Below are 247,826 nucleotides of genomic sequence, written 5' to 3' on the forward strand. Positions count from 1 at the left end.
CACACATTGAAATGTAATTTGGTATACAGATTTATCACAAGAATATGTAAGTCAAGTTCACAGGCACCTGTGACTCTTAATAGGGACATATGCAACGTACCTTACCTACTGATAATTTTTCAAGATATTCTGTATTTAACATTATACTACCCATACATGTTCTTAGACAAAAAAATCAGCATGCGTTACCAGGGGTTTTGAACGGATATCGAATGATGAAAATTCTTGCATTTTTCAAAGAAAAATTTACAAAAAGTACTAAACATAAATTCCAGATTTTTTTCATCCAAATTAGTTTAGGAAGAGGTGTACAACACCATATACATGTATAGCCATTAAAAGAATTTCACAGTCCTGGGTCTTTCACTTACTGGAACTCTTCAACTCCAGGGGAAAATCCAATAAAGTTCAAACTACATTGCCTATGACCTTAAACCTCCATGTTGGATCCAAATTATTTGAGGTTTAGAAATTATTGCAAATAACAGAATATTTATCATTGTTTTTAGCCCTCCCTTTTTCAGCCAGTAAGTTGGGTGAAATTTGACCCACGTGGTCTGAACTGAATATTAAAGGAACATTTCTAGACATTGCAGAAGTCGCTTGTTATTTTCTTTCGACTTTCTTGAATGTTATGGATATTAGTAATTCTAGATTTTAAATTTTATTTGATATTTTAAAAGAAAATTAGGTTTTATATCAGATAAAAAGGGAAGATTATCCGGGAGCATGATGCAGCAAGAATTTATGTCAGTTCGTATAAAGTTTCACGATATTTTTGGGCTCACAATACCGGGTATCAACCGTAAATGAAATAAAACGCAAGACGACACCAGTAGAGAAATTAAAACATTTCTCTTTCCTCCGATTATCCGATGTGTTTTTATCATAACTGAATTTAAGAAAATTGAATATGACAAAATAAGATGATTTAATTCGATCCCCTGAGAACTATTTTGCCATGGTCTTAAGGATGGTTTTCGAGTGAAATGCACCAATGTTGAAAGCTGACACTAGTCGGTGTGTTTTTGTTGTTTAGTGTTCTGGCTCGGAAAGCAGACAATGAATTATGATGAAGAGGGGTCGATATAGAACGCCCATCCCACACAAAAAGAAAACGATAATAAAAAAGTTAATGTTTGATTAATAGCGCAAAGAAAAGAAGACTATAAAAAGTAAACTGGTGTATGTCATATGATATATAACAAGACCGTAAGAAAACCGTTGGTGGAAATAAAAACTTACTGCAGATGAAAAAATACATTTAACATGCAATGTTCTTATTATGCCACAAAACCCTTTTTTTTTTAATTTCAACTTAACTGATCAAATAGCGCGATGATGTACTTGGTGGTGATAGGGTGGTGGAGGAGACAATTCATATCACCTTTTTAACCTCAAAATATCACACAGATAAAATTGAAATTTTTTAACCTTTTTCTGAGAAATTATCCCCATTACTTACAGACACTTAATTTTTTTTTTATCCTGGTTGGGGGGGGGGGGCATTGGTGATATTTTTTAGTGAAAGAGACATAACTCTTACATCATGTTAGTGTTTTAGTTTGTAGTTTTGAGGTTCATTCATACTCTGATAAGAGAGATAACTCTTAATGACTTAAGTTTCTCATTCTTTTATATATTTGTCAAGTTGAAGTGTCTTTTTTTTTTTGTCCAATTTTGCCCCGCAAGCTATGCTATATGATTGTATTTTGATAATAAAATACATTGCTTTTGGAAAATTATTAAGGTTTAAGCAACATTCTGTATGAGTGGGTAGAGGGTTTATGAACCTTAAAGACTAGATTGTTGAAGAAAATAAATGAAAAATAAAAATTGAATAAATATAAAAATAAAATTCCTACATACATATAACATTCAAAATAACTAGTTGAAATATTATTAAATTCTAACTAAATTCGTAAATTAAAAGTTATAGATTTATAATAGAAAGGGAAGCGCGAGTAAAAAAAAAAAGGAAAAAAAGATGTATTTGTGAAATACAGATGCCCCCCGTATTCATTTAAGGCTGCATTTATATGGTACTCACGTATCTCATAAAAATGAGATAAGGGTGACATGCTGTAACCTTGAAAAATAGAAGTTAACTTTTACTACTTACCTATTCAGGTCTCTTCGAGCCTTTCCGAACATATTCATATTAAGAGTTATCTCGCTGTCCTCGCGCTCATAAATGTACATATCAAGATGGGGTTATATGATTTATTGTGAACTTGGAAGAGTACCTCTTGAATTTTGCAGAAAAAAATGTTAATTTACTGATTAAAATTACAGAACAGTGACAATTTGGTGGATACTCTTATTTTGCAATCGTATAGATCTTTGTAAACCTTAATTTTTCTCAAAAAATATATAATTAAAACGTGTCTCCGGGGAATTTTAGATAATGATATACGTCTCGGAGATGAATTTCATTCTATACTTAAATGTCCAAAACATGACAAGTTGAAGGAAAATACATAGATCTAAAACTATATTTCCTCAAATTGTCATATTTTGGACATTTAAGTATAAAATGAAATTCATCATCTAATTCACCCGTAGAAAAAAAAAGATAACATTTTCTAAAATTCCTCGGTGTTCCTATGAGCACATTATTTAATTCGGGAAACGCATGTTCTATGTTTTGTGTGTTCTGTATTTTGTGGGTTCCAAGAGCAATATGAGGATGTGTACCCAAAAGCGTAATAGACGAACAGAAGTAGAGACAGACGGACGGAAGTATTTACACTCACACTTTTTAAGCGGGGGTTAAAAAAAGGAGATTGTATCATATGTCCTTAAAATTTTGTTAATGTGCAAAGTGAAAACAATACATCAGAACTTTTGAGGGAAAACTTCTTAAATGTTTATATTTTTTTCGTGGAGAAATGAATGACACTTCTTCTCTTAACATATCAACCGAATACTGGTCGAATTTCTTGATAAATAAATTATCTTTTCCAATAATTAACTGCGTTTACTGTTGAAAAGAATAGAAATTATACGCGGAATTCATCTGATAAATACATTTATTGAAGAATACAGTGACCTAGGATTAACCTATCATTATGATGAAGTTTATTTCAATGTTAATTTAACGGAATTAACTGCTATAATTTGTGAAACAGCACAAGAACAGACTGAATATGATCACGCAATCCCTATTAATAGAATTTCGTCAAAGATAGAAAGCACTACAAAATGAGTATTGCGACCGATGGGAAGCCAAAATGTAAAAGTTCTGTGCTTTTATATCAAAAATTGAATCTGTATGATAAAATGGAATCCTTAGAAGGTTTGACATGCTCGCACGCACTGGAAGGAGAACGTAACAACCCTCCGTTCATGTGCCTGATGAAGGAGATTGTACGGAAAACAGGTGCGACTTCTCAAAATTTTCAGATGTCAGTCTTCTACGAGCTATGTGGCAACTTTTTTTACACACTAACACTTGTGCAATTTTAAATGCACATTGAAATCGTGGTAAGGGGGGGGGGGGGGGTTGTGGGTTGTATGGGGTGGGGGCATTATACCGTTAATAAAAATTCATACTTGTATATTGTCATATGTTTCACTAAAACAATTGTTTTTAGTAAGCAGAAATTCTTTTTCCGCAAGAGGCAAGCATAGAAAACCTGCGATATTCCAAGAGCTCCTTGAAAGCCACTACTGTTAGAAAGCTTTTCATGCCCTGAGCCTTTGCATATAGACATATGAATATTTTTTAAAGTCACTTTTGTGTGTCTGAAGGATGAATGGTGAAATTCCCAGCACTAGAATTACTTGGTTCAAAGAACATCACAAAGTTCTGAATACCAGCACATCACAAATTTCTCATCCTCCTCTGAAACCTTAGATATCTGTACATACTGATATAAACAGAGCCATCACTGTTCTCTGTCAATGGGCCCTTAGGCAGGGAAGCTAAAAGCTGCAGTGTTTGACAGCGTGTAGGAGTCTGTGAATGAAGTAAAACAGTGCTCCCTGGCCATGAGAAAATCTAACATTAAATTAATAAATACACAGGAAAGTTTTATTCTTTATTGATATGTAATTTCTAAATTGCAAGCAATCTTCATATAAAAAGTTCATAAAAGAGATTTCATCAAAATTCCAGTCTGTATGTACAACTCATTCAGCAGTATATAATAACAAAAAAAAACATTGAGCATTACCACAAATATCAATCATATCATACAAATCTCATACATCCTTCACAACATACTGTAGCACCCAGCAATATGGCAGAATATTGAACAGAATTTTCATGACAATATTTTTCTTCTCATACACTGAATTGCCTGATGGATACTTCGCAAACTGATTTAATAATTGGGATTTTATGTCCAAATAGTACCATATATACCAGTGGTATACATATACAAACTGCAATGGGTGGTCCAAAGTGAAGACTGTCTATAATGTTATCTTGTCTATCAGGAAAGATTTACAACCTACAAAAGAAAGGAAAATATTATATATAGGCATGAGGTGATACATTCTAAATCTCTATATTGAAAGGTTAGGTTCATGGTAATGATAAACTTTGATTTTGCCTTCAGTAGCAGACACAGAGACTGTAAATGTATTTAGATTTTGACAATATATGGCTTCTGTCAAAGATTGACTTTCACTGAATGATAAGTTCCAGGCACAGTTCATACCTTTGACTTGTTTCATATCAAAGGAAACAGTTCCCACTTTCTGAATTCTGGCAGAATCCAAACAATGGAGGAAAATTGGAGGGTGATGATAAATTCATGGGTGTTAGGGGAATAGGTTGTCCCTGAGATCCATTTCTAAGGTTTTGTTCAGCACACATAATACAACAATAAAAAGATAAACACATTCAGGACGGACAATTTGAGAAAGAAAAGTTTTGTGTCTATAAAGATCACAAGCTGTTTGTGTCAAACTTTCTTTGGCCACTGCGGAATCACAATGAGTCAAAATGAACACTAGGGTTAAAGGTCACACATAAGAGGGGAGACAACTCTCCGATCGTATGGACTCTTGAGAATGTCTGTTAATTCCATGCTTTTTCTCAAATGTCTCTCTGGGCGTTAATCCTGTGTAATCCTTTTTATTGCTAGCACTATTGTCAGATTTGGGGGGAGGCCTTGTACCCCCTCTGTCTGGTGGGGTGTTCATTATGGGTGGGAATGATGAGGAGCGAGAGTATGCTAAATGGTTCGTCTTCTGCTCATCTGAAATAAAAAAAAAAATTGTTTTAAAAACATTGAAAATGCTTTTTCTGAAAATATTACATTTGAGTACATGTACTTTCATACATTATGCATTAATATAGAAAATAATCTATGTACTAAAACAATTAATTATGACTATTATGTAAGTGCAGAAAGAGGTGGAGATCCTGAATTGTTCGATTCCAGTGTATGTTGGAATAAATAGTGGAATAAAGTTACCATGGTTATATATGATATATACTGTGTATAAGAAATAGTCCCTCCTAAGAGGGTGTGTCTGTTTACCTGGTGCGTTACTATGGTGATTCATCTCGACATCACTCCCTCCTCGACCACTGTCACTGGCCGTCAAGTCCGTGGATGTGTCACTACTGCTGTCATGGGAACCTTTTAGCAGATTATTCTGTAAAAATATCAAAATTATGCGTTATACAGTAGACTATTCTGTAAAAATATCAATATTATCAGTAATATTTTAAAGATTTTTCTGTCAAGGTATGAAAATAATTCTGAATCATCATATTTAGCATATTAGACTGTGAAAATTTGTTAATAATATGAAATATTTTGCAGATTACCCTGTAAAAAATATGAAAGTAATTTGTAATATCTAGCATATTATTCTGTGAAAATATGAAAATAATCTGTAATTTTAAACTCTCTCATGCCCTCGCTTCAAAGTCTGATCAATTCAAAGCTCTGATAAAAGTATCTTCTAATTTTATTTTTGTTAGTGTTTTTTTTATCCAGATTTAATATATACAGAAAATTTTTTACAACCACGCTACATTTTCACATATTTGATGTTTGCTGGTTTTGATAAACCTTGTTAAAAAGATTTTTTTGGATTCAAAGAGCTTTTTTTAATCTACTTAACAAGACAGAACACATCAAATAAACAAAGAATTCTAATGAACTCTAAGGTTCTTTCTCATGAACAAATTAATTTGAAGCTAAAAAAGCTAAGAAGATAACAACTTGTAGATGTGGTATTTATCCAAGAAGATAGTCATGGAGGATGGTAATTTTAGAAAAACAGGGAGATATGGGGGGTTAATTATACATAGCCTCCCGGGCTAATTAGAAATGGAGGATATGATAGATCCCAGAGACAGGTGTCGTACCTTAGCTTTCAGATGAAGCAACTGACCATTACCGATTTAATGATATCAAAACACACCCTTCCCAGGCTAACATGTTAAAACTGATTGAAAAACATCTACCATTGTCAAGGTCATGCACGGAGAATCAAAGCCACATAGTCTCTATAATGCGTCTTGTGAATTTTATCGGTGCTTTACTGCACAGAGGTGTTAATGCCTGGCTTTCAGTTAGACAACATCTGCATCCTTTGTTACGATGACAACAAAATCTGCAATATGACCACCAGCAAATTATGGCAGCTACTTCATGAAATTAAAATTTCAAGGACAAGAATAACAATAGATATAATTCAGTCATTTTTTCTTCTCAGTTTTCAGTTCATTTAAATGGAATAGTACTCCAGAGAACTAATCAAGTGAAAGAGGATCCTTAGCGATTTAAGTCAATGTTCAATTCTTCTCTAAACGTGTAATGTATCATTTCAGTTTTTGATAGTCATAGATCACATTTCCCATGGATTTGTGACAACTAATTGAGAGGGCCGGGAGAGTTTGTTTGTTCATTTACCTGGCCTAATGTGATCATTACTGCTGCAAGATGACCATTTACATTGGACTAAAGAGGAGGGGCACAATGGAAAACCCTGCTGGAATCAGGGGACAGGTCAGGAATTATGGACTTTAATGGTCACCTAATTATAGGTGAAAATCAATACATCATTGCCCTAATTACCAGTTCTTAGCTGACCCTCACAAAATGACAAACCCAAAATGACAACTTCTGCTTCAGGAAGTCTCTCCTTTAGAATTTGTTTGTTTGAAATTTTTTAGTCACACAAAATGAAACTTTTTTGACCAAAAAAGTAATTCTTTAGAGTGGACTACTTGTGTATTTGAGCATAACGACAAAATCTGTACAAAGTTGAGGAAGAAAACGATTTGGAGAGGGAATGTTAACTTCAATATTCTTTACCAATATACTGCTTTAAATAGAATACAGGATGTATCAGAAAGTGACTTGATACCTTTCTGTCAGAGTTTGGGTTGATACGAATATCAGAAAGTGACTTGATACCTTTCTGTCAGAGTTTGGGTTGATAAGAATATCAGAAAGTGACTTGATACCTTTCTGTCAGAGTTTGGATTGATAAGGAACTGGCCGAACTGAAGCTGTTTTAATTTGTCCTCATCTGGTCCAGGTCGGAACACATTGTAATTCTGTAGGGAATTAAAAGGAAAATTTATTTTTTGTAATTTTAGATTAAACAAAGGCTTCACTATTTGTTAATTATTCAAAATGCACCTCACTTGAAGTCACTTCAGAGGTATTGCATATAAATTACTGCACACTGACAATGGAGATGACAACGCACTCTTTGTATTTGCACACTGCAGAGTCAGTTTTCATCTATCAATAATTCAAATATTTGAGAAAAAGGGTAGCTTAACTTTGATGACATACACTGTAAAAAATGCGCTTAGAAAATAAACACTTCCATTACGTGTTTTGACCTAAACATGTATAAGATTGTGTTTAACGGCTAAACACTTAGGTCTAAATGTGTGTTAGATTGTGTTTAACGGCTAAACACTTATGTCTAAACGTGTGTTATATCTAAATGATGTTAAGATTTAACACATGTTTAGATATAAGTGTTTAGAAATTGAACACTTTTCTGTGAAGTACAGAATTATCTTCCCGGAAATGACGCATATATATTCGAATGATAAATAGAGCGGTTATCGAAACAAAGGAAATCCCAATGTTAGCTAAAGAAGATGGATTAAAGGAAGTGAATGCTAATCAAAGTGATAACCATGAAGAGATTGTGAAATGCATTTAAACTGCAACATTACTGCGATAAAAGGTATGTTAACTATTATTTTTATTTTACATAAATTGACCAAGATGGGCTAAGTAAATAGACATGCGTTTGCACATGTAGTTGTAGATCAAGATTACCTTTGGTTATATATTGCATTCCTGAAATCTAGAAAGGAGTACATTATATATTAGAATATCAATAATATCTATAACAGTATCAATACTAAATAGTGGTTATATAGACGAGGTTCAATGAAAGTAAAACAATAATAGCTATCAAACATGTAAACAAAAAAGGTAATACAAATCCAGCCAGTGAGGAGCATATTTTGATAAATTTTGAATTTCTTTCTTACAGAATATGGTCCACATCGAACTTGAAAGCAGAAATACACGTATCAGAGAAACTGACTCTCCATGTCCACACTTCTTACTTTCTAGGGGAAACTGAGTTTTGTGAAGTCTGCTGTTCGTTATAGCTTTGAACAACCTAAAATATTCTCAAATAATAACAAGTGGATTACCTACTGACGGTCACAGATGAAAATAAATTATGCGTGTGTTGCTCAGTGAAAAATTGCTGGAAGTTAAACTTGATACAGACATGAGGAATAACTGCTTGCTAATCTGGTTAGAATTAAAACCAGCGTGTAAAAATATAATGTATATTTAATTTAAAATTCTTTATAAAAAATCCATGCTTGAATGTTCATTGAATAAAATTTAAAATGTAAACAATTGTTATTTTTTCAGTTTTCTTGCAGGAAGACAACGAAAACATCCAAGTGTTTAATTTGTAAACATGTATCATAACATGTTTTGTAAAGTGTTTAAAGTCTAAACATGTAAGTGTTTTGGCTCTAAACACTTTCCATTACACGTAATGAAATTCAATGTGTTTAGAATTTCAACGCATCCCAAAAAGTGTGACAAGAAAGTGCTTAGGAAAGTGTCTATCATCTAAACACATTTTTTACAGTGTATTGATTGAATTAATAATAATTGCCTTTTTATCAAGAAACAGAATTGTCAATATGTAAAGGTTAGAATGTCCTCTACGAGAGGATTGGTAATAAACTGAGTTTAAATTTTTCAGTCACATTCATTTCATTTTAATATGGTATGTTGTGAAATTACACTAGTAAATAATATTGTGAGAAATTGAAAATCCAGTCTATATTGTCACTAGTTAGAAAACAATTATCTAAAAAGTTTTTTCTTAAAGATTCACAGTTTTTCTCAATTAATGCACAGGCTAGTAAGTGGCAACTCTGAATGACATCTAAACAGAATAACCTCTATCACAATGGAAAAGAAACCTGAGAAATATGACTTTTTAAACTTTGACTAAAAAAATGTTGATCACAATTTTGACACAGCTAAACCAATTTAAAAAAAAATTCTTGATATTGGCATGTCACATCAAATCTTTGCATGAATGTCCGTTAGTCCATTGCATGAATCACCCACATGTAAAGAATCTCGCATTACCACTGGACTGGTCCTGACATACAGCATCAACTTACTGAGTTTAAATGAGACAAATTTTAATGAGGAAGGCCAAGCAATCAGACATTTAAATTTCTCAACACATTTCTATATCCTATTTCAGTAAAGACAATGGACTGTTAGAAAGCCTAAACCACAGTCCAGGACAAAAGACTTGACATAGAGGGGGGACAACAAAAACATAACCTATACCCTAAATCTGATACAAAATTAGTCATCGATTTATAATTTCTACTTAATAATATTAAAACCACATGTACAAAACTGTGTACAAAAATATGTTATTTTTGAAATGAAAAAAAATATGCTCAAATGTGAGAAAATTAACAGTTGGTGAGTTATATCTGCATTGACCGTTAACTAAGTCTTTTTGTCCAGGTCTGTTAGATAACTGTAAAAATCTGAAGATGACATTAAAAACCCATTTGTAGAAAGCATGTAATTTGTGGAGAATGGGAATTTTCTACATTGTTAGACTGTGTTGAAAATACACAAAAATCTGAGCATTTCCCCTGGGGTCAGTCTTTAACACACACAAATCTGTGTCAAATACGACAAAAGAAGTAAAGGATAACAGTGACTTATCCTGAAATCTTGTCATAATGACTAGAGAGTCCGCTAGATTTACATAACTGATAACATACAAAATTCAGTGTTAGGGTGTCAATACAGGGACATAGTACCACGACACACAGTTAACAGTCCAGAACAGGGAAGATACTATCACCAGGAGTTACAGTGGCTACTTCTCCCTATTATTGTATCCCATTTCTCTCACAAATTCTCACAAATACGGCCATTAACTGGGTTGCCGTGACTAAACGGTGGCGATTTAATTCAATTTTGCGAATAAATCATATCTCTATAAATAACAATTACCATATCTACCGTAAGTAGGTAAAGAGTTTAGCCATAAGACACATGCTATTTTGAATACCAATTTCATAAATGATTTTGACAATGTAGACACAAGGAAAAACAAATCTATTGAACACTATTTCTGATGCATGGGTAATGCTGTGTGACATGTACTAAGTCCCCTTAATGAAATATGTGTATATATTCTGTATAAGTTGGTATAAAGATTACTTGATCATCTACAATGGAATGGCCAGACATGTCCAGTGATTTGTCCAGTTCGTCTTCCAGTGAGAAGCTGACTTCCTTCTTCTTCTTCTTGCTGAGCTGCTCCGGGAAGGTGTGAGCCTGGTTCTGGTAGTATCGCTTGTCTATTCCCTGGAACTGCTGTAAGTTACGCAGCTTTTCCTGCTCGCACTTCTTCTCCCGATTCCGTCTGTCGTTACGTTTGATGATGATGATGACGGTGATAAGGACCGTAGAGAAGAAGATGGTGATGATGACTACAATGACGCAGATGACGACATATTTGCTGTTGGATTCCTCCTCAGAAAATGGTTCCATGGATACATTGGTGTGTGTGAGAGTTACTTCCAGCACACACAAAGACGAAAGAGATGGATCCCCTTGATCAGAAATGGAAATATTTAGTCTAAAAATGGAGTCTTTCTTAATAATGAATGTATTGTCATAGAAAAGTTCCCCCGAGTTAGGATCCAGTTTAAAAGTCTGATGGCCGTTTCCGCTGAGAATTCGGAAGCTGAGGTGACTATTTCTGCCGCTGTCTGCGTCGTAGGCCTGGACGGTCGTAATGAGGGAGCCTATTTTGGTTAAGTATGGAAGACTAACAGTGCGGTTATACTCATCAGGGAAAACACATTTTGGTGGATTGTCATTCACATCATCAACATGTACCCTCACATCTACATTTGTAGATAGAACTTGATTTCCCTGATCTCTTGCAGTCACCGTGAATGTATAGAATCTTTCTGCTTCATAATCCAGGGGTTTCTTTGTGAAAATGCTCCCATCACTTCTAATGTAAAATGAATCGGACTCATCATTCAATGTGTAAATAATCTGACCATTCAAGCCAGTGTCCAGATCCATGGCATAGACTGTGCCTACTTTAGTGTTGTTTAAGTTCTCTGGGACTTGAAAGTTAAACTGAGTAACATTGAATCTTGGCGTATTGTCATTCACATCTTGAACATTTACAATCAGCGTGGTGGATCCAGTAAGAGGGGGGTTTCCTTGATCCACGGCCAGGACTTTGACTGAGATCTGAGGGGTGGCCTCCCGGTCTAGGGGTCGAGTTGTGACAATAACACCAGTGGAGGTATCTATATCCAATCCATAATCTCCATCTAATGTATATCTAATCATTGCATTCACCCCGGAGTCCTTGTCTTTGGCGAGAACCTCTGTAACTCTTGTTCCTGGTGGTTTGTTCTCCTGGATGAACACCTGGTAGATTCTGGCGACAAACGCTGGTGCGTTGTCGTTATCATCCGCGATGTTAACAGTGAAGGAGAGGGTGGAGGACATGGAGGGGGTCCCTTTATCCTGACAGGTGACAGTAACAGGATACGACTTCACCGTCTCATAGTCCAGGGAGGACTTGACCACCACCAAATATCCACTGGATCCTATGGCCTGAAGTCCAAAAGCGGCATTTGATGAGGAACAGTCCACTTGCCCATTCTGGCCTGGGTCTGAATCGGATACTTTGATATGAGCTATGGAGACATCCTCCTTGGTTCCCTCTCTGACGCTTACAGAATGGCTGCCATTACCTCCCTCAAAGAAAGAGATTTCCATGGAGGGGGCATTATTTCCAGCATCTAGGACATTAATAATGACTTTGGCTTGGGATACTCGGGCTTCCGCACCATGATCAAAAGCTTCAATAAAGAATTCGTACAAGTTTTGCTCTCCATAATTCAATGCAGAAATCACTTGAATTTGTCCAGTCTGTGCATTGATACTGAATTTAGACTTGATAGCATCTAAATCAGACCTCATACTAAATCTATAGGAAACTCTTCCATTGTCCTGAATATCTTTATCAGTAGCAACACACTGTAAAATATTGGATCCAATGGTGATATTTTCTTGGACTGATACATTGTAAGTAGTTTGGGTAAACACTGGTGAGTTATCGTTAATATCCTCAATATCTACATGAACAGTAAGAACCCCGACATTGGGAGTGGAACCTCCATCCAAAGCCCGAATGTTAAACTGGTAGTAGTCCTGCACTTCTCTGTCAAAGATCTGCTTTATAACAACCCTGATAAAGAAGCTTCCATCTAAAGACTTTGTCACATCTAGTTCGAAAGGTCCATTTTTTGGTACTATCTCATACATCTGGACGGAGTTGATCCCGACATCTTTGTCCGTGGCGCTGGGTATCTTGTACGAGGTTCCAATGCTGCTATGTTCAGGAATACTCAAACGCATAGAAGAGGGCTCAAAAATTGGAGAATTGTCATTTGTGTCTTGAATTATTATTTGAACAGAGAAAATTTTTGTGTAAGAGAATACTTTGGACCTCACGGTAACAGTTAAATCCCTCGTACAATCTTCTTGGAAGTCACAGATACTCTCGCGATCTATCGATGTGTTTGTCCGAAGGTCACCAGAAATGACTCCTATGTCAAACAAGTTGTCAGGATTGGCCAAAAACTGGTACCTCAGAGAATCAAACTGGTCTTTTGAAAGATTTGCGGCTAGATTGAATGCATTCGGTATGCTTCCTACAGTGTGAAGTCGGGGAATCCCTTCCTTAATTGTGAAAGTCACGAGATTCTGAGCAACAGCTTCAGCAAAAAGGCACAATAGAATGAACAGAGAAGCCATGGTCGTCAATCTTCTATCTTGTCATTTCTGAAACGAGAAAAAAACACTGTAAGTTTCTCTATGAATCAAATGATTTGATGATACAACAAGTTAAAAATCCTTCTTCAGAATTTTTTTTGAAAACAAAATGTTAGGGAAATACCCAGTGGAGATAAGTCCGACTAAAGTGAAGTCAACCTGCCTAAGAACCTGAGTGACACTCTGTACAGACAAGAGTTAATGAGCTGATGGGCCTTCCTGCTGATCTGACTGAGACAAACCAGTGAACATTAGCATGGCCACATGTTACACTGGACACAATAGGGGCGAGTGTCTCAATATACCTGGGCCCAGGTGTAGAGTTGGCCAGGTAGAGCCACACTGATACCATCTAAACCCACAACTGATGAGTTTGATTGAATAATGCTTCTCCATTGATCAGCTCTGATCACAATCCAATTGCTCTTAATTGATTTAAAAGATTAAAAAATCTTAGTTGGTGGTATAAACAATTCCTGAACATTTCTTTAAAACACCTGTGCACCAGTATCTGTCTGCAGTTCCTCCTGATGTGAAAATCTAAGCCTTCCTTTGTTTTCATGTGCTGTGGGAATTATAAATTTTATTCTTCAATAATTAATGAATAATCAATTCCTTTTCATTGACCACCTAGACTATGCATGGTCATTGACACTGCTGTAAAGCAGGGAATTTCAATTTTATGGCAAATTTACCCAAGTGAACTAGCTCTATTCATGATATCATAATTATGAAAAGTAGAATTTTTCCAGCTGTCACAGCCTAATTATACTTAACTACTGTTAATCCTAATGGATAAAAAGTTACTGAATTATCTGTTTTTATTTTATTGTTAATTATTTCCATATAAGACTAATATTAAAAGAATTATGGTCAGACATCTTTTTGACCATCATCCAAATCTGACCACTCAGTATTTTCTTACTATTTTACCAGACAATGGAAGACAAACACAATATTTATCTTCCCGGGAGAGACATTTTATCCTTTTGTTGTCAGTAGAAAATTTGAAACTTATTGGAATATTGTCCCCCTGAATTAAAAATGGTCTGCTCAACGAGGAGTCCTTGCTACCGGTGCGAGTCAATATTAACTTTTCCCTGAAGTACCCCCCTTCTGCTCCTAAGTGGCTACGGTCCCCCCACCATCCCTCTCCTAGGGGCGTCCAGGCATTTAATAATCTCTTTATTCTACACTTCATGCTTATTGTTTATTTACAAATTTTCCCTGAAGATGTGTTGGTCAACATCATCCTTTGTCCACCTAATGACCACAAACGGGACATTCTCACACCAGAGTACTGCAAGGCATTCATGACTAAACACTGTTTACGTATAAAAACAAAAATATAATATTCTATTAAAAGGGAACAATCTCTCCTCTGATAATATTTTATTATTTAATCTTAATCTAAATGAAGTTGACAAACACATTTGTGTGAAATTAAAAATTCATGTCTTAATTCGTAGTGTTTAAAATGTAATTAAAATTCTATTTAAAATCAAATGTGCATGTAATTAAAAGGGCTTTGGTAAAAAGCAGGAACATAAACTCTCGAGTTTTACTCTGGATTATGTCAGTTCCTGGAGTATTTTTTCTCCTTTTGGTTCCCTGACCTTACTAAATGACCCTTGATTTGACCCCTGGCCTATTGCTGTCCATACCATAGAACATTAATTCACCATAAGTCACAAAAATGACAATCCTGTCAGGGCCCTTGGGGACCAGCGACCATTTATCAGCCCTGTCAGGCCACCAGAACATTAATTGATACTTATGGTCACACAATTCAATTACTGCACTGCCCATTACACAACAGACATCTCATCACAAAGTGCATGTACATTCCACTTCCCACTACATAGGGGAAGTAACCCTTTCTGCACCTTCCCTTTTCAAATCCAGGGAACAATTCCATGTTCAATAACTTTGTGACTTCCAAAAAGATTTTTTTCAATAAATCAGGACAAAATATTTGACAAAAAATGTGTAAAAATAGTTAGGAAAAAAGCTTTTTCACAGATCTTCATAGTGTTAAACAAATAAATACAATAAACATCTGTGTACCATAAATTTTATCTCTTTAAATAACCATACTATACCATGTTCATAAAAGAAAAAAAAATTAATAAAATGATTTTTACCTTTGATATTTCCCTAGATTTTTTTTTCACTTTGATATTAAAAAAATTCCAAGTTAAAATATTCCCGATCACTGCTTGATAAACCTACGTAGCACTAAAGAAATTCATTATGAAGATGTATCCCTCAACTAGGATGATAAATAAGGTCCATACTTGAACCAACACAGGTAAAAACAAAAGATCTTTTGGTCTATATAACAGTCATTAAATCTTCCCTCCTCTCTCTGAGCTGGCGACTCACTGATCCATTCCCATCATCCATCACTCCTAACGTAAAGAATCGCTCCATCCTCGATTTGTAATTTCCTCAAATATCCGCTAAATTTTTAATTTCATTGTAGTATTTTTTTCTTTCACATATTGGAAAATAGACCCAAAATGCTTAATTCTTCCTTATTGAAGTTTCAAATAAATTATTTCTATCTACCAAATATTGACCATTACTTAAACTAATGAAAGAATGAAAATTTTAAAAATTCCTGTTATATGACATAAATAATGACTGCACTGATTATAAAGTAGCAACCCTAGATACCTTTCTCTCCATATTGCCCAGAGACCAAACACCCCTTGTTAATTCAAACTCATACAGATAAGATAGAGATTGAGGCCCATTGTCAATACAGGCTTAATGATATCAAAGCTGGACCCTGGCAATGGCGAAATATGGGGATTTGTAATAAATTGTCCCTCCATTAATAGCTTGATTCAAATTCTGCCAAACTTTGAATGAGGGCCCAATATGGCACCAATAAATGCCCCTAATATCAGCCCATTTATAATTCTATCCAAATATACAGACTACAACTTTTTATGATATTGACAAAGCCTAAGTTTCAATGCTATGATAAAAGATAACTCACCCCCATAAAAGAGGAGACCACTCTATCCGATAAAATCTTCACAAAATATCTTAAAAGGGGAAATAACTTCAGAGAATTCCCACCTTTTGTTATTGTTACTGCAGCAATTAAAGCCCAGTGTTAATTGCCCGAGCTGTCACAGGTTGACGCAGTTCCATCCCCTTGAAGTAAAACCCTAGCTTTACGACATGCAGGTGAGGATGGGACAAACAGTCCGTTACACTGACCAACGGCCATAATCTTCACACCAGTAGCTTTAACGACACATCGTACATCTTAATAATTCTCTCTAAAGGACGCTCCAAACAAACACTTCATCAAATCATAATCAGCCCTATCAAAACCTCACAACAAAGGCACTTCAAAACCATTGTAATACAGTACACACTCATACTGAATCTGAAGCATACAGTACCTATGATTTATAACAGTGTAAAAATAATACTGTCCATGGACATGAAAGTCCTGCATCAAAAGGAACGTGCATTTAGTGGTTCAGTATGTATATATGTAAAGACTATATATACATGTATGAAGGAATTTCTTTTGGTCATTTCTTTTGATTTTATATTGAATTTAAAAAAAAATCATGTGATATATATCTTTTAAAACCACCCAATAAAAAAGGAAAATAAATAATTCTTTATACATGTATAAAATCACGTTATTCATGAATCTTATTGATAAAATAGAATTAAACAAATAAAATATTAATTAATATTCATAAATGAATACAATTTTAAATGTTATTCTTTAATTTAGAAATTGATTTTTTTTATTTTGAAAATTAACATAAATCAGTTTGAAAATATTTTTCTCATATTTTCTCTATAGTCTAGTGTTACTTTAAAGAAGCTAATTATCATGAAAATTTTTATTTTTCAATGAAAAAGAATTAGAGATATATTTTTCTCCATTTCTGATAAATGAACATTCAAAAACAATAAACATTATAAAACAAAATCTCTATAAAAACTTCAAGTTTAAAATAAACTTGACATATTTTATGTTATAAGCATAATCACTAAAAAATTACTATACCTTTAAATTCTGTAAAATTTCCCAAAAAAGCTGGTGAAGTGAGGAGCGAAACAGAAACAAATGAGCCAGTACTAGTGGAAGCTGTCCCATAATTCATAGCAGTTAACGGAGAACTGACAATGTGACAGCTCAGTGATGAAGCTACATAGTCAGGTGTGTGAAATAGGTCATCAGATCTGACCCTCATTAACAACCGCTTCTTATAAATGAATACATAACACTAAGGACAAGAAAAGACCAGAAAACTTAAACCACTGTCCCTCAATCTGCATGGAGCTTTATTAGAATTACACAACATTTTGAAGTAAGGCGTTAGATTGGAACTGTTTAGTCCTTAATTCTACATTAGGTGAGAAAATGATTAGGATTTTACACACTTCCAGTTATAAATTAAAAACAGGGAATTCTAGGGACCTAACTGAGATTAAAGGTAAATTTTTCTCCAATTAGGCCTATCTAATTCTACAAATGTGTTATAAACTCACCTTACCAGAGGATCACCTACAAAAAGCCATCAGCTTATACCGCGCTCCACAGGTGACTAAAAGATATTCCAGGTAGGAATCAACACCTTACAACTCCCCCCAAAAATAAGACACTGAATAGAGTCTACATCCCAGACATCATGTAATCAAGTGTGCACAAAAATTCAAAATCTGCATGTTGACTTCTCTGTCAGATAATACAGGGGCACTAATTACCTGTACATGTGACATCTGCAAACAAGTCTAATAAAACTGCCAGACCCCTCTCTCCCCCTAAATGGTCAGTCACAAAGAACAAGATAGCTTAATTAATTAGTCAGCCATCGTAAACAACAGTTATAAGTAGGTAAATAACTGTTTTATAAAACAGGAGAATGGGAAATAAAGGCTGTCATAAGCCTCCCCCATACAATCCAGCATCATATAGAAATCATAAACACGCGATCGTTAACATATTTTTAAATGATAATTTTCATTATGTGGTTTAATAAACCATAAATATCTTGTTCTCAACACAATCAGACAGGATAATAAAGGGTCGTAAAGATTAAATCTTATTTAATTTCAATTTTTTCATCATAAAATTCTAATGAAGAATATCATTAAGATAAAAATAAAAACATCTTTCCTAGGATTTTGAATATTTAAAATCACATCTCGGAAAAAAATAAAAAGAAATTCATATATCCTTTTGTTTACAATTCTTAAATCAAAATCTCAACTCACCAAGCAAGCAACTGTTTCTTTTGAAGAATCAAGAAATAAGAATTCCATAACTTTTCAGAGACTTTTTATGTAGAAGATCTAAGACTTTGAAGATTGCATCAAACCCTGCCAAGTGGCTTCGGTCCCTGTGTGCGCTGTTTGATTGAACACTTCACACCTATAGCACACCTGAGATTAGCCTGCTAAACATATCTGTTGTTTTTTCAATGATTGGTAAATAAACATAGATAACCTGTAATCAAAGCTTCACACTGGTCACAATGATGTCTATGATAACATTATACAGACATCAAAGCCGTCGGACGGGCCGTGATGAAGACCTCTCACCTGTATCTTACCTGTATCAGGACTGATTTACTGAACACACAAAGCCTCTTGTTTCCTTGTTACAAGATCTCCCAAAAACCTGATGAAACTTTATCATATGGTAATCCTCAAAACTATGCCACAGAATCCAAGAACGACTTTATCTTTTATCACCAAAATTCACAAGTTTTAGCATCATACACTAGCTATAAGGTACTTGATCAGGGTAAATGCCTGTAAGTTTCTGTGGCTATTTTAGAAGTTCTGCGGCCGGGTCCCAGCCAGAAGCCCGTGTTCCACTTAAAAAGTGTCCTGTAGCTTAAGCTGATGACAGTGGACGCCAGTCACTTCATTATTATGTCAGCTACTCTCCTTATTAAGGAGGTCAATATTTGTTTAAAATCTTCAACGAGTTTACCTACACTGTGTAATGACAAGGTATTCCAGATATAGAGATTACAGGCCTCTTCTCTCTGTGGGTATGTACAGAGATCAAATAGTCAACATTCAAGTCCAAAGCCAGGTCTCATTAGTCAAAATTATCTTCTTTTTAAAAAATGACCACTAGGCACTTACTATTCTAGACCCAAAAATCTGAGACCATAAGTAAAAAGAAGCATAAAATGGCAATTTATGACTATTTGAATAGATAAATATTTGCAAATCTAATTTATCAAATTTTAAATACATGTCTCAAAGAGAAAACTTTCACAGAACTTGAGATGGAATTTTTTTTTCTCACAGCAAATGAAAAGGTTTGCTATAATTTAAAATATGCAGCAATGATGAGAAAGTTTTGACCTGATAGGGAGCATTTGGGTGTCTTCTTCTGATTCAAATTGGCCCGTCCAATGTTTGCCCAAGGATATACCTAAATCCCTATGTAGAGATCATTTTTCAAAATCTTAAATCATTTCAAAACATCAAATATATTTATAATACAGTTTTAATCGGAGACATTTTTTCAAGTTTAACTTGTCTTTGGTGTGAGAGCTTGCCAATTAAATGAAAGCGGTAAGTAAATATTGACGAGTTGATCCCAGAAATAAAAGGAGGAGGGTCAATATTTGGCGGGATAAAAGAAAAAAGGTTTGTAACAAACTGATCTCTTTAAATCTCCGAGCAAACTTGTCACAGGAAATCGTCCAATGGGAATGCTTCCCTTTACAAACACAATCAGTACTTGTCATAACTGAAGGATGACAGAAGTTTGGGGGAAGAGTCAGGTTTCTAAGTTTACAAGAAGACCCAGGAGTAAAAAGAAAACTTTTGGCTTATACCCCTCTTAGGAGTTTTCTCAATAAATACTTCAAGTTTTTACCACTTGACGAAACATACAATTAATAGACAGGCATTTTTTTAATGCACTCGCTAAATATCTCAAATGCCGTTTTTCTAATAAGGCTAATGATTACATCAAAAGAACAACATGGACTTTTATCTCTGTAGAGGTTGTCTAATTATCAAAAATAAATAAGATCGTATTTCACTTCTAAATTTACCTCCGCATGAATAAATGCTTTTAATGTCGTACTTTATACATTATCATGGTAGAGAAAATGAAAACTCCCAGAATTAATGTCTAATATCTTCTTAATGACCTGCCCTCTTACTTTAAGGAAAATTAACAGATTAAATGAAGAACTTTCTTCTAATGAAAAATAAAGAATTTATATTTACCTGAGAAACAAAAACTCCTAAGTGTACTTTATATACAAACTGTGTACCGTCTGAACATAAATGAAAAATTTGTATTTACACGTAGGAAAAAAACAAGAAAGTCAAGAGTGACTCTTGAAATTTTAACGTCTGCGTTATCTCCTGAATGATCACTTTACGTAGAAGATGGTGTAAAATGACTGCATACTGACCCCAGGGAAACACTCTTGTCTTTGATGCTTCATTTTAAACTCATCAAGCGAAATGACTCCATCTCCAGGACCACTTAGGAGAAAATATTCTGAACCTGATAATTCTCAAGAGTATATTCGGAGGTTACTAAAATGTAATCTCTAAGATTTCTCTCCTCAGAACCCATTCCCACCCTTACCTTACGGACATCCAGAAATAGAAGGTGAACCCAGGTAACTATTAAGATCCAAATAACGCAATCAGCGTGGTCATTAAAAATGAATTTAAAAATAATGTAACATGCAGATTGTTCCGTTAAATGTAATGCACCTTAAGACACTCCCCTATATATATTCGAAGAGGACATCACGCTTTGTTAGTTTTCTCCACTCAATGACTTTAAAAATACCCCAATTTTATTTTTAATGAAAAAATAATGAGAAAGAAGAGTCAAAATAAGCAATCGCGACCTGACATTTCTAATAAAACTTTGGTAAGTTACATGACAACTTTAATCCCCTACCTTTGTATACCCTATACCTTCTAACCACTGGATCTATTGCATGAACTACTGGGTTAATCCCAGGAAGATGCCGCGGTATATTGGAAGTCCTCGGACCTAGTGTAACAAATCCCATAATATAGAGTTGCAGATTTTAATACAATTTAAGGGACCTCCCACTGCATCGAATAATTGGAAGAGAAGCAACCTAATATGCTGCTATCGGACAAATCATGGACTGACGGCTCATTGACTAAATACACAGGCATCCGTGGACCTAAAGTTTACCCCTTATCTACCCCAAAAGATTTTATCCCCTATCTGATTGTTGTTAAATTTTTCACTGATTCCCAACAATAAAAAACAGAAACTTTAATTGAAAGCATGCAAGAAAATCATTGAGATAATTGATTTATCCTGAGATTATAGTGATGTGGAGATATTTGCATTAGACACCCCCTATTAAAGCTGCTATTGTTTTGCCTTTGAGAAAGTCATTTTCTGCTCCCTAAACCCAAACGTTCCTCTGACCATTTGACCCATGCTAAGAGCACATCAGTTCTCAATGAGTTTTCCCTTCATCTTCTAATGTAAACTTCTTTACTTTTCACATGAGCAATATTGTAAGAACACAGACTAATTCAACACTACCACATGCATTGTCATAAATAGATAACAAATGCTGAAAAGTGATTACTTTTGTAAGCACAAAGGGGGCCAAACTTCTGAGCAAATGATGTATTAGATTTCAGTGTTTGTTTTTGTGAATTGTTATTGGGGGTTGGATGCTAATTTTCTATGAGTGACTATGATGTATGGATATGAAACAGCTTGGTCCACAAAGCCACTGGAGTGGTTATAGCATTGTAACTAAACAGCTGCCAGGCAGCAGCCAAAATAAAATAAAACAGTGCCTTATCTAAACAAAAACAGGTCCAATAAATAAATAAAATTATAAGAAAAAATTATGCGATACCTTTGAGTAAAATAATTTAGAAAACTTACTTCATACAATGTAATTCATCCATGTACTCCAGAACTGTGAAGGAAAATAAGATTTTCTAACAAACTTAGTCACACCAATTGTGTTTAATGTGCTGGAAATTAATTTTAATGTGTTCAGCCTACACGATAAAACTATTAAACAAATCCCCCTTCTATAAAACCATCATGTACTACATCCTAATTACTCGTGTCCAAATGATCTGCGGGCTAGCCCTATCTATCAGATAAGGAAATCTCATTTTTCACTCTCAAAAATCCAGATTTTTCAGAAAACTAGATTCTATAGTGAAGTACCTCAGGCCAGAGGTTGACATGCTTGAGAAAAAGCCATTTCTCAATTTCAAAGGAACCACCTCACTGAACAGGTTTGGAATAATCTATAAGATAAACTCTGAACATGTTTACCAAATCTTGTCATCATTTGATGAATACTTTTTTGGCCTCTTGTTAATATGGTGATATCAGTAAGTATGCAGGCATGCTTTCTAAAACTTGTAGCCTCTGACATCAAAGGATCCATTGTCTACAGGGGGACTCTCTACAGCATACAGGACAAATTCTGATTTCATAGAATTATCTACAGAGCAATCAAAAATTAAATGTGTCTTGATCTCCAAAAATAATTTTCCCTAACTACTTCAATCTGGACATATGCTTTATAATCTTAATAATTATCTTTTTCTAAGGTTTTTATGATTTAAAGAAATTGAAATCCTACTGATACAGAACATATTATCACAAAAAAAATCTTGATAAATTTTTTATCATAATTTTAATTTATTAGTTAAGATTTCTGAAAATAAATTATAAACAGAATAGAAAAATGTGTGTAAATTTTTCTCTTCCTGTACTGGTGCCTTAATTTCTTCCTTCATATTGTGAGGAAGCATTTTTCTCTTTATAATCCTTTAACCTTATAGATCTTTACCATGCTAAACACCAATTCTTCAACATGTGTATATATTTTTTTTCCTTCAATTTTTTAAAATTCTGATTACAATTAATAATACATTTAACATTTTTTATTCTTTATTCTAAAACTCAATTAAATTGTTAACTTAGCTAAATTGAAAGAAATAATATTTCTTGCAGAAAGGGACTTTTCAAACTTTTCAGCAATTAGTATGGCTACACTTCTACAAATTTACGATGTCAAAAGCCGTCATCGATATGGTCTGTTCATTAGTGTATTCATGATACTTGTCAACAGACCACAAATCAACCATAAACACCACCATGTGTTAACTGTTTAAAAAGTATGCCATAAACCTCACTATATACCACAAACTTCTACCCAGATCCCCCTCCTGTGGTCTATTAAATACCAATTTCTTAGGCTCACTCAGTAATCATGTTTTCTCTGTTAATGACACTCTTCTCTTACAAGAACTTGTCATTAGAATTAGTAGCCTCATTATTCATGAATAATGTTGAGAGATGCGTTACAGCTCCTGGGATAATTCATTAACTCTCACCTCCAACCCACCATCAATCATGCACAGTTGATGAGGTGCCAAGGTTAATTAAACATTAATTATGGACTTAAAAAAAGATTAAAAATCTAATGATGGAGGACTTGCCACTTCCATTCTTTTCATGATATTCAAAATTTTACAATATACACATGTAAATGATTTCTGTTTTTCTAAAATAAAAACTCACCAAAAAAAAATGAAATAAATTCCCACATTTAAATTAAGCAGTTTTCATACGAATCTGCATGGTGCTTTTTGTAGGACTGAAACTTTTAAAACCTGTTACAGTTTCTTCCCATAATAACTTCCTATAAAACAAAGGCTTTTTCTTCTATAGCTGAACTCATCAGTAGGTGGTACAATACCGTTCATATTATATTTCTTGTTTCTCTATGAATCTGATTGGGCAGACCGCTTCATGTATTCAAGTTTACATAATGAGAGCACGGAGGTTTAAAGCTACTTCATTATCTACTCCGCATCTCTGATTAAAATCGGTGCTGACAAGTTTATTCTTAAGATTGTCTAAATATTAAAAAACAATGTCAAGCAATGTGTACTACATCTGAAATATTTGTGACCCAGTATATAAACACAAACAGGAACACAGCCATTTAAGTTCTTTGTGATCGATTGTGTTCAAATTCAGCCCAGGCCGGTATCTTTTACGGAGGTAAAACAATAATTTGGGAGACAGGATACTGTTCCGTTACAAAAACTCTGAACATCTCTAAACAAATTAACGGCAACCCTTTATAATCAGAACAAAGACATAATGGAAAAAGAAGCTGTCTATATGGACCAAATTTTGAAAATATTGATGCAAGTTCAAATATGTATGTGGTTTAACAAAGAAGTCTAGTAAGATGTAGATATACTGAAAAACAAAACAAATAGAGGGATATTTTATTTTCAGAATCTGTTGTCATTAAGCTAAGGAACAAGAATTTACAAGTTATAGTCTTACTGTTCAATAATATTCCAGTGATAATTAATTTGTGTTTAGGAAATTTTTCAAGTTTGGTCTATTCTAATACTATATGGTCATATTATTATATATTTATTCAGTGAAGTAAGTTTGCTTGGTGCTCATGGTGAGTGAAATGATATTTCCTTCAAAATAACCAAATGCTTTAAACATTACCAGGTAGATCCTTCATAGGATAATGGCAATGAGATAAATGAAAATCAATATTTGTCATATCAAATTTTTTTTTAACAATAATGGCTCACAAGTTCCCCTTCAATTTTCATTAAATTTTCAGTCAAAGTTTGCAATAGTAATTTAATAACAACATATTTTCATTTCAGAATTAAAAATGGGTGTATTTTACGTAGAGAGTGAACAATGTAATGGTTTTAAAAAAAGGGATATTTTTTACCCAATATTTAAGATAAATTAGGATTATTGATTTTGACGATTCCATGATACAACCTTACAACCATCTGCAAAATTACCAGGTACCCCGATACAATTCATTAGACCATAAAAATAAAGAGACTAAAACTGTTTTCAAGGTAACGCATGACAAAGACTGAACAGGTAGACGATGCCGTCCACAAAATGTCCCATGATGCCTGCCTCTATGAATTGTTTTCTTGTGTAAATGATCAACTTCAGTCAGGCAAGGTTCCTGGCACTGTGTCTTGTCAGCCATGCTTGACTAGGAAGACATTCTGATGGAAAATAATGCTCTTAAACCAAACATATTAATTAATAATTCAAGTCCAGTTTCAAGAAATCTTCCGACACACGTACACAACAAAAAGGTGAAAGTACCCAATTACGGGGACACCAGTGCTGGGTGAGAAGGTTAATTAATGTAGAAGGCCTCCAATTAGTCATTAGGCATATCAGCATTTAAAAATACAAAAAAAATAAGATGCATTTATAAAGTGAAATTGTGACTGCATTTCATTTTCAATTTTTTTTTTTTAATATTTGACTTCTAGCTCATTTGCAAGATTTTACTTTCCAACTCTGACATTAGTATAAAGGTGATATAAAAATAATGCATGCTCATAGGTACCCTAAAATATTCCGGAAACGATAAAAATACAAATACTGGGATCAATATCGGAAATGAAAACAAAACAAAAAAGAAAGCAAAAAAATTTTGGAGATAAAAACTGTCAGAAATGCAATGCAAAATTCCAGAAATAAAATACCACTGAAATTGAAATATATTTAAGAGCATAAGCAGCCAATTTCATTTCACATACCCTCCTAGATAAAATTTAGACTGGATATAAGTTTTATGAGAAATGATTGTTAAACATTTAGAAAATTAGCCTTGTAAGAACATCTAGCCTTGTAGTGAGATTATTCGTAATGTCCTCAGAAGAGTGTTAACATGATAAACTACTGGATATCCTTCCATCTTCTCCTGAGAAATACTTTCTTCATGTAAAAAAAATCTTTTAAATTTGATAAAAAAAATAGGTTTGAAAGAAAAGAAAAATAAATATTTGTGTATTACAGAGTATTTTAGAACGTTGCAATGCAGTGAAATACATGTACATTTTTTAACATTTTTAACATAGGCACATCCTAATTTATGACATATTGCTCTGTCCTTGAAGAGTTACCCCCCTTTACATAAAATAAAAAAAAATCAGTCCTTAAAAAAATCTGGTTAAAAAAAGTATTCAGTGGTTATTCTATTCCTATAAATGATGAAATAAATCTTTCCTTTGCAGCATTTACCAATATTACTGATAATGTTATCTTTAAAAAATTTGCTTGTTCCTATAGATTCAATCTTCATTGCTTATTTTCTGCTTGGGGAATTTAGTTTTTGAGAATTTCTCTTAAGGAATCCTTTTCTTTTCTTAAATGCTTTAAATTGCAATTAGAGCATTTTACATCAGAAGAATATATAAGGTCAAGAAATTAGGTACCAATAGGGGTAAAATACCTTAAGGTAGGATTCTTCTCATATTTCTAATATTTAAAAATTAAAGAAATTTTCACAGAATCAAGAAGACAATATCAGTGAGTGATAGTATCAGTGAAATTAAATCTGACCGTTTTATATTTGAGGCAAGGTCAGCTCAAGGTCATTATCTTTTTCCTTGACATTAAGAATAAAAAATAACTGGTTGCCAATCATGTGATACCTACTTCTATTTCAAAAGTTTAATGATTGTTCTTTTTGCATAAAAACATTTTACTATATCAGGTTTATAGCATGATATAACCAAATTTACATAAATAATTTAACTTAACTGGATATTGGCTAATCCGAATTTTCTCTGTTTTTCTTGATTTTTAAGGATATATTAGTTATTTTCATATGCTTCCTATATTTAACTTTTTCTTATTTTCACATATAATAAAGCAGTCATATAAATGTACAAAATAATACAAAAACAAACAGTTTTGATCGTTTACTAAGAGAGAAAAAATACTTTTTATGGATTTTTGGCTCAAATCTGCACTTTGATAGGAAGTGTTTTAAAGCTGATAAAGTGCTAGTTTGTTTGAAAAATCATATTTATTTGATATATTTTGAAAGTTTAGTCCCTCATTATTAATCTAACTTACATTTGAAAATTTCTCCAAGACTTCGATTGTGTAAAAATTATAACTAAATTTATTGTTCTATTATAATTTTGAGATGCAGAAAAGAAGATATTTTCATAAGCCACCATTCCGCCAAAAATATAGTTCCTGCTAGTTTACAAATGCAGTTTACCATTTCTATTTAAAGTTGTACAATTGTGATGAGGATAGAAAAATATGGTCTTTTAAATTCCTTATCCCTCAATATATAAGACATATAAGCAAATATACTTTGAATGTTTCATCTAGTCAGAAACCAGAGAAGAATCCTACCTTAATAATTGTTGTCAATATTATAATTTTAGGACTCTCTCATCACGTCCACTTTAAAGAAACACTGGGCTGTCTTGATTGCTTTACAGGCGCTGACATTTTGATGAAAATTATTTTTTTAAAAAATGTTAACATATTAGATGTAATAACATATATAAACTGTATGTAGTTGACTAGTTTCACTTTCAAAGATATGTACATAGAATGGGTCCAGAGACTTTAGCTTCATTAAAATAGACAGCGATGAATCAGGGTGACACTTCAGAATGGCCTGGATTTAATACCTATAATTAAGATTATCATCTCCCTAAAATCACCTAGTTTTAGCCATAAAAAGCACCACATATTCTCTCCGACCCATCATCCTAAAAATTCCTTATTTTTGTCAACAGTATCTGGGACAAACATCAGACAAATCCCTAGAAATGACCAGTACTGACATTTGGTCATTTGTCACAATTAGTTACGGAATGGGTGGCATGAGGGGAGGATCAAAAGGGGCCTGGCAGGGGCCCTGCTCCTTTTTCAACTTCCTAATGGAGTTTTAATCTTACAATAATCAAAACTGACTCTCCATGGTCAAAGACACTTAGAGGCAAATCATTTCTTCCAGTGAGCTGTGAAAGGAATTAAAGATGTCCTTGAATTGGCCATCAAGACATGACAATAGTAAACTGAGCGTTCTAATTAAATGCACCACACTAACAATTAAGTTTAGAGATGGTATTCAGCCGTGTCAACCAAAGCCTGTCCATATCATGCAGAGAATATCAGAATTTTCTACATTATTTGTTGAATCTCCTGTTGATTTGTTAAAAAGTTAAGAAGTCCGACAGAGGGCTGAATTGTTTGCTGATCCAATTCTTCAAGTCAAACCATCAACTAATGACAAAATCTCAGGGATGCATGAAATGTAGTTTTGCTGTTTTGCTTGTTAAAACAACTTTGGGTGAGGTGGAATTTTGGAGATGGAGAATCCAGAAGCTGGGAATGGTGAAATGATTGATAACAAGTAGACTCTAACTAAAACATTCAAAATACTCAGACTCTACAGCTGGGAAAACTTCACAATTCAAACAAGTCATGTTCACTTAGGAAATACAAAGGAAAAGCAGCTCATTCCTACAGAAATTTTTCAATTTGATTCAAAGAATGCTCTCTTTAAGACACAATGGTTGAAAACTTTTCAGGTACCTTATGAATTATTTCATTGTAGGCTTGTCATTATAGGCTTGAAGATATATCCCCAGTGCTTGATTTTGAAAGATGTTACAAAAAATGAACTTTATAAGCACAGCTTTTGTGTCCTACATGATTCAATAGCTTTATAAGTGTTTTCAATATGACCAAGTAATTACAAAAGAAATCCAGCATAAATTTTCATACAATATTGATGCTTCTAGAGGTTGATAACTGCATGTTTACACACCTAGTAATTTTGAACTACATGCAGATTCAAAACAATTCATATCTATCATTCTTCTGTAAAAAATGTATGTAAACCAAAAACCAATCCTTGCTCCATGACTAGACTAATAAGTTTAAAATTTATCAAATCAAAATTTTAGATAAACAATTCTTCCAGAAAATTTGCACTTTCAAATAATATTAACGGGCAAATTTTTTATCACCATTCCAAAAAAAAAAAAACTCTAAATTTTAGTTCTTACCTGTTCACCTGACTTTATTTTTCCTAGCTCTATTAACTTCCAAAAGCAATCTGAAAAAAAAAATAGCATGACGACCATTTGGCATTGTGAAACCGACAGGTAGTAATGTTAATTTCAGACAGGTTATAATGTGATCAACAGATGATAATACGATTTGTTTGTAATAATCAATACATGATCAGGTTCTGAAGAAATGACTCCAACATTTCACACTGTTCTGTAAGGTGACATTAATTTTAACACCCAGTGCTTATCTCTCAGTAGGGTACAGCAGTCATTCTTAGAACAAGGCGATTTCTACTCTCATCCCCGGTATAAACCCCCCATTATAAGACTTTCTCTACTCTAAGTAAACGGTGGCTTAATGGGAGATGTGCATGCAATACTGATGATAATTACCTAGAATTCCTGATATGCATTCCTATTGATTGATTGTTTTACCCAGTTAGCTCATCCGTGACTTAGGCTTCCCATCCCCAGCAAAAAACATCCAGAGACGATCACACGTTACTTAAAATCAATGTCATCAAAGAGAGTGGGTAATTTATTATTGACAATCGACAATTATTACTTATCATGTGCTGACAGCATCACTGTCTTATTATCTTCCATAAAGTATTAAATGTGCAGTTCATTGAAGTAAAACTTATAAGTACCCACTTTACCATATACTGTTAATAATAAAACAACTTGACATATAGGAAACCCCTACACATAAAAGTTCTATTTAATTCAGTGTTTGTTAAAAAACTTGAGTCTTTCACTGATGAAAATACTCTTGTCACAAGAGTCTAATTTTTTTTTATATAAAATAATTCCAATACAATTTATACCCAATTTTTTTTATAACATAGATCTATATAATATATTTCCTTGCATGCTATTGTTAAATATTGAATTTATTCCTGACCAATTACATTATTATACCTTAACTGCTGCAGAAATTAATGGAGAAAAGCTAAATAAAATCAATGATGAACATTTTATTTTATTTAGAGTCTTTATATTTTACAAAAATGTTACCTCTACATATTATATAGGCGTACATTGTAAATGTCTAAAAAAAATTTTATGAAACATCCAGTATCAAAATGTAATTTTTCATAAAGAAAATTTATCTAACTGGGATAAAATCCTCTTTTTTTTTTTTTAGATCAATAAGAATCAACAAAATTTCCCAGTGCAATTATAATGAGGACAATGGCATATATTACTTGGCCAGGTGTCATATTTCTCCATTATTTATAATGAACATATGACAGATCAATGTGTGCTGATTTGAACAAAAAATACTACATCACATCTCATTTGTAATATCTAGCACATGTACAATAAGCCTGAAATTTCTGAATGAAATACTAGGAATTAATTCTTTTTAAATAAACTCCAATAGAGTCAACATTTAAATTCCAACAATAAAAAAATATACTAACTCTATAACTTTTATCATTAAAAACATATATGTATGATAATAATTAACATGTTATAAAAGTTGTAAGTCCTAATTTTTTTTTTGTTCAAAATAAGACAATGAATTACTTAAATATATAAGTTTCATTGTAATAATCACATACAAACCTTAGATTCAGATCCTCTTCACCCTGTGAAGGTTAGGAGATTCTGTGGGATAGAGCTCTCATTGGTTCTGGATCATCAGCGACTTTATCTATAAAGCATGTCAAGTATCCGTTAACAACATGCTTTTGAGCGATGCTTTAACAATCTTTCTCAGACAAATTTTAAATATTTATTTGATTTCCCATAATACTTCTAAAACATTTTTTTTTACAGTTCAGGTAAGAATAAAATTTACATTCCCCCCTGAAAAAGGGAGAAATTGAATATTTCCAACATAAATTACAAATTCTTTTTGAGCATTCAGCTTTCCAACTATTCATGTAAAAAGTTAAATTCCCACAGAAATTTGATGTTGCGTACCCTGGCAATATTTGTCCTGCATCACAGTGACTGGTCATGTGACTACAGCTCTCTGATTCGTTGGTCATCAGGATTCGTTAATACAATACCTCAGGTAATGGGTTTGTGTCTATATTTCCAGTTATCCACGACAAACCACGGAACCCCAGCACTCTACAGCTTCAGGCGATTTAGCTCCCCAGCATGTTGGATATAATTATGTCACTTAAAATTAAATCAATACCGGGATTTATTACCGGTAATTTTTTTCATTTTTTTTTTTTGGTAATAAAAAAGATTCCACTTTTTAAATAGAAATTTTTTTATCTCTGTAAATAAATTCAACCTAGGGATTATGACCAGCTATATATAATTAAAATAATATTAAATTCTGTTATATTTTGACATTAACAAGTGAATTAAATTTTCTTTTTTCTTCTTTTTTGGTTCATTATACATTGTAGCTGGGATATTTGTTTTCCACACTAAAAGAAGCGAGGCATGGAGATTCTGATAAGAGTGTCATTTTCTGTATCTGTGTGTTTCCTGGGATTCAGGAACCATACTTTGTAGTACGTAGAAGATAACCCTGGGGTCACAGTTCATCTAAAATGCACCTGCTATAATCACTGCACAAAAATGTGAAAGATTAAAAAAATCTTATTTTACTTTAATTAGTCTAGGATAAATGCACTCTTAGACTAGACTATTTATAAATTTAAACATATCACTCACTACGAAATACATCATTAATTTTATGTGTTATGCCTATTGTATATAGTAATCATATATCTCTTAAAATAATAAAATAAAAATTATGTTAAAAAATCTTTATGCAATAATAATGCTCATCACTGGAAGTTAGCATTTTTTTCTTCAAACAAATGGCTTCTATGACAATATTCAAAACAAGTATTGAGGGGTGAAATGATGGCCATTAACGGTTTTGCACCTGTTGTGTAATCATGATGAGACAGAGGATATATCACTGGATCTCCTTTGTGGAGGATTACCGCCTTCCTGACTGCTAGCTCAAACAAAAACCAGCCAACCTGATAGCAGGTCATCTGTCAAATCAGTCCCTGAAAAATTAGAATAAACTACCGGTACAAAATAATTCTGTCAAACTAGCTTCATGATCGAGATTCAAAACTTAAAATCTTAACTATATGTCTTGTACTCCAAATTAGGCCAAGATGGCCACCAATGCCACCATGCAATTATTTAATTGAGAGGGAATCTGTATGGAAAATAAAAGGTTATATGTTCAAAGCCATTTGTTGTGGACAAGGGGATATCCTTCTCTGTAGCATCTTTACCCCTCCTGGACCCTGCCCCTCCCCCATCCTCCCTTTTATTCCCCTTCTCTTACCCCCCCCCCCTTCAGACTCCCTGTCCACTTTCTCCCATCATGCATCCTTAAAACCAGTGACCTGTCCCTATCCAGGTGTCCTGACATTAGTGTTGCGTCATTCGACAGACAAACCTGAATAGTACACCTTTGTATTTTTAGGAATTAACCTTTTGGAGAGAATGTAAGTGATGCTAACTATTAAAAGTCTCTTATATATGTTTTTGACTTGTGAAACTGGAGCATCTGACTGTTCAGTTTGTACCTACTGTACAGTGGAATATCCTGGGTATAAAGTGTGGTCAGTTCTACAATTTTATATTCATACTTGCAGCATCAATTAGTTTATTCCATTTTCCAATATAAGTAAGGGGATAAAGCAGTAGGAATGACCAAATTCTACGCTGATGTTATCTCCCCTTTTCACATACAGTCAAGCCCTATTATCTAGAAGTCGATGCTGATGGATAGATTTCTTAACATCTATTTTATTTCATGATTTTTGAATTTAACATTTACATTGTTTAATTTAATTTTGTGTTGTATTAAATATGTTATTTTCACCTAATACCCAGTGTTGAGCCGATACTTTAGATCACCACGTGGTTTCGTTTCCGCGGGAGGCCAGTCTGCTGTTTGTTGTCTTTAGTAATCTCCAATAATAGAATGTCTTCATCGCTACTGCAGCACTGATTAAACATCAACACGTTACTGTTTGTTGAGTAAATAACGAAGTAAACTAAGGCAAGCACCCGAGTCTCTAGCAGGATGATAATGTAAGCGAGATAACTCTTCTGTTAATCTAGGGGGAAATCGTTTAGTCCAGTCAAACTGTCATAAACCTTAAACAAATTGCAACAGAATTTTTTTCTTTAATTATAATTAGGAAATAGTATTCTAATTAACATATAAAAACTCTAGAAAAATATATAAAGGCGAAATATGTCTTTTTTTTAGAAATAAATATTTACTAGTTTGAAGTTTACATTTCTACGATTTCTTATCTTATGTTTTATATTAATTGTAAAAAAAAATACCTCCGAATCAGTTAAAAATTCAATTAATATTTGTGTATGAGTGGAAGTTGGGGGTCCTACACAGGTGCTTGGGAACGACCCCCTCCCCCTTGCGTTCTGTACCCCAAGGGTCCTTTAATCTTTTTTAAATAAAATATTTTTATGACATATTCATTTAAGTATTACAGCTAAAAAATCCTAGATTTAAGCTAAAACTAGCTTTTTATAAAAAATATATATATATATACTTTGATATATTAAATTCCGGATTTTTCAATTGTAAAACTTCGTGAATATGTTATAGAAAAATATTTTATTTAATATTTAAAAAATATCTTGGGTGTACAGAGAAAAGAACTAATATAGGCCCTTGGCCTGCTGCTCAATCCATATTCATATTGTATACTTCTTTGTATATTATGAATAAAATACTTCTTAAACGAAATATGAGCTAGGAACACTCCCTGTTTGTTGCAAAGCTTTCATCTCGATGTTTAAATACTAAAAGATATAGAAATGGCATTAGAAATCAAATTCTTATAGCTGTTCATCAGTTCACTGTCCATACTACTAGTATACTGTTTGCATAATGTATCATCTGAGAGTTGTAAAGCACTGCATAGTTGACTTTGAACACTGATGATAAACTTACATATACATGCATGTATGTACTTTAGTGTTTGCCTTGTTGTACATGTATGAAACATGATTTTATGCCAACATGTTTGGTGAATCAATAAATAAACAGAAAACATTATTCTTGAATAATGAGGCTACTAATTCTAATGACAAGTTCTTGTAAGAGAAGATAGTGTCCCCACGGGGCCACAGTGGGGAATCAAAGTTTTACATTCAAATATATAGGAAAAATCTTTAAAAATCTTCTTCTCAAGAACCACTGGGCCAGAAAAACTGAAATTTATGTGGAAGCATCCTGGGGTAGTCTAGATTCTAAATTGTTCAAATCATGACCCCCGGGGGTAGGGTGGGGCCACAATGGGGAATCAAAGTTTTACAATGGGGAATCAAAGCATCCTATGGTAGTGTATAGATTTCAAATTGTCTAAATTATGATCAGTGGAGTAGGGTGGGGTCACAATATGTATTACAAGTGGGAAATCTGGTAAAGAACGGAATGATCAAAGCTTCTCAGGTGAGCGATGTGGCCTATGGGCCTCTTGTTTAATTTGTTATAATTCATTGGTTTTCAACACAGACATGATTGGTACATCAAAGGATAGCGCTAACACACTATCAAGCAATCATCTTATTCAAGGTCCTTAATTTTCAGAAATTTTACCCGTTTTGCTTTTGATATTCAATTTTTAACTATTTAACACAACTTTTTAATGAGGGATTTTTTTTTCATCGAAGGAGAGTGAATAGAATGTAGCTTACAAAACCTATCGCATGCGCGAATTTACCAGGTTAAAAAAATGTATAGACTAAAACAAGAAAAAAAGTTACCATGGACCGCTACTCTATCAACCTACATGCATATACTTACATTTCATAACTCGAATATATTTATTACTAATCAGTTGCTTATATTTATATTTAATTTATTATCATTACTTTTTATTGATGTTTTAGTTTTAAAATTGATCTAAAACAACGCTTAAAATTTCGGAATATTATAATACCGTATCCGATCCGAATATACTTATAGAAATAACCTGGTTACTGTAACCATGTCTTCACGCGGGTTGTAGGCCGCGGAAGCTTTGGATGCACAGAAAGAAAGAGAGGTTTAAAAAATCGAAAATTTAAAGAGAACAACAGCTGAACAGGTTTGGAAATATATAATGCATTTTACATCAATGCTCATATATTCATTTTTTAAAATAATTTTATTCAAAACAACAAAGGAAATCATCAAATTTCATGTTTTGTTTACATACAGAAAACTGGTTTTCAGACTAGTCTGAATGTATTGTCATGAAATAACCCATAGTACCCAAACTCCGAAACCTTAACAGAAAATCATATCACGAAACTCTCCAGAATAATTTTTGGATTTGTTTTTGTTTTGTTTTGTTTTGTTTTGTTTTTTTTGTTTATAACACACATAGGCCCTATTTGAATTTAATTTTTTTTTTTTTTTTGCATTAAACAAACGATGCAATAAACGGGATTAAAATATCAGTGCTGGAATGATATTTTAAAAGTCTAGATCGTAAAATTTACATAAGAAAAAACATATTTCACTTTGCGAGATTAATCAAAACGACAAAAGGAAACTGGTATCAGCTGGCGGCGACTACCCAGATAGCAGGATGCTATTGGAACTTTGTTGGGCCAACAATGCTCCTTATGTTGGGCCACCGTATGCATTCAACATTGGGCCATCGGTAATTTGCTCATCGGCCCTTAATCAATCCAACTTGTTGGCTTATTGTTGGGCCAATGTAACAGCTAATATTGGGTCACTGTTGGGCCAATGTATTCTTTCAATATTGGACAAACGTCATTTTTGTACAGTTGGGCCACTGTAAGCAATTAATGTTGGGCCATCGGTAATTTGCTCATCGGCCCTTAATCAAACCAACTTGTTGGCTTAATGTTGGGCCAATGTAACAGTTAATATTGGGCCCTTGTTGGGCCAATGTATTCTTTCAATGTTGGGCAAACGTCATTTTTGTACAGTTGGGCCATTGTAAGCAATTACTGTTGGGCCAACGGTGATTTGCTCATCGGTCCTTAATCAGACCAACTTGTTGGCTTATTGTTGGACCAACAAACGGATATTATTGAGCCAATGTTGGGCCACTTATTCTTTCAATATTAGGCAAACACCATTTTTGGGCCAACGTTGGATTGTATCTTATTGGCTCTCCATCAGGACAACTCATTTGCTCTTCACTGGCTGGCCATTTGTCCTCAGAAGTGAATAACAAACTATATATAATAAGGTTATAGTAGTTTTGCAGTACAGTTTAATGGTAAAAGCCCTTTAATACTATATATGCTAGATTAATAGTTTAATACACTGTAAAAAAATAACTAGTTATGTCACGAAGAAAACTAGTAGATTCACTGTCCATACAATCACTACCTTAATAGTAGTTTTACCAGATATTGGTATATTTACGAGGTAAGATTAGTAAATTTAGAATTGATGAGTAACTTTCACTAGGTATCTAAGTATCTATACCACTCCCGCTTCACAACTCACTATCTTAACCAGTAAACTGAAAGTTTACTAATCACGACCAACGCTTTACGAAACACACTAGTTAAATTCACTAGGTTATTCTTTCAGTGTACATATTCACAAGATCTCATAGAATTACCATCAACAAGCATTGCAATGTAAGTAGCTCTACATTAATTAAAAAAACTGAGGAAAAAGAAATCAGAATATAAAATTAAATGATAACATACTAATATTTTATTGCTCAGTGCATGAAGAAAACATTAATAAAGAATAAAAAGTTGATGCTCACTTGAAGCGATACATGTAGGGTTACATGACTGTATACTCCCTCTCTCATGTAAATTTATGCACAAGTTCAGTAAATTGCAAATATCAATAAGCACGTCTAAAAAATAAACAAAGCATCCTGTTCTTAATATAGTACTAAAATGAATCCCGCAATTTTGTTTACTTACACAAAAAAATGTTTCTGGCATCTGCATTATGTTTGTTACCGACAAACAGACACAGAAAAGGAGAGAACTACAGGTATTTCACAGTATATAACAGAAACAAGTTAGACACTGCCACGTTCAATCTGCTCCCTAAGTCTCTTCTTCTCTCTCCAGAGTCTCCTCCTCCCCTTCTTTTCTTCTCTGTCCGTTTCTTCCTCCCCCATCCCTGTCCTTGGCATACTTTAGCCATTCTTTGATTGTGTTCTTAATGTCTTTTTAGAATCCGCCAGTAGCACTAAAAATTGTATTTGGTACATTTGTTGCTTTTCTCAGTAAAGAGTAAACATACGATTATTTTAACAAGTACATGATGTATATCACTATATTTTTAAACTGTCAATTGAAGAATAACCGTCTTTTTTGTTCAAGCTTGCGTGATGAAGGCATTTGTGCATAAAATTTCTACGCCTGGTCATCATCATCACACCGATTTTGATTCAATGTTGCCCCATATAACTTATTATTCAAAGTAAAATACATGTATAGAAAATTTGTCGGTACACTGAACACATTTTAAATGAAAGAACCCAATTTATGCTTTAGTACTGAAAATTTTTTGTTTTAACTTCAACATGTTCAACATTTTCAACATGTTTGATCATGTGTCCGACTTTAAGTGTATATAAGTAAAATGTGTGGAAGACTTCGGAAATTTTTTTTTGTACTAGACACAAATTTCAATCTAAATAAGGGGCAAATCATTTATTGTTTCAACTGTATCAAAACACATTTGTTTTTTTTTTTATACTTTCATTTATTTTTATTGTGCAGAAACAATAAATTTAATCACTGATAATTTACTTTGTTTTGATAAACTTTAAGAATTTTAACAAGCCTTGTAAATTTATTTTAGGTAACTTGTATTTTCAAGAAGGATTGGTGGTAGATTTATTTCTGATTTTAGAGACTATCGGATTTGTTAATATACAGATTTGTAACAATTAAATGTTTATACACATTGGCCCAATGTTGGTCCAATAAATCGGGTCAACATTTGGCCAATGAGCAAAATGACAATGGACCAACGTCATTTGCCAACATCGGCCCAATGTTCCTGTTGACGTTGGGCCAAGATTGGCCCAATGTCGCATTCATTTGGACAATGTTGTCGCAACGTTGGGTCAATATCTGTAGAAATAACATTCTACATTGGGCAAACGTTGGCACAACATATCGGGTCAACATTTGGCCGATAAGCAAACTTACATTGGGCCAATGTCATTTGCCAACATTGACCCAATGTAACCGATAACATTGGCCCAACGTTGGCCCAATGTTATCATGCTATCTGGGACAGTGTTGACTAAACAGCACCTGGCCTCTGCACTGATTTATAAAGATTTGTACACGATATCGTTTAAACTATAAACGTTAATTAAGCTGTATCGAAGCAAATATATTATAAATACTTACAAAGTGGATGCAGGTATGCAAGGTACAGTCTCATTTCGGCTCGTGTCAGATTAAAAATGGCGCGGATATTACAAGTAGCCCAGATGTTGTCTACCCATAATGCTCAGCCAGATTCATGGTATATTGGGCCAACCTGGGGCCGATGCAAATCCCCCAACAAATATTTTCTCTCATGATAATAGTTTTATGATATAACGCCAACAGTTAGCCCAAAATTGGCACCATTATACATAACCAACTACATGTATCAATATTCCATCTTTGTTGGCCCAATAAAGGTAACCCAACAGCGATAATACAAACATAATGTAAGATTGAACCAACGATGATCTGCTATCTGGGATTCACGTCTGGTCCTGAGAACTTTTAACTAACAATTATTGAATCTTCTCTAAATTCTCATGAATACAACGCTCATGAAAAAAATCATAATTTTAAGCGTTTTATTACAAATAAATAAGCATGCACACAATTAAAAAAATAGAATAAAACACTCTTTGGTGCTGTGATCATTAAAGTTCAAAGTTAAAATGTTAAAAATATCATATTTAAACAAAAGCAGTCATCCAATGAAAAGCATGGACATAGAATATCCTCTTAATTATTTCAGAATGTGCATCTAAATAAATATTTGGAACCAACCTTGTCCCAACGTAAAGCTCAGCAGCTAATTATAAAATTGACACCATCATTTAGTTGGCAGTATAATAACTGGACCAACGTTGGCCCAATATAAATATCCCATCTTTGAAACACCTAAACAAAATAACACTCTTGCTAACATCGGGCCAACGTTGGACCAACTTGATAAGACATTTTCTTTAAGGGTGTATTACAGACACTGGGCCAACGTTGGGCCAATATACTACTACCAACTTGATAAGACACTTTCTCTAACGGTGTATTACAATCATTGGGCCAACGTTGGGCCAACATACTACTACCAACTTGATAAGACCCTTTCTCTAAGGGTGTATTACAAACATTGGGCCAAAGTTGGGCCAACATACCACTGCCAACTTGATTTGACACATTCTTTACGGGTGTACTACAAACATCGGGCCAACGTTGGGCCAACATACAACTACCAATTTGAAAAGACACTTTCTTTAAGGTTGTATTATATACAATGGGCCAACGTTGGGCCAACATCAGCATCCTTCCTTCCTTGGAAAGTAAGTTGAATGGAAATTGCTTATGTTGGACCAACGTTGGGCCAACATAGGAATTCTGTCATGGTCGAGAAGGTTGACATGGTAACATTGGTCCAACGTTGGCCCAACGTTGTTCCCCCAACGCCAACCATACAATCTTTTACCAGTGTTGGTCCAACATAGTCATGCTATCTGGGTAATATCCCTGCTTTTGTCTATGATATAATGAAATGTAGGCCCTAATGGATAAAAAAAAACTGCTTTAACCACTCACTCACATAACTTCAGAATCTGACTTTTACTCAATCTTGGTTCTACTGTAACTGATTGATTATTGTTAAAAACCAAGTCGACAATTTTTTAGAAATGATTCGGGGTCTTGATTGTGATAGATACCAGGAAACAACAACTAACGTCTGCTTGCAAGCATTAATCAGATTGAAGACGATACGTTTAATTCATTGTTTGTTTGTTTGTTATCTTGTATTATCAGTTGAATATGGTGCACATGGCTCAAGCGAGCAAAGGACGTTATTGAATTAGCACGTACACTACCTATTCAAAATGTGACTTGAGTGCATCATTGATGCACTCAATTCACATTTTGAATAGGTAGTGTACGTGGTACCAGTTACTAATATCCCTGGTTTTGTTTATGCTATAAACAAACCCAGTGGATTAAAGAACTGTTTTGAGCCACTCACTTATAAAACTTCAGAGTGTGACTTGTACTAATTAAATATTGGCTTAGATAGAAACAATGACACAAGAACGATTGAAATCTACTTGCCAGCAGTACGCGGATTCCACGTAGTTAGTTTATCTTTTTGTCACTCTAATCTTGTATTTTTCAGTTTTCAGTTGACTCACGCATAAAATTTCAGAATGTGACTTAGGTTAAATATTGGCAGTAGTCTGTCATGAAACAGGAGTGATTGAAGTCTACTTGCAAGGAGTACAGAAAATCGAGGTACATGTAGTTAGTTTATCTATTGTCTGTTTCTAATTTTGTATTTTTCAGTTGAATATGATAGGCATGGCCCAAAAGACAAGTGGACATTGAAGATGCACTCAAGTCACATTTTGAATAGGTAGTGTTAGCCAAAAAAAATAATACTCTTGTTTCCTGCTACCAGCCTGTAAAAACTAGGGTACGAAGGTAGGAAAATTATCTTATTTTATTTTATTTTTTCCAACGATATTTTTGGGATATGAACTACTACAAACCAAATTAAACATGTCATAGCTAGGTCAATATTATATTTCAAAATGAAATTCCATGTGTTTTGATGCACAACTCAAGTGGAAATTTATTAAAGTCCATATTTTAAACATATATTTCATCAAATACAATTTGAATGTATATATATATTTTTTTCACTTTTTGAACATAAAATTCCTGCAATTTCCATTTTTTCCCCCAAAAACCAAAAAAAAAAAACTTTAGGGTCGGGTGCAAAAAAATGGGGTAGGTTGGGTAGCAGGAAACAAGACAATTTTTGGGGGGCCTAAGTGGTACCAGTTGCTAATGTCCCTGCTTCAGAATGTGACTTGTACTAAATATCGGCTATGATTACAGTCAAGAAACAACAGCGATCGAGGTCTATTTGCCAGCAATACACAGGTAATGGACATAAGTTTATTTTATTGTCTGTGTGTTTGTAATGACATTTTTTCAATTCAGTATGATAGTCATAGCACAAGAGAGATGTAGACATTGTAAATGCACTCAAGTCACATTCTGAATACATAGTGTAAGTGGTACCAGTTGCTAATGTCCCTGGTTTGTCTATGCTATAAACCCAGCTGATTAAAAATAACTGTTTTGAGCCCCTTGCTTGTAATTCTTCAGAATGTGACTTGTACTAAGTCTTGGCTTTGATAAAAGCCAAGAAACAAGAGTGATTGAAGTCTACTTACAATGAGTACAAAAAATCAAGGTACATGTAGTTAGAGTAATTTACCTATTGTCTGTTTGTAATTTTGTATTTTTCAGGTGAATATGATGGGAATGGCACAAGAGACAAGAGGACATTTCAGATGCACTCAAGTCACATTCTGAATAGGTAGTGTAAGTGGTACCAGTTGCTAATGTCCCTGGTTTCGTTTATGCTATAAACAAACCCAACGGATTAAAAACCTGTTTTGAGCCACTCACTAATACAACTTCAGAATGTAACTCGTATTTAATATTGGCTGTGATAGAAGTCAAGAAACAGGAGTGATTGAAGTCTACATGCCAGCAATACACAGAATCAAGATTGTTAGTTAATTTATTGTCTGTTTCTAATTTTGTATTTTTTCGGTGAATATGATGGGAATGGCACAAGAGACAAGAGGACATTTCAGATGCACTCAAGTCACATTCTGAATAGGTAGTGTAAGTGGTGCCAGTTGCTAATGTCCCTGGTTTCGTTTATGCTATAAACAAAGTCAACGGATTAAAAAAACTGTTTTGAGCCACTCACTAATAAAACTTCAGAATGTGACTCGTACTTAATATTGGCTGTGATAGAAGTCAAGAAACAGGAGTGATTGAAGTCTACATGCCAGCAGTACACAGAATCAAGTAGTTAGTTAATTTATTGTCTGTTTCTAATTTTGTATTTTTCAAGTGAATATGATGAGAATGGCCCAAGAGACAAGAAGACATTTCAGATGCACTCAAGTCACATTCTGAATAGGTAGTGTAAGTGGTACCAGTTGCTAATGTCCCTGGTTTCGTTTATGCTATAATCAAACCCAACGGATTAAAAAACTGTTTTGAGCCACTCAATAATACAACTTCAGAATGTGACTCGTATTTAATATTGGCTGTGATAGAAGTTAAGAAACAGGAGTGATTGAATTCTACATGCCCTCAATACACAGAATCAAGGTTGTTAGTTAATTTATTGTCTGTTTCTAATTTTGTATTTTTCAGGTGAATATGATGGGAATGGCATAAGAGACAAGAGGACATTTCAGATGCAATCAAGTCACATTCTGAATAGGTAGTGTAAGTGGTACCAGTTGCTAATGTCCCTGGTTTCGTTTATGCTATAAACAAACCCAACGGATTAAAAAACTGTTTTGAGCCACTCACTAATAAAACTTCAGAATGTGACTCGTACTTAATATTGGCTGTGATAGAAGTCAAGAAACAGGAGTGATTGAAGTCTACGTCATGCCAGCAGTACACAGAATCAAGAAGTTAGTTAATTTATTGTCTGTTTCTAATTTTGTATTTTTGAAGTGAATATGATGAGAATGGCCCAAGAGACAAGAGGACATTTCAGATTTCAGACAAGAGGACATTTTTGATGCACTCAAGTCACATTCTGAATAGGTAGTGTAAGTGGTACCAGTTGCTAATGTCCCTGGTTTCGTTTATCCTATAAACAAAGCCAACGGATTAAAAACTGTTTTGAGCCACTCACTAATACAACTTCAGAATGTGACTCGTACTTAATATTGGCTGTGATAGAAGTCAAGAAACAGGAGTGATTGAAGTCTACATACCAGCAGTACACAGAATCAAGAAGTTAGTTAATTTATTGTCTGTTTCTGATTTTGTATTTTTCAGGTGAATATGATGAGAATGGCCCAAGAGACAAGAGGACATTTCAAATGCACCCAAGTCACATTCTGAATAGGTAGTGTAAGTGGTACCAGTTGCTAATGTCCCTGGTTTTGTTTATGCTGTAAACAAACCCAACGGATTAAAAAACTGTTTTGAGCCACTCACTCATAAATGTGACTTGTACTAAATATTGGCTGTGATAGAAGTCAAAAAACAACAGCCATGGAGATCTATTTGCCAGCAATACACAGGTAATGGACAGTAGGATTATTTTAGTGTCTGTGTGTTTGTAATCATGTGTTTTCAGTTGAATATGGTGTGCATGGCCCAAGTGAGAAGTAGACATTTATTGGGATGCACTCAAGTCACATTCTGAATAGGTAGTGTAAGTGGTACCAGTTGCTAATAACCCTGGTTTTGTCCATGCCATAAACGAACCTAATGGTTTAAAAACTGTTTTGAGTCAATCACTAGTAAAGCTTCTGAATGTGATTTGTACCAAGTCTTGGCTGTGCTAAAAGCAAGGACAAAAGATTGATCGAGGTCTGTTTGTTAGCAGCACACAGATGCAAGGTTGTTAATTTATTTTCTTGTCTTTAAATTTGTATTTTTCAGTTTTATATAATGATCATGACCCAAGAGACAAGAGGACATTTCAGATGCAATCAAGTCAAATTCTGAATGTGGTTCCAGTTGATTAATTCCCTGGATTTGTTTATACTATAAAGAAACCCAGCGGATTAAAAACTGTTTTGAGCCACTCTCTCATAAAACTTCAGAATGTGACTTGTACTACGTGTTGGCTGTGATAGAAGTCAAGAAATAGGAGTGATTGAAGTCTACATGCCAGCAGTACACAGAATCAAGGTAGTTAGTTTATTTTTTGTCTGTTTCTAATTTTGTATTTTTCAGGTGAATATGATGAGGATGGCCCAAGAGACAGAAGGACATTTTAGGTGCACTCAAGTCACATTCTGAATAGGTAGTGTAAGTGGTACCAGTTGCTAATGTCCCTGGTTTTGTTTATGCTATAAACAAACCCAACGGATTGAAAAAACTGTTTTGAGCCACTCACTCATAAAACTTCAGAATGTGACTCGTACTAAATATTGGCTGTGATAGAAGTCAAGAAACAACAGCTATCGAGATCTGTTTGCCAGCAATACACAGGTAATGGACAGTAGGTTTATTTTCTTGTCTGTGTGTTTGTAATCATGTGTTTTCAGTTGAATATGGTGTGTATGGCCCAAGTGAGAAGTAGACATTAATTGGGATGCACTCAAGTCACATTCTGAATAGGTAGTGTAAGTGGTACCAGTTGCTAAAGTCCCTGGTTTCGTTTATGCTATAAACAAACTCGGCGGATTAAAAAACTGTTTTGAGCCACTCACTCATAAAACTTCAGAATGTGACTTGTACTACATATTGGCTGTGATAGAAGTCAAGAAACAGGAGTGATTGAAGTCTACATGCCAGCAGTACACAGATGAAGGTAGTTAGTTTATTTGTTGTCTGTTTAGAATTTTGTATTTTTCCGTTGAATATGATGAGGATGGCCTAAGAGACAAAACGACATTTTTGATGCACTCAAGTCACATTCTGAATAGGTAGTGTAAGTGGAACAAGTTGCTAATATCCCTGGATTTGTTTATGCTATAAGCAAACCCAGTTGATTAAAAAACTGTTTTGAGCCACTCACTAATAAAACTTCAGAATGTGACTCGTACTAAATATTGGCAGTGATAGAAGACAGAAAACAAGAGTGATTGAAGTCTACATGCCAGAAGTGCACAGATTCAAGAAAGTTAATTAATTTAATTGTCTGTTTTTAAGTTTGTATTTTTCAGTTGAATATAATGAGCATAGCCAAAGAGACAATTGGACATTGTAGATGCACACGTGTCACATTCTGAATAGGTAGTGTAGATGCTACCATTTCTATATCCTTAATTGCTTATGTCCCTGGTTTTGTAAGTGCTCTTAACAAACCCAGTGGGTTAAAAAGCTGTTTCAAGCTACTCACTTAAAACCTTAGAATGTGACTTGCACTAAGACATAACTGTGATAAAACCAAGAAACAACAGCGATTGAAGTCTACCTGCCAGCAGTACACAAATTCAAGGTAGTTTTTTTTTATTGTCTCGAATTTTGTATTTTCCAGTTAAATATGATGAACATGGCCCAAGTGACAAGTGGACATTTTAGATGCACTCAGGTTACATTCTGAATAGGTAGTGTAAGTGGTACCAGTTGATAATGTCCTTGGTTTTTGTCTATACTATTAACAAACCCAGTGGATTACAAAACTGTTTTGAGCCACTCATTTATAAAACTTCAGAATATGGCTTGTACTAAGTGTTGGCTGTATAGAGGCCAAGAAACAATGGGGTCTGTACAGCAGTGCACAGTTTCAAGGTGGTTTGTTTACTAGTATTTTATTGTCTGTTTCTTATTTTGTAATTTTCAGTTGAATAGGAATTGATAGTAGCCACAGAGAGAAGTTGACATTTTCGGTGCACTCAAGTCACATTTTGAATGGTTAGTGTAAGGTGTTCCAGTTGCTAAGTCTACTTGCCAGCAGTACACACTTTCAAGATGGTTAGTTTATTTTATTGTCTGTTTTTATTTAGGTACTTTCAGTTGAATATAATAGGGTGGCCAATGAGGGAAGTGGACATTGTTTATGTGCTAAAGTCACATTCTGATTAGGTAGTGTAAGTGGTACCAGTTGCAAATGTCCCTGGCTTTGTCTATGTTATAAACAAACCCGGTGAATTAAAAAATTGTATTGAGCCACTTACTCATATAACTTCAGAATGTGACTTGATTGTATACTGTTTAACGTCAATCTAGCAAATTTTTCACTTATATAGAGACGCCACCACTTGCCGGCGGAGAGCTTCAAATTTTGTCCTAAACTCGGCACTTAGGGCCGTTGAGCAGAGAAGGATCATTTTCGTGTCAGCACCTTTTGCGACACGGGACCTCGGTTTACTGTATAGCAGGTTAAAATCGGGGTCGGAAAAGATCGCGATTTGTTCAATTTTCAGCAAATCGCGGTCGTTTGAATTCGCGGAAAGGAAAAAAACCATACATTTTTAGCTCACCTGAGCCGAAGGCTCAAGTGAGCTTTTCTGATCAAAATTTGTCCGTTGTCTGTCGTCGTTGTCGTCGGCGTCGTCGTCGTCGTCGGCGTAAACTTTTCACATTTTCATCTTCTTCTCAAGAACCACTGGGCCAATTTCAACCAAACTTGCCACAAAGTATCCTTAGGTGAAGGGGATTTAAGTTTGTTAAAATGAAGGGCCACGCCCGCTTCCAAGGGGAGATAATTATGAATTAGTGAAAAATAAATGGCATTTTTAAAAAATCTTCTTCTCAAGAACCACTGGGCCAAGAGAGATAAAACTCATGTCGAATCATCCTCAGGTAATGTAGATTCAAGTTTGTTCAAATCATGACCCCCGGGGCTAGGGTGGGGCCAAAATGGCCGACCCAAGTATTACATAGGAATATATAGGAAAAATCTTTTAAGATCTTCTTCTCAAGAACCTCTGGACCAAGAGAGATGAAACTCAAGTGGAATCATCCTCAGGTAGTGTAGATTCAAGTTTGTTCAAATCATGACCCCCGGGGCTAGGGTGGGGCCAAAATGGCTGACCCAAGTTTTAAATCTAGTAGGAATATATAGGAAAAATCTTTAAAAATCTTCTTCTCAAGAACCACTGGGCCAGGAAAGATGAAACTCATGTGGAATCATCCTCAGGTAGTGTAGATTCAAGTTTGTTCAAATCATGACCCCCGGGGCTAGGGTGGGGCCAAAATGGCTAACCCAAGTTTTACATAGGAATATATAGGAAAAATCTTTAAAAATATTCTTCTCCAGAACCACTGGGCCAGGAAAGATGAAACTCATGTGGAATCATCCTCAGGTAGTGTAGATTCAAGTTTGTTCAAATCATGACCCCCGGGGCTAGGGTGGGGCCAAAATGGCCGACCCAAGTTTTACAAAGGGATATATAGGGAAACCTTTTAAAATCTTCTTTTCAAGTACTTCAAAGCTATGATTAGTGATATTTATATGGAATCATCCTCAGGTAGTGTAGATTCTAGTTTGTTCAAATGATGAATGCCAAGGGGGGGGTGTTAAATTCAAGCCCAATGTGCTCAGGTGAGTGCTGTGGCCCCTGGGCCTCTTGTTTAAACAGTACTTGCAAGCATTTTTCTTTAGGTATATATTGTGTGAACCTTTATTTTCAGTTTCTATCTTACGAAAGTCTGTTCATGTATATCGCGCATATCAGACAGGAAAGGCAAGTCTATATATTGTGTCAATTTTGAGCCCGATTAAATAATAACTAAACACCGGACTGATCCCGATTTGAAGTCAAAATAATGTTACGCATTCAGAATATTTTTTTACTTCCGAGTCCAAATAAAAAAAATATATAGTAGTCAAATTGTTGAACTTTTCATCATATAATTGAAATTAATGAATTGTCTTCACCCGGTTTACTTTGCAAGTGCCTTGATTAAAGGTAATGACTGAGTCAGTGATAAGCACGGGTGAAATTATACAAGCTTGTTTAATTAAATAATTACATTGCACGTCTACTAGATGGCAAAACTACCGTAATCGTTAGCTATAGAAATTGATTTAACAATTAATAAGCTTTACAAAACACCAACAACTACGTGTTTGTATACACTCTCATAATTATAATGACAGTCTACATCTAATCACAGATGAAATTTCAGTTTATCTTTATAAATCTTTTCAAGAATTATTCACTGTATTTTGAATTCGCGGAATTTCTTTTTCCGTGAATATAGCAAATATTAACTCCGCGAGTTAATTTCCTGCTGTACAGTATACGGTCTCATCCGAAGGACCCTTTGTTCCCATGTGTGTTGGTTGTGATAGAAGTCAAGAAATAACAGTAATTGAAGTCTACTTGCCAGCAGTACACAGATTCAAGGTGGTTAAATTCTTTTATTGTCTGTTTCTTATTTGGTATTTTTCAGTTGATTATGATGAAGTGGCCAAAGAGAGACGTGGACATTGTTAATGCAATCAACTCACATTCTGAATAGGTAGTGTAAGTGGTGCCAATTGCTAATGTTCCTGCTTTTATCAATGCTCTAAACAAACCCAGTGGATTAAAATCTGTTTTGAGCCATTCACTCATAAAACTTCAGAGTGTGACTTTTACAAAGTCTTGGCTCTGATAGAAGCTAATGAAAGAAACAACAGAGATCGAATTCTACTCGCCAGCAGAACAAAGATTTAAGACAGTTTATTTCATTTGAGTAATTTCACAATTTCAGAAGAGATTTTTGCGTTTAGACTTAATGATTAAAATATATCTTTTGAGTTTAGGAGCTAACAATATTTAGTCGAATGTTCAGTGTTTCTTTAACTATTAGTACACTCCTAGTGTCTAGATCCCACAATATTCAATGCAAGTCAATTCTTTATTGGCACTAAAGCATATATTATACAAGAATGTGTTGTTAACCATATATCACAAATAATAAACTGTAGCAAGAATGTTTCTAATTCTAATTTTAAAACAGTCGCTGATATATAGAACGATATAAATTTTATGTATTAAGCAAACAAGATAAGGTATTAAGTCATTAACATCTAGTAACATTGAATATATTTTCCGATATTTTTATATACCGGTATATAGGACAATCTAGTAAGCAGTTTTTTCCCCATCTTCAACAATAGTTTCACAATGGAAAAAATATATTTCCTCTAGGATTGACAGGATTGCAATATCTACCTGAATCATATAACTTTTATTAACCTTTTAGATTTACGAAGTATGGAACATGCATGTCTTCTTTGTCCATAACAAGTTCGATATAAAATGTTATGCCTCACTTTCTACAGTTTCATTTCACTACCATTGATTTGGGACAGGTATATTGCATATTTTGTTATTGTCTAAATTTAAGACCAAACCAAGTACTAGTGTATATTTACTAAATGGTGAGCATGCTTATCTTTTTTATTCCTTGTCCAAGTAGGAAGTCCACAAATACTTGCTAAAATTACATAAAATTCTTTCATCTAAAAGTTTATGCTGGTATTTTTGTTTTCTTTTTTCCGCTTGTAATTTTTTATGAAATGTTACAAAATAAAACAACAAATAATCCATATTATCAAAGTCTGGGATGAAAACTGAAAGGTAATTATGAAATCTCCTTACTAACTTCCCTGTGCATCAACATAAGCACACGTATTTTACACCAGTCGGTTTATTATGTCATTGAAGAAAAAAAAATGATTAGAAAGAGAATGAGGAAATGATCATAAAAATACATGTATAGCAGAGTGGGTTTTTTTTACATAATGAGAGGAATTATTTTTTGTGAAAACATATGTTTTTGTAAATCAATAAAAAGTTATAAATATTTATGTAAATTTATCAAATTTAATTTATGATGACGTGTAACACCCTAACCTGGATCATATAATCGAGAGTAAACTTAATAAACTCCCCACTCCAAACCCCCAATCCCTCAAAAAAAGAGGGATAAGCCCGTGATGTATGATCATAAAAGCTCATACAATTATCATAAAAATTGGGACCAAGGTTAAAGTTTCTCGAATGTGGGTTAAACTCCAAGGTCAAAGGGTTAGATTAAAGGAACCCAGGGGAATGCCTTGTCATCAGAAATAAGCCTGTTAAATATTAGAGCCCTAACACCAACTGTACAAAAGTTATGACCAATGTTTAATTTTTCAAAACTAGGTCAAACTCCAAATTCAAAAGGTCAAATGTTGGCATTCAAAGGAAGGTCTTGTCTCGTGGAATACATGCACATCTGTGAAATATAAGGGTCCCAGTACTAACGCTTTAAAAGTTATGTCTAACGTTATTATTTTTTTTTTTATAAATGGGGCAAACTCCAGTTATGGCCAAGGTAAATTTTTGCAAAGATTAGATCAAAGTCCAAGGTCAAATATGTTGGTACCCGAAAAAAGGCTTACACATATAAATATGAGACATAGCACTGATTATGTGATTTCTGTTAATCTTTCTAAGACCTCTTGTTTCATGTCGTGCCCTTAGAATTGACTTGGTGTACAGATGATATAGTAATCGGTATTAAAGGATTGACAAACGATAATTGTTTCAGGGATGTAGCATCGATTAATAGCTCACCTGAGCCGAAGGCTCAAGTGAGCTTTTCTGATCACATTTTATCCGTCGTCTGTAAACTTTTCACATTTTCGACTTCTCAAGAACAACTGGGCCGATTTTAACCAAACTTGGTACAAAGCATCCTTGGGTAAAGGGAATTTAAATTGTAAAAATAAAGGGCCAAGTTTTCTCACAAGGGGAGATAATCAAGAAAAGACAAAAATAGGGTGGGGTCATTAATTAAAAATTCTTCTCAAGAACCACTGGGCCAGGAAAGCTGATACTTATGTGCAAGCATCCTGGGGGTAGTGTAGATACTAAATTGTTCAAATCATGACCCTCGGGGGTTGGGCGGGGCCAAAATGGGGAATCAGAGTTTTACATAGTGATATATAGAAAATATATTTGAAAATCTTCTTCTCAAAAGCCACTCGGTCAGAAAATCTGATACTTATGTGGAAGCATCCTGGGGTAATGTAGATTCTAAATTGTTCAACTCATGACCCCCGGGGGTTGGGCGGGGCCACACTGGGGAATCAAAGTTTTACATAGAAATATATTGGAAAAATCTTTAATAGTCTTCTTTACAAGAACCACTGGGCCAGAAAAGCTTAAACTAATACGTGGAAGCATCCTGGGGTAGTGTAGATTCTAAATTATTCAAACCGTGACCCCCGGGGGTTGGGCGGGGCCACAATAAAAAATCAAAGTTTTACATAGAAATATATGGGAAAATTTTTTTTAAGAATCTTCTTCTCAAGAACCACTGAGCCAGAAAAGCTGAAACTTATGTGGAAGCATTCTGGGATAATGTAGATTTTAAATTGTCCAAATTATAACCCGTGAGTTAGGATGGGGTCACAACAGTTATTAGAAGGGGGATCTGGTAAAGGGCAGTATGGTCAAAGCTTCTCATGTGAGCGATGTGGCCCAAAGGCCTCTTGTTTCAAAGTGCGTTTGTGTGGGGGTGGGTGTTAGGTTCCTTTCTCATAGTGCCATTTATTTCATGCACTACTACTTTACCCTTATTTAACTATACTGAAAGGGGAAGCCCATATCACCTCTGGCTCCCTGATGCTACATGCCTTTGTTTTCTTATAAAATAAAGATATCTAGTGGATGTAAATATAATGGTATATTTATTGAAATATCATCATTTCAAAATTATATTTATATAAATCATATAAGCACCCTTTTACCATATATCACCTATGTTGAAAATGAAATACATAGACTAGTAGAATGATGGACTAGTAGAATGTAAGATAAAATTATGACTTAATGGACGCCACAAGTCTTCTCCAAAAAAGTTCCCTTACAGATTTATCAGTGGGCCATTCTAAGAAAGTTGTTGTTTTCAGTAGAACGTGTAAAGAGTTACACATATTTTGAATTTCAATGTTTTCCAACATCACGACAACTAGAGAGCTCCTCCCACCCTCCACGTCTAACGCCTGGGCCAGGGTCATCTCAAACTTGCACCAGTGACTCCGGACAAAGTTGTTGGTCAATAGCAAGACCACTTTCCGGCTTCCGTGAATGTTTTCAGTAATATTATCAATAATCAATTTGCCGACATCGAAATCTCGATCATGTAGGCAAAGCCTAAGATTTTCTTTCTTTTCCAAACACGGAATTAACTCGGAAATAACCCAGACACGGTCGTTAGTGTGATAAGCAACAAACACGTCATACATGAAGTCGTCCTCACCCTGTAAGGGTTCGTATCCACGTTTCCTGGCACGCATCAAATATATGTAGTATTTAATGTGCCACCGATAATGATATACCACACTGCCAACAAGGACGATCAGGGCTAGAGCCGCAGACACCCCAGCCGCCGCAATGACGTAGGGGTTCAACGGATGGCAATCTGAGTAGGACAACTTGAATTCAGACAGAGTTTTCCCTGCCCATTTTTGGGGGGATTTACACTGATATGCATAGGGCCAGAGAAACAGAATTTTGGTATTGTTCTTAATCCATTCCCGGAACCACACTAAGTCGCACGTACAGAGGTAGGGGTTCTTTCCCAGGGACAGACGTTCGATGTTTTTCAAAAATTCTTGGGGGAATGAGGTCCTGTTAATTATCGCAATTTCGTTTTCCTCAAGATATAAAGTTTTAACCGAAGTAACATTTTGAAATACCCAACTCTCCCATTTGCTGAGCAAACACTTTTGCAAGTTAAGTGAATTCAGGAATGGCATTCTTGAAAATAAGTTTCCTGGGAGGGTTAGGGCGGATGTACTTTGTAGAATAAGCTTGGTTAGATTGGTCAAGTGGTGTAGGAGTTCGTAAAGCATCACTCCATCGTAGGTGGTCAGTCGAATCTTTGTCATGTCCAGTACCTGTAAACCGCGGCAGTATCGAAATATGTTTTTGTAATCTGACATTGGTTGAATTGGAGCTTTGATATCCGGAAACATGTTCATGTGGTTTGCTATGTACAGAAGACGCAATGTAGAGCTATTGAAACATGTAGTTTCAAAAACAATATTGTTTGAAAGTAAATACTTTAAAGAAAGACGCACCAAAGAAGGCAGATCTGAAAATGTGTTGTTTGGAATGACAGAGAGGGGATTGCTATCCAAAGTAAGATTTCGAAGTCTTGGAAGGCAGAGGCCTCTAAATTTGTTTCTGTTGATTTCAGAAATACGGGTCTGACCTAAATCGATGACCCTTAAGTTTGGAACTAGTGACATTGAATAATTGCAAAAGATTGGCACCGTGTGTAATTTATTATAGCGCATCCGAATAACTTGTAAGTGGTGTGCTCCTTCAAAGTCTGTCTTATTTATGTGGTTGTTGTTGAGGCCGATATTTCTTAATCCTGGCAAGATTGAAAACACCCGCCCATAAAACTTTGTTAGTTTATTTTGATTAAGGGAAATTCCCTCAAGAGTGGAAACATTCTGAAGATAATAAAACATGTCGTCTGGCAAGTCTGGGAGATTCATTTGGATCAGATACAATTTCTTTAATCTACTATGACGAAGTCCCTGGAAACTTTCCTTTAGAATCGACACAGAAATCTGATTACCACTGAGGTCCAAGAAAGTTAAATGACTGAAAACTCCAAAGGCATCACTTGAAATGTTCTTAATTTGATTCCCTCCGAGAACCAGTTCCTTTAGCCGGAGATTCGTTATATTCCGGAACGTGTCTCGAGTGACAGACGGCAGGGAATTCCCCGTGAACTCCAACACTTCCGTATTCGCTGGAACAGATGGAATGTACCATAAACGGTCTCCGTGTTTCGCACAGGACACTCTCCGATGAGTACACTTACAGAATTGATCAGGACACGGTGTTTTGGAATAACTAAGTTGAATAAAGTATCCACACGTGAGAGAGAGCACCTGGAATGTTCGTAACAACATTTTGTTTGTAAACATGACCCCCAGACAAAGTTCACCTGTGGAGACAGGCGTAAAACTAAAAAGAAAATGAAGTCACGAGAATTATATTAATACCAAGCCGGAAGAGAAATCTTGATACTTAAAGTATAATACATGTACATGTATTAAGTTTTGCTGAATAACGCATCGTTTCGATTATATTAAGGTAGGTCGCGGGTTTGCTTTTGTCATCAGTTTTGGTACACAAATGTGACGATTCGAGCGGTTGTTTTGTGCACATTTGATTATGACGTCGGTTACGTAACAAAGGCAACGTTACGTTGTTTCCCGCTTAATTCTTTGCAAACGACTTCAAGTCTGTGCGAATCAAGTAGATTATTTTACAAAGTGCAAGCTATTGTACTTAAAATTCTTACATATTTTATATGTATCATTAAATTTCAGTCTGAATTCTGATGTGATTAAATGTAATGTCTTAGGACTAATTAAGTACAATACCAAATGAAAGGAATAATTTATATTGTAAGTGTAACTAAACTGCTAAAACTCAATCAGAATAAATCAGCGTAAAAGTTATGGTGTGCAGAAAGAAAGTTATCATGAATAAAAATTGTTTAGCGGAAAACTCAGGGGAACATGCGTATTGCATCATGCCTGCCAATCAAAGCCTGGGCGAAAATATGCGTATATATACTTTTCAGAATGGAAATCCTCATCACTAAAAACGGGTTAAATTTAATTTCATGCACTTTCCTGGTTTTTTTTTAAAATTATCATTATTGTTTTGTTCTTATGTATTTAATAAATTGTGACATGCATTTAAAATTCAAATTTATACTGTAAACACCTGGACTGTAAGCCTATAAGAAACTGTAAACGATTTATAAGTATCTTTTTTTTTCTATGTACTATTCTTTTATACAACAAAAGCTGAAAGTGTAAAACCTAAATGCAGTGTTTTACATCTTGCGTATTGAAATTTGAAATTAAAACAAATTAACAAATGCAAATGTTTGAGAATTAGGGCCATATACTATAGCTTGCGACTGATATAGAAAGAGCATTGCAGGTTACACCATCCCCCCCCCCCCCCCCCCGGCCGCTAATATCCTCAGTATCGGGATATTTTCTTACCGTTTTCGAATAAAGCCATCAGATTTTTGTGTTATGCCTGAAATCCTATCGACCATGGATTTTTTTTAAAAATACAGGTAGTAATAACTATATATTTTATTACTCGCGTTGTTGTCGCTGTACATTTTTTTCTCATGCACGAGGAATGTTTATTCTAGTGTTGGCAAATCGGACGATTTTTAGTAACCGGTTACTCGCTTCATCTTCCGATCGAGTACCCGGTTACTCGGATGATTTTTGGTAAAAGTATCAATTTCTATTATTTATTTTAATCTATGATTATCGGTAGTAGTAATGCACAAATATACTGTATAGGGACATTATATTTACAATACACACATACGATATCGTCAAAGATTTACGATTTTAAAATAAAGAAAATTAATAGGGAATTCGACACACAAAGAAAAATAAATACGTCATCGTCAATCACCGTTTTACACTATCTTTTTCAGCCCCCGAAATATGTCGCAATCAAGGAGAATAATTATTTACATACTCCATAATTAATAGTTAATATGTGGAGTGTCCAGTAATCGCTGGTTTCCGAATTATTTGAGCTTAGGTGATTTAACAGATTTTGAATCAGCTGTTCTTTTGTTGTACAACTCCAAGCTCATTATGTCTGCGGCGGCATCTCGTTAAATTATCAAATGAGGTAATTATAACTCAGGCCTTCAAAATATGTATACCCCAAGCAATCAAAGCTATCAATTATATTAACTGTGAAAACTAATCAAAACAATTTGATTCACTACAACCATGCACTAGATCAAGTCTAACGGTACCTAAAATTAGGGAAATGTGTAAGTTAGTATACGTTTATAAATTATAAAACATTCATTTTCTTTGCCTTTTCTATGTAGAATTTATTTTATCCGAGTAACCGAATAGCATTTTTACTAACCGATACTCGCAACGTTCGACGGTTAACCGGTTAACCGGGTACTCGTTGCCAACACTAGTTTATTCCGTTCATTCTGACTTTGTGATCAGAATGTGAATTTCACAATACTAGTGAAAATAAGTTGCTGGTAATTCTAATATGTCTCTGGAATAAATTAAATAATTGATAAAATTTACTTTTGTATCTATGTCACCTTTTAAATCTTTCATATTCCAAAAGTCAAGATATTTATACTCGTATTGTAAACGTGACTACGTTCAACAAATGACGTTGTAGATATAAATAACGTCATAAACGCAACATTTTAGAAGTATAAAAGAAAACTTTGAAATTATTTAGCAAAAAATCTAGCGAGAAGACATATTGATTTTTTTATATTAATAGTTTTGATTTTACCTCATCTTCACATTTTGAAATTCCTGACTAATTCGTCTACGTCTGTAAAAAGTTATCCAATCTTTTTAAAAGAAACTATTTTCACAAAATTGGCTTAAAACGTCATTTTTCCATACATTTCAATAGTAAAGCGTAAAAAAAGTTCTATCAACAATACCACATTTACAGTACTATATCATTTAAACTACGTAGGCAAATTTAATAAAAATTGCAGATAATATGCTGTGAATTCTAAGGAACACTTCAACTTAAAGGGGCCTGGAAGAAATATTTGAAGTTAATAATTTCTAAAATTTTCAGTATAATAATCACAACGATTTGTACGTTGCTATAGCATTTGATACAAAAATATTACGTGTTTAAAAACTTCCTTTATGTAGAAATTATCAAATTAAATTAAAACTTTCGGGGCGCGTTTGATTTACACACATCCGCAAGTTGCGCTTTCGTCAAATAAATTTTATTCATATTTTTTAGTGGAAATCTGCATGTTGTGTATTTATTGAAAAAAAATAATATTATAACTCAGAAAATTCGTAGTAGAAAGTTGAGATAGCAACACCAACTAGTCAATACTGTCAGTCCGAACACACCTGCATGGTGCAATTTAACGTAAATATTAAAGCATTAATTAACAGAGCTCGTGTCCATGTGTACAAGATGAAGAATGTTTTTTGTCTTCAAAATAGAAACAAAACGTAAACAAATTATTGTCAAAACGGTAATGCATCTGGTCTACAATCTCTTCAAACATTTTTCTCTTAGTTTCTAAGATCCTGAAGAAAAGATTTTCCCGAAAAAAAAAAATCAAATTAACTATTAGAACGTCATGATATGTTGTAAATTTTGCATTTACCTCCCCCTAGTAAATTCAAAATTTACAACATGATAATCGGATGAATCGAGATTTTTAAAAAGTGAAAATAGATAGAAGACACCATACATCTGTGTCCAGACCCCTTTATTGATCCCAAGGTCTGAAAAATTACGTGAATTAAAGGATAAACAATTAATGTATTTAGGCATTTGGCCGGAGAAAATCTCATATTTTTATACTTTTATTTGTACTCCAATTCTGTAACATGTAAATAAACAATATTAACTATCCAAGGCTATATCAAAGGAACTCAGTTTTCTCTAAAAACTCGATTTATTTTTATACTTTATGTCATTTTCTTTTTACATGTTGCTTCAAAGAGTTCATCAATGGCGGATTCAGGGGGGGGGGGGGCGGGGTTGGGGGGTTCGGGACCCCCCCCCCCCCCCCCCCCCCCCCCCCCCCCCCCCCCCACCCCGCTCATTGATTTTTTTTTTACAAGTGTCATTTCATCATTGTGTTGCATTGATAAGACTCTAACATGAACTCTTTGTTCCGTATAACTATGAAATATACATCAACTACGTAACAGGTAATCTCTTTCCGCTTGAACGCACACAATACACAGGTAATCAACAGAGAAGTGCCTCAGAGATCGGGTAGTCCGTGCATCTAGTGAAGTCACAAGATCACAGTACAATGTAGTCAGGTACCAACAACAGAAAACTGCATAGTTACGGTGCTGCTCAGTTATAATCTTTTGCTTATAAAATGCATGTTTTTTAAAAACTATATATGTGAATAAACTATTACTAAGTTGTTTTTTTTTTTACCGTTTTAAACATTAAATTAATACAATGTACATTTTTTTTTTTTACAAAATTAAGTTGGCTTAGCAAACCCCTCTAGTTTTGACAGTTTCTTCAGTTTATGTATTTTTTTTCTTCAGTTTGAAATATCATTAATTGTACATGTGTGTTTATATTCCAAATCATATTGACAGTATACTCATGTAGGTTGAAAAGCACTAGTTAGGGATTCTAAAAAGAATTCAATTTTTTTTTTTTTTTTTTTTTTATAAGTGTTCCATACACTTCATTTGTATCTTGGAAGTCAGCTTGACATACAACTTAATTAATTGCAACGGGGGGAGGGGGGGGGGGGCTGCCCCCTCACGTTTTTTCCAACACTACCTTTACTATTGAAAATGTTCATTAAAAGGTTGGCTGCCCCCTCCCCACCCCACCCAATTTTTAACATATTAAAGTGATATCAAGGAAATGCAGTATTGTATGGGAAAAAATTGGAAGTGAAAGAAAGTTGGCATTGAAAAAAATTAGCCACTACCCCAATTTTCTCTGGCTGGCCCCCCACTTTCAAAAACGATGCAACGTGCCTGAATTGAAGGTGTATATAAAGTGAAGACAACTTGAAGTCAACTGCTTAAATTGTATTCCTAAAATTGTCAGATTAAACAATTTTTTAAGGCAAAGTCTAAAGTCTTGTGTTAAAGTTAAATTAAATATAAAAAATTGAAAACATTTTATTAAAAAATTGTGATGATCGGTCTTTAAAAAGCTACAAAAAGTACCCCCCAAAATGCTGGAGAATGCACCATTTAGAACCATTTAAAACAAAATTTTCTCGGGGGAGGCCCCCCGAACCCCCACCTATGGAAGGGGGACACCCCCTCCCATGCCTTCCCCCTTCGGTCCTTTGGGCCTCAACCCCCCCCCCCCACCCACACACACACACATGGACTTCTGGATCCGCCACTGTTCATACAACCTTGAATCGTATGGAGGGGCATGCTGAAATTTGTTCGCAAAAATATATTAATTTTGATCAACCCCATTTTGAATTTTTTTAATGAAATCATAATTTAAAGAGGAAGAGTTTACGCTTTACGAAGTACTAGTCTTATTTTCTGTATCAAAAAAAGGGTTTTTGTTCATAAAAATATAAATGATCTTTAACAGTCAATTTGTTCAATATCTGGGAGTTATAATTATTAGAAAGCTCCTGGTATGGGTTTGAAATATCTTGAAACTTGAAACTTTTTATTTCACTAAAGCCCCCATATAGGGTATGTTAGTACAACAAGAATTTAACAAATGAACAAGTAAACATGTGAACAGTTAACATGATGAACAAGAAAAAGATCTTTGATATGGATATAAATCGATGAAGTGGATGGAACAGTTTCTGGTTCTCTCGCTTCCACAGAAGTATGCCCCCCTCCCCTAAAAAATCTCACAATCTTAGTTTATAAAAATGTACATGTATTTTAGTTTTCTGAGGACCTTGATAAGCTAAATGTTTCAAAAGCTGCGTAACAAATTAAAAAAACAAACCGGAATCCGGTCAGGTGCAGGTTCTAGGGGTTACAATTCCTTCAAGGTTGAGAAAAATGGCTGCGTCCAGTTACACATGTTTGCTCTCCACTCGAAGGTCGTTTTTAGCTTCTCTGAGATCATATTCCAGATACAGTACAGCATTTCAGAAATACAAAATAAAACCACAAGGTTTGCAATTTTTTTTGTTTGGTAATTTATGTTAGTTACTGTATATTGAATTTTAGGAACTGACAGAATTTGCTCGGTTGATGCAATTTCAAAGTGAATTTCAGGGTTGTATCTGAAATTGGGAGAAAGCTTGATAAAGCACATGTGCCTGGGATTTAGTCTGCAATATATTTGTTCATATGTCTCATAATTTACCTATACAGTGGAGTCGCCAATTCCGGGTCGTCTCCTATTCCGGGTCACTCGTGTGTATTTTATGCCATATTGTTAAAATTTAAGCGCAAAAAACTTAATGAATACGCTGGTCATGAAGAACTGGTCTTTCTGTATGCAATTAATTACAAAATTTTGAATATCAACTTTAAGAGAGCATCCGACAATCGAAATTCTGAAAAAGCACTCATTAAAGACTTGGATGTTTCTGCTGCGGTGACGGGCTACTTTCGCTTTTGTTCGCTGTAGAAAGGCTGATATAAAAGTTCTAGATAAATAATAAGAGCTCGAAAGTATTGCAAATGCATTAAGTTTTAACTCAGAAATCAATCATAATGATCGCTTCTCAAATAAAATTATAATGATTATTAAATCAAATAGGAGTAGTTTTTCCATTTGCGGGTCACGCAATCTCGTGGCATGAACACGTCAAAATTCTATGTACAAAACATACATGCCAACTTTCCCGATTTAGGCGGGATCCTCCCGATTTTACCCTTTCATCCCGCTTTCCCAATCGTGAGAGAAAAATTGGCCCAATTTCCCGATTTGAAAAAAAATCACCAAAATTTCCGATTTTAAAAGATTCCCTACAGCTGAATTTTGACAATCGGGATAACAATGTCAGACTTGTTTATTCAATGCACACAGACAAGTTTCATTGTTTATTTAACCAGGTGTCACAGGAAATCACTTCACGCATGAATGCACGCAGTTGTCCAGGTACAAGTAGCTTATAGCTTGGGGCAATTAGGGATTATCTTGTCAGTTTTAAGGGGTATGCAAGGTGAAACACATAGATTAACGTGATAATTGTTAGTTCTTTTATTAAAAACATAAATTAAAGACAATAAAACACTAGTCAAACCATAAAATCGGAATCCAAAGAGATCGTTTTTTTTTTTTTGAAAACGAAAGTAGAAAACTACAAAGCATAGCTGCTGATTTTATCTACCTATAATGAAAAATATTGTTAAGTTTGGCAGTTAAAATATTATGAAAAAATTAAGATGAAACAATCAAGTGTATGTCAATTAGAATTTCTTTTCCCTCCCTTCTCCCAATAGTAATATTGTATGTTAGGTATGTGCATGACTTAAGGAAATACCCACATGGCACCATCAAACCTGACAAATTTCATGACTGTAAAAAAAATAATTCTCTTTTGGATAGGTGGTATAAATTTCTGTAAATTTAGTATCTTATTAGAATTTCTTATTAATTGAAATATAAATAAAAAATCTCAAAAATATTTCCAGAAACAGGACTTTACAGTATCAAAACCTCATATATTTTTTAGCCTCTGAAAAAAAAATGATTTAAAAGTTGTACAATTTTCAATTTTTCACTAAATAAAATTATGTGTCCTGGTAGAAAAATTATGTTGTTTACATATGTAATTAAATACCCCTTCTTTAGTGAGAGAGGCACCTATTTTAGAAAAAATATTTCAATTTTGGAAAGAAATTAAAACATCATTTTTGTGTTAAATTAATCCTTAAGTTGTATTGATAAGTGATATCAATATTATAAATTTAAAAACAAAAATCATTTCATAATCATTTAATTTCACTACAAAATGTCGTGAATTTAAAGCTTTGAAAATTGTCGTCACGCGCTAAATCCCCCATGGGAATTTTCAAAAGTTGGCATGTATGACAAAACCAATCGACAACCATGTATTAACCTTGATTATCAAAAGTATTCTAACTGGAAAATATTTTTTCTTAAAAGTTAAAATCGAGTTAACCCTTCTAATGCACTTTTTAAATAAATAAATTTATAATTGTATTATTTTTAATCCTAATACATTTTTTTAAATTCTGCATACTGCAATTTGTTTTGTTGTAATTGTTTAAAAAAAAATTAAACATATTTCTGTGGTTCTTTTACTTTTTTTCCAAGCTGCATGAATTGTTTTATGTTTCCACGTCATAAAAATTGTGTTCCGAAACATTCCGTGAATATTACACGACCGTGAAGTCACATGACCCGGAAATGGAGAAAATGATTCGTAACTGTGGAAGCTAGGCCTTGCTGAAATACCCCTGTAAATATTGTTCCCTTGTAGCTTCTTTGAAAACAAAAAGGTGTTTGAATGACTCACTATTTGTTCTTTCAATACATATATTGCATAAAATATGAATTGAACAGATTTGCAAAATATCAACCAAACACCCTGACGTGACCCGGAATTGGCGACTTCACTGTAAATGTCTCAATTCGCTTTTATTTGAAACAGTTCCTTGCATGAAATCATGCTGTACCTACCACTGTTCATGAAATAGCCTAATGGGACCATTTTGCTATCAAAGGGGCTGAAGAGAAATATATTTGGGCCATTTTAAAATCTAATATTTGATCATAGTATGATGCTACATAATTAATATGTCACGGACAATTAAATTTAGGAAAAGTTAAAATAATTAAAGGAATCAACAAGTTATATGACATTGAATGATGGAAAGAATTTTTCTGCATGATTCTAAGAAATTCAATCATTCTTCACCTAGATTCTAACCAGTTAGTATGAAAAAAAAAACCCCACATATTACAATCCAGATTTTGAGATCAAGTGAGACTAAGGAACAAGCTAAGATGGTTAGACTTTGTTGATATGGTTTTTCATTGTAAGATATATTTTCCATGTGCATGAATTTTGTAAGCTTTGTTCAATCATAAAAAAAGACTTGACAGCAAACCACATAGAAAGAAAACTTTGTTTCTTTGCCAGTGAATTTCAGTATGCCAAATAAATGAATTCGATTTTTTTTGTATTCTTAATCATAGATTCCATATAACTTCTATGAAGAATACTGAAAGTGCCAACTGCAATTAGCTTAAAAGGAATAAAATATGTGTGCCCGCATTTTGCAGGGTGGTCCACATGGTGCATCACACCAATTATTTAAAAAAGTAATACCTGAAATCCCACATATTGGCCCAGTGTTACTTTTTAAGTGAATTAGTGAAAAAATACACTTTTATCTATTTTTAGGATTTGTTCCTGTTTACCAGGCCCAGAAACTGGTTCCCTGGACTAGATCTTTCAGCACCAGTCCATACTACTTCAGTTCAGACAATGAGCAGACTGTCACTGCTGAGCCAGCAGAGGAGGAGTACCACAGCCTCATAAAGGACACAGAAAGGGCAAAAGGTCAGTTAAAGAGCAAAAGGTCAGTTAAAGGGCAAAAGGTCAGTAAAATGGCATGTTCCAAAAATTAAAGGTCAATAGAAAAGACACAAAGGTCAGGAGAGCAGGCAAAAAGATCTGTACAGGCAAAAAAAAAGTCAATAGAACCGGCAAAGGTCAGTATAATAAGCATATGATCAGTAGAACAGGAAAGACAAAACTCACAAAGGTCACTGAAATATGTTAAAGATAAGATTGATAGGAATAAGTCAGTGGAATAGGCTCAAAAACAGCAGAACAAACAACATGATCTCCTTTAGGTAGGGAGGAGCCAATATGATCACTGTGATCAAAGTATAACTTAATTATCCAAATAATTATATACAAAAAATCTCCCAAATTTTTAATAATATCCTTAAGAACAGCAAAGCCAGAATGGAAGCATGCTCTGACTGTATGATTATAGATTCTTCTCAAATACGGGAAAGCTATAATTGTTGTATTAATTTAGAGCCATTCTCAGGTAGTACATGTATACATCTATACAAGTTTGTTAAAATCCTGTTTCCCAGGGACAGGATGAAAACACAATAGATCAAAAGTATTGGACAAATCTCAAAAAATTGTGATTAGTCATAAGAACATGAAAACATAGTATTTAAAGTGTAGATTCAATTTTGTTCAAAACATACCCCTCCCTATAAACATTTCTATCATTAACTGATCTGTCATACTAGTATCTGTCATATGGTCTTAATCCACTGGGGTGCAGTGGGACCACACTATGTGATCCAAGGTTTACATATGAATATGATTATAGGGAAGAAAATATATTGTTTGTCCAGTTTTGTGCATCAAAATAAGCATTCTGCTTCTGTTCATTTTATAAAAAAAGATGCATAAGACTGTACATCATCATTAACTTATAGTACATTTAACTCAAATTCCTGCCTAATTGACTTTTTGTTTGGTTAACCAGGTCCATTGGATCATCATGAATTTCAAGCAGAGACCAGAAAATTACTGGACATTGTTGCTAGATCACTGTATTCAGAAAAGGAGGTATAGTTTGAAAATGTTGAACCAAAAGATGTAAAATCTCTTCCAATTCATTGTGCAGATATATTTGCTAAAAAGTGAATGAAAGAAAAAAAAGGTTTTCAGCAACATTACCAAAATAATTTTTACACAGTTAATTTTCTAGGGTATCCCAATATTGATAACAAAGCTCATGATGTAGGCATTTATCAGAAGTGTGATTTCTAATCTAATGTTATGATTTAGGTGTTTATAAGAGAGCTGATTTCCAATGCCAGTGATGCCCTGGAAAAGTTACGCTATTTACAAATGACAGAATCTGAGGTTCTAGATTCTGACATACCCACAGAGATTCACATCAGAACAGACGAAAACAAAAAGACATTCACAATTCAGGTATATATTCAAGACTTTGTTACATTCATTGAAGTGGACACTTTCTCTTTGCTAAATTGATTAAAATCAATTTCTTTTTTATGTAAATGAATGTGTAAATATTGTATATTTTTAAAATAAAGGAAAGGAGTTCAAAGATATTGATGTTTTTGTAGGATACTGGCATAGGTATGACCAAGGAAGAAATGATTGAAAACCTTGGAACGATTGCCAAGTCTGGCTCTAAGGTAGGAATATTGTAGATCTTGATTGTCATAAAGACTGCCTGTGTTAAATCTTATTTCTATTTTAGCCTTCAGTGTATGCATGTACACTATTCCTTTATAGGAATTCTTAGAAACGATCGCTAAAAAGCCAGAAGAAGTGAGCAGCAACATCATTGGTCAGTTTGGAGTGGGATTTTATTCCTCGTTCATGGTTGCAGAGAAAGTAGAAGTATTCTCACAGTCTAACAAACCGGGAAGTCAGGCTTTCTCCTGGATATCAGATGGGTTAGCATCTCAGTCTCTATGCTTCGTGTGATCCTGGATTTAACATTAAGTTTTATCATGTCATTATCATCGCATCAAAACAGTTTATTTGTTTAAAGGTTGTATACTTATTATTGGCAAATGCATCACTTGTACTAAGTTAAACATACCTGTATAAACTATTTATTGTTTAGTATTCTCCCATTTAAATTTAAAAAAAATCAATGCATATTATACATTTATTTAAAGCACTGGGAGTTATGACATCGCAGAAGCTGAGGGGGTACAAAGAGGGACAAAAATTGTTCTTCATTTAAAGGGAGACAGTTACGATTTCGCCAAGGAAGAACGGATCAAAGGTCGGTATCAAAGTCAACCAAACAGTTCAGACAAATGATACTTCACTTAAAATTGTTACAAAGTTCAGACCAGACTTACTGGCCAAAGTATTTGACAGTTTGGCCCAAATGTGGAGATTAGCTTTTATTATCTAATGACAGCTTGATAGAAATACTGAATGTGAAGTAAATAAAAATAGGCAAATTGAAGTATATGTAGCTCACCTGAACCAAAAATTTGAAGTGAGCTTTTTCCATAAAAAAGTATCAGTGATCTAAAATGTTAAAAGCTTGCCCTGGTCAGTTGTATGCACATTAAAAAAAATGATGATTTTTAATGTTAGTTATGTTTTTTGATAATTGTCTGCATTCACTTCAGAGGTTATTAAGAAATACAGCAATTTTGTTGGTGTTCCTATTTACCTGAACGGAAAGCGAGCAAATATCATACAGGTGTGTAACATGCTATTCTGTACAAGTTGAAGAAAATCCAGAGCTTTAAGTCCATGCCAAAAGAAGAGCATTTCAGAACAAATTTGAAGAAAAAACTTAAAACAAACTTTTAAAAATAATCCATTTCAGCCACTGTGGATGATGGATCCCAAGGACATTACAGATGACATGCATGAGGAATTTTATCGCTTCATCGGAAATGTGTACGACAAACCACGCTACACAATTCAGTACAAAATTGACGCTCCCCTAAACATCCGAGCTCTGTTTTATGTACCAGAGTATAAACCCAGTAAGTGTTGTGGTTTTGTGTTGCTAAATGTTGTTTAGCCTTTACAACATTTCATCATTTCAAAGCATCTGCATACATTAGCAGTGTTCCATTTATCAAACAATATTTATGATGATACACAGTAAAAAAGAAGAAAAAAACAAAACAAAACATGTAAATTTTTTTTTATTAAGTCCGATCTTTTTTCAGCCATGTTTGACATGAGTAGAGAAACCGATGTGAGTGTTAACCTGTACAGTAGGAAAGTGATGATCATGCCGCGGGCCAGTCACATCCTTCCCAGGTGGTTAAGGTTCATGAAAGGTCAGTCATCTTATCTCATTCTTTGAGCATATATTAATACTAATTCTACTATAATAAACTCCAATAATCTGCTATTTTTAACTCATGTACTTGGACAACTTTAACCAAGTGGGACAGAAGCATCCTTTAGTAAATAGGATACAAGATTATTCAAATGAATGATTATTCCTTTTCAATAGGAGATAATACACATTACAAAGAATTCTTCTTTTCAAGAACCACTGGAAAATAAGAGTTTCCCTTTGAAAAAGATTAAGTTTTTTCAGCTCATAAGAGAGAAAGGGGCGGCTAGAATGTAGCCATAAAAGGGGGTTAAATTATTCATTTAAAATCATCTTCTAAGGAACAGCACTTTTATGTGCATAAATAGGCAATTATCTCTATGTAGTATACTTTAACTTTTCTTCGATGCATAGTCTTAGGGGGTGGAGAGTGGATAGGGAAAGGGGGATGGTTGAAACTATGATAGGGAATCAAAGTTTCACTTAGGAATAGAAAAGTTTTGTAAAAGAAATCTTTTATATAATTTTCTCAAAAGCAGGACATGACCACAGACGGCCCTGTTATTTGCTCATTGACCACTTGTGCTTTTTCCTAATTATTCTGTGACGGTATTTTTGTTGTACAGGAGTTGTGGACAGTGAGGATATCCCTCTGAACCTGAGTAGAGAACTCCTACAGGACAGTGCTCTTATCAGGTAACATGTAATGACATCCAATGCAAAAAAAATAAGTACTCATTAAACTTTCGTCTGTCTTATTTTTCTCGATGTTAAGACTGGGATATACATGTTTTGAGGCATTAGTTCATTTTCTTGACAGAAAATTAAATGATGTTTTGACAACGAGGATAATTAAATTTTTCTTGGACCAAAGTAAGAAAGATCCACAGACGTACATGAAGTTTTACGAGGATTATGGCCTCTTCTTCAGAGAAGGCATAGTGACGACACATGAACAGGACCAAAGGGTGAGATTTGTGTTCAAGCTCAACTGAGCCTTTTGCTCAAGTGAGCTTTTCAATAAATATATAAATATGAATGTGCTGAGAGGTTTTTTCTGTACTGACTACTGACTACAATGGTTTTGTTTGAAGGAGAGAATAGCTAAGCTTCTGAGGTTTGAGTCATCTAAGACAGCCCCAGGAGAAGTGATTGGTCTGGACGAGTATTCTGAGAGGATGAAGGCAGGAGCTCGAGACATCTTCTACCTGTCTGCTCCAAAGTAAGTACTAACTAGAAATAAAACACTACAAGATACGAACTACATGTACCTTTCTGCAGTCAGTGCAAGACAGTTACCACTGTACCTGTCTTTGCAAAGTACAGACATAGAATGAAAGATGTAGCAAATGTATAATAATTCAATTATAACATATTTTGTAACAGAACTGGGTACTAATAAACCTTTGTGAACAAGAATTCAGAAATCAATTTTTATATATTAATGAATATTGAAAAAAAAAACTGCTTAAAGCAGTTATTAACCTTCTCTTGAATTTTAAAAAAAATTAAGTATCTCATTGACCACCAACCTAATTCTATAATCTTATAAAACTTGGAACCATTTGAGTTGGTTGATTCTTACCTAAGTCTGAATTTTTGCAGTCGTCAGTTGGCGGAGAGTTCCCCATACCTGGAGGCTTTACAGAAGGAAGACAAAGAAGTGTTGTTCCTGTATGAGCCGTACGATGAGCTCGTTCTCATGAACCTGGGACAGTTTTACAAGAAGAATCTCAAATCCATTGAGAACGAGATAACCAGTGTAGATAAAGACGAGGAGATCAGCGAGTCGGACTCGGGCAGTCTGTCTCGGTCGGAGGCTGGTGATCTAATGGACTGGATATCCAACACACTCATGAACAAAGTCAGTAAGGTCAAGGTAAGATGGTCAGAAAGAAAAACTCTCAGTAAGACTGTATTCTCTGTGGAAGCTGTCAAGTGTACTGTTATACTGTTATAAGTTTTATGAATAGAGAGGTTTAGTTACAAGTGACGTAACAACGTGTACGCGTAACATTGACGTACACGTTCTATTTGACGTCAACGTCAATAACATGTTTTAGTTATACGCACACGTGTACGTATGCAAATTTCGTGATTGAACAGTAAATTTATTGAACGGCATTGTATTTATTATTTTTAATTTAGACAAATCATTATGGTGAAATGGAATTTATACTTACTCTAGTCATAGATATCATAAACTATGAACAATTAATATATGTATTGTCATCTCAAGGCAGTGAATCGCTCTAAATATTTTGTCACCTCGTATCTCTACAGGACAATTAAGCTTTTAATTCTGCATCACTTTAAAAATGGAAGCAATCATAAAAATTATTTATTTGACGATAAAAAACGACCACATTTTGCACTTTGTGAAGGATGAAGGGTGGGGGGTCCAAAAGAAAACCTTTTTAAAACGATAAATTGTGAAGGCTCAATCATATAACGTCTAGAAAGGAGGCAAGAAATAAAATTTAATACATCAAAACATTGTTAAAACCAAAATCAGACACCGCCCCCCCTTTTTTTTTAAATACTCGTAGAGACCTGCTCTGGATCTTTACAAGTGAAAGTACAAAAGAAAAAAAATAGTTAATGAAATTATTATACAATTTCAACAAGCACTTGATGTTACACATAGGCCTACTACCTATAACTTATTAGGCGAGGGGTTGTATTTTTTGTTATGTCACTAGTGCCTGTGGATGTTATATAATAGTTCTAAAATATTTTATTATAAAAAAAATAAAGAATATAGAGGTGTTAAAATAGGTTTTAATAAAAATAACAGAAAATAACAGAAATTGAAAAATCACCAAGAAACCATGATTTTTTATTTGGTGTATTGGAGGGTAGGGTCCTCTACAAATGAATCCTGCGTACAAAATAAACATGCTGTTTGGTACCATTTTGAGTTTAACTTTTCATTGATAAAAATACTAATACTTTGATGGAATCATCGAATCATCATTCATTAATTTTTTTAGATAGACTTGTGTTCTTGTTTAATTGCATAAAAATCAATCATCTGCATAAAAAAATAAAGAATTTAATCTATAAGTTTACCCGTTTACGTCGTACGTGTAGACAGTGTATTACACGTTCTAAACTTGTAGCTACACGTCGGATTCGACGTCATGATGTCGAAGAACACAACAATTGATGACGTCACCCATACAAGTTCGTCACAAAACGTGTAACTAAACCTCTCTATTCTCTCTCTACATTGTACTTGTGAACAAATATTTGATATTTACTTTTGTCAGTTATTTTTTGAGTGATCAAAGTTACTGGTATGTTAACTTTTGTCTGTCTTCATGTTTGAATTTCACCCTGGAATAAAGATGAAAAGCATAACAGTCCCTATTTTGAATATTACTGCAATATATGATTTAGGTGACAAAGAGACTATCATCCCATCCCTGTGTGATAACTGTGGCAGAGATGGCTTCAGCCAGACACTTTCTTAGGACCACACTGGCAGGCAAAAGTCAGGAGGAGAGATACAGACTGCTTCAACCCACACTGGAAATCAACCCCAGGTAAGGAGTAAGGGAAGAATGAGCTATACTGGAAATCAATCCCAAGTAAGGGATTAACATTCTTCACTGGAAATCAATCCTTGATTAGGGAAGCAAATCAATCACAGGTAAAGGGAGATCACTCTATAGGAGAAATCAATCCCATGTAAAGGGAGATTCACTGGAAATCAATCCAAGGTAAGGGAGATCATTCTGCACTGGAAATCAATCCCGTGTATTGGGAGATCACTCTATACTTGAAATCAATTCCAGGTAAAGGGAGATCACTCTATACTGGAAATCAATTCCAGGTAAGGGAAAATGGAAATCAATCCCGTGTATAGGGAGATCACTCTATCCCATTTAAAGGGAGATCACTCTGTATCAGAAATCAATCCCAGGTAAGGGAAGATTACTCTGATATCATATTGAAATCAATCCCAGGTAAAGGGAGATCACTCTATACTGGAAATGAATTCCAGGAAATATAGGTGTCACAACACTTTTAATCAACCGAAAGTAAGCAAGGGAAACTCTGTTTAAAATTGCTATGCAATTCATGCTGGAAATCTTTTCCGTCTAAGGGTGCTTAATTCCAAGTTGGATAAGGAAGTTAATCCAAATATTGTGGTCACACAATACACTGTGGAAATTTTATTCAGATATGAGGAAAAATATCCAGGCAATTTCATGTTCCTAATAATCCACATTTGAAATTTAACCACCCCCTCCCAATAATGTGGAATTTCAGCCACCTCTTAAACATGCTGTCAATAACTACAGTTAGAGAAGCTTATTCCATCTTTAAAATCCAAAGAAGTCTTCCATAGTAAAAATAATGCTTATTGTGTGCCTGTTGATAAATATTTTGAAATTAGTCAAGGCTCAAGCACTGTTTTAATGTATTATTTTTTCAGTCATCCACTGATCAAGAAACTTTACTCCTTACAACAAAATAACCCAGAGCTTGGAAGACTGGTGGTAGAACAGGTTTGTAGAGAGCTTTTTTTTGTTTCCTGAAAAATGTTTTCAGTGTTACCTTTCTGGGAAAAAAAATTATTGGTTTATACTATAATTGTAAAGGATCTATGGATGTCACTTACATGTCTGTACTTTTTGTATATGTCTATTCAGTTCAGTAATAAAAAAAATCAAGGGTATGACTGTACATTTATACATGTAATGATTGTACTCTATAGAGGGTATAGTTTTGGCTTTATTATGCCCTGAAAATTTCATGTTTACAGAAAGTTTTAAAATTTGCATAAATATGAGTTGAATATGTGTAAGAGATAAATCAGGAGGGTAGTTCTGGAAATACAATTTTTCTCTTGTTTTCGTTTTTTTATACATATTAAGGGGTTATTTTCCTAATAAGAAAAAGTGTACAGACTTTCAAGACTTAAATTTTCAGATATGTTGTGTAAAACTTTTTGAATAATCACATATACTGTAGATTCCTTATTTTTCCTTTTGGACTATGGGATCTGGCCTTATAAAATGATTCCCCAGGTCAGCTTTGACAGTCATTTTGTGAGAGCAGTGTTCACAGCCCTCTAATTTAATTTTCATTTTTAGGTGTGGATTATTTACATTGTCATGCTACATGTATCTACATGTCCTACAATTTAAGGAATTCCATTTGAAAATCTACATAACATGCCTTTTTTCCCGATGTAAAAAAAAAACAAAACAGCAGAAGATATGCAAAACCTGGCAGGGGGAAAACTTTGATAGCTTCATAAAAATCTGTACACCAGTGTGGAAGTTATGGGCCCTAAAATGTTAAATTTTCTGAGTTTCATGGTCTTTGATCAGGCTTAGGGAAGGACCGAGGTTATTTGTTGAAATTTTATTTGCTCTAAAAATGTACCTTGTGTCTCAGTTTAAAGATGGACTAGCAAATATTATGCATATATTGTGAAACTGGAAAAATAATTCCTCTTCCAAAATTTGTATTATTAGTCAAAAGATACTGTCTTGGAGATCATGGCCTTTATTGAAAGATAACTAAAATACGGATTCCAAAAAAAAAAAAAAGAAAAATCAATATTTTTATATATTATCTAATTATATAGGTGATACCTAGTTGGATCTTGGTGTGCCATTGTTTGTAGGTACCCAGATATTTCATGATCGTTATCAGTTTATGTCAACACATTCTCCCCGTTATCCTAATTCGGGTCATCTCAAAGGGAAAAAACACGCTACTCATAAGTAGAGGACAAAAGGACACCAGAGATATACACTTGAACATGAATTTAAGGTGTATGAATTAATATAAATAAAACACTGGAAATATTTTATCTGATCTATTTTTAGATATTGGTGTTTGGTTATCCTTTCTTTTCTTATCAAGCCATTATCTGTACATTCTTCAACCAATTTCATTACCAAAAAAAAATTTTTTAAAAAATCATTAATTCGTTTTCTTGAATATTTTTCAGTTATATGATAATGCTATGATACATGCTGGTTTGGTGGATGACCCTCGCACCATGGTGGACCGACTAAACGAACTTCTGGTGAAAGCTCTCGACAAACACTGACGAGGGCGTCTATACACGGGACCGTCAGCATTTAGCGATGTTGCAATGTACACGTACATTAATATATATATCTGTTGAAGGCAGTTTTAATCTATTTTACCTGCTTTATGGTAAAAATTCCACTGTTTGTAGAACAACTTTTATATGTAACATTCATGTTATATAACATTTACATTGTGAATGACGCGTGAATTGTTATATCACGGAGCGACAGTTGGTGACATTTTATAGAACTTTAGTGTCTGAAGAGTGCAAAAAAAAGACTTGTCTGTGATTCAATAAAAGTACAATATATTTATTGGTTTATTTCTTAATGTAGAGTACTGGTTCACTTAAATTGTTTTGTTGCTACACACAGTATAAATTGACCCATCCTAGATATCTTTAAAGGAGAACAAACCATTACAGTTAAGTAAGCCAATACAACCGACCTTTATCCAAGCCTTATAAAACACAGATTTTAGGACATGAATACCATGCAATCTTTTGTATGAAAGTGGAATAATAAACTTCAGTTTGTAATTTATCAAACATGAAATTTCAGCTATATGAGGATTGATTTTGACTAGAAGTATGTCATTTGTGGGTGTTCTTACTTTTTAAAAGCAATATCAATCCTACTGGTATACAAATTTCTAAATCCTTTGCATGATTTTGTAAATTCACTTTGGATATTTAACACCATCCGATTCTACTGTTTAAAATCTGAATTTATTAGCTTCTTTGATTAGCCAAAGGGGGCAATAACTGTAGGAGAAAGGAAAAATGTATGGATGTTCTTGAAATAAATCCTAGTACCCCTGTATCACTATTCAGGTGCTCTGCCAGTTGAGCTGTGTAGGCCAACATCCATGGCTAAAAGCATGACATACCTCCTTTAAGTTTTCTTAATCCTCAAAGACATATCTGATTCACCTGCAAGTCCAGGGATGGTCAAAAGCACCAAATTATGAAACAGGAAAGGAGAAAATGTATGACTGGACTAGAAATCAAACTTGGGACCCCAGCATCACTAGTCAGGTGTTCTAATGAGTAATGAATGAGCTATCCAGATAGATTTCCAAGGCCCACATCATTACAGACTAACAAGTCAAATCTCCCAAATCAAACCATCCAGTAGAACTGCTTCCTTAAAGATTTTACTGAAGAACTTGTCTCATAAGGCCACTGCAGGTTCTAAAGAAATTGGCCATATCAGACATTTTAATCAATCTATATTACTGAAAGAGACTTGAAGTTTACATTGTATTTGGCAAGATTTTGAAATACACAACATTCAGATTAGACAAGTTTCACTGTACCTTGATACTACCTCTCAGGTATCTATATTTTTATACCTGTCTATAAAATAACTGATGTCCTTCGAGTCGGATCACAAAGAAGGAGTCTCCACAAACACACCACATTTTGTTTAATTCATTTTATTGCCACATGGCATACTTGAAATAATAATATGAATGTAACCTATTACAGATTCTTTGCTAGATCTAGCTCCACAGTGATTTAAGACAACTAAAACTTTACATATGATTATTTTCTTGTTGGAATCAAGCATAAAGGAAAGTGTTCATTTGGCCAGGGCAAACTTCACACGTTAAAAGCAATAGTACACAAAATTATTTCCAATATCTGCCTGTTCTTAATTCATTTTTAGACTAGACAGAATAACATTAAGACAATATAAATACTCAGGAATTTATATACAAGTTCACAGCTTCGTACATACCCGATCATGAACCTTGTTTAGTAAAAGACGAATGCTTTTTTGGATTGCAAAAAGAGATAGATATATAAGAAATATTTTCAGAGCCATGATTGAGCCAAACAACTTTTACTAAACAAGGTGCATGAAAAAATAAATTGAGACCCATGTTTATATTAAATGGAAATCACAGAAGAATGCACAAGATCTAGAAAAGACTGGCCTACGGAATGATTTACCACATCATTTACAACAATGTTCTAACAACACTACCACATCCAGACCTTATACAATGTCAATGAGTAGCTTCACATGGGCTTTATATGTACAGGATTTATATAGATTTATTTTGATCGTCCCCTCTCTTACACTCACGTATAATATCTAACCAGCATTTTAGACTCTTTGTACACATGTAGTCATGGTGGAAATGAATTAACTGTCATTTCTGGTAGCCAAAATTAAAGCTACGATAAATCCATATAATCCCAATACTTCAGCAAAAATAAGAATCAGAATCATTCCAACGAAGAGTCGAGGTTGCTGTGCTGTCCCGCGTACCCCAGCGTCTCCCACAATTCCAATGGCAAATCCGGCAGCCAGACCACTAAGGCCTACACTGAGTCCAGCTCCCAAGTGTGTGAAACTCCTGCAAAATACATGTAATTCCAAGTTAAAATAATGAAATTATCAACTAGTGTTGTGAGGCTGAATATGCACAAAAAAAAAAATTGTTTTATTTAAAGTTTGGTACTGAAAATACAACTTACTTGAATAAAGTATAGTCTTTATCAATACTGTTGGCTATAACAGCAGCGACGACCAATCCGTAAATAGCCAAAATACCAGCCATGACCACAGGAATGACAGATTTCATGATCAGTTCAGGTCTCATCACGGACATGGCTGCAATCCCAGTACCTGACTTGGCTGTTCCATAGGCAGCTCCAAGCGCTGAAAGTTCAATAAGGTATATATAAGTGAAATGTAGGTAAACATAAACAAGTACATACATATACATTTATATATATAATATATTTTATTTCTATTTTCTTGTCCATATACTGAATAGTGATTTACAGAAACCTGACATCTGTTACACTGATATGTAAACTTGTGTTAGATATTCATTTGAGTATCATTACATGTAGTATGCTCTTCTATATATTTACCTACTGTTCTAAAACTAAGGGATTGCAAATACCTGTTGATGACCCTTGACAAATAAATCAGTAAGAAAACTGTCAATTGGCATGCAGTCTGACTGTGTACAGTGCAAATACAAGATAACTGTACATTTATGGCAATGGTATACAATACAATTTCTTTATACATCTAAACAGTGGAGGAAATGTTGCAACAAAAAATATGTAACATGTCCATTGTTTTAATATTTCCCCACTGTGACTGGGAAATAAATATTAGCAGTTATGCATCCAAGTAATAAAACTGTTGCTATATGAGATTAAAAATAAATTCATGCATCGGGTATTCTCTTGCATTAGATCATGAATGTATAAAGCATTCTTCCTTTTGAGAAATTATTTAACACCTCTTACTTTTGTTTTAAAATTGGGAAAATGTTTTCAGAAACTGGATAAAAAAAATCCTTATTTTCCATAGAGGAAGAGTTTAAAAGAACAATTTAAAAATTTTCTGAAAAGAAAAACATTATACATATAGATTTTTCTATTTTAAGGTTGTTGGTTTTATATGTTTTAAAGTTTACACAGAAATTCATACTATTTTGCTCTTCACAGTCACTAGGCATGTATACTTATTTTATGTTGTGAAAATGTGTTCTCATTACTTATAAAGGTAAAACAGGCATTTGTGAATATTAAATTGTGTTATTTAATGTTCCCAATGTCAAGGACATATCAGTCATTTTTTCATCTTCAAATACACAGCATGTCAGCCATGAACACAGAAGTACTAGAATTTTGTTCTGTTGTGTTAGCCTGTAGATCTTAATAAAAAAGATGAACAGCTTATTGTTATCAGTGCTTGTTAAATCTTAAGGCCATAAAAACTTTAAAGAGAACCTTATAAGGTAAAATAAAAGAAACAGGTAAAGAATTCCAAGTAAAGAAACTTAATCCCCATAATATATAAGGAAGCCTACGTAATTTATTATCAAAAGAATGTTGAATGATACAAGAAAACTGCTGCCTCAGCTACTGTTTACAGTCCAGGCATTATAAAGATGCTCAAACCAAACTAAGCAGTCCTAATCAATGGGAAATTCCGTCCTATATACATCCCTCTCCAGATCTGCCCACCGTAAAGGAAGGAATCAATATCGCTTACTACAACACCATACAGCACGAGAAAACCAGGAAATCAATGCAATTCTAAAACAGTACCAAGGTCACAAAGGACTTCACACAATACTGCATAATACTGACGGAGGACAGAGTGAGCCTGATAATCGGGAAAATAAAATATAGCAGTTATAAACTACTGCTGCTGATGCCTGCTGCACTATAAATATACAAATATTTATTGTTTGACAAAATCTGCTTGCTGCCCCCCCCCCCCCAAAAAAAAATAAAAGAAAGAGACAGAGAGAGTAAAGAGTTTATGAAATTAGAAGTCATGTTCATAATACAGCAAGTAGCTCACTGGTAACATGTGGCTCAGTCCATTACATAAGAATATCCATCTATAGTGACAATTAGTCACATGACCTGCTCTTACTTCCATAGTAAACATCACATGTTAGACAGCGCTACACCTGGCAAACCTTCAACATGTGATCAAATATGTACCGGTAAATCAGCTGATAACTGGAACCATTTAAACACAAATATAAAATACCAGTAATTGAAATATCTTTCAGAAAAACCAATAAAAAAATGACTATTTACTACATAGTAAACATTCCAACAAGACCAAATTGTGAATTTCTTGCACAGTTAGCTCATCAAATATCTAATTCTTTTTTAGTAAAGGTAAGAAAATTAGTTATCAAACAGAAAATTCTAAACTTGCATCACATTAAATACTTAAATAATTTCAACTCAGTTAAATAATTAATCTTTTCCCTGTTGTAATTATCAAATATCATCATACAAATTAAAACTGATGCAGATTTTCCACCATTTCTTAAAGTACCGATGGAAAATGACTATGGCTGCTAAGTGCTTAGCAAAAATAACCGATATTCATGGTAATTGAAGACCTAAGGAAGTCATATAACTATATATTATGTATCAATTTTCTGGGTTTTCTTTTAAAGATCAAAATATCCAACATAGTTCATCTAAAAATATCCTAACAGTTTTGAAGGTTTAGTGCTCAGTGAGGGAATTATTTTTTGTAACCTTCCTATATTGGGAAAGAGGACTTAATTTACTGACTTGTTTGTCACTCTCCACAACGATCTACACATCATTCAAGTGGTGTGCTTGAAAGAAAAGTTAATCATCCACTTGACTAAACAATTGTTAAGGTCAAAGCACTATAATCTGAACCATGTAAAAATCATTATTTATCAAATTTTATAAGATATATCTATATCTATCTACAGCACTTATCAAACACATTACAACATACAACTCAAAATCAGTCAAGAGACTGCACAGACTGAAATTAATGAAACTCTCCCTGACACCTTTTCCAACTTTCCCAAGAATCTGAATAAAAATTTGTGTTCAAGTTACATTGAAATTCCTTAGTAGTCTGGGGCTGACTTTTAAATACATGAATAATTAAAGATAACAAATATTATCTCTTGAATGGCTCTATCACTATATACACAAATCTAAAAATTCAGGCCATAGACGTTCTCGATGTCACTTAAATGTCAACAAGACAGACCCAAAAGCACTAATTTAATAGACAACCTGGGAATTTGTGAGAGTGTACTAGATATTTTTTTTCAAAGACATAAAACCATGGAATACATGCATGCTGATATTTTTCCTGTGACCTAAAATGAATGTTAACACTTGCACCCACATACACAAAAATTTGTTTTGCTCTCTATCCTAAAAGATGCATCCATTTCATTTATTAAGAATTTCATGAATCAAAATTTAATACTCAGTTAAAGGTCAATAACATAGTTTTTTTTTTCCTCTGACAGGTTCAATTTTGGGATTGTATGTAAGAATGGTTAAGCAATAATTTACTAAAATGCATTACAGCATTAGAAAGAAAGGGTAAAAGAGAAGAAATCCTTTTTCAGCATCCCATTCTTTCTAAGGTCATGCTGGGTATGCCAATGAAGCATAGATCATAGGTTTCATGTCAAAAAATGATTCTTTAATTCTTAAAAGATTAAATATACTAAATAACCGATATGACTATAAATTTTCTTTTAAAAAGTTTATAAAAGGCTGTTTAATTTAGAAATAATACAGTAGCTTCCAAGTTCTAAAAATAACTTATTTATGAAGAATACCTCAACAACTAACTTTTTTGTTAAATTTCTTGTCATGAACATATCATAGATAATGTATTTCATAAATGTTCTTTAACATCTGTACCCAGCCGGCAATGACCGCTAATGAGTGATCAATCACCACTCCAGACCAATTTTCATTCAAGTCTTACCACTGAAAGCGATGGCGGCCGTAGCGCCCATTGAGCCGAAAAACGGTGTGTATATTGGTTTGTTGTCTGCCATCTTCCAAGATTATTAAATTTTTCACAAAGAGAAGTTTAACCGATAATTATCTTTTTCAGTAGTTCTTCCTCAAATTTTGTCCACCGTGAATATGGCGAATGACATGTAATCATGTGATCGATATGAAGAAAAATGTTAGCTGAGTTGTGATTGGGTAAGGCTTTCCAGAAGAACCAATGAAAAAGAGTTTAACATTTTGTAACATAAATTTAAGGGAAGTAACTTTTGTCAATGGCGAAACACGTGTGTTTGTGTATACATTTTTCTACTCACCAGAATGAAACAGTCTTGGGAAAAATCTAACCAAGGATGAAATTTTCTTACAAAGTAAGAATGGGATAGTGCTACATACTACTGTATGTTGCCAATCCGGCATAATATCAATATTTATAAATTATTATAACATGAATTTTTATTTAAGGTTCTCTTCTGAATATTTTTGGCCCTGGAAATAATAATAATGATAAAAAAATTAGTATTATAATGCCATTATTTTACAGTTTTCCAACTTGCTTGGGTCAGTATACAGGAAGGGAAACATTCTATTTAGTCCGGATGGAAACAGTGTCATCAGCCCTGTTGGAAACAGAGTTTCTGTATTTGACTTGAAAAAGTGGGTAAAATTTGAGTTATATTTTTATAGTTAAAAAATTCTGACGTTTTCCAGGATATTTTCACGATTAGGCTATGATATTTTACGTGCCAGGAAAATGTCAGAACCAGTGCCTGGAAACTGGAAATTTTGCCATCTCCTGGAGGCAACATTCTCGGGTTGATTTTCGATGCTTTTAAACTGAACTCAATGCTGAATTAACAACTTATCAACAGTGCAATCCCTTTAGTACTCACCAACGTCCGTTTTATGTGTTTTTTTTAAAATATATCCAGAGAAAATATTTATTAGACAATTGAGTTTTCTTGTTTTCATTTCAATCATGCATTTTAAAATCTTGCAAAATCTGTATCTAAATATGGAGTGATATTTTTTTCATTGAAATTGGTGAGTACTAGAGACATTACACTAATTAATAAATTGTAAGTTTGGCATTTAAATCATTTTGCAAGTATTCGAAAATTAGATTCAGTTGGAGGCGGTGAAAATTCTAGTTTTAGTAATGGCGCCGGTTCTGATGTTTTCCTTCTGGCAATCAAAATATCTGGGAAAAAAGCCTAGAAAAATCAAGATATTTTGGACTACATTTGAGTGTGTTTTTATCAGCTTATGTGGTAATTACTTTAAATAAAATCATCTGTATGTCTTGTTTTCATGAAGATCCCTCTGTTTTCAGCAACCAGTCAGAGACCCTGCCAATAGAAAGTAACACCAACATAACTTGTGTGGGGTTGTCACCAGATGGAGTGACCCTCATTTTGGTGAATGAAGGTAAGACAAATGTATCCTAGTGTATAGCCCTTATAACTCCAACTTACCAGTAAAAAGAAAATGTTGAGAGTGCATTGATTTACAGTAAACTTGTACTCAACCTGACATGTACACAAACTGAGTAGTACACAGTTTGGGTTCTGGTTGATGTTGACAGGTTCACTTGTGAACAGTTAAGTTGTTGTTAGGAGAGAAAGCCTAGAAAAATTTGTTTTATGTGTTTGTTGTATTTATCAATAACAGCAATAATCAATCAAGCACATATCATGTGCATGATGAGTATTGGACTCTATTCTAGTTTTCAAGTTGACAGTATTAGATTTTTATTGAAAATTTTTCAAAAAAGTAAAGTTGAAATTTGGACAAGTAAATGTCTTGGTCACTTGTCCGATAAAAAATTTAAGTAGGGAAAAAAGTTCTCGTAGAACCCTTATGCATATAAACAAACATGAGTAGTAAGGTCGGTATACATGATATACAACTTAACATATTGAAATTTTTTTTTTCAGAGGGAGATGCCTTATTATGTAGTTTGTTGAGCAGGACAGTCATTCACACTTACAAGTTTCATCGACCAGTTCACTGTATACAGTTCAGTCCAGATGGCAAGTAAGGACAAACAGTTCTTATTAACTGCTGCAGGATATTCTATGTTGTATTTCACAAATCAATTGAGATTTATCCCCAGAAAGTTCTCAATGCCACAAGAAAAAGAAGTGTGTAAGTGTGTATGAATATAACATCCATTAATGGCTTTTGTATTCTTAATTCCAGGAAGTTCGCTGCCACCCGTGACAATATGGTGCAGGTTTTTCATGCTCCAGGAAAAACCAAGGAATTTAACCCCTTTGTTTTGTACAGAACATTTTATGGGGCCTATGATGAGACACTGTGTATTGATTGGACCACAGACTCTAAGTATAAACTCTGCTCCCTACCTTAGTAAAAACTTTTTTTGACCTTTTGAACTTACATATGTACATGTATTTCTTCTTGTCACATATACCTGGTACTTGCTAATTCATTATTTATGTCAAATAAGGCTTTGAGCAATGCATAAAGTCCATAATAGACAACATTTTTTCTAGAATCGGTCAAATATAAATCAGAATTCCTAGTTACTATAACTTCATTTCCTATCAGCCAAGTACAGTCTTGTGTTTGACCTTTTACAGAGCATTTTGTGTGGGGAGCAAGGACATGAACACCAGGATATATGGTACAGAACGCTATAACAACTTAATTGTCTACACCATTGGTGGACATGCTGATGCTATTGTGGGAGCTTTCTTTGAAAAGGACTCTTTAGATGTATCCTTTTGTTTACTTTAAGCAATATTCATTCAGTTGATTCTGATTGAGTTGGGCCAATAATAAAAATGATGTGTTTGATGTACTCGAACTGACGCGTCAAAATCACCTTTACCCAATCATTTTTCAGCACTTTGAATCTTTGAAATAGTTTCAATAGAAATAGAAATTGTTTCAAAAGGTAAGGTATATAATAGAACCTACCGAATGGGAAAACCTAGCACTTGATCACAGTGAAGATGGGGGCAAACCAGTACCAGGAAAAGATCATGAACCTGGTTGATAAAAAAACGTACAAAGCGTAAAGAGAGAGAGAAGTGTCTGTTAACACTCCATTAGGACCTTCTTGTCCAGTTTGTCGTAGGGCATTTCATGCAAAGATAGGACTTGTCAGCTATCTTCGCATTCACAACAAAACATAGAAATAGACGAGATATTATTATGGTCATCTTCGATAATCATCTAAGGACGAACTATCACATAATTTTTCTAGGATGCTTTTCAATTGAATATTTTTATAGCAATTAATGTTAAATCTGTCTAGCTATTCAACGTGTAATGAAAACATCCATAAATTTCTGAGTCTGTGATTTCTATGATAGGTTTCCATACATAAATTCAAGATTTAATTATAATCAAAATTTGATCAAAGTAGTAGCGGAGTCATTGATCATTACTTTTGGGTAATTTTGGGAATTTTTACATTTTCTTTAACTTTAAAGGTATACATTGTGAGTAGAACAGGTCATCTGAGCGTTTGGAAATGTGACACAGAACCAGCTGGACTGGAGCCGTACACTAAACCAGAGATCGAGACCGGTGCTAAACTGGTATCACATGAGGAGGAGGAGGAACCAGACAAGAAAGGTTGACATTTAAAAGAGTAAAAGACATCCAAATGGAGTCATTTTAGATAAAAAGTTATATGATCTAAGATTACTGGTGAAATGATTTGAAGTACATGATTGAGGGTTGATCCAAAAGTAATGTCACAAGTTTGATAAAATTGCTATAAATGAACTTTAAGAAACAAAATTGTACATGATGGAAGTTTTATTTATTTCAAATTAGACCTGAAAAATTCAAAAGAATATGATGTATACTTTTCAGAATATCGGATTTTAAACAATGCGTGCTTATGGTAGTCGCCACACCGAAATATAACGTCATATGACGAATGCACACCGTCATACTTTTAAGCATTTCCCCTTCGTTTCATTAAAAAATATTTGGGATTCGCAAACACTTTCTCCAGTTCCACTTTATGAATTCTTGGTACCATTATACGCTCACCCTTTTCATAATTTAGCCCTCTGTCAAAATTTTTTGAACAGTAGCGTAAGACAAACTTAAAAATTCACCTGTCACTCTATACGTCTGTCTTTTTTGACAACATCAGACACAATTGAACGTTTCTGTCCTATCTTCTCCCCTGTCTTTCCGACTTCTTGTCATCTGCTAATCATTCAGTGACCAATCACCCACCCAAAATTGTTGAAACCATCTATTAAGATGTCTCTTATTTACATTCTTTATTCTGTAAGTCTGATTGATTAACGAAAATGTTGCTAGTGATGATTCTCATATTTTAAAGCAAAAATGCATAACAACTTGTCGAGCCGTTTTCCCCATTTCGACAATCCCTTTGTTCAATTCAACAGAGTAAAACAACAATGTTTATGATCACAAATACCAGTGTTGTCATTTAATTTTCAATTAAAGACTAGAAAATGACAAGAATTGTGCCTTAAAAAAAAATTAAGAGATTAGGTGCTTTTTTAGAATCTTTTTAATGTGTTTGTCTTTTACATTCTAAGACAAATGCACTTTAAAACGTGACGTTCCGTTGTGACGTGGCGACACCCCCTATGCTGTATGATTTAAACATCCATAAAATAAATTCAAATAAACATTATTAAATTAAAATTTCAATGTTAATTAGATTTATATTTGTGCATCTTTTGGTATATTGTATTTGATAATATGACGCCAAACATGAAAGATATGGACACTGTGACATTACTTTTGGATCAACCCTCGTACATGTATTTGAATGTAATGTTTGTTGCTTGAAAGTGATCAAGCATTTTAGGACCTATATTAGCTCTTCAAATACTTCTTAAAGTATTTTGAAGGCTATAAAATGTCAAATATACATTGCAAATATATATGAAAGCATTGTTATGTAGTTATAACTTGAATTTATGGGCAAATTTTATTTTTCCCTCTGTATAACAAAAGCTGCATGTATAAATCTCAAATTCACATACAGGGCATTGTCATGCAGCGTAATTTTAAATTGGATCTATTCATAGACCACAATGTTACCGGCGGAATAATTTTTGTAGGATTCAAATTTAAAGATTTTTGAAAGATTCTTTCACTAGGAATGAGACAGCATATTGTGAAGTTATAGACTGTCTTGTACTGTAAAATTCAGGTTCATTTCCATGGTCCAAGAAAAAAATCCTAAAGGGCTCTGAAGTCTTGTAAAGGAATACACATGTACAACTAGATAAGAAAAAAAAAGAATTGGTTCACTTAGTTTATTATTGAGACATATATTCCTGTAGTTTTATGATATGCTTAATCGGTAGATTTGATGAACTGATATGTGGAGTCTTGATTTCCTTTATACGTGTGTGTTTTTTTCCCTCCCTTCAAATTTATTTATTTTCTTCTATTATACATGGATGTATTTATTTCCTTCTATACATGTGTGTTTATTTATTTCTTTTAAACATATCTATTTAATTCCCCAACACCTGTTTTCATTTATTTTCAGAAGAGGAGGATGTGACTAAAAAGTCAGGAAGCAATGACAACCAAATCAAATATAGTAGGATAGCCAAGTAAGAGCTGGATCACAGATTATACTACAGTAAAACTCGTTTAGTATGAACACGGATATTGCGAATTCTCGGATATAACAAAGTTATCTTTGATTCCCAGCTATATAAATTCTAAATAAGCTAAATAACGAATTCCTTATATGGATAAAACAAATTACGGGTATAGCGAAGTAATTTCATAGGTCCTAGTGACTTGGTTATAACCAAGTTTTACTGTACATGTATTCTTCTCCCAAAGAAGTATCCCTGTAAAGTTAACCATTAATTGTTACATTCCATGTAAACTTAACCTTTGGTATTATTTTTTTAATTACAGACATTCATACAGAGAATGTTTAGGAGAAGGTGCTAAAGTTTCTAAGCTAACCAGTGTGGCTTACCACAAAGACATCCACATCCTGGTGTCTGGATTCAAAGATGGATCATTCTACCTTCATGAACTTCCAGACTTCAACCTCATTCATTCACTGAGGTATTTATTTAATTAATGAGTGGGAATCAAAAGCAAAAGTTTTCAGTTATGGTTTTAAGATATACTGTAGAAGTACTTTTTTCTACTAATGAATGCCACTCTCCTGGTAACAAATTTTCCATGGAAATTTGTCCCAGCATATTTTAAGTACATTTGAGGCATATAGTGGCAATCAAATAAATCTCTGTTATTTTCTACCCATGGATTGAACAAAAAATATGAAGCTGCGAAATTATGACTCGGTGGAAAAAAAAGTTGCCACCCTTTTCTCTTGCTTACATTAACTGTCAGTTACATCTGACTACTCATCAGCTGTCAGTCTGACTACTATTCAGTTTCTTTTGTATATTTTTTAGTATATCGGAGCAGACAATATCCTCAGTAGCCTTTAACAAGAGTGGTGACTGGATTGGACTGGCTTGTTCTGGTTTGGGTCAGCTCCTGGTCTGGGAGTGGCAGAGTGAGACGTATGTGCTGAAACAACAGGGGCATTTCAACAATGTCAGCTGTCTGTCCTACTCACCAGACGGACAGTACATCGCAACAGGCGGCGATGATGGGAAGGTGAAGTAAACATTATAATTTACTATCCTTTCTTTCTGACACCTACCTACTAATAGGAAATGCAAATAGAGTACTGTATACAGGGTTATTTTCGCCCCATGTTATTTTGCCCTTTCACACTTGCAAACAATTTTACCCCATTTTAATTTTGCCCAGTCATAGTTTTGTTCAGGGTTCTCCACAAGGGGTTTTACCATGGCGGCCCGCCATGGTTAAATTTATGTATGCCATGGTTAAACGAGCTGCGCCATGGTTAAAATCGGCAGCCGCCATGATTAAATTTTATTGCATTTCAGTCCTGACACCTACTTTTTAAATGACTTGAGTAGTTAATGTGTTTATACTATGGCTGCCATGCACCTTGCATGCCTCGAAGGAAAGCGGACTGTGCTAAACAAACACGTCGTTAATCAGCGACTATGCTGTGAAGTGTGACATTCAATGGAGAGTCAATCAGCTGATCAGATCATCAATATTTTGAGAGTTTATTATCCTGTACACAAGTAAATAATTTTAAGAGACTTCAACATGTTCACTACTTGATTAGATATATAACGGGTTTATAAAAGATGACAATTACGAGCTTGATTATCGTCATGCATGCAATTCAAGTTTCTGTGTCAGAAAAAATACTCTGTAAAAATTTCATTTTCCTCTGTATTTAATCAATTTCTCATGCTCTGTTTTTTAAGCTTTAACATTATTATCTTTTTGATAAAATGTGCATAGGGCCTATGTCTCAATCGCCGTCTTAGTTTTAATCACCGTCTTAGTTTTAGAGTTACTTCCCATTGTTACACATGTATGAAACGTTGCGTAGCGCTATTTTTAGCACTGGGCATGTGGAGAAGAAAACAAAACTTGGAGAAAAATGCAATATCTAGAAAAAAGAAAAAAAGGGACACTGGTCCAAATGTTCCTTTGTGTGTTGACTTAAAAAATACTACCCATTCATCAGTTTTAGTCATAGTTCAGTTCAGTTCAGTTCAGTTATGGAGTTCCCTCCTATGTATAAGGAGCACCCGAGAAGGTGGTTTCATAAAAGACATAAAAATTAAAAATAAAAGAAATAAAGTGGTGAAAAGACAGTTAGTAAAATCTATTCTATGTAGTGCTGTAAAAATAAAGTTAGAGGTTATAGACAAACTAAAAATAAAAACAAGAATTTACAGACTATACAGAAGCTTCATATTGAAACAAAACATTTCATACAACAGGCTACAATTCTTATAATTATCAATTTCTGAAAAATATTGCCATGGTTACTGACTTACTTTATCAACAATTTTTCTTTAAATTCCTTCAGAAGGTTACTACAGTTCTGGGCAAAATGTTGTTTCATTTGTGAAGTAAGATACAGGATAAATCCTTTTCAATTTAATTATTTTTTTTAACTTTAAAAAGTGTTAGTTATTCCATTGTTTTGTGTTGCAATGAGTAAGTTAAAAAATTGTAAAACCAATCATTGATTAATGAAGATTAGAAAGTCTAACATGCATTCGTGTTTTCGGCCACATTTCACCTTCGCGCAGCTTCCTCCATGGTTAAATTTTCAAATGTGGAATTTTTTGAATTTGCCCCATTTTAAATTGAGGGTAGGGCAAGAGTAAAACAGGTGCAAAAATTTCCCTGTACACAGTATCTCCCATTGAGGTTGACAAACTCTGAGTAATGATATTTCAGATGTTGCTTGAAAATATGTATTTATAATATCAATTTAATGTTTTCTGAAGATTTAGCTCTTTTCTTCAAATTGATTATTAAATTATTTCCTTTTATAGGTGAAGCTTTGGAACACAAGTAGTGGCTTCTGTTTTGTGACCTTCAATGAACATCTAGGGGGAGTAACTGGTGTAGCCTTTACTCAGAGTGGGCAGGTTGTCCTCTCCTCCTCACTAGATGGCACTGTTAGAGCATTTGATTTAAATAGGTCAGAAACCAAAATGGAATGTATATTTAGATCAGATACATTTCATTTGAAATGTGTACCACAAGTATCATGTTTAATTTTAAAAGTGAATTTTGAGTATGATTTACAAATGACTGTTGTGAAAATTGAACTCTTGCATTTAAAAATATCAAATTTTATGACAGGAATTTTTTGAAGAATGTTTAAGACTAATACATAAATTGACTTCACATTTTTGTTTTTATTATATATAGGTATCGTAACTTTCGTACCTTCACTTCTCCTCGACCTGCCCAGTTTTCCTGTATCACGGTAGATAATAGTGGTGACATTGTGTGTGCTGGGGCTCTGGACACTTTTGAGATCTTTGTCTGGTCCATGCAAACTGGGAGGCTCTTAGAGGTTTGTCTGATGTTTCTTGTTTGTCAGTTTAAAATTTGATGTTTCCAATGCTACTGTAAATGTGAATATTTAGGCCAAAAAAAATTAATAAATTGTTTCTCAGGCCAAAAAAATCTGAATTCAATGCGGCAGGCAGGCTTTTTTTTTTTTTTTTTTTTTTTTTTTGAAGCAGGATGTAGTGTACACCTTTTTTTAAAGTCATTTGTTCAATGAAATGATGATATCTACTAATTCTTAAGTTTTGTTCTCTGAAAATAGTTATAATATGTATTCAACTTTAAATAATGTTATTCCAAATATTTATTTAAAAGTTAACTTATAAAATACTGCAGATTTAGAAGAAAGAGATTGTTTTTCTAATAAAAACGTCTATCTTAGCATTTCTGAAAAGGGCAATAACTCTATTTTCTTTTTCAACTTGGAAAAATAGAAAATTGGGTTATTTCCCTTTTTCATATGTCAATAAAATTGATCAATGTTTTTGAACTGATGCGGCGGTGCCTGAGAAACTATTGATTAATTTTTTTTGGCCTTACTTATGCTATTTTGCAAATCAGTGGGGGGAACCATTTTAGGGGTTATTTCCCTTGTTTTCAGGACTTTTCTAAATTAATGCAGATTTTGAACTGATTTTTGGTATTTGAGTGTACCTTGATGGGTCAAAGTTTGAAGGCTATTGTTGCTTTTATAATACTCCCAGATTTCCCCAATTCCTTGTTCTTTTTCTACTTGTAAAGGCAATTGTTGTGTTCCAATAAAGAAAATGAATAAAATGCAGTGAAGAAAAATTTTGCAATGTCTCATTTACCCCACTTCTGACTAATTTAGATGTTTCTCCCATGAATGTAGAATTTATTTTCTATACAGTAAACTTGGATTGTTTACAGGTGCTTGCTGGACATGAGGGCCCTGTCAGTTCTCTGAGTTTTAGCTCCAACAAAGCTCTTCTTGCCAGTGGATCCTGGGATAAAACCGTCAAACTCTGGGATGTGTTTGAAAACAAAGGAGCCAGGGAAACCATTGTCCTCTCCTCAGATGGTCAGTATAAGACACATGTAGATGATTTCTATTAGATTTTATCATTCAGTAATTAGAAAATGGCTGTATCAAATCTGTACTGTTGACTTTCAGTCCTGGCTGTGAGGTTCCGGCCTGATGGTAATGAGCTGGCCGTGTCCACCCTGGATGCTCAGCCGACTTTCTGGGACCCTGCTAACATTATTCAGACCCACTCCATTGAAGGTCGCCATGACCTTGGATATTCCAGGAAAGAGGGGGACAAAATAACAGCCAAAAAGGCATCGGCAGGAAAGTAAGTTTGATCGGAATATGGATTACCAGTATGTATGGTGTAGTTGATAAAAAGAACAGGGTTAAAAAAGGATGCTGTAAGTCTTTAATTTCATCAAACAGTTTTAAGTGTAGTATGTGTCATCTAAAGAAACCTTGTATTATGCTTAGGAATAAATGAATTATATAAACACACGTACACTGTACTATCAAATGTTTCAAATTTTCTTTTCTTAGTTCTCTAAACAAATAACCTTTTCTGCAGGGCCTTTATGACAATCTGCTACAGTGCAGATGGGAAATGTCTGCTGGCGGCAGGCCAGTCTAAGAGTGTGTGTATCTACTCCATTCCTGATCAACTCCTGCTGAAGAAGTTTGACATCTCCTGTAACATGTCATTTGACGGCATGGAGGTAAGAGAATGTTGATCAGTTTTAGTATGATTTTAAGCTAATTTCTCTTATTAAATTTTAATTACATGAAATTCATTATAAAGATTTTTTTTTCATCTTAGATGAACAGATTTTTCTTATTTTTAAGAAATTACATTCAGAAATGCTTGTAAATTATCAAGGAATATTTGGATAAGAAGAAAATGTCAGATTGGGGCAGTCTAGCACTAGTTGACCAGGGAGAGGGAGACAAGAACGGACAGAATATCAGTCTCCCCGGGGTAAAGAAGGGTGACTATAGCAGTCGTCACTGGAAACCAGAGGTCAGGGTCGTCAGCATACAGTTCTCCCCAACAGGTAACATTTGTTTTCTCTCAATCCATTTTTTACAGAAAAAAATATTTTTACAATTCAGTTTTTTCTTATTTTGAAGTCTATGCCCAAATCCATAATGCTTGCTTTATCAAAAGTTGCAAGAAAAGTAGTGCACTTGTCCTTGCTGGAAGAAATTGCGGTCCTGCAAGTAATACAGTTATGTTACTCATTAAATCATTTGCCACATTGTTTCCTTTACAGGGAGAGCATGGGCAGCAGCCACCACAGAGGGCTTGATGATTTATTCTCTGGACAGCAGCTTGGTGTTTGACCCTTTTGACCTTGATATTGAAGTGACACCTAGCAGCACAAAGAAGGCTCTGTCAAAGGGAGAATACTCTACTGCTCTTATTCTCAGCTTTAAACTAAATGAAGCAAAACTAAAACAAGAAGTTCTTGAGCATATTCCTGTTTCTAGCAGTAAGTAGACGTAATTATTACCACCATATTCTAGTAAGATTTTAAACAAAATATGTTTTCATTAATTTCTGGAACTTTAATGAGTTGGTGTATTTTTCAAACTACTGAACCTATGAAAGGTGTAATGTTTTAGAAGGACAAGTGATTCCTTCTAAATCCCAATGACAATTTGAATGTATACACTGTATATATATATAATCTCATTTAAGTTGAAGTGATAGTGGAGAATTTGCCTGATATATATGTGGACAAACTGTTAGTGTTCTTAGCCTCACAACTGGAGACCACAGCTCATATTGAGTTTTATCTTCTGTGGGTGAACAGAATTCTTATGACACATGGCCTCAAATTAAAACAGAGGTCACAGAAAATTATCAGCTGTTTACGGACGCTTCAGAAAAACATTACCAGAAAGTATGAGGACATTGGTAAAATGTGAGTATAAAAAGGTCTCAAAAAAGCAACAAAGGTTTGCTTATAATCAAAGATAATTTTTAAGAATCATTAAACCCACCATACTACACATTACATTGTCATTATATACATGTATAATGATCATCATCCATCTCAGATCCAGTCTTCCCAATCCTGGCCATTCAAACCCCCCCCCCCCCCCCCCACACACACACACACACACACCCTCAATCACCCCTTCTTCACATTTTAATGATCTTTTTATCATGATCAGGAAAGCTGAAGAGTCCAAAAGTTTACTATTATTTAAAAAAATATATATATTTGCATCTTTCAGAAAAAAAGTGCTAATTCCAGAAAAGTTTAATTCTTTATTTGGTCCATTTATGGAGTACATCTGATGATACTTGGTCAAGCAAAAATGTTGCTAGCCACAGACATAGTTCTTGCATTATTTATTGCATTCATTTGATTTCAATATGGGCATAATTGTTTGACATTAATTGACTGTATCAGTTGGCAGTCATATGTCATACCTTTCACTAAGATTATATGAATTATCTCCCCTAATCCAGATCACTGTCAGCTATTGAATTTAATCTTCTCTTACGTTGTTTAATATTGTTTGGTTTTTGGTTAGTAAATCACTGCATGTATTATGTATAAATGATTATCTGTATAGATATTTAAATTGTTCTTTAAGATAAAACAGTTACTTTTAAAATCACCTGTGGGTGCTAGTATTTAAATAGTTGTATGACACATTGTTGGCTGATAGATTAAAAATATGAGTGTTAAACTTAAAGAGATACACAACACAAGTCTACATGGATGGTCTTCATTAACCTTGAATTAAAAAAAAAATATGTTTTAAATATTTAGAATTGCTCATATGGTTTTAAATTGAGAAATTGTCTTACATTGACAATTTTTAGATTGTCAACTTTACTGTACATGATTTCAATTGAAAAATTATTTGAAAAAAAATGTAAAAAATAAGATTTTTTTAGAGAGTAAAACCCGCTTCATGAATTAAGGTGTAAACACAACTTTAACCATAAATGATTACCCGGTAATTGACTAATTGTTTTGTTTATTTTAGCTGTGACCACAACAAGTACAGTATAGACTATTTACTGGCGTTGTCGGAGTGTAAACGTAAGCGGACCCCCCACACAGAGGAGGGGGAGGAGATCAGTGATCGTGAGATGGACCAGGAGAACGATCTCGACTCTTCTGATGAGGACTTTATGTCTAATCTGATGGAAACAGTCACATAATTATCTCAACATTAAAAAAAATATATAAACTTTTGTGCTGTTATTATTTACACCTTTAAAGATGGAGAAATTTTTTTTTTGGTGTCATTATATACACCTTTATAATTGGGGATTAACTCAAAATTAATAAAAAAGTAATTTTATGAAATATGAAGAAGTACATATGTTTTTCTATCAGATACCTGACAGCTGGGTAACCCCCCATCACCCTTTCCATTAAGCCAGGTTTCAAATCATATTCATGATCAGGACACCAGTCATGCAAATGATATTTTTATTTCCATGTCAGTTTTTGGTAAAAAGTATTCTGAATCCACTCCCTGTTTTGTTTTAATATCAGTGCCATTTTTATTTACTCGGTATTTGATTTAATTTTTAAAAAAAAAGACTGTCACAGTTTGTCATTATCCTAGCCGGGTTCCTATCATTTTTACACAAGGAATACTTAAAGTCAAATATCGTTTAATAAAAGATTTTGTCTTCGTGGCTTAATGTATTAAGACTGGGATTGTGTTAGTTATAATGGTAATGATTTCTGATGAAGAATTGTGCCTTTTATTTGGTCTGAATGACAGTTTCACTTTGATTTCCAATATGCATAAAAGGACTCCGACAAGGTCGCCGAATGATACTGAATAACCAATGGAAGTATGTCAAGAATTCAGTCATAACTTTTAAGGACATATGTATGGCACACCATATTCACAAAAATGAGCTAAACATAGTTTCACAGTCGATAAACTAGGGTTTATTGGTTGTAAACTATAGTTTATGGACTTTAAACTATAGTTAACAATGTTAATCTATATTTTACATCTGTAAACCATAGTTAACGCGATAATCTATGTTTCAGAACTGTAAACTATACTTGACACTGAAAACAATCATTTGCGATTGCAAAACAGATTATCTGATAAATACAGTTTCACGATTTGTAAACTATGGTTAACAACTCTTAACTATAGTTTAATAACGATCTGATAAATATAGTTTCATGATTTGTAAAACTATGATTAACAACTCTTAACTATAGTTCACGATTGTAAATTATAGTTTACAGACGTGAATCTATGTTTATCAACAAAATCTATTGTTAACGTTTTATTACAGACAGATAAACTTAGATTAGCATTCGTAAACTATAGTTAACAACCGTTAAATATAGTTTTACAGATGAAAACTATAGTTTACGAATTGTTAAAAATAGTTCACGGTTTGTAAACTATAGTTTACAGTCGATAAACCTAGTTTATCAACTATGAACTATGTTTAGCTCATTTTTGTGAATTTGGTTTGCCATACATATGCAACGTAGTTTGAAATTTGTTGTCTTTTTCCATGGAGTTGAAGAGTTCCATTACTTGAAGGAACTGTGTGCTATTTTTGATTGTCTATATACATTGTACGGTGTTGTACACTTCTTCTAATACAAGTTTTGATAAAAGAAACATCTAGGATATATACTTAGTAATCTTAATATATTTTTCTTTGAATTACCCAAGAATTTTCATCAATTGATATCGGTAATGCATGCTGATTTTTTGTCTATGAACATCTGATGCCACTATAATCTTAAATTAAGAATATATTGGAAAAATTATCGGTAGATAAGGCTCGTTGCGTCTGACATTAAATAATAAATGTAATTTATGTTATAAATAAATTTTTAACGATTTTTGATAGGGAAAAATAATCCAGTTAATCTTAGAAACGCTCGCGTAGAAGTATTTTTTACAGCTTATGTCAATGAAACGTGATGAGGAATCTGATAACGTGAAAACATACAGTGGTTACTTGGATACTAAAACAAGTGGAAATCGGTAAAATTCTCTCAGCAATTACTATCACTTTCCTGTCTCGGTACTTTTGCTACCCGGGGACCATGATCTGAGTGGATCCGGACACGCTTTACATCGATCTGACACCGCTGCTCATAAAGTCTATTGTGTTACGTGACACCCAGCTATATTTTCTGAAGTAACCCTCTGCTGTTTTATTGCTGATATCGATTTTTTGATTTGAGACTTAAATTTCAATTGCCGTAAGAGCTTTGTCAATACAGATCATAAATATGTGTTATCTAAGTGATTAACGGATTTGTTGCAGCTTGTTCTTTTTATTGGAACAAGAGTCTATAAGATACAAATGAAATTAAAACTCTCTCTCTACATTTTGGACAATTATTCCAAATTGTCATTCAAAAATACTACATAACGTATATGATAACATTCTGAAGTTAATTTTCTTTTTAGTGGTTTCTCGTGTTTCAACGGTTTCTTTACATGTCGGTTATTGTTGATCAGAAGAATTGACGATTGAAAGAGTCGAATACTTGATCGTTCGATGATCCTCAAATTTGGTCGCGATTTAAAATTGAAATGAATATAAACGATATTCCCTGCTTGTTAATGATCAATTAAATGATCCTTTAGTTGTATTTTAAATGTAATACAAGTATTTGCCATTGAAAGTTAAATTCTACCTCTAAGATAAAAATCATCCTTGAAATTATCGTCTGACCAAGTCTGGTTTTGAACATGCTGATTTGAAAGAAAAAACGCACCATATGTCAATATTTTTTCGGTAACACATTTCAATCGTCAATTAAAGAGTGCATGTTAGTTTAGAACCCCTCGGAGAATTGAACCATTCATGTAAACATTTGTTTTCTGTTCGTAGTGTTCACGTTTTCATTATGGGTTGCTAATTGGCCTTGGATTATGATGATTGATATTGGTGTATTGACACCCTTAACGCAACAGACCTCTGTACATGTGCTTGCGCGGATTAACACCGGATTAATAGTAATCCATCGAGGGAGGATTAAGGGGGTTTAACCACTTACGACTATTTCTCGAGATCGCTGGAACCGATCGGACGCCAAACTCAGAAACTGGTCTGGTAATGGCCCCCTTGGTTTAATGAGGTTTCTGTGTTATCAGTGGACAAGTACTCTTTTGAAATAGTGATAGCGACATTCTTGTCTCTAACTTTTGTGTTAAGATTTCAAAAAATTAAGGAGGCTAGGACCATAAGAGATTATGAAATGAATTATGAAACAAAGGATTTACATTTGTTTTCCTTTTTGAGTATTTTGGATCCAGTCTGGATATTTTGTTCATAAAGGAATGAACTTATTTCTACGGTAAAAGGTAAGATAATATTTTCCAATGTCCCAAAGTTGAAGAATCCTTAAACTTTTAATTTGACTTGAAACTTGTTTTTTATGTTTATGGTTAAATTCTGAATTATTTGTCGAGGACCATATATTGCTTACTTACATTTTTGATCCGTTCCCCTCTACACATGCAGTCTGAAAGGGACGGATCAGAAATCGTTTGTAAAGAATCCCTCCCTCAAAATCACGTATTCTTGAATTTATTTCACTTTAGATGTTTTCTTTTAGGAATAAGACAATATCGTTTATTGCCTAGTATTTTATATGAAAGTTCTTAATATTTACATATGGTTCAAGCAGTTTTTGAATTAAAATGTGTATTAAGTCATTAATTGTAATAAAAAGTCGAAACAAGAAACCTACACAAATACAAAACATCAAATTGAATAATTCCAGTGTTCACATACCGTAATTAAAAATATTAAAAATTAAAACCAAACTCTTGAACGATGTTTAATCTCAAAGTAACACAAGTAGTCATTTAATCCAATTTCGTTAGTGATAGAGTAGATCAATGAAATCTTATTCTAAAATAATAACAAGTAAAAAAAACCAACTTGTAAGCTGTTTTAGTTCAAAGCACCTGCCAATTTTTAGTTTTGATATGACAATATCCAGGAAATATTGATTATTGTATTATTGATATTGATTGATTGCGATTTTTGTTTATTACTATTTATAAACATAGCATATCCCGAAAAACTACCAGTAGAAACTAGACCTGAATTAAAAACTGGTACTTATAGCAACTTTGGGACGGATTGTATATGTGTATGCTATAGATTAGTAAGCCATTAGATTAGTTAAACATAATGGTAACAAAGTATAATTGGATTGTCGATTGTGTAATGAAAACACTCGCGAAATTTTGCGTTCCAAAGTTCAACTTTTCGAATTCCTATTCAAAAGTTGTCAATAGTGGTTCGATTTTGCAGTTAGCAACTTTTTCACCATTTGAACAGAACTCGTGTTTGCTGCCCGCCTTCTGCCAAGGTTTCTAAACCGTATAACTGTTAGAGGTGTGCTACAGCGTTCTACAAACACAATATATCGACCCCACTGATATTATTATTAGATGTGAATGTAGATAGAATTCGATTTAATTTAATTATAAATAGTGGAATAATACATCTGAAATTGAATTTCTGATATTAATTTAAATCAGACGCAGATGGAATGATTGATGGGTTTAATGGTATGCAACAATAAAATGACACCATTTATCCATTATTGTCGAAAACTGAAATTCACCCAACACAATTTCATTTTTTAAACTTGATCCATTGTATGTTTTCTAGTTTTGTTGCATCGAAAAGGACAATGAAAGACCTAAACCCAGTCCCCGAAGATAAATTGGCAAGAATCAGACTGAACACAAGAGTTGTGTCCCCTCGGAAGCGGAAACCACTGAAGTCTCTGAAATCCGATCCCGGTGGACTTCTGTTGAAGGATAAAGGACTAGATGACAGCTCAGAGGATACACTGTCTTTAAGTCGGTCTGCGACATTCCTGGATTTTGACAAACAGATGATGTCGACAGACCCCCAGCGAAGTCAACATCACGCCTTCCTCAGGAGAATGTCATCTGTTAACTTGACCAAATCTTATACGATGCCAGACCTCTTTGACAGTGTCAGACCCAAAGATGTATACGAGGACAATTTGCTACGACGAAATGTTCGTGAAAACTTGGTCAAGAAACGGCTACACACGACGCAAAATGTGCATGTGTATCCTCTACCGAACAGTCGCAACAAACTGGATACGTTACAGGAAGTCTTGATGCAAAATTCCTCTTTCGCAGATCCGCACCATTCAGAGGTAACGGAGGAGGAGAAGAAATTGGTAGCTGATTCACGGCGAAAGAGTATAGAAGAATCGGGTCTGTGGCAGTTGGCTTCCGCGCAATTGTTCAAAATGAAGGCTCAAAAAACTAACAATCTAGAGGACCACGCCATGGCTGTGTTCACCAGGAAAGTTGCCATTAACAAAATGAGACAAAGAATAGAAAAAAAGCTAGATTTACCCAAAGACCATTTCTCGCGAGTTGCCACGTTGCGCAGCAATGTACAACACATAGAGCGGCGATATCGGAATATTGTCCAGGGGTCCTCCACTGAAGCTTCTGGATCCACCCATATCTACGCTCTGCAACGCTTTGACGTAGAAGACGAGTCAAACAGAGACCCCAAGTTTATGAAACCAGGGGAGGTAATTTAGATGGCTGCTTTTTTTTCTTATGTTAGACCTAGCTGAATTTCAAATGCTCGAAATTTTATTAGATTAATTCATTAAGAAATATCAAAGAAATGAATCCATTTCTGACAAATCTTAAGTAATCTAATGATAAACCTTTATTTTTTTAGGCATTGCAGTTCTTTCGTCGGTATGCCAGAATAGTGCTCATTATACTTAAATGGATCGAGCTCATTATGGAGTAAGTGTTGCTTTTTATTTACTATTATTTACATTTTCCTGGTGTATGAGACAATTTTGTGGATTCAAACAAGATTTATAAGGCTTACATTTTATATGACAGTTCTAGTGAGGGAAATAAGCTGGAAAGAGAGCTGAAATCCTTCGTTGACATCGCTAATGAAGTCTCCTGTGAAAACGTATCTCGGACGATGGACGAGTACGGACTGTCATTTGATAAAAACTACTTTGTGGCTAAAAAGGAGGTGAGTTACACCTACCCCGCACTCTAACTCAACAAATTAATGCTTTCTCAAGTTCCTGTACATATTTACCACTTTAGTTTACGGGAATTTATTGATTGATTGATGAATACTGCGGTTTTGTTAATTTTTGTGGAGACCAAATTTCGTGGTTTTGGCAAAAAGTTTCGTCGATGTATAAATTCATGGACACCCATTTTATCCAATTTTACCAAAAAGCAATTACAAATTGTATTAAAAAATTACTTTGAAAATTTCCACGCTTAAAAAAATTTAATATGTAATCAACAACAAATAATGAAAAAAACTATAGTGTAGTCTTTTCAACACTCAAAGGAGAGTATAGGCGAATGATACAAAATATACATGTATTTAACATCTGCATTTTCTTGATTGTATTTAATGAAACATTTTGTGAATCATACACAGTGTACCTGGCAGAGTTAGGATAATCTGAATGAAAAGAAAATAAACTGAGTGACGTTTTTGGGTCTTCTTGCTGATTTGGTATGCCCTGTACATTATCTTGAAGTGACTTCAGTGAACTGAAGTTCGCCAAAATTCTTACCAGCATGTTATTGGAAAAATCTAAATTGTCGTTTAACTGTTTAAGAGGGTTAACATTTGCGTAAATGAATAAAATGTCTCCTTTAGATTGAACGTAAACAGCGAAGTCAATCTATGGATTCGATACAAGGTCGTGATTTAAATGATTAATTCTGTTGTTAATTCTGTAAGTCCCGGGGCTCTTATGAATTTCTTCTCTTCTTAAACCAAGGGATACTGTACCTTTCGCTAGTAGAAAGACGCTCGCTTCGTCATCGCGAGGTACCGGGTTCGATTCTCGATCCCGGTGCCCCGTTTAACTACATATTAGTAATTGCAAGATGTTCGCCAAAGCTCGGCACTATAAGTAAAAGTTACGGGTCTCTCAAACAGCACCTTAAAAACCCGAGATCCCTTAACACGGTAAGCTTTGGCGCGATAAAGAACCCTCACTACTCAATGACCCTGAGTGCCGAGTAAAGCCCAAGCTCTAGTTTGAAGACCATTAGAGATATTTGGTGACATCTCATATTAGAGAAAAATAATTGCTTTTGTAAAACAACAGTCAGATAAGAAGTCATGACATTTTTCTGTACATAATGATCGAGCACTCACTCTTTGAGAAGAGAAATATTGTACATAAAAACAATTTAAGGATAAATAACACAAACAAACTTTTTTCAGAAATCAGCATTATTTCTCATAGATTTACATTTAAATTGACAACCTGAATAATGTTTACCAAGTAGAGTGGGAGAATTTTATAAGATTTTGTCATAAAGTTAAAAAATTGTGCAAAATTTTGTATGGAATTATATAGAAGGCAAAATAAAATCTCAAATCTAAACACCAAGGACGATTTCTTTATATTTCAAGGATTTATTATTTACATCAATACAAATCAAAATTACATAAAATATATAAAACAATTTAAAACCAAAATTTTATTTCCTACTTCTTCATATATGTAAATATATATATACAATGTATATTAAAACAATATTTATACATGTTTTTTTTTCTTTTTTATATAAGATATCCTTAACTCAGGATCATAGGAAAACGTTAACTACCCGTTGGAACTTCCGAACACCTGAAATGATCAAACAGGTATTTAATTTTGAAAACTAAAAAAAAAAGTTAATGCACTTTAATGACAAAGTTTAGTATTTGTTAGTCATCAGGAATATTTGTCACATAACAAATTACATAACCATAATCTGTAAATGACATTTCAGATGTCAAAACATGCTTACTAGCTGTGCACGGTCATATCGATTGTCTTCGTGCGTTTAACCATTTGATTACTTCATTAATGCAGTTGTTTTGGTTGTAGGTAATGCACGGGCTGCAGGCTTTACGTTCCCTTTCCGAGTATCCTCTTGTAACGCAGGAAAAACTCTGTCAGGTCGCCTGGTACCAAACGTAAGTCCCCCCACTCCGATCTTAATGGAAAGGATACGTACATCCTCTCACAGGATTAAAAAAAAAATAATGTCCTACCACTTGCTAGCTGAAAAAATTCTACATTATATCAAAACTATCATAAATGAAGACAGACAGCCATTTTTTTTTATCATTTGTTTATGGGTACAAGTGAATGGAATTTCACGTGTAAATAAAAATATTTAAAAACAACAGGTGATTTACCAGCTGAAGTTTTATTTTCATCTGAAAAACATTGAATACAGTAAAAATAATTTATTGTCTCCTTTGTGGAAAATTCAAACATTATTTTTGTTCCAGCAAAACAAATCAACGTGTACCAAAATGTATTTGTTTTCCCCCCTGTTTTTGGAATGGAATTGTTTGTGTCTCTTGCATCAGTAACTTGGATTAGCGTTATCCGCTTAGATTAATTCGCTTCACCGACTTTTATTTTTAGTCTTGGTCCAAAGAAAGCAATAGTTCGCCAAGGTCACGACGCAGAATCATTTTACTTTATACTGGCTGGAACAGGTGAATTTTCATCAAGAAATCAATAATTACATTTATTTAAAAATAATTTATAAAAACGAATGACGATAACAATAAAAAACTTTCTCATTCATATATTTTGTTCTTATTAAGCCTTTGTCAAAAAGATGATGACAGACCCAAAGACGGGTGAAACACGTCTAAACACCGTGGCTCGCCTGACAAGAGGAATGAGTTTTGGGGTAAGATGATCCTGGTCACAGCACCATTTATTCAAGATTTTTCTATTTCGTTTTTGCAATTCAAATTTTAGAATTGAAAAGAAGACAACTCTGAGTCTTTAATTTCATAATATTTATGTGATGTTTCTGTGTAGTATTCGTGGGAAGATGGGGTAATGTATCACAGAGACTTAGTATGGAGGATTCTCTACAGTCAACTGCTCTTTACGACTTACTATTTATAGAAAATACACAGTTGTTCATGTTACTTCTTAAACATAGTCTATTAGATTGGTCTTCAACAAGTTTTCTTTTCAAAAGTAGACAATTTTCCAAACAGTTGAAGTCTTGTTTCTTTTCTACTTTTGACTTTTTATGTAGACCTATAGATATGAGGGATAAATCTAGCCTCCAATTTCATAATTAACTATTGTGTAGTTATTTTAACTGTTATTATCACATATAGTATAGAGTACAGGGCACACATAGATATGCTGTTAACTTGAACTTCATACAAATTTCTTTTATCCATTCGTTCTAAGAGTCCGTGGAGTATTTAATGCCTGTAGTTAAAAAAACCTTTATGTTGAGGAACTTACTTGTCCAGCGTTTCCTAACTTGAATCCTACTCATAATACTTGATATATTACAAGAAAGCTAAACTTTTTCTATCCTGACTTGAACTTTAAATTTCAGAAATACAAAAGAACTCTGTATCAAAGTTTTTCTCTCTTACCATTATTGAATATTTTTGACAGTGGAAATTTGAAATGGTATTAAAAAAGAATGTTTTTTTTACTTTAGGAGATAGGGTTGATTTTCAACACGAAGAGAACAGCCACCGTGGAGAGCGCCACCTCTATGGAACTGCTGGTCATAGGAAAAGACGACTTTAACAGGATCTTTATGAATGATAATGACGAAGAAGAATCAGAACATGTCAAATTTTTAAGGTAACCATACAAATGATTCACCATTGTACAGAAATCACAGTGATTCTTCAATTTTTGAAGATAAACCTACAATAGGTTGCACCCTAAGAAGAGAGGTCGTTTTCTAGTACATGTATTAAGATTTAGGAAAGATGAATATTCAATTGAGATAATCACTGAGACAATTAAAAAAATAATTTTGATCAAAATTTATTCAGTACTGTTTGCATTGATTTAGTATTATTAAAATGTCAAATTAAATTTGGTACATCAATAATATTTCTTTTCAAAATGTAGGCAGGTTCCCATTATGCAGAATTGGCCGATAGATTGTCTGAGAGAGGAACCAGGCACCTGTATACTTCATTACTTTAAGTTAGTTTCTGTATTTTAAACACTTAAAGTCCTGTTATTATCATTTCATTGAATTTATATACTAGTATGATCTACATAAACTTTGCAGGAGAGGTACATTGGTCTCCGACGATGGGAAGAAAAGTGAATGGTTATATTTCATTAAATCGGTTAGTATTAATTATTTCAATTTCATCCAAAATGAGTTTATTTAAACATTACTTTTTGTCAACCCATCCTTATTTCAAATTGCCTATGGTACGTTTCATTTTAGGGCTCTTGTGAGGTACTTAAAAAACTGAAGAGTGTTAAGGCAAGAAAATCTAGTCAAATAAAAAGGAAACCGGATCCGATCACAGAAATAGTTTTGCCGGAACTAGGAGGTGGACCAGGTAAAGTTATTGGCATTGATGTTAAATCTTTCTGGCTTCTATGAAATCTTTTAAGTTCTACATATGAAGGAAATGTATATTCAAACTTTTAGGCTAATAACTACGTATTAAACTCGATGAGTAGCTTTGACCTACCTTTTTTTTTTGTTTATTCTGTATCATTCAAAAGCATGAAATTAAGGTTTTTGACTAACACAGAGTCCAAGATTGACAGTGGACAAAGGAGAAGAAAACACAAGATTTACATGAATACGGATGTATTCCAGGATATGGCAAATTATTATGAAGCCTTAAGAAGGGTAAGTAACTACTGTACTACTTTGCTACTGTATATACATGTATGCCAGTGCAACATACATAAATGAGAGAGAGAGAGAGAGAGAGAGAGAGAGAGAGAGAGAGATTTATATTACATGTACATGTAAATATTTAAATCCATAACTTAGACTGTCACAATGCTGGTAAATTTGCTACTGATCACGTATTAGAATGTAGATTGATTGAAAAACTTTGAAAATGATATTAAAAGGGTTGTGCTTTATTTTGAGTGACACCTGTTATTTGTGCATGTAGAAATTAGCTAAAGAGGAAACTGACAAAACTTGTGAAGAGGAACTTCATCTTCCTCCTCTCTCCTCTAACCCCCACAGCAACCTCGTTACTGTTCCGGAAGCGGAAGTAGAGGAGGATTTAGAATCTCTTAATAACGCGAAAAAGGAATCTGATCTGCCAAATGGAACTACAGAGGATAAAATATTTTGCATTCCCCCTGTGGGCTGTAGAAGTCCGTTTTCAAATATATCTGAAAGTAGATTTATGGCAGGACCAAATATCCGATATCAAACACATTTTGTACGTATGCGTTCGGTCATATAATCCCCTTTCCACTTCCTGTCCTGCGTGAAACACATAATATTGATAACTACCTCTGACCTTTTGTACGAATATTTACTGACTTTGGAAATGGTGTTGGTGATTTGAGTTCTTTTTACACCATCCTCTACTAACTGTAATATTAACAATACAATATTTCATGAAATTGCTTTTAATTTTATGATTCAACTCTCAAGTTTATGCACACGTAGATAAAAGCTAACTAACATGAACTTGAACCAACATGTATTAACTTTTCACCTTCAGCTTATAGTATTTTCAGTATTTCTTCTACTACTAACATTAAAACGATCATATTTGTACGAAGATTTATTCTTAAAATTGTCCCTCAAATTAAAATACATTTTTGTACTGTTTCACATATTATGTGATATGTTGATTTTGTAAATGTACATTAATAGAACAATGTATGTGTAATTAGCCTACCTGTAAACTGCCATGCAATTGAAGAAAATAAATATTTTAAAAATCAAAATGCATAATACTGATATTATAGATTATGCCAACGTCTGCCATGTTGAAGAAAGAAGAACCTCCGAAAAAGAGAGAAGGATTGGAAGAGGATGATACTTCTAAAAATCACAACGTGTTTGTGAAACTCGCCCTTCTTCAAAGCAAAGATGTCTTTGTAAGTGTCTTTATTATTTGAATCTATCTTTTTATTTGATATTTATCTTTTATTTATGATTTATATGAATTATATGTATTGTGTATGATGTCCTTTTTAGGGTTTAGATACACTGACGGGATGGGGTAGTGAGGATCTGGATGATATGCTAAACGCATCTCCAGCAACTTGTTTGGTATGTTCACAAACATCAGTAATTATTTGTATGGTATGTTCTTTAACAGCGTCAGTAATCCTATTATTTATTATTTATCTCCTCCATCATATATTTTTTACAGAATGAAAATTAAATGATGATTTTTATTTGTTAGGTCAGCAAAGGAGCAGAGATAGTGATGCTTTCAAAGAAAGTGTTCCTCAAATACATAAATGACAATGTACGCAACAACCTGAGGGAGTCAATACGTGCTTACCCACGGGAACAAAAATTGCAGGAGAATTTTCAAAACAAACTGGACTGGGAAGACTACAAGAGCTCTCTTATCAGTAACGTACTACACAATCCCGCTGACACGTATGCTTCGTCAGTTCATGCCTAACACTGGCTGCTGGAGAATAGCGAAGGATAGATATTTAAATATTGCCATTATTGTGACTTCGAAAAGGAAACAGTTTTGAACAATTTTATTTATGCACAACAGCTCAAAGTAAAGTATAGGAAGGCAAATTGTGAGGGATTATTCAATTTCAATATCTTGTTTAGTGTTAACACACTTGTATACAACTTCATGAACCAGCATGAGTTGAATACAAGTGCCACATCAATCAAACATTAATATGCCATGATAAATAATTAAGTTTCAGGAATAAGGTACAAAATGATTTCAAATAATTCTCCCTCTGAGTCATTACACTAGTTTGTGATAAAGTTAAATAAATGAATCTTAAGAATTTTCAATATCCTTCAGTTACTTAGGTATTTGTTTTTAAACATTGATCATAGGATGGGAAAATACAGAATATTGAAATATTTTGTTCACATAAATTCTAATTTGATTATAAGAATATACATATAAATTAATATATAAAGTAAATGTTTTTCAGAAACACAAATTTCAAAATATGTTTTGTAGCCCACCTCATCATATAAATAAAATGAAACTGGACAATATACTTTGTTGTTTTTTTTTCACATTTCATGCCAAGGCGCTGCTTTTTCATAATTTTTTTTTATAAAAAGAAACCTCCAATAAGATTTCGATAGAGAAATCCCATTCATCTTCGGAAAAGATTTTGTGAATTCAGAACCTTTCACATATAGACCTCAGGAGACGGAGATTCGAGGGGAGGCCATTGTGCCAGCGGGACCAGAGATAGCTATTTTGGGCCCACTCTGTTTAGATAGTCCCCGTTTCTTTGCTTTCAGTCTTGCAATGGTTGCTGGACTCAGGGTTTCGGGCTCGCTGGGAACAGGTTGTAATTCGTCTTGTGTTTCAGAATTACCGTTTTCAGACATTGCATTCTCTTCCGTCTCAGATGGCACTTTGGTTGAAAATTTTCGGAATTTGAACTTCGGGATTTCTTTCGGGGGTCTTCTTACTTTATTTTCTGAAACGCCATTCCTAGATGGTTCCCTAGCATTTGTTCTCGATGTAGTTGACCGATTGCTCCCATCTGAACCAGAAGATTTTGAATCGGCAGAAAATTTTCTGAATTTGTTTTTAGGGATTTCGTTCGAGTTTTTTCTACCTTTGACTGTCTTATCTAATACATCATCCTTGGGTGATTCCTTGGCATTTGTTCTCGATGTTTCCTGCTGCGTATCTGTCTTGGCATCAGCTTCAGAACTGTTTTCCTGTCTTTGTTTATCGTTTGGTCGTTGATCCTTTTTAACTTCCTTCTGGATATCTCGACCGGTTCGCGGTGTTTCAGAATCATCTTTCTTATTTAAAGTACGCTGGATATCCCTACTAGTTTGTGGTGTTTCAGAATTGTCTTTCTTATTTAAAGTACGCTGGATATCCCGACCGGTTTGCGGTATTTCAGATTTGTCTATTTTATTTAATGTACGCTGGGTATCCCGACTTGTTTGTGGTGTTTCTTTTTTATTCAAGGTACGCTGGTTATCCCTACTAGTTTGCGGTGTTTCAGAATAGTCTTTTTTATTTAAAGTGCTCTGGGTTTCTCGACTTGTTTGCGGTGGTTCGGACTCTTCCTTTTTATCTACAGTACTTTTGGTATTTCGACTGGCTCGGGGTTGTCCAGAATCATCTTTTTTGTTGAATGAGCGCTGTGTATCTCGACTGGAAGGTGGTGGTCCAGAGTCGTCTCTTTTATTCAAAGTACCCCGTTTTCTGACTAATTCTTTTGTTGCTGGTTCCTCTGAAATTGAACCTTGCGATTCTTTATTTGGATTTGACCTAGGTATATTCGAAGACTTTCTTTTATCAGCTGTTTCTTCTTTCTGTGGTTCTGCGTCAGTTGCTTTCTTGTTTCGTGAGAAATCGCATTTTTTCCCTTGTTTACCCTTTTTGTTGTTTGATTTCACATCCTTCTTATGCCTCTCTGCCATCAGAGACAATTTTTCTGGAGGCTTGACTTTTTCATCGTCTTGGGCAAACGCCATCATCTTCTGTGTTCTAATCTGCTCTTGTCGTTTGGTTCTTGCCTCGTACTCTTTTTTATCAATTGACTAAAAAGGAATGATGGAGAAATTATTTTAATTCATCATCTATAAAAAAATAATAATTGAAACATCCAATTAAAAAGTTAATCACAAATACACATGTACAGAGTGTTTTGAAGATAAATGGAAAATCAAACAAACCTTGTATGTCAAAAGTTTAGTGAATTTTTGTGATCCAACCTCAAATCTTGCATTCAAAGTGACATCTGTTCCCTTTGGTCCGGTTAATGCGGTACCCTCCCATATATTTGAATCTTTCTTTTCAAGATGGCACCAGCCATTGCTAGTCACCATAGCAACATCTTGGGCCTCATCCTTGATCTGAAATGAAAAGCTGTATTCCTCTTTGGCACGGAGATACCCGGTTTTGGGTTCAAGAATTTTGACTTGTTTTTGAACCTCTACAGACCGTTCTGGATAGGGAGCCCACTGACTTGAAGGAATTTCCACATTTATGAGTCCAAAATAAAGCATAGTACTCTCCACTACATCTATACTATATTTTGTTTGAACAGACAAGAGATATAATCCATCTCTAAGAGGATTGATAGATACTGACAATTTGCCGTCGTCTTCTAGAAACCAAGCCATATAAGAGTCTGTATTATAAAGTTTATCGGAAACATACTTCAAAGACGGAAAAATGATTGATTCAGACGAATCCATGGTAAATTGTAGGGTAGATTCTTCAGCCATTGCAAAAACGCAAGGATTTGGGAAAAGTGGCATAAAATTAAGAAGTTCGCCCGCCTCCGTAACACCAAGTTTGGTCATGCTTGGTGGAAACCCCATTATCGGTTTCGCCTCTTTATTATTACCAATGAAATGTACCCGATAATTACAAATTGTTTTCAATGAATCGTCGTCTTCATTTTTTGTGAATATCTCCAAAGCACATTTTTGGAAGCCTGGACATGTAACCTTTATGTTAAACTTTTTCCCATAAACCCAGTAAGCAATATGGCGGGAAAGATCACGACCGTCTTTATCTACTAAAGTACAGTGAAGATTTAAATCATTTTGTAAATCGAACACAATATCCAGAAACTCCTTTCCACATTCGATTTCGCTTGTGACATGCGAAACAGGAACAAGACCAGCATCGAGGGTATCATCCGCAGGTCCCCAATGTTGACGGGCATTTACAAAAACCGCATCGAATGCATCCACATTTGGTTTGGTAATTTCTAGACAGTAAGTACACAAATACAAGAAGTCTCGGCATTCACTGCCTAAATCTTTGAAGTATATGTGGAGAAAGTATGTTCCCTTCTGCCTTACGAAAACCTCGACTGAAAGAGATTTCCCATCAAAGTCAGATTCAATACAAACGTAAGGTGGATTCTTGGGAGGGTTGGGTACAATCGAGGTAGTAAAAATAAACATTCTGTCCGAAGGGTATGTGAAGGTCAAAATAAGATAATTGCCATTGCACTTCACGTTGTATGTCACTTTTGACTGAAGGTCGAATCCATAATGAAAGAAGAATGGAGACACACATACCATGTTGTACCATTCTGATTCCAGGACGGGTCTACACAGCAACTGCCAGTATTCTTCGTCTGGTAGATGTGTATGAACAAAGAATGTCGGGTCTGGGAGGCTGTAGTACTCGCCAATCTTTGCCCGCATTGTTCTCAGCCAAGATTTCTCGTTTTCTGGTTCCGTCTTTTCATCATTCATTTTCCTTATTTCCTTCAATCCGGGTAGACTGGGGTCCACAAATTGCCAGTGACCATTTACAAGTACAGCGCACCAAACGGCTTTGACTGCTCGCTTTCCTGGTTTTGAACTAGGTTCTCTTTGATAAAGCTTTCTTCTACCCTCAATGACAGCACATTCGATGTTTAATATTCTAGAAGGTTAGATAAGATTTCAAAAAATAAAATTACATAACGTACCGGGTAATATAATGTCATGTTGTAAATTTTGAATTTACCGGGTGGCGGTAAATACCAAAATTTACAACATGACTACTACCCGGTAAATTCAAAATTAGGAACATGACAATAGTGTTAAATACGCTTTCAAATTAATTCCATGAAGAAATTATGTCTTTCTAGTTAGTTTGAAAGATGTAACATACTTGCAAAATTTGTAAAAGAGATGCACTTGAGCATTTCCTGCAAAATCGGACTTTCCGCTTTTGCCCAGTGGTGGAATTTTATGAGAATGTTGTGACATCCACTTCGCAATTATTCGAACTTTTACTTCATCATCATGTACCACATTTTTCATGTTCTTTATCAATTTCATTACAGCCCCGAAACTCTTTGATTCCTGTTGGATTGAGATAAATTAATACTATAAAAGATGTTCTTTTTTAAAATTAAAAGTATGAATCAGAATAAAAATATGTAATTACTTAATGTGTAAAGTTTTTCGAACAAACGAAAAAAGTATCACCTTCAGTTTCAAAGTACTTTCGATAATTTTAAAGGGTTCAAGATCCGGAGGCTTCATTAAGAACCGTGGAAATGGGAGAGGATACCCACGTTGAGTCTTTGGTGCCGGTATATTAAAGTGTCTGACGGCCTTTTGTGCTCTTTTTAGAACATCGGGGGTCGGAACAGCTTTATAAAACCCCCACTTGGTCACAAACTCTCTAATGGGTTTTAAATGTCCAGTGGCTAGATTGAAATCAAAAGTCATGGTTTCGTAGGGTTTGGCGAAGAATTCGGACATCTCAGCAGAAAGTGTTATGTCAAATTTCTCGTCTTCGTCGTCGTCGTCCTCCGCAACATAAGCTACTGTTTCAACCTTTGGAGGTTGCGTAAGAGGAAATGATTCTTCGTCTTCGAAACCAGGTTTATCATACACGGCCTCTAAAGCAGTTTTTGGTATCCATTTTTCCGTTACCTGTTCGTCTTCCTCTTCCACCACTTCTTCTTGTTCATCCTGTACCTCTTGTGGTTGTTCTGTTTCCCCCTCCACCTTGGTTCCTTTGTCCTCGATGTTCTCTTCCGTGTGGGGTTCCTCTTGGTTTTCATCAGGTATTTCATGAATATCTTGCGATTGCATATTCTCGGTGAAGTCTGTCTGTTCTTCGTATATGTTTCGGGTTTCATGGGATTCCACAGTGATATCGTTTTGTCCCATTTCCACCTCCACGTGTTCTTCCTCAACTTCTGTGAGTTCTTGCTCTATGACAACTTCCTCCTCTTCGAGCTCTTGTTCCATGATTACTTCTTCGTCTACTGGTTCTGGCTCAGTGATAATTTCTCCCTCTTCCTCAATGCCATTCTCCTGAAGTTCGTCAACTTCAGGAGTTTCTTCTGTCACTGTGTTAAAAATAAAAATCTCGCTTTCTTTGCCTTTTGACTGATCTGTTTCGAAAGACGTTTCGTCATCTTTGAGAAGGGTGATTGGTGGAGGGACGTTACAGAACTCCGAATTGGTTTGTGATCGGAAAAAATCATGCTGCGGCTCTTCGTTGATATCTTCACTGACTGTCTGAACGTTGATATCTGGTTCTGGCTCGGGTGTGATTGAATATTGTTCCTAAATTTAAAATAAATTATATCCATTTTACTTTCCAGTCAATTCCTAACAACTCTAAACATGAATTTAAGTTATTCAAAATAGAAAAAGTGGAAAGAACAAAAAAAGTAGGGAATGTTCGTATATTTTAGAATCTCTTTGGCACGTATATTCATTGAATTTCTCAGTCTATCCCTTGCAATTCTAAGCATATAAGTTATATGAACTTTAAAATATGTATTTAAAAAAATCCAATCACTCCTTTTGATAAAAATATCACGTGTTCAATAGAACAGAACTGACGTGTATGGAGAAGTCATATTGAGAGATTACGAATTGATTTGAAAATATTGTATTTATTTAGAAAGCAAATTGAGAATTGACAAATTACATTGAGACCTACCATTTAGATTGAAGCCATTTACAATTTTTAATATTTGAGTAAAGTTTTAGAGACAATCAACAAGTTTTAATAGCGCTAAAAATAAACGCGCTAATCGAATAAAAAGTTTCGAAATAACCCTAATCATAATATACTCACGCTTTCTCGAAGTGTGCTACCCGAGTCTGGTGATTTCGAATTACTGGATCCCATATTCCGTCTATGGCATCTTCTTATTTTTTATAACAGTGATGTATATTCTAATCCATTAGACAGAAGTATATTCTTATTTAACAACACTGATGTATATATTCTAAATCTTTACATTGACATTCCGTACGTGTGACATTGTGTGACACAGTTATACACGGGTTTCTGTGTAGTTTTATGACGGCTCTGTTTCAGATGACAATACGTTGGTCTTTAATGCCACTTATCTGATCCGAACACTCGGAGAAGGACCTTGATTGGGCTTAAATTGTTTTAATCCTCAATGGCCTGTAAAGATTATCAGATGCTGACAGAATTAATTTTCTTGGTGCACGGAACCACAACAAAGCCAGATAGTGAGGGACCGCCTAATTAACCTCTTCCTTTGTCCAATATAAATGTTGGCTTTATATGTGCAATCTTAAACCCCGGCCCAAAATATCCAAAAATGTTCCTCTCTACATACCATGCCTTATGAGTTATATCATTATTATTATTAAATATCTCTTTGATTCTTTTAAAACTATGTATAAAGGGTTTCCATGTTGACCTTTATTTGATTATCGATATTGACTATCGTTGCACTGTTCAGTATCACACAAACATAAATAATCAGACATGTGACGTAATAAGGGTTTAATAAGTAAAATCTGAAATACATGTATATATGTTGTGGTGGGAGGATGGGGGTGAGGTGGAGTTAGGAAGTTAGAATCTTTCATTACCAAAACCATTTGTGATGTTTTTGATCTATTTCATCAAACGTTTTAGTGACCTTAATTAGAATCATAATGGAATAACCTGACACCCCTTTCTAACAGGTTGGGCACACACCCCCAAATGGTCATTAAACCCCCGTTTGGTGGTCAATCGCCCATATCGGCGTCTTTATTACCTACCAAATGGGAGAGAAAAATCGTTTTGTTCAGTTATCTGGAATAAAATGAAATGGCGCATAATTTCAACTCACGGGGAATAAAATATAGATATTTTTCTAAACTTTGAACGAAAAAAATCAGAATTTCAACGCGGATTTTTTTGCGCAGTGTCGTTCAAATATTTGACAAAATCGTCACCTATGTAAACAAGAGTAACTTTTCTGTGTTTTAACTTAAAAAGAAAAATCCCCTCCATCTCGCGCGTAGTTGAGCCTATCAATCGTGTTTATCACTTCATATTTCTGTCATCCGGGTAACCGATCAATTATCTTAACCAATTAAAAATGACGATCTTTTCCGAACTTGGGTCAAAAGACTGATTTCACTACGGAGGCCCATTAGTGTAAATTTTCAAAAAGTAAAATACGATGAAAGGTAAGAATTCTCTTTTATATCGTTTATTTCGTATGTTATGGCTTTACTTTTTACAAAAATACGACATGCCGTGAATTTTTGATAAAATAATCGCTCAAAAACTCTAATCTTGGAATAGAAATAAGAATAATTGCAAATGTCACTTTGTAAATTTTTTATTCAAAAATTTTTAATAGATATAGTAGATACATCATAGATATGCATATGAAACCACAAAGGGTCGCACAGAAATCGTAACTTCATCCTAAAAGAAATAAAAAATAAATGTTACATTCAAATGTAGAAAAAGGAATATTATAGCAGTAAGTGCCCACCATACGAATACAATACGAGGAGCTCGTGTTTAACGGGATTTTATAGAGATTTATACAGACACAGATCGAAAGATCGTTTGAAAAGTTACTTGTCTAGACTAACACCTCTTGTTTAAATATATTTTTTACCAAACTATACACAACAAAATACTTTTTCGTACTGTTTGAGCAAATAGTTCGGCCGTCACGCACAACTGTGGGTTTTGTTTTTACGAAGTTCCAAAGAAATTCCACATGGAAAATTGACTTAATTGCATTAAATGTACGAGGAATATGTTAATAAAAATTCTCCAATGCCTAAGTAAATGCGCTTTTGCTTTATTTTGATAAAAATTAGATTTGAATAAAAAAGACGCCGATATGGGCGACTGACCACCAAACGGGGGTTAAATGACCATTTGGGGGTGTGTGCCCAACCTGTTCTAATATACTGTCTCACTAGTAACAAGAATAGATATGGGTTACCCCATATCCAAAGATATTCGACTGTTAGATTTAATATGTTTAACAGTGTTTATAATGACGTTAATAAAAAAAAAACTGCACTGTCTAATTATGGAACTGTTGTAAATATCGTGATTCTATAGCATTACGGTCACCCAGTCTCCTAACAAACAGTACACATAGGCCTACATGTACCTGTAGCCTTGGTCTACACACGTGCAATGGAGCTGTCACACGCATCCAGCGAGCTCGGAGAAACACGTTTTGTTTTGCCGAGAAGTTACGGTGTCAGACAAAACTTTTCTTTTCTTAATTAGATCATATAAATACGAATTCTGATTAATAAAAATTATACAATTATACAATCCCAGTTGAACTTTATATAGTTTGTTCTAACATTTGCATCTGCAACAACTTGTGTTTAAAATGGCCGGGTTGGGAAAATCAGGACCGGGTCGGAAAATTCTAAACTGAAAACATGGAAAACCTTTTTTGTTTTGAAAATAACTGAAATATACTAATATACTTGTCGCAGAAATTACTTACATTATTCAAGCTCTATATATAATGGTATGCTGAACTTCAACACGAACCCGAATCTCCAACCCATGCAGTTCTCGTTTTGCCACACATACTCTACAGTTTACAAAGTGTACACACGAGCAGGCCAGGGATTGAAAATTCCGTCATTTAATAATACACACACACAGAATGATTAATTTTTTCTTTAAGAACAAATTGTATGATAATTAACGGACTATAAACATGTACTTAATACAATTGTTGATATAGTAGAGGGCGGAGCCCTCTCACGGGCCCGAAGGGCCCGTGAGAGCGAAGCTCTCCCTATAGGTAACACGTATGTATATGAAAAATAAAAGAAATCTATTGTAAACTATATGTCATTTACAATACCTATGGAACTGAGATTCTTGTCGCCAATATGGCGTCTTCGCTAAAATGGCGTCGATTCTATCCACGCGCAAATTCTCATTGTTGATGAGACTTTCATCAAAGTAAAAAACATTTAATCCAAGGATAATGTGTAGTAATTCTTTTTTACTTAAAATCAAATCCATTAGTAATCAGGCCCTTCCTACTTTCGTTTTAGACGTTTGGATTTATTCATAGTTCGCGCTAACAAGTAAAACGGCATTTGATTGGTTAGAATTTCCCTAAAGGCGGCGCTGTCGTCTGCACTATGGAGGAGCGGATCTATCTGTGGCCCCTTTCACAAGAATATCCGTGTTTATTTGTTAAATAAAATTTGCCAATAATAAATGTCTTCAGGATTATACGTGTCAATACATACCAAGCTAGAAATATAGGATTTTTTTTAACAGTATAATTTTTTGAACAGTTAAAAATGTTTTAAAAGTGATAAAATAAAATACCATGTGAAAAGTCTCACAGGGGGGCTCAATAAGAGTGTGTGGATTTCTTTTTTTCTTTTCCTTTTTTTTTTTAAGGTATCCAAATTATTTATGAATATCTACTTGTACATGGATACATAAATATTTAGCAAATCTATGGAAGTCTGAATCTCATTTTTGTTGTGATTTTTTTTTTAAATTTAATATTTTGTTAACTTTTATAAAGTTTTTCAAATGACAAAATTTCAGTTTCTTATAAAGATCACTATCAAAAGAAAAATCTAATAGATACGATGTATGAATTAAAAAAATTCAAAAAGATTTTTTTTGACAATTGCAATTACATATAAAGTCTAAATTAAAGCAGGAAAAAATAAGTTAAACAATGTATAATGTACAGTTTGGAGAGGTAGTTGTTCAGTCTACATACATCTTTCAGTAAATGCATGAAAATATCCACAAAGTTATACGACTTCAAAGTGCAGTGCATGCTGTTAATGTATACATACCTATATGTACACTACAATACTCAAATTTAATACACATCAAGCATATTAATTAATATAGTTTTCAATCCTAATAAATGTGCTTATCTATTAAAAACATGAAGCAAATATTCAAAATCTTTGTTTGACATCGATAAAATATTCTATTCATAACTTCTCAAAAGTCATCTTCTCTAGCCAAGGGTGACGATCCACGGTGTTTCTCTATTCAAGAATATGCTCAGAAGTGTACCCTATTATTATATTATTCACAAGTGCTGGTTTTGAAATTATATAATTAACTATTAATGACAAGGGTACCAGAAAAAACTTTTAATTTTAAAGTTTTTCCCCCAGATATATAACCGTTTTCAATACAATGATGTTAGATTTAGAAGATTCTAAAGGCTATTTAAATCATATTTGTTTTGTTTTTTTTAAATTGAAAGGTGAACTATACATTTTTCATTAAAATAAAGAAAACAATAATTATATTTTATGGGTTTCCAATAATGTAAAATAAAAAGAAATAAATAAAAAGAAAAAAAGCCATGTCACAACAGGCACGTAGTATTAAATGTCCCTGATCATGCATCCTTTAGTTTGCAAATTTTTTCTCATAAAAGGTGTGATGCTTCTATATTTTCAATCCTTGTGATAGTAACTCAGTCAAATGTTGGTCTGATGATTAGATTCATCCAGGAAGTAGATCATCTGTCTGTAGTTTGGGTCCCAAGTTCGCCTTCTGATCTTGTCTTGACAATAATATTGTTCTTACTTTAGATGACATCATAACCATGTAATGGGAGTAATAAAAGTTGAGAAATGACTTGAGGTTTCTAGATAAGTGTACAGTTGTTAAATAAGCGTATAAATCAAGTAGTGAAAGAAAAAGAATTGGTGCTCAGAAAAAAGTTTATGAATTGATTATTTTTTTTGAATTATTATTTGTTGGATATACTAGCATTTTGGAACGAGTTTACTGTTACGTGTATAACTATTAAAGTTTAAGGTGTCGTTGGACCGAGGTGTCTCACATTTCTTTGGCCCGGTATGTTGAACCCATTACTGGTCCAATGGCCCAATGCATGACCCTCTTTTTTCCCACGACGTTCTTCAACTTTAAGTGCTCTGGCTAGACAACCATTCATCTCATGATGAAATACTCAGTATTATTTGAATGAAAAGTAATGAGGTATACATGTAAGAGATGGGAAAACTTTTTTTTCAAGAGAACTGAGTTCTTTGTTATGATTTTCTGACACTGACCATAGATCTGCATGAAGCGAACCCTTTGCTTTAGGTCTAACGTTATGCATTGACAATTTCAGAATATAAGTGATCAACTGATTTATCATTAAACAATAAAATGTAGCAATTTTCTCTTTACGGCTCCGCCCTCACTAACGGTCACACCGTCTAACATATTATTATCAATTCATTGGTGAAAAGATATGAATCGAAGAATGACCTAATTATTCTCTGTTATTAAACACGTAAAAAAAAAAGGCTGAGGAGGGAGCGAGCGTAGGAATATTGATATTTTTTATTTGCATTTCGGGGGGAAAGTGACTTTCTAATGATATTTTGACGTTATTTTTGATTTCTTTAACGTATGACATACACAACTTTACTCTTATCATGAACAATAATGTTGTATCTACTTATCATGATGGAATTATTTTGGTCGGACCAATATGTGTGAGCTGCCGCTGAATACAGTTATATATCTTGCAAAGATAGTATGCATTGATCGAATATATAGAAAAGTAAGAATCACTTAGAGGCTGTGTCATTCCTGTTACAGCGGAGTAGAGAGTAGGTAATAATTTCTTGAGTGTATAAACTTCTTGACTCATAAAGTTGATCAGTGGCCCGAATAGAGGCGAAGCTGTTGCAGTTGTTTGAGATAGTTTGGCAAGTCATAAGCAAGAGGTTTGACAATTTGTTAGGAAGAACATAGGCGTCGGAACCGGGGGGGGGGGGGGGCTCAAGTCCCCCCCCCCCTCCATTTTTTTTTTTTTGCAAAGATAGACAATTTGCTTCCGACGCCTATGTTAGGTACCAGGGTTAGGGGCCCGAATAGAGCCGACCTGCCCTTGGTGTTTGTGTATCTATTTTATTAAAAGTATTAACAGCTGTAATTATCTTGTTGTATTTTGATTCTTTCTTGATTTATACCCAAGGCAAGGATACTTAATAAATAATATAATCTAATTAGTGATTGAGAAAAATTGTTTGTCATTTTATTATTTTTAAACAAAGTAAGCGTTAAGAACTCATATTACTCATTCATACACTACTAAATGCAAATCAGTCCAACACATTTCATGTTGTTCACTTGCTTCTTATAATCAATCTTAAAAATCTAATATCCATCCAATCTAAAAGACTTTGGGCAGTTGTTATGAACCATGTGTAAATTGATTTTAAAAGTATGTACATGTACAAAGAATATGCTGAATATTACAATTATATCACATTTTAATTACACATATATTATAATTATATCCGGAATATAATGCAGAACTATTCGCATGCTATGTTTTTCCTTCGCACTCTTTTAAGCGTTTTAAAGGTAGAGCTTACAACCTCCGGCAATAAAGCTCAACTTAAACCACGAGCACCTTGTTGTGTGGCATGAACGATCCGTGAAATGAAATTGAAGGAGAGTTTGCTGTTAATCGTCTACATTGTTATCTGGACGGATAAATACAGGTAATTTTACTCGGAAAAATGGCTTCTTGAATCAGTACATAATTATATGTAAAATGTTGAAGGTACAACAGCCTTGTCAATCAGCAGCTGATCAGTGCAGTCATTTTTTTTTTAGGAAGAACATAATATTTATTTAATTGAGGGGAGTTTATTTATGGTAAAAATACAATTTGATAAAAAAAAACTTCAGTTGAGTATGTTGAGTGGTAAATTTATGCATAGTTGCATTTATTTTTTTAACAGTCATGAAGTTGATTTCCATTTAAAATATTTAAATTAATCATGTTAATTGTGTAAGTTATAAATGCATCAGTAAATATGCATTTGATCACTTAATAAAAGACAAGAACCTGGACTGCATATTCTCTACATTATCTTATCTTCTCCCCTAAAAAATCAGAAAAAGATTGCTTTTTATTGAGATTTCAGTCCAACAGTTTGTTTGTTTATATTTTGCCCAATTGTTTTCATAATATAAAATAATCCTCAGGGGTGTCAAAAGATGTACAATGCTTTCTTCAGGCTATAAAATAAATTATGAACTCCATAAGTGCCAGCTTGTTTCCAACAAGCCTAATTTTACAAATATGTTCACCATGGTAAATGTGTAAATCAAGTAATTCCAAACTATAAAGTTAAATACTTAATAAGAGTTCCCAATTTGAAATAAAATACTGCATTAGTAGTTAAGTATTAGAATGTACTGATTAAGATTGAGTCATGTATTGTCTTTTTCAGTGTATGATCAACTGTTACTGATTTATGCTCTCCATATTGGCCATGGTGAAAGATAATTTTGTGCAGACATTTCTGGAGTCCCGCCTGACCACTCTTCATAACACCAGTGCTCCCTCCGTGACAAATTACAAACTTAAGGTCATCTCCTTCATTGTTGCAGCATTCCTCATTTCCCTTCTACCCATTCTCCACATTGGTAAGAAAAGTTTAAGAATGAAAGTAAATCTTTATTAACACCTTTTAGAAGCATATATACAGTGTTTATAAAAAATGTTTTACACTGCAGGTATTATTAGTAAGGGGTTAGTAGGGCTTGTGGTTTCACTTGCAACACGTGCAACACATTGCATTTGAAGAATATTTATATAAATGAACAACAAATCAACTATATATCTTCTTATTCAAAGGTTTAATAGTTTGAAAATGGTATGATAGATAATTAGATATATAAATCTACATGAATGTGAATTTTATATGAGAGTAATAGCATATTGCATACTTATCAAAATATGATGAAGTCATTGAAAGCCAAAAAAAATATACAAGAGCAATTTAATTTTCCAGGTGTGTTTTATGCTCAGATCTGGGTTCCACAGAAAGGTTACATTGATAGAAGAACCTGTAGAAATACCTGTTTTGATACTATCTTTAGAGGTAAAAATCTAATATGACTCCAATCTCTCAAATTAGAAATATTACAGCATTGAACGAATGGTCCAAACTTTGCATAAATGCATGCATATTGTTATCTTCTTTTCCTATAGGTTCATATGAAAACCCAGGAGAAACTACCTATAAGCATGTATATTTCAATGCCACCTGGCAAACCTCTCGTATTTGGATATTCACCGTGATATTTATCCTGCTGGCGTATGAAAGCATTAAATACCTCATTCCCCTAGTGAGGCGGCGAGGTTTACGTGGCAGTATGTTTGCCCTGTACCTGATTAATTTGTATCCTCACTACTACTCCTGGTGGTCATACTTCAGCTATTACAATGAAGACTTCTATAACTATTTCAAACATCACTTCATGTTCACTGTGACTGAAATCATTGCCACCTGTATTGTGTTGAACCTTTGTGACAGAAGAAATGAGGTCAAGTCCTGGAAGGTGCTAGCCATTGTTAGCATTAATTTGATGCACATTTTAGTTAGTGGTGTAGATCAGTTTGTCAGTCATGTGATTCAGGGGAAGGGCACCAGTTTTCAGAACGCCCGGGACATAGGACTGATGATTCCAGATTCTCTCCATGTTATCATTCCACTGTGGCAGCTGATGAAATCAGCCAAGGATAAAGAGGTCAGAATTAAAGATTTATGCAGCAGAGAAGAAATTATCATGTGTATTGTTTTTATTTCTTTGTTTACACTTCTTGGTAGAGTTATGTAAAACCAAGTCTTTTGCTACATCAGTATCAAAATTTCAGTTTGTCATAGGCAATAAAAGTATCAAATGTAGAAAAATTAGCCAAGGTGTATTTTTGAATATGGTAAAATTTGACTACATAAATAGGATTGTGATGTGATAAAAAACTATATTGTTTCTACATTATTCCTTGAATTTTTATAAACAAAATATCATTATCTATATATTTTTTAATCACAAAGCTATGTGCCATTACATGTATATTATGTATATTATTGACTAGGTTGTTATAAATGGCACTGTACTCCTTTTTGTCATATATTAATATATGCCTAGAATATAATAAGAGTGTATATTTTGATTATAAATTTTTGCAATTGAAAGTGCAATGTTTTGATGCAAGCTATAATTATTAATATACTAAGTATACTTTGTTACATGTACAGTCCATTGGCAATTGCATTCCGTATTAAATGTATTTATAATCTATAAAATAAGAATTGTTACTTCTTATATATTATACAAGAGTTATTCTTCTTGGTAAGGTTTTTATGCAGGTGGTTTTAAGAGTTGCTTATTCAGATTTTGTATTCAAGAAATAAAATTTATATGTAGATACAGGAGCTTTTTCTTATTTATCTTTTTTTGGTGAAAGTTTGAAACATTAAATGGCAAAATTGAAATTGAAAGTGATGGAGACTGGTAGATGAGTTATGTACAATGCAGGTGTCAATCCATTATATCTTTGCAGAACTGTAACAAAGGTTATAGTCGTTATTTCATGATTTGCAAAAATATAATGTTAAAACTTTTAACAATCTGACTGTACACACAGGTACTCTGAAATTGTTATTTAATATTGCTTGAGTTTCTCAATTCTGATTGATTTAGTTTCTGAAGATCCTTTTGATACAATCTTTCAGAGTTCCAGTAGGTATCAATTACCTTGATACAACTTCCCTTATGCAGCAATATACCCTTATCACCTGAATATATGGTAAGCCTCCCAATTGATTCGATAATCAAGAGCTTGCTGTACGTACGAAAAGTTTTATGATCAATACTATGACCTTGTCATCAAATACACACTGACGTTTTTCATACTAATTGTTAGGCCATTATTTACACACTGAATTATCTACGAAATTTACCGTATTCCCGATCCTGACAAGAAGCACACGGTGGGTAACCAGTCGACAGGGGTAGCTTACCTCTCTATGGATCTTGATCATGCCTTTCGTGTTTGTGCTCTGTTCTCGATTTGTATTTTCTATGGACTTCTGAGCTTCACTACCGTTCGTTATTTCCGTATTTCATTGTCTAACAAGTTTTTTTTTTATCAGGTTTTGGTATATTGGCATGTGTTACGTCTTTGGTTAACAAGAACAAAATTCATATTCATAGCAGTAAAACTTTATCTTACTATATAATGAATTCTCGGTGTCAAAACCACATACAAGTATCAAAATTGCTTGCAAAATCTGTGAAAATTTATATTATTATGATGATAATGCGATTCCTCAGCTACTTCTTTGTGTGTGACCGCTACAGTATCAAGTTTAAAAAATTGAGATGATAGGCCTTATTCTGATTCACAGATCAAGATAATGAGGTCGATAAATTCTAGATTGGTTGATGAAGCCCAAGGACCATCCTCTATCATCATCAGTTAAAATGCAGATCATAAACTGGAATTAAATTATTTGATTTTTTTATTTTTTCCTTTCAAATTTCTCAAAGAGTGGGTCGGTTTCATCCCGTAGGACACTGTGACAGTAGAATTAATAAGTTAACTACGATTGTTAGAATTGTAGATCTAGAATTAGTTACTACAATCTACAATAATTTTATTGTTAAGGCGCACGGTATTCACTGTTCAGTCCTTATAGCGTTGCTTATCAATATTTAACTGTTTTGAAGTCTGATTTATACAGTACTGGTCTTATCCCTGGATCATTGCGTTCAATTCATCAGTTCATCGACACTAGTAATAATGCATTAAAACAAACGTGCGGTTTATTGACAAATAAATACCCAGCACTACCCCGCCCGCAATTCAGTTCAGATCTCTTAATGGATGACGGAATAGTTCACCTGAAATAATAACTACGGAACTGATGTCGTGCGGTGTTACCTGTTTAAAAAGACATTTTCTTAAAACAATAAACAATTGATGAATAAAAAACAAATAACTGCCTAGATTTAAATGCCGATAATGCACACAAAAATTAAAAACATATCCGCTTTTGGCGATGCAATTCAGTTGTATATGCAGCATACCAATACATTGAGTGAATTTGGTGTAACATTTTGCCAGTTGCCTGATAATGGACACAGTGAGGTCTGTGGATTGTCGTCTGTCTCAGATGGCGGCGAGGGGATGTAAGGATTTCACCCTACATCTCTGTTTTATTGACAGTCTCAGCAAGCCGGGGTCCCGTTGTCGGACAGAACCCATCTTTTCGCGTGAGGTGCTTTCCTGTAAAAAAGCCAGGTAAGTCAGATATGAACCAATATAATTTTATACGACATATATGTATGCTGATGTAAAAAATACGAAGTGGTTGGTACTGTGGAGTTCTGTGGTAAATTATAAGCATGTGTTTGTACAAACAGTATGACAGTTGTCAAAGTTTTGTTAACTGTATATTGTAAATATTAAACTAAACGTGCGTTCATAGATTCATATATGAGCAGTTAAAATGCAGCTTTATTGATGCAAAGAAAACAAGAATTCTGAGAGTTGAGTAATACTAGTCCCCCATCGGTAAGTGTAATCTCGTTCCTGTTTATATTTGAAAATGTCATCAATTCCGACAAAAATCAATGAAGCAGAACGAAATGCAAACTTCATCTTTTACTCATCACTGTAAATATTCACATACCAATAATTTTCAAGTGTTTAAAAAATCTTGAAAAATTGAAGAAGTCGTAATTCCGTCAAAAATCATTATAGCGGAACAGTGGAACGAAATGCAAACTTGATCTGTAACTTACAAAAATACACTCACATACCAAAAATCAGATCAAGGTCTGTCAGCGTTTACAGAAAAAAAGTGCAGAAAACTAAGTGGGACAGCTAGACAAACACGTCAGACAGACAGACAGACAGAGGAACAGATACCGGTTTTACCGGTAGGGGGCTAATTATGGCATAAATAAGATCATGCAAATAATTACAATGTAGTAATTATGTTCCCCAAACGAAGTTGGGGAACATATTGTTTTTACTCTGTTTCTTATTATTATTATTATTATTTTTCTTCTTCCTGGGAAAATCTTTTCCGCGAATGATCTTGTAAACAACACGTCCGACTTAGGTGAAACCTTTTTAGGGTCAGTAGGCATGTTATGTAGATTTGCGGAACGAAGGTCATTTTGCGTGCACGTGCTTGCAAGAGCGCGCACGTGCAACACGTGAAATGACCAAAATAATAGATATAGCCGTAACTTTTCTACTTTTTGATTATATGCTTTGGTACTTATAATATAAGTATATATTAGTAGTATAGACGTAATGACATGCTCAAAATAGCAAGATCTCACGCGCATGCACGTGTGCTTCGCTCTGATTGGCTGAAAGTAAAGTCTCAATATCTTCCTTGTTTTACGTCATAATCCTTCGAAATTTTGAACTTAGTCACACAATATGAAGATCTACAGGATGATATATAATAATTTTCATGAAAGCAAGTACATGCGCATGTGCTGGCAAGAGCGCGCACGTGCAACATGTGAAATTACCAATATAATGGACGAAGCCGTAACTTTTCTATTTCTTGATGGAATTTTTTGAAACTCACAATGCATGAATATATTAGTAGTATAGACAAGATGACATGGTCAAAATTTCAAGATCTCACGCGCATACACGTCCGCTTTGCTCTGATTGGCTGAAACTAAAGTCTCAATATCTTTCTTGTTTTTCAACAAAATCCTATGAAATTTTGAATATAGCCATGCATTAAGATATCCTACAACATGATTTATAGCAATTATCATGAGAGCTCGTGCATGCAGGTGTGCTGCAATCTGATTGGCTTAAACTTTAAATAGCTATAACTCCCTTGGTTTTCAACCAAACAGGATGGGATTTGGAACATAGATAGATATAATAAACTTCTACAAGAAGGTATGGTCACCATGCACATGCATACACGTGCATGTACGAACGCTGCAATCTGATTGGCTGAAACTTTAAACAGCTATATTTCCCTTGGTTTTCAACCAAACGGGGTGGGATTTAGAACATAGATAGATGTAATGGACTTCTACAAGAAGATATGGTCACCATGCTCATGTATGCACATGCGTGCACGTGAAATGAGATAAATCAAAGATACACTTGAAAGAGCGTATTTTTTAATACTTTTGGATTAAATACTTTAATATTTAATTTATAAAAAAATATATAGATAGTGTAGACAAGATGATGTGGTCATTACGCACATGCATTCACATGCGCACGCATGCAATGCTAAAATTTGAATGAACTTGGCGTTGTTAAAGTCTCAAATGCATAGATTTTGTCCTATTTAATGAAACTTACAGGGAATATGGCACCAAAAGGGAGTTGGGGAGCGTTTGGGGAACATCTGTAACGGTCCCCGTTACAATTAGCACTAGTTCATTAATAATTTGGTTATTTGTTGTCACTGAGCATTTGGCGAACAAAAGTTTTTAAACACCTCAACTCTCCTATCCTCTTCGTGCCCGCTGGGACATAAAAAAGGCCCCAATACACTGTCTCTACCTGCCTCTGTCTTTGGCTGCTGCCCTCGTTGACGTCCAATTATTCCATCCAAGCTGTAATCTTTCTTGCTCCGTGGTTCTCCCCACGTTGTTTTCGGCCGGTTTACTTTCCTTCTGGATGCCATATCAGGGGGTGGTACAAATCCTGGTGTTCTCCATCCTCAGTACATGGTCAAATCCAATTCCACTTCCTGAGTGTTATTATTTCACTTGCTCTAGCTGTCTTCGTTCTATCATGTAGTTCTTCATTTGACATTTTCTCAGGCCATCTTACTCTCATGACTTTTCTAAGGCACCTATTCTGGAAGATGTCAATCTTCTTTTTGTCTCCGTTGTTTTCCATGTCTCACTTCAATACATAAGAACCGACTGGACCAAACTGTTAAATAACTTTACTTTTGTTTGGATGGAAAATTTTGATGAGATCCAGATTTGTCTGAGCCTTTCAAATTGAGACTAAGCTTTTCACAGTCTGTTGATAATGTCCCCATCAGATCCTTCCTTTGTTGTTGTCACACCTCCAATGTGAGTAAAGGTTTCTACATCCTTCGGGACTTGTCCATCAGTCTTGAATGGCTCTATTATGTCAGGGTTGAGTGTCATCACTTTGGTTTTCCCGATATTTATTCTGAGGCTAGCTTTCTAGCAACTTCATTTAGTTTATGTGTCTTTGTTGGGTATCCCGAAATTTTGAGGAGAAGAGAGCAATATCAAGTCTAGATCTTCAAGTTTGTTGTGAAATTCCGCCTTTTTCTTGTAGGTTCTGTTTCTGTAGTTCTTCTCATTACGTAATCTAACACCAACAAAAATAGGAATCCAGAAATTGTGCAACCCTAGTTTCACACACCCTTGATTTTACCTGGAACCGATCTGATTCTTCTCCATCTTCTAGACCTGCACATTGGAATGATTCATATAGAAGTTTCACTATTCTGACAAGTTTAACTTTAATGGGGTCAAATGCTGGCTTGAGCTCAAGGGGTGTTTCAAACGCCATGAGGTCTCATCTTACAAAACCTCGAGTAATGCCAACCGTCTCAACAGGTTCTGTCAGCGAATCATATCTCACACCTGTTTAGTGACCCTGGTAATACCTTGGTAGCTTATTGACAGTGGTGAAAGTTGAGATTCCGGTGCCTTTTAATAACTGGAAAATGTGGCTAAGGAAACGAAAACCCAAAGAGAAAACGAGAAAACCACTGGCCCTCCGAGTCCAGGGGGGTTCTGCATGGCTAATCACCAGAAAGAGTAAAAATGTTCATGATTACGGAAACCCGAAGTATTCAGAAGTTAGCTTAAAATGCTTACATCTGGTTTCAGGACCATACATCTTAGAAGAGACTACTTGTTGATCTCTATTTTAATATTTACCATATAGGGTTTTACAGCGGGAAAGTCAGCAAATGCATCCGAGCCTCCAAGCATTATCCAGCTGGAACAATCTTGGACCTTTTTTTTTTATAATGATGACCTTTACTTATATTCTGGTTCAAAGGCACTGATCGCTTGCAGTCTGGATTTGAAAGTAGATGTAAAAGAGACCCGTGATCTGAATAGGCCTGATCAAAGGTCGTTTGAATGAGACCACATTCTGACAGTCTTTTTAATCAGAGAAGCGTCTCTGTCATTATGATCATATATATGTACGTAATATTAGATAATGTCTTATTTTAAAGTTCATAGCCTATGGAATGTTTCTGTTGGAATTTAGTTGCTGTTCATACAGCGCCGTGCGTTCGCAAGGTTGCAATTTAAACCAGGTATATCCTATTTTTACCCGCCAACTGCTAGAAAAAGTTTCCCTCAGTACACCGGTGTTTTACAATTACAGAAGTATATCTATCTATTCTCTTCTGCGAGATGCACCTAAATCTAAAACAATGAATAATAATTGACAATTTTTTTTTACTGACCATCCATGTGAAACCTACAAGACGCTTATTTAAATCAGAATCCTCTTAATTTTCATTTTTTTCTCACGAAGTTAAGTTCGAAGGAATTTTTCAATTAATGTAAACTTCATTTTTTCGTACCAACGAAGCATTAAAAGTTGAGAAAAGTCGCCTGTGGTGTATGGTGATGAGATTTGATTTCACTTTTCAATCATAAAAGTGTTTTATTCACTAAACTATATAGAAAATTAGGATTCATTTCATTCGTAATTTTTTTTATTCTAATGAGGAATATTGCTAAAATGATTATTTCGTCTTAACCATTCCCCGTTAATTAAGTTGTGAAAGTAATATCAAACTATACTTTCTCTAACGTTTTGCGAGCAAACAAGGGTAGTTGCCCTGGTATTGTCAAGGGATGAAGGTGTAATGACTTTGTTGACGTTTTTGTTATAAAACACTTTTATCTTCAGGATTCAATGTGTCGTGTTGGATGTCATTTGTTGGCCAATTATAACATAGTAACAGAGCATGGTAGTCGTAAAACTGTGACTTTTATACTCCGTACCCAGCCAGTCGTTTTAAGAGGCTGGCAAATGGCGGATGTTTATAAAGTCAGGAAGCACTTAGACCGTTAGCTGAAGCCTGTTGTCACAGAAACTTTTACATTTCTGACTAACAGATGAATAGCAGCGAGATTAAAACTAAGTAAATTTAGATTTACTCATCTTATTGCTTTTAATTTTTCATTTGAAGATTATTAATTATTTTTTTGTAATCTCTGTTAGGTGTGACACTGCAGATTCGGCATGGATCATCAAGAACGAGAACGTGGGCATCAAACGCCAGGTATCTGTAGATCAGAGAGAAGTTAATGACAGCTCTCAGAGTAGAGCTACTCTGGAGACCACCAGAAACCCACCATTCAAAAGACGCAACAATTTTTATCACAGAGTAAGTACACATACATATTTCTATCTTTTAAGATTGTGATAATCATACTGCAATCATTAGTCGTCCTCATAATTACTCACAGGCAATTATGAATATAAAGTTAGTGGTTTTAATACACAGTCTTTGGTGACGTTCACTTGCATAATTTAACCATGATTTTATAAAGCACTATCAAAGCAAGTAACCACTATACATTCTGTTTGTCGATAAAAAGAAGAGGATTTAAAATTGGGTAGAACGGAAGAGTAAAAACCTTTCCTGAAAATTACTAACTTTTGATGTTAAACTTGATGTTAGACTGTGAATTAATTGAAACTTTGATACGTTAGATTTGGATCTACCGATCAATGTTTAAAAGTGATATAACAAAGCGGTTCTATTACAGTACATAATGCATTATGGCTTTTCCATCTCTGCTTGAATTGAGTTCGATAACAACAATCTTATCAAATTCAATTGAAGGCAATTTTTCCTTTTTCCATTTTCTCTTTAAATTGCGGGATGCAATCAATTTTTATCCATACGTGAATAAAATTTCATTTCATCAAATCAAACATATATTCCGATCAGATCCCATTTTGACACTTGCAATAAGACATATACGTGATTTTTTAATTATGTGCCCCAGTCACTCTAGTACATTAATAGAGGTGGTGAAAGACGCTTTATATTGCTTTTTATAGTAACCTAAACTTAAAGCCGCCCCCTTTGCTGGTTTGATTTGACACATCAAGTTTTAAAGTAATTCTCCATCGGCGACATTAGGAATTATCAGTGGTCTTATAGAATTTTTACATCATTATCAGTAAGAACTTTGTCAACTTGTTCTAATGGTCTACACAAATTGTCAGCAAGAGAACCGACACAAGAAGCCCTTCAGGACAAGAGTTGACAGGACCATGTAAACCGATCACCTAAATCGTGTCTGTTGTCAACTCGTCACAGGCATGCTCAACTTCAACAATCCGGGTACTTTTGGAATTTTTGGAAGCCGCGTGCAATATAAATGCAAATTATTTCTAATGAGAACACCTTGATAAGTCAGGAAATTTGTTTTTGTGATCGGACACATGCATAAAGCTTCAAAAAAACTTTAAATTGAACGAAGAGAGGAAGAAATGATTTTCTGTGATGATATGTCAAACCTATTTGGCAGTGATGAATAATAATCCAACCTTAAAAAAGATTTTAAGAAGTCGTACATTCGCCACGAATGACAAAAAGGAAAAGTTGATTGCCAAAAGAACTAAAACAGAAGTAGAAAATGTACAGATGTATAGAGAAAAATCTTCTTTATCACCCTGTCCTACGTCGCCATTCTCCAACGGACAGACTCTAAATGTTGTTCACTTGCTCAATGCTATTCGGATCTACCGTCAAGACAATCAGGAGAAAAAACAGCGAACGAGGAAGGAAACCGATGGGAGAACTCTACCTACCCCTTCGTTTCGGAAAGCTCTACCTGCCTCTTCTTTGGTGAAGTCAGATTATAATGGGACAGAGAAAAAGAGAAAGCTTGAGGTATAAGAAATCTTTTTTTGCTTTCAATTCATGCAAAGAAAGCCCTTATCTGCAGAAAATCCAATTTTTGAATTTTCATCTTATTTTTGTTAACCGAAACAACTAAAACTAACCAATATAATTATATGTATTCACTACGTTTAATTTGCATTTGCTTACACAATATCTATTTCACAATTAAAATAGTTGAAAAAGATATATCCAACCCAGAAGTTTAAAAAGATGTACTTTTTAAAATTTGTCTGTTAGTAGACCATTACCTGTATTTCAGTATTTATACATTATTTTTTTATGAATTATATTTAAGAACATTATGTTCTTAACTTTACCTTGGAATTCACAATGCTATTTTGGCAATTTTGTTACGTGCTTGAATCCATCTTATTCACAATGGTAGATCACTTAACATGAATGGAATATAAAAGCTAACCAAAACCCACATGCTATACACTGATCAATATGAATGTTTCTGAACCTGACGTTAGAGTTTGTTAACAACTATTGCAGGAAATTTCTTTTTGAACACTATCATAATTTGATTACAAGCCATATATTTCCATACTGTATTTCCTTCTTTTTTGTCGTTTCTATACTCATTGACCATTGAGGCATTATTTAAAAAGCCTTATAAATAATTAGATAAAACTTTGGAATTATTTTCAAAGAACTCTAATTTAGAAGCAGATATCTCTTCTATGCAAGTCCTCACTGGGAGTTTGATGCTGCATCTGATTTTACCGACTTGACACATGTACTCTTGTTTAAGTTTAATATCAGACAAATTTTATGCCTTTGTCAATAACAATCACTACAAAAGATTGGCATAAATAGAAATGTTTTTGTGAATCGACCTTAAGAAACACTTGAACACTATTGCGGTTCTATTGACAACAACCTGAAATGTTAATCTCTTGTCAGAGCAAGGAGTGCACGGGTCCTAATATTTCGTCCACCACCTGGATTTCATTACCTGTACAACAGGTATGAAAGCTAAATCCCCGTTTATTGCAAGTGCAGCTCAATAGCAGCAACAAAGCACCAAGAAATACCCGACATGCTTTCCCTATTACATTTTCTATAGGTTTTTAATTTCAATGCAATATTTTAGAAAGCAATTAAAGAGATAACCATTTTAGCAACGCAATTATGTTGCGGAGAAATAAAGTGAAGATTTAAAAAAGTAACTCATATCAACCCCTGTGGGATATGAGTGAAATTTAACCAAATTTAGAACTGAGGACAATACGTTGTCGGTGTTACCCCGGAGTGGGGTAGAGATTGATCCTCTTTACATAACTGTATTACCTCCTACATGATATTTAACATTCGGGAATTATAAGGATAAACTTAGCATTGAACAAAATATCCATAGAACTTGATGACTTTGGAATGAATTACGCTGAAGGATGAATGTAACATTAATATAAGAAAATCTATAGATAATTGTGTTGGTTTTAGCTATAGTAGGCGATTAAGTCAGGCCTCCGAACCATGCACGGTCAATGGTTGACGAAATCTGTAATAAATCTTGTAACACTAGGCGATTATTTAAATGTCGTCCAGACATATCTTGTCACCCGAATTGATTTAGATTTCCTAATAAATTACAGAAATATCAATAATCACCCAAAACGCGCCAGAAGTATGGATGTTGAACACTCTACTTATTTACAATTGCATGTTTCCAAGTTACAGATAATATAAATGGTAATGGTTGAATTTATCGTGACATGATTCCATTCAAATAAGGAGGAATCTGGATTAATTTACAAGATGCACAGCCTAACTTACGCTGATGTGAGAACAACCACTATTTACAAGGCCGGACGTGTAATCATTGCTTTTGTTGGGAGTACACTTCTAGAAATTCGGACCAAATTCCGCAGTTACAATCCCACGTTGCCGATGTGTTTTGGATGACAATAAATACATATCTTCTCTGTGGAACGACTTTTCTTTTGAGGATTATTGAAGGAATATGAAGATAACAGTTTTTAATCAAGTCTCTATAGCATACAGGAATTTTCACTATTTACCGATACCACACAGAATCAATTGGAAAGTTTGCTCAGCCAATTGTAGAAGATAAGTGATCTGATATTCTGTTTACCATTAAGTGCAATTACAACTAATTGTTGCAGTTTGTCATTGTTCAAACATAATTAAGCGTTTTCTAATCACCAAATACCAGTATTGCTTGAAGATGATTCCCACCAGAAAATTAATTGAAGCCACGAAAGGCGACAATAGAGTCTTCAGGCGTCGGTCAGATTCACAATTTGGAAGGAAATTTAGTGATAGTAATATCTCTTATATATCGTCAAGTTTTAAATTGAGGAAAGATTCTCTTTCGGACTTTCCACGGAGATTGAGCATAAAATCGGATCAAGATTATCTAAAGTCTAGAAGTAGCAGCATAGAAATATTTTACCAAAGCAGACGATTTAGTCGAGATGACGTCATGGAGACGTCAGGATTCACAAAGAGTAAGGTTTATCCAATAACCGAGAGGAAAATTCTAGAAAGTGTCGATGGACTGTACTTGTCAAAGACCAAACTGATGAAGACAAGATCAACCAATAACCTTGGCCTACCACCACTGAATCCATCGAAGTTGTCGAAAAATTCACGAAAAACACAGCGACCTCCCGGAAAGTTCCTGAGGCGGGTCAGATCAGAAAATAATGTAATTCCACCCCCTTTCAAGAACAGAATTTTGGTGAGTCTATGATGGCAATTTGCTAATATCATATTATTTAAAAATACTTATTTCATGTAATTGAAGTAATGTGTACAAGAGTTGTCAATAAAGTTTGTGGACAATAACGTTTATGCATATTTTTTACATAAACGAATGCCCGGAATTAAAATACCTGAAACGTTTTTGGATTGCAAGAAAGCAGCTTCAGTAATTTAAGAAATGAATTTTAATGGCTTCCAAAGATATAAGGTATAACCTGAGCTGGGGCAGTTTACGCTTTATAATCCGTGAAGTGGTTTAAGAAAAAAGCGTAAACTGTTTTCATGTAAACACCATGCACTATGACATTAAGTGTATAAAAAATAAATATTAAAAAGAAAAGAAAAACGGATTTATGTGTTTTGACGTTAGTCATTGCGACTTTGGCAACACAGATTTTACTACATAAACTAATTTTTTTTAAGCCAATCAAAAAATGCACTACAAGCAGAAATTAATTATTATTTTACAAGTATTGCTGTTTTTGAGGTCAATACAATGATTTAGCCATGTGAAGAATTTAATATTTAACAGGTCGGAGAGAATACTCGAAATCGGGTATTATCCGTGAAATCGCGTGTAATACTCGATATTAGGGTATCGTTGAATCCGCGAAATCGGGTATTCCGTGCAACTTTCTATAAAAACTAAAGAATAAAGCAACGGCGCATTATGCCAGTTACTGTTACTTGAACATCAGTATCTTGTGGATTTATTTTTATTAAACCTAATTCATAAGGTTGTCAAATAAGTTTAAAATCACACGACAAACACTGCTGGGGTAACAAAGAGGACACAATGGCGTTATTATTTTTCAATATAATTTCTAAAAACAAATAACTACACTTCGTTTGTCTTTATTTCCCATTAAAGTATTCCATATACTTAATTTTCTAATTTGTGCACTATTCACAAAACGTGAAATTGTAAAGAAATTAAACGACTAACGCCGTGTTGTGTATTTTTACTGAAAAATGTATGGCGTCCCTTTCTCGTGAAACATAAATTACTCCTAACAGTTAGAGAGTACAGTATAAGCGAGTCATAATTGTATATCTCTGCAATAATAGAATACCAACGTTATTATAAAGAAGAAAATAAAATAAGATTAAATAAATACCCACGGGAAAACAGTTTGAAAATAGCCAATTGAAGGTAAGTATCTTTTTTTATGTCAATTTAGCATGAAATTTTTATTTGAAATGTTTTGTCAGAGGTGGTCAAGAAGCCTTTAGCCCCCCCCCCCCCCTTTGAAGTCGCCAAGAAATAGTAAAATATTGATGACTTAGCGAAATTAAACGATCAACAGTTATGTTCTCTCATAAGCTAAATTCCTGAAACTATCACTGTCTCTGCTAAAATGTTGAAGACATATTCTGCAAATATGTTTGAATGATAAATAAAAAAGAAAAGATTTTCAAAAAAAGAGAAAGAGGGTTATGTTCTAAATTCACCAGTTCAAACGAACATAAATTATTTATAAATAAAACTCAAAAACACTTTATATAGGATGAGCTCGCATGCGCGAGTGCAACAGACTTTAATGAAGTATATACAGTATACAAAGCACAGTCTTTAGCGTAACTTCTGAAATCCAAATCATTCTACAAAAGAAAAAGAAACAAATAAAGCGACAGTCAACATTAAAACGAACATTTTAACGTGTACAGTATATCGATCGTACTGGAAGGGGTGGGTGGGGTGGGGGATAAGTCTGTTGCAATGTAGCAGCGAACTTCGAATAACTTAAAACACCCGAAAATCTACCTTATACGTGTCTGAATCATGCGTAGCACGGATTCAACCTATTCACCCGTAAACAAATAAACAACCAATCGATCTCCTTTATCGATGGACTTAATCTGCATACAAAACAAACACACGTGTTTTACCATAACTTTTATAAATATATTTATGTTCTAAATTCACCAGTTCAAACGAACATAAATTATTTATAAATAAAACTCAAAAACACTTTATATAGGATGAGCTCGCATGCGCGAGTGCAACAGACTTCGACGATAAAGAAAGCATTGACATAAAATTATCGAAACGTGTATGACCCCACCCCTAGATATCAAGACTTCAAGGTAATCCAATTATTACGTTTTTCAAACCAGGCCTTGAATAATTAAAAATTATCATAAAAATGTCGCAGAATTCTCAAAGTGATGCGTATTTACCCACATTGATCATTCTTCGAACTTCATAAAGAAAAGTTAATATTATTTAGGAGAATAAAAAAATATAACTTTTCAGGAATGCAAATGAATTCACCTATAACATGCATTTTCCAAACGAAAGTTTTTCGACAATTATATCTATGTTAAAAATTATAGGTTTCCAAGCATTTGAAGAAAACTCCACAGATTTTTATACTGAGTTCTGTGTTACTTTAATTTCTTCTATGTATACTGCAGAATTATTATTATGCATAAATACTGTAGTTTATAAAGCGTTTGCTATGAATGCTAAACTTCATAAATCAATTATAAATTTATATCAAACTTAAAAATTGGTATTTAAGGCTAAATCGAGGACATTTGTATAAAAATGTTCAAAGAACTTTCAATTACATTAAGATTCATAAACACTCAGTCTCCTCATTGGTATGAAATGTTGTTTGAACCTAAATGATTTTCCAAAAAAGAAATGTATTTATAAGTAAAATACATGCAATTAGACAAAAAAGACACTTGCAAATCTATAAAGGAATATTAGACATTTATGTCATTCAGAGTTATCTCTCCTATCAGAGTATTAATGAACCTTAAGTTGCATGAAATTCAATTTGTTATATATAAAGATTTCAATTTCAAGCTTCCTTTGGAGACTTTCATGACTTTTTGAATAAATCATTAAATAAGAGTTATCCTTCCCGGCTGAAGAGTTTTCTTTTCCTTTTTACCATGACGTCTTCAGATGAACTCAAAAAGCCTTCTACGTTCATTTTTTTTTTTTTTTAGTGAATCATACATATCAGCATTTGCAGTTCAGATAGCAACCCCGTTAAAACACTATGAAGAATAAAATTACTTATATAAACTTAAAAGTTTGAGTGCTTACAGAATTTCTCTGTTTCTTGTACAAGATTGTGACTTCCAGATACACAAGAATAACTTTTACAATATAAAATAAATTTAAATCAATCATAAATTATACTCATCTGATCAAACTCAATTATTAACCTTTTCTAAACATCTCTTGGTTATTAGCAATAGGACAAAAGAACTGAACTACACCTACCAGAATGTAAACATTATTCCTCTTTGATTTTGACTAGAGGTGATTTGTCCGAACCTTGATTTTAAACACAGCTTTGGAAGTCTTCAGACAAATCCTTCAATGAAAGTTTTGCAAAACATCTGGTCCGTGTGTCCTGACTAAAGATACCTGAAAAAACTTTGCTCCAAAAATTTCAAAATCAGATTGTGATATCAAACTGCTTTATTATTCCCAAATCATTTTCTAAACGCTTAGAATCCAATCCAACAGAGTCTGTGATTATAAGAAGCACAGTTACAATTTGGCCTCCTTTACAGAATAAACAAGACAATGCTATATTAGTATTTAAGCTATTAAAATATAAATACGCAAGTACAGTAGTTTCGCTTTGTCAATTGAAATTTCAAATATGTCTGCAAATACATCTCAAACAAATTGCACTTTTGTATATCTTTTGAAGTTTATGTACTTGCATTTATCGATAAAACGAGTTTCCTGCTTCAATGAGATACTATAATTTTACACATCTTCAAAAGACAAGAAGGCAACTATATTTAAGGTCATGTCAACTTCGAAAATACTTACAAATCCAACAAAGAGAATTGTCTGCATACCATACATCTCGGAATTTTCCAGCTTCATCAAGATACTTACAGGTCTTTTGAAGGTCTTTTGCTAAATATACTAGTCAATACTACATTCCAAAAATGTTAACTTCTTCGAAAATTTTAAAAATTTCAAAAATAATTTTATGATCAATGTACATGATGAACCATTCAAGCATTCCAGCTTCATCTAAGCTACTTACAGAATTTGAAAGGGTCTTGCCTGCATCATACTACATCTGAAACCATGGCAGATTCTTCAAGCTACTATAACTGAATTTTAAGTGGTTTTGTCTGTATCAAACCCTCTCAAACATGCCAGTTTCTTCAAGCTACTAACTGAATTTTATATGGTCGTTTCTTTGTAAAACTACATCTCAAACCATGCCAGCTTCTTCGAACTACTTACTGAATTCTCTATGGTCTTGTCTGTATCAATCTACATCTCAAACCATGCAAGCTTCAAGCTAATTACAGAACTTGAAAAGGGCCTTGTCTGCATCATACTACATCTCAGACCATGCCAGCTTCTTCAAGCTACTTACAGAACTTGAAAAGGGCCTCGTCTGCATCATACTACATCTCAGACCATGCCAGCTTCATCAAGTTACTTACGGAACTTGAAAAGGGCCTCGTCTGCATCATACTACATCTCAGACCATGCCATCTTCATCAAGCTACTTACGGAACATGAAAAGGGGCCTCGTCTGCATCATACTACATCTCAGACCATGCCAGCTTCTTCAAGCTTCTTACAGAACTTGAAAATGGCCTTGTCTGCATTATACTACATGTCAGACCCTGCCAGCTTCTTCAAGCTACTTACAGGACTTGAAAAGAGCCTCGTCTGCATCATATTACATCTCAGACTATGCCAGCTTCTTCAAGCTTGGAAAGGGTCTTGTCTGCATCATACTACATGCCAGACCATGCCAGCTTCATCAAGCTACTTACAGAACTTCCAAAGGGCCTTGTCTGCATCATACTACATGCCAGACCATGCCAGCTTTATCAAGCTACTTACAGAACTTCAAAAGGGCCTTGTCTGCATCATACTACTTCTCATATCATGCCAGCTTCTTCAAGCTACTTTCAAAACTTCAAAAGGGGCCTTGTCTGCATCATACTACATGCCAGACAATGCCAGCTTTATCAAGCTACTTACAGAACTTCAAAAGGGCCTTGTCTGCATCATACTACTTCTCATACCATGCCAGGTTCATCAAGCTACTTTCAGAACTTCAAAAGGGGCCTTGTCTGCATCATACTACATGCCAGACCATGCCAGCTTCTTCAAGCTACTTACAGAACTTTAAAATGGCCTTGTCTACAAAACATCAATACATGTGGCAATAGGTCTTGCGAATATCATCATGATATCAACTCTTGAGTCGTATTTTCTTCATAACAGATAGAAAACACTAAATTAGGACATGCAAAATGCATAATGAAGGCTATTATAAACACTGTCTTAAATTGATACTCTATAATATTTATCAGCATCAGAATACATTATGTACAAATTATGGAGCATCAATAATATGCATTTATCTTATGTTCTTCATTTCTACGTATTTTAAAATACATTGTACAACGTCCAGAATTAGGAGCATAAAAACCACTGTGGCTAAACAAAGGTTTTATTGAATAAAAATTTTTACTAAAATAAAACGATGTTTCATCATTTTTCGAGTTTATATCAGGAACATCAGGAACTATATATTCAATTACATGTACACTGTACATTATTTCCAAGATTTGAAAACAACTTCAGAAAAATGAACCAGCTATATGCAGTTCTATGCATCAATGTGTCACAGTACAATGTAGAATTGTAAAATTTTAGGACTGTTCAAACCATATCATGAAATTCAAATACAATTAGCTTCCAAAATAGTGTGTCTCGTTACTATAAATTAGAAACAGTGGAACTTTGTTCATAATTGCTACCAAATTCCAACCCATCATATAGATATAAAATTATATATACATGTACCAGGTACGTACGTGTATTAATTACTACCGTGACTTTACTAGAATTATACTCATTCTCAAGTAGCACATGTTTGTTTGTTTGTTTGTTTTTTTTTTTTTTATTTTTTATTTTTTTTTTTTTTACAAAGCTAAATCTAATCTGTGTCCAAATGCTTACCAGATTCTCTGTTCTGCGCGTGCCTCTATCTGCTGTAAGAGTCGTAGCCGTAGCTTACATAGTCCTATGGTCTATGAGGCTTAGTAACAATTAAAGAAACAAAACTGGCAGAAGATTAGACGTTGACAAACGTTTTAATCACTCAAGCTTTCAGGAATTACGATTAACAGAATGAAATTTTGTTGCCTTAATGTGAAAGACACAGGGTGCTTATATGGTCCTTTACCCTATCGTAAATAATATAAACAGTGTTTAAAATTCAAATGTTATTTTTATACTTTCGTTCTTTCTTTGAGGAAGTCGCAAATAAGAAATTACCAGTTTGTAGCTGCACCTTCAAATGTGCCAATTTTCACCCACATGGAGTCCAAACGTGTCAGAGATGCCCGGAACCTCGGCTCTGTTTGTTTGTGCATAATCAGCAACTGTTTCTACATGAAGCTAGGCGCTCGTCTAGTATAGCTGATTTCTATCTCCGATCTAAGCGAACATAAGTCTGTTGCAATGTAGCAGCGAACTTCGAATAACTTAAAACACCCGAAAATCTACCTTATACGTGTCTGAATCATGCGTAGCACGGATTCAACCTATTCACCCGTAAACAAATAAACAACCAATCGATCTCCTTTATCGATGGACTTAATCTGCATACAAAACAAACACACGTGTTTTACCATAACTTTTATAAATATATTTCTTTTAGCAGAAATTTTAGACATTTTTATCATTACATTATTTATACATTCATAAATAAATTTGATTTTATGCACAAGATGAATGTGAAAGTAATTCATGACGCATAATTAGATACGATAGAAAATCCCTCGTTTATACATGGCATCATATCTTGTGTGTGAAATGTGTTTCCGTATAATTTGATTTATTTACAAATTGTTCATGTTTGTCGTGTTGATGTGGAATTATTATAAATTCCCGAATTCTGATACTTTACAATTCTGTTGTGTTGGGAATGAACATTAGGAAGATGCATCTACTTTCAACATAAGGAAAAATATAAAGCATATCGAACACCTTTTTGTGTGCAGATCATGAAATGTACTGAGCTCCACGGGTATTTGTTGTCCCGAGCGCATTAATCTTGACGTTGACTAGTGATACCTTTAGAAAACATGTGTATCTAGATGAAAGTTAACTCGGCAACATGCGCCATCCCATTGTTTAAGTTTTATTAGGTGATTACACCTCCTATACCCGATTTCGCGGATTCAACGATACCCTAATATCGAGTATTATACGCGATTTCACGGATAATACCCGATTTCGAGTATTCTCTCCGACCTGTTTAATATTGTACTTCGAAGTGGGTAAATCATCGTTTTCACTAAAGAAAAAACCACATCAATAATTGTTTTCTTATATGATTCAATAATTAAATAATACAAACTAATCAAGTTTATTAGAATTGAAATGAGGTACGTATATAATCACTGTTAAATATTTTAGTCAAACGTAAAAATTACCGAATGCTTGATAGTGGTTTGTAAAGTATTTTTTCTTGCTTATAATTTTTTTTTTAATTTGAAAGAAAATGTTATCTTGATTTTATTTAAAATTACCAATCTATTTGTTTCAATGTAAAGCACCGATTTTCATCAATTGATTTAAAGTTGATTCTATTCATTTCTAGTAGTTATTTTTGAAGGAAACATTTCCTTAATGAGATAAGACCGGTTTCCTGTGTTGTAAATCTCGCTGTACTTTTATGCAAGGTACCTGTACTTTTGTTGTCTTTATGACGTCTATTAAACAAAGTGAATTTTATAGAACATAATTTATTTCTGTAAGCAATTTAATAAATCTCGATCGGATACTGTATTTTGTGATCAATTTATCAGGCTTAAATCTAGACCATCCCCACTATAGCAATTTCAAACAAATTTGCTCGCAAAAGAAAATATATCTGTACCGTATTGTGTTTTATTAGAAAATGACAACCCATTATATTAAGCTCACTTGTAGAATCTGTCTGAAGATTTACGGCACCCTAATGAACAAAGTTAAATAGTTTAATGGGGATATTTCTGCCTTTATTATGGGGCTGGAGGACGGGTATGTTTACATTGCATGAAAGTGTTATGCACGGAACACAGAAAGCAAATTTATTGCCACTACTGAAGATCACAATTAAAGCCTGCTAATAATTTAGTGTTAAATACACTATCGAGATTCAAGGACCAGATTCTCCAACAAACTTCCAATAAAAAAAGTTCAATGACAATGAAGCAGCCACAATGAAACCTTTGTAGAAAAACCTCCATAAAAAGAAGAAAGGGTTGTCATACCATTCAAATAACTGAAGATACACGGAGCTGGATATGGAGTTACCAAAGATTTCTGTTCGGAAAGAAAAGTCGGGACGATTTCGTCCTAGAAGAAAAACTGAAGAAAAACAACTTGACAATTCCACTGCTTTCGATGTTGCCCCTAGGCCAATACGGAGCTTGTTGCGAAGCACTAGGTCCAGAGGAAGACGATGGGAGAGAATCTGCAGTCGTGTTCTGATATGTAACGTGTTCCTGTCTGCCAATCTGAAGAGTCCAGTAGGCGTCGAAGAGAAGATTTCCAAATTTACCGTTAGCGTGAGTCATTTCCTAAATCTTTCTTAGGATTTTGCAAAAATCTTTTCTCACAAACAACAAAGATTTCGAAGAATGTAGTCTAGAGGTATGCTATTTTGTTAGCTGTATCTTAGTGTGTGAATGACCGCTTTGGGAAAGGTCAATTTATTGCTTCTTTCCACATCCTACAGAAAGTGAAAAGAACCTAAGATAAGATAAATGAAGTCGTCTCTCCCCCGGCTTCAAAGCATTAGTCTGATCCTTTGCCAGCAAGGATTACCTGTACATGATTTGCTGTTATCTATTTTAATTTTGTCAGTAAGATTTCATCTTGTCATGTGGCTTCCACGTTGAAATTTATCATATTTGCGCTTTCAATCACAATAGCGTTGTCATCTGGAACAATGTCGAAATTGAAAGGTGTTGATCTGATAGAAAGCCTTTGTTTGGACTGACCCCAGCTGATAACAGTGCTATGATGTGATCAGTCCAAACAGAAACAAGACAAATGACTCCCTCCATAGCTCCCCATTCCCCACACCCAGCCACCATGCCCTGCTGTGTGCTACACTTTACGGTAAGTCAAGAGTTTTATTGCTGGTTATAATAGTCCCTTAAGTGACAAATTAGTAATTTTGTATTTTGACTAAGGAGAGTGGATGAAAAGATGAAGCACTTGAAAGGATTTGTTTTTGTTCTTTTATATGTTTATACGTATGTTTTCGTGTATTTGTGAAATGAAGAAGAAGAGTATTATATAACAAGGCAAAATCAGATGTTAATTAGTTTATTTAGATTCTAAAGTCCCTTCAAGAAATTTTCATTCATATTGAGACGCCACGACTTGTTGGTGGAGGGCTGTAAATGTAGACCCATACTCGACACTTACGGCCTTTGAGCAGTGAGGAATCTTTTTCATGCCAGCAGCACTGAGACACGGGACCTCGGTTTATATATATAGTCTTATTCGAAAGACCGGTCTCCATGTCCCACAGTTGGAGTTAAAGCCGCAACCTAAGGATAAACTCCTTACTCCGCGATTCTAGAGAAAACGCTCTAGAGAATCACCGTAATATGTGGGCGACGATGTGTTAGTGATTCAGCAATTGAATAACGCATTTTAAAATGTCTAATTCAATACGAAAGGTTCGGCCATTATGCTAAAAAATAAAAAAAAAAAAACTGAGACAACTTATTGGTTAAAACAAAAGATAGGAAATTCTATTCAAGATTCTCTGCTTCAACGGCTTGAAGATTTCTTATAACGGACAAATAACAATTAGTTAACCGTAAGAATAACGGACAAATAACGATTAATTAACTGTAAGATGACAAATTAAAAGCAATCATTCTATGTTGTAAATGGTATTTTATGAATTCGTATGCCTACATTTTCCACAATACCTATCATTTTTCAATTTTGTTGAACATGTTTATGAATTAACGATATAGGAGGGTTATACGAGCACAGGTGAAAGAATTTAATTTGATGGAAAATATCTACATAATGGGATAGAATGGAGTTTAAATTTGCTGTCAAATTTATAATTTGAAATTGATCCAGAAATATTCTTCCCTAAGTTAAAGAGATTAACATGACCTTTAATGGTATTATCATCCAGAACAGCTTTGTTATGTTTCACGGTGAGGTAAACAGCAAGGTTTACATTTTCTAATTGTAGTGAGGCACAACAGACATTCATTGTATTCTAACAGAAAATATTTCGTTTGAATACTTTTATCTGTAAACAAGTTATGATAATTCTAAAATTACATTATAAATATCAGTGCACGTATCCAATTTAATCTGTGTGACTGACAAAATTGAAAATAAACAACATCTGCATATTAACTTGTGTTGTTTTTCTTTAATCATACCTGAAACTGGCTAACTGACAATGTGAACAAGTGTCCTAATTTAAATTTTCCAGTAGGGTCTACATGGCTAGAGACCACATGACTTTGAAGTTGTAAATTATACAAAATTTGACCAACTTGAAGCATATTATTCCATACAAATATTTACCAAGTTGCAATCCTTGGTTCCTTTTAAAAAAAACCCCATCCTTTTAACCCCAAATAAGAAATATGGGGAAACTCACAATCGGGTTTTATAATAACTCGATTCATTTGAGGATTGATCTATAATTAGTTATCTTTACCGGGACTCCAATAGCGAGTAGAGCACGGATGATAAAAACCTCGTCAATGCACAACATAGAAATTCTCTTCTAGTAATTATAGACATAGAAATTAAAGGTAAATATCTTTTAAGACATTTATTGAATACAAAAATGAAACGAAAATATTATTTGTCTAATTTTTTAAAAAAAGTCTTGGAACTGACAATTTGATATTGGAATATTTATTGGAACTTACTCTGGCACTTTGATTAATGATGTGCATTCACAACTCTAGCAAGGATCGACATGAAATCGACAGAAAATGAAAATTAAATTTTTCTCACGTACAAGCAAATCGTCTATACCCCACCTGTCAGCCTTCAATTTATGCCACAAAAAGAGAGTTTAATAATGAAGTTGGGCCGTTCCTCGGTGTTTTGTATGCAGGGACAAAGGGCTTAAGAGCATCTGGTTTCTTTACGTATGTGAGTTCCTCAAGTGAGACTTTTGCACGCCGTAATGCTTAAATGTTGAAAGGCAGGATTATTATTTGTTTTTATGGAGCGCATGTTATCATCCCCCGGGGATTATCCATTCCCTCCCCTCAAAATAAAAGAAAAATTCACCAACTACTACAAAACATACATTTTACTAGATCCAGGAGGGCCCATGGATCCCAGAATTCTCAAGGAATCGGAAGAAAATCACTCTGCTGTCAAAAGAAGATACAGGAAAAAGGACTATATAGATTCTCCAATTCTTCAGACACCGAAACTAACACCGATACGATTATTTCATATTCCAATCAATTTACTGTGGCTTTATGAAAGAGCGAAAGAAAAGCAGCTTGTGAAAGATGCTTTACGAAAACGTCGATTTGCACGGAAAAAAGAAAAATTGCTAGAAAAGGTCGTTATAGAGGTTATAGAAATTCCAAAAACAGAACAAATTCCACGAAACGTTGTGGAGGTACGAAAGGACGGCAAAGGAATCACAATACATACATATTATAGAGTTTATATATCCTGCGTCATCATTATTCATTTTTCATCAGAATATTAAGTGTTTATCAGCAGTCTTTGGAGATTGTTTAACGAGTATTTTGTTTTGCAGCCTTTGGTCAGATTCAGACGTGCAGTAAAAACCATACAAGTGCTCCTCAAGGCTACACTCACCAATTCTCAGGGACAGCGCCATGATCTCCTGTCCTGGGCTCACCAGGACGTCAGCTCCTCCAAGAGGGAATATGAAATGTTTGGTCTTACTTTTGATCCAGGGGACTTCAGAGCCAAGAAGGAGGTGAGATAATAGAACATAAAACAACAGTATGCTCTATGTATTTTACTTAATTAGCACTCGGGGTTAGATCATTTATATAATGAAAAAAATGCCCAGCAAGTAAAATGCCTTATGGTCTATTTTTGTTTGTTGTATAGTATCGAGAATTTTTCACCCTGGAACATCATTGTTTCAGACTATTCTTAGTAATGAAGCCAAAGCTATTTTGTCTATGGAACCCGAACGCAGGACGGAAGAACAGATGAAGGTGGCGCTACTGGCGCTGAATCAGGCGGTAGAAGCATTCAGTGAGTTTCCGATCACCATGCAGAAATCTCTGGTACGAGTCGGCTGGTATGAACAGTGAGTAAACGATTCATTTCTATCGTTTTCTTTGATGCAATATTGAGAAACTCTCACCCATTTAAATCTTTTGTCATCTGTCAAGAAAGGTTTGCATACTGCAATTGATGTGAGAAATTCATCATATTTTAAACGGAAACACTAATATTAATTTTGATATTTTAATATATATTCTCATTTTACTGTAAAGTAAATAAAATATTTCAATCTTCAATCATATTTGCAGTTTAAAAAGCGATTCTTTGACACTATTGTGATTAGAATTGATTTTTGCATTGCACAAGACAACCCACATCAAATACAGTGTAAAGAAAATCCTTCTTGCTTTAACGTAAAACTCTACCTTTCTTCTAGTTTTGAAGACAAACGGGTGATAATAAGACAAGGTCACATGGCTGACAATTTCTACTTCATTTTGTCTGGAACAGGTATTACAAATATTTAGTTTTACACATTGAACTTTACATCTATTGCTTCCTTCCATTTCAATTATTATAGTTGTAAACTGAACTCAGACTTTGAAAAAACATAAATTTACTAACCTAACATTGTAAATGAAGACGCTTTATGGTGATCATTTGGGCACCTCAATTTAAACTTGTCTGATCTCTCATACAGTATATGTATTTAAAAGACTCAACGAGCCCATTTTTGTAAACGTTAATAAAATATATATTGTAAGTGACTGAGACAGAACATTCTTGTAAACGTTAATAAAATATATATTGTAAGTGACTGAGACAGAACATTCTTAAGGTATTGTGAGTGAATGCGAGAACATTGCTACCAATCTGCAGCATTCGCCAACTGATCTTACACCAATATCCAAGATCTTTCAATGATCTCTCAAGCAGAAGTTGATCTTCCATAGACCTTTCATACAATTTCAGTAAAGAAGCGTTAAAACGTAGAGCGTTTTAAGCATTCATTGAAAGACCCAGAACAGTTCTTTGGAGCTCTAAGAGAACTGTCTGTGCACTTTAGGTGCTCATTGGACTTTTTAAAGAGATTGCTTAGTCTTGCGATCATAAGTAGAATCAACATTTTTAGTAAACCATGGTATCTTGAGACATTTGAAAGATCATTGAGAGACCATGAAGAGGGCTTTGCTTCTGTTGCAAGATCATTGAAAAATCGTTGAGAGATCTAGTCAAATTTACAATAATCAGTTGTTGCCATTTATTTTCAAAGTGGATTTATTACCGTTATAATTTTGTCTGTAAGGTTTTGGCTAATAATAAAATTAGATTATATATACTTGAAATGACTGTTGATTCGACTCCCAATTTTTTACTGTCATATAATGGTTCACTTTAAAAGCACTTTCTAGTTACTCCAAGTTTATTTAGTTTTAAACTACACATCTCAAACAGTTCGAGTAAGACTCACCCATTAAATATAATTTTATATATATATATTTTTTTTATTATTTTATATACATTAAATAATTTGTTTTTTTTTTTTAGTTTTAGCGGTCATATCTTACTTAAACGATGCGTCTTTTATAAAACTAAATCTTAAGTTTTCATAAATTCTACTGAGAGATCACGAGTCTTAGATGGATTTATTAGAAGTGACAATTTTTTTCTGCCAAGAAAGACATAAAAAATGTACTCTTTATGTAGTTTAATGACTACTTAGTACATATACGTATATTTTGAACATTGAACATGGTGAAACATGAAACCTGTTTGAATTTTAGCTGTCGTTACCATCCTACAGACAGATCCCGAGACCGGCGATCAGGTTGTTAGAACAGCAGCAGTCCTCAAAAAGGGAAACAGTTTTGGGGTGAGTTTTACGTGAAAAACAGAATGTCACGAGCAGACCATAATTTTCATATCTTAGGTGTATTTTTAACCATTCGAAATCGATTCCTTGTGTTATACCGTAGTTGTATATGATAGGAATATCTCTTTGAATCATATTGTCACGTCAGTTTCTGAGGCTATACGGGAACTTGTCTGATATGTTTTAATTTCGGAAATAACTCGCTTCGTAAATTCTTTAATCCGTATTTGGATTCGCTCTACTCATGGGCAATATTTGACTTATCTACGGTGGCTGAAAATATCCAAAGAATAAAGAAATAATATATAACGTAGTCATAACACCAACTTTTCTATTTAAATAAAAATTTGTGGGAAGACAATATTTTACTTTTCATATTAAGATATCTAGGAGTTTCATCATGTTATATTACTCATTTAAAACCAAAATGGATGGAATGTTTGACTTTGGAAAAATCCTGTCGCTCAAAATAAATCAAATGGTTACTTCAACTTAGGTATATGATCTATCACAGAGGTGTATATTTAGTTCTAAACACCCAGGTCTTCAAATACATGAAATGGTGATATTTAAAGTTTAAAAATGTCACTTTACGATCAAAGAAGTAAAACAAAGTAGTCCAGGACCTAACCATCAAAGACACGTTAAAGCCAGATTTATAAGGGAGGTGAATTAAAGTTCAATAACGCATCTGTCATGTTTCAAAACATTTAAAATAAGTTGTAGAGGAACTATTGAGAGTAAATTAGGAATTCAATACCATAGATTTATTTCGTTGCGTTAGATTGGAAAATTTACCGACATGTTTTGACGTTATTTACAATACGAAAACTCTTTATTTTGACAGTTTTAATTACCATTATAAGAAGTTTTCGTCAGAAGTATTGATGAGCTGTATTAGCGCGCTATCTATCATTCAGTAGGCTTTTTATAAGGACATATCGCAGCATAATATATGTTATATTCCTATCGATATCAATTGAAAGCAAACTGCCACATGCAGAGTTTGATTTGCATTGTTACTAAGATTTTAACCAGTTACCCTGGAAGAGTGTAAAGATTTTTGCTCTCAAGTCTTATCGATTGGGATGGAAATCTTTTTTGCAGCATAACTTCAAAATTGATTGAAAACAGAACTTTTTACTGTAGGAGTTGGCGCTTATGCACGGCGCGAAGAGGAGCGCCACGGTCACCTGTAAGAATAGTGTGGAGCTTCTAGCGGTAGGAAGAGAGGACTTTGTGGATATATTCATGCCCATGGATAAAGATCAGGAGCCTGAGCACATCCGCTTCCTGCGGACGGTCCACCTCCTGAAAGGATGGCCAATAGAAAAATTGCCATATCACGACACCAAGATTTGTTGTTTTACTTACTTTAGGTAATTTTATTCAGGTATTTCAAGATTGCTAGATTTTGATCAGGTTGATGTCTGATTTGTTGAAAAAAAAAATAGCCAGAATGCAATTTTAATAATGAATTTGATAGCATTTGAAAGTTTGGTTATATATTTTTTATTGTAATTTTTTAACAGGAGAGGACTTTTGTTGTGTAAGGACAGTAACATTAGTGACTGGGTCTACATCATCAAAACAGGGTCGTGTAGGGTCCTAAAATCCCTACATTCAGCCAAACCAAATATACCAGGATTATTGTCTAGCCAAAAGTTAACAAGGTCACTGCTACGTAAGTATTTCAGAAAATAATGATTTGTGTTTCATTACAGTATGGAATTAAAAAAAAATAATGTTCATCTGATTGATTCTGATGGAAATAAATTTTCGAATATTTGATTTGATAAACATGAAAGTGGCGGGCGTTTGAATCGCTTGTTAACGTTTAAATTTATTAACTTCTTTGAGAGTGAGACCATAATAGATAATTGAAACCATGATTTTTTCATTTATATATTTGGGATGTTACAAGACGGCGTTGATTTCTTTAATGCAAATCTTTGAGAGAGTTTTTATTTAATTGATTTTGTACGTTTTTTAATCATTATTTTTACCTCAAACAGATAAAATCATTTATTTTTTTTCTATATGACATTACTAGGCGTTGGAATTTGAAGCCTGGAATATGAAATAAAAGAACAGGAGAAAGTTATTGTGCATTTCCTTGCTAAATCACATAGATCTTTAATAATTAATATGAATGTTTATGGACCTAAAATCATTAGGATATTGATTACAATACTGCTATTAAATTTATAAAATCAGAACCTTTCTTTGTGAAATGAAAGGTATCGCTATAATCAAAAAGTATACACTTTTTTTTTATTAAATCAATATATATTGATATTTGCACATCAAAGGTTAAATATCCTGTTCGTCTTAAGGATATCCGATCCTCAGCTAGGAAGGATAACTCCAAAAATTCATATTTAATTTGAAATGCATCAAAATGAAGCTTGAAAATTAATTTTTTTTCATGCAACAATGTTCATTTTATTCATCTTTATAAGATTCAAGGCTTTTTTGAATTTTAGAAAAGGTCTTATAAAAGTTGACATTTGTACCCTATAAAAGGAAAAAAATTAATGCAGTTTTTTAGAAATATGATTTTCTTGAATCCAGCCTTAAATACCAATGCTCATTAGCATGATATGAAATAAGTGATTTGTTGTGTCTTGCAATGATAGCAAAAGCCTTTTACACTAAGTATTATAGAATACATGACGGAAATAGAATACGAAAAATACCAAATAAGTATAAAAATCATAGCAGTTTCTCTAAATGCCTGGATACCTATTGTTTTTTAACCTAAAATATATTTGTTGATCAATTTACAATAAGAAAATACATCGCTTATATTCCAATTCGCTTTTTCTGCAAAAAATATTGGAGATTTGACAATTTTTCCTATATAATATAATTAACTTTAATCTTTGATTTTAAAGAAATACTGTGGATAAAATTACATAACTTTGTGGATTCAGAGATACTTTTATGAGTATTTTTGATTACTTAACTGCTAATTATATAAACCTGAGGATCGGACTACCTTAAGATCAGCTATGTAATATTTTATGGTGCAGAGGATATGTGTTAATTTAGATAATCTTTATTTACACATTGCTTGATAACGTTTATTTATTAAATTTATTATAAATTATTTTTGAATACTTGATAGCAATCTTTTTACAGTGATAAATTAAAAGTTTTGCGAAGGTCTAAAGATATACTAACTGGCAATCTAAAAAAGTTAATCTATTTAAAATCCTGAACATTTCTAATTAGAAGATTTCTTAGAACTGTTCTAGAATTGTTTAAGAATACAGGTATTTTCAGCTTTTGTTTAGCAAATCATATTCTTTCTTTTGAGGTTTCAAGTCTTGTTCATTTAAAAGAATTTCTCTCGGATTTGTTTTTTTTCTCGACATATGGAAATGAGAACAAAGCCTTGCATTGTAAGTTTCCTCGACTTAACGAGTATTTAGAGTTCTGTATCACCGGTCTTCTTTCAGGTCTCCCTCCAATATCCTCACCAAAGTCTTCCAAGACATCGTTATCGTCATCTTCCTTATCATCTGACAAATCTCCACGCTCGGACTCATCGTATGGCACACCACGCCCCCAGAAACATAAATGTACAATACAGCATCTCTCTGACATTCTTCACAAACCTTATCCTGAGGGTATGACGACCATGTAAAATATCAAAATTAAATGATAAGAATGATTCATTACATCTGTAAAAGTGAATATCTATTCTGTCATTTAGTACGTTTTTTTAAACAAATAAAACTTAATATGTATCTCGTAGCTGTAATATACGCAGGCATGTACATGTATTTCATAATGACATGTAATTCAGAATTTGATTTTTTTTGTGACTATACGCCTGTGTGAACTTAACACGACTCCAAAACTTACAGTGTATATTAAAGTTTACAAATTTCCCCATGCAAAAAAACCACTTTTAAAGTATAAAAATATCAAAGTTCCAGAGATATCATTTTCAATGAAATCAATTTTTGCAGTATCTCGATAATGGGCTGAATTTTATGTTGATTTTAGATTCAACAGAACATGAAGAACATCAGAAACTGTTGGACCAAATCTTTATTCAGAAACATACCTATACGTCTAAATGGGGAAAGGTAAACTGAACTATAAAAAATAAGGTCGTGAAATTGGCTTAGAGTAAACTATTAGAATATTAGGTTGGCTCTTTTATAAATAGACATGACTTAACTCTGTAGAGAAGAAAATGAAAAGGGTTGCTAAATGTATTAAAATTGATCTTCTTAATTTTCCCATTTATAGAATAAAACATAATCGCTGTGGATTATATTAGGAGAAAAGGTTAACAACTGAATTACTGTTTCAATGAAGTCTGTTCAAGGTGTCAACTAGCTTAATACGTAATTGAAGTCTTAATTCTTAAGTGGTGATAGGTCTTAGAATTTACGTAATAAGAAAATCATGATTTAGCAATTTGAAGTTCTTTAAATATCTTTTTTATGCGCTCATAGGATAGAAAGATGAATCTATAATTCACGATTAGAAATAATATGCATTGTATCAGTAGATGTTTTGTGTGAAAAAAAGATCATAAAATACAATTCCTTAAGTATTTCAATGTAATAAAAGTACTAGTATGTAGATATTAAGTTCGTTTGTTAATACTCCCTTGCATATGCTTCACAATGTAAACAACAGTTTTTATTTTTGACTAAGCCACTTCATTTAGTATCTGCCCAATACCAGTTGCCTGTTTATTCACAAGTTTAGAGTAAAAATACAACGATTAAAAAAATTAGATATAATCTTTGCACTTTTGTTAAGTAGTCGACATGCTTATAATTGATTATGTTCATATTTTTCAGGTTTTTCTCTCACTGTCTCAGACCTAACAACCTATATGTATTTTAAATCTGAACTATCCCAGTATTTAGTATTTAAGCATTAGTGTAGTCTTGTAATATATTATGTAGGAAAATAAAACATTTCATTAGAAATGTTAAATGATGGAAACTAACAATTAAAGTCTACTCTTAACTACTAATAAAGGTTTAAACTTGTTTCATAGAGAACATCCCCAAAGGTTTCCGAGCCAGAAAGTGCATCTAAACGTCACAAACCAGACACGGTTTACGTACAAATACAGAAATTAGGACCAAGAGAAACTTTCGTAAGTTTGTCAAATTACACGACTGTATAATCAAGAATCTGTTTCAACAATGTAAAACTTTATTTGCAAATTTTAATTAAAAATAGAGAAAAATCTCTTGAAAACTGTTTCACACAGAGTTGGTTTCAATTTTAAAGATAAATAAACAAAATAAAGCACAGATAGGCCAGAGGCAAAATCAATATGTTTGAATACTATAGTAGTCTTTGAAATTTAAATATGAGATTGTTTTTATAATGTAAAAGGGTGTTGAACAAGTTGCCTTTGGTCGCATTGGGAAAACTACCAGCACTATTCTGGTTTCTGATGGAGCAGAATGCATCTTAATCAATAGGAAGTTTTTCCAACAATATTTAACTGATGAAGAGGCAAAAAGAATACGGAGAACGGTAAGAGACAGAGAGCATGAATATAATTCTTTTTGCTACACTGACTATCCATTGTATAAACAGCTACTAACATATAGCATTCAGATACAAATACAGTTGTGGAAACATTGAGTATCTAGGTGTAGAAGCAACATGCATATTTGAGTTTTGGATACAAAAGTACTGTGACTGTCTTATAATATAGGCAGTGTTTGCACTGCGAAGTTAAAAAAATACATAATTTTTTTTTACATATGGTAAAGTATTTTTAAATTACAATTATTTTTGTCTACAGCTTCAACCAATACCTTCTGAGGAAAGCTTGCAGCGGAAATTACAGGACAGCACGAATTGGGAAGCATACAAAGCACTCACTGTAGTCAACCACAAGGTTCACCAGAAAACCCACAATGACGCCCACTTCTTCTGAATTTAAAACAATCATATGAAGTTGCAGAATTGAAAATTGAAAGCATTAAACTAACAACTAAGTGCAGACAGTGGGAGAAAAAAGAAGTGAAAAGCTCATCACAGTTAACTTTCATCTAGATCTACTCAGATATTGAAATTTTATTATATAATTACAGTGTAATATTATTGAATCCTTTGTGTAGACATATCTGACGGCGATGGCCAAAAGAAAAGGTGTGTGTTTCCGTCCTTATCATGGATTAAAAAACCCAGTTAAAATGTTTTTTTTTGTTTTTTGTATACATTAAATTTTTTTAAAGTGTTCACCTATGATAGACCTAAATTATAAATTAAAATTTTATGTTGTTAGTTCATGATTAAAATAACTTGTCTATTAAGTGGATTTTAATGAATTTTAACATGACGAAAGTGCAATAATATTAAAGATATTTTTATAATAAAATATTTTAAATAAAATTATAAAAACTTTGTCTTCATTTTTAACACACCTCAACGAAGGTGGAGGAGCTTATGTAATACCCTCAGCGTCGGCGTCCCAGGTTAACGTTAAGTTTTTTTGGAGCAGATTTCTTTTGAAGTACTTCTATGTCCTATATTGATAAGACATGCATGAAAGATGCTTCTAGTGTGTTTCATTGTACCAGTCAAAATTTCAGATGCTGTAATTTCAGGAAAGGAATGACCAGGTTAATGTTTTTGGAGCAGGTTAACATTTTTGGTGTAGGTCTCATTTCCAAGGAACTACAAGCCCTATGTTGACCAAACTTGCATGGATGATACATCTAAGGATGCACACTACCACGGGTGCAAACATTTTGCATGAGTGAACAGGTTCAAGAATTTGGTGCATTTCTCATTTCCAAGGAACTATAAGCCCTATGTTGACCAAACTTGCATGGATGATACATCTAAGGATGCAGACTACCAGGCTTGCTTCGGATGCTGAATCTGCCATACATTTTCCGCATGAGTGAACAGGTAATGTTTTTGGTGCAGTTCTCATTTCTAAGTAACTATAAGCCCTATGTTGACCAAACATGCATGGATGATACCTCTAAGGATGCACACTACCAGACTTGTTTCGGATACTGAATCTGACCTACGTTTTCCGGTTGAGTGAACAGTTTAAAGTTTTTGGTGCAGGTCTCATTTCCTAGGAACTATAAGCCCTATGTTGACCAAACTTGCATGGATGATACATCTAAGGATGCATAATACCAGACTTGCTTCGGATGCTAAATCTGACCTACATTTTCCGGATGAGTGAACAGTTTAAAGTTTTTGGTGCAGGTTTCATTTCCAAGTTACTATTAGCCCTATAATGGCCAAACTTGCAAGGATGGTACATCTTAGGATGCATACTACCAGACGTACGTACTTGCTTCGGATGCTGAATCTGACCTACATTTTCTGGATGAGTGAAGAGGTTAAATTTTTATGCAGGTTTCATTTCCAAATAACTATGAGCCCTATGTTGTGCAAAACTGCATGGATGATACATCTTAGGATGTACACTAATGGACTTGCTTCCGATGCTGAATTCAACATACATTTTCCAGATAATGGACCAGGTAACAATTATGGGTGCAGGTCTATTACCAAGAAACTATAAGGCTTATATAAACCAAACTTGCACAAATGATGTATCAGGGGATGAACTAGTTTGAATATAGGTCTATTCCAAAGTATCAGATCAAAATTTCAAAAATTTTGCATTTTTGGATGTATACTCTTTGTTGTGTAATTGTGTGACTTTGCCTTACTTAAAGACAACATTCGTTTAGGTGAGCTCTGTAATCTCTGATTACCTATGTTTTCATCTTACTATATAACATGGTTTTGTAAAAAAAAAATGCATCCAAGGATTACAAGGGCGTGCTAAAATTTTACTTAAATATTTTTGTATTTAAATGAAGCAGAATATGTGCAAAATCTTGAAGAAAACACTTGCTGTGGCCTTCTACTCGACATTTAGATATATCGACGACGTATTGTAAATCAACAATTGTAAATTCCATTCTTATGTCCATACGATATATCCTGGTGAGCTTGAGATAAAAGATACCATAGAGTCTGATGCATCTGTTTCATATTTAAATATTTACTGCTTCACAATATAAACAACGGTTTTTATTTTTGACTAAGCCACTTCATTTAGTATCTGCCTAATACCAGTTGCCTGTATATTCACAAGTTTAGAGTAAAAAATACAACGATTAAAAAATTAGATATAATCTTTGCACTTTTGTTAAGTAGTCGACATGCTTATAATTGATTATGTTCATATTTTTCAGGTAATTCTCTCACAGTCTCAGACCTAACAACCTATATGTATTTTAAATCTAAACTATCCCAGTATTTATTTAGCATTAGTGTAGTCTTGTAATATATTATGTAGGAGAATAAAACATTACATTGGAAATGTTACATGATGGAAACTAACAATTAAAGTCTACTTTTAACTACTAATAAAGGTTTAAACTTGTTTGATAGAGAACATCCCCAAAGGTTTCCGAGCCAGAAAGTGCATCGAAACGTCACAAACCAGACACGGTTTACGTACAGATACAGAAATTAGGACCAAGAGAAACTTTCGTAAGTTTGTCAGATTACACGACTGTATAATCAAGAATCTGTTTCAACAATGTAAAACTTTATTTGCAAATTTTAATTAAAAATAGAGAAAAATCTCTTGAAAACTGTTTCACACAGAGTTGGTTTCAATTTTAAAGATAAATAAACAAAATAAAGCACAGATAGGCCAGAGGCAAAATCAATATGTTTGAATACTATAGTAGTCTTTGAAATTTAAATATGAGATTGTTTTTATAATGTAAAAGGGTGTTGAACAAGTTGCCTTTGGTCGCATTGGGAAAACTACCAGCACTATTCTGGTTTCTGATGGAGCAGAATGCATCTTAATCAATAGGAAGTTTTTCCAACAATATTTAACTGATGAAGAGGCAAAAAGAATACGGAGAACGGTAAGAGACAGAGAGCATGAATATAATCCTTTTTGCTACACTGACTATCCATTGTATCAACAGCTACTAACATATAGCATTCAGATACAAATACAGTTGTGGAAACATTGAGTATCTAGGTGTAGAAGCAACATGCATATTTCAGTTTTGGATACAAAAATACTGTGACTGTCTTATAACATAGGCAGTGTTTGCATTGCGAAGTTAAAAAAACACACATAATTTTTTTTTAAAATATGGTAAGTATTTTGAACTTACGATTATTTTTGTCTACAGCTTCAACCAATACCTTCTGAGGAAAGCCTGCAGCGGAAATTACAGGACAGCACAAATTGGGAAGCATACAAAGCGCTCACTGTAGTCAACCACAAGGTTCACCAGAAAACCCACAATGACGCCCACTTCTTCTGAATTTGAAACAACCATATGAAGTTGTAGAACATAGAATATAGAACATAGAACATAGAATTGAAAATTGAAAGCATTAAACTAACAACTAAGTGCAGACAGTGGGAGAGAAAAGAAGTGAAAAGCTCATCACAGTTAACTTTCATCTAGATCTACTCAGATATTGAAATTTTATTATATAATTAATATTATTGAATCCTTTGTGTAGACATATCTGACGGCGATGGCCGAAAGAAAAGGTGTGTGTTTCCGTCCTTATCATGGATAAAAAACCCCAGTTAAAATGGTTTTTTTTGTATTTTGTATACATTAAATTTTTTTAAAGTGTTCACCTATGATAGACCTAAATTATAAATTAAAATTTTATGTTGTTAGTTCATGATTAAAATAACTTGTCTATTAAGTGGATTTTAATGAATTTTAACATGACGAAAGTGCAATAATATTAAAGATATTTTTATAATAAAATATTTTAAATAAAATTATAAAAACTTTGTCTTCATTTTTAACGCACCTCAACGAAGTTGGGGGAGCTTATGTAATACCCTAAGCGTCGGCGTCCCAGGTTAAGGTTAAGTTTTTGGAGCAGATTTCTTTTTAAGTACTTCTATGTCCTATATTGATAAGACATGCATGGAAGATCCTTCTAGTGTGTTTCATTGTACCAGTCAAAGTTTCAGATGCTGTAATTTCAGCAAAGGAATGACCAGGTTAATGTTTTGGAGCAGGTTAACATTTTTGGTGTAGGTCTCATTTCCAAGGAACTACAAGCCCTATGTTGACCAAACTTGCATGGATGATACATCTAAGGATGCACACTAAATGGCTTGCTTCGGGTGCTGAATATGACCTACATTTTCCGCATGAGTGAACAGGTTCAAGAATTTGGTGCATTTCTCATTTCCAAGGAACTATAAGCCCTATGTTGACCAAACTTGCATGGATGATACATTAAGGATGCAATAGGCTTTTTGTTCTGCCATACAGCATGAGTGAACAAAAAGGTTTCATTTCCAAGTTACTAATAGCCCTATAATGACCAAACTTGCAAGGATGGTACATCTTAGGATGCATACTACCAGACTTGCTTTGGATGCTGAATCTGGCCTACATTTTCCGCTTGAGTGAACAGGTTAAATTTTTTATGCTCCATTTCCAAGGAACTAAGCTCTATAATGACTAAACTTGCATGGATGATACATCTTAGGATGCATACTACCAGACTTGCTTTGGATGCTGAATCGTGACCTACATTTTCCGGATGAGTGAACAGTTTAAAGTTTTTGGTGCAGGTTTCATTTCCAAGTTACTAATAGCCCTATAATGACCAAACTTGCAAGGATGGTACATCTTAGGATGCATACTACCAGACTTGCTTCGGATGCTGAATCTGGCCTACATTTTCCGCTTGAGTGAACAGGTTAAATTTTTTGGTGCAGGATTCATTTCCAAGTAACTATGAGCTCTTTAATGACCAAACTTGCATGGATGATACATCTTGGTATGCATACTACCAGACGTACGTACTTGCTTCGGATGCTGAATCTGACCTACATTTTCTTGATGAGTGAAGAGGTTAAATTTTTATGCAGGTTTCATTTCCAAATAACTATGAGCCCTATGTTGTGCAAACCTGCATTAATGATACATCTTAGGATGTACACTAATGGACTTGCTTCCGATGCTGAATTCAACATACATTTTCCAGATAATGGACCAGGTAAAAATTATGGGTACAGGTCTATTACCAAGAAACTATAAGGCTTATATAAACCAGTTGCACAAATGATGCATCAAGGGATGAAAATTAGTTTTAAGTTTTTATGTGGGTCTATTCCAAAGTATCAAAATTTCAAAAATTTTGCATTTTTGGATGTATACTCTTTGTTGTGTAATTGTGTGACTTTGTCTTACTTAAAGACAACATTCGTAGGTGAGCTCTGTAATCTCTGATTACCTATGTTTTCATCTTACTATATAACATGGTTTTGTAAAAAAAAAAAATGCATCCAAGGATTACAAGGGCGTGCTAAAATTTTACTAAAATATTTTTGTATTTATATGAAGCAGAATATGTGCAAAATCTTGAAGAAAACACTTGCTATGGCCTTCTACTCGACATTTAGATATATCGACGACGTATTGTAAATCAACAATTGTAAATTCCATTCTTATGTCCATACGATATATCCTGGTGAGCTTGAGATAAAAGATACCATAGAGTCTGACGCATCTGTTTCATATTTAGATATTTACCTGTAAAAAATAATGGTAATCTAACAACCAAGCTCTATGATAAAAGTGATGACTTTAACTTTTCTATCTTCCCTCATTTATACAGCAATATACCTTCATCACCTGCATACGGAGTTTATATATCTCAGTTGATTTGATACGCAAGAGCATGCTCTTCGTATGAACAATTTCTGAAACGAGGTAAATTATTGACAAACAAGTTGATGAAACAAGAATATCAGCAGTCTCGTTTATAGTCATCATTTCGTAAGTTCTGTGATCGATACAATGACTTTGTCAGCAAATTCAATTCATCATTGAGTCACATGCTGACTGAGGTTTTTTTTATACTAATTGTTAATCCACTGAATCGACGACGGATTTCCCGTTATTTCCCGATCATGACTAGGAGCACATGGCGGATGTGACCGGCGGCAGGGGATGCTCACTCTTCCATATGGCACCTGATCCCACCTCTGATGTTTTGGAGGTCCGTGTTTGCTCTGTTCCTGTTTTGTATTGTTTTATGGACTTTTGATCTTGAATATTGTTCGTTATCTCCATATGGTTCATCTTTAACCTACTATAAGTAATCCAGAGTCTATATAATGGTAAATATAATGGTTTTATATCCTGAATGTCCAAATTTTTCATGCAAAGCAAAATAGTGTCATCATTAAATGCGTGAAATATTGAAGCATTGATCTTAGGACAATTGTTACTCAGATATAACAAAAGATTTCACCAAAGAAAATGAAAATAAAACTCTTATGTACAATGTATACCAATGAATTTAATACATATCATTCACTTTAAGATAATAAAATAAGTGAACCACAAGTCATGCTACTGACCCCTGTGTATTGCTTGGAAAATAGGTTGATTAATCTTTTCTTTACTCACAAAATGATATGGCCATCAACACTTTTTATATTTTTTTATCTTTTTATATTAATAATGAAATATTGGAATAGAATAGTTTTGCTACATATAAATTTAAAAAAAATCAAAAATAAACTAATTACTTGATAATCAGTCCAAAGTTTTACAGTACGTTTTTCCCTTTCATTTTTCTAATTTTACTCATTCTTAATGTAATATTGCTGAAATCTGAGTGATTACAACTTTAAATCATTCATTGGCTTAGCTAACTTTTGGTGTCCTTATTTTGCTGAAATGAATATTATATGAAGTCAATGGTCATAATTGTTATTTTGATATGTTGTCTGGAATGGTTTTCATTCAAAGTTTTAAAATTCTTCTTTGCATAAAATATTGGGAGCTAACAAATAGTATCAACTTGAAAAGTTGTTGAAACAAATCAGAGGAGAGGTCAGGTGCCATCTAGGAGTGACCATTCCTTGCCGACCGTCACACCCGCCTTGTCAGGAGCGAGAAATAGCGGAATAATACGTCGACAATTCAGTTTATGAAAAATTGCCTAATAATTAGTATAAAAACATACATGAAAACAATTTTGACTTAATGATAAATTGTATTTTTTGACAAAATCATCGTACCGACCATAGAACTTACGAAAAGATTACTTATTAAGAGAGTTTGAAAAAAAATATATCGTACGTAGAGCATGCATGGTCGTGCGTATCGAATCAAGCAGAAGACATAAACCCATAATGCAGGTGATAGGGTATATACTGCAGCATAAGTAAGGAATTTTCGCATTTGAAGTGTTAAAGCCATTATGTTTATCACAAAGATTTGTATTTAGATTATCATTAATGTCTTTTTCTTGTAAAATATTTAATTAAATAAGTGAAATATGAAAATTGGTTTTTACTAAAATGTTTTTTTTTTCTATATAGTCCAGTCAATTTAGCAAAATTTGGGGGATGACCTTAAACAAATTGCAACAGAAAATTTTTTTGTGGCATACGCCTCTATACTTTCATATTATACTTAAATTAAAAATCCACCAAAATCCTCTAAAGGGAAATAATTTTTTTTTAATTGAAACTAATGATGTTTTGGGTCACAAATTTGTCCAAAACTAATTCAATTGATTCATTGTTACAAACTTTTATCTTAGACTTTACTATCAAAATACATATAGACATGAAAGTATTTTAAAAATTAATTAATAAATGTTTAAAATATAAGGTTTTTTGAATTTGTTGATAGTTTGAGTCGATTTAAAGTCGATAAAAGTTCATAAAGCGATCCTCATTCATCATCAAAATTAATGTCTCCATCAATAGAATTAGAGCAACTCGTACCACGGCATTCCCCACAACTCATGGAACAAACAATACCATGTCGTTAACAGTTGCAACGTTTGGATTCACAATTTGATTTGCAGTTACAGCGAATTATTTTCAGTAATTCCTCAGGTGCAGGGGGACCAGAATCCCGTTTTCCAACTTCCATCCCCAGTCTTTTGGCTCCAGGTTATTACTATCCATTGTTGCACTTGATGGTATACTTGGTAAATTGCAGCTATATTGCAATATATTGCAAGATATATTGCAGCTGCATATGTCGGTGGGAGACTGCATACTTGTACCTGTTTTTCAACACGGGATGTTTTGGTGACAAATTTCCGAAATCTCAGTAGATCTAGTCCTTCGCAAGTTTGAGAGCCAAACAAACCAGCTATAACCTCTTCCCCTTGAGATGCAAGCATTTCTTTAGATGGCATCGACGAATTTGTTAGAAAGTAAGAGGAAACCCCCTTGTAATAAGCTGAATTAGCTTTTACTTTCTTTAACATTTGTCCCTTACTCAAACCATATATTCTAGAGGTAGTGTCACAACCTGTCCATGCATGTAAAAACAAAATACACTCGCAAACTTCGTCTGTTAAATGTATCTTTGTCTTTTTAATGTCCCATATTTTCCAAGTTTTGTTAACTCTATCAGAGAGAAAATAAACTTCTTTGCTTTCCGCAAGATCCAGATGATGCAATAAAAGCACTAAAAGGTCTGTGTCTTCTCCAATAAGAGCGACATTATTTTCTTTTCCTTGCGATAACGTCGTTTGAACAATCTGCCTTTATTGTGCAACATCCTGACTTTTGTAGGTCATTCTGTAAGAGCTCGATAAATATCTGTTTGTTTGATGGATTAGACAGAAACACTTCTTTTTTTTGAACGAAACGGTGTATTTTCATTGAAGAAAACATCACGTCCTGTCAGACCCTTGGAGCGTCTGATGTGAGCAACATCTTTGGTTCTGGGGCCGTTTGAATAACCATCAAAGACAACCATGCAGTTTGGAAATTTGGAAGCAACGTATCTTGAATACATTTTGGATATATCACCAAATGTTGATTTGGAAGTCCATGGTAATTTGTGCAATAAAGACCCACCATCCAGTACATATTTAGTATTGACTGGTAAGGCATCAATCCCGCATTCACCCGACGTCCAAATTGCATCTGCAAGGGTGCTTTTGTGCGCTTCTCATGGCATTCCCGAATTATCAAACAGAGAAGAAGGATGACTTGACAGTTCAAATTTAAAAAGTTCACTCATTTCGGGAAATGCGTCTCGGGCTACAGTTGTTATCCTCTGTTTCATTATCGATTGTTAAGGCTTGTTTAGTGTGCATGGTTATGACTTTGTTCTTTTTCAATATAACAGCATTATATGATTACTTGTAATTTGAAAATGCCAACGTGGTGAAAGCTTGCTTCATTAAGAGTACAGTTCAAGAATATATTCTGAAATCACGTCGAGGCTTTTTAACATCCTTGACACCTGTTTTATCAATAAAAACGGAACTCGTTACTTACCTTGTCATTTGCAACATTATTTTGTGAAATGAACTTTTGAGCTTAAATACTGTTCTATGTCCTCGCTATATTTCATTTAGTAACAATGAACCCTTATTACCTGCACATAATTAAGGGTGTGTGTTTCTCATTTGATTCGATATACAAGATAATGCTCTACGTACGAACTGTTTCTTTCATGAGGCAAGCTATTGACAAAGTATAAAGACCAGTCTTGTTGTCTTCATGTCCCAAATTGTTTGTCAGTAAAATAAATACTGATTTACGTCTATCATAGGAATTGGTTGGTAATTATATACACACAGCATTGACGGAATTTTCAGTTACAGCGAATTACGAAATAGTGGTAAAGTTTTCAATAGCTTGCTGGATAGCTCAATAGGGTGTAGAATTTGGTCTAACAAGTATCACATTAAGTTTGAATCTAGGTCATGAGGTTACTCAGGTGTATCATTAGTTTTTACAGGTAAATGTGAGTTGATTTCAATGTTGTATGAAGCCACATGTATCTACCCATGTGTTCTGCTCTAAATAAATGCATTATTCTTTAATTGCAAATATTTTTTTCAGTAGAATTTTATGCCAACTCTTTCAGTAATGCATAAATCTTCTGCATACTGTACTTTCTACTTGCTTTAAAGTTTTGTCACTTCCGAAACAAACACCTTTTTAATCTATGTTCGTGACCTGCAAGCAATTTCAGTTTAGAGGGTAATTTTTTCTTTAGGACAAAAATTTCATTCTTGTCAATAAACATCACCAACAGCACCATGTGCTTTAGATTAAACTGTTCAAAATTGCTCAATCCTGCATCCGTATATTTCCAAAACTGTGAATACACTACTTGTTGTAATCTTTAAAATCTCATCACCCGTGGTAATTTGGTTAGATTTTATAATCTTGTTAGATTAATTTTAAAAGCTTTTAAAAAAGTATTTGAAAACCAAATACAAGAGAAAATATTGGGGAGGTTGAGAATGGAGGGATCAAACTATAATTATGCAAAAAGTTGCAAATTTGAAATTTAACATTTTAAGAAGGAATTCAGAGAATTCTCATCACTGAGTAATTTTGTGAGATTAACTGCTTTATAAAATTATCTTACTAATTTTTAAAAAGTATAAAATAACAATTTAATTAAACGATGTAAAGAATAAATGAATTGCAAAACACTTAGCTTAAACAGATTTTCATAGAGTTACTGAATAAAGAAATTTACTTGGTTTAGAGATGCTGATAATTAATAAATTCAATATGATTATAAAATTACGTGTTATCTATATTACTATTATATTTATGTGTTTATTTATAATCAATGAGTTGAGAGAGAATTGGAGTGGGAAGCTAACTTCCTAACCTTGTTAGACAATAACTTTTACGAGAAGGGGGGGACATGTCATTCTTTAATTCTGCAAATTTATTGAAAAAATAGCAATTAAAGAAGAAGAATGCATTTATTTACAACAGAATACATTGACATATACATGTGGCTTCAAAGAACATTGAAATCAACTCACATTTACCTGTAAAAAATTAATGATACACCTGAGTAACCTCATGACCTAAATTCAGACCTAATGTGATACTTGTTATACCAAATTCTATACCCTATTGAGCTATCCAGCAAGCTATTGAAAACTTTACCACTATTTCGTAATTCGCTGTATTTCCTGATCATGATAAGGAGCACGCGGCGGGTGTGACCGGTTGGCAGAGGATGCTTGTTTCTCCATGGCACCTGATCCACCTCTGGTTTGAGAGGTCCGTGTTTGCCCTGCTCATGATTTGTATTGTTAAAGTGAAATTTTGAGATTCAATACTGGTTTTTATCTACATATTTCGATAACATATCTTTTATTTCATATTTATATGTTTTTTTTTTTTTTTTTTTTTGGCATTTGCATTAAAATGTTGAGAATTTGTTAATTCATCAATCAAGCATTTCAACACGCACATATTAAGCATGCAATAAATGTCGATTTGTTTTGAAAATTTAAATTACCAATTGAATGTTTATTAGATAAAAAAGTCACGAATATAATAATCCATCAAGAGGATTTTGTTTATAATTTTAACATTCACAGACCTTATGTCCAAAACAATTTTCGCCTTTCTTCTTAGAATGTACTTTTGTGGCGAAGTATCTTCAACTATCTAAAAAGAAACAAGCAATAGGAATGATGAACTCATTATTCAAAACAATACAAATTAAAATTTAAAAAAAAGGGTTACTAGCACCATTAACTTCTAGTTTTAATAGCTTCTCTATTACATTTGTAGCGTAGAAAATTTTAGTGTGCTTTAAGTGTGAAATATTGAGCCCCATTTGATAAAATAAAATACTTTTCTGTCGAAGTTATTGAGTAAACATTTCTTTATTTGAAATAAAAATCAAAATTGAAATTATAATCACTGTTTAAGATTGATTAAAGTTACAAAAACGTGTTATTAAGTTTTGAATGATTTCACATTTACATGCATAGCGTCTGTTTATATAACTGCTACACAGTTAATTTTTCATGACTACTGTATAACATTAAAGTATTTAATTGTTACATAATAGAGCTTAATAATTTGAAATAATTCAAAAATTCCTTTAAAAAATAATTCCAATATGGATTCATTTAATTAAAAGTACAATACGTCAACAAAACACAATACCTAAAGAATTATGTACTATACCATTCTGGGAAATGCTCGGTAAACTAATCTCTATCTCCTAGTTGTGCTCATGAACCTTTGAGCTTGTTCACCTCGAACCGAACACGATAAACCCCTTGAAGCTGAAGAATGTTTCAAACTGCGTTATTTAACAGTAAGTGTTTTTTTACTTAATGTATTAAATTTAGTTGGATGTATGGATGTATGGATGTAGATGAAAATATCCATATCTATGTATAATTTTTTTTTTAAAAATTTCCATATCTATGTATAATTTTTTATTAAAAATCTAAATTGCTAGAGAGAGAGAGAGAGAGAGAGAGAGAGAGAGAGAGAGAGAGAGAGAGAGAGATAACCCCCTAAGAAATCGGGGTGGTAAACATTCGATTTTTTATCCTTAAACCAAAAAATCTAACATTAAAAATTAATTATCAAAAAATTATCAAAATCCCTAGGGCAGAAATAATTAGACTCGGCCTCGTTAATGAAAATTGTATCTTAGCTTTTTGTCGAAGGTGAAATTTCCGATCTGTTCACAAGCTCAGCAATTTTATAAAGAACCATAAATATCTTTATTAAAACCATTTATCACTTGATTTTCAGGATGTCTAAATTCATTTGTATATGGAATTTTAAAATTTGAATTTCAACATAAAGGGAATAAACATCTTGCACACGCGCGGAATTTAGTTTGATGTTTTTTATTTGGAGGAGGGGGCATTTTATACTACATGTATGTTTATAATTTAATTAAAATGTTTTGACCACCAAAACCAGTCATAAAATTATACATTACGTATAAACGACAAATCCTGTTAACCAGTTCTTCATAACATAATTGAGTAACAGCTTTTAATTAATATCATAATCCCTTAATCCTAGTGATATTCACATTTTGAGTGTTGCTTGTTCAATCACAGGAAATACAAGGGGAAATGAATGGAAATATAATGGAGTCCTAGCGGGTAAGATATTCACTTTATTAATTATTATTTAATAAATTAATTTATGATATTAATAGAATAAATAAATAAACGTAAGAAAAACGTTAAGTACGGTAAATACGCTGTCATTTAAAGACTGCGGAAGAAATATCTGCAGATGATCTTTTACTTAGTGAGATAGTGATATGTATATTTTGTCTGGTTGATTGTTAGTTTACATGTTCAATTATATTTTACACGTACCTGTATTTTACCTGAAAATATTTTTACTGATTATTGTAACAATAATATATCTCCTTAGAACCGTGCTACGATTTAGAGTGGAAAAGTAAATTTAAAATTTTTAACTTGAATTTTACAATAAATTAAAAATGTATCTAAAATAGAAAGTACTACCCCGGTATAAGATAAAAAAGATAAAGAGAAAAAAAACGTTTGAGTTCGTTTTTTAGTTAGATTTATCGTAAGACGTAACTCAGGGGTATTTAAACTAAAGGAGAAGGACACTCACCCAATCCTCGTACATGTACAAGTAACGATATTGATTAACGGATTTATTCTTAATCACTAGATACAAGGTTTTCCCATTGCTGTAAAATGCTACACTGCATAAATTTTGATCTACAAGTATCTACAAGAAGTAACATCGATTTGTGTCAAGCCCCGTGTAAGAAGTTTTTTATGTTTGAATTATTCCACGTTTTCATTATTTCAGAACTTCATTAAAAGATATTCTGATTTGGCCTTGTGTATCTGATCTCCATATGAATAATTTTGTATAGTATATATTGTTATTTTGCGAATCCTTTACTCGGCACCTTGTGTTAATGAGAAAATATGACTTTGAGTATCAAAACAGAATGAATAGCAACTCATGGCTGTGTCATCAAGTTCAGTCAAATTCAAATGATTAAAAGTTGGCCCATTCTGGTGTATAATGGAATAAATGTGTTGAATACTTCAAAACATGCGCTTTGATAGGTTCTTTCTCTTTCATGGTTATAAATGCCAAATTAGAGAAGGTTCTCCGCCTGGAAGGGACTTTATTATCAGGAAGACACCGAAAAATAAATCACAAAATACACTGACCTGTGGCGTGCCGTTTCTGCAGATATTTAGAATGACTGGCAAAATCTACTCTTGAAAAAAATGTCCTTTGTAATTTTTAGGGCTGCTTCGTGACTAAGTGGTAGATTTTTGAATTACATTGGAGACGTGTTGGGAATCAAACTTGAGACAAACATGGCGGCGTTGACGATGTCCTATGATAGTCAGACAAGGAATCTGCTAAGCCAGGCAATGCAACAGACGTCACGATTCAAACAGCAAGTGTTGTGGAAGGATGCAGTGACAATAGTGAATACCAATCAAAACGTGGTCAGAATGAGGCTGATAGATAAAAGGCGGGAAAACGCCAAAATCAAGGCCAAGGTCAAAAGAGACATTCTCGGCAGACCTCAACTCATCGAGTTTTTAGGGTTACCCGTGTCAGTAAGTACATAAGCAATATCTTAATTAAGTATACATATAAAATAGTGTTGTGCAGAGGAATCGACAGAACATTATCCAAAATAAAGTTCTCTTTATCGAATGTAATGTTTTTAACAAATATTCTACACTTATAAAAGCGTTTTTTTTAGTTTTCTCTATTTATACAAACGCTTGGTGGTCTTCTGACGACAGAATGGTTTTGAAGATAAAAATAAACTTAAGATTTCACAGAGTTACAATAAATTGAAGTGATGTAATATAAATGTTCAATATTACAATATCGTTCACATTTATCTTGTTCTTTTTTTTGTGAACATTTAATAAGGATCAAGAAATGTCATTAAAGATTGATCCACGTCACAAAAGAAAATATTTCCTCTTCCAAATTGCATTAACATTTCCCCACACTCTATTTCGTAATATTAAACTGTGCAAAAATGTTCAAATCTCTTTCTATCCCATTCTAAATCTCCATTGCACTGGAGCTTTGATGATCATTGGATGTTTAAGGTAGTCCATACATAGCGCTCAGTGATCGGCTTCGATTTGGGTGTCAATCAGTCCGACTGCTTTTCAGCTGAACATTCTACTCCAGACCACGTAATAGAGATTGAGGATAACACGGAGTTAATAAAGTTGTCTGGCTGTGTTCGACTAAGCGGAGTTATTTAATAAATCTTAGCATCAATTTAAATAGTTGCCAATAAATCTATAATTATGATTCAAACTTGATATTTACATTTTGTTCAGCAAGGACCACCTTTGATTGAATGTCATTCGGTTTCACAAATGGCTGGGGAAGTGAGGCATTGTGAAAACCCCCTGTCTTCAAACAACTTGTTGCATGTTTACTATAGAATAGTAAATACTTTTCATTTCCTCTGAATGTATTTCTATTAAAGGTTGACACCTTTGATGTTCATTTTTCGGATACGATGATTACAGAATGTGTACAGTATATTATTCCTATTGTGTGTTTCCAATGTGTACCGTTTCCTGATTTTTTTCTTGCCTATCAGATTCATTGAATTAAGACTTATTGCCAGCAATCTCTTAATCGCCTTTAACAAGTCTCAAATAAATGGGATAACACATTAAGGTCGTTTTACCTCTAAATAGGATTTAACGTAATAGTCATTTTTTCTCTTGCAAAGTGCTGACGGACCATCAAATTTTGGAACTTCGACCAACTTTTGAAAAAAAAAATTCAATCACCAACGATTGACGGAATCGATTTAAAAACATCCTCTAAATACGAGCTATCTTTGCACCCCACTGTGACGTGTCATTGTTCTAACAGACGTTCGGCAAGCAATCAGTATCTTTTAATCTTCAATAATGTACAACAAAGACACTGGCAACAGTCTTGGTGGACTTTAATTAAGACAGTCCGCTGAGTGGAGAACCGTTGTCAAGACCTGAAAAATCACATCTTTTCTTTTTAAAGATTTTAAATCGGATTCAGTGACAATTTGCTGGGATTACTTCCATGGAATTATGAATTAAGAGAGACGTGAATGTGCTGTATATGTGTCTTTAAATTTGTGTAGTGGTTGATCTCTGTAATTTTTCGAAATGAGTGAAAACGAAGAAGACGAGGGGGGATTTCAGTCCCCCAAGCCCCCGCCCTTTAAAAGAGCGCCCAGTTTCAGTGTGGTCATTGACCCTATGGATGACCCCTGGGAGTGGCCTGCCAAGCAGGAGAAGACAGAGACAAACAGCGATGATAGTGACGATGATTTTTTCGGAAGGGGAAGTTCGGCTGGCAATGAGGAGGTGGGGTGGTGCTTTCAGTATGTCCTTGTAGAGGTCTTGTACTTATCTCTCGTTGATAGCACCCACACGGGTATTCTACACGAAAATATCATTCTAATTGTACCATCAAAATATTTCATGGATTTGAATGGTCTTGTAAAATTTGTATTAGATTCATTCGATATAATTCTGTACATCAAAGAGATATATTTGTAAAGTGTCGGTTTTAGACAGGCTTAAGGTGTCCCGGTTGTCAAGTTTTGTTTAAGGTAGTCTGTTTTACTGAATTTACTGTGTTGTATTTGTAATTTTCAGATTTGCCGCATTGAGATATAAATACTTTTGTCGGCGTGTTAAAGATGGCCTGAGGATTTTTAATTACTTATAATGAGATTATGATATTACTTTATGTTTGACTTGACCTATATAAAATGTTATACAATAAATCTTCATGGGAATTATTCTGAGACTGTATAAACCATGGACAAATACAATAATTTGCTATGTTTTAGTGAGGTCTAGAATAATTCATGAGATTTCCCAAGTAATTTATTTCTCAATTTGTTGTCTAGAATAGTTTAAAGTGCATGATTTGGAAAAGATTAATTTAAAATGTGTAAATTGACTTTATCTTTCTATTTTTAGCCCTATATCAAGTTTCGAAGAATGGCTAGAGCAGTGAAAATGTTGATTGGAGTTTGTCACGTGTGTCGGAGGTGAGTACAAAGTTGACTTCTAAAAATCATAACTTTGACAGGAGGGTATAGCATTCTCAGAAAATAATGAGCTTTGATAAAGCAATACTTAATAACTTAAAGGCACTTTCAATTCACAAATAAAAGAACTGATTTTGAACAGCAGGCAACAAAGTGTGCATGAAATAAATGGGAGGTTATCCATGAAAACTGCCTTTATCATAAGAAAAAAGTGGGTATTGCAATGAAATAAAAAAGTAGCATCTAATCATATTACTTGTTATAAATCTTATATTTAGATGAATGTATTGCAAAAATTCTTACGTGCTTTATTTCTATATTAGCCTCTTGGTGAATTCTGTGTCGCAAGAAAACTGGTTTTCATTGCTGGATAATCTGGTTGCCGCAACAACACTACAGCAATCGCAAAAGAAAGGAAGGGCTTTTGTTGCATTGGTCACCACCGAAAAACACAAAATGGAACAACTGACTTTTGACATCAACGATTATAAGCAACAACGACATACTAAGGTTCACCATCTAGTATATATTCATATCAATTTCAGTGTAATTTAAAGTTTTGTGGCTGTATGCAATGCAGGAAAAGAAAAATTATTCCATATATCATACAACGTTTCATGACTTCATGGCTGTATGACTGGCGGAAGATCGTTTCGTCAATAGCGCTTTAATGGTTAAAACTGTAGCTTTTTATGTGTAACTTTAGCAATGTTTTAACATTAGCAGAATAATGAATCAATTATTTCAGTATAAAATCCAGCCTATGATGTGTTGATAATCCACAGATAACACTATTTATGTGGGATAGCCTCAATTCTACATGTACTCCAAGTCCACACACTTTTCTTTTGATATCAAGTTTCTAATTGAGATTATCTGTCCATTGATGTCATAAAATTCTTGTGCTATGACTTATCTTGAAAAAATATTGAGTTGAATGTGTATGAAAACAACTATCTGATTCACTTTCCCTAAAGCAAACTTTATGAGTCTGCTAGATTGAGTTGACTTAATACCTGTTTAATCATTTTTATTTTAAAATACTTTGTGTTCTGTTGATTGATTTAACAAAGATTAATTTTTGCATTAGGATTTATTTACGGACGAACTCCGGGAGATAATGAGGCAGAGACCAGGGACGAGAAGCCCTGACCAGATCATGGAGGTAAAGATTGTAGTCAAAAAGTGTTTGTGAGAGAGTACATAGCATGGAGGTACATTTTGTAGTCAAAAGAGTTTGTGAAAAAGAACAGATCATTGAGTTAAAGTTTGTAGTCCTATAGTTTGTGAAGGAGAACAAAGCATAGAGGTACAATTTGTAGTCAGAGTGTTTGTCAGAGAGAACATAGCATGGAAGTACAGTTTGTAGTCAAAGAGTGTTTGTGAGAGAGAACATAGCATGGAGGTAGATTTTGTAGTCAAAAGAGTTTGTGAAAAAGAACAGATCATTGAGTTAAAGTTTGTAGTCCTATAGTTTGTGAAGGAGAAAATAGCATAGAGGTACAATTTGTAGTCAGAGTATTTGTGAGAGAGAACATAGCATGGAGGTAGAGATTTTAGTCTAAGAGTGTTTGTGAGAGAGAACATAGCATGGAGGTACAGTTTGTAGTCAGAGTTTGTGAAAGAGAACAGATCTTTGGGGTAAAATTTGTAGTCCAATAGTTTGTGAAGGAGAACAAAGAATAGAAGTACAATTTGTAGTCAAAGTGTTTTTGTGAGAGAGAACGTAACATGGAGGTACAGATTTTAGTCTAAGAGTGTTTGTGAGAGAGAATATAGCATGGAGATATAGTTTGTAGTCAAAGAGTTAACGAAAGAGAACATATCATTGAGGTAAAGTTTGTAGTCCAATACATGTAGTTTGTGAGGGAGAACGTAGCATGGTGGTACAGTTTGTAGTCAGAGTGTTTATGAGAGAGAACAGAACATGGAGGTACAGTTTGTAGTCCATGTGTTTGTGTGTGAAAACAGAGCATGGAGATGCAGTCCAAGTGTTTATGTGAGAGAACAGAGCATGGAGGTACAGTTTGTAGTCAAAGTCTTTATGAGGAAACCAAATCGTGAATGTTCAGTTTGAATTCAAAGGGTTGAGAAAGTCTAAAAAATATTATTTCAAAGAGTAAAGAATGGTTACAAGATTATCTCAAAATTTTAAAGTATTATCAAAAAATTAAAAGAAATTCTTTATTATAGTGTTTGAAGTTCATGTAAAAAATCCATCATTTGCATATGCGCATTTTTCAAGATTTGACATTCAGTAGCAAATTCATGAAAACAGTCTTGTTAAAAATGAATTTTTGATCAGAATTCAATATTGCAAAGCAATTTAATGAATTGTTTTCTGTTAACTTTAGGTTAATTTGATCAACTGTTTCGATAATTGTACATATCTAACGAATCATTCAGATAATTGAATACTATAATGGAATTGAAATATGTTTTAGGTTGTGAGAGTACTGAAAGCCATGTCTAAGCAATTCTGCGAGTACTCATTGGCAGTTCAAAAAAAGATATGCCAGTATGCCTTTTATGACAAGTGAGTAGAAATCAAAAGAAAAATGATATTGCTTAATGCAAAGAACCGTACTGACAATTTTTCAACAACTTTATAGAAAATATTTATTGTGACTCTCACGTTTATATATGAACATAACTCTGTTATAAAACATATGGAGATAACGAACAGTATCCAAGATCAAAAATCCATAAAACAATACAAAATAGGAGCAGAGCAAACACGGACCTCCAAAACATTAGAGGTGGGACCAGCTGCCATAGAGGAGTGAGTATCCTCTCTCGACCGGTCACACCCGCCGTGTGCTCCTTGTCATGATTGGGGAATAACGAAAAAATCCGTCGTCAATTCAGTGTGTAAATAATGGACCGACAATTAATATGAAAAATGTCAGTCAGAATTCGACTCAATGATAATTTGTATTTGCTGACAAGGTCATTGTATCGACCATAAAACTTACGAAATGATGTATTTAAACGAGTCTGCTGATATTCTTGTTTCATCAAGTTGATGTTTGTCAATAATTTACCTCATCTTAGAAATTGTTCATATGTACAGCATGCTCTTGCGTATCGAATCACCTGAGATATATAAACTCCGTATGCAGGAGATGAAGATATACTGCTGCATAAGTAAGGGAAACTGACAATTGAAAAGTTAGAGCCATCATGTTTATCATAGAACTTGGTTGTTAGATTACCATTATTAAAAACCTCTTTTTCAAGACTTTTCATTCTTTCATGAATCTTTCCTTTGGATTGATTTTTTAAAATACAAAATGCGAATATATTGTTAAGTCTTTGTACAAGTACATTGCTGATACTAATGTCGAAATGGAAATTTCTATCTTGTCACAGATACCTCCACAACCGGGTAATAATACGGCGAGGACTCCCCCCAGATGGAATCTATTTCGTCATCAGCGGAACTTGTAAGTATTTAAAAGCGGCTTTCACAGACTGACAACCGTAACTGTGGGAAAAGAAACACTTCAATTAACTATAGCACTTATGAGCATTTTGTAATTGATATATGCCGTCCAGGTCAGATGATAATTTTAAACATTAGAGTATTTTTACGATCTCATGCATGTACTAGTATATTTTCAGTGTTGTTTGTATTTTTCTTCTCCTTGTTCGGGTTTCTCAGTTTAATTCACTTTAATCCTTGACTTCTGAATAAATAAGAGCAGTTTTGCTGCATTCTTTCGCTTCCATGTGTGAAGTCTATATGTTTGTTTAAAACGCTTTGACTGCAAAAGGGGGTGCATTGTGTAACGGAACAGAACAATGCTATCTAGCGTTTTACCACTACGGCATGACATTCTACATCTTAAAGACGGGTATTTAAATCTGATATTTTATCACACACAATTAATCACAATGAAGATTTAAAGTCTTCAGAAATAATAGTTAAGGCTTCATAATGGCCAGAATATTATTCTTATTTACTTAAACAACACAATAGACTGAATAAACATTTCTAATTTCCGCCGTGCCCTGGTCTCTAACGAAAAGTTCATTATGTCCCAAGCACTGTCATATTTATAGACAATTATTCACACCGACATCTTTAAAACGAGTTTAAGGGAAACTAAATATGTCTGAGATTTTTATAGATAGTATTTTTATCGGTGCAAATTGATTTCCTGTGTATTTGAGGTCACAGAGCTAATTGTTTTGCCATATCCTGATTTTGATTTCTTCCTTGAAACTACATGCAACAACAAGGTCCTATTTGATAGGACTTCGTGTGTGATGTAAATTGTTATTTTTTATTATTTTTCATAATTGAACTGTAAATTAGAAATCATTCTGAAAACAAAGGCATTGGTTCTGATAAGGTCGGACAACGTGTAGTCTAGAGGCAATAATATTGATATTATTCGCTCCAACACATATTTACGAGGAAATTGTGAAATATTCTGATTTTTTATTTTCTATGGAAGCAGTAATTAGCTTTAATGTGATTGATTCTGTATTTTTCCTTGGATTTTGTGGGAGCAGTAATTAACTTTGATGTCATTGATTCTGTATTACTTTAGTGATCAGTAAACCTGACGACAAAAGAAACCCGGACGAACTCCACGCCGGAGAAAAGTTTGGGGTGAGTACATAACCTTATTATTTTATATAAAAATAAAGTGTTCACGTGTAGTTTTCTTCTGGCTTGTATTTCTTGTGTAGGTCCACTTAGTTGACAAGTACTAGCGGTCCCTTTTGTTAGATCGCTAGTCAAACAGTCAAACACTGTCACTGCTGTAATACCTCTGTTAGAGGTAGGATTAGTTTCTCAATCAGAGACAACGAAACACCCATCCTACAAAGTAGATGTATTAAGATGACCCTTCTCACTGTGTTGAGACACTGTCATTTGAAGTTCTCGTGATGTTTCACAGAGATTTCGATGTTAGGGGTCTCCTTAAGTCTGAATGGTAAGATCGGGTGTTTTTGTTGTTAGTAAGTTTGTATCTTTGCCTGTGTGTCGCTGCAGGAGGAGGACCTAGTCTGTGGCTGTGGTAGGAGGGCTACAGTAATCACCAGACAGGAAGTGGAACTTCTATTCCTACACAGATTTGTGAGTAGTTTTCCATCCTTTGGATATAAATTGCCATTTTTTCTCGTCTAAAGAGGTTTAAATTTAAAGATGAAATGTACACAAATCAAAAGTATTCACAAGAGGTCTCAATTTCAACAATCTAAACCGCAATAATTGTTCTCCAAAAGATAAAAAAAAAATGAAAAATTCAATTACCAGTACCCATTCTAAAATTCAATATTGACTGAAACGCATGATAGGACAATACTTCTTTGGACAGAAATTTTTCATTAAGCAAAGGAATCTCCGTTTTCCAACAAGTAACTGGTTTTTTTTTCCAAACGGACCAAAGTAATCCTTCTTAATACAAACGTGATCGAATTACTTTGATCTCAAAGTTAATTTTCCACAAAGCATATATGTGCAAACACTTGCAATCTAATATGTTTGCAGATATAACTTGGACTTAAATTGATTTCGCTTGATAAGTAAAATATTATCAGATGTAATTCAAAATAAAATTAAAAAGAGTTTAAAATAAAGACGGGTCGATATATAGCAAAGCAAAAAAAATCCAGCGAGTGTCTGTTTATACGCAATTCTTATCAGCCAAAACACTTATTCAAGATACTCAAGAATTTTTTCATAACACCAGACATACAGTTCAATCCACGCTTACCAGATTAGAAATAATTGGGTAAAAATCAAATATGCCCTTTAGAAAGCTCCATAAAGTCAGTCAGGAAAAATATCAGTGGTTGACATGTTATTGTTTCGCGGTCAATGTCGATAAGAGCGTGTGCTGATTCTTACTTGATATGTATCACAAGTCTCAATTTAAATGCATGTCCCTTTGATTTTTTTAACAAAATGCAGATCATTTAGAACATAATTTGTAAACCCATGTAGAAATTCTTCAGCGATCAAAGACCACAGTTTCAGTGAAAAAGTTGTGATTTGTTTTTTCAGGATTATATGGATATATTCGATATGGCAGCGGATTGTAATGACCCAAAGAACTTGAACATTTGTCGGTAAGTTAAACTGAGGACCACCTGTTACATCTGTTACAACACTAATAATGGACTTTTGTTATAAATTTATTACATCTTTGTACTTTAATTGTAGCAAGGATGTGGTACTTAGACATTTTCCTCTGGAAAAACTAGAGGAAAATCCGGGAACGTGGAGTACACTAAAATACATCAAAGATGAAAACTAGTGGACGGGGACCGTTACAGATGTTCCCCAAACGCTCCCCAACTCCCTTTTGGTGCCATATTCCCTGGAAGCTTCATTAAATTAGACAAACTCGATGCATTTGAGACTTAAAAACGTTTACTCAAGAAGTGTACCAAGTTCATTCAAATTTTAGCATTGCACGCGTGCACATGTGAAACGTGGAGTACTATATATTTTAATATACTAAAATACAGGTACTAAAAATTGTAATTATTTTATATACGTATATTTGTGACTGACAGGACACAAGACCTCAACAGTAGCCAAATATAAACATATAGTTTCTATTCTATGGTTAAAGTTGCAAGACAATGACACACGACCAGACCAAATCAACAGGACAATCATTCTCATTGATTTTAATGAAAAAATGTCTAAAATCAAAGATAAAATAGTGTATCAGTTTCTGGTGATCTATTATTGAGATATTGATAATTAGAATGATCTATATTCCATATTATATTCAATATTTTGATTGATCTATAGATATGGTCGCCTGATAGTCAAAGACAGCAATGAAATGGAATGGATATATGTTATCTTGTCTGTACGTATCAATTTACAGATTTCAATAACCTGTAGCAAAGGTAATTTTCTTTCACCGATGTCCTCACACATGGATTTTTCCAATTCTGATTAAATTAAAATGATATCGACTTTTGATTGTGAGTTGTTTTCCTTCTAATGCATTGTAATGGTATATTTTGAAACTTGATCAAAGGGACTTGGCTAAAAGAAAGTCCCAACTGTAAGGAATACGGTGTAATTAAAACTTCCTTAAACAGATTGATTTATCAATCTTTTAAAGAAGAAAAAAAAATTATGAAAACGTTATAATCTATATAAAGAAAAGGTTAAAAGGAATAAAAATTATTTTCTAATATGAATTTCATGTAAAGCACAACCTCTTCTTTAAATACAGTCTGTTCATATATTAAACAAAATATTATTAATCTTTGAGAGCTGTGGAATCATTATTTAAAATTGAATTAATTATCTTTAAATTCTTAATGTTGGTTGAAATTTTATTGGTACACAAGATGAAACAGTGCTTTTATATACATTTATATGCTGATATGCATACTCTTAGAGCTTAATTTCTTGCGTTTGTGAATATAAGAAATCCTTTGCTTGCTTTATATGCTAAATACATGTTAAATTTCTAAAAATACCATGTAAGAAAGTTTCATGAAATTATTGTTTTTTTAAATAATACCAGTAATGATCTGAGTGAGATATATCAAAGATATCATCATTATGGTACTTGCAGGGAGAAGCACGTGTTATAGCCCGGCTAAAACCCGACACCATAGACATCAAGGCCAGACGACAACAGATTCAGAAAACTATCGAACAGGACTCACCCTTCTACAAGAAAAAGAAAATCCTTAACTTTGTATCCGATAGAGCGCATGGTACGTATAATGCATTGCAGCTTGGTAGTGAAACTTTTTTAATACATGTTCAATGAAAACGTCTTATAGAAACATGATATTAAATGTTACTAATATTGCATATCCTTCATCAATTCAACAGTTCAAGGGTTGAGGATAAAAAAGAGCTTTATCAAATATATTTAGTGCCAGTGGTATTTAGAGGGCTGGATGGTCATTGGTATTTTTATGAGGGCTTGATGGTCATTGCTATTTTTTGACAGACTATTTAAAAAGAATAATCATTAATAAATATTGTAAACTACATAAAATATCATAGCTTGAACACGTTTTTATTATTTATAGTGTATACATGTGTAGCAAGGGAAAAACCATTTTAATATATTTTGATGGATTTGTCTGGTTTGTTGACCGTTTAGCCCCCTTGAATAACTTTTTGGTACCTTTTTCTAGTGAAATCAAAGTACAGTCCTGCTACATACCATCCTGGGTTACGGAGAGATTTGATGTCAGCGCCACCTGCCCCAGGACACAGGCGTTGTCTGGACGACATAGCGTATAAAAGTGTACCGGACTCTCCCAACGCTGTGAAGTCTGTGCAAGGATTCCTCAGATCCAAATCAGAAATCATGGACAGGCCAACGCAAAAACTACCTAAAATAGAAATTAAAGAAAGTGATGAGGTCGAGTCTAAAGAAAAGACGGAAAATGAGGAAAATATAAGGCCTACCTCAGTCGCGGGCGGAGACACTGTACAATTAACATTTACTGAAATATCTGCTGACAAAAAGTCGTTTTACCAAAGAACTGGTCGTAATCCAGGTAACAGCAAACCAAGACCAAAATCTGAAAACCTTCATATGGTGAAAAAGAAACGATTGACACATGAACAAATGATGGAACGATTACAAATGGCAGAACGGAAACGGTTAAAGGAGAAATACACAAACGCGCCAAATATCAAACCACAACGCGTGGTCATCACTCATGAAAAAGAAACTGCGGAACTTCCTGCGTTTGTACAGGTTGAAACTCTTCATCCAGGACAAACTTTTGTAAGTGCCGTCAAGTTCAAATGCTATAAAAATACAGAGGTTTACTCTCAAAATATATTATAACAAATTCCCTTATGACATTTTACGGTATTTTCACAAGATCCTTAATGTTCGTGGTTTAAGGACAGATGATCCAACCTTTTTTTCAGTAACCATGAAAATATTAACTTTGGTCATATTTATATAAGTAAGATAAATGAATTTTACCACATAGATTTTAATTTTCATAAAATTTTACATTAAATTCTAAAAAGTAATTAAAAAAGACAAAAGGGTGATTTGCAGATTGTAGAACTTTGAACATCAAAGGAGGTTTACAATTAACTTCATAATATTTTATAAAATACATTTATGATATATGCATCATTTTAGGTTAAAATATGTCAAAAATATATACACATCGACGCATTCATTTTTTTTGTATAATCTATCCTTAAACAGAAAGATTCAAGTAGTTGCAATGATTTTAAAATAGGGCAGCTCAATATTGCAAAATTGAGTCGTAAATCAGTCAATATGATAATTTCTCGAAAACTGCAATGACGAGTAAAAAGCCTTTAATTTCGTGAATTTACATAATATGTGTTATTGACATTTCATAAATTCCATAAATTACAAATATTTCAAATAAAATTCATATGTGGACCGATGATTTCAAAATTTGATATCAGGAACAAAGTCAAGAAATATTACTGACTTATAAATCTTAGATGATATAGAAAATTAGAAATGATGAAAAGGTAGATCATCGACCCTCTAACCCAACAAACCTTTTATCAAAGGTGATTACTTTTTTCATATGGTTGAGGAATATATTTGTTGATAACAATGCAGAGAAGTTAAGAGATCATTGACCTCTTAGCTTGACAAATCTTTGTACTTGATAGGTTTTTATCTTCCTTCTTCACTTTTTCTCATATTATCAAAGAAAGTTTTCCATAAATATAGGACAACAAATATCACTTTTTTGTTAATTACATATGGCACATACATGTATATTTATTTTAAATACCGGTACTATAACAGTGTTAGTTAACCACAAGATTATTTTTTAAAGCAGATTCTATTGCTTTTGATTTTTTTTTAAAAAAAATACTATGATTTTATAATTGCTCCTTAAAAAGGATCTTAGAATATTTGTATCTCTTTTAGAAATATGCGTTTCTCATTTGCACTATCCATATTAATCTGACAAATTTTAAAAGGTTCTTAGAGATCTACTCAGATTTGAACTCAATGAGTATACATGTATTCCTTAAGAAGCAAGATTGTATGCATTAAAAATGTATGTATGTACTAAGATTAAGGAAAATGACTAAATTTGAAATGGTTTTATAATTTGAACTTGTGGAACTTAAAACGAAATTGGATGATAATTACACATAGGCATCAACATCATTTTAAATTGCCATGTCAAATAAAGTAAAGTAACACTAGTAACGGATGTGTGTTTTTTCTTGATTACAGGGACTTCGGTCTTGTTTAGAATCATACGAGAGAGGACCTTCAGTGAGTCTGGTGAGTACAGATAAAACTATAAATCATTGTTATGATTGATTTTGATTAGAAAGGATTTTCTTGTTTTGTGAAGGGTAGTAAATTGAGACATAAATGCGTGTTGAATTTTTAGGTTAGTGGTGACTGTGAAGTGTTAGCGATCAACAAGAAGTTCTTCTTACGTCATTGTGATGACGCCATGTTCAGTCTCATCAGATTAAAGGTAAATCTTTGATTGATACTGGTGTAACGACAGAACGAATCAGCCAATAGACCTTTGTTAATGAAAAAATTAAAATGTTCTGCGAGGTATACTCTGATAAGTTCTTATTATTTATAACTGTCATTTGGTCCTGTATGTCCATGTGTACTTACTTGCATTTGTGAATTAACCTCTTTTTCCCTTTCAATTTGTCTTCCAAGTCGTACCTTCTTTGCTATGGAAAGTAGACTAAAGAGCAAGATACTTTCTTGAAGCAATCTGCAATAAACAAATATTGCAAAAACGAATAAATACATCTTTTTATTAATGAAAACGACACATAAATGTGCCATTACAATAGAAAAAACATTTTATCATTCAGGAAATTATATTTTTTTCTGTAGGCAAAGCCGTTTCCACAACAGAGCGAACTAGTAGATCGTTTGGATATAACGCTGCAGTGGGACGAATTCAAACAAGAGACACTGAGAGACTATCTTAGGAGGCGGATCAGGAAACACTGATAACAGAAAAGACTACCTCAGGGGCAGAGAAAGAAATCCTGATCAGGCACCAGTGTACTAGAAAATAATACAAGACAGTTAAAACTGTAATGTTCAAAACTGAGGATGAAAATCGACGCAATATTTCCCATAATACAGCAACTCTCGCTAGGATTTGTGCTGTGGAAATTGTGTGAACCTTTGTGCTTCCCATTCAGTATTATTATTTATTTAAATATAAAATTTACAAAAAGGTCAACGAATTTGAGTTTCTCATTTCTCCCGTAATAGCTACTTATGTAAAAATAATGAAGGGGAAAAGTGTGACAATACCTTGTCAATCCACATAAATCAGCTCTCTGCAACTGTTTCTTTAGTAAAATTGTGTATGTTTGGTTCTACAGATCTTTCATTTCATTGCCCTGAGAATGGGTTGAAAAGTTGGCCCAAATTACCTGAAAAGACCTCTGGTCACTACCAACAATCTTCCCGCCATTTGTATGCACTCTTCAGCATCCTGAGGAACGTTTAGTCTTAAGTGGTGAATACTCACCCAAAACTGTCATTGTCTTGGGAGTGACTAATGACCCAAAACTAGTAACAATCTCCCCTTCTTCTTTTAAGAAAGAAAACTGCCATCTGTCCCTGTGGCACCAATAACCAAAAGTCAACTAAATACTGTCTTTGCAAACTTAACATATATACACTATTTACAAAGTTTCCTGGAGACTCTTTACTGTCTCAAGCACTTGATTACCCAAACACCATCTTGTAGTGCTTTGAGTAAATTCAGACATGATGCCTCTTTCTTTGTCAGTCAGCCAGCTGATTTTCACTCTATCCATTTTACGTCAGTAACTGTTTTTGCTGGATCAACTCTCTAATACCGGTAATTTCCATTCTCAATCTTTTTTCCGATACTTTCTTAGTCGATTCAAGTGCATCTTGGAGAGAGTGACAGTCAGTTACACAAATAATGGGTAAGTTTGGTTGATTAGTCAATTCCCCATAAAGTGAAGCTAGGTACACTCCACTGTCAATGGCACCGGCCAATTGCTAGCGTCTCTGACGCAAGTGTGCTTCTTGCTACTCTCCTGATTCTTTTTGACTGCCAGGTTAAGGGTGAGAAAAGTCCATTAGATCCAAAGAGAGCAATAAAATGTTCTCCTTGAGTTCCTCCATCAGGCAAGTTCCCAAGGGACGAGTCACAAAATATCACAAGCTTCATATTGCTTTGCTGTCCAAGATTTCGAAATTTCAGGGTAACCTTCTCTGACTTTATTTTTCTGATGATCTTGTTTGCCTCAATCAAAGTCTGAACATTAGCCCTTTTCAAGTTGGATGCTAGATTGGATGCATCAAAAATGACATCTGGTCGACTTTGTCTAATTTTCTTCTGATAGTTACACTGGCTAAGTTCAATACCTTTCTCATGTTTGGACGATTCAATTCCTACATATGAAAATGAACTGTTTTCATCACCATCTTCCTTTCCAACAAGAAAAGTTTTTCTTATCTTGATCACCTTGTTCTCAAATTCAGCTGATCCTCCCCATAAGAAGTCATCTACATGACAAGCAAGGCTTCCATCTACTTTTAGGTCACCATTCTTCCAAAAGAAAACTGCTGGATCAGATTTAGAAACCTCTGCACCACTGCCAATAAGTACTTCTTTGACCCTGTTGTACCAGCTTAGAGAAGCATCAGACAGCCCATACACACATTTACGCAGTTACCATACTACATCTTTACAACCAGCTTCGGGTGGCGGTTTGACGTAAATCTTGCGTCCAATTTCTGAACCTTGAAGAAATGCTGTCTTAATGTCCATAGTGTGAACGCTCCAGTTTCTTTGAGCCAATACAGTTAAGACAAGTCTGACAGAATCTGAACCACAAGTTGGTGAGTCTTTTGGAATGTCTTCTCTGTCTTCTTCTTCAAATCCCCGAGCTACACGTCTGGCTTTGTGTTTTATTCCTTCATCTGTGTCTTTGAGGCTGCAAATCCACCTTGTTGAAATACATTTTTGGCCAATGTTCTCCTCAACATATAGATTGTTGTTTTTCCAAGACAAAAGTTCTTTTAGTTTAGCTTGTTCGAAACACACGTCAGTCAAGACCATCACGTCCTCACTATTACAAATCTCTAAATCCGGGACTTTTTCCATATCAACTGAAATTTCAGCTCCTTTGTGAGACTCTGGCTCCAAATAATGCAGGTTGTACCAATATTTCTTGTTTCCCGTTGCTTTACCAGCTCGTCCAATGACTTTTGTAACAAGGCTTTCCCCATTCTGTAAATCTTGATACGTGATAACTTGTCCTTTCTTTAACTTTAATTGTTGGTTATTGCCCTCATTATGTTCGCTGTCCACTCCACCAATCTGTTCATCCAAGTTCTCCTGTTCAACTTCAGAGTCACTGTTTTCTCTTATGTAATTATCTCTTTCCTGTTGTTGTGCTGTCACTTTGTCTCCTTTGGGTTCATCTGCAGTGTCTTCCATGACTGTGTTTGTTTTGATAACCAACACTCAAATTTTTTTTTCACAAATTCTGATGACTTTTTGGATTTCATGATGCTCCTGGCACTAAAACGAGTGAATTCATCGATGACATGCAAGTACCACAGTCCTGGTTCCAATTTGTGAGGGTCCACAGCGACAGCCTCATTGAAGTCTGTTGCTAACGGCAATCCTACAACAGGTCTCGGTACTGGTCTTTTTACTTAACGCAAGTTTCACAACTTTCACATACAGACTGTAATAACTCCATCGTTTATTTGTCGATTGTCCCAGCACTTTTCAGTAACTGAGCCAGTTTTTTTTGCGTTGCATGTCCAAACTGTTTGTGGAGCTTCATCACTACTTTTTTCTTTTCGGCTTTGTTCATGTTTTCCGTGATCTCTAGAATTTCCTCTTTCAATAAGCTGTCCGCGTTTGTAGACGAATCTTTCAGAATTCTTACACAGTAATGTCCACTTGTGGTGAATTCCAGGCTCACTGGCTGATTAAACATACTTGCTCTGTCATTTTGTAAGTCCAGAACTGTTTCTGCCTTTTTCAGTGATGATTTACTCAATAAAAGAGGGATGCCAGCTTTTACAACTTCTGTTTTTATGTTGCATTTTGTTTTCCAAATAACGGCTGGTATTGTGGCGCGTTGGAACGAGTAGATTATTTTTCCATCTCCAAACTTGAATGCCCGACGACTTGTGACTGTTGGTATTTTCTCATGTGTTTCCTTACAGAACAAATCAAACAATTTCTCTCCACACACTGTACGGGTGCAAGCTGTATCAATGACTGCAGCTCCTAAAGTCTCTAAGATGAAAATCTCATTCATGGTTGGTTGATCTTTCGCAAGTAAAGTAACATTGCAATCCTCAACCGTGTCCGTGTCACATTCTGCCAACTGTACTGAAACTCTTTTCTCTGGACAGTCTTTTGCCCAGTGAAACACACTCTGACATATTACACACTTTGTTCTTTGACCAGACTTGTTTAGGGGATTTGTCCCTTTTTCCTTGTTGTTTAGTTTCTTCTGTTGTGTAAAAATATAGGCTCTTGTTTAATCGTAATGACTGGGTTATCAGTTTTCACATCTGAACAAGAACTCACACTTTCACCAAAAATCCTTTGTAATGCCGACTTCATAGCTTTGTACTTGAGATCTGTGCATGCAGTTAATGCTAACTGTCTTTCTTGAAGGGAAAGTCCTGCATTGTCCAAGATTTTAAATGCAAGAACTGCCTCAGGGAGTGCCATGTCAAATTTTTGGGCCTTGTTGTATCGTTTATCAAACTCAACAATGTAGTCAGATATTTTCATATTTTCTGTTTTCTTAAACACATCAAAGTTTTTATAGGCCTCATATGCCTTATCTTTATCATCTCGAAGAAAAACTTTATCTAATTGTGTCAATAGTTTCTTCATACCGTCTTCTTTTCCTAATTCCTCCGCTGGAAGCTCCGTTCCTCTTTCGCTAGCATTTCGAGTCAGGGACAATGACACAGCCATGGCTTGTATTTCTTTCTTCAGTTCTGTTACCAGTTGCCAAACTGCAACTTCGTTTTTCCATGTTTCATAAGGTCATGGACTTTTGATCAAATGCTGGAGGGTTCTTGACGCTATTAGCCACGGTTTTTTGTTTACACGCTCTGCTACCATGAAAAGTTGGCCCAAATTACCTAAAAAGACCTCTGGTCACTACCAACAATCTTCCCGCCATTTGTATACACTCTTCAGCATCTTGAGGAACGTTTAGTCTTAAGTGGTGACTAATCACCCAAAACTGTCATTGTCTTGGGAATGACTAATGACCAAAAACTAGTAACAGTGTGACCTAAAGTCACATCAGATTAAAATGGAATTTATCATTGACAACATTTTTTGGATACCAGTTTAATGGAAATCTAATGAGCACTAATTGTATTCTTTTATCAGCCGACCGATTTAATATTTTTATTATAAGATAGATTTTATTCAAAAACTTAAACATAAGAGGAAAACTCTTGATGTTTCCTGGGTCCGTGTTGTAACAAGCCCGTATCTTTACTTACTTACTTGTACATACTTACTTATACAGTACTTACTTATTCTCTCCGTGTCCCGGATGACGCGTGAGGTCGTTCAACAAAGAACGCCACTTACATCGATCACTGGCAACAACATGTCCCTCCTTCCAACTGTTCCATTCCAGTTCTTCTTTTTGTCTCTCAAAACAGCGTCGCCAGGTGTTCTTTGGTCGTCCTCTTCTCTTTCCCTCAGGGGCCCATGTGAGAGTTGTTCTTATGTTAGATCTGGCTTCTCTTCCGAGGATGTGGCCTGTCAATCTCCTTCCTTTGATTGTCCTTGATAGAAGTATGGATCTTGCTCTGCCATACAGTTGTTGATTAGATGTCGTTTTAGGCCAGTGTTTTTCAAAGATCCTCCTGGTGCATTTCCGATGGAATGTTTCCAGCTTTTCGTCGTCTTCCTCTTATGTTTTCCACATATAGTTCAGCACAATACATCAACACAGATAAAACATTTGTGTTGGTTTGGTCTTTGTACTGTATTGTGCTAACTTCCATACTTTGGTAAAGGATGCAAAAAGCAGTCCCGGCTTAGTCTAACCTTACATGTACCCCCATATCTGCCTCAGTTCTGATCTTGTCCATTGTGGCAACCAGGTAGAAGAGAAATGTTTCGACCTCTTTTACTTTTTTATCATTTAACCTGATGGCATAATTCATGTTTTTTGACTTGTCTACATTAATTCTTAGGCCTGTATATTCAGCGTTATCATGCAATCTCCTTTTTTTTGCAAAAGCCCGTACCTTTACTACATACAAAAATATTAACGACTTTTCCACGATTTATAAAACCATTCCTCACTATGTATAATAATAACTAGGTTGCTTGACATAAAGAACTCCCTTCTTTAATAAAAACGAAACATGGAATTTTTTATATCTTGTGCATGAGTAAGAAAACTATAATAGGTCTTGCTTTGGCCTTCAACTAGACATTTAGATACATATGTGCTTATCGACGACGTATCATAAATTAACAATAGTTACTTTCATTAATATGTCCACTCGATATATCCCAATGAACAGGAAATAAAAGACATCACAGCGTTTGCCACATCTGTTTTATGTTTAGATGATTTACTGACTATTTAAAAGTATAAGTATATTGTATGACAAACGAGATGACTATAGTCTTTTCACAGTCAACTTTCCTTTTTTATTTCACAGCTAGTAGTAGCTTTGCTTTCACCTGTATATGGTATTTAAGGCTTCTAACTTGTTCGATACTCAAGAGCATGCTCCAAGTACGAATAGTTTTTAAACCGAGGCAGACTTCTGACTAGTAAGCTAAGGCTTGGGTTTGAACATATCTTTTTGACTTTTAATGTCAAAGGGATTGGATCCAAGTTTCAAAAACTTAGATAGTCCTCTTCCATACATAAAATCTGAAATCTGAATAGATATACAACAATTAAAAAGTTTTACAATAATATATATTCAAGCCAAAATCCAATAATTAGATGAATTTCGAGTATTTTTAATTTGAAACGAGGTTTCTAACCATCAGTAAGATGCTTTTGTTTTTATGCCTTCACAATGTTTTAACGCCTTTCTACTATTATTGACTACAGAATGTTCAGTGTGCTCCCTGTCAGGGAAAACTGACAACTCCGCGGATAAATTGTATTTGCTTACAAGCCTACAAGGTCATTGTATCGATCATGATAGAACTTGCAAGTTGCAGTGATGACTTTAAACAAGACTGCTGATATTCTTATTTCCTCGTCTTATTTTTAGTAGCTTGGTTTCAAAAATTGTTCGAACATTGGTCATGCTTTGCGTATAGAAACAACTGAGAGACATAAACCACATACTAGTATACAGGTGATAAAGGTATACATGTATTATGACAATTCATAAGTAAGGGAAGTTAATTGACGAAAAAAATTACAGTCACCACTTTTATCATTTGGTTTGGTTATAAGGTTATTAAAGATATCCAGATATGATACAGATGTGTCACTGGCTCTGTAGTATCTTTTATTTGAATTCAAGATGATATTTAGAGATAACATATGAATGGAAGTAACTATACTTATTAAAATTGATAATATGTCGTCTATATACAATGTATATTAAAATGTCTTACCGAATAAAGCCACAGCAAGTGTTTTCTCCTTATTATGTATAAATAAATATATTTTAAAATAAATTGCTTCAATAGTATGAATATAAATTGTTGGAAGACCTAATCCACGACCAGGAACACGTTCAGATCCAAGACAGTACCGTTGTCATAAACTTTTAAAGTTATAAGCACTGAAAATGGTTCGTTGTCATGAACATACAGGTAAGGTTATGATAAAATCCGTCCGTTGTCATTTAATACATACAAGAATTTATGCATTATGCCCAAAATTCGACGTTTTTAACAAATTGCAACATTAAATTTAAAGTTTGGGAATTATAAACAACATTCAGTATTCCATTAAAAGATTGATGCTTTTCGCTAAGTTTTGGTTGTCAATCACATGCCCATGTGTGAAGTCATGATCGTCAGCTCGAAAATTATATATTTCTTATGTTTAATTTATTAAAATGGTCTATGGGCAGCGGAAAGGGCAAAAATTACCATAATGAGAAAACAAACAATTATCTTAATTTCAATGACAATAAAAACTTAACAAATGATATGCAATGCATAATCAACAGACCTTTTCGCAGAACAAATATACATTAAAGCAAAATCAACGACCATGTACGTAACAAACATATATAAATGCAAAACCAACGATCATCTTTGCAGTACAAACGTACATAAAAACACGACAAACGAAAAAAGTTAAGGTAGGATTCTTCTCATATTTCTAATATTTTAGAATTAATGAAAATTTCACAGAATCAAGAAGACAATATCAGAAAGTGATAGTATCAGTGACATTAAATTTGACCGTTTTATATTAGAGGCATGGTCAGGTCAAGGTCATTATCTTTTTCCTTGACATTAAGAATAAAAAAAAATACTGTTGCCAATCATGTGATACTTTCTTCTATTTCAAAAGTTTAATGATTGTTCTTTTTGCATAAAAACATATTACTATATTGGGTCTATAGCATGATATTACCAAATTTACACAAATAATTTTACTTTACTGGATATTGTCTAATCCGAATTTTCTCTGTTTCTCTTATTTTTTTTAGGATATATTAGTTATTTTCATATGCTTCCTATATTTAACTTTTTCTTATTTTCACATATAATAAAGTAGTCTTATAAATGTACAAAATGATACCAAAACAAAAAGTTTTGATCGTTTACTAACAGAGAAAAAATACTTTTTATGGATTTTTGGCTCAAATCTGCACTTTGATAGGAAGAATTTAAAAGCTAACAATGTTCTAGTTTGTTTGAAAAATCATACTTATTTGATATATTTTGAAAGTTTAGTCTCTCATTATTAATTTAACTTACATTTGAAAATTTCTCCAAGTCTTCGATTGTGTAAAAATTATAACTAAATTCATAAATCTATTATAATTTTGAGAGGCAGAAAAGAAGATATTTTCATACGCCACCATTTCGCCAAAAATATAGTCCCTGCAAGTTTTCAAACGCAATTTACCATTTCTATTTAAAGTTGTACATTTCTGATGAGGAAAGAAAAATATGGTCTTTTAAATTCCTTACACCTCAATATATAAGACATATAAGCAAATATACTTTGAATGTTTCATCTAGTCAGAAACCAGAGAAGAATCCTACCTTAACAAACGTGCACGCGGTAAATCTAGTCTCCCAGACTCCCGGCTCCCGACGGTCAGGGATTTTTTTTTTTAGCTCACCTGAGCCCAAGGCTCAAGTGAGCTTTTCTGATCACATTTTGTCCGTCGTCCGTCCGTCTGTCCGTCTGTAAACTTTTCACATTTTCGACTTCTTCTCAAGAACCACTGGGCCAATTTTGACCAAACTTGGTACAAAGCATTCTTGGGTAAAGGGAAATTTAAATTATTAAAACGAAGGGCCAAGTCCCCTCACAAGGGGAGATAATCAAGAAAAGACAAAAATAGGGTGGGGTCATTAAAAAATCTTCTTCTCAAGAACCACTGGGCCAGTAAGGCTGAAACTTATATGGAGGCACCCTGGGATAGTGTAGATTCTAAATTGTTCAAATCATGACCCCCGGGGTAGGGCGGGGCCAGAATGGGGAATCAAAGTTTTACATAGAAATATATAGGAAAAATCTTTAAAAATCTTCTTCTCAAGAACCACTGGGCCAGAAAAGCTAAAACTGATGTGGAAGCACCCTGGAGTGATGTAGATTCTAAATTGTTCAATTCATGACCCCCGGGGGTTGGGCGGGGCCACAAAGGTGAATCAAAGTTTTACATAGAAATATTTAGGAAAAATCTTTGAAAAACTTCTTTTCAAGAACCACTGGGCCAGAAAAGCTGAAACTGATGTGGAAGCACCCTGGGGTAGTGTAGATTCAAAATTGTTCAAATCATGACCCCCAGGGGTAGGGCGGGGCCACAATGGGACATCAATGTTTTACATAGAAATATATAGGAAAAATCTTTGAAAATCTTTTTCTCAAGAACCACTGGGCCAGAAAAGCTGAAACTGATTTGGAAGCACCCTGGGGTAGTGTAGATTCTAAATTGTTCAAATCATGACCCCAGGGGGTAGGGCAGGGCCACAATATGTATTACAAGGGGGAAATCTGGTAAAGAACAATATGACAAAAGATTCTCAGGTGAGCGATGTGGCCCATGGGCCTCTTGTTTTTATTTTTATTTTGTTTTTTTGTCGGCGCACAGAAACTCTTCAAACTTCTCAGGCACATTTTCTTTTTAAATTAATTCAATAATATGTAAAACCTTGAACAAGTTTTGCGTAATATTACTGAATCAGCAGTATCACCTTCAAAAAAGCGGTAAATGTAGTACTTCTTCATAAATATGAAAACCAAAAACGGACATCGATACAGAGAGACGTAAGGTGTCGTAGATGGAATGAGTATTTCAGTGAAAATTTGGTGGTGATAATAAAAAAAAATGAAAATTAAAATTCATAATATCAAAATTATTTGATTTCAAAAAAGATTTTTATCAAAATTTTCATAAATATAGCTAAATCTAACATTGTACTGATGGTAAAACCATGCAAAATGAAAGTATTTCATTGTTATACATTGACGTAGCATCGTTTTTGAAAGGAGGGGGTAACCATGTAGAGAGAAAAAAATCAATCTAGCTGAAAAAAGATTTTAAACATTGACAAGCAAAAACAAATAGGAAATCAAAATGAAATAGTCCAAACTCGAAAATCCTATATTTTGTGTGTGTGTGTGGGGGGGGGGGGGGGGGGGGTAGGTTCAACTTCTTTCAGTACCAATTTCTTTCCTAATATACATGTACTACATAATCCTTTTTTGACCTTACTCTTAAAATTAGGAAATGTTGCTACGTGCCTGTCATATAATATGTCACTGTAATGTAAAGTTATCATAATAGATTCTTGTAATATTTAAAGAATTGGCGAAAACCAATTTATGTAACCAAAAAAAAAAAAAAAAAAAAAAAAATTACGAAACGGCCTTCAGGAGAATGAGATATCTTTTTCATTTTATGTACATTCTTTTCTTTCATTTGAAATGTTTAAGATAAATTAACCCCCCCCCCAAAAAAAAAAAAATTAAAGGGGGATCCGAGGTAGAACCACGTCCATGTTGTAGAGCCTGGGAACATAAACATGATGTGGCAAAGACTTCTATACGAAAAAAAAAATGTGTGGGGAATTTTTCTGCATACAAATTATCTGGCATGTAAATGAGGGTTTTCATTTATTAAAAAAATATACCTCAGTTTTTTGTTTTTTTTTTAATCGTGATTCGAAGAAAACATCGGTATCCTTTTTTCAGTGGTTTTCGCGTTTACAGCTGAGTACTAGATTTACCGCTTGTTGGCAGATGGTACTGCTGATTCAGTAATAATTTGTTAAAGTTTTTATACCATTACATTTAATGAATTTTTTAAACCTAGAAATGTGCCTGAGAAGTTCGAAGAGTTTCTGTGCGCCGACAAAAAAGAAATCGGCAAAAAAAAAAAAAAAAAAAAAAAAATCCGGGACCGTCGGGAGCCGGGAAGACTAGATTTACCGCTTGCACGTTTGTTAACTTTTTTTTTCGTTTGTCGTGTTTTTATGTACGTTTGTACTGCAAAGATGATCGTTGGTTTTGCATTTACATATGCTTGTTACGTACGTGGTCGTTGGTTTTGATTTAATGTATATTTGTTCTGCGAAAAGGTCTGTTAATTATGCATTGTATATCATTTGTTAAGTTTTTATGGTCATTGAAATTAAAATATCTGTTTGTTTTCTCATTATGGTAAATTTATATGGTCCTTTTATTTTAAAATATGAAGAAAAACTTCATTTAACATGTGTTAGGCAATGGGCAGCCTTTTGTAGGCAACATGCTTTAAGAAATCGCATTTTATACGCAAAATGTCAGTTGTCTGTACATGTTAAGTTTTTCTAGTCCAGTGTCATTTTTCTTAACATGTAAGTTTATCAATAAAGTGCACCTAAAATGCTTAAATACAAGAGCGCGCACGTGCAACATGTAAAATGACCAATATAATTGATATAGCCGTAACTTTTCTATTTTCTGATGAAATGTGTTGAAACTCAGAATATAAGAATATATTAGTATTATAGACAAGAGGACATGGTCAAATTATTATGAACTCACGCGCATGCACGTGCGCTTCGCTCTGATTGGCTGAAACAAAAATCTCAATATCTGATTCGTTTTTTCACGAAATATTTTGAAATTTAAAACATAGTCATGCCTTAAGATATCCTTCGATATGATATAAAATAATTTTCATGAAATCACGCGCATGTACGTGCGCTGCCATCTGATTGGCTAAAACTTTAAATGCCTATAACTCCCTTTGTTCTCAGCCAAATAGGATGGGATTTAGAACATAGATAGTCTTAATGGACCCCTACAAGAGGGTATGGTCAACATACACATGTATGCACGTGCAATATGTATAAATACAAACGCACTTGATTTCGCGTATTTTCGAATACTTTTTGAACATCTTGATATTAAGTACATTTAACTAAATTAATAGTGTAGATACAATGATATGGTCATTCCGCATATGCATGCAAGTGTGCGCACGTGCAATGCAAAAATTTGCTATATACTTGGTATACTTTAGGAAGAACATTGTTTAAGTTTAAGATGCATAGAGTTTAGTTTATTTGATGAAGCTTAGAGGGAATGATCGAGGCACCAAAATGAAGTTGGGGAGCGTTTGGGGAACATCTGTAACGGTTCCCGTTACAATTAGCACTAGTTTTTAATGTGATGCAGTTGATGAACAAACTCATCTTCAGTTCTATAAATAAAAATCATAAAAATCAAAATTCAAAGTTTGCCCAGACTCGAAAATCCTATTTCGGGGGGGGGGGGGGCCCGGGGGTTAGTGGCCAACTTTTTCAAAGCCAACTTACTATCACTTCCAATTTTCCCCTACAATCCTTGATATCACTATATTATAGTAAAAAGGGGGGGGCAACCATCCTTTCAATGAACATTTACCATAGTAAAGGTTGGGGGAAAAAGTGGGGGGGGGGGGGAAGCCCCCCAAAAAAAGCCCCCCTGTTGCTACGTCCCTGGTGCTGTGTTATGCACAGTAATCAAATACCACTGATGTAGATTTAATGCCAATCAGTTCTACCGCCCGTAAAAACTATGAAGTTATGTTTTTCAACGGTGAAAGAAGTTAGCTGGCACAGATGCTCCCTACCCCCCGTTACAATATGGACCCATTTTTCTCATAAATTTCATTTGCTTGATACCCCGGTATATTTGAGATTAAATTTAAAATCATAAATTCGAAAACTTGCATGAAAAGAGAAGTCAGAAAGTCGGAAAAGCCCTAGGGTCTCTTGGGGTCAGCAGGTGTCTTAGTGGCTGTTCTCAGCGTGGTTAAGGACTCAAAGATTATGATCCGCCTCAAGATTTTCCTCCTGTTTACGACATTGAGTAATTGGCCGTTCTGTCTCTATTTTAATATCAGTTTAAAAAGAATTCGTTTCAAGGTTAAAAAAGCGAAATTAACTGTTATATGTTTGAAAAGTTTTGTTGATCTTAGAGCATAATGAGTCGATAGTCGCAAATCCGGATATTGGTTAACACACGAACTGCTTTTCGGCAAATTTTGACAAGTCACCAACTGCGATGGATGTTGGTGAAGTAAGGGTGGCAGAAGATGCCGATTTTAACAGACTTAAAAGTTTATGTGACGAAACTGAGGGATGGAAACAAGAATACAACAAAAATAACGTAAAAGTGTGGACTAAAAACAACGATAAATCGGATTTTAAGGTGGTGAAAGTAAGTACCTCATCGATTGGAACCGTATCTGTTGATCTGTCAGCTGTTTATTTATAGATATGCACAAAAACTACAGATAAATAGCAAGTCCTTTTAGTTGGTACTGGGGTCGTAATTTGTAAATATCTAATATATTATCTATGTTTTTTTTACATATCAATCGTTAATATTTTTTGACCAAATACCCAAACAACCAGTATAATAGTCTCCAAGAACCCACTCTACCTATTTAAAAAGAGGATGTCCTCTCCTGCCATTCCTTGGGGTCATAAACAAATATATATATTGACGGGTGGTTGGCCACATTTCATTGCCCATTGCTAAATAGCTCACCACTTGGCCACAGGTGAACCTGTGTAGTTTTCAGAGAGCCATGTTTATATCCAATGTTGGAACCCACAGTTGTCTTATTTTTTCTTCTCTGGATGTAAGAGAAAAGAGATTCACACATTGCCTATATACTTTTCGAATAATGGTTAACCCCCTTCTTCCATTCATCAACAGTCCTGCATTTACCAAACTAAACATGCTAAAGGGAAATGAATGTCATATAAATAATGACTTCCTTAAGCATTTGACATTTTGGAATATAAATTACCTGAAGTATTTGTTGTAACTTGTAGAAATTATCCACTTATTTTTGCGTTGAAGGAAATGTAAACTTAATTTTTCATACTATTATTTAAGGTGAGAACAGTCTTTGAAGATGTTAAACCAGAAGTATTATATGACGTGCTACACGATCCAGAATACAGAAAAACTTGGGACCATGCAATGCTGGAAGGCTATGAAATTTGTGTGATAAACCCAAACAATGACATTGGTTACTATGCAGGTGTGTTCTAGACTCCCAAATTATATGCATTTTTTATAGAAAAAGAAATTAATATGTAGATCACAAAATCCAGCACATTTTTTTCCCGAAAGGTATTTATTTTATTTTTTTGGGTATTAATTTTTTTCACAGTATACACTGTATCAGTAATGCAGAACTTAGTTAAATTTAGTGTTAAGCTTTGTGTTCAATATTAACACTGATATTAAAACTCTTTTAAATTTGTAGTAAAGTGCCCTCCTCCTCTAAAGAATCGAGATTTTGTCACTCAGCGATCATGGTTAGATCTAGGCCCAGAAAAATGTATAGTCAACCATTCTGTAAATCACAAGGTAAAAACTTGTGTTTTTTTTTATTGTAATAGCAAATGTCATTTCATTCACCATGTACTTGTACCATCGATCACATTTTAGTTTGATATGAACGTATCTTATAAATAACTTAAACATTTTTTGGTACAGAAAATACATTTATGTGAACTAAGCTAGGTGCAATACTTTATCAGTGTTTATGATAATTTGTGAATATAAACTATTTTTTGTCACAGAAAATGCCAATAAGAAAAGGTTTTATACGAGGTGTATCATATGTTACTGGGTATCTTGTACGACAACAGGGACCGAAGAAATGTCAGTTTACATATGTATCTCAGTCAGATCCTAGAGGTAAGCTGCTCGTTAAACTAATGAGGCATATAATGTATTCAAAAACCTATAGGTGAATGATCTTTCATTATATAATATTGTTTAGTAATAAACATGAATTATTTATTGCAAGGAAAGAGTGCTTCTGTTGTATGCTTTAGATTCCCCTTTAAAAAGATACACTTTATGACTTTTAAGATAACAGTACTGACAGCAAAATTGTTATAATTTTTTTCTCTTAATTAGGAAAACTTCCAGTCTGGGTTGTGAACAAAGGCACACAATATTTTGCTCCGAAGGTAATTTAGTTAATATATTTTTCTTCCATTGATATACAGAGGATTATTCATGATGAATATTTCTCATTTACTTGATTTATTTAATTTTAAAATTTTAGATAATATCAAAGATTTACAAAGCCTGTCAGAATTATGAGTCCTGGAAGTCTAAGCATAACCCTGGTCATAAACCATGGCTGTACCCGGAACAAATGTCACTACCTCGACTAGATATGAATGACATTGGTGCTGAGTGCGAATTCACATCCAACGAGTCATTAGATGAAAGCAATGTAAAAGAAGAGGATTTAGACAAAGATTATGAAGACAAGATATTCCGTAGTTAATATTGCTGTTAAGTTTGTCAGGGAGATGTTTAAAAAATTATCAGGTGAAAATTGAAAAGTTAAATGTTTTATTGAAATGCACTTCATGCACTTTTATGCAGTGATGAAAGATAGGTATACAGTCAATGCATACCATTCATGCCATTTATTTTTTATTTGTAAAATATCTTCCATGTAAAGTCAGAACATTGCCAAAATCGGTAACTTATTTATTTATTTGTTTGTGTTTTGACAATTTTTTCACTGCATTACCAGGCCTTAATGCCATAAAAATGTACCTGGAGCGGAATGGCTGTATTACACAGAGGTTGTAATTTAAGAATATGAATTATGATTAAAATAGTTATTTATATATTTATTTACAATTTAGCTTGCTAAAAGTATATTTAAAAAAAACTGAGATCTTTTTATATACTGTTTATTGATGCTATATCTTTATTAATGACATTTTATTTGACATAAACTTTAAGGAAAAAAACTCTTTTTAGAGTTGGAGGTTGTTTTTGTTCTGTCATCCAATATCTGACATTTCTGCTTAGCTTAAGTAATGCACAGTATATGGTGTTTGTGTCCTCAAATTACACTCTAAGGTTCAATAACCTTTTTAAATAAGTAAATTTAGTATAGTGTATATGGTTAGTGATATTTTAGGGGTGTCAAGAAGTTTATAAGAAATTTATTACTTGCACCATGATCTGAAAATCCACAGATGTCTCGCTTGTCTCTCAACCTAACTGACACAACTCAGAAATATGTTGTTATTAACAATTATTGTATTGTATTTGTTTGTACAGTGTATAAATGTGCCAAAAAAGTGAACTTTTCAAAGTATCTCTGAAAATTTTTAAGCTTCAGTGTCTCTCAGTGTTGCTGACATTCCAGTAATTCTTTTTAAAACATCAAATAAGTATTTTTCTGATTCTTATTCATGCAATCTGTCTCTTGTGAAATGATGATAGTGCTTTGTATGAGTGGGTTGGAAGAGGAAAAATGTTATAATTTATGTATTATTTTTTTTCTGCATGTCCAACAGTACTGTTTAAGGCCCAGAGTTGGAATTGCAATGCTTTTGCTCGGTTAGATTTTTGCTTTTTTATTTCTTCTTTATTTTATTTTTCATGGATGGGCATTATTTTTTTGTGTTCTTTGTAAGTTATTTATAATGTGACTTTAGAAACTGAGAAGTTTATGTATTGCTGCTATTGTAGTATAATTATCTCTTCAGTTGGAAATTTCTAAAAAGAATTTGTATCCTCTCAAATGCACAGCAAGCTTAAAGGATATAATTGTAACAAATACTTGTATTTGAAAAGATAGATATTCAGCTAATGATATGTTTTTTTTCTTTAGCTGATTATTTTCCATTCCAAAACTATAAAATACTTATATTTTAAAGTTTTGGAATAGAAAATATTCAGATTAAGAAAAAAATATTATGAACTTGTTTAAGCTTGCTGATTAGAAAACATTGCAATTTAGTGTCTGTGTTAAATTCTATTCTTGGGGTGCTCTGCCTTGTAAGTGTGAGATTATTGTAAATTGTGACATATCAGTCAATGCTTTCTTCTGAATGGAAAATTTGGTGCTTCAGTCCATAATATGCATAATATTAGATATGATAATGAAAAGCAAGATAGGGCCGACATACTATAATGCAGGACTGCCATGTATTCACACTAGTCCCTTGAGAGCCAATTTCTCTTCTGGTCTAGTGACTAGGATAATAATTTTTGCCATTTCAGATTTTCACCATAATCATACATGAAATGTTTGAAAGAAAAGCTTATTTCCAAATAATTCAAAAACAGGAGAAAAAAATAACGAAGTACATCTTGAGCACAATATCTATTGAAATGGGCTTGTAGATCTTACTATTTCATATTTTATACCATCGAGGCCTTAATTTTATGTAATTATTTCATGTGTGATTTTTGAAGGATATTTATTGTTTATTTATTTTACAAATATTATGTTTTACTTTAATTTAAGTTATGAGTTATAAATGAAAGTGTTCATTAATCAGATATCAGCAACACAGATAAATTCAAACATATTAATCTTTTTATCATCACTAAGAAACTAAATATTGTTAAGATTGTAAAAAGACATTCCAGTACTGATACTTGAGACTAAAACTTCAATTTTTTTCCTTTGTGTTCATTATTGATTTTCATGAAATATTTACTCTATACCTCTCTGTTGATAAAGTGTTCTCAAATCTGTGGACCAGATTATTATTGTATGAAGTTATATTTTTTCTCTTTTTATTACTAGTTGAAATTTGATGTAAGAACTAATAAAGAACATCATTAGAAATACATCTGTTTCTTTGTTTCCTAGATCAATTGTTTACAGTAATTAAAGAAGTAAGGAATTGAAAGTTACGGTACATGTACATAATCATCAATGTTTTACTTGATTATGCAAATATTTGCAACCTTAAGCAATTTTAACAAGGTTTTATAAGTGCATAGCTAGGATATGAAAGGAGGGTGTAGGGGATGGAATATTTTTCTTGACATCCACTGATATTGAAGGAGTTGCAGGATAATCTTCTGCTAAAAACAATAAACTTAACATACATTTACTCGAGCATGTCATCATTTGAACGATTTTTTTAATGAGTCAAGTATTGATAAACTAGTTGACGAAACAAAAATATCGAGAGTCTTGATTAAAGTCAACATTTCGTAAGTTCTATAGTCGATACAATGTTAGGCCATTACTTACACACTGAATTCCCAATGGATATTTACGTTTTTTGTTCCCATTCATGACAAGGACCTCGTGGCGGATGTGACCGGTCGACAGGGAATGCTTACTCCTCCATGGAGCCTGATCACATCTCTAATTTTTAAGAAGCGGGAAATTGCTCTGCTTCTCCTCGTAATTTCATTAGATATCACCCAAAACAGCAAGCTTATTTAAGGAAAAACAAAACTGAGCTGCTCTGGAAACATAACCGTCACAAAATGTGCCAATTTAAAAAAGTCTAAATATTCGACACATTTCCTTTTTTAATTTTAATTATCGGCGATTTATTTGATATTTAGGAGAAACTTTTACTGGACACTTTGCTCATTTTAAATGTCAATGGATATCAGAAAAAATTTAAACAAGAAGTTTTACAGTCTTATAAGAACATCTATGATATTTCTTGCAGCTACAGTAACACAAACTTATCGCTGTTATGGACGATGAACCTGAGAAAGGTGAACATAGTTTCAAGTTACTAAACATGTCTTTACATTGAAACTTGTTCCGTATGTTTAGCAGAGAAATATGAAGAATTTGATGTAGTGACACATTATTGGCGTTTATCCCCCAAAACTTTATTTTTGATCTGGTCTGGTTTGGTCTCTTTGTTGTTTAATAATCAATTCTATTCAGTGAGGAGAGGTTCCATTTGGACCCCGGAGACAGACATTATTGATGGTTGTAGGTCATTTTACACATACTGTACATAATTATTGGAAGTTTCAAATGTCATCAGGTGCATTAATATTGGAATTCCTGGATGTTATTCAGAAAGGACCCGATTTTGCATGCCTGGGTGTCATTCAATAGGTTTACACCATTAACAGGTCTGAAAGTCATATGCGTTTTTGCTATAACTAACAGACTCTCAATAAATATGCTAAATATATATTCATTCCTAGCATGTTCTGAACAGAGACACTTAATCTGTTTGTCTGGATCTCTCTCAAAATCGAGGATACTACTGGAGGATATTCAATGAATTAAAATGATATTGAACACTAATCAAATTCAAATCCATAAAAATAATATAAAATGTTTAGCGATCTTCAAGAGATGCAGCTTTAGGGTATATCTATCTGTCTGTACGTCAGATAAAAATAATAATGTTATGATATGCTTAGAAACCTAACAACATTAACACAAATCTGTCTGAACTTCAAGGTGCCTCAGCAGAAAAAGAAATGTGTTGAATGTAGTAATTCTGCATTAACGTATTAAAGAACTACGAACTCTAACTCTTAATTCCCGCCTATAGAATATCGACAGTCTCGTTTAAAGTCATCATTTCGTTACTTATGGTCGATACAAAGACCTTGTCAGCAAATACAATTTATCATCGAGTCAAATGCTGACTGACGTTTTCCATACTAATTGTTAGTCCATTATTTATACACTGAATTGACGACGGAATTTTCCGTAATTTCATGATCATGACAAGGAGCACACGGCGGGTTTGACCGGTCAGCAGGGAATGCTCACTCCTCCATGGCACCTGATCCCACCTCTGATGTTTTGGAGATCCGTGTTTGCTCTGCTCCTATTTTATATTGTTTTATGGGCTTTGATATTGAATACTGTTTGTTATCTTCACATCTTTCTGTTATCGTCGTGTTGTATCCTTACAATAAGCAAATGAACATTTATTTTCTCATTCAGAAATAACCGAAATCCTTCCGACAAATTGTTAAACAATTAACGTAGGATTTAGGCGTAATATATAAATATTTATTATTCCATTTAATGAACAAACAAGAAAATAAAGATCTTTGAACAATGAAAAAAATCAGGTCATTAGAATGAAAATGATATGACCTGTACAAGAATACAAGAAATCAATTAAAGTGAATTGACTCTGGATTCTGATTTTCAGAAGAAGCAACATGGCGGAGGACATCCTTCTTCGTTATTATCCCCAGTAAACTCCTGTAAGAGAAGAAAAAAATCATTAAATGTTGGCATTACACTGTAGGTAAATAGAGTTTACAAAAAAATATATTTCAAGAGCATGAGACAATAAACTCACGGGATTATGTACAGAGGTTACATCACTTTCGAAAAGTAGAACCGAGTGGAAATGTGATCCTAACATTCTAACACTAGTAAATATGATGATGTATAATTTCTGAAGTATTCTTTGCAGCTATAAATATTATAGCTTAAGTGGCATCCTTATCAGATAAAGAAATGGACCTACCCTTTGTGTGTAACCAGAGTTTGTCTGAGTCCAAGTTTTCTAAACATTTCTACAACTATTTCCATGGGAGTTTGGTCTGCAATTGTCACTGGGGACTAAAGAATGTAAAAAAAAAACCTTTTCATTATTTAAATTTTGGCTCTAGGACACAGCGCTTAGACACAAATGTAAGAAAAAGGTAACGGATAAGGATCAAGTTTATTAATCCATTAAGAAAATAGGATCCCTGAATAGTAAAATACACAGACTTCTGGAAACATCAGAGCTGGATAAGGTTTCTAGGAGGAGTAAAACGTACCTGTCATAAATATTTAATAAAGAAAAAAAAAATCTAAAACAGTGAGCTAAGTTTTGTCACCCTGAAGCTGATCTTCAGTTACTCCAGTTTTCGATTCGATTTTAACGCATTTCTTTGATTATACTGGAACAATAGCTGATATAGTTAAAATCCGTTATAATGCAAATGGTTGGTATGACAAACTTATATTAAATTTTATAAGAAATCTCACGGTGGATTAAAAAAAAATCTGTTTCAATTTATTTAATTGAATTTGTATGAACAAAACTCAAATATTCACTGTATTTTCTATTTACCAGATCTAAGATTTTTCTAAGTTTCAGTGGAGTAGGACTTGTAGGATTGTCAGGAACTCGACCTGTAGGATTGTCAGGAACTCGAGTTGTAAAGTACACAGTTGAATGACTCATAACGCCATCTTGCTTCTTCAGAGCATTAGCTGCAATACAAACGTTATCACTTTGGACATATACATGTAGTCAGCTGCAATACTTGTATTTAAGGATAATTATTACTAATATTATCAGTTTTCATATGAATTGCATCAAGTTCATGCATTTACCTTTTCGGTTTATTTATTAAATGTTTCAAATGTATTGTTATGATTAACAATGTAATAAGTGTCTGTATAAACTGTGGACGCCAACAGCACCGATTGAAAACCGCATGATAGCTGGATATATAGTTTGTTGGCATGGACAGGTAATATCAAAGATATAAATACAAAAAAGATGTGCTAATAACGGGGCGCAATCAGTACCCATGGGAATTCCAATAGATTGATGGAAGACCTTGTCTCCAAAAAAAAAAAACACACACACACACACACATATATATATATATATATATATATATATATATATATATATATATATATATATATATATATATAAAAACAATCAAAAAAAAAACATATATACCGGTATATTGTCAATCAGAAACTCAAGCACCTTTTTAATATCAATTTCAAAATACTCGTGTGTTCAATCAGAATATTTTGTTAACAAAATAATTTTTCACATGACCAATGACAAGGTATGTGAATTCACGATTTCCATTTTTACTGAAAAAGCAGCTGTCAATTTGATGTCAAAAAAGTAGGACTTAAATTCATCGTGGGAATAGTTGTATATAAAAAGTCGTAACTGTTTATTGATGTTGACTTTTGGTGAAATTTTGTGATTTAAAATTTTCGAAAAGTTCCTTGTTGCTTTTTAAGATACATTGTACATATTCAACTGAATATATTGTTGCACAGTACTCCTGAAGTTTATTTATCCTTCAACGCTATTAATATTTTTGTGAGGAGTAAAGAAAGAGGATAGATAGAACATTAACTGGAACCCGCTTTTTATCTTTCTTTGTTAAGATTTTTATGAAGTTTCAGAATACAAATATAGGTAGGGTAATTTTAATTCATTATGGTTGTTGGAAATATAAAAAATACTCAAAACTAACATTCGATTTGAATCATTTCCTCCTTAGAATTGGGAAATATTTGAATGAGAAGTACTTACATATCGCTAGGCTGAGATCCCGTCTCAGAACAAAGCCCAAGAGATACTGGGATTCCTGAGATACAACCACCGGGAACCCATTGTGAGACGTGGTACTTAACAAATGCTCTGTTAATAAACAATTGTATTAATGTATAAAATACGTAATAGTAGATAGTAATTAATCAAACATGAAAAATAAATTCATTTAAGTTTGTTATGGTTAACCATCTATTTATCATGCACATATTATTTGTTATGATGTTGTTCTCAGAGCAACTACGAAAACTAACATTAATTTTCATAAAGTAAGTATGTACAATATCTACTTAACGCTTACTTTTCATAAAAAGCAAAAAAACATACTGCACATTTCTGTATTTACTTACCCACTTCCGTCACAGTCATTGAATCTTGTGTTATTACGCTTAAAGGGGCGTCATTTTCACTGCAAGTCAATTATTTTACAATGTATTAAAAACAAATAATAACAAAGTTTTATACCCTAAGAGCTAAATGTCTTTTCTTTCTATATATATCTGTTCATAATAGCAATCTTTTTAGTGACCGTTGAGAGAAAGAGAGACAGAGAAAGATTTATGATCGCAGATAAGAGCTTCCAGGCAGCAAACAGAGAAGAACTTTTAAAATTTTTACATAATCATTTGCGAAAAAAATTGTAATGAGTGAAGGTTTCCCAGAATGCTAGAGGCAAATAGCAAGGGTATCATCAAAATGAAATAATAAGCTGAGCTGAAGTGTCTAGAAACTTGTTAATCATGTGACCCACAGGTATATTTTTACAGCTTCAATAGAGCACCGATGTTAATTTTAAGAGTAACCATATAGGTAGTTCATTGACTACCATATGATTGAAGGTTTGTCACATTTCTTAAGCTAGTTTTGTATTCCTTGATGTTTGCTAGTGCCTGTGAGCGCCTTTCTAAGGCTTTCAATGAGGTAAACACCTTACTTGAGCAAAATTATGTCTCTATCTTCATTTAGATATTCTATTTCTTTAAGTAAGAAAAAGGGCCATTTTTGCCACTTAAATAATATTTGCATGCAAATCACATTAGTCCTCATGGAATTGGAAATTGCTTTTTATCGAACCACAATCCTTTACCTTAGAACTAACTATATGTACATGTAGTTCTGATCGCTAAACAATATCACGGCTGGAATAGGTAGAAATAATGCAAAAATGTTGTTAAGAAAAAGTTCAAGTCCCAGTGCCCCTTAAAGTTCCTGTAGAGGGTTACAGAGTTGTTTGGACTGCCCACTAATTAGTAAAAACAGATATTTATATAACTTACACCACTGATCCGTATCTCGCACACCTAGAAAATATTCGCAACAAGATACGTATATAAAATAATTAATTACAAACAAAATCAGATACAATTTTGAAATGCCAGAGTAACTGATACAAATTGTAATCATACCTTGGTCTCATGACATCTGAAGCTTGTGTTGTGAGCGTGAACTCCTCTTTGCTGTCAAGGAAGGGGTAACCATTGAGTTGTATGTGGGCATCATATCTAATTCGTCAAGGAATGAAACATATGGAGATAACGAACAGTATTGAAAATAAAAAAATCCATAAAACAATATAAAATAGGAGCAGAGCAAATACGGACCTCCAAAACATCGGAGGTGGGATCAGGTGCCATGGAGGAGTGAGCATCCCCTGGCGACCGGTCACATACGTCGTGTGCTCCTCGTCATTATCGGGAGATAACGGAAAATCCTTCTTCAATTCAGTGTATAAATAATGGAATAACAATAACAATTAGTATGAAAACGTCAGTCAGCATTTGACTCAATGATAAATTGTATTTGCTGATCATTGTATCGACCACAAAACTCACGAAATGATGACTTTAAACGAGACAGCTGAAATTCTTGTCTCATCAACTTGTCAATAATTTAACTCGATTTAGAAATTGTACATACGTGGAGCATGCTCTTGCGTATCGAATCAACTGAGATATATAAACTCCGTGTGCAGGTGATAAAGGTATTGCTGCATATGTAAGAGAAGTTGACGATTGAAAAATTCAAGTCATCACGTTTATCATTGAGCTTGGTTGTTAGATTACCAATAACGTCTTTTACAAGTAAAATACTCAAATATGAAACAAATGTGTCAGACTCTGTGGTATCTTTTATCTCAAGCTCACTAGGATATAAGAAATGGAAATTACCATTGTTAATTGACAATACGTCGTCGATATATCTAAACGTCGAGTTAAAAGCCACAGCAAGTGTTTTTTTTTTCTTTTCAAGCATAAGATTAACGTCTTTTTCAAGTAAAATTCTCAAATATGAAACAAATGTGTCAGACTCTGTGGTATCTTTTATCTCAAGCTCACTAGGATATAGGAAATGGAAATTACCATTGTTAATTGACAATACGTCGTCGATATATCTAAACGTCGAGTTAAAAGCCACCGCAAGTGTTTTTTTTCTTTTCAAGCATAAGATTTTGCACAAATTCTGCTTCATATGAATACAAAAATAGGTCAACTAATAACTGAGCGCAAGTGGTACCCATGGGAATTCCAATAGATTGTTGGAAGACCTGGTCTCCAAAAACCACATAGATATTGTCCATCAGAAAAAGCATTTTTTTGATGTCAACTTCAGAGTACTTGTTTGTGCAATCAGAATGTGTTTTTACAAAATAATTTTGCATATGACCAATGACAAGGTAAGAAAATTTACAAGTTCCATTTTTATTGAAAATGCAGCTGTCATGATATAAAAAAACCTGGAATTTAATTTATCGTAGGGAATGGTTGTGTACAAATTAAGTCGAAAAATTGTAAATTTTTAAGCCGTTGATTTTGGTGAAATCTTGTGATTACAAATTGTCCAAAAGTTCCTCGCAGGAAAAGACACGCATACATCATAAGAAAGAGAAAAGAATATTGTGTTTAGTTTGCAAACAGCTGTCCAAAACTAATGTTATATTTCCTTAAATATAAATACAAGCATTATCTTTATATGCATACATAAAATATTTATCTCTGCAATAATTTTTACTATACATATTGAGGAAGACACGTACATTAACGCCAGAGGAAGGAAATTCTACAAACTTGCAGATTAGTGACAATGAAATTTGACCTTACGCCAGACTGTATTTGCAAACAAGGTCATAGGACCGAGCACAAAATTAGCCGACTTATTTAAAATTGGCTTAGTGGTTATTGAGAAGAAATTTTAAAATGTGAACGGTTTACAGATGGATGGACAGTGGACAGACAGGCAGACGGACGACAGACAAAAAGTGATCAGAGAGCTCAATTCAGATTTTAGCTCAGGCGTCCTTAAAAGGGTAAAGATAGCAAACAGTGATCAATCTCATAAAACCTTCAAACAAAACACATCTATGTACAGGTAATGTATGTTCATGTAACCCTGAAAATTCCTGATATGAGATCAGGTGCTTAGAAGGGGTAAGCATTTTCTGTTGACCGGACATACACGTCATAGGCCCTAAGCATAGATCAGGTAGACGAAACATTCCGTAGTCAAATTAAGTACACAACGAAGGTCTTTCAATTGTTTTGAAACAAGTCTGGCAAAATGGAACCCAGTGATAGATTCTATTCGCTAAGGTTATTAAAACGAAAACCTTATCAAATGCTTATACCAACATATGCATGCGTATGAGTAGTTTGCCTCAATTTAAAAATAGATCATACTCATAGCATGCTTTTGAGTAAAATACAATAAACCCTATATGAGGATGTTTAAGTAATTTTCTTGTCAATGGATACATTCCTTCCTTTCCGAAAGCATCTCCTACCCACTTGCTGGTCATGGTAGCAACCATGAGAAGGACAATATACTGAAGTCCTCCTGTCAACTCAAACATGATCACCACTAGGGACACTAAACAAACATTAAAAGTATTATAAGTTTCTGCAGCAAGACGCCGAAAACAGCATGGCAACTTTCGTGCATTATATACAGCATCATTTGAATGTGAATTGAAAACTTACAATTCAGGATAAATAAATAGAATGGGTAATAACGATCATTAAGTTTTATTTTACCTGTCATCCGAGTGACCCCCCCTAAGGCGGCTGCTGCCCCTACCATGGCATAAAGGCCAGGGTTTATTCTACAAAACTGTTTTGATTGGCACATATTTTCAAAGAATGGACTGTCATGGTTTGCACTGAAATAACATGATGTGAATTAACATACATGTATTTCTAAAGTGATATCTTGACATGGGTTTAAAAGACGTATGAAAGCAATGTAAAATAAGAAAAAGCAAGTATTGGATAAGGTACTTATCACTTACACTACAATTTGTTCCACACCTATCCCAACCATTCTGCCCATGATAGCACCGACGGCCATACTAGGAATGAACAGTCCAGCTGGAATCTATATGAATACGTTTATGTCTTATTTCTATTGCAGAACTAATACAGCATCCTAAATTTATCAAAAATTACTTATATAGTTAAGTCATTTACAGTCATAGTGACTTTTTCTGGTTAAAAAAACAACATATGATGAATCTTATATATTACATGCTGATACTATCTCATATATGCAAAATAAATTTTCTGTCAAGAAAATTAAATATCTACCTTTATTCCAAAGGTAAATATAGTGATAATTCCTTTAAAAATGAGGGCTAGGGCCAGCATCCATAGAGCCTTATGTACACCATCTCCGATCTCTGTACTGGATGTCAAGATTTTGATGGATGTCTCGTTCAGCATATATGACCTATAGTTTCTCTTGTAGTCACTGAAATAAACAGACATGTGGCACATTTTCATATTTCAAAACAATTACGAAATTCTGACATTAAGAATACTCAAAAATGCGCTTTATCATTATCGTTTTTGCAGTGCAGTGAATACATTAATAGATTGAATATGGATCCATACAAATAAACACAAAGAAAGACATACGAGTGGATCTTTTTCATACCTAATTTCAAATACAGAGTTGACAGAGACATTTTTCCTTATACAAAACTAAAGAACAGGATAATTCTACAATTCCAATTTCAGTTACTCCTACCAGAGATCTGTATCGTCCTCAGGTCCACATTGTTTTACCAATATTTTGATCAACTCGCTAGTGTTCATTCTTAAAATAAGAAAGATAATTCATGAGTAATGATATGAAAAAAAAAAAAATTATCAATGAACAATTAATTTTTCATTAAGTAGCAAACATTGTCCTATAAGATGTAGATAGATGTTATTGTCTATAGTTGAATTTGTTGCACGCTTTTCTATTTTATAATTTTGTATATGAAGAAAGAGCCAATAAAAAAAGTAACAAGCCCATCTATCTTTTCAAAAAGATAAGCTTGTGAAAAGAAAATGATTTTTTTAATCTCAAAACTTCTAAGATATTGACAGTAATGAAGGAAAAACTTCAAGAGTACTGTGCAACAATATATTCAAGAAGTGGTGTGAATCAGATGTGTATACTCAAAAATTCCAAAGAACTTTTGGACAATTTGAAATCACAATATTTTACCAAAATCAACAGCTTCAAAACTTACGACTTTTCAAAAACATTGATTGTTCACACAAGTACTCCAAAGTTGACTTCAAAAAGATGCTTGAGTTTCTGATTGACAATAACTATGTGGTTTTTGGAGACGAGGTCTTCCAATATTCTATTGGAATTCCCATGGGTACCAATTGCGCTCTGTTTTTAGCAGACCTATTTTTATATTCATATGAAGCAGAATTTATAAAAAATCTTGTGCGTGAAGAGAAGAAAAAACTTGCTATGGCCTTCAACTCGACATTTAGATACATAGACGACGTATTGTCAATTAACAATGGTGATTTTCATTCCTATGTCGATACGATACATCCTGGTGAACTTGAGATAAAAGATACCACAGAGTCTGACACATCTGTTTCATACTTGGATATATTACTTGAAAAAGACGTTAATGGTAATCTAACAACCAAGCTCTATGATAAATGTGATGACTTTTAACTTTTCTATAGTTAACTTTCCTTACTTATGCAGCAATATACCTTCGTCACCTGCATACGCAGTTTATATCTCTCAGTTGATTCGATGTGCAAGAGAATGATTTACCTATGAACAATTTCTAAAACAAGGTAAATTATTGAAAAACAATTTGATGAAACAAGACCATCAGCAGTCTCGTTTAAAGTCATCATTTCGTAAGTTCAATGGTCGATACAATAACCTTGTCAGCAAATGTAATTTATCAACAAGTCAAATGCAGACTGACGTTTTCCATACTTATTGTTAGTCCATTATTTATACACTGAATTAACGACGGATTTTTCCGTTATTTCCCGATAATGACAAGGAACACACGGCGGGTGTGACTGGTCGGGAGGGGATGATTACTCCTCCATGGCACCTGATCCCACCTCTGATATTTTGGAGGTCCCTTTTTGCTCTGCTCCTATTTTCTATAGTTTTATGGACTTTGATATTGAATAATGTTCGCTATCCCTATATCCTTCATTGTAAATGAGTATAAAAACCGTATTTTTGGAGGAAAAAAAGGTCAAAACTCGTTTATCGAACTATAAAGAATTAGAAAATAAGAAAGCTTTGAGAAATCACAGGATTGAAACGAGGTAAAAAAATATAGAGAAGGTTTACCTTTATTTCGCATTGACAAAATAATGGTATTCAAAAAATATCAATGTACCTACACGTACTGACGTACCTACACGTACTGACCTTGTGTATTGGTTAGGATAACTCAGAAGTGCTGTTATTATTGTGACAACAAATATCTATAAAATAAAACATATAAACTGTACATATTATCAATGAATCAGACATGATGCTATAAGTGTAAATCATTGGTTCCTGGAAGTTTCCCTGTACTGTCATACGGAAGAGGAACAAAGTTAAATATAGAACATATAAATGTACTAACCTCTACTATTGGATAATTTCCTAATTTTGAAGTTTTTCTGTACCTACACCAAGCTATATTAGCTTTTATGAAAAAAGTTCCGTACAAACCCTACAAAATCCAATAAGAAAATCCATAATATTAAGGTAAGTCACTCGTCAGCTTTTTAGAAAAGTTCACGCAGAAGCTTTTACTTCAAAACTACTTATTAGAATTCAATTTTTATAACATATTTAAATTCAACAATGTTATTTTTTTTACATTCAATGAAAAAACTGCTCAAAAGTCTACAAAGAAGCAAGATTTATGAGGGACTATTTCTTTTGGTGGAAGGATATTTAGCAGAAAATTCTGCAAATCTGCACTTTTATAAAATGTAATGTAATGGAAATTTAGCCTCACATATTTTTGCTCAGAGAATATTTTCCATTTTGATATTGCTAAATATATGTAATATAGGTCTTCATTTATATTTTTAGACTAAGTTTTACACCTTCCCTCAACAAACTTTTCCAAAAAATGAAAATATATTAAAGAAGTCAAGATCAAATTTACACCATTTTTTGCCTGAAAATCACATATTTTGACAAATATTTCAAAATTAACATCACTGACCCCACCTTTTTCTTTCATTATTTTAAACTACTCGATACTTGTGACTGATCAACACTTAAGTCGTAAAAAGTTAGATATAAGAAAAATTTTTATTGCCTATTAAGTTTTTTAATACCCCAAATATGTTATTTTTTAGTGCAAAAAGGTCACACAATAATTTACGCGCATTAATTTGCAAGGTTTGTTTAATGATAAATATTATTCAAACTATTTTATGTAAAATAAGATAATATTTATTGCCATGCTTACATCTGATCAAATATAATAAGGGTTAAAGTAATTAACCAAAGAGATGAAATTTAAGTGCAAAAAGGTCAACTTAAATGTACGTAGATCAGTAGGATGCACACTGACCCCCCATTTTCTTTGCAATTTTGAGTTACACTTTATGAGTACTTATCCAAAATATACTTCTCAAAAAATCCTTGATATAACAAATTTCAGGAGTGACTTACCTTAATAGAGATTCAAGGTACTTAATATACTTTAGTTGTGAGGAAGAAAAAAAATCATACATGTATTAATTTCAAACCTTACCCCCAATACACCGATGAGTATAAAAGGGATCAACTCTGGCATATACCATGGGTTATTGTACTCCACATAAAACATGACTAGACTGTCACTCCCAAAGGGATTGAATGACCTAAGAACAAAAGCTGCAGCCATAGCGCAGAAGAAAGACCGCCACAATGTCTTCAGAGGGAAGTAGTAGCTCACCTTTGTAAAAACATGTGGACAAATGGAGTAAGTCAAATAAAAAAACTGAATTTTTAATCATACATTTTCTCTTTCTCTTTTTGATTATGTGCTTGTGGGTGTAGGATAAACAGGTATGTTATGATTAACAGCAGTATATTATAAATTTAATATCTTTCAGTAAAATGTAAAAAAAAATTGAGGTAAGCGGGTATTGGAGTTACCTCCTCCAGGCTGAACAATATTCCTCCTATGGGAGCCCCGAAAGCTACACTGACCCCAGCGGCTGACGCAGCTGATAAAATCTAAAAAAAATATATAAAATGAAAATATATTCTTTATCAATTAATTGACGATATACATTTACAAGTTATTTCTTGATTCATAATTACATGTATCAGAATGCTACATGTATGATCTGGAGGACGGTGTAATTTTCCAGTGTATTTGTATATGTGTATTCAATTTAAATACAAACTTTCATCATCCAAATAAGTATATTGCACATTGAATTTGAAAACAAATTAGCATTTTGAATACTAGAATTGAAAGACAATTATAATGTACTAGTACGCATATCAAGTAATGAGTAGATATTCGTTTGTTTAAGCTCACTTCTCTCCTTTTAGCTTCATTAGAACCATACTTCGGAAACAGATAAGAGAAGAATTTTCCACAACAGCAAGCTACATGAACATATGGTCCTTCCTTTCCCAAGCTAAGTCCTGCTGACACTGCCAACATCATACCCACAGACTTTGTCAGGAGGGTCCACACCCCGAGGTAATTCCGAATGATGAATCCACTCAATATTGTCTTAATCTAAGGATAAAAGGAGGAAATTTAGGTTTACTTCATATATCATATGAAAATAACGAGTGAGACTGTGTACACTATTTAAACATTTTAATTATTTCTGACCTCAGGAATACCAGATCCACATGCATACGGAGCAAACACCTTCACGAACATGGCAGCTAGAATTCCGAAAATTATGGCCCAAATAACATAGAACACATATGTAGTGACATAGGACCCAGCTCCCGATTCAGTACCTCCAAAGATCTCAAACCATGTCTTCCACTGACAAAGTAATAGAGAATTGTTAAACATTAATAAGAGTTCCTTCTTGGTAACGTATGCTATTTTCATATTGTAGTTATGATTTTGCTGAATACAAATTATTATGAGTGATTTTTTTTAATTTTACAAAGATGGAAGAAGATGTTTGCCTGGTATGGATTTTTTTATTGGTTGTGGTCTGGTGATAGTACCTGATGACAGGAATCCCCGGCTCCTCTCTGGTTAGTGGACCAGCAGCACTGCTCTCTGTCCAACCAGAAAGCTTCGACACAGATTCCCTCCTTCAGATCTGACATCCATGTGGCACCGATGTCAATAATACCAGCACAAAGACCTGCATAAATTACAAGTATTAAACTAAATGTACAGTTCACTCTCATTTCTTAAATACCCTATATGAATTTATTTATACAGATATAAAAAAAATTCATAGGGTGAAATCTTCTTAAATTCAAACTTCCTTGCACTTGAAGCAGTGACTTTGCAGGAAGAAACAGGAAAAACTGTGCTCCGTGACTGGTAAAGATCTTATATGCTATTCTTTTAAAGATCCTTATTACAAAATAAGTAAATGGAAATAAATCTAAACTATTTTATAATTATCATAAGTGTTGTCGTACTATATCACTTCCAAACTACCTACCTCGCTGGCTGGCACTAAGCATTTATGAGGATACACAGGAATCAAAAGAAACCATTACAAAAAAGACAGTCAATATAACTCCGTGACTGGTAATATGCTATTCTTTTATGATCCTTATTACAAAATAATAAATGGAAAAAAATCTAAACTATTTTATAATCATCATAAGTGTTGTCGTATTATATCACTTCCAAACTACCTACCTCGCTGGCCTAAGCCAACCAATCAAAAAAGACAGAAAATATAACTCGAGAGAACACAGACCCAGCCTGACCAGGCATCGTGAGCACTCTTTATCTTTTCCCAGATTCCGTCGTGTTTCTTTTTGATGATGTTCCGATGCCGCATGCGATCTCTAGCAATGTCCCGCAGCCAATCAATGGTGTGGAAATCGTCATATTCACCTATTTCTTGGGGCAGATCATCCAGTGAATCCGACAAGTTAGAAGAACCTTAAATCAATACATTGTGTATTCATAAATTGTCAAATAATCTTCTTTTTGTCATCAATCTTGAAAGTTCCTAGTCAAGTTTACTTGTTACAAAAAAAAATCAAATCAGGAAAAATGCAAAAGCAATATAAACAAGTAATCCAAAACTTCAATATATGTAGATCTGAAAAATTAAAGACTAAAAATACCAGTAAGTAAAATTAAACTTACGTTTAAATTACTAGTTTTTGGATTTTTGACAGGGTCTGTATAGTATTTTTTTCAAATTTGAAGATCCACAATGGGAAATATTCATGACAATTTAAATCTCAAAAGAGTTTTAACTATACACAAACGTTGGCTTACAATCCCAAAAAATCGAAATCTTAAAAAAAAAATTCAGACAAAATAGTTTCTTCTTTTCTTTTTGAAAATAACATATAGTAAGCATATTATTAAATTCACATTTCTTTCCTGAATAGCTCTACACAAAATCTTTATTTTAATATTTTTACATTTACGATTATAATAGATGCATGAAATATATGGAGATAAAGAATAGTATTCAGGCTCAGAAGTCCATTCCAACAGTAAAATTCAGGAGCAGAGCTAACAAGGACCTCCCAAATATCATATACGTGGGTCAGGTGCCATGGAGGAGTGAGAATACCCTGTCTGGTGTTCCTTGACATAATTGGGAAAAACGGAAAACAAACGTAAATAATTCAATGAATTGAATTATGAACTAACAACAAGCATAAAAAGACCTATCAGTATTTGACTCTATGATAGGTTATATTTGCTAACAAGGTCATTTTATCAACCAAAAAACCTTGCGACATGATTACTTCATACATGTATGAGACTGTTAATATACTGTTTATATGCTAATAATGACAAAGGATCAAAGAACTTCGTTTTATAATCATGCATATTCTTATTTCATATCAGATCTACACATACTCAGTAAATTTATATGAGAAATGAAATACAAACCTTGCATCCTTAAACCAGAGAATTTTATGAAAAGAATTTCCTTGTATCATTTTCATTTTTACAACAGGAAACTAAAGTAAGCTGGTTAGAAATTTGTCCAGGAATAATACCGCTCTGGTTGTTGGTTATGTATACCACTATATATATAGAAATTTGAACATATCTATTAGAACGTTGCCAAATAAGTTAAATATAGAATAGCTATTTTTGAATTATAAATAGGAGATATGATCCAAAGAATCAAAATTTTAGCTTATTATGCAATAAAACTTGACTACAAAGAATCCATGGTGAATTATAGACATAAAAAATGTTCAGTCTTGAATGCCTCTTGGAAGAATTGGTGTACATGTAAGCCATAATGTTTTACCTTAAAGATATGACATCTACTAGTATTAGTCATCAGCATTTTTCAATATTTGTACGATTCATACACTTATAACTAAAGGCCTTTGAGGAAAAAATAGAAAATGTGGAAATTGACTGGAAAAAACCCCAACAAAATCACCAATAAAGATGGATGCAACTTGTAGGTAAATAATTTAACCAATAAAATCAGTTACTGAGGATAATGCAGAAAGTATTTTGATAGCTCCTTATTTCTAAAAAATTAAATAACTCATGTCTTAAAATTCTTATTATGTTAAGAAACTGTAAACCTTTTATAATGTTCAAAAGTCTACTTTTCAGCAAACACCCATATTAATGAAATTTTGAATGAAAAAATAAATTTACACGGTGAAACTTGTTCATTATTACTAATTACAACATTATTTAAGTTGTTATTTTCAATTTCATTGAAAAAACTGTGTTTATATCATCTGTCCTTAAAAAGATATCTGTCAAAAAAACCAACATCTTATTGGTTTCCTATAGCTGTAAGTGGTGCTTAAAGGTTGTTCTGTTTCATTGATAGATATTCACAACTGGTGGAAGAAAGAATAAATATTCAAAAAATAGTTTGATCTCTGAAGCTTTATAAAAACAAAATAATATGTTATCCCAATACCATTTATCCTTCGTTTTCACTTAATCTGGGATTAATATAAATAAAATAAATACTTCAAGTACGTGTGCTTGCAGCCTTGCACTTTATATTCATGTTAATTTGCTTGAGGTATTATGGCCTTTGTAAAAGACTAGTTGATCCTCTTTAAAAATGTAAGAATTTATTTGAATAGATAATTCTATTTTCTTATTATAACCACCTATCATCTTTAAATTTTTATACTAAAACTTTCTCACTATATTTTCCTTCTTCATCTGTACTCTGGTAGTAACTGCCCTGATCTAAGAAAATAAAATTGTACAATCTATTCAAAAAAAATCTATATAAAAAAAAGTCTTAAGTTCGACATTCAAACATTAGATATAACGATTTACCAATTAATAATGTACATTTTCATTGCTAATAAATTACATTTATCCCATTGAACTTGAAATTTAGACAGATGCTGACACACCCGTGTCTTATTTGGGTATTTACTGGAGAAAGACCTTGATGATAAATTAGCAATTAAATTTTATGATAAACATTGTGACTTTGAACAACTTTTCTATCGTAAACTTTCTTCGTAGCAATATATATACCATTATCTTCTTTATATGGAGTTTTATGTCTCCACTTGATTAGAATGACTGACAATGTTCTACATTGAAACAACTTTGACACATAAGTTGGTGTTCCACAAATATAAGCAGTCTCATTAAAAATCAACATGCAGAGTCTATGGTTATATAATATACGTAAGACAATTTCGTTGAGAAATACAATCCATCTTTAAGTCGACTGTTGAGTGCATATGTATTTTTCGTGCAATTTGTTAGGTCACTATTTTCATACTACTTTGTTACCATTACCAGACCATGACAGGGGAACATGGCGGGTGTGACTGCTCTACATGGATGCTTACTTTCCTATATGGCACCCGATCCAACTTTGATGTTTTAGAAGCCCATTTTTGCTCTGCTCATAGTCTGTCTGTTTATTTAGTAGACTAATGAGCTTGATTATAGTGTTCGCTATCTGCATATATCAAATCAGTGATACAAATACGATGAAACATATGGAGAAACGTACAGTATTCAAGATCAAAAGTCCTTAAAACAATTCAAAATAGAAGCAGTGCAAACACGGACCCCCAGAACATCAGAGTGGGATCAGGTGCCATGGAGGAGTGAGCATCCCCTGCAGACCGGTCACACCCACCTTGTGCTCCTTGTCATAATCGAGAAGTAACGGGAAATCCGTCATCAATTTAGTGTATAAATAATGGGCTAACAATTATGAAAAACGTCAGTCAGCATTTGACTCAATGATAATTGTATTCTCTGCACAAGCAAGGGAAGTTGACGATAGAAAAGTTAAAATCATCACGTTTATCATAGAGCTTTGTTGTTTGATTACCATTAACGTCTTTTTTAAGTAAAATATCCAAATATGGAACAGATGTGTCAGACTCTGTGGTTTCTTTTATCTCAAGCTCACCAGGATACACTGTATATCGCATCGCAAGAATGGAAAATACGTATAATAATAAACTCAACAATTTATTTCTTTTTTTGAAGACAGTCTTCAAAAGATATGAAATCAATGACATTTTTAACTGTGGCACATAAAGATAATAAAAAATTCAAAATATATTGAGAAAAAGTTCTGTTGAATTCTCATACATGTAAAATGTTTTGGTGCAAAATTGTTGAAAATTTAGATGTTTTTTTTTTCTAAAGCCGAGTAAAACTTTCTTAGATATATTTCAAACGGTCTTTATTTCGAAAGCAAATATTGAGTTTATTTAAAAAAAAAAAAAATGTTCCCACATGAAAGTTATACTTACCAGCAATTTTGTCAATACTGATGCTGGATGTCTCATCAAGCAAATCTGATTTGTGTTCAGCTACAGAATTAAAGACATTACTGAGAACATTAGCAAACCGTGACAAGCTGGACAGGTCAGTCTTAATTTTCTGCTGCTGGTCAGTGGACGACATCAGAACTAGTCGTGTGGGTCCACACTGAGGGATAAACGATCGCAGGACCACGATACCTCGCTATTACAAGTATGACGCGTCATTTGCACTTTACTGTCCAGTCGGAGATACTTAAAACATTTTTAAAAGTTCTGTTAATCTTACAAAAGGGTATCAAGTATATGCTTCTACATCTTCCCATACTATCCATGAGTATTATACTATCTACAATTTATATGTACATGTATTTAATCAATAATATTATAGGTTCTGCCGAAAACCACAAAAATATTAATTTTAATTGAAGATTTCTTTAAAATAACTTTTTTTCATTTTTATAATGAAAGTGATCGTATTACAATTAAACTTGTATTTTTTTAGGAAACGTATTAACTTGTATTTTTTTAGTATTACGATTTACTTTATTTCCCTCTAGATAAGAAACGTTTCTATCATTTTCCTTTATCTATGAGCACATAATTCAAAAGTATAAAAAGCGTTGTTGCCTTTAATTTTTTATTTTCGCCTCTCCGTTATAATTTTTTTATATGTCTTCTCCGACATCCAAAATGGTTATTCACGTTGCAGAAATTAAAATTTCCTATCATATAACTTGATTCTTAAAAAGGATGAAGCACGAATTTATTTTTGTATCAATATATCCTTCCATTTCTTTTTGGGGAGGGGGTGATTAACACTGTCTGGGACATTCCTGTTTAAAACCCTGTAATATATTATTGCTAGTATATAGCATGCAAAACGTTGAAATATTACAAAAGTCTCGTTATATTTTGATTATCATTGAAAACTTGCTATTCATATTCTAACGTTTTGATAACCTTATACCAGGTACATTAATTAATCTTTTTCATATATGTTGATCAATATGCAAAATTTTACAATTTATTATGAAAAAAAAAGATATTCATTCTAAAAAAAATCATAAAGATAAATTTCAATAAAAAGTTAAAAGATATTCATTTTTAAAAAAACTGTAAAGATAAATTTGAATAAAAAGTTGATACAATTTTAAAATAAAAATTAATTTCAATTCCAAGGCTAATTTATCCCAGGTTCTACATGTATACAATGTAAAAAATGATTTCTTTTCTTTCTTCATTCCTTTATTTTGGGAGAAGGGCATAGAACTGATATAAGGACACAGTATTCTAGAAAAACCAGTTCTTTCAATTTACATATTAATTACATGTTAAACAATTGTAATCTATTTTGAGGTTCATATTAATCAACAAGTTTTCTAGGCCCATACGATTGAATAACTAGTAAAATGTGCCTAAATATTTTTCAAAACACAGAAAAAGACTTAATACAGCTTCTTTATTTGATCATTTTACAATGCAACGCATTTATAAAGTATATATAGATTATATATATTAATATTTAATAATAATAAAGTAACATCTATTACCCGATTTTTTTACCTTGTATAAATAAATTTCTTGGTTACACATGGATTCATATTTATCAATGGTAATTTTTGTTCTTTCTTCAGAAAAACACTTTATCAAATCAAATTTTCTTAGAAGTCAGCCACATTACTGTCATTTTTGGCATCTGGCAGTGCTTCATTTATAGCAGATTAGAAGACTCCCAGAAGGTAAAGTTCTTGTTTTCCAGTTCATAAACTTAGATGAACTGTCAGTTTCTCAAAGAATGGTCAATATGAATGATAATATCTAGTTATCTACCGAGATAATGGTAGTTTACATTTGTCTCATGTTTAAAAGCATCACAGTGTCTTTGTAATCAAAGAAAACAATGGGGAAGCTGTACGTACATTGTTCTTTCTATAAGTTCATCACATTAATGCATTAAATATTCAACAAAACAATACACTCTCTTAGAGATACACCATGAAATGAAAGAAATGCTTAAAAGTAAAATATCACATAATCTAGTTCATATTAAAAATAAATATACTGAATACAAACATTCACTATGTCAAATATTTATCAATTTATACAGAATTGCACACAATGTTCTAGTGAAATGTACTATCAACAACATGATAAAACAATACTCAATTTTGGATACACACACTCATAGGCACCTCTCAACTTACACTAAATCAATGTTTGAGACTTATTCATCACACACATTGAACCATGACACACTTGTTAATCAGTGGAATACAGATAATTTATCTGCTATGAGACAATAACAAGGAATGAACTAATTAAAGAGAATAGACTCTGGGTCCTGATTTTCTAAATGAGCAATATGGCGTAGAACATCTTTTTTTGTAATAATTCCAAGTAATCTCCTGTAAGTGGAAAGAAAATAGTTTGCTTTTCTATGTGAATCATTTCATTCAAGAGAATTACTGCATTAAAAAACAACTTAATCTACTCTTCTAGCAATTTAATCTTTTCAATGCTTTTCAAAAACATGAATTATGGCCAGGGCAAATTTGGTTTATCAGAAAAGGTGAAAAAGCACTTGGGTTCTTTTAGACTCTTTTAAAGAATGAAACAAAATCTATTTCATAAAGCGCACTAAAAATGTTCTTCTGTTGACATCCAGCACATAGCTGTAGAATTTATAAAATGATTTCCGTATCACTTGGAGAATCATAGACCTACCCTTTGTGTGTGACCAGAGTTTGTCTGAGTCCAAGTTTTCTGAACATTTCTACAACCATCTCCATAGGAGTTTGATCTGTTATTGTTACTGGGGCCTAAAAAAACAATTTAATAGAAGAAACAAATTTTAAAAAGTTATGTATCTTAAGCTTCTAAAATGATTGTTTTGTACATTTCATTAATTATTTAGCAAGCCTATATGAAAAGTATAATTAGTTTTAACAGTAATAATACAAGACTTCAGTTTTTTCCTTAAATCAATCCTCATAGTCGTTACAGTTTGTACACAAATGCAGCCAAAATTCACTGGAAGAGTTACTTACCATATCTATGATTTTCCTCAGTTTTAAAGGAGCGGGGTCATTAGGATTATCAGGAACTTGATTGGTGAAGTAAACAACTGAATTGTAAACAACTCCATCCTGCAGCTTCAGAGCATTGGCTGTGAAGAGAATTCATTGTAATATAAGAGTTCTTTTCAAAAGATAAAGCTGTCATTTACTTAAAAGACAGGTATCTTGGTTAAATTCAGCACGAAAGTTCATCCATATCAAATACATGTTTGAATATTGAAACTCACAAATTGCAAGACTAAGGTCCCTCCTGAGAACAAAGCCCACGAGATACTGAGATTCATGAGATACAACCACCGGGAACCCATTGTGTGATGCCGTCTTAAGAACATGCTCTGAAAAAACAATAATAACCTTGGTAAAATTTGCAAGCAAATACTTTTATTTTCTAAATATCATGGATGCTGTCTAAATAAGCTTACAATTTCACTTGAATGCTTAGTGTATACACAGTTGTAGCTTTTTTATTCATGCAAACAATCATCATTTGAAATACTTTATCAAAGGTGCATGAAAGTTCGATTTATATACATGTAAATCACGAGATCGTATAACAGCAGCAAATTACACTGGAATGCTTTATTACACATGGCTTTATTTTTTAAATTCAAATAATTCCTCTTTTGTTTCTTTTTCTACAACTAAAGTATAAAATGTGAAGAATTTTAGTGAAGAAATATTGAAGCTTAAAATAACTGATTAAGACTGTGAGTTGTTTTCCACCTACCCACTTCTTCCACAGTCATTGAGTCCTGTGTTATCACACTCAGTGGCGGATCATTTCTCCTGTAATACAATCAGTGTTCATAATGAAGAAAAATACAAATGTTTTAATTTAATTTCCATCAAAACATTAACTTTCTTTGTTCTATGTCAAGAGTAGCATTATCTGGATATCAAGAAAAAATAAAAGTATTTACTATGTTGGTGGCAGATTCTTAATAATTATGCATTCTGTTTTAAAACACAGCAGTTTAGATGTTACTCACTTAAAACACTACATATCCAAAACTGTTAGCATCAAATCAAACTTTATTAGTTCAAAATTTAGTGTGTTACCCTAGATCATTTTATATATGAGACAAGATAAATCACAAATTTTTAGAGTTGTCCTTGAAAAATGAAAAAAATAATAATTAATATTTCCTTTTTTAGAGAAGGGGAGGGGGATCGAGTCACTAGCATTATAAAGTTTAGAATTGGTATGTATTATTATCAGAATTTTTTTTTGAAAACTACGATAAGCATTTAAAATACAGTTTATCTTATTAATAATTTCATTTTGTTTGTAAATTACCATTTGACTGGCTAAAAATACGAGGGTTGTTAGAAAAGTTTGCGGACACATTGAATTACGGAAAATCTATTGTGTACTGTGAAGTATGACCTATGTCTGAATAAATTCCTACATTTTGTTTATTTGTATGTAAAAAAAGGTCCATTTACTAAAATGAAAATTTACAACGATTTTTACTATGATGTCATAGGATTCACGGAGCAATCCCTTGACGTAAGGCGACGTGACAACCAGATTTCGATCCGTTATGCTTTGTCGCAGTTCTATAAATCTTTCCTTTCTTCAGATTTTTCTTATCTTTTTTCTACTTTAATACATGTATTGAACATCTATATCAAGACATGTTACCTTTCTACTATAATGTCTTTTGTACTTATTCAGATTGTATTGATTCGGATATTTTTGAGATCTTTAAAAACGTCTATGCAGTAAATTGATCAGGTTTGAAAACTACAAAACCATATAGGCACAACGTTCATGCGATAAGAGGGTATTGAAGTATCGATGGAGTTAATCATTCAAAATGTTAATCCTTCCATTTATATGAAGTCACAATCATTTGAAAACTTTTGTCCTTTGTGTGTGTAGGAAATTTCCGGCAGCATCTTGAAAATTTCAATCTCTTTTTAGACATTTTACTGTCTACACATATAATTTTTACGTAGTGCAGTGCTCCATGACGCTCAATGACGTTCCGATTTTGGCTGTGTTTTTACGTGTTGATGATTTATAATTGGCTATAACACAGTCATATACCCTCCAATTTAATTCAAAATTTCTCCAAGTGACGTTTCATGAAAACTTTAGCGATAGGTAAAATATCATAAATCTCTTTGCGCTACAATTGTGCAATTTTTAATTTTAACAGAGTCTTTGTAATGTAAACGTGCCAAAATGAAGCATGCTCCGTGGAACAAGATGTATCGAAATAAAAAAGCCGTATATTTTTCAATGATCAGCGGAGAGCACCAATTTTTTGTATATTTATTGAAAATATGTTAAGTAAAGTTTGACCGGTTTCGTGGAAATAGCGCGCTCACAATAGAACTTGTCCGCGAACTTTTCTAACACCCCTCGTACATGCATGATATTTTTTAAATTTCATAATCTTTATTGCTTACTGTTTCAAAGAGCCAAAACAAGTCTGCCTATAATAAACATAACACTGATTAAGCCTACTGGACTAACATATGTCACTTTGAATAGTTTTACAATGCATGCCTTAACACAGTAATCTATGCTGCAGCATACAGAGCAAGTGTACTATTCCTTGGTGGCTTCTTTGAAAGCAAAAGCATTTAATTTATAATGCCACTCAAAAGTTCTTGCACTGAATAGCTTTTTAAAGCATAGTCTTGACTAACTTGAATGACTAACAAATTCCATATCACTTTAACGGAAATCACATTATGGTAGATGGCAAATTAAAAAAAAAATCAAAATTTACTTTAGGATAGAAAAATACTTCAACTGAGGGCACCATAAAACAGAGCATCCCCTTGCAAAAAGACACATCCATCTGAATGTGAATTATTAATTCACTGGTTATGCATACACTCACTCACTCACATACCTGCTCACACACTGTGTCAAAACTGCATTACTATAACCCCTCCAACTTTGTTGCAAGGGGATGAGAATTGATACTAATCATTCATTAATTTTTTTCTTTAAAATTAAAATGGACAGAAGCCAAATCTATACACTATTTTTATGCAATAATATAAAATAATCTTCAAAATTGTAATGAAAATATTTTAAAGTTCATGCTTCATGCAAAAAATATACATTATTTTTACATCTCCTCAAATACTGAAATAAAATGAAACGAAGAACTGATTACATTTGTACAATAAGTGTAGAGCACTATAAAATATAAAATATTTTTGAACACTTAAGTATCCACAAATTATTTTGGAAGTGCTATGTTATAGATGCTTTAAAAAAACTACATTCCAGCAAAACAATGGACACATAACTTACACTACCGATCCATAGCGCGCAGATCTTGTAAAACATTAGACAACAAATTATGAATCATTGCAACAAAAACAAAAGTCGGCCAGTCATTCAAAAAGTCAAAGTGCTACAGATACACTGACAGTTGTATACAGTTAAATACTTAAAACAAACATATATCTGCCATACCTTGGTCTCATGACATCAGAAGCAAGAGTAGTGTGTGTAAACTCCTCTTTGCTGTCAAGGAAGGGGTAACCATTGAGTTGTATGTGAGCATCATATCTGTATTAGTCAAGGAAAGTTAACAACTACACTGTTTTGTCTCCACTGTACATCTATTGCTGTCAGAATCTGAAAATATTCTCAACTATTCCAATATTTTGTTTTAGAGAAAAGCTACTGTAAACCAACTTTTATTCACGAAGACTTTATTTCGTGATTTACCAGGGGTATACTAGTTCGCAACAATTAATTTTTGCGATCAAGCTTTTTTGGATCTGTTGTTAAAAGACACATACACTTTATGGACCGGTACGCGGCGAGAAATATTCGCGATGACGAGGCTCTTGCAAACGTCATGAAAATTTCTTGCACGCGAATAAAAGTTGGTTTACCATATTCATTTAGAAATGTACTTTGTGAAGCATGTTTAAGGGTTTTGACATATGGTAATTTTTTTCTTGTAATATAAAGGATACATTCCTTCTTTTCCTAGGGCATCTCCTACCCACTTGCTAGTCATGGTGGCAACCATGAGAGGGACGATGTACTGCAGTCCTCCTGTCAACTCAAACATGATCACCACCAAGGACACTGAAAGACAAACCAATGACTGGGATTAAATCCTGAATAGGTACATAGTTTATAGCAGTAGCTCTTGATTCATTTTTAAGATAAGTCTAGCCCAGAAAATTATACAGTTGGCTAACTTAGTCACTGCCAGCTTGCACTCTGACCTTCATCTATTTCACCATTAAGATTCAAGTATAAATACATGTAACAGTTGAACAGAAAGAACACTGTTTAAATGAATCTAAAAATAATTTTTTGAAGATACCCTATAATATCAGAGAGAGTGCTACATGTACCCACCTGTCATGCGAGTGACTCCCCCCAGGGCAGCTGCTGCCCCCACCATGGCATACAGACCGGGGGTAATCCTACAAAACTGTTTGGACTCACACATGTTCTCAAAGAACGGATTGTCATGGTTTGCACTGAAATGAACATTTCAACAGAACTGCGAGTATGCAATAATGGTTTAATATACATGTATTTTTTTTTTTATAGTAGTAGACAAAACTTTTAATCCCTTCATAGTCAGAAATGTCAGGGTTTTTTTTACCAAACATTTGATCTAGAAATGTTAATCTGCATGTTTTAGTTAACTGAATGAAGCTTAGATTAATTAACTTACAGAAGATTAGATGTTTTAATTATCATATCTTACAGTAGCTTAGATGTTATAAGTAAATTACACTAGCTTAAATGTTTAGTTAACTTACACCACAATTTGTTCAAAACCTATTCCAATCATTCTTCCTAAGATTGCACCTACAGCCATGCTAGGTATGAAGAGTCCAGATGGAATCTACAATAGTTTGTTACATGATTCATCTCAAATGTCAACTATATGTTTCCCAAATTAAAATTTCAAGAAGTAAGATTTGAAGAATTCCTTTGATATATCTAACCTTTTCTTTCCTTTACTAAAAAGATTTTCTGCCAAAAACATAATGTTTTTCATGAAAATAAAAGTATTTCATCTACGGAAATACATGTAGAAGTCTTTTAAAGATCATTACCTTAATTCCAAAAGTAAAGATAGTGATAATTCCCTTAAAAATGAGGGCCAGGGCTAACATCCACAGGGCCTTCTCTACACCATCACCAATCTCCGTACTAGAGGTCATCGTTTTTAATGAGGTCTCATTCAGCTGGTGTGAACTATAATTTCTCTTGTAGTCACTGAAATAAATATACTCACAATCATTATGCATAAAAGTTGTCATTATTTAGACAAATACAGGACTTAAAAGTTTACATCCCAGGTATAGTGTTCGTCTGTCAAAAATGCATACTTCATTTCTGACTGCTTTTACAGTAGGTGCTTGAGAAATGCATGCAGTATATAAAGAGTAATCTATAATACTGAACTACAGTGAACCGTACCAGAGATCTGTGTCATCCTCTGGCCCACAGCGTCCCACCAACATCTTGATCAACTCACTGGTGTTCAACCTAGAAATAGCACAAAAAAATACAACTATTGCAATTTTAAGAATAAATTCTATAATTAAAAGTTTCAATTAGTTTGCCTTTAAATAACTGATTTTCGGGCAGATTATCTATTTTTTTCATTATATCTTACAGGTACAAGTACTGACCTTGTATATTGGTTTGGGTAACTAAGAAGCGCTGTAATAAATGTAACAACTAAAACCTGTAAAAAAAATAATATGAATAACTAATACAATATTTTTATAAGAATAACACTTTATATACTTTTACTAAAAAAAAATTGATAAATGCACATCTATAAATTTAAAGTGATGCAATTTGATAAAGGAGAATGATTGAAATGAGGCAGGATACACAACAATGCCAGCAGTAATATATCATTTATTTGTATTCCTACAAAACACTTACTTCGACTATTGGATAATTTCCTAATTTTGTGTTTTTTCTGTATCTGCACCATGCAATATTTGCTTTTATAAAGAAGCTTCCGTATAAACCCTGAAATGTATAATGATAAAATTCAATGATAAAATAAACTCAATCAAAAAAATTACCAGGAATCTTAATAAAACAATGCCCTATCTATGATAACTTACCCCTAATACACCAATGAGTACAAAGGGGATTAACTCCTGTATGTACCATGGTTCATTGTATTCCACGTAGAACATGACTAGATGGTCATTCCCGAAGGGATTTATAGACCTCAGAACAAATGCAGCAGCCAAAGCACAGAAGAAGGACCGCCATAAGGTCTTCAGAGGGAAATAATAGCTCACCTGTATAAGAATAGGTAAATATAATTGTATACTGAAAATGTACAAGAATTTTTTAAAACCCTTTACAGTTAAAAAATTATATTTCTCTTTAGAAGTTAATGTGACTGTATATCCTTGATAAATCTAGTAATATCAAAATGAGTAACTTTTCTAGCTTACCTCTTCTAAACTAAATAAAACTCCCCCTATGGGGGCCCCAAAAGCCACACTGACCCCAGCAGCTGATGCAGCTGATAAAATCTGGAAATTAAAAAAAAGACATACGTACTTCCAATCATGATGACTTTGTTAAAAGCTAAAAAAAAATCTGAAATATGAAGACAGATAAAATCTTCATTGATCTTTGTTATATGTAATTTGCTATACACATTGTGGGCATTTCCAAAAAATAAAATGATTGCGAAATATTCACTCACAATTTAGAATTTAAAATCTTTAATGATTTAACAATTTGCACTGTTTAAATGTAAACAGTAATATTAATTTAAACTCTTTCATCAAGCATGATCAAGGGGTATTTCTGATTTTACCTCTCTCTTTTTGGCTTCATTAGTACCATACTTTGGAAATAAATACGAGAATATATTCCCACAACAGCAGGCTACATGTACAAATGGTCCCTCCTTCCCCAGGCTCAGGCCTGCTGACACTGCTAACATCATACCCACAGACTTTGTCAGGAGGGTCCATTTCCCAAGGTAGCCCCTAATGATGAACCCACTCAATATTGTTTTAATCTAAAATTAGAATAGAAATACATGATTATCATTTTACTAACATGACAGTTCTTGAATTTAAATTTTTGCTAAAATTTTGTGTGCTGATTTTCATTTTACTCATCCATTGGATGCTTTATTTCAATGGAATCAATAATCTGCATATGAAACCCAGAATACAACATCCTGAGAATACTGGCCAATCACATTGATTGATTGTTCATCAGTGCGGCATTTGTACTCACCAACAACATGTGGTCAGTCAAAGCCTGTTCTCTGTCCTCAAAAAAGCATGTATTATTTTTGCTATGATTTGACCGGATGGTTTTATATATGTATAAGAAAATTCAGAGAATGGAATGAGTAAGGCTATTCTGCTACTGTTGTACTATGTAGCTATCAATATCATCATTATAAGTTGTAAAACTTGCTTTGTCCGTCCACGTGTAATGGTTGTTTACTGCTAGTACATGTACATGTGATTGCAAAGTAGTTTTGACGATTGGTCAAAAGTATTGTCAGTGGTATTGTTGTATATATCTTCACTCTTTTGTAAAGGTTCATTATGTTTCATATGCACTTTAATTATATTCAAAGAATATATGAAGAGTTTATATCCAAAATGATTCCATTGAAATCAAACATCCAATGATGTAAACTGTAATCAGTAAACATACAGAACAACTATCTAATGGAGAAACATTAAAAGCAATTACTTTTAGATAATTAATTTCCTGATAATGATTGGAAATGATGTATGCATAAACAAAAATGTGTCCTTTCAAGACACTGTTATATATCTAATTAAATGATCAAATGAATAATTTATATCATTTTAATAAACACATTCTTCACACCTTTAAGGTAATCCAAGAGGAGTGTATCTTAATTTTGTTTTAAATAAAATCTTATTATTAGTCAACGATGAGAATTTGATTCAATTTCTGCATGATAAAACTTCAGTTTTTTTAGCACGCCCTGAAATCAAACAGCAAAACGTCACACTGTTTGTAAAACGATAACATATAACAGTTACACAGGTGAGGACACAAAGTTATAAAATAGTGTTATGAAGACAATAAAAAATTGAAATATTAAAAATGCAGAAACTCAGTTTCTTTATACTTCTATATGTGCATGTTATTATGAGCTTCAGACAAAATGTTTTGAGAGTGAAGAACACTGACCTCTGGGATACCAGATCCACAGGCATACGGAGCAAACACCCGCACAAACATGGCAGCTAGCATAGAGAACACAATGGCCCACACCACATAGAGGAGGTATGTCGTGACATAGGACCCAGCCCCAGACCTACTACCTCCAAAGATCTCAGACCATGTCTTCCACTGAAAATAAAAATTTGTCAGTCAGTCTGATAGAAAGACGTAAAAGATGTAGCAAGATATGACATTCTTAGATTTTTATTGTTAATCTTAACCTAAAAAGTTACATTTTTCAACAGTTAAACTGAGCAGTCAAAAATGATATTGAAAAATTGCTTTTCTACAGTTCTAAGGCTAATTTTCTTTTGGACATGTGAATCTATGGAAATAATAATCTCACCTGTTGGCAGTAATCATCTACTTCTGTTTTACTAACAGACCAGCAGCACTGCTCTCTGTTTAACCAAAAAGCCTCAGCACAGATTCCTTCCTTCAGATCTGACATCCATGAGGCACCAATGTCAATAATACCAGCACATAAACCTAAAAATAAGGATTAATGTCAATATAAAAGACCTACAAACAAAGGGATCAATGTCAACAATACCAGCACAATGACCTACAACCAAAGGGATCAATGTCAAAACCAAAGACCTATAAACAAAGAGGTCAATGTCAAAACAAATAAGCTACATGCAAAGGATCAATGTCATTCTAAAGTTATTCAGTTAAAAAAAGTACTGTATACAGGGATATTTTTGCCCCCGTTTTATTTTCGCCCCTTTCACCCTCTCCTTGATTGGACAAATTTAAAACGGGGTATTTCAAATTAGTTTTTCATAATTTCTTCACAATATACCAGGTAATTTTACTGTTAAAAGTGTCACAAGTTCAAAAGGGCGAAAATAACACGGAGCGAAAATAACCCTGTATACAGCATTACAAATAGTTTTTCATGCCTTTATTCACAATATACCAGGTAATTACGGTTAAAAGTGTATCCCATCAATTTAACTTTTACTGACTGGGTTCAGTTCTACATGCATTTTGTGGAACCAAGATCTGAGACAATCTGTTACAATGATAGGCAATGAAGTATTCAGAAGTAGTAAAATTTTACATTGAATAGAACATTTGCAACTAAGTTGAACTAACATTATAATCTGACACATGTCCATTTAATATTTTCATACAGGAGAAAAGCTGTCATATACTTCATTCAAATACCCATAAAACAGCCATTAATAAATACAACAGCCAATTAGATTGGCACCTTACATTAAAAAAGTGAACACATGTTTGAGTGATACATGTGTTGTAATATAAACTTCTGTAAACCTTCGACAGTGAGAGAAATATCTGCCAAAAACCATGTAATATTTTGCTTGGCGTTTTAAGAGAATATGCCTTCCCAGTCAAGAAAATAAATTGTTACAGATTGGCTTTAAACTAATAAATAAAAGATGATGCATAGTTGGATTACAATAAGTCCTCATTATGAAACTGTTTGTTGCAAAACATGTTTTAAGAAATGGGGAGTCTCTTTTACCTGCATAGAATCCCCATTTCAGCAAAACTTGTGTTATTTGTTGCAGAGGTTGGGTTATCTTAATACATCAAATGGATTTGACATTCTATTAAAAATACCTAAACATTCTGTTCCAATGAAATTTTACATGTACCATTTAATTGAGCATCATTGTATGTATTAAAGGCAATAATTTAGTTCTTTTTGCATAAATGCATCCTATCTGCCAGAAAACCTTGTTATACCTACACTGTTATACCAATAAACTTGTTAAGATACAAATCTGGTGCTGATATCTAACTTGCAATGCCAGAATTGTTTTTAATACATGTAAATCATTTTATCATATATAATGATAATAAGGACAAAAGCTGTGAAAAGTAAGAGAAAAGTAAGAGAAAAGTGAGAATTGAAAATTCCCCTGTGAGCTGTACAATCAAAATATCAAGAAGTGTTTTCGGGTAGATTTATATATATATAAAAAACAAACAAACAATTAGCAATCACTTTTTATGAATGCCTAAAAATGACTGACTAAAAGTATATTTGTGATTTAATGGTAATTGAAATAAATAAATGGACATCTGGAGTGAAAATTAGTAAGTTACACATGCTTAGCTTTCAATTCCCTTAGGGTATGAATAGCCATAATGACCCAATAATTTTTGCACACAGTACTTGCTGAAAAGTATCTTGGCAATTATAGCGAGCTATTAAAAGTATGTTTTATATGAGGTAAGCATGTCCATCTGGTATGATTTAACAACCGACTTATAAGTATATATAGATAATATTGATCATTTTCATTAAGCAAGCTGGGGTTTTTATAGTAGTTTTTATACTACTATATGCATGTCAATATATATGTAACATGAACAGTTTACCAATACCTGGCTGTCCTCTTCTTTGATAATCTGTGCTTATAAGACCACAACAATAAGTTGACCAGATTTTGTGGAAATGATACACAGGGAAAAGTGGCTCGCATGATTTTTTGGTTCATTATGACAATGCATCTAAAAATGTTCTCGGTGATAAATTAAAATCCCCTAAAATACAACTTGAAATGAGGGCAGCTATTAGTACATGTACTGGTAGTGGTACTGTATGTGTATTCTTGTTCAGGAACTTTACCTGCAGCAACCCCAACCAATAGAACACAGACCCAGCCTGACCAGGCATCGTGAGCACTCTTTATCTTTTCCCAGATTCCCTCGTTTTTCTTTTTGATGATGTGCCGATGCCGCATGCGGTCTCTGGCAATGTCCCGCAGCCAATCAATGGTGTGGAAATCTTCATATTGACCAATGCCTGGAGGCAGGTCATCCAGTGTGTCCATAAGGTTAGAGGAACCTGTTAAGATAGAAAAAATTCATATGCTAAACACTTATTCATTTTTAATGAAGGTTTGCCCTTATTGTGTGCATTGATAGTTTGACAATCATCTTGTCTGTTCATGTTTACAGTTGAGTTGGGATAATTTTTTATTATACTGGATCTATACATACATCCCAGATTTTTTATATAATGAATTAACATTTCAATTTCTTAGAAGACTTTAACAGACAGAGCATAACTGCACAGACAGGTAACTTTCTTGATTTGTCATGGCAAGTTGATGACATATAAATCACATTTATTTGATGACCTGTACAAAGAAGATTAAATAAGGAAAAATACCTTTAAATGACATTCGACATTTTGAAAAACTCCAAATAATTACCAAATAATTTACCTGACTATCTAGCTCTTTCAAAATACTTTAAACAATCCAAGTTTATTACACAAGTTAACATAAAAAGCCAATGCATCAACATTGTAAGCCTAGCACACACTTTCCCCGATCCATAAAATTTTATCTATGGTAATATTTCCCCGTATCAATTCATAATTTTACTACAGTTACACTGTATAGGCCAGCTGGTTAGGACTAGTGTACACAGTAATGATGGTACATTAATTCAGTCATTATATGGTGGTCCTAAATGCATCGGACATGTGGCCGACATGAGGCCATGTAGATTACGCACCTTACCTGCAACTTCTTTGATAAGTTCATCAGAGAATGTCCTGTAACTCTGCATTGTATTCTCCTGTTTTGAAAGTTACACGACAACATTCAAATAGAAGACAACATTCAAACAGGAGCAGGGGCTGCTTGACATATTATTCTACTGCTACTACAACATGACACCTTGCCATATAAAATGACCACGGGTCATTTAGGATTCCTAACTGCTTCAATATATTGTTAATGCTATTCCATTGCAGGCATTCATTAAAATACAATCATCCTAAGTTACTTTTAAAAAATTGACACTAGTTATATGATTGATCAAGTAGAACGATCTCCAGAAATATTTACAGGTCATTGCAAAATCTCATATCCCCGTAAGATTTAAATGAAATGGAACCGTGGCACTGTACAGGTATGTGTACACCTATTTGTTGGTTTTAAATTTAATTGTTGTACATATCAGCTTTTGTCTTTTATATATATAAGAAATTAAATGGACGTTTTAATGTTATTTTGTGTGTATATGAAATGTATAGAGTTTATTTTCTTTAACTATTAACTACAGTCTACTTGATTTATTTATTTCATCAATTGTTTGGTAGGGGGTTAAACTCTACAATATTCTCAAAATTACCACACTGTATTAATCAAAACAAAGTACATTAAAATGTAAATGCAATTTCTCTCTCAACTCATTTATCAAATATGTAAGAAAAAAAGAATCCATGTGGCATGCCACAGGGCAAAAGTTTGAATATCATAATTATTAATCATTATCTTGTCCTAATAAAAGAAAAAAAAAATAGAAAAGAAAAAAATGGAAAGGTATGCTGTAAGATTAAGAGCTAGAGAGGCTGGGGAGAAACTCACAAAGTATTTTTGCAACTTGGAAAAGTGTGGTTATAACTAATATTTTAAAATAAAACAATTGAAAACTATAAGTGAAGGGAAACTAATATCTATGACCAGAAAGAAATATTAAATGAAGTAAAAATTTTCAACCAAAATCTATATGCAAATAAGAACTCTGAACTTAGACTTAGATCTTGTAAAAACTCAAAATCATGACATTCAAAAGTTAGATCAATATATGCAATTCAGATCCAATTAAAAAAAAATGTATGAAGATGAAATCTTTGATGTTTTTAGCAAAAACATGAAAAACAATAAATAATTCCTCAGGGAGTGATGGATATACAGTTAAATTTTTAAAACTTTTTTTTTGAAAGATCAGCTGAAAAAAAAAACTATTTCAGTCAATAAATAGTTAAATTTCTCCAAAAAAGGAAATCCCTATTTCTTGTACGATTTTTTAAAGATGCCATTAAATTTTCACTTATTCATAATGATCTCCCCTTGAAAGTGGGCAAGCCGCATATGTCCCTTCATTTGAACAAACTTAGATCCCTTTACCAAGGATTCTTTGTGACAATATTGTTTAAACTTAGCCAAGTGGTTCTTGAAAAGTTGAAAAAAGTGCTAAAATTACAGATGACACACATTTACGAAGAACATCAGACACCCTTCAATCAAAAATTTGGCTTAACCAGCTAAAATGGAATGAAATAGATAGATCTCTTGTGGAAGGTTTTGTGTGTAATCTTCGATAAATTGATTACATATATATACACCTAGACTCTTACTTACCGGCGATTTTGTCAATACTGAGGCTGGAAGCCTCATCAAGCAGATCTGACTTGTGTTTAGAAACCGAGTTAAAAAGATCATTGATAAGATCACCGACACGAGACATGGTGGGCAGATCATCTTGGACTGTTTGTTGCTGAACAGTGGAAGACATAAGCACTGGCTGGCTGTATCAGCCCAGACTGAATGTTCTCCATCTATTGGACCAAGACATTGCACCTGTCGCAGATGCCTAACAAACTTCATTAGTGCAGCTCATTGCACATCTTGGCTATTAACACTTTCAAGTACTAAGACCTTTGACAGCATACATGTATAATGGACAGGCTCTTAATTTACAGTCGTACCTCCACTTTGGTGTTTGTCACTTTACACCGTTTTCACTTTACTACTACATTTTGATGCCTTATACTGTTATTTATGTAGTACATAAGGTTATGTGTGCGAAATTGGTAATCAACTGACAGACCATAAAATAATTCCAAAGGCTTTTCAAGAAACAGTTTTTGCAATGATCAGTTATTGCCTACAAACTATAATTATTCACTGTGACCTTTCGAGTGGCCCATAACATTAAATGACAGAGAAGCCATTACTGCCACACAGGAAGTGGGGGTGTAAATGGATGAAACATGTGGCAGCTGGGCTGTGGTAGCTTAATACATGTAGTATAATATTAAGTTGTAAACTATAATTAATTTCAGTTCAAATTGCCAGCATTATATGTAACTTTACTTACATTAACAAAAATTACAAAATGACATAAAAAATCATCTCAATCAAAATGTTAATATTATTTTATATCCATAAACTGAAAGATAAAGACATGATTCATATGCAATAATTATGAGATTAATTGTGACCCAAATTGTGTACTAGCTATGATATCAATTGTCTGAACATCTGCACATTGAAGCATTTAAAAAAAAACACTCTGTACATAGTTAATCATATGACACAGATTTGAAGTTATTAATAATATTACGAATTATATATTTTAATAGCACTTCACACAAAAATTAATTAAAAATCTTATTTCATATAAAAGATATTAAAATTTCAAATTTTTTGGCGGGTTTGATTGACACATCCTTGCACTTTCTCAAATTAATTTTATTCTCAATCCTTAGGAAAAGTGGCAATCTCGTTGTGTATAAATGAAAAAATATTAATACTATAATGCAGAAAATTCAGAGTAGACATGTTCGAAAGCAAAACAAACACACAATATAAGTCCGTGCAGTTGTGGTAAGCACTGTACGGTGAACATGTAAACATCAACAATAACAGAACCTCTGCCCTGTTTACAAAAACTGTGTACATAACACGAGTGTGCTCGATTTGCTAAACTCTGTACGCAACTCTTAGTTTGGAATGACGATACTTGTGAAGGAATTTTGCTTTCAAACATTTCTACTAGGAATGAAATTATTTTTCTGGATAAAAGTTTCAATATTTCTCATTAATACACAACAAGATTGCCACTTTTCCTAAGGATTAAGAATAAGGTTAAAATTTGTGAGAGTGCAATGTTAAGTCAATCAAACCCCCCAAAAAATTTGAAGTTTTAATAACTTTTAAATGAAAAAAGATTTTAAATTAATTTTTATGAGAAATGCTATTAAAATATATAAGTCGTAATAATATAGAGAAAATATTGACTTCAAATCTGTGTCCAAGTACCTTTAAACTTTTGTTTCTGTCATGTATAGATAAAGGGAAATAACTTTTATATTTATAATTAATATTGCTAAAATAAGGGTTACACTTTGGACTTTAAAACATTAAAAAACATAGGTAATCAAAGATTACGAATCTCACCTCGACGAATGTTATCAGTTTAAGTAATGCAAATCCTACATCATATTTTCTTAATATTAAGTATTCATCCCAACAACAATATTCTGTGCAAGTTGTGCTGAACCCTTTACATGGTATATACACATTTCTATGCGTGTAGTGTGAAAAACATGTATTGTGTAAACAAATATTCATAACTGTTAAAATTGCTGATATCAAAAAGTTGGATTTATCTTCCTAAAACTTTAACCTGGTCTCTTGTATGGAAATTAAATGCATAAAGTCTGATAGTGTCCATTAAATGCATTCCATGCAAGTTTGGTTTAGCTAGGGCTTATAGTTACTTTGGAATGAAAATGTAGGTCAGATCCAGCATCCGAAGCAAGCCTGGTAGTGTCCATCCTAAGATACATCATCCATGCAAGTTTGGTTTAGCTAGGGCTTACAGTTAATTGGGAATGAAAAATGTAGGTCAGATCCAGCATCCGAAGCAAGTCTGGTAGTGTCCATCCCTAGATACATTATCCATGCAAGTTTGCTTCAGGTAGGGCTTATAGTTACTTGGGAATGAAAATGTAGGTCAGATCCAGCATCCGAAGCAAGTCTGGAAGTGTCCATCCCTAGATACATCATCTATGCATGTTTGGTCCAAATAGGGCTCATAGTTACTTGGGAATGAAAATGTAGGTCAGATCCAGCATCCGAAGCAAGTCTGGAAGTGTCCATCCCTAGATGCATCATCCATGCAAGTTTGGTTCAGGTAGGGCTTATAGTTACTTGGGAATGAAAATATCCAGCATCCGAAGCAAGTCTGGAGTGTCCATCCCTAGATGCATCATCCATCAAGTTTGCTGTACTTATGTGCTGAATGAAAATGTAGGTCAGATCCAGCATCCGAAGCAAGTCTGGTAGTGTCCATCCCCGATACATCATCCATGCAAGTTTGGTCCAAATAGAGCTCATAGTTCCTTGGGAATGAAAATGTAGGTCAGATCCAGCATCCGAAGCAAGTCTGGTAGTGTCCATCCCTAGATGCAACATCCAAGCAAGTTTGCTTCAGGTAGGGCTTATAGTTACTTGGAAATGAAAATTTTCATCAGCATCCGAAGCAAGTCTTTATCCCTAGATGCATCATATGCAAGTTTGGTTCAGTCTTATAGTTACTTGTAAAATTAAAATATTAGTGTCCATTCCTAGATGCATATCCAAGCAAGTTTGCTTCAGGTAGGGCTTATAGTTACTTGGGAATGAAAATTTCAGATTAATCTGGTAGTGTCCAAGAACAATCCATGCAAGTTTGCTTAATATAGTTACTTGGGAATGAAAATGTAGGTCAGATCCAGCAGAAGCAAGTCAGTGTCCATCCCTAGATACATCATCCATGCCAGTTTGGTCCAAATAGAGCTCATAGTTCCTTGGGAATGAAAATGTAGGTCAGATCCAGCATCTGAAACTAGTAATAACTTTACAATCAAAAAATGCAAGTTTGCTTCAGGTAGGGCTTTTTGGGAATGAAAACTAGATCCAGCAAAGCAAGTCTGTCCAAGAGATGCATCATCCATGCAAGTTTGGTCCAAATAGGGCTTATAGTTCCTGTGGAATGGACCTTCCAAAAACTTTAAAAACAAAATGTAGAATTCAGCATCAGAAGCAAGTCTGGTATTGTACTTTGCATCATCCATGCAAGTTTGGTTAAAATAGTGAAAATGCTCCAAAAACTTTAACCTGGTCACTCATCTGGAAAATGTAGGTCAGATCCAGCATCCGAAGCAAGTCTGGTAGTGTACATTCCTAGATGCATCATCCATGCAAGTTTGGTCTGGGTAGGACTTATAATTCCTTGGGAATGGACCTGCTCCAAAAACTTTAACCTGGTCACTACTAGAAAATGTAGGTCAGATCCAGCATCCGAAGCAAGTCTGGTAGTGTACACCCCTAGATGCAACATCCATGCAAGTTTGGTTCAGATAGGGCTTATAGTTACTTGGGAATGGACTTGCTCCTAAAACTTTAAAGAGACGATCAAGTATAGCATGTGCGAGGTGAGCATAGAAGATGTTTTATATGAGATCATTTGAATTAAGACTCTTTTTTCAAATTAGTAGATGTGCATTCATACAAGTTTTTTAGGATCTACTTTGTTACAACTTAATTGAAATTTGACATTGGCTGTGCAGTGAGAAAAAATACCACATGAACGAGAAAATACCTGTACAAATGGTTTTATTTTTAGATTAGCTTTCTTGAGAGAAATTCAAATGTAAATTATTTTAAATTTTTTATACTGCACTGTTTCCTATCAAAATTATTTCTGCATGTGTAGTTTATTGTACATTCATGGAGAGTAAGCCTTTGATAAAACTTAAAACTCACTTGTGCTTAGATTTTTGGACAGTTCTTCCTCGTCGGAGTCATGCCAATACAATATTTTGATTAAGGAGTTGTCGGTGCTTTGTGCTTTCCCTCCAAAATACATCGAATTAAATGCATCCATGTGCTTGAAACACGCTCTCTTCATGCTTCATCCATTCTTTACCCATACATAGTCTTTAGATCTGTAAAATTAAAATATTTTACGTATATTTCCAGTGTATGGAATTTTTTAATTTAAAGAAAATTTATTTTGATATTTACAATTTACTGCAGAGAGCATTAAGAAGAATTATCAGCAGTAAGCCAGAGGTAAAAAGTATATGACAAAAAATTCTGATCATCATATCCACTTAAAATGGTGATAAACTTTACAATCAAAAAATGGCTTATCTTGTCAGTTCTTTTACAACTAGAAAGCAAAGAGCTAAGACATAGAATGCTGAATGCTTATTTAAAAACAAAAAGAATACTTTACTTGCAAATAAAATTGAAAATGTACCTAAAGAAGGTTCACTTTTACAGATAAAATACAATGCATACAATTTAAACATGTAATAATAAGGGGGACAAAAAGAGACATCCAGTACAGTCATAGAGAGTATGAAGCAATGGAGCAACATATACTGAATAATCAATTAATGGCTCCTGTTCTAAAAAATAGCATTGTGTGCATTTTTCTATAAGTCAAATTGTCTTATAAAGGGGTGCAACTTAGAATATTATTCAATAATGATAACCTTACAATATTTTGTTAAGGATTGATTTTTTTGTAAAATACATAAATGCTAGTGGTTAACACAATGCACAATACAATCACACATAAATACTTGTAAATAATATTAAGCATAAAGCAGGTTTGTGTGAGTCTTGTTGTGATTCGTATAAGATCTTGCTGAGCTACAATACATGTATTTCTTAATATTCTTCATTTTGATATTCAACTGTTCCATGGCTCTTCCAGTATTGCATTTATCAATAACACTTTTCCTCACTTTACATGATCGAATACGTTGAAACCATACAGAAATAGATAAATTCAACAGGATCAAAGAGAGGGTCAAGGTCAAGACATTTCAAAGCAGTTGAAAAGCATATCAGCATGTAAAGTCTCATTTTCGCTAGCTAAGGATTTCTGATCATAAATCTACTCGGTAGATTTTGGATTGGAAACCCTTGGCTAGCAAAGATGGTAAAATCTGTTAAAAATAAATTAAAAAGTTTTTAAGGAAAGTGAGGCCATTGTCAAAGGATAGGGTCAAGGTAAAAATGTTGATGCTGTTGAGAAGCTCACATCAATTTGTGTCAAATAGTACTGTGATGTGTGTGTGTGTGTGTGTGTGGGGGGGGGGGGTTAAATGTCTTTACTATAGTCTCTGGACATATAAATGTGTATGAATCTTAATCATACTTTTATGAAAGTTTTTAACAAACAAAGCATTTAATCAAAACCTACTGTATGAGCTGCCTTAACATTTTAAGTTCACAACTGCACACGGTTACTATTCTTTCTCAATACTTTAGAAACTTTTTTAAATTTAAACTCACCTTACCTGTGCTCTCTTGAGGAGATGCTTTGTATTATTCCTATATATTAATAAGTTAGTACCTTAATAATTTTCATATCTTACTTTAAAAAAAATTTTAAAAATTGCTATGTGCCTTTTGGAAAATGTCAAATGGCTAAATATTTTTATTGACCAAATATGGCTGAATCAGCTTTGACTGAGTTATTGGGTAGAACATATAAATATATGGTAGACTAACACTGACTGTACGTAAAACTAATACATGTAAATAGGTAATAAGATGTCATATCAAGATGCAATATCTCATATACACAAGGCAAACAGAAAATAAAGGTCACAACACATTCCAGTACTCACCTCTGATATCTTAGAGACCTCCAATGCCAGTTTGTAGGTATTTATAAAGTAGAACATGTAAATTACAGTTTATCAATGAAAAGGTCTCTCAGCTCAATATGTGTACAAATGTGAGTTTAATTTAAATCATAACATTGCATTCAGTTTGTTTAGATTCATTTTGTTAAATATATTATAAATGTATTATTTTGGTTTTTTTTTAATTAATAATACGAAAACCTATACAAATTACACAGTATCATTAGTTCAGGTTTTTGGACAAGGCCCCTTGCCTGTCATTTGTGAATATTTTGTGATATTTCAGGAAATTCATAACTGTAGCTTTTGTGCAATATTTATTTACATTGAGCAAAGAAAAGTTAGTAGGCCTATACTATAGAATTATTGATTATTAAAAAAAACTAGTAGCATAAAAAAAGAAAATCCAATGTATACAAAATTTATTGAACCAATAAAAAGTTTTCTTTTGCTATATAATTCTGAGTTATTCCCCTTGGTTGCATTCATGGTTAAAGTGCAATCAGATCACCTGGTACTTTTTTCCATTGGGCTAGAAGAAAAGATTTTTTCAGCAAACAACTGAAAAGGGTCAGGTGATCCAATTGGGTTAAAGTGGTAGATTTTCTTCTTTAGGCTGTCAAATTTTGCACATCCATTATGTCCAATGCAGAAATATACATATTAGTAATTTTTTTTAAACAATATTGAAATTATGAATTAAAGAATGCTTAAATACCAAACACCATAGGCTGAGCCAAGTTAAGCTTAGTTGAATAAGGAAGAAATTTCACTTGAGCATATCAGCTGATTCATACCTCATCTAACCTCAGCTGTACCACACAATCACCACTGAACTGGGGATGGGGGGGGCTACTTTAGAGACAATGTGATTATGCCCTGGGAACAACTTTACTTTACCGGTCCCCAGAAAAAGCGACTTCAGTATATATGAGATCGCATGAGCAATCAAAAAAAATATAAAAATAAGAAGTTTTTATCCTTTTTGACCCCAAAATCAAATTCTATGGTTAAAAGTTTATTTTAAAACTGTTTTTAAACTAATTAAGTTTTAAACCTCATTCTCTGAAAAGATTAATAAATATTGTTTATTCATGGAAAAAATCAACAGAGTATAATTCTGAATGAAGCGTGTGCAGGGCAAGCTTAATGTCATTTCTTTCAGACTTAACCATTCTTTGATGTAAACAAACCAACGAAATGCTGTTGAAGCTGAATTATGATCTTGCAAAGTTAGAGAAGCAATTGAATTTCTTAACTTATCTCAAAAAACGAGTCACTAACCCTAACTTCTTGGATGGTATGCAACCCTAATCAGTCAAATATCTGTGCAAGGACTAACCCTAATCTCTCAAATGGGTGCAAGACTAAACCAAATCTGTCAAATAGTGTGCAAGTTAAACCCTTATCATTTGAGTGACGTAATGTTACGTCATAGTCCAATGAGCGTGAGGATTTTGCAGATCTGGGGACCGGTAAAGTAAAGTCTACCCTTGCCCTCATTAATGTATGTATACAGGGCCCCTGTATTATGATTTCTATCCTAATATGTGATTATGTAAAAATATTCTAGTATACCGGTCCCCATAAATATAGCGCTAAAATAGGTGCCGCCGAAGGCGGTGTACAATATATAGACGATCGCGTGAGCGATCGACAAAATCGAAAAAGAAGCCACAAATTGCAAATTTGACCCCAAATTCATGTTCCTTGTGAAAAAATGGGTTTAAAAAACTGGTTTTTAAACACAGTTTTTTAAATGAGAATTAAAAGATTTCGTAAAATAACGTACTTGTTTAGGAAGTAAATCTCCATCTTGCGTTGTTTAGGAATGTAGTCACATGATCAATTTTTGACGTAATCTTATAAATATTCATGAGTTGCGTCACTTATGTGTTGACGTAATGAAGAAATGCCTGATAGGACTCAAAGTGCAATGCTATTAAAATTGCGGGATTTTTGTGAGAAATACAGGGATTTAACAAATGTTAGCTAATTACTGGTCATCGATGGGTTGAACTGTGCATCATTATCAATTTGAAAGGAAAAATATTCTGAATATTTGGACATGATTAGGAGGTCAGGATATCGAGCTGCAGTTAACGGTAAGTCGCTTTTACAATAACTTGCCTAAACTCAGCGCTGAAAATCGTCATGTTTCGACATTAGAGTTGATTTACCCGAACTTTCATTTCTTAAACTTTCCTGTTCTTTGTAAAGCAAAAATTTCGTGAACTAAACCAAAGTGTAAGATATCGGCGCGATTCGACAGGCTGATTCATGCAAGTTTTTGGTCACAAAAGGCACTCATAGTGCCTTTTGTAAGCAAAAATGACATGAATAAGCCCAAAATCAGAAAGATTACAGAGTGGATTTATAAAACAACCCCAACTTTAAAAATTATATAACCTAACCCTAATCACTCGATCGGATGCGTTTTGTTGAAGCGAGTGGGAAATTGCGGGTTTGTTTACATTCTGCATATCAACGGCAAGGGAAATAACTGCTCATGCGCAATCGCGTGATTCTGGGGACCGGCATACTAGAAACTTCCCGTTTTTTATTACCCTTTTTAAAGCATTACCAGTAAATTTTCACAAAATTCATGGATTAGAATCTCCTGTAACGGTTCTTTCGTTCATGTGGAATCATTATCTTTTTTTCAAACTTTTTAAACATAACAATGGAAATTCAAAAAATACTAAGGAAACAAGGGGTCATGAGACATTGAGAAATTTAGTGATTCTATGATTTATGCAATATTGATCCAATCTCGTACATTACATTGTGTTATTTCCTTTCGAGAAAACTGGCATATGTGTAGGCACAAGCCAAAATTCACGCATCTCATTCATAATACAATATCATAATTTACCATTTACCTCGACAGAAAGGCACCAGTTGTAATTCATCAAAATGTTGACACTTTTTTTTCTTCTCTTTTTCGAACAGGAAGAAATAAGTTCGATGTAAAAGACAAAACCGGCACAAGCATATTCCGGATTGAGTTGAGAGAGAGAGAGAGAGAGAGAGGATTGAACAATTATGACCTTGTTCTTATTTATATTTTTAAATGCAGCATATTTTGTTATAGGGTAGGGTGGTGTAATTTCGACCGATTATTTTTTTGTACTTAAGGTAGGTCACTCGTCAGCTTTTGGAAAAGTTCATGCAGAACCTCTTACTTTAAAACTATTTATCAAAATTCAATTTTTATAACATACTATTAGTACTTAATTTCAACAATGTTAATGTTTTAACATTCAACAAAAAAACTGCTCAAAAAGCTACAAAGAAGCAAGATTTGTGACGGACTATTTTTTATGGTGGAAGGATATTTAGCAGATCATTCTGCAAATCTGTACATTTATTAAATTTAATATCTTAGACTTTTAGCCTCACATACTTTTACTCGGAGAATATTTTCAATTATGATATTGCTAGGGATATTTAATAAAGGTTTTAATTGATATTTTTAGAACAAGTTTTACACCTTCCTTCAACAAACGTTGCCAAAAAAATGAAGAATGTCAAATAAGTCAATATGAAATTAACACCATTTTTTGCCTGAAAATCACATATTTTGACCAATATTTCAAAATTAACATCACTTACCCCAACTTTTTCTTTCATTATTTTAAAGTACTTGATACTTGTGACTGATCAGCACTTAAGTCGTAAAAAGCTTGATTTAAGAAAATGTTTTATTGCCTAATTAGTTTTTTAATACCCCAAAATATGTTACTTTTTAGTGCAAACAGGTCACACAATAATTTACGCGCATTAATTTGCAAGATTTTTTTTAATGATAAATATTATTCAAAATATTTTACGTAAAATAAGATAAATTTTTTTGCCATGGTTACATCAAATAAAATATAATAAATGTTTAAGTAATTAACCAAAGAGTTTAAAATCTAAGTGCAAAAAGGTCAACTTCATTGTACCGTAGATCAGTTAGATGAACACTGACCCCCTATTTTCTCTGCGATTTTGAGTCACTCTACATGAGTACTTATCCAAAATATACTTCTCAATAAATCCTTGATTTAAGAAATTTCACGAGTGACATACCTTAAGATTTGTTAAAGTATGTCTCTGTTATGTTATGCTATAACTTTTACTGGATCCTTTTACTTTCGAAATGCCTTTTATCTTTCAGATTATATTAATTTTGTATATATTTTTGGTCATAATATGAATAAATGCGTTCGATTTACAAAATATGTGTGTTGGGCAATTTCGACCGCACACGGGGTATTTTCGACCGCTGGGTCAATACAAAGGAAATAATTTGCGTCAGCTCTAATATAGTAAAAAAAGATATGAATTGATTTTTTTCTGCTATACAGCATAAAAGATCGAGTGAAAATACTGACCAAAAAAAATTTATCAATTTTCAAAATGTCCATAATTCGAAGACATCGAGAGCACCAGTCTATGACACCGATTTGCAAATCGGTTAAGGTATGCTACAAATGCACATGTACAGGCATCTAAACCGCATGTAAATAAATAAAACAAATGATTTTTCACTATTGTAGTACTAGTTTCTACCAGATATTAATGTACATAATACTTATCCTAATATTTTTTCCGGACGGTCATGAATTCTTTCTGGTGACAGATAGTAAATTGCGTCATTTTACATTGGTCGAAGTTACCCACTGACGCCGTATTCATGTAGGGATAACTTCGGCCGATTTCTGTTCAGCTGATTTGCAATTTAATTTGTAAAAACTAAATACTATAAATTAAAAGGGTATAAATTTCATTTTCAAATAATATTTGATAAATTTCACGCCAGGGGTATCCACTGATTGTCTTTCCATACAATATTTTTTCTGAGGTGATAGTTCGCCGTGGTGGCAAAAAATATACTCGTCCGTAGTTTTTCGGGTGATAAAGCCTTTCCTTTGATGTAATTTTCCAATAACGATCTTTATAACACTCATGGAAATAAAATTATTTTGGACACAATATATCAAAATACGTTTTCTTTCTGCATAATGTACATGTATACACAATTATGCGTACACCATAAACAGAATATATTAAGGTATTTATGAACGGTCGAAATTAACCGGATGGTCGAAATTACACCACCCTACCCTATCACAAAATGTCATTATTGTTTTTTAATACATGTTTACTATTTTATAGATTAGGCCCTAACTCCAACAAAATGGGTAATTCATGAAAAGTATGTGCAACGCTTATATGGTATTGATAATTATGTCAAAATCAAGCACAATTTACAGATACTACAGTAAATCATAGTATTTTATGATCAGGGTACAGTCTATATATCATCGAATTTTATTTTCCTTGAACAATAAACTGAAATGGATAAAAGGGTATGTATACTTGTCTCTATAGACGTTTAAATAGAGAAGGGAAAAAATGAAATATTAAAAACGTTAATATTGAACATAAAGCATTATTTCAACAGTATCAAAGTTATATATATATAAAAAGAAACAAAAATAGTGCCGTATGGCATATTCAGTGTAGAAACGCAATTATTCTTTCATCTTATATCATATGATTTAACGTGCGGTATTGTTTTAAAAATATATTATCTCTCATTAGATTTTACGCCTAGCACCCCACATTTGCAACATTCTTTTTCATTTGAGTCAAATTGAGTGTTATAAATTGATTTTTTCAAAATTAATTAATGCAACAAATCGTATATTAGTTGAAAATCTCTGTCATATATCATATTAAAGTGGATATTGAAATTAACAAACAGATTGAAATTGAAACTAATAATTATATTTGTTCTCATATGATAAAAGGAAAATTATTTTCTTTTAGTATGTAATTGATTTAATGTATTCAAGGGTTAAGAAACGGTGATAAATATTGTGAATTTATCACCAAGAGAAAACATATTTTGAGCAATTTTCGTTTTTTGTCAAATTATCATTAGAAATTAAAAAACAAGTATCTCGAGGACATTTAAATTACCTTTTTTACGTTATACTAGTAGAAAAAATTACTGTTAGAGAAGACAGAAGAATGGAATAGAATTCATCAACACGAAAATGACTAAAAAAAAACCCCAACACTCTGTGCATTTTTGTCATATTTATATTGTTGAAAATGTTACTTCAACTTAAAATGTTTAGCAGATAAGCATGGCTCGTACTACAGAAGGACATGAATTACACACTGCAAAACTGTTTTAAACTCTGTAATTATCATTTCCTGCATGTATTTATCATATTCGTTGAAAATAGGGAAATATTGCGCAAAGAACATCATGACGGAAACATTCCTATGTAACAAGTAAGTCAAATTCTGGTTGATATAACATTTATACTCTGTCACACACATCAAACAAATACTATGATAAAACAGGGTGGACAGTTTACTGGTCTGCGCCTGCAAAACGAGCATCTACCCTCAGATTGTCCTCTATCCTAACTTATTTATCCTTCATATCCTTCTAGGACATATAATCAAACTGACGTTTGTATACACGCGTACAATTTGTCTATTGCATTACTTTATTACTTTAGTTCAGACACAAACTTCAAAGTGGCTTGCTGTTCAAACTATTATTATTCACAAGAAGAAGGAAAATGCGTGCGTAAGTGGATTTCTTATCTTTAGTTCTTAACTGAAATGAACGTATTCAAATATATTTTTAAATGCAGAAATTGTATGTAAGTATTTAGAAAACATTCTCAGTTTTCAATTATCAAAACAATGTTAGTATATGCCTGGGCGTGTAATGCTAGTACTTCATGAATGTGATATGGTTTGATGCTAGCCAATGACCGACCTTTCATTTCTATTATAACTTTTAACCGTTTTCAGCTTGTTCTGATGGTTACTATGGATACAACTGCAACAAGACTTGTCCAGCAGGTTTCTATGGTAGCTCCTGTACCTCACAGTGTACACGTTGTGATGAGGACAAGTGCGACTTCAGATATGGTTGTGAGAGTCAAGGTATTATTTGATATATTTATATATCAAACGTAAGTATTTTGATTGAGCATTTCAATGTATGAAATAAAATTGTATTTAAACAATATATTAATGTAGTCACAACAGAGGCTCTCAAGAAAACTGTAGCAACCACAACCGAAATAAAATTTACAACTAAAGCAGTAGAGACGCCTCCCTCTAGTGCCGTGAAACACTTATCCAGCCAGGTAGCAGCATCTAAAACTCAGAAATCTACCACTGTTACAGACATCCATCTAACTAAGACAACACACATTCCAGTTGCAATCGTCACAGAAAGTCCGCCATTACAAATTACTTTGAATTCTAATACGATTTTAATTGGCATTGGAGGATTAATATCTCTCTTACTGATGGTGATTATCCTTCAGAGATGTTTAAAATCGAAATCAAAGAAGCGCAAAATTTCCCGGAATAGCAAGAGAGCTGAAAGGCAATCAGATACTGAAACGTATTTCAACAAATCAAAGATAAGTAAATTAAGTTCTACACAGAGTGGAAGAGAAAATTACCATGAACTGAGGGGAAGTACTAATGACATTACAAATGAGCAACTAGAATCTCATTATCAGGAACTGGACCAATGCTTAGATGTGATAAGTTTGTCTTCACCAATCATGATTCTCACTGATGAAGCAAGTACCCGAACACCTTATATTGAACCTGTGCAAAACAACACATATATAGCACCTGTGTCTCCTGAGAAAATTGATGATGAACTACAAACTACAGAGTCCTACATTGAACCATCGAGGAAAATATCAACTAATGAACAACCCCATACATATATAGATATTATTGAACCATCTAGAGATGGAGACAAATGTTATCAAAAAGACATCATTGAACTACAATTCTCACCTTCAGAAACTTTAGATTTTGATGACAATCCTGCGCAGGACTTGAACGATACGTACCTTGATCCAGTGAATACTTACAAGACTCACTCTTTGTAAATGAAACTACTATTGTATTTAAGCAAACAATATTTTGCATAATGTTGAGGGGGAAAATGATTCAGAAAATTCTTTTGATATGTACTAAAGTGTCACGTTATCATTGTAACTCGTTGGTAGAATTAATCATTGCTTCTTTTTAAACCATCTAACTTTCGCGTGAGAAGTATTGAATTGTATGCTTATCATAGAAACATATACATGCAGATTAAAACAGTTTCTACAGTTTAAACATACGAGAAAGGTATACCAGAGCAAAAGAAGATTATTCTGAAATAAATGAAATATTCATGAAAATGGATAAAATACTGTAAAAATGAAATAAAATAAAATATCTCTTCAGATGGGTTGAAAGCAAAATTCAGGCCAGGAATAGCATTTCTTAATTTCTCAGAATAAAGCAGTGACTAAAATGATAATTGGGATTGGCCTCAGAATAAATACAAAGACCCTTTTCTTTTCCAGCATTAATTTAAATGCGAATTACCGGTATAATATAAGTTGCTTGTTTAATAATATTATGTTCTCTGGTCCATTTCTTATTTAAGAAGGTCGATGATATAGGAAGATGCATAGGCATTTGTAATAATACGGGTGAAAAGTGAAATTTTGAACTTTCATGGGATGAAATTCTGCCATACAGAAAACCAAAAGGTTACTAAAAGCCATTGAGGAACAATATGAAAACCATATATCCATCGATTTTCTAAAACGCAGAAGCGATGCAAAAACTGGATAGATAACATGATCAGTATGTACTGGTCCAAACTGACAAAGATTATAAATATTTTCTTTGTTTGTAAGGGTCATGTTTGAATTTTAGAGGAACTAGGATAATCAAAACTCCCTTTTTAAGGTGAAAGTCCTTCAAAATAATGTCAGATTTAAACGTTTTAAATATTCCCAACAAGCAAATTGAAATTGAATTACCCTACTTATACTTGACTCCAAAGTGGTGTGAATCAGATGTGAAAACTTAAAAACTCCAAGAAACTTTTACAAACTTTGAAATCACAAAATTTACTATTTACCAAAATTATTAATAACAATAAAATGTACAACTATTCAACACTTAATAGTAAAACTGGTATTTTTTAAAAAAACTATTTTATGAGTTATTTTACTGTAAAGGAATTTCTAGAGTTTTACTTGTTATATTTGTGCAGAATCTAAATTGAGCAGATCTCTCTATTGAGAGTCATTAATTGCTTCAGTGTATAATGTTATTCTTCAAAAGTATGATTTTCAATTGTGAGAATGAACCAAGGAAAGAAAAGTATTTTACAGAAGATTTTTTATTACTGTGAATCCAGTGCTTTCAATTAAGGAGGCAAATTCCCACCTTACAGATTTTTCTATGAATATGAATAAAATTTAAGAATTTATCTTCGAAATATGTTTAGGAGTAATTAAAAATATAAAATTGATAATTCTGTTTAACAGTTTATAACGTTGAAAAATATGTTGTTGAAAATCTTTTCTGTCAAAAACGTTTTCTAGTTGGAAATCTGCGTACAGCTTCGGAGAATTATCGTTCATTTCTTTATTATTTTCTGGTACTTAATTGATAGAGCGTTTGACAGAAAAAAGTGAAAAGAGGAATTGTACAGTTCCGGTATGTGGTATATTTTTATCTTATTCGAAGTGGATACTGTATACAGAGAACTAAATATTATCCAACAGCAAAAAGACAATTGTCAAACTTCCTGGCTTTCGAATTCATATGTATTTCCTGTTCATTTTCTCCAGCGTTTATTGACAAAATGAACTTACATATACTTCTTAATGGCTTTGAAATTGTGACATTATTTTTCGTATTTTCATCAACTTACAAAAATCCCAAGACGTGCATATTAAACAGGTATTTATATTTCTTCATGTAAATACGAACACCATAAAATGATACATGTATGAACTTTCCAGAAATGGACAATGATTAGTACAAATTGAAATAACACGAAAATCGTTGTAAAAAGAACAAGCTTATGATATCAGAGCAGAAGAGCATGCATTGAGTAGGTTACTGGTAATCGTTTTAAAAAAATTAACAATTTTATAATTTTATTCAATCATCTACAACAAAATTAAAAGCTTTAACATGAACAATCAGAGGAGCAGAAGTCAATAATTTTTTCTTTGTGTTTCAGTACCGCAGATGGCTCGATTGTCTGCTGTGCCAACTACAACAAAAACAAAAATGAAGAATGTAGTAGTAAGATGACAATATGATATCTTAATCAAACAGGGTAGAATCATTATAATTCTAGTATGTCAATGTTCATTGTCATTTCCAAAACTGTCTTCAGAATCTCTTTGATTTAAATGTGCGAGGATTTAAATATGTCGTTCCAGTATCTTGCATGGCAAGCCGTTTTGCCGATAAATAGAATTACCTCTTATTTTAAACATTTCTTAAATATAGAGATGTCTCTCAACTTAAAGATATATCTATCTAAGCGAAAGAGAATCTCGTATTGAAAAAAAAGAAAACAATATTTTAGGAATAAATGGTAAATGAACTTGCCTTAATCTTGATTCAATGTCAATAATCAAATATCTTGGTCACTAGAAATTAAGATTTATTTTCATTAGAATAAATAATCCATGTTCTTAGA

The 247,826-nt window shown here is 33.5% G+C and overlaps 14 protein-coding genes and 2 long non-coding RNA genes across 30 annotated transcripts; 11 read left to right on the top strand and 5 right to left on the bottom strand.

Moving 5' to 3' along the window:
• Window positions 1-4,030: 4,030 nt before the first annotated feature.
• LOC134247236 (protocadherin-9-like) lies at window positions 4,031-30,949 on the bottom strand. 9 transcript variants are annotated; one of them, XR_009987789.1, is made up of 6 exons: window positions 29,292-29,341; window positions 10,737-13,394; window positions 7,439-7,531; window positions 5,496-5,613; window positions 4,668-5,210; window positions 4,031-4,457 (listed from the first exon to the last, which is right to left on the bottom strand). XR_009987789.1 is itself a non-coding variant. In XM_062729591.1 (6 exons), exons 3-6 carry the CDS (start codon window positions 13,365-13,367, stop codon window positions 4,975-4,977), a joined length of 3,078 nt encoding a protein of 1,025 aa, XP_062585575.1. In that variant the 5' UTR covers window positions 13,368-13,394; window positions 29,292-29,341; window positions 30,870-30,949; the 3' UTR covers window positions 4,031-4,974. The 9 variants fall into 9 exon arrangements, 8 of the variants coding, with proteins under 8 accessions (XP_062585575.1, XP_062585579.1, XP_062585576.1 ...); XM_062729591.1 differs by adding an exon at window positions 30,870-30,949 and having other exon boundaries at window positions 4,031-5,210; XM_062729595.1 differs by lacking the exon at window positions 29,292-29,341 and adding an exon at window positions 23,971-24,147 and having other exon boundaries at window positions 4,031-5,210.
• Window positions 30,950-44,074: 13,125 nt separating this feature from the next.
• On the top strand, window positions 44,075-46,316 carry LOC134247199 (uncharacterized). Its single transcript, XR_009987780.1, has 3 exons — window positions 44,075-44,222; window positions 45,823-45,953; window positions 46,229-46,316. It is a non-coding gene; the product is annotated as an uncharacterized LOC134247199 (long non-coding RNA).
• Window positions 46,317-59,500: 13,184 nt separating this feature from the next.
• Window positions 59,501-72,668, top strand: LOC134247238 (heat shock protein 75 kDa, mitochondrial-like). The gene is made up of 17 exons (XM_062729600.1): window positions 59,501-59,656; window positions 62,868-63,026; window positions 63,982-64,064; window positions 64,287-64,436; window positions 64,592-64,663; window positions 64,764-64,927; window positions 65,156-65,265; window positions 65,624-65,697; window positions 65,827-65,989; window positions 66,179-66,292; window positions 66,921-66,990; window positions 67,115-67,262; window positions 67,389-67,516; window positions 67,900-68,173; window positions 69,697-69,842; window positions 70,739-70,811; window positions 72,269-72,668. Exons 1-17 carry the CDS (start codon window positions 59,542-59,544, stop codon window positions 72,368-72,370), a joined length of 2,145 nt encoding a protein of 714 aa, XP_062585584.1. The 5' UTR covers window positions 59,501-59,541; the 3' UTR covers window positions 72,371-72,668.
• Window positions 72,669-73,775: 1,107 nt separating this feature from the next.
• On the bottom strand, window positions 73,776-78,825 carry LOC134247239 (V-type proton ATPase 16 kDa proteolipid subunit c-like). Its single transcript, XM_062729601.1, has 3 exons — window positions 78,633-78,825; window positions 74,843-75,026; window positions 73,776-74,721 (listed from the first exon to the last, which is right to left on the bottom strand). The coding sequence occupies exons 1-3, from the start codon at window positions 78,703-78,705 to the stop codon at window positions 74,508-74,510; spliced, it is 471 nt and encodes a 156-aa protein (XP_062585585.1). The 5' UTR covers window positions 78,706-78,825; the 3' UTR covers window positions 73,776-74,507.
• A 105-nt stretch (window positions 78,826-78,930) lies between these two features.
• Window positions 78,931-91,803, top strand: LOC134247240 (periodic tryptophan protein 2 homolog). The gene is made up of 19 exons (XM_062729602.1): window positions 78,931-79,032; window positions 79,206-79,318; window positions 79,995-80,089; window positions 80,599-80,698; window positions 80,864-81,007; window positions 81,265-81,400; window positions 82,123-82,267; window positions 84,186-84,252; window positions 84,569-84,724; window positions 85,081-85,288; window positions 87,070-87,218; window positions 87,452-87,599; window positions 88,487-88,637; window positions 88,731-88,911; window positions 89,155-89,302; window positions 89,464-89,638; window positions 89,858-90,076; window positions 90,286-90,511; window positions 91,593-91,803. Exons 1-19 carry the CDS (start codon window positions 79,015-79,017, stop codon window positions 91,768-91,770), a joined length of 2,757 nt encoding a protein of 918 aa, XP_062585586.1. The 5' UTR covers window positions 78,931-79,014; the 3' UTR covers window positions 91,771-91,803.
• A 2,248-nt stretch (window positions 91,804-94,051) lies between these two features.
• Window positions 94,052-104,575, top strand: LOC134247241 (uncharacterized). 2 transcript variants are annotated; one of them, XM_062729603.1, is made up of 17 exons: window positions 94,052-94,922; window positions 96,247-97,159; window positions 97,315-97,385; window positions 97,488-97,629; window positions 99,208-99,282; window positions 99,509-99,597; window positions 100,058-100,131; window positions 100,243-100,331; window positions 101,115-101,263; window positions 101,540-101,617; window positions 101,706-101,766; window positions 101,871-101,988; window positions 102,187-102,287; window positions 102,562-102,840; window positions 103,379-103,510; window positions 103,611-103,685; window positions 103,822-104,575. In XM_062729603.1, exons 2-17 carry the CDS (start codon window positions 96,269-96,271, stop codon window positions 104,047-104,049), a joined length of 2,652 nt encoding a protein of 883 aa, XP_062585587.1. In that variant the 5' UTR covers window positions 94,052-94,922; window positions 96,247-96,268; the 3' UTR covers window positions 104,050-104,575. The 2 variants fall into 2 exon arrangements, with proteins under 2 accessions (XP_062585587.1, XP_062585588.1); XM_062729604.1 differs by lacking the exon at window positions 102,562-102,840 and having other exon boundaries at window positions 103,822-104,574.
• A 44-nt stretch (window positions 104,576-104,619) lies between these two features.
• On the bottom strand, window positions 104,620-110,377 carry LOC134247200 (uncharacterized). Its single transcript, XM_062729541.1, has 5 exons — window positions 110,158-110,377; window positions 108,543-109,637; window positions 108,223-108,416; window positions 106,278-107,991; window positions 104,620-106,142 (listed from the first exon to the last, which is right to left on the bottom strand). Exons 1-5 carry the CDS (start codon window positions 110,209-110,211, stop codon window positions 104,775-104,777), a joined length of 4,425 nt encoding a protein of 1,474 aa, XP_062585525.1. The 5' UTR covers window positions 110,212-110,377; the 3' UTR covers window positions 104,620-104,774.
• Window positions 110,378-117,594: 7,217 nt separating this feature from the next.
• On the top strand, window positions 117,595-119,578 carry LOC134247201 (uncharacterized). Its single transcript, XM_062729542.1, has 3 exons — window positions 117,595-117,789; window positions 118,158-118,247; window positions 118,358-119,578. The coding sequence occupies exons 1-3, from the start codon at window positions 117,618-117,620 to the stop codon at window positions 118,984-118,986; spliced, it is 891 nt and encodes a 296-aa protein (XP_062585526.1). The 5' UTR covers window positions 117,595-117,617; the 3' UTR covers window positions 118,987-119,578.
• A 1,567-nt stretch (window positions 119,579-121,145) lies between these two features.
• On the top strand, window positions 121,146-150,960 carry LOC134247242 (cyclic nucleotide-binding domain-containing protein 2-like). 2 transcript variants are annotated; one of them, XM_062729605.1, is made up of 13 exons: window positions 121,146-121,456; window positions 126,395-126,560; window positions 142,619-142,804; window positions 142,980-143,146; window positions 143,501-143,574; window positions 144,849-144,937; window positions 146,087-146,316; window positions 146,470-146,621; window positions 148,402-148,572; window positions 148,955-149,037; window positions 149,970-150,071; window positions 150,317-150,460; window positions 150,735-150,960. In XM_062729605.1, the coding sequence occupies exons 1-13, from the start codon at window positions 121,290-121,292 to the stop codon at window positions 150,867-150,869; spliced, it is 1,866 nt and encodes a 621-aa protein (XP_062585589.1). In that variant the 5' UTR covers window positions 121,146-121,289; the 3' UTR covers window positions 150,870-150,960. The 2 variants fall into 2 exon arrangements, with proteins under 2 accessions (XP_062585589.1, XP_062585590.1); XM_062729606.1 differs by lacking the exon at window positions 121,146-121,456 and adding an exon at window positions 126,198-126,314.
• On the top strand, window positions 129,460-131,054 carry LOC134247243 (uncharacterized). The gene has a single exon (XM_062729607.1). The coding sequence runs from the start codon at window positions 130,285-130,287 to the stop codon at window positions 130,810-130,812; it is 528 nt and encodes a 175-aa protein (XP_062585591.1). The 5' UTR covers window positions 129,460-130,284; the 3' UTR covers window positions 130,813-131,054.
• A 2,436-nt stretch (window positions 150,961-153,396) lies between the features above and the next one.
• LOC134247202 (uncharacterized) lies at window positions 153,397-154,261 on the top strand. Its single transcript, XR_009987781.1, has 3 exons — window positions 153,397-153,466; window positions 153,712-153,855; window positions 154,132-154,261. It is a non-coding gene; the product is annotated as an uncharacterized LOC134247202 (long non-coding RNA).
• Window positions 154,262-164,993: 10,732 nt separating this feature from the next.
• LOC134247244 (uncharacterized) lies at window positions 164,994-179,014 on the top strand. 2 transcript variants are annotated; one of them, XM_062729608.1, is made up of 16 exons: window positions 164,994-165,346; window positions 167,747-167,817; window positions 168,141-168,327; window positions 168,908-168,982; window positions 170,262-170,353; window positions 171,190-171,263; window positions 172,377-172,438; window positions 172,826-172,909; window positions 173,840-173,904; window positions 173,999-174,074; window positions 174,597-174,659; window positions 175,383-175,527; window positions 175,960-176,561; window positions 178,029-178,079; window positions 178,192-178,281; window positions 178,665-179,014. In XM_062729608.1, exons 1-16 carry the CDS (start codon window positions 165,098-165,100, stop codon window positions 178,782-178,784), a joined length of 2,106 nt encoding a protein of 701 aa, XP_062585592.1. In that variant the 5' UTR covers window positions 164,994-165,097; the 3' UTR covers window positions 178,785-179,014. The 2 variants fall into 2 exon arrangements, with proteins under 2 accessions (XP_062585592.1, XP_062585593.1); XM_062729609.1 differs by lacking the exon at window positions 164,994-165,346 and adding an exon at window positions 166,731-167,122.
• Window positions 179,015-191,508: 12,494 nt separating this feature from the next.
• LOC134247245 (START domain-containing protein 10-like) lies at window positions 191,509-195,156 on the top strand. The gene is made up of 6 exons (XM_062729610.1): window positions 191,509-191,692; window positions 192,380-192,527; window positions 192,756-192,859; window positions 193,075-193,192; window positions 193,418-193,470; window positions 193,569-195,156. Exons 1-6 carry the CDS (start codon window positions 191,537-191,539, stop codon window positions 193,794-193,796), a joined length of 807 nt encoding a protein of 268 aa, XP_062585594.1. The 5' UTR covers window positions 191,509-191,536; the 3' UTR covers window positions 193,797-195,156.
• A 3,103-nt stretch (window positions 195,157-198,259) lies between these two features.
• Window positions 198,260-212,045, bottom strand: LOC134247247 (H(+)/Cl(-) exchange transporter 3-like). The gene is made up of 20 exons (XM_062729614.1): window positions 211,922-212,045; window positions 210,755-210,946; window positions 210,043-210,224; window positions 209,690-209,851; window positions 209,384-209,590; window positions 208,993-209,073; window positions 208,607-208,789; window positions 207,476-207,565; window positions 207,274-207,329; window positions 205,603-205,671; window positions 205,161-205,323; window positions 204,866-204,951; window positions 204,612-204,736; window positions 204,333-204,447; window positions 201,990-202,085; window positions 200,934-200,992; window positions 200,566-200,673; window positions 199,345-199,487; window positions 198,751-198,845; window positions 198,260-198,479 (listed from the first exon to the last, which is right to left on the bottom strand). The coding sequence occupies exons 1-20, from the start codon at window positions 211,926-211,928 to the stop codon at window positions 198,389-198,391; spliced, it is 2,310 nt and encodes a 769-aa protein (XP_062585598.1). The 5' UTR covers window positions 211,929-212,045; the 3' UTR covers window positions 198,260-198,388.
• Window positions 212,046-216,950: 4,905 nt separating this feature from the next.
• Window positions 216,951-235,416, bottom strand: LOC134247246 (H(+)/Cl(-) exchange transporter 3-like). 3 transcript variants are annotated; one of them, XM_062729613.1, is made up of 21 exons: window positions 235,374-235,416; window positions 228,671-228,889; window positions 226,409-226,551; window positions 226,030-226,191; window positions 224,657-224,863; window positions 224,286-224,366; window positions 223,944-224,126; window positions 223,756-223,845; window positions 223,494-223,549; window positions 223,279-223,347; window positions 222,912-223,074; window positions 222,612-222,697; window positions 222,199-222,323; window positions 221,805-221,919; window positions 221,293-221,388; window positions 221,128-221,151; window positions 218,575-218,633; window positions 218,075-218,182; window positions 217,818-217,936; window positions 217,495-217,589; window positions 216,951-217,175 (listed from the first exon to the last, which is right to left on the bottom strand). In XM_062729613.1, exons 2-21 carry the CDS (start codon window positions 228,873-228,875, stop codon window positions 217,085-217,087), a joined length of 2,277 nt encoding a protein of 758 aa, XP_062585597.1. In that variant the 5' UTR covers window positions 228,876-228,889; window positions 235,374-235,416; the 3' UTR covers window positions 216,951-217,084. The 3 variants fall into 3 exon arrangements, with proteins under 3 accessions (XP_062585597.1, XP_062585595.1, XP_062585596.1); XM_062729611.1 differs by lacking the exon at window positions 235,374-235,416 and adding an exon at window positions 229,572-229,659; XM_062729612.1 differs by lacking the exons at window positions 221,128-221,151; window positions 235,374-235,416 and adding an exon at window positions 229,572-229,658.
• An 8,012-nt stretch (window positions 235,417-243,428) lies between these two features.
• On the top strand, window positions 243,429-245,541 carry LOC134247203 (uncharacterized). 2 transcript variants are annotated; one of them, XM_062729544.1, is made up of 4 exons: window positions 243,429-243,568; window positions 243,802-243,872; window positions 244,103-244,237; window positions 244,343-245,541. In XM_062729544.1, the coding sequence occupies exons 1-4, from the start codon at window positions 243,492-243,494 to the stop codon at window positions 245,209-245,211; spliced, it is 1,152 nt and encodes a 383-aa protein (XP_062585528.1). In that variant the 5' UTR covers window positions 243,429-243,491; the 3' UTR covers window positions 245,212-245,541. The 2 variants fall into 2 exon arrangements, with proteins under 2 accessions (XP_062585528.1, XP_062585527.1); XM_062729543.1 differs by having other exon boundaries at window positions 243,434-243,568; window positions 244,334-245,541.
• The last annotated feature ends 2,285 nt before the right edge of the window (window positions 245,542-247,826 follow it).

The sequence above is a fragment of the Saccostrea cucullata genome, unplaced genomic scaffold (assembly GCF_032062105.1).
Source record: "Saccostrea cucullata isolate Sc308-1 unplaced genomic scaffold, CSIRO_AGI_Scuc_v1 ctg38, whole genome shotgun sequence".
NCBI classification, from domain to species: domain Eukaryota; kingdom Metazoa; phylum Mollusca; class Bivalvia; order Ostreida; family Ostreidae; genus Saccostrea; species Saccostrea cuccullata.

What these genes read in the sequence shown, in the direction of transcription:
- LOC134247240 (XM_062729602.1), top strand. An exon ending in TCTGTATTTGACTTGAAAAA is followed by an intron (nt 79,319 to 79,994) that starts GTGGGTAAAATT and finishes CTCTGTTTTCAG; the next exon opens with CAACCAGTCAGAGACCCTGC. An exon ending in GGAGGAACCAGACAAGAAAG is followed by an intron (nt 82,268 to 84,185) that starts GTTGACATTTAA and finishes ATTTATTTTCAG; the next exon opens with AAGAGGAGGATGTGACTAAA.
- LOC134247242 (XM_062729605.1), top strand. Translation starts at nt 121,290, where the DNA reads ATGGACACAGTGAGGTCTGTGGATTGTCGTCTGTCTCAGATGGCGGCG. An exon ending in GCAACAATTTTTATCACAGA is followed by an intron (nt 126,561 to 142,618) that starts GTAAGTACACAT and finishes TTTGTTTTGCAG; the next exon opens with CCTTTGGTCAGATTCAGACG. An exon ending in AAAAGGGAAACAGTTTTGGG is followed by an intron (nt 144,938 to 146,086) that starts GTGAGTTTTACG and finishes TTTTTACTGTAG; the next exon opens with GAGTTGGCGCTTATGCACGG.
- LOC134247247 (XM_062729614.1), bottom strand. An exon ending in ATGAAGCTAAAAGGAGAGAA is followed by an intron (nt 209,074 to 209,383) that starts GTGAGCTTAAAC and finishes TATTTTTTTTAG; the next exon opens with ATTTTATCAGCTGCGTCAGC. An exon ending in GCTTTCGGAAAGGAAGGAAT is followed by an intron (nt 202,086 to 204,332) that starts GTATCCATTGAC and finishes TTGACGAATTAG; the next exon opens with ATATGATGCCCACATACAAC.
- LOC134247238 (XM_062729600.1), top strand. Translation starts at nt 59,542, where the DNA reads ATGGCTGCGTCCAGTTACACATGTTTGCTCTCCACTCGAAGGTCGTTT. An exon ending in GTGGTTAAGGTTCATGAAAG is followed by an intron (nt 66,293 to 66,920) that starts GTCAGTCATCTT and finishes TTTGTTGTACAG; the next exon opens with GAGTTGTGGACAGTGAGGAT. An exon ending in ACAAAGTCAGTAAGGTCAAG is followed by an intron (nt 68,174 to 69,696) that starts GTAAGATGGTCA and finishes TATATGATTTAG; the next exon opens with GTGACAAAGAGACTATCATC.
- LOC134247201 (XM_062729542.1), top strand. Translation starts at nt 117,618, where the DNA reads ATGCTCTCCATATTGGCCATGGTGAAAGATAATTTTGTGCAGACATTT. An exon ending in TCTACCCATTCTCCACATTG is followed by an intron (nt 117,790 to 118,157) that starts GTAAGAAAAGTT and finishes TTAATTTTCCAG; the next exon opens with GTGTGTTTTATGCTCAGATC. An exon ending in TTTTGATACTATCTTTAGAG is followed by an intron (nt 118,248 to 118,357) that starts GTAAAAATCTAA and finishes CTTTTCCTATAG; the next exon opens with GTTCATATGAAAACCCAGGA.
- LOC134247246 (XM_062729611.1), bottom strand. Translation starts at nt 229,620, where the DNA reads ATGCAGAGTTACAGGACATTCTCTGATGAACTTATCAAAGAAGTTGCA. An exon ending in TACCCAAACCAATATACAAG is followed by an intron (nt 223,348 to 223,493) that starts GTCAGTACTTGT and finishes TGCTATTTCTAG; the next exon opens with GTTGAACACCAGTGAGTTGA. An exon ending in GCGCGCTATGGATCGGTAGT is followed by an intron (nt 218,634 to 221,127) that starts GTAAGTTATGTG and finishes ATTGTATTACAG; the next exon opens with GAGAAATGATCCGCCACTGA.
- LOC134247236 (XM_062729591.1), bottom strand. Translation starts at nt 13,367, where the DNA reads ATGGCTTCTCTGTTCATTCTATTGTGCCTTTTTGCTGAAGCTGTTGCT. An exon ending in ATTCCATTGTAGATGATCAA is followed by an intron (nt 7,532 to 10,736) that starts GTAATCTTTATA and finishes AATTCCCTACAG; the next exon opens with AATTACAATGTGTTCCGACC. An exon ending in TCACCATAGTAACGCACCAG is followed by an intron (nt 5,211 to 5,495) that starts GTAAACAGACAC and finishes TTTTTATTTCAG; the next exon opens with ATGAGCAGAAGACGAACCAT.
- LOC134247245 (XM_062729610.1), top strand. Translation starts at nt 191,537, where the DNA reads ATGGATGTTGGTGAAGTAAGGGTGGCAGAAGATGCCGATTTTAACAGA. An exon ending in TGACATTGGTTACTATGCAG is followed by an intron (nt 192,528 to 192,755) that starts GTGTGTTCTAGA and finishes TTAAATTTGTAG; the next exon opens with TAAAGTGCCCTCCTCCTCTA. An exon ending in ATCTCAGTCAGATCCTAGAG is followed by an intron (nt 193,193 to 193,417) that starts GTAAGCTGCTCG and finishes TCTCTTAATTAG; the next exon opens with GAAAACTTCCAGTCTGGGTT.
- LOC134247243 (XM_062729607.1), top strand. Translation starts at nt 130,285, where the DNA reads ATGATTCCCACCAGAAAATTAATTGAAGCCACGAAAGGCGACAATAGA.
- LOC134247203 (XM_062729543.1), top strand. Translation starts at nt 243,492, where the DNA reads ATGTATTTATCATATTCGTTGAAAATAGGGAAATATTGCGCAAAGAAC. An exon ending in AGAAGAAGGAAAATGCGTGC is followed by an intron (nt 243,873 to 244,102) that starts GTAAGTGGATTT and finishes AACCGTTTTCAG; the next exon opens with CTTGTTCTGATGGTTACTAT. An exon ending in ATATGGTTGTGAGAGTCAAG is followed by an intron (nt 244,238 to 244,333) that starts GTATTATTTGAT and finishes ATATTAATGTAG; the next exon opens with TCACAACAGAGGCTCTCAAG.
- LOC134247244 (XM_062729608.1), top strand. Translation starts at nt 165,098, where the DNA reads ATGGCGGCGTTGACGATGTCCTATGATAGTCAGACAAGGAATCTGCTA. An exon ending in GTTTGTCACGTGTGTCGGAG is followed by an intron (nt 167,818 to 168,140) that starts GTGAGTACAAAG and finishes TTTCTATATTAG; the next exon opens with CCTCTTGGTGAATTCTGTGT. An exon ending in TCAGTCTCATCAGATTAAAG is followed by an intron (nt 178,282 to 178,664) that starts GTAAATCTTTGA and finishes TTTTTTCTGTAG; the next exon opens with GCAAAGCCGTTTCCACAACA.
- LOC134247239 (XM_062729601.1), bottom strand. Translation starts at nt 78,705, where the DNA reads ATGGCAGACAACAAACCAATATACACACCGTTTTTCGGCTCAATGGGC. An exon ending in GGCCGCCATCGCTTTCAGTG is followed by an intron (nt 75,027 to 78,632) that starts GTAAGACTTGAA and finishes TTGAACTTTCAG; the next exon opens with CGCTTGGAGCTGCCTATGGA. An exon ending in AAAGACTATACTTTATTCAA is followed by an intron (nt 74,722 to 74,842) that starts GTAAGTTGTATT and finishes TGTATTTTGCAG; the next exon opens with GAGTTTCACACACTTGGGAG.
- LOC134247200 (XM_062729541.1), bottom strand. Translation starts at nt 110,211, where the DNA reads ATGGGATCCAGTAATTCGAAATCACCAGACTCGGGTAGCACACTTCGA. An exon ending in CTCTTTTACAAATTTTGCAA is followed by an intron (nt 107,992 to 108,222) that starts GTATGTTACATC and finishes CTAACCTTCTAG; the next exon opens with AATATTAAACATCGAATGTG. An exon ending in CTAAACTTTTGACATACAAG is followed by an intron (nt 106,143 to 106,277) that starts GTTTGTTTGATT and finishes ATTCCTTTTTAG; the next exon opens with TCAATTGATAAAAAAGAGTA.
- LOC134247241 (XM_062729603.1), top strand. Translation starts at nt 96,269, where the DNA reads ATGAAAGACCTAAACCCAGTCCCCGAAGATAAATTGGCAAGAATCAGA. An exon ending in GAACATGTCAAATTTTTAAG is followed by an intron (nt 101,264 to 101,539) that starts GTAACCATACAA and finishes TTCAAAATGTAG; the next exon opens with GCAGGTTCCCATTATGCAGA. An exon ending in TTCAAAGCAAAGATGTCTTT is followed by an intron (nt 103,511 to 103,610) that starts GTAAGTGTCTTT and finishes TGTCCTTTTTAG; the next exon opens with GGTTTAGATACACTGACGGG.